The sequence below is a fragment of the Chlamydotis macqueenii genome, chromosome 8 (assembly GCF_036417535.1).
Source record: "Chlamydotis macqueenii isolate bChlMac1 chromosome 8, bChlMac1.mat, whole genome shotgun sequence".
Lineage (NCBI taxonomy): Eukaryota > Metazoa > Chordata > Aves > Otidiformes > Otididae > Chlamydotis > Chlamydotis macqueenii.
The window spans coordinates 31657912-31919682 of NC_141563.1; the positions used below are offsets into that span (position 1 = coordinate 31657912).

The 261771-nt window shown below is 39.6% G+C and overlaps 7 protein-coding genes across 12 annotated transcripts; 4 read left to right on the forward strand and 3 right to left on the reverse strand.

Moving 5' to 3' along the window:
- The first annotated feature begins 6272 nt into the window (after positions 1-6272).
- ZFYVE9 (zinc finger FYVE-type containing 9) lies at positions 6273-64561 on the forward strand. 3 transcript variants are annotated; one of them, XM_086753844.1, is made up of 20 exons: positions 6273-6437; positions 22569-22673; positions 27076-27128; positions 28620-28724; positions 29506-31586; positions 36619-36718; positions 39947-40123; positions 40401-40570; positions 41338-41461; positions 43214-43336; positions 44588-44743; positions 52512-52736; positions 55158-55240; positions 55985-56089; positions 58199-58349; positions 59772-59852; positions 60601-60763; positions 61910-62015; positions 62999-63175; positions 64008-64561. In XM_086753844.1, exons 4-20 carry the CDS (start codon positions 28655-28657, stop codon positions 64167-64169), a joined length of 4254 nt encoding a protein of 1417 aa, XP_086609970.1. In that variant the 5' UTR covers positions 6273-6437; positions 22569-22673; positions 27076-27128; positions 28620-28654; the 3' UTR covers positions 64170-64561. The 3 variants fall into 3 exon arrangements, with proteins under 3 accessions (XP_086609970.1, XP_086609969.1, XP_086609971.1); XM_086753843.1 differs by lacking the exon at positions 27076-27128; XM_086753845.1 differs by lacking the exons at positions 22569-22673; positions 27076-27128.
- Positions 64562-65665: 1104 nt separating this feature from the next.
- On the reverse strand, positions 65666-100731 carry CC2D1B (coiled-coil and C2 domain containing 1B). Its single transcript, XM_010124991.2, has 24 exons — positions 100627-100731; positions 97536-97677; positions 93427-93542; positions 92471-92587; positions 91231-91368; positions 88947-89217; positions 88343-88467; positions 88128-88203; positions 86886-86996; positions 86418-86548; positions 86059-86131; positions 83650-83762; positions 82636-82828; positions 80182-80354; positions 79396-79521; positions 78805-78863; positions 78424-78540; positions 77860-77933; positions 77188-77246; positions 75302-75353; positions 73790-73889; positions 69930-70020; positions 69057-69187; positions 65666-67704 (listed from the first exon to the last, which is right to left on the reverse strand). Exons 1-23 carry the CDS (start codon positions 100690-100692, stop codon positions 69068-69070), a joined length of 2643 nt encoding a protein of 880 aa, XP_010123293.2. The 5' UTR covers positions 100693-100731; the 3' UTR covers positions 65666-67704; positions 69057-69067.
- Positions 100732-102710: 1979 nt separating this feature from the next.
- Positions 102711-118933, reverse strand: ORC1 (origin recognition complex subunit 1). 2 transcript variants are annotated; one of them, XM_086753846.1, is made up of 17 exons: positions 118737-118933; positions 117851-117955; positions 117358-117485; positions 115834-116003; positions 115036-115411; positions 114087-114384; positions 113387-113491; positions 112840-113041; positions 111660-111766; positions 110728-110829; positions 110059-110230; positions 108805-108912; positions 107906-108055; positions 106555-106674; positions 104960-105126; positions 103973-104060; positions 102711-102905 (listed from the first exon to the last, which is right to left on the reverse strand). In XM_086753846.1, exons 2-17 carry the CDS (start codon positions 117937-117939, stop codon positions 102711-102713), a joined length of 2577 nt encoding a protein of 858 aa, XP_086609972.1. In that variant the 5' UTR covers positions 117940-117955; positions 118737-118933. The 2 variants fall into 2 exon arrangements, with proteins under 2 accessions (XP_086609972.1, XP_086609973.1); XM_086753847.1 differs by lacking the exons at positions 102711-102905; positions 103973-104060 and adding an exon at positions 104397-104593.
- Positions 118934-119070: 137 nt separating this feature from the next.
- Positions 119071-123432, forward strand: PRPF38A (pre-mRNA processing factor 38A). The gene is made up of 10 exons (XM_086754090.1): positions 119071-119235; positions 119313-119472; positions 120007-120128; positions 120646-120731; positions 120903-121013; positions 121583-121695; positions 122238-122264; positions 122345-122442; positions 122787-122835; positions 123089-123432. Exons 1-10 carry the CDS (start codon positions 119106-119108, stop codon positions 123129-123131), a joined length of 939 nt encoding a protein of 312 aa, XP_086610216.1. The 5' UTR covers positions 119071-119105; the 3' UTR covers positions 123132-123432.
- Positions 123433-124174: 742 nt separating this feature from the next.
- TUT4 (terminal uridylyl transferase 4) lies at positions 124175-173171 on the reverse strand. 3 transcript variants are annotated; one of them, XM_086754087.1, is made up of 30 exons: positions 173074-173171; positions 163811-164486; positions 161930-162093; positions 158372-158488; positions 156027-156204; positions 152790-152878; positions 151474-151525; positions 150601-150670; positions 149457-149583; positions 148367-148486; positions 147868-148089; positions 147544-147718; positions 144816-145558; positions 144241-144391; positions 143566-143652; positions 142057-142160; positions 141849-141906; positions 141651-141754; positions 140902-140991; positions 138947-139060; positions 137757-137834; positions 137190-137367; positions 136779-136826; positions 136601-136683; positions 134462-134577; positions 132613-132773; positions 131541-131638; positions 128465-128990; positions 125759-125932; positions 124175-124721 (listed from the first exon to the last, which is right to left on the reverse strand). In XM_086754087.1, the coding sequence occupies exons 2-30, from the start codon at positions 164370-164372 to the stop codon at positions 124630-124632; spliced, it is 4881 nt and encodes a 1626-aa protein (XP_086610213.1). In that variant the 5' UTR covers positions 164373-164486; positions 173074-173171; the 3' UTR covers positions 124175-124629. The 3 variants fall into 3 exon arrangements, with proteins under 3 accessions (XP_086610213.1, XP_086610214.1, XP_086610215.1); XM_086754088.1 differs by having other exon boundaries at positions 163811-164483; positions 173074-173156; XM_086754089.1 differs by lacking the exon at positions 125759-125932.
- A 3461-nt stretch (positions 173172-176632) lies between these two features.
- On the forward strand, positions 176633-186362 carry GPX7 (glutathione peroxidase 7). Its single transcript, XM_010125607.2, has 3 exons — positions 176633-176839; positions 184003-184264; positions 185786-186362. Exons 1-3 carry the CDS (start codon positions 176633-176635, stop codon positions 185947-185949), a joined length of 633 nt encoding a protein of 210 aa, XP_010123909.2. The 3' UTR covers positions 185950-186362.
- Positions 186363-203911: 17549 nt separating this feature from the next.
- Positions 203912-224977, forward strand: SHISAL2A (shisa like 2A). The gene is made up of 4 exons (XM_086754010.1): positions 203912-204358; positions 211433-211572; positions 219489-219565; positions 224472-224977. The coding sequence occupies exons 1-3, from the start codon at positions 204177-204179 to the stop codon at positions 219518-219520; spliced, it is 354 nt and encodes a 117-aa protein (XP_086610136.1). The 5' UTR covers positions 203912-204176; the 3' UTR covers positions 219521-219565; positions 224472-224977.
- Positions 224978-261771: the final 36794 nt, after the last annotated feature.

The following is a 261771-nucleotide window of genomic DNA, read 5'->3' on the forward strand; positions in this document are numbered from 1 at the left end:
CCTGAGCAGCTGGAGCACGCACTGATTAACAAACTGGCTGCTGCCACCCGAAAGATGTACCAGCTGAGCTGGACTTGCTTTGGCTCACCCTCTCTGTGTCTGGCCATGGATTGCCACAAAACTTGTAAGAATTTAATTTCCTTTGAGACTTACCACTTTTTCGGCTGTGGCAGAAATTGGCCAAGAGATCCTAAAGATATGGGAAGGAGGGAGGGGAAGAGAAAGGCAAATGATTTAATTGAGTAAGTGTTGTTTCCTTGTAGGAAAGGCTGGGGCTAATAAGCTAAAATGGGTGCCAAAGGGAGAAAAAGAAAAAAAATCTAGCTGTAATTAAAGTCCAAAGCCCTTGCTCACAAGCTTATACTGAAGTTTAACACAGATACAGACATAGATCTTTTAGAGCCTCTGGGCCAGCGTCTGGAATATGGAGAGAAAAGTGATAGATGTTTCAAGTTATAGCCAGCATAGACAGTAAAAAATTATGTCCCCTTTTAAATGCATAACCTATGTGAGTTTACTGTTAGAAAGGATTAAAATGCCATCTATTTTTTTACTTCTGAGAAAACTTAAACTGGACAAAATAATAATAGGTATTCAGCATAGAATTACTCTAAACTGACCCCTGTAAGGAGATGGTGACCTAGCAGGTCTTTTTCTTTTCTAGAGATTAAGTCATATCTGGTGGAAAATGCATCATAGATTAATTAAGTGCTCATGTATTAGTGGCTTTATTGTATGACGCACTAATACTGAGTTAACCTTAATATAGGATTCTGAAGATGTTGAGCCAAGCATTTTTATTGATTCAGATTGTTCTGGTGCAGGTAGTACTTGAGTATAATGGATGAAGCCTGCACAACATTTAGGAAAATCAAAGATTCAAGGCTGATGAGATAATCAAGATGTATTAAGGCAGAGGCTACAGGAGCTGCAGTAGTCACTCTGCCACTAGAGGGCAAAATCATGACACTGTCACATTCTGCAGGTCTAGGTGTCTTTCCAAGGGTGCGATCAGCCAGTTGGGTGTTTTTTACAACAGCAACTGGTTAAATGATCACAAAGCACTCTACTAGCAGGGGTAGTAGTAATGAAGGTTTAAAGTATTGTTCTGTGACAGCGTGATACGCGAGTAGGTTACTAGCTACTGTATGGAAAAAAGGCAACATTTTATTCCGTGGAACTATGAATAAAAGCTTCAGTCACCCATGAGGTCTGGATGCTTAGATCTTGCATATCAATAGAAAAGTGGGTATTTGTACCGGAAAGTACAGTGGGAGAGTAATGAACATTTTTCTGTTAGGTTTCCTAATTGTTTGATCAGACCAAGAGACTCCTGAATGTTTCGATCAGTGACAGATTCTGGAGACGTCCAGAGCCTTGGGTACAATCCCCTACCCAAGTCACTCTTTGACCTTCTAACATTAAGTGTTCCTGTTCTTCTCTCCCCTGGTTCCTGCCCTCTCCTGCGCCTATGCCTATTTATCATCGAGCGCCTATTCTCCGCTCCCACTAAAACTTGCACTCCACTGTTTGGAGATCAGACCTATGGACCTGACAGACTGCTTGGCATGGGAAAGATCAGTATCCTGCCTGTGACAGTGGCCAGAAGCAGAATCAAAGGAAGAATTTAGTAGTAGGATAATCATATAGTCACACTTGTCAGGAGTAACCTCCCAGCTTCCAGCAACGTATGTCTCAGACTTCTTGAGTGAGAAAAGTTATCTTTATATGCAATATGCTTCAAAGGATTTGCCTTCTGTGAACAAGTCCACCCATACCTTCAACCAATGTAAATATTACCATTCCCACGGCTGCTCCCATCATGTGCTCAAGAACACATGATCTGTGTCAGATGATGCTGAAAGGGATGACAGGTTGTTACTTCTTAGCGCCCAAGGAAATCGACTTCTGCATAGACTAGTAACCAGAATCCACAGCTACGGTCACGTAGTTACATCTCATGGGTAACAGACTTACAGGACTGAACTCCTGCTTGTGTTAAAATATAGTTTTTAAAAGCACCTGATTTTGATTTTGATATTCTAGCGCTGGGAAATCTAACTTGCTCCTCCCTGAAGTGCCTCAGTGATTAATTACCTTCACTGGTAGTAGACCTGACCAGGAAGCTGAATACATCTGCCTTTAGCACACAGTCATGGAATTTTGGAAGGACTTAAAACGTGTGACTGAGTCACTCCTTCACCTTCTTTTTTGACACTGAAATAGATTGAACATTTTCACTTTCAGTCTAAATTATTCTTACTGTTTTTCTCTGAACCATCTCTGAACCATTTCAGTTTCTATTAAGGAATTAAGGAATCTGGATATCAGACTTCAGGAGCAGTTGGACTAGTACCAGAAATATAAATAGACATTTTTCTATTATAAAACCAAGGATTGCATTAGCCGGTTGGCCACAGCACCACATCACCTGCTCATTTTCTTCTGATTATATGTGATGACTTTCGAGGTATTTGAGTATTAACTTGTTCAAGCACAAATTCTCTCATCCTATAATCACTGGCACGTTCTTACATTTGGCTGTACAAAAATGCATATCACTTGTTATCAAGCTGTCTCAGATACTTTGCATCGTGACTTGTTATATGACTCTCCATTGCTTACATCACTTGCAAACTTTGTGATGATCTTATGCTTTCCTTAGAGCCATTAATATCAATACAGTTTAGTGTAGAATGAATTGCTATATGACCCAGAAACACATTCTTTGATGTTGACTTCTTATTTCCCCACTTTGTAACTGTCAGTTAGCTAGAGTTTGAACAGTTTAATGTGTGCTGTGATGCGTCTGTTTTATTCTGGCTTCTTAATTACAATGCTGCAAGTTACCAAAACCAGTATTTTGGAAACCCACTTACCTTGATCAACCAAACTTGCCATTAAAAAATCAAATTATTTTGGCAAGATTTGTTTTCCATATTAACTTGCATTTATTGTGTTTCCATCCTTTAATTATTTTTTAATCAAGTAGTGTAGATAGTGTCCCATTATATTACCCAGAATTCTTGTCAAGCCGGCAGGTCGTAATTACCTTGGTCACCTTGTTTACCCTTTTAAAATATTGGTACGATATTTCATCCAATCTCTGGAACCTCAACAGTGTTCCAAGATTTATTGAAAATCAACATTAATGGTCTAAAGATACTCTGTGCCAGTGCTTTTAAAACTTTTGGATGCAAGTTACCTAGAGCTGCTGATGCCCAGCTTTATTAGCTTCTCTTTAACATCCTCCTCAGTGTCTATTGTAATGGAATGTATTTCATCATCATCATACGATATTCATATATCATCTGGCTCTTCCCCAAATACAGACCAGAAATAGTTATTCAGTTCTTCTGCCTTTCCTACATTATTGTTAACTGTTCTATTTCCATCTAGTAACAGACTGAAGCCATTACTAAGCTTCCCTTTTCCCCAAGTTTCTGCAACTTTCACCAAGTAGTTAAAATATTCTATTATTTGTCTATAACTCTGTTGTTCATGTATATAATATTAATATAATATTATTAATATATGCATATATTCTTGCATCATTTTGAATCCTGGCAGGCACACATCTTCGTATTGACCCTGTAACTCTCTGCTGCCCTCTTCAATGAGGGCATCTCATAGCTTCCCCTCACCTTTCTAATGTGGTCTTCTCACCTACTTTCCAGTTCCTTGCCTTTTGCAAATTGGAGTCTCCTCTTCTATATGCTCTCCTTCATGCCGCTTCCTTGGTAGCTTCTCCTAAAGAGTTGTGCAAAGATGGTAAAAGACTTGAGAAAAGAGGTGGCAAACTCAATACCAAATGTCCATGCTATCATGTGAGCCTCTACAGACATAAGGCTGATGCCCACAGAAGAGCTAAAGATACTTTCAGAGAATTTGTAACTCTGGCACTTGCACTGAACGTGCCAAGTAGAAGGTCACAGTCCATGGCTTGTAGCCTGGCTGGAGCTTGGGATCAAAATTATTGATTTGGTTTGTGTATAATGTACGCAAATGTTTCCTGTTTGGACACTAGCAGAGGGAGCAGATTGAGATCACTGGACGAGCAATCTCCCTGCTTTAAGCTCAGGTGTCTGGCACCACACCTGCCCGGAGCAGCAACCTGAGTTTTGTTGAGTTGCTCCTCTAGATACATCTTAATTGGGAACAAGTCATGTGGCTTCTGAGATACATATAGGTAACAGGAAGGGACGGGGCATGAGACCGTGTTGCACCACCTTAAATCATAGAGGTGTTTGCCATTGCTCCTAAATCCTGTTTTGCATGCTTTCATGAGATGGTCTTCTTGCAAAACAGCCAATTATTATATCCTTCAGGTAAAACCTCTCTGCGCTTGGTGCGAAAACATTCCAATGAATGGCTGTATGCAGAGGGATTAAAGTAGAACAAAGTTACGCTAGTGATATGCCTCTGTGAGACATCTGTAGATGGCAAACCTATGTGCTTGCATGCATTTGGCCAGAGGGTACGAAGTGTTTCGTTGCGCACCCTTTAATTTATTTCCTTTTTGTTTGTCAGGCATATTGTGTGTTTAGCAGTCTGAGGTGTTTAATGAGAATTGTTTTGAGGACAGTAATTGTGTATGGGACTGATGTGAACTCCTCATCTGTGCTTTGCAAGCATGACACCGCTGCTAAAGAGACAGCAAGTTGGGGTTAACTGGGAACACTTCACGGGAGAAAATAACTTCCATCTCCAGTAGTGTGCTACTACCAGCAATGATTGATTAGCATTTTTTATCTCCTCAGCTCTTTGCCCGTGGATTGATGATTCAGTTGATTGGGAGTATCTTGTATTTTCTGCTTGAAAAGCACATACTTCTACCAGAATCAATGAATAAACATTAAGTGTTACTCTTTCATTTCAAGTGGGATGGGCTGACGCTCTTGGAGGGAGAAGGCCTAGATTTTATCACCGGGGCTCATTACACCGTATTCACTGCTGTATGCAGGAAGCTAATGGAGAAGCCTAACCTGCTGGAAAGTGATAGCCTGCAAGTGCGAAGGCCTGAGAAGCGGGAATGGCGGTGCAACTGCCATTAGCAGCCACCACACTCGCCTTTCCCTCCCTCCTCGGGGTGACATGGCGCCCTGCTGCGTCTGGGAGGAGGGCAGAGCGCTGACCGAAGGTGAGAGGACGGCGGCTCTTCGGGTTCCTGAGGGGGAGCTGAGGCGGGAGTCGGGGGGGGGTCCCTGAGGCGCGAGGATCCTGAGGCGGGAAGGCTGAGGCGGTGCGCGTTCGCGCGGGAGGGCTGAAGCGTTGGCGAGGGGCGCTGCCCTCCGCCCGGCAGGGGGCGGCTGTGCGCGCTGTAGCCGTTACGGCGGCGCGGGGCCCGCCGCCCCCTGCCCGGCCCTCGGCCCGTGTCGGAGCAGGGACCCCGCCGCAAGTCGCACGCGGGAAAGTGACATTTTCTCGAGTCCCCGCAGCCAGGCGGGGAAAGGCATGGGCGCCGCCGTGGCCGCCTCCTCTTAGAATGGGTGAGACTCCGGGCGCATAGTTATGGCTTGGCACAACCTGTCAATTTGCCATCGCACTTCTGAGGCTGTTCCTGTGAGGAACGAGCGTGGTTTGGTGGCTTTTTTTTTTTTTTTCCTGAAATCCTGCTTTTATGAAGAGTTAACGTGTCTTTGAGCGGGTGGCTCCGTGTCTGCGCACCCACGCACCCCTCAGGGTGGCCGCGGGTGTCCTACAGGATGGGGTGCCCTTCTCCGATTGTGAAGGTACCCGAGGTGAAATGGCGAAAGGCAATACGAATGGCTCCCGGCCGCGAATCCTTCTGCCCGCAGTGTGTAGGTGCGGTTGCAGCCGGCCGCGGGGTACGGAGCGGCGCCCGGGCAGCGCTGGGTGCCTCCGCGCAGCGGCACGGCCGCGCCTCACGCAGCCCCGCTGCCGGCGGTTGGTGCGCGGCGCCCTCCCGCTGCCGCCCTCCGCCTCTCTGTGTGTGTGGGCGGGAGGCCCTGGCCGCGGGGCCGCGCGGGTTTAGCGGGACCCCGCGGCGGGGAGGTGGCGGGGCGGAGAGCGGGCAGCCTTCTTGCCGCGGCGCGTCCCCCTGCGCCGGGTGACTCCTCCCGCTTCTCCGGTCGTGACGCGAGGCGGCAGGCGGCCGGGCCGGAGGTGGTGGCGGCGCGGCCTGCCCGGCCCCCCACGCCGCGGGGCGGGGGTGCGGCAGGCTCCGCACTGCCTCCCCGGCGGTGCCGCAGTGCCGTGCGCTGCCTCTGGGGCCGGCCAGGGGGCGCTGGCTGCCGGTAGCTGCGGCGGCCTTGGCCGCGGAGCCAGCGAGCGAGCCCGGCTGGCAGGCGGTGAGGGCGGGCGCCGGCCTCTCCAGCCCTCGCGGGGTCTGCGGGGCCCGCCCGGGGAGCGAGCAGCGGCGGCCCCGGGGGATCCCCCTCGCCATGCAGACCCGGCGGCGCCTGCTGCCTCCCGAGGTGAGTGAACGGCGCCCAGCCCTCCGCCCCCCAGGCCCGGGAGGCCAGGGTATCCCGCTCCCCAGGCCCCTGCCGCCTGGAGCGAGGCCCCGCGGGCGGGCAGAGAGGGCTCCGACCCCTTAGCAGAGCCGCTGTATCGCCGACACCCGCCCTGGCCCAGGGCCTGGGGGCCACGGGTGCCCCCTCTCCCCCGCACGACACCACGGGGAGAGGCGCCTCGCCGCCCAGGGGGGAAGGCAGCGATCGCCCCTCAGCCCTCACCGGCGGCGACGCTGGTCCTCCGAGCCCCCTCCCCGCCATTTCCCCCCCACCCCGTCCCCGGGTGCCTGGACTGGGTGACCCCCTCGCCGGCGATCCCAGAGAAGGGGAAAGAGCTCTTGCCGTCTTTTGTGGGGCTCCCACCCCCCCACGGGATCCCCCGTGTTCGGGGCAAGGCGAGGCGGTTCCCCGGGCCGTGCTACACGGGAGCCAGCGGGCAGCCTCGGCTGCCGGCCCGGAGAGGGGAGGATCCATCCCTGTTTGCATCTCGTGCCCTTTTTATGGCCTGATCTCCGCTCTCTCCCCGGGCGAGGGAATGTTAACTTGCTCAACGCGATGTGTAACAAGTCACTCCTGCAATGGTGGTAGTGGTGGAGGGGGATGGGGCGAGCGGGATGCGTTTTGTAACATCTCTAATTACGTGAAACTGTGGTCATGTCTCACTCTAAGAATAACTGGCACTCTTGGCATGTCAGACTTTTTGCAGAGGTGGTTTAGCTACTTGCTCATAAATGTTATGGTTGCATAGGTGCATATGATGAAGGGTGGCTGAAGAACTGTTTTTATCTTGTTAACCAGACTAAGAAACAAGTAGCAGATGGGAATTGATAGACTTTTTGTTTTCATGTTAATTATCTTGTTTATTTATAGGCAAGATATTCCTGATTGTTTTGTGACAGAGATTTTAATTTTTACACATATTTTCATTCAGTTCAGATATTAGAAGTTGACTGAGTGCAGAATCTCAGATTCCAACAATCTTTTAAAGTATGGTTGTATTAGATTAGAATTTCTGAATAACGCTACCCTCAATATTTCGGTCAGGGCTGAATCCAGAACTGGAAGGGACCCTCTATAAACAAGTAAAATAATGATAATAGTAAAGATGCTCTACTTGAATAAAAGCTTTTCTTTAGGCAGCTTTTTACTGACTAGGCAGTGTTTTAAAACATTGTAATTAACTTTTATTAGCAAATAATTTTTGATTGCATGGAATGAATCCAGATTTTAGATACACCTTCAGTGACTGAAACAACATCAAAATCCTTTGTTACTGCCTGAACCCAGCAGTGCGCTTCTTTTTATAAAGTTTGGCATGTGATACAAAATGAGAGGGACAGTCTCCTTGACCCAAGAGAGATAAAATTTAAAATATCTTCAGACGTTTGGGGAATCTGAAATGGAAGCTGAATAAGGGCCTAAAATCTCAAACAAGCCTCCCTCTAATTCAAGCCCTGATCTGCGCCTACCAAGTTACCCTGTTCTGACACATTGTGATTGATTCTCTCATTGTCCATTGCTTTATGGTGCCTTCTTTAGTGTGTGAAAAAGGAAGAAAAACACCCCATAACTGCAGTGCTCAGTCCTGATACTGGGTGTTATTTTTGTGTGTTAGCTTTGAGTCAGTTATTAGGCTGGGGATTAAATACTTTCAAACACACATTTCAGGATCATGAGGCCTGGGGCTAAGACTGAGATGAAATACAGTTTTTTTTTTTAGTTTGGCATAAAGTCTGACTGTGATTCTCTCAGGCAAGAAAGGTAGAGACAGAACAAAGGTGCAGTATTAAAACTTGTGGCCAAAGAATGATAAGCTTTTAATGTCTGTTGTTGCCTGTCTACTAGCTGTGCAAACTTTACCAGAAAATAACTTGCTAGTTTTCTCATTTAGAGCCTGTTAAAAAAAAAACTGTTAAAAAATACCAAAATAATTATTTTGTTAAAGGATTAGAGTGAAGTTTTGTTTTTGAATAAACATTCGCCAAAAAGAAATAGATTTTGGGAAGCAGTTGTGTATTCATGTTTTGTTGATCAGAAAAATCTTTTTGATGCACTATGCTGAGAATCTTCCAAATAAGAATGAGTTTCTTGGTGGAAAATCAGATGAGGAATAATAGTTTCAGTGCACAGTTAGTGTGTATGCTGATGAATCAGCGATCTTTTCCCATAATGTTGTTGGAAGACACCAGTATATTCATGGACTCCTTTGAAAGTTTTATATAAAGGCTACTGTTTATATTTTTTTTTATGTGATTGAGATTAAAATCTCTAAAGAAATTGAAAGGTGGCCTGTTTAGAGCTCTATTTTTGATTCTTTATGAGACTTGAACTTTGAAATGAACAGAAATGTGAACTGACATGCTCAGTTTTCCCTCCTGTTGTTTTTGTGAAGCATTGAGAAATAAGTCCGTACAATGGTACTAAAAGTTTATAAAGCTTTTTGCATTGGTAAGAAATATATAGTCAAGAGTAAATGGCTGAAAGTAAGTTAAAGTATTGAGTTTTAGGTGATAGAAACAGCTTTTACTTCTGTGTTGGCTACATCTTGCAACACTGGGAAAATTACATCTATTAATGTGAATGGCTGGGAAGTTGTAAAAGATACATCAAGGGTCCCTCATTGACATGCTAGTTTCTACTTAAATTAGAATTCAGGATACATATTGATAAAAATTTATTTGGCTAATGACTAGAGCAAAACACGCTATATAGTTATCAAAAGAACAGCACACTTTGAAAAATCATTAAGTGCGATAAAAGTAAATGACTGTTATCATAACACATTAAAATGTATTTTATGTATAAATAATAATAATTTTCTAGATAGGAATTATTCTATTTTTACAGACAGATAAAGTACTTTCCTACTTATTGTTTGGGTTGGCTGGGTTTCACTTACTTGAAACTAAAGCATAACACAGTTTCTTTTTATTTGGCTGTTGAGATTCTTTTTAGACTTTAATATTTGTAGATTTTAAGGTGCTCTGTTAAATCTTAGTGAGTGTAATTCTCAGCTAGTGTTTATGGGAAGGAATGAGTGTAAGTGTCATACCTAGAGTATTAAACTATGTCATTCCTTTAAATGTTAGTTTCTAGAGAGAGTCACAAGACATTACAGATCCCAGGACTTTTTCATTGGGATTAATGGAATGCTGCGCTCAGTGCTTTTGTTTTTGACAGGTATTTGTTTCCTGAATGTGCTTTACGATATGTTCTTCCTTCTGCATCGTACACGTGGAGTTTGGGATATTTGGGAATGCTACTATTCAGACTGCCATAGCAGACAGGTGTAATAGGAAAAATACTTTTAAGGCGAGTTTATATGTATTCTTTTGCTGAATCTTTCCAGTATTGTTTATTGCTAGAATATTACAACAGTAATAATATTACTGTTGTATTGCTAGAAAAGATAAGCAGAAATGTGTAATATTGATACTTATTTTTCAGAAATAACACCCCTCCAACTAGTACATCAGCATCAAATAGGATGAAGGTGAATGGTAAAGGAAATCCATAAAGGGTCACTTAAACTATTTTAAAGGTTGTTACTAGAGATATCTAATTAATTAAAAAACATAGGTTAAAGACAAACAGTGCATGGCCGGGAACTTACGGGAGATGACACTGGGTAGATTGTTCCTTCTGTATTCTTTCATTCAGACCTGTTCAAATGGTAGTTGGCTTAAGGAAGCAAGTCCAGTCAGTTGAATTTTACACAGGCATAGTTCTGTAAGAGTAAAAAAAAAAAAAAAAAAAAAAAAAAGAAAAGGAAAAAAAAAGAGGAAAACTGATAAACTATGTGAAAAAAAAAGATGTGGAGTCACAATCTGTAGATTTTCAATGTTTTAGAAAGTGTGGAGCTAGAGTGCTCTCTGAATAGTTTGCATATCTTCAGTCTAAGTATAAACTAAGGCAATAGTTGTCTTAGTTACGAAGGCCAGTGAGGAGAGAGCTTAAAGAAACTTGAACGTTGTTTTGCTTCCATGTAAAATTTGATAATTTGGAAATGTCAACGTCTCGCAATACAAGTGTATCCATGTATTAAACTTCTGACATATTCTGTCCCCAGTGTCCACTGTATGTTAGGCAAATGAAAACATGGACTTCAGCATTGCATTTCCCCTTGCATTAGTTTTTCGTTTGTCTCTATGTTCTTGCGTAGCAATTACTAACCTTCATATTGAATTACTTGCAGATAATGCTAATGGCTGTACTCTCTCTATTCTGTCTCTATGTTGCACACAGAATATATAAATATCTTTGTCTTGTTTGCTGTATGTATTAATATTACTTATAGCTCTGATATTTTGATGGCAACTGAAGCTCCAGATCTGCCTTATGAGTCAGTGGGGTCACCGTAGTATCAGTTTTTTTTAAGGCAATATCCTGAAGGCCCAGAAGCATTCTGGTATGCTCTGCTAGGATTGTCTAGGTTTTTCTATCAAGAATTGTATTGCATGCTGCTAGTATATGTTTTGCTTCCGTTTTCTATACTTTCCCCCTCTACTTTTAATATCAACAGGAAGCTTGATTAATTTTTTTTAAGAGACTGATTGCGTAATTAAGTTGAGTAGGAGTCTCCAATTGGAAAAGGTGTTCCCAGTTAATGATTTTTCTTAACACTGTTTTGCTGGATTTCTGTTACCGGTTTGGTTGCAACGTAGTAAGAAAGGTGGAAAGCTTTCTAGTGGAGGCTTGAGGCATCAACTGATACTTTAAATAGTGATACTGAACCGTGGTTTGGGGTATGGCTTTGTGTGTAAAATAATGCAGCTAGTGTCTTCGTATTTTTTGGCCTGGCTTGAGCTGAACTGATGTTCACAGTAGTTAGAAAAAAGCACTAAAGCCTAACATAGACAAAGCTGTAAATGTTTTTTTTTTTTTTTTTTTCTGCTTTTATCTCTATATGAAAATAATTAATTGTTGTAGATTTCAGTTTGGTGACTATTTTATGACTGTTCCCCAGCTATTCTTCATTAGTGACAGAGGAATTAGGCATGATCAGAGATGCTAGAAGTGTTTTGAACCTTTGCTTATGTTGATAAAGTCCCTTATCTTGTTAAGTGTTAGAAAAAAACATATTATCTACCAAATTATGACTATACTTACTGGTAATGTTTCATTGTGGATCTTGCTTATTGACTTCTTGTACTTTAGTTTTGCCAAAGAGCAGTTGTGGGCCTGCATAAAAAGGCAAAATGTTTAGTGTATGTCTTAGGTGTGGTGCCTGTTTTTTTGTTAGTGAAGTGGTAGCTGGGAGGAACCTATCCTTCCCTCTCAGCATACAAAGGATCCAGAGGTCATTTCCTATCAGGTGATAATTGGAAATTAGGCCATACTTAGGGCAGAGATTCATGTGTGCTCTGTCAATTACAGAAGTGCCATAGCTGCCCTAGTAATGCTTATCAGCCTTACTTCTGGATTCTTGCAGTTTTTAAAACTGCTGTAGTATGAAAGTTTTTGTTTACTTCTATCATATACAGAGGCCTTTTTTTAATAAATAATAGAACTTGCTCTTTATACACATGCTCCGAGTACAACATTTATATTTCACTTGAAGTTTAAAATTTTATTTGAGGAAGTAATATAGGTGAAATACATTAGAAGATTCATAGAAGATTATCAGTGGTGCATTTTTCTAAAAAGCAGTATGATGAACTTAAAAGGAGTTGGTAATGTTCAGTGTAAGAAGCAGATCAAAGAGCTTTCTAAATCACATAATAGCTTCTTTATCTGGGAATGACACTGACTATTAGAGGAGCTTTTCTGTTTCCAGATTCAGTTTTGTTGTGTCAAAACTCTGCTTTGAACTCAGCGTACATGTTGACTTACCTGTTTGCACTCCCAAGTGTGATCTAGATGATTGATTTAGGATCAGTAAAATAAAGGCCAAGCCATTTGAAACTGTGAATTTATATTGTATGTATGTTATAAATTCAAGAAGAATTGGCAAATCGTGTGAATATGCATAAAATTTATTGCTTGATCAGTTGACCAGCCAGATTATTGGAAGTTTGGGAGATACTACAGGACAAAAATTGTAGATAGCTTCAGATTTGTGAGGTTTTTGTTTCTTAGTTATTACTTACTGTAGTTTTCTTACATTTATTTTGACCTGGACAATGAAACTGTTCTATCATCTGTTTCTTTTTCTTCTTCAACAGTTATGATTTTTTTTTTTTTGTTTCTAATTTTTTTGAATTGTTGGATTTTAAGAGGAAAGTTTAATAATGGTGGAATTAGCAGTAAATTATGGGGCCCGGTTTCTGGCCATCTAGATTCCTCTGGTTTGTGTTGTGCTCAGACCTCATTCTGATCTTGGGTGTGCCACACATCCGGTATCTCTGAGGTAGGCTTTAGTGATCTGTGTGGGGGTGACCTAGGTAATCCCTGCCCCAGTCATCTGCTGAAGATGCTGGGCAGAATTAAATTTGTATTCCCTCTCCGAGTTCTGTGGCTTATCAATTTAACCAAAATTAAATTAATTTTATTTCTAAGCCAGATTGGGAAGTGCAGTGACTGAAGAGGTAGCGCATTTGCTTTTTCTGCAGGTGTTGTAAAGAAGGAAAGGCAAGTGGGCCTCAGTAATCTATCGCAGACGAGGGATGGGTATCTAGTGGTGGTGATTTCTTAAATAAGCAGGATATGAAAGAGAAGAACATATATCTTGGATCTCTATGTGTGTCACTTTCAGTAACTATTGAATTGGGATAATACTCACCTGTCTTTTTAGAACATCACAGATCCAAGGAGCCTGTTGGCCTGATGTCATGCACGACTGAGGACTGAGAGCTGGGCTTGATTAAGCTGGTGCTCAAAAGAGCTTAGTGGGTCTCGGACTGAGTCAGTGCGGTGTGCTGGTCCGGTAGATGAAGGAGCTCTCATCACTCTAGCTGAAACAGTGAGAACCTGAATTCAGATTTGTTTCTGATGGCTAGGACTTCTTTTCTACCCATAATTCTTTAGAGTTTGTGAAAGATTTTTTTAAGTTGCAGGGGAGTTTTTATGAGATCTGGAGATGGAGAGAACTATGTTTTGTTTTGAATTAGAAGATGTGCTGAATGAGTTTTATAGTGTAAACTGAATCGGATGTTAGACGTACCCAAGTCCTTTGAGGTACTTTATTTGTAAGCATATTGTTCTACCATCAGTGGAATGAAAGAAGCTTGTTTCTCCGTAGATTTAAATCCTTTTTGCCCCTTAGTATCTCTTCCCTTCCCCTCCCCATGCAATAACCCCAGCTTTCTCACATAACACCTTAATTTTATTTTTTCCAGAGCTGTGTGGGTATTGATTGCCCAGCAGATTGCTGCCAAAAATACATATAGCAGCTTGCTTTTCCCTCAGAGGACAGTCATTTGGATTTGTTTTTACTGTGCCGATACTAATTTTCATGAACATATATATTTTTTTTTAAAAAGATGAGCATAAAAATGTGAACAATATGATCCCATAATATTCATTTCTGTAGGAGAGGAGATTAAAGATACAATACTTGAAAAGTGATAGTAACAGAACTCTTACCAGTACCTAAGTCCTCTTGTTTGTCTTATTGAGGGTGGAGGGGAGACACAACAGTTAGATGGTTAAAATATACCCAGCAAACCAATCATGTCGGTGTATTTTTTTTATTCACTATCTGCACTGTAATGCAGATAAGCGAACATTTAATATGAACTGAGATCACGTAAGAGGAAAGTTCCCTCTTTGCCTATTCATTAAAAAAAAAATGGCAGTCTTTTTGAAATTGCCTGTTCTTCTGCAATACTGTAGCAATACATACTGTAGCTTGCTTCTGAGATGTGTTTTGTAGACAAAGGCACAGCTACCTGATCTAAACCCTTTTTGGGGTTTATACTTCAGTATATAGCTACCGTGTCTGCTGGCTGGTTTGACAGTTTAGCAGAGCATATTGGTTGTCATCAAGTCACAAAGTTACATTGTGAGCGCTGTATTGGTTCATTCAAAATGGGTGTTTTAATGATCTCTTATTTGGTGAACTTGAAAGTATGTGGAAAGCCCACTTCTTAGGTTATATTATTAACAGGTTGCTTTAAATAGTATATATATTGAAACAGCCTCTTAACTGAAATATGAAATTGCATTGATTGTCGGAATTTCATGCTGTGTTTTTGTATAAGTGATGAAGGCTGAATAAAACGCCAGTATACTTCATGTATTTTACAGTTCTTTCTCGATTTTTTAATAAATGTAACTTTAAAAGGTCATTACTTAACTTTAAGCATCAGTCTACCTGTGTGCTTTTGTACTTTCAAGTAATTATATTAGTGTACTGGCATAATAGCCTCTATACTGTATTTACCTTAGTTTTAGTTAACAAGTCACCTGTTAAATGCATTTTAACCTATCACTGGAATTTGCACTTAAAAAAAAAAAAGAGACTCCTGTAGAATGAACAAGGGGTTTTTTTTTGTGATGATAATTAGAAATTGTTTCTTGAGACTTATGGACAATAGGTATGTGTATATGTAGTGATTTTGTTCCCTCGTTCTTTTCCTGTAATACCGTTAATACCCTTTGTGGTTATATTTTCTCTTTTTCTTTTTCCCTTTTTTTTTTTTTTTTCCCATTAGGCTTAATTTCTGTACAGATGGCTTGTAGATGCAGTTGTACGTTCTTCTGCTTTCAGAAATGTATAAATAGTGGCTCCGATGTAGTTAATAAAACTTGTCCTAACTGGAGGTTTCAAATACATAGATGCTTGAGGCATGCAGGTGTCATGAGGGTGGTCATGGATGTTGAATACTCACTGTGTGTATCTGTCAAAAATTGTGGGTTTAAATGAGTTAATGAAGGAGCCATGACTACAGGAAATAAGGATGAGGATAGGAAGAAGGCAGGTTAACAGTTACAATGATGTCTTAGTTTTGAGTGTTATTTTGGCCATGTGTTTTTTTTTCTTTTTAGATAGCTGTTTTTCAGACTTTCATTTCTGTTTGCAAAGTGGGCGCATCACCATTGCTATTGGGTTTGTTCCCACCATTCCTGGAAGTGAGGAATAATATTGTGTGGTTAATAAGATAATTTACAACCTATTTATACCAGTGGATCTGAACAGTGATGTTGAAACATATGGGGCTTCTCTCTCTTTTTTTTTTTTTTTTTTTTTTTTTTTTGGTCAGAGAAGGAGGGAAACATGGGTAGGGAGAAAGAAAACGGACACAGGAAGAAGTGAATGAGGAAGGTATGTGTCTGAGAGGGAAAATAAAACTGAAAGACGAAGAGAACACAAGAGTGTACTACAGTCTAGGAAGGAGAGGTAAAGAAAAGAGGTAGGGAATCATGGCTGAGCAGAATCAACCACTGTATCAGCATACAAAATAAGTGGCTGAGGTTTCTCAACTTTGGACTGGCTGAGAAATGTTGCATCTGAGTTTAGGAGGACTTAGTGTTCCTAGAGTTCCATAAGATTTCTGAAAATTATATTTTGACTCATTAATACTTTCAACATTTTTTGTTTTTATCTGTTAGGCCTTTATTTCCTCGGACTGCCAACAATGATACAGAATTATGGGCAATTAGTTTTCTATCTAAAACTTTTCTGAGTTTTACATAAATTTTAAGTAAATGTCCTCATTGGTATATTGCACTGCTGGGGCAATGAAAAAAAAACTTTACAGTGAATCTGAATGCAAGTTGCTCGTCATTTGTGTTGGTTAGCCCTTAGTCCCTTCAGCACTGTTAAAAGTGTGTTAATGGGCATCGGCATAAAGGAGAATCATGCTCAGAAATAGCAGTTTCAGTACACACTTTTGCCATGGATGTATTGGTGAGTTGAGTGAGTTACTAGTATTGAGTGAGTTACTAGTTACAGGTGACTTGAGACATAATGCACCGCAAACATCAGCAATGTAGTTAGATCATGATCACAAACGCGGGAGTGAACTTTGCTACATTTGGTAAGACAACAATATTCTATAGTGTGCTAGTATCGTGTGTGTGTATACATTTAATCTTGGTGTGATGTGAATAGAAAGGTCAACACAACAGGAGAAATAAAATTGCTAATGAGAACTAGAAGTTACTTCCTCTGAGATAATTTCAGGTTTAAGGGAGTATGAGATAAAAATTGATAGATCTCTGAATTTATTTTCAGGGATGCTCGGTAATCCAGCTCTACATAACATAGGATTTGAGGAATAGTAACTGTTTACTGTCTATAACTATGATATTTCTTACTAAAAGTGTATGTTGGAAGATTTTATAACACGGTTATGTTACATAGCTATGAAATGAGTAAAAATGACCACAGCAGTGTTGGAAAGAGGATGTATTGAAGTGTGTTGATAAAGGTAGTTTTAGTAGCTGATTGATTGCTCTTCAGTAGAAAGTGACTGTAGACTTTCAGACTTTTTTTCTTTACAGATTGTCCTTTCTCTAAAGAGCGGCTGAGTGCATAAATTGTGTCGCTTCTAGCAGCTTCTCTCCCCAGTGGGTACAACTCAGAATTGATGGGCTAGTAAATGCTAGCAAAGTGGTTTCCCTTTTTGCCCGTTGTCCTTTTCATCTGTCCCATTCCGGTTGCGTGGCAATTCTGGCTTTTATTATCAGAAACGGATTTTGCTCACGGCACCTGCAAGTATAGGCCCCTCGTGGGTTTTATAAAAAGGAGAGTTCCTTGGCAGTTGTAGGCATTTAATTAGTGATTCTAGGGGACCTTAGTCAGTTTCTCCCATATTGCCTAAATCTAGGAAACATCTGAAATAATGATCAGTATATTTGGGATTCATTTTTGTTTCTGCCCTACATTAGAAAGAAGAAAAATTTAAAAAGTATTAGAATACAGGATTGATCCACTCTGAGATACATAGTATGTGACTTTAAATAATTTTATTCTTCAAATCTATTAAACATTAACTTCTATTAGTCAAACCCTGGTTTTTCTAATACACAAACATAAAAATAATCTCATAAACTTATGAATTCTGTATTATTTACTTTAGTTAGAATTTGAATAAAGTTAAAAAACAACTTCAGTAAGTTGAATGTATTGATTTTTTTTTTAAAAAGCACATTGTTACATTGATGACATTACATGGAATCCATGCACAAATTAAGAAACATTATTTCTTATTAAATTCATATTTAATACACTGCATTATTTTTTTTTGTGGTTTACAGTATTTTAAACTTGGGAGTTGTCTGAAAAAAAAGTGTTATAAAACATTAGATTTATAAAAGACTAAATTTTGCAGTGAGCTCTATGAGCATATGAGTCAGCTCAGGAAAGGATTTTTCTCTTTTTTTCCAACTGTATTCCTCTGGAAAAACTTGCATTGAAGGCAGCACTGCGGTGTAAACCTATCTATTTATTCTTCTGAAGAGCTGGGGACAGATACTTTTCACGGCAGTCAAAAGTAGTTATATAAGAAGGACGCGTGGTTCCTGTCTCCAGGTGCTGAGGGCCCTGCCTCTGCAGTGTGCTGAGGAAGTGTGGGGTTTTTGGCAAGGCTGTTCTCTGTGTCAAGCAAATAATTAAATATTTTTTTTTTCTCCCTGAAATAGTAAAAAGGGTAGGAAATTGAATTTATTTTCTACTATAAACTGTTATAAAGCAGATGTCCTTTTCAGTTGGGCTGCGTTCTCTTATTTACTGGAGGACAAAGGTTGATAACACTGCTATAATTTTTCTTTTCTCCCTCTTACTTTTGACTGTCATACTTTCTATAACGCTTCTTTGAAGTTGCTGCTCTTTTGACTGCCTTACTGCTGCTCTGGCATGCGTGAATGTCTCCTTATGGAAACTTGGCTGGAGACAAAAGTGAAAATAATAGCTTTAAAATGGCATGGGGGAAAGTCAAGGGAAAAGATGCAAATAGTAGTGAAATAATTAGAGAGACTGTATTCTGCTGTAGGCATTGTCCATCTCTATTTGTGCAGTTGATTGGAAAAAAAAGACAAGCCAATGCAACATTGAAATAGTTTATCTTTTGTCAGCGTTCATGGGTAGTGAGCTGGTGCAAAGTGTTGTATTACACAGAAATAGCCTGCCATGCCCCAGTGTACTCTTTGGTTGATTTACATTGAGTACTAGGAACATCAGCAAATTATGGGAAATAAAACCAAAAGATACTTGGTCATCCTGAGCTTTTGGTGCAGGAAGAGAATTTGCAGTGACTGTATCATGTTTATATTTGTTACATTTAATCTCTTGCTGCTGTTTTTAGTATTTCTTATTAAGTGGATTTTTAGCGAGTTTCAATGGGATTTTCTAATCCTGAGCTGTTTCTTAGATAAGGTATTTTTGAAAAATTCTGTTTTTATTTGCTCTGTAACTTTTAATAAATTAGTATTTTTAAAACAATTCTTTTCTTTTTTTTTTTCTGATTGCATTGGATGGTTGCTACTTTAATTTATTAATAGAATGATTCATGTTGAAATGTTTAATTTAGACCCTAGTCTGAACTCTTTGCCATTGCAGGCATTTTCATGTGTGTGACACAGATATTGCTCCTGCTGTGTCATAAACATTTTTTAACGTCCACCTGTCCTTTTATTGGGTGTACACCAGGTAGAAAGAGCCCTGTACTTTGTACAGAATGCATAGCTGTTGGAGAGCCAGTGTAGTGTTCAGGAAAGGTAAGAGCAATGGAGAATGAAGCTTGCTTTCTTTCATTTAGTAGGGACGTACGCTGTCTGTATAGATTGCAGGTGCTGTTGTGACAGTGTACCCTGAGACACGTCTGGAGGACTGCCTTTGTGGGAGGAGCGTTCCTGCGTAGTATTTAGTCTTCCTACTCACATTAATTCTTTAAAAATAATACAAATGAGAAACTTGACTGGAAGTTGCTGGTTCATTTGAGAGAGGCCAAGAAGGAATCATTATGAAGTGACAAAATTGTTTGGCACATGGTAAATAACCATTACTCCAAGCATTTCATCTCTTGAGTGAAGAAACCCTACCTTTTCCACTTGTGAAGATTTACCTTCCAGATTAATTGATCAGATAAAGTAATTCATATTGTATAACTCATGTGCGTCCTGAAACTTTATACCTGTTTCCCCTCTTGCTTAAATACACTGCTTTCCTAGTAATGTAACAACCTGCTGTAGTATGTCTTCTTGTAGTTTTTATTCTTGCAAAGTTGGGACCTGGCTAAATCCCCTGTCTGTAGTCTCTCTGAGTCTCCCATCTAATAGTTCCGGAGTGTAGACAAGCTAGGAAGTTAAGATACCAGCATTGAAATCTGGGTTTGCATTTAAGATAATGCCTAGTTCATTGAATCTAGCGCTAATAATAAAGTGCCTTAAAATGGCTGCAGATATATTCCTGCCTACTCAAAGACAACTCCTCTCTGGTAGCACATTATAGAGGTTCTGTGGTGTAGTTAAGAGTTGAATCCTTGCCAGTAGATGGAAGCATTTTTTAGCATCTCTTCATACTTTGAGCTTTTTCCGCATTTTTTTAACATAGTATCAAAATTGCATCTTTTTCAGTCTTTTTCCATTTATTATAAGCTATTCCAATTTGTGCTAGTTCAGATTACTTCCGTTTGATGCTGTAAACATTTTTTACATTCTTTTTTGTGGAAGATATTTCTAATTTTATGTTTTTAGAGTTCTTTTATTCTGTTCTTCATCCTCTCTTTATTCTGGGCACGTCTCTGCTTGTCAAATTTCTCTTCAATTTCTGTTTTGCTTTTGCAGTAATTGGCAGTCGCTCTTTTGGAGCTCCTGAGGGAAATCATACATGTAGGGTATAACCAAAGCGGCACCTGAGTGATACCACTGCAGGGCAGGAGACAGAAGAGTTCAGCCAGCCATCAGCAGAAGAGATAAGAAACTATGAAATGCTGGCAATACGCAAACTGGAACAGCAGAGATGCTGGGCCTCCTTCATTTGAATGATCTTAGTTCTCAGTAGGTGCATAATTTTTAGGTGGAAATGTATGTATTTTTTTCAAGTGCGACAGAACCCTTTTTTAGCATTGTGTATGATTTGTGAAAATCCTAATAATCGCTAGGTTGTACACTGTTGTGAATATTCTTGACTCTCCTTTGTAGTTATCCCTTTTGTCCTTGATTTTTATTTTTGTATAGTTCTCTTACATTACCTTATTATTGGAAAAAGAATTTGGCTCTGTGAACTTGTTCATTTTTTCAGGAAATCCGAACCTTGTAATTTACTTTTTTTTTTAAACTGCTTTTTGTTTAAATATATTACGTTCATATCTGTAAGAATGCTTTGATTTTTGCATTGCTCTTTGTAAAGGGAAATGGCTGCCGAGAGTAAATGTTGAATTGTAAACAAAAAGCTCTAGGACCTCCAGGTAATATCTCTTCAAAGCTTTCTGTGGAGACTGGTAGCAATTGATTGCATCTGTGTTCTTCTGCGTTGAATGGTTACGGACAAAAAAGTTATTACCTGGGAAGAATGGAACAAGGAAGGTGGATCAGAATAACAACAAAGAATAATAAAGCTGTACTGTTGTCCTGAATGTCGGTTGCTTATAAGGCTTGTTGGCTTAGAGCTCTGCTAAGAGCACAGCACATTTCAGCTGTAGGTTGCTAGGTCTGATCCATTTCTGATTGGTAAAGAATGAAATTTGTGGTTAATATGTGACCGACTGGTTCATGTGAAATGAGTTTGATGTTCATGATGCAGTTGACAGGCCTTGTCATAAATCACAAGCAGAATTGTCATTAATTGATCCATCTTTTCAAAGGGGTCATGAAAACTGAATCATTTTCTTCCACCAACAGGCCAGGAGGGGACATGGTGATGGTACAGATAACCTTGCCAAGTTCCCTAGGTGCTTCACGTCCCTTTGAAAACGCTTATAATTCTGGAGCCTTTCAGTGCAATTAAATTTTCACTCACCTCCAGTTTTGCATGCATATGAAGCCTATCTGAAGAACTTTGTAATCCAGTAATTTCGGCTATTTCCTAAATATCTCAAATTCATCTTAGTTTAGAGAGATGGAAATAAACATGAGATCAGAAATTTTACTTGCATACAGAAACGATTCCGTTGGCATACAAAGCTGTGGGATTTTATTCTGAGTTTGGAAACAGTACTACTAAGAGTGCTACTGTTCAGTTCATTAGTTTCCTGGAATTATTTTTGTAGCTTATTTCTCAAAAGAATAATAAACAACCCTGGGAAAATTGTAGAATAACACTGAATATCACTTTCATGCATGGAGAACTGACTTTTTTTTTTTAATAGCTCTGTTGTTTTTCTTGAGTTTTAAGATTTTTGTCTAACATATGTTGCTGTTTCATCAGAGCACTAGTAAATATTTCAACTCCCTAACAGATCAAATACCAGCACCAGCAGACCTTAAAACATTAGTTTAACTTATCTCACTCCTTGTTGCACTGTTTGTTATAAGCTAGTCTCTTTGCTCATGGCTCTGTTGGATTTTTGAGCGATGTTGACTGTTAGGATGCAGCCTGTGAAAATGCGTACCTGACTTAGAGAAATGCTGTGCTTAGGGGAACAAGACAGTTTCTTCTGAAGGCTTTTTTTTGCTTCGATCCTCCCTGCTATTGAAGGTTGATGCCATTGTGGTTACTGAGAGAAGAAGCCTTTAGGAAATGAAGGGAACCTAAGACTGTAGAGGAAATAATTTGGAGACAAAACCAGTTGTTTAGCTGTAACAAAATCAGTGGGAAGCTGATGAATACAGTTTACAGAATTCAGAGGGCCGTGAATTTTTGTTGAGTATCAAAGCTACTAGCTCTTTATTTTTGGAAGATCTGTTATAGTGCATTGTAATTAACTTCAGAGGCTAGTTTTATAAATTAAGTGTTCCAGTCAAGGTCATCAGGAATACAAAGACAGCTGGAGTTGCTGCCTCACTCTGTGAGTTCACAGTTAAATGAAGAATAATAGTAGGTAGGTAGCAATGTGTTTTTTATTAGCAGCTTTTTTCACCAGAACATTGAAGTGCAATAGTGGCATAGTGCATAGATTCTTAATGTAAAGCTGACAATATAGTCCAAATCATTTGAAGGCTTGCAGCATTTGCCAAATGTGCTTGTGCTAGCTGCAGTCATGCGCTGAAAAAACATGGTTTGTGGCAGATTTACCAATCATAAAATACATGTTTATATTTTCTTTCTAGGATCAAGTAGAGCACACTGATTCAGCAGAACTGGCTGGTTGTGCTGCAGTCATCATGAGTAGGCACAGGGTCATTCGTTTCTTAACATATGTATGAGAGAAAAAGGTAAGAGGCAAGTTCTGCTTTAGAATATCATGATTCAGGGATATGTACTTGAAATGCATGTATTTTTACGTGAGCGTATGGATATATATTTTTATATGTACACCTCTATATGTGGATATATATCATATATAGAAGATGATGGAGTGTTTTTAGCATTTTGTTGTTTTGTTTTTTATTGAAAGTAATTGCCTTGTTTTAGAGCAAAGATGTGTCTTATTTTGTTTGGAGGAGGGGGGAAGTGGGCAAAGTCTTTCTTCCTCAGTCTGTGCTGTAGGCAGATCTCATAAGTTAAAAATACAGCTGTTGCTGGACTCTCTGAACAAGCTGTTCATTACAGCAAAAGTGTTTGACTTCTTCCTCCCGGGGCAAGTAATACAAAGGTCACTAAAGGGAGCTGGAACATATGTGGACTTGACCATTGTTTCTTGGGATTGAAGGAAGTCCTCAGGAGCACTAGATGTAATAAATCAATTTGTCCAGTTGATATGTAATTCCATCTTGTCATGCTATGGGAAGATGACATTTTCTGGACATCTGATTTTTATCAGGACGAATGAACAATATTTGGTTTCAGTTTCATCATGCCCCTTGTGACTTCCCTCTTAGGAGATTTTTCATACATATTTTTCGTGAGGACTGTCATAAACTACTTGAGCATTTTGTTTCGTAACAGTTTACTGAAATATGTATGTTCACAATTTCATATTGAAAGAGTAGTCTACACAGAACAGTGTGATAGAAAGTCCTGAGTTCTTATTCTGGTTCTTTACATACTCTTTGATTTTTAGGCCTTTGCTGAGGCTAATATTTGTATGTTGGTCTTATTTCCTTTTGGTGCATTTTTTATTATAGAGCTTTAATGTGACTGTGAGCTGGTCATCCATTGTTAGAGTCAAGAAAATAGGAAAGACTTAAGGCTATTAGTTCCAGCCATGACAAAAATCTTGAGGGTAATTTCGGATGTGCAGTGTAGAAGATGATATATAATTCCTTATCGTGGAGACCAAACCAAATACAAGTCCTGCCACTTTGCAGGTGTAACACAAGGTCTGTCTCCTTGTACAGATTATTTCCCAGGAAGATGCTGATATGTGGGATATCTGAGCTGTCTTGAGAGGCAATATCCAAGGTTAAGTCTGTTCAGAATATAATCTAATTTTAAGGACGTTTTTTCTGTTCTTCTGTTTCTTTCCCTCCCCACTAATCAATTAAAGTTTGTTTTATGTCTGAATGCTATGGTGGCTAGGAGAGTAATTCTGGACACGTATCTGACACAGACATTCTGGTACTTGCACCTTTATATTTAGCCATTAGGGGAGAGTAGCGCGTGTAAGCTTAATAAAACATAAGTTCTTAAGTTTTAGAGATGAAGATGATGGTAAGTCTGTGCTGTTGTATGAAGAAAATAAGTAAAACACAAAGTTTCTGAATTATGCATGATCTGTGATCCAACAGGAGCTTGAAAATAATCTAATTGAGAGGCTGCATGTTTTCATTAGCTTTTTGCCATGAAAGACAGGAGATGACTCTGCAATGGGTAACAAGTGGTCTTGGGTTCTGGACTTGCTGTACCAGTGAATGGTAGCCATTGTATTTTTTTTTTTTTTAATACAGAATTGAAAAAAAAAATCATGTTGTTGTTTAATATGTTGTTTTGCCTATAATTAGTGTTTCATGCCAAATGCATGGAGGACTGTATTTTTTTAAAAACCATCTTATGCTTTTCCCTGGATTGGTGATTTATATTTCCTTTTCCTTACACTGGCACAATATCCTTTTCTTCATATTGTTCATCCCAATATGCAGTAATTTAGGAAGTATCTCCTTTTGGCAGCATACAGCTAAAATTGCCATTGGAGTCTCTTCCTGATTTGCCCATGTTTTTATTCTCCCTTTTCCAGAGTTTGAGTTGTGTGTTTGCTTGTCAGCTTATCTCCATGCCTTGACTTGGAATGGTCAAGCAATACTAAAGAGTTTCACAACTAGCAAGGATCCTTTAAAAATGCCATTTCAACCTTTACATTAGGAGGAAGCTTGGGACTAGAATAATTCTAAAAGCGTTCCAAACTTTTATAGTAGTACCTGTGAGTTACAAAGAATTGTAAAGGAATATGTTTTTTTTTAATTTATATTGTTATTTATGTTCTAAACCACAGGTTTAATGAACAGCTACCTGATTATTATAGCATGCTGTGTTAGAGCATTTTGTGTTTTCTGTGTTGATCTTGAGTTGCTGTCTGTGCAGAGTTGAAGTATTAGATCTTAAACTGGCAAAATACCAGTTGCTGACAATGTGTTGGTCAAGAAGCATTGCAGGTATATGGTAGGAACATGAGTACTCATCCTCCTTTTCTGTCAGGAAGAGGACACTAAGGACTTTTGTGGGCTTGGCAGTGTGTTTTGCCCTTGGACGGAAACTTCTGGAAAAGCTTGTGAGGATTCTTGTGTTCTTTTTTATAATAATAATAATAATTTTAGATACTAGACCTGAAGATTTGCAGCTAACCTTTTCTGAGAAATACCTACTCGGATGGACAATGAGATCTCACTTACTAGTGGCTGTCAGCTTAGTGACTGTGAGTTTAAAAATAAAAGATTCTCCATACATCCTGGTACATCAATAAATTAAATAACAATCTTGATATAAAAGGTCTTTTCTCGCTTCAGTTTGGACTGTGAGCATCCATCACTGTGGATTTTGTTTCATTGCATGTTTGTGCACTAGTATTTGAGCTTCAGAATTTATATGGTTACTAATATTTCTTTACACATAGTTCTCTCTACTTAGAATTTTTAAAAATACAGAAAAAAAATCCCTCTGTCATACTAGACCAGATTTAAACTCAGAAATATTAGATATTTAATGTTAGATAAATACAGATGCTAATAACTTCATAGCATTTCTGTGAAATTATTAAGTTATTAACCACACTGGGATTGTAAGGGAGTGGGAACAAAATTCTAAGTCTTCTTTATATGCCCTTGTTGTTGTTAAACATGTAATCTCCTAAGTCTGAATATTTGTATTTTTCTAATGTTACAAAATCACACTTAATATAAAATTTAAAAGCCAAAACATGACTAAAATAAATTAAAAATATTATATTAATTTTGAATTTCTAACACTGCCTTCTTTGGTTAGGCATATCTTTATTCCTGATTTGTCTGACAATTGAAAAAAAGCTAATATAGGACTAAATTTAGGAAATGTTAGGGGCAAATGTGGTTTATATTCTGCTTACTCTAATGTGCATAAATTTGAGTGAGTTCTGAAGTAATTTTATCTGGTTTTCAGTTGGGTTTTGAAGTTGTATGAATGGCCAGATCTGAATTTTTCTACACATTTGAAAGTTACACAGAATCAAAATCCAATTGTCCAAAGAGTTACTTAAAAACATATTTTCAGCAACTGTATAATCAGCATAGCATTCCTTCCCAATCGACTTGCTTGTCAGTAGTCATTATCTTCTCTAAAATAAGCAAAACAAAAAAAAAAAAATCAATGCTTGTAGCCTGTTTCTTTGGGTCCACCCATATTGCAATGTCTGTGTTTATATCCCAGCAAATGCCTCGACTGGATGCTTTTCTTCACTGTGAAAGTGCATGGAAATCTGAGTGCAGTGGCATCAGACAGCATCAGAGTTTAACTCTTGAACACAAAAAATTTTGTATGACACTTTTTAGTCTTGCAGTGCTTCACTGACAAATACTCTTTGCATCATTGACCTTCGTAGTAGGACTTTGCCTAGGAATAATTATTCACGTTGTGCTAGACTAGAATGTTATCATTATAATGGAAATGAAATACATTATAAATGGATGTGAAAATATATGATATTTTGTACAAATCAATCTTACGATAGTTAATTTTGGTTGATGTTTAGAACTCTGAATGGAAAGAAAATCAAGTGCAATATTTGTTGAAGTAGGTTCTAATTAACTTTTCAATATTTGATGTTTACTGAGCTGGTAAAGATGTTTCCTATTAAGGAGTTGAAGTGAGCTGGAGAGCAAGGTGCAAGAGAACCTCCAAACTCTTGTGGTTTGGATGTAGTTTGAATGAATTTAGTATTTCTGTGTCTAAGGAGAAGCATCTGCTTAAAAAAAATTATTTTGCTTTAATTGAAATGCACATAGTAAATATAATTGTTTCAGTTAAAATGATATGAAAGATTTTTAATACAATGACTTGATGGGCAGATTGGATAATTCAGGAAGACCTTACAGTAGGTATCTAAGGGACCAAAGGGACTCTGTCACCCTTAGAGGTCAGAATCTGGCTCTTGGTAGAGAATGTAAAGTGTTGAGCTTTTTTAGACTTCTGAAATGCCAGCTTTTCCATTGCTTATGTTATAATCTATGTACAGTAAATGATATGGCCAGTAATCTGTTTTTCTTGCAGAAGGAGTTAAATCTAAAATCCCAGAACAAAGGACAAATCTGGGAGTTTGAAAGGTGACAAGTCTAGTTTATCTCAGAATTTCTTTGCAAAATGCTCTTTTTTTTGGGTGATGCTTATTGCAATTTTTAAGTTGTCATTATACTATTTTTCTTTAAAATTGGCTTTTGTATATATCTTTAAAACTTGATTTTATCTGATTATATTAAATAGCAATGTTTTTATGTTGTAACTTGATCATCTTTCAAAAACACCACATGTCAAACTTGAGGTCAACCTTAAAAACTGGAACTCTGCATTTTGTAATATTTTAATGGATGATCTTTTTGTACCAATAACCTAATGGTAGCTGTTAGCCACAATAAATACAAAACTATATTTAGTGTTGTAGTAATTTAAATAAAAATCTTTGATGTTTTCCTCAAATCCAGATACTAGAGGGGTAATGTTAAAATAAAGTATAGTTTTAAATTGGAAATTTCTTCTGACCTGTTTCTTGTGTCTGTTGTATCCCTAGTGTGAAAGAGCGGGTTTTTAACGGAGCTGGAGTCTAGCTGTCAGGTCTAACACTGTTTCTTACTGCAAAACAAGGTTCTTGCCCTCTCCTTCGTTTCCTTATTTCATAACATTGAAAGCCAATTCTGAAGAGAATAAGGCTGTTTTGGATGATATTTAGAGAACAGATCAAATCAAGGTCTCTCTTTATGGTATGTAGGTTATGGCACACATTTCTGAGTGAAAATGTCTTCTCTGGTAGTGAATGTTTTCAAAAAATGAATCAGTGTCTTGTTGCTACAAGGCTTTGGTAGCAAGAAGCCTATATTCCTGCTGTTACGGCAAAAATGTTATTATGTGAAGCTGTAGAAAGTTATTTAATGACTTAGGGTTGGGGTTTTTATAATTTCTCCCTTGTCATCTTCTAGCCTGAGAGTATTATCTTTTGATGAGACTATTTACTTCTGTGTATTTTGCTAGATTTCCAGTGCCTACCTTTCAAGAAAACAAGGATTATTAAAGCAGACATTTTAAGAGCTAGCACAATTCTAGTAACACCCATTTAATCCTTTAAGAACTTTTACAAGTATGAATCTTGGAAGCATCTCTGGGAAATGAGGAGCGACACAGAATACTGCTAGCCTAGTATGCATTATAAAGTCAGAAGCACAGAGAGTTTAAACTCCTTGTTCAAAGCCACATGAGCTAATTGGTGGTTAGTTGGTGTTCTTGTTCTCTAGACAGTTATTTTCTGACTGGTGTTGGAGCAGTTTTGCTCTTACCGTTATGGTGATCCTGATGGTTAGACACATCATTGTGGGAGACTGGAGGTAATAAAATCTCAGCCAGTTTCGGGAGGTTGTTAATCAGAATTAAGCAAGTTTAAACGCACAAAATATTTTTATTCCTGGAAAATACTTTTGATTTATATATGTAATGTATATAAAATTTGATTTACAAAGGATTTTTTTTCCCCTTTAAATCAGGGCAATATGTAGTAGAATACTGCTGACTGAAGGTTAAATATCTGATTGTAATTTGTTCTTTGGCAGGTTCAGACAAGAATCTGGTGGTCTTTCCCTGACAAATGGAGAACTATTTCCAAGCAGAGGCGTATAACCTCGATAAGGTTTTAGATGAATTTGAGCAAAACGAAGGTAATTTTGAACAAGATCATAGATGCACATTAGATGGATTCTACAGAGAATACCAGTGAAGTGGGAGAGATCTGTAATACTCTTTTTGGTTTTGAGTTGCAAATTAATATCAGAACTTGCGAAAAACAACTGTTAATTTTGCATGGTGTGTCTTTAGTATTGGTTAGTAGCATTCTTTTCTGTTTCCATTCATCTTGTTTACTTTTTAAAAATTTCTCACTGTTTTAATAGAAAATCTTCTGTACACTTCTTAAAGGTTTTGTGAAGCTTAATCTCAGTAGCAAAATTTTAATCATTTCTTTTAAACAAATTAGGCAAAACTTATTTTAAGCCTCTTTTGCAGCTTTTAGAGACTCAAGCATAGAAATGTTTTATTAGGTCACATAAATCATATAATGAAAGTTACCATATTTGAAGTATTATATTTTTTGCTTAGTCTAATTGCTACTTCTGTCAAGGAAGTTGAACATTTTATGGGAGTGGGAATCTTTCCAGGCATTTCTAGCTGTCTAAAGTATATTAATCAATAGTTTAAAGTTGATTGTGCGAATTCAACCTGATACTAATTGTTGTAGCTCTAGACTTCTTGAGTTCCAGAAGCATTATGCAACTATGCTACTAATGGTTGATCGAGGATGTTAGTTATGGCAGATGTTCTTTACTGTTGTGCCCATATATGAACATCTCTGCATTTATATTTGGGGCATTCAAATGCAACAGAGTTAATAGAACCTGTAGTGTTAACAGGACAGTAAGTTCTCTTATTTAAACACTTTTTCAGATGCCGCTGTTTCACCTACACTATTGGGTGCAAAGTGGAATCAGATTCTAGATCCGCCTTCTCGTCGTCTGTCGTTTAACCCGACCGCGGCCAATGTGAATGAAGCTACAACTCCTAATGAATGTCAACAGAGATTAAAGTCTTTCTCCTTGTCTCATTCAGTGACTACATCAACAGGAGGAGAGGATCACTGTGCTAATGGAAAGGATTTTAGCATAAGCCCAGAGACCTCAGTCATGTGGATTGATGACCAGGCAGCAGCAGATGATCAGTTGATTAGAAGAAATAGTAATCGAGATGATCAGTGTAACACTGTGGAAATAGGAGAAAAGAAATGTGGAAATACAGCTTGCTTGCCAGAGGAGAAAAATGTACTAGTAGTGGCAGTTATGCATAACTGTGACAGAAGAACACTACAAAGTGGTGATTTGCTGGATTGTAAAAATTACAACAGTCAGTCCCTAATGGACACTATTAGCTTTACACTGGATAATGAAAACCAACAGAGTGATCAGTTTAGTGTTACTGTAAATGGATCCATGGAAAAAGATACAGATACAGAAAAGCAAGTGAATAGGCTGTGCACTGAAGATGACTCTATAAGTCATTTGATTAATGCTTCATCTGAAAGCCTGACTGTTGCATGCCCCTCCTCTCGGTTAAAGGATGATTTTAATATGAGTAAAGATTCGCTGTTTTCAGAAGCTACAACTGCAGGGATTAATGCAGTGACTCTCTTACAGAGACCAGTTGATGGTACCGTTAAAATGCAAGAAAATTGTGTATCAGTTGAAAACTTTACTAGTAAAGCCATGCCTCAGAAAATGGATCTAGAAGCTAAAAACTCTTCTTCTGGTTCAAGTAGTGGAAGCTTAATCGTAGAACAGGAAACAACCCAACAGTTACAGTCTAGGCTATCTGCACTCACCGAAACTTGTCAACCTAATGTGGCTGGAAGTGGCAATTACAAGGAACGTGTTGCGGAACATTTTGCCCCTGAGGATGTTAGTGCCACTGAAAGCGAAGTCATTGAATGTGATAAAAATCTTGGCACAACAGAATTGCTCAGCATGGCAGAGTGTTATCCTGAATCTCAGGAGATGACTAATTGGGAACTGACAAAGTTGAATGAGATGAATAACAAACAAACTCTGGGAGAGAATGAAAGACTTTTGCAGACGAAACAGCCTGATGAGGCATGTAGTAGTAGTAAAGAAGGCAGAGATGGGATGATGGAGGCAGGTATAGACTTAAAAGGGACTGATATAGATGAGCTTGAAGGGTCCAGTCTCTCTGATGTGATGGCTACATCAGCAGCAAACTCTCTGTCTAATGGTTGTGATTCCTATGGAATGCAGAACCCAGTTGTTGCTCATGTTCCAAAGACTTTACCCTCCAAGGAAGACTCGGTAACAGAGGAAAAGGAGATAGAGGAGAGCAAGTCAGAATGTTATGCTAATGTTTATGAACAGAGAGGAAATGAGATCACAGATGGGAGTGGTCTTATTTTAAACAGCACTGGTGACCACATAAAGAAAAACTATTTACATAATCTTTGTAGTCAGGTTTCATCCATGCAAGGGCAAACTTCACCAAAACCGCTGACTAATTTGCAATCTATCAGTGTTCCCTTTGGTGGTGCAAGACCTAAACAACCTACAAATCTTAAACTGCAGATTCCGAAGCCATTATCAGACCACTTACAAAATGATCTCGTTCCCCCAAATTGCGGAGGTAATAGTAAAAACAAGAATGTCTTTGGTAAGACACAGTTAGGGAATACAGCAGACGTGTTTCCTGGTGAAACATCTTCTAATGCCTCTGTTACTAATACTAACGGGGAACATTTGGAAGAGTATGAATCTGGAGTCTCTAGTAGTCCGTGCCTTGCAGTAGCCCCAGATAGTCCAGATAATGATCTCAGAGCTGGTCAGTTTGGAGCTCCAGCCAGAAAGCCTTTTACGACTTTGGGTGAGGTGGCTCCAGTTTGGGTTCCAGATTCTCAAGCACCAAACTGTATGAAATGTGAAGCCAGATTTACATTCACCAAGAGAAGGCATCATTGCAGAGCTTGTGGGAAGGTAAGTTCGTATTTTGTAAGTAAGCTCAAAGCACCCTTTTTTTTTTTTCTGACACTGCATAAAAACAAATCAGAGGACTTCCTAAGCCACTGGCTGTAGTTACCTGTATAATACTTCTTCCTAAAAAGCTGTGTTTGATTTGTGAAGGGAAAAAAGGAGTTTATAAGCTTTAATCTATTTAGGGTTCTAATAGAGAATACCTAATTGTTATTTATAACTGAAAGAATTTTTAGCCTGTACAAGCAGTGTATTTGTTTGATTTGCAACAATCAACATCACTGGATTCATGTCGAGCTGCTATAAAATGGCTAAGTGCAGGAAACTAGTTTGCAGAAATTGCTGCATCAATAATCCCATTAAAGAGGCTGAAACATAGTGATGTGAATTGGAAGTGTGCTGTTGAATTGCTGATGTTCTTGCTGGTTTAGATGACTGATCAACTCAGTTCTTTTAACTGTTCTTTACTAACTTCTCTCATATTCCTTACATTATTTTAAAAACACACATTTGCTCCTGAAAAGAAAAAAAGTAAATTATCTGCAGCCTGATGTATGTACACATGGTGAGAAATTTTGTAATAAAGACAACTAAAACATAATTTCTGTATCATTTTGTGTCATGTAAGAGATATTTTATTGTTGATTTTTGGAGTTTTACATATGTGCCATCTAGATCAACACAAATTCTTACATGGCAAGTTTATGGTAAATGATTAGCTTGTAAAGCATTTCCAAATATCTTGTTACTGAAATACAAGTTAGTGGCACATGGGAAGTAGGAACTTAGGAAAAAATATAATGATTCCAAAGCGGTAAACTAACACTCTTGTCAAGTAGATATTAATGAATATTTTTAAGATTAAAAGAAATACCAAAACCTACTAAAAACTAGAGTAAAAGTCACTTTGGTTCATTTAGGTCCTGTCCAAAGCTTTGTGAAGTTGATTGAAAGACTTCCTGACTGCTATGGTCTGCTATCTTTTGCTACCAGAAGAATGCAGGGAAGCAGAATGACCTGAACAAAGGACCTAAAAGAAGCAAATATATGTGGAATGCTGAAACCCTTATGCCACCTCTTTCTGGAAGCAGCCTAGCAGAAAACCCAGGCTTGCTCCTCTGTAATGGACTACGTATGTGTCCCATTTGTCCCTTTAGTAACCAAAATGCATTGCACTCAAATTTCTTCACCGCAACACCAGATAAGTAGATTTTATTAAAATTTGATTTTGAGACATGCTGAAAAATCTTCCTCAGGATACTTTTAAAAGCTAAGCAGACGTTCATTATGCAGCGGTCCGGGACTTCCAGTTGCTTGTTCTGCCGATCCTCTTGCAGGTTGGTTGCAGTGGAAGTCCTGATGTGGAGTTAGTAACTACAGGTGATAAATAAGCATCACAGGAGGTACACGCCTACCTTTTGTGTACCTTTCGGTTAATATCAAAGGGCTCAGTTTTTTTCTCATTTCAGTTAAGAAGAATCTTTGAGGCATATAAGTTAAAGGAATGTCCGTTGTTTTAGCTTTGCTCTGTTAACATATACTGTCAGTTATTTAGGTCATTCTTTTGTTTTTTATGAATTTAACAAATATGACTGCAATTTTCATTTACAGTAATGTTTTCTACTTATTTTTGTGTTTTAAACAAGTTCATTGCTTGGATCTAATTACTTCCCTGTAATGAGTGAAGCCTTGAATTACACAAATGAGAAACAGAAAATGAAAATATCTGTAAACAAAATGGATAAAACATACACAGACAGAGCAAGGCGAAAAAATTTAGTGTGTTTTTTTTTCTTTTCCTTTTTAATTTTTTTAAACTGCTGAAGACAAGCCTTGAGAAGAAGAGCCAGCATTTAGATTATATGTGGAGAATGGTCCCTCTGCTCTGTAGATAAACTTGTTTCCCAGATGTGAAAAATACATCATATATTAGTGTTTAATATTCTCAGAGTATTAGAATAATCCTCAGAATGCCTCGTTCTAGAAGTTTTTGTTAGTTAATGTTGTCTGGGCCAAATTTGCACACGCTCAGTCAAAAGATGTGACAGAAAATTCTGGTATTTTGTGCCTTCGTATGTTATTTTCTCCTAAAAAAAGCACTCATTAATAAATGCTAAGAATCAGTATAGGTCAAATAATACTTAGCACTTACTGCAAATTGCTTTACAACACTTAATTCCTGTAACGATTCTGGGAGGAAAGAGACCAAACGCTTTGACAGGCAAGCTCTGATGAATCTAGCTGTGATGGCTTGAGACAGCTGTTCTCAGCTGTCTGCTCTTCTTTCCTGGTTAAGATAACCGTCCTCAAAGCAAGTCATGTTGTGCGTGTACCTGTGCTGTAGGTAACTACACAACCACAGTGACGCTTCTAATGTCTGTATGAAATCTATGAATCTTAAAGAACTGGGGAGACTGATAGTGTCTTCAGCTCTTGCAATTTTTTTTCTAGGGAAAGTAATGGGACTAAGTATTTTGGAACAGAAGCTTTAGCACAACAGGGATTTTTTTAAGCTCTATTAGCATAATGGCAAATTATTGTAGTAGGGGTGAATGTATCTGTTTCGTTTGGGAATGAAAATTACATTTAAAAATAGTTGAGTGGCACCTGGGAAGCCTGCCTCTGTTTTTCATTTAAGGATAATAATTGCAAAATTAATGGAAGATATGAACCCCAGGGGACTGGTAGAAAGTAATACACTTACAGTAAATTTTGAATTAAAATTAAGAACCTGAATAATGTGTGTGAACACATTCATAAATTTTACCATATGTCTTTATGTATTTTCTGTTGTTAGATGAAAAAGTCATCCTTGATAGGAAAATCAGAAAATTTGTATGTCATCTTTTTACTGACAACCAAAACTATATTTTTCCACTGAAATATATAAAAAAAAAAAATCATCAAGCCCCCTAGCAACTAATGCTTTAACAACTCCCAGTTAACCTGAAAACCCTCGTAGCATAAAAACTTGCTTCAACACTGCTATGTTGGTTTTTTATAGCATGATATACTGAGATAATGACTTGATGATTGTTTATAACAAGACTGAATTGTCAGTTGTGCTGGATTGTGTTCTTCCTCTGCATTACTACTGTTACAAGACTGATACAGCCTAAGAGAGGAGGTGCAGATGTTCTGTCATCGCTTCTATTTTCTATTTTAATATTTAGATTATTGCACTTGGGAGCTTTGCTGAATGCACGATGTGTTGTTTGATAAAAGGTCCTAAATTAGATATTAATTTATGTTGGTCCTTCGTTTATGGTTGTAGACATTGATTTTTCCATGTTCAATACTGAACTTTTGACTGGAAGCTTTTCCCAAAGAACTGAAATGGTGTCAAATGTCTCTAAAATATGCTGTGATCTTGTTATTAATATTCCCTAGAATGCTTGCAAATTGAGTTAAGGTGTAAATGCAGAAATCAGATTTTTAAAGTACATTTATTTTTTGTTTTGTTTTGATTTTTTAACATATTTTCATATATGCAGAAGAGGTTTTTTTATTTTTGAGTTAAAATGCCAGTGTATACACACTTCTATTGTGTTTCTGAAATATTTAAGTTAACATCGTTAGGAAACATTAAAATTAGTTCAAATGAGAGACTGTGAGCTCTTCTTTCCTCACATTTCAGCTCTCATAGTGAACTCAGAGATTATTTTTTGTGTGCTTATTTTAAACACTTGCCACTAAAAGACTACAAAGGTAACAGGCTGCAAAGTGATCGTAATTTGAAGTCATGATGGAATAATTTTTTTTTTATTAAGAAAACATTCCAGATCATAATAATGCATAGTGAATTGTAGATGTAATATCCACCTATAATTAAAATGTAAAATTCTCTCTTGATATCTGAACTTACCTGTTAGGTAGCTGCTGCTGTTGCTAGATTTCCTGGGTGTGAAATTATCTTTCTGCATGAAGTGGGTATTCATCAGTATCTTCACATGTCACCTGAATAATAACCCTGAGGAAATACTGTTGGTTTTTTTTTTTTAATAAAGAAATTATTATTATTTAAAACAAATAAGAAATCATTAGGGCACCCTGATTTGTCTGTTCTGCATGATTTTGTGATTGCAGTTGCTATTGTAGGATCATATCTGCATGCAAGTGTTTGTTTTGGTGCACAAGCCATGCTCGTGTTTTATGGTTTTCTTGTCTGGAGGAAGCCTCAACACTGGTTCCTGCCCAGGACTGGGGGATTGTTAGAGCTGGTTCAGGTGAGAAGTGCTGGCAATGCAACTGCATCTCTGCAGCAGATTGTCCGCCGGGGATTTTGCACTGGGTCCCCACTTAGCAGCCAGTCTGTGTTAAATGCAGTTCCTGATTTCTCTCCAGTGTTGTAATGCTGTGGTGTTTTTCATCATGTATATACGAGCTTTTTGAAAATACATATAAATGGAGCAAGATTTTCTTGCAGTACCAATGTCACTCAGCTTTTTAAAATGTCTTGTTTTATATGTTGAACCCTTAAAAACATTTTGATACATCACTGTTCATTTAAGTCTCAACTGAGGAATAGCTTGTCATATATGAAGAGATTAAATAGCTAGAATTACTAATATAGATTAATTACCCCACTGCAAATAAAAGTGGCTTGTTTGAATTAATCTGTGCCACAGCAATCTCTTACATAGAGAAAACTTGTGCATGTGGACATAGTTGATTCTAGAAAGTGCTCATGCTTTTTCTAAGACTGAAATTAATTGTAAGCTGTTAATTCTGTGAGGGATTGTAAAGTGGTAGGAATTTATTAACCCATTGTCATTTATGCTAAATATATTTTAAGAACCCCACTGTGCGGTATCAGGACAAGATGATTTTGTGTTCCACATAATACTGCTTCATCGAGATTAGTAGGAAAGGCACCCCCGGCAGGTATTAGTCACTGTGGCTTTAATGGGAAAATACTGATTATTTACCTCCATATTTTGCATGTCTAGACCTTTACAGATACTCTTTTGTCTGAATTAATAAATTCCTCACATATTTTTGAACAACATTTAAGTTTTTTCCCCTTTGGTTCCAGGTTTTTTGTGCGGCATGCTGTAGCCTGAAGTGCAAGTTGCTGTACATGGATCGAAAAGAGGCTAGAGTGTGTGTCATCTGCCATTCAGTACTAATGAACGGTAAGTGGAAGGAGGATCTGGGATGCAGCGCTTCACTGGCTTTGTGTTGAGCTGCAGTGATGCTATTAAAAATAAAAATCAAAATACTTTATGTATATGGGTAAGTATTCTAAAACAACAAAGGCCCTTGAGAGATCAGTGTGGAATCTCTGCGGAGAGCAGGCATTCCTAAACTAAATACCATTAACAAAAGGCAAAACAAGGTAAGGCTGCAATGAGTTTGTAAGCTTTCATTTGGGAGTGCTATAACAGTGTAAGGAAAGATTGTGTTTGCTTTTGATGAAAGGTCCGTGGAATCAATTTTCTATTTTGTCCTTTATAGTATTAACACTTTAGATATATGGTATAAATACGGGCAAACACGAACACTTCTCACTGTATCTCGAGGCTTCTGAAAAATTCAGGAACTTCCTGAGCTGGCAGTTACCTTTGAGTGATTATACTGTCCAGTTGACTTATTTCCATGACACTGAGACAGCTGTTGCTGAAAGACTCAATAGTCAGTTTTTATGTCTTGAATTGAGAGGGTAGAAAAATTGGTTTAGATCGCGAGAGGATCCATGTGAGTGCTTAAATCATGAGACAACCTGTCTCATCAAGAGAAATTACAGGCGCTCCGTCTTTGGTTTATTAATGGAAAGGTGAATAGGTGACTTCAGGTGTAAATATATATCTGGATAACTGAAACTTGATAACAGAAGTTACTTCAATTGTAGAGGAAGGTCTGACAGGCGCACTCTAACATGTAGTAGGTAGAATGAGAAGTTGGGCAAATTCAAGTTCTAAATGCAAACGTTAGGATAAGTAACTATCCTGATAATAATTGAACAAGTATCATGGAATCTCCATTGCTGCAGATATTTAGTTAAATTTTGGAGACTTTGATAAAAGATTGCTGCTGTAGTTTTAACCAAGAATTAGGGAAATTCTGTTTTATGTCACATTCGGACAAGGTAATTTTAATGGTATCTTTACATGTTACTGCATGGGAGGTTATTTTGGCTGCTGTTGTCAGAAAGAGCTGTTAATTTGTTTAGCATCTAACTAAACTTAGAAGCTCGTAGCTTTATTTTTTCTCCAAAGAAGTTCAGTATTCAGTATTATGCAAGTTTGTTTGAAAGAAACTGAGTGCTTAGTCTTGAGATGAGCATGCAGAATTAGTAGACGGTTTCTGTTATTGAACAGGAATAATTTTTTTTTCTGTTTCAAAAAGATTAATCAGTGTGCAGGAGTAAGTTTTAATTATTAATAATTTTTTACAGTAGGCTAAATGTGTAAGGTGACAGGAAATCATAGGTTGTAATATCTAGAAATTAAACCTGAGTCCTGATGATGATGGTGCTAAAATGTTAAATTTTGAGATGGCAAAATTAGCACATTTGAAGGTGTACAAGGACAAGGAGTTAACACATACACCTGGCAAAAGACAGCTAGCTCCTGTTGGTGGTGAGTAGGATTTGTTTTTATTTGGGGGAAGGGAAGAATTTGAAATATATAAACCAGAAGTGTTCTTGTAAAAAGACATAATAAAATTGATCATATTGTAATGATTTCCTTTTAAAAGCCTTTCTGTCCTGTTGCCAGGACGGATACACATTAATGGCAGCAAACAGTGACACCACTGCTTGGTTTATTACAGGGAGAGTTCTGCCTGCATACTGAGATGTACTTGCCCCGGGCTACATCTCTGTTTCTATCTCTGCTGCAGTGCTTTGTGATGATGCTTACTGGTTAGTTAACCTGTAGCTTGACTGTATCTGATCCCTCCTGATCCTTGCAGTTTCTTTGTTGGTGTTTTTTTTTCCCACTCAGTGCAGCAGGTTAAGCATTAATCTTTGCACAGTCTGTAACCAGGGATAGGAATCACACTTTAAAAGTAGTTATTTCATTTGGTTGCTCGGTATCTGGTTTGTGTTTCACTGAGGTGTGGGGGAGGGGTTGTGTGTTTTCTGGCATTTTTCCATGGCCAGGCTATGTGTTTAATAAATTTCCAATTTTTGCTGTATTTTCAATTGGTAGATGTGCTGAGTTGGCACTTTGCTTGATTTAGAGAAGGCTTTAAAAATGTTCTTTTACCATGCTGTGACTTTACTAATAAAGGGATCCTAGAGATGTAACTTTGTGCATTTTTAACGCTTCCTTCTTTCAGGACCTATACTCTAAATGACTACAGAATTGCTGTTTAAAAATATTTTCATTTCATTAGTCTTTTCAAATGGAAATGTTAATACCTTTTCCACTGGCAGGCATTTCACTCTATTGGTTTTGCAGGTTGATGGGAGAAAGCAGGAGGGGTTTATGTTCTGTTGTGTTCTGTTTGGGGTTTTTTGGTCTTGTTATTTTCACCTTGGGTTTCTAACAATTCATAGCCAAAGGAAGCCAAAGATGTACGTGATTTATTCAAGCTTTTTTGCCGCTCTGAGAGCTTACGTGGCATGATATTTATGCCTGACTAGAGGAATGCATTTATTTGTAATGTACTAAAGTGGTTCAAGGTGCAAGCACACATAGGAATTTTCTGGTACCTCTCATAGCTACAAGCCTTCCTTACAGATGAAAAAGTAGTAGTATTGTGGAGATACAGTCTGTTTCAGTAATTAGAGGAGAGATTTCCCTGTGATGGATGTTGTTGACAAAGAAGTTTTATGTATTATTGTTTGGACAATTGAATTAAGGCTCAAGTTCAAAATTAATAGCATAAGTTTTTTTTCTATAGTTAAGAATGTAAGTTGTTGATCTGTACTGATCTGCCCTGGATATAAAGAAATGCAAGGTGCTTTTTCTCATATACAAAAGGTAAATCTGCTCAAGTGTCCAGTAGGTTATAAAACATTTGTAATAGGAACGTCCAGCTGTCCATGCAGTGTGATAAATACACATTTATATGTAAGAATTGAGTGTTTTCAGTTAAATCTTTAAAGAGGAAAAAAAAATTATGCATGAGGAACTAAGCATCATTCAGGTCAAAGTGTGTTGTTACAATTTTCAGAAAGTATTTCTATATGAACTGATATTTTTATTGCAGAGGACCACTGCTGTTTTGCTGTTTCTCCCTCCTGCTATGGATTTTCTTGCTTACAGTCTCCTGGGCTTTTAAATAAAGGAAGAGACATGGTCTTTGGAAGGTGGCAGGGTCCATGCCTCCTGCAGCTGAGAACTTAACATGGTGTTTTGGACTGTTAGATACCTTCCTCTGTGTTCATGTTTCTTGTTCTTTGTTTGCTTTAGCTCAAGCCTGGGAGAACATGATGAGTGCCTCAAGCCAGAGTCCTAACCCTAACAATCCCGCTGAATACTGTTCTACTATCCCTCCTTTGCAGCAGGCTCAGGCCTCGGGCGCCCTGAGCTCTCCGCCTCCCACTGTCATGGTACCTGTGGGAGTTTTAAAGCATCCTGGAGCAGAAGGTATTTTTCTTTCGATTTATCTGTGGTAAGAATTTGCAAAGAATATCTGCACTTCATCCATTCCAGATACTCTAGCTAATGCCCATTCTGGTACTCCTGACCTCAGTAGAGACATCAGGTTTTTAAGGACAAGTAAATGGTTTTCAACAGATGTGTTTACACGTGATGCTGCCATGTCTCTTCCAGTCCACATTTCTCTGTTTTGCTCTTCTGTACTCAAATTTCCCAGTCAATTGCTGTGAGATCTTAACTCCTACTTTTTTGTTGTTCTCTATAGTGGCTCAACCTAGAGAACAAAGGCGCGTTTGGTTTGCTGATGGGATATTACCCAATGGAGAAGTTGCTGATGCAGCAAAACTGACAGTGGCTGGGACAACTTCCACAGGAACCTTAGCAGTGTCGCATGATCCATCAAAGCCCGTGACCAACAACACTTTATCAGCAGAAGTAAGGAAGCATTACACTACCCACCACTCAAAATACTATGCTTGCTTTGGGCCTGAATAGTATATTAGCTTCTGTGGTGATTTCAGTAAGACTGATCTAGGAAACCTGTTGAGGCTTGTCTTAGTATGTTGTATAGCCAGTGTCCTCACTTCTTCTAATGTTTGCAGAGTCCTGAAACAACCATATGCTTTGAACTGAAATGAACTATTATGAGGCAGAGCACTAAGCAATGTTTGAAGTCTGTGTGCTGGGTGGCTTCTGAGTGGCTGTACAGCCTGCGTATGAAGGATATTTGTGCAATGCATGCTTTAAAAAAGCTGAGTCATGGTCAGTAAGGAGTTTGAAACAATAAGATTGTCATAGCACAAAGCAGAAGAATACTTTGTCTGACACTTGTCTTAAAATGATATATGCAGGGGAGTGCAGATATAATCTAATGAGGTTAAATCCACCATTCCCATGTGATTGGAATTGAGAATTTGCAAAAAATTCAGGTGGGCATGGGTACATTTAGATTTTGTAAATAAATGGGTGTGTGTGGTTCTAGAGAAAGGAGGTGCAGTCTCTGTGTAAGCAGACTTTGTGGTAATAGTTCACATACAAGAGTCATCACATGATCGTCTATTGTTAAAGAGCCAAATTACTTCTGGTTCTCTAGAAGACACAGACTCCTTCGTGTACATCTAGTAATCTAGTCAGCCAGCTCTTAAATTTTTGTCATTACTACTTTTGTAATATTCTCCTTTCTTATTGTTTGATTCTTGTAGACTGATAATGCTTCTGTATTCTCGGGAAATATAACTCAGGTTGGCAGTCCTGTTGGCAGTGCAATGAATCTAATTCCTGAAGATGGTCTTCCTCCAATTCTCATCTCCACTGGAGTGAAAGGAGGTGAGGGTACAATTTGGCAGCTAGCTTTTGTGCTTACCGGTTGCAATTAACCTAATAGTTACTGTGTTTATTTTAAAAATAAGATGCTGGCAGTATGCTGAGTATTTGAAGAAATTCCCAGTACGTACTCGTGGCGAGATGTTGTGACACTCATTTGCACCATTGATCCTTATTAGCATCCAGGAAGAACCCCATCTTGCAATGAAATTACTGTAAGAAGTAAAACACAAAGCAAAAAGAAAATTAACTTCAGTCCAGAAATATGTGCTAATTTCTTCACTAATCGGACTGTGGGGAATGTTTCACACAGAGATACATTTTAATTAGCCTTATGAATATTCATGCTTCCCTTCTCTGAAATTCTCTTGGAACATCCGCTCTGGATGAGGCATCCCCAAGCACTGCTTTCAACAGCACTATTGCGTATTTTGGCCTACAGTGAAGCTTTTAGTAGTTGTGATGTCCCCTCCCAGAGTATCCAAATGGAGGAGGATTCAGAAAAATAAAAACTAATTTTTAGAAGGTTAAGAAAAAATGTATGTATTTGTTTATCTGATGATTGCTTTCTACAGTCTGATTCATCACATCCTTTAATACATTCCTGGGATTAGCTTATCTTTTCGTCTTTCATTTTTTTTTTGTTCCTATTAAATATTTTGCTGATACAGTGCATTTCTCATGTTAAGCTGGAAGTAACCTTTTATTGCAGGATAGTGTCAAAACCAAATTGTGAGCAGCATTTAATTTCAAAACAAATCTGTTCCATCCTGTGTTAGCTCTTCATGTGGGTGCCTCATTATTCAGTCTCCACAAAAAAAGGAGTGAAACTACAGTATACTTTTCAGCTTTTATATAGATAACCTCACATAAATCGTATTTTGTGTGCTAAGTTGATTTTGTTTCATATGCTGTCACATACTGGATTTTCTGTGCAGCATTTTACTTCTGATATTCTAATTCTATTTAAAAAGCTTCCAAAAATATTTTTCACATTAGAAAGCAAAATTACCTTTCTTTCTAGATAATTTTAGCTGGAAAGATAATACATTTCTTTCAAAATCTGTTTTTGTCAGTTTAACTACTTTTTGTTAAAGCTTAAATGCAGAATAGATTATAATCACATGGATGAAAAATTTTAATTTGCTAGTCATCTGTATCTAGTCAAAGATATCACAGATATCTTTGAAGTTTTGTGTTGGGATCCATTTTAAACTGGATTTAGACCTTCTATGATTTATCAAAAATCTTGGTTTATATAGTGTTCCCCTCTTTTTTTATCTCTCTAGTAGCTAATCCAGAGAAAGTGTAAGTTACGTGACATAGGGATAGACCATGTGTTGGTGTTCGTAGTCCAGGATTGATACTCTTGTGCTTTACTGTGCTAGAAATAACAATTGTTAACTTCTTTGTCATTTGGGATTTCAGTTGACGCCATGACACGTTTCTCAATTTGATTTCTATTTTCTCCTTGAGTTGATACAAAAAAAAAATTGAATTATGAAACAAGCTGCACTTTTCTAAAGGATGTACAGGGGTTATGCACCTAAATGCTATTGAAGTTTGAAAATACTAACCTAGGAAACAATCAAACCAGTAATAATTATTTAAGTTGTTTTTTTTTTTTTTTTTTTAAAAGAAAAAAAAAGGTCAGAAAAGCAAAAAGCATCAGAATCAAGGTTAGCTAATTATAATGTAGAATACTGTACCAGTAAGTTAGGGACTTCACTGTGCGTTTGCTTGTTTCTTTCCTAGACTATGCTGTAGAAGAGAGACCTTCTCAGATCTCTGTCATGCAGCAGCTGGAGGATGGTGGTCCGGACCCTCTTGTATTTGTTTTAAATGCTAATTTGCTGTCCATGGTAAAAATAGTAAATTGTAAGTTTTTATTATTAAATAGGACTTGGGCTATAAGAGGGGAAATGTTATATATATTATTAGCAAGAACAGCGGCTTCTTTCTTTGGTAGGATAGTCTCTGAAAATGTACATGGATTGAAAACTTTGCACTTAGCTATATTAAGTTAAATTACAAAATACTCTTTTTTTAGTGCTTTAGACATCAATACAGGTAATTTTGTGTAGAAAATATAAACTAGACTGGTAGAGCCTCCAGTCTCAGATTTGGAGATCAGTATCTCCTGTCGAACTTGGTAGGGCAAGGTATTTTATCACTCGTTCTTCCCTTGGTTGTTTAACTTGTTTCCTTGTCATCCCATTCTGGAAAAAGAAGATGGGATCCTATAGTAATATGCAGGTTCCATTCCACTGTGCACCTCTTCTGTCCTTTTCTGTACTGTGCATGCGTGCATGTGTGTGTGTACATGTGCTGAGGGAGGAATGAATGTGGAGGCATACAGATGGCTGCTTATGTTAGTACCTCCGTTGATCTCTGCTGGATAAGACAACGTTATTTGAGAAACTGAGAAGGAGAGTTTTGCAGTAAAATGTTCTGTTTCTGTGGAAAGTTCATACAGTAAATCAAGATGGTTTTTATATCAGCATCCGGTTAGACAGCAGTACAATTTTTTACATATATGTAAAAATGTCATTTGTGTGCATATATATGCATATTAGACAAAAGATTTTATGTCAGTAACCGTATTCACCGCAAATGACTTGTGAAGCTTAGAGCGTGTGTCATCTCTGACATTCATGTGAAACAGAACAACACAGTGACGTCTCATGAAAACCCCTGACATCCAGCTATCCATCTTGAGAGAGAGAGAGCACTGTCTGCAACTGGTTTAGCTGTCAGGATCATGACACGCACAGCCAACAGTCTGGCCTTTTCCCAGGTTACTTCATTCCCATTTAAATCCTGTCCTTTAATTTGGATACAGAAACTGCTAAAAGTCTGCTCTGTAGTGTTAATCCCAAGATCTAACTGGGAGCCGAAATGCTCTGGCTTTTCCTTAGCTGAAAACTGGGAATTACTGAGCTGCTTTTGTTTTGGATGCGTTTGCTTGCAAGGTCACAGGTTTAGAACCTAATTTGTCTGTGTGTCAGGTGCCACAAGTAAGCATGCTGTAAAGCTGATTCTTGAAAGAGCTATCTTTCTGTAGTGAAATTTAGGCAGATTTTATGAAATTCTGATTTTGTGTTCTGATACATGTTTTCCTCTCTGCAGATGTGAACAGGAAGTGCTGGTGTTTCACTACAAAAGGCATGCATGCAGTGGGGCAATCAGAGATAGTCATTCTCCTGCAGTGTTTGCCTGATGAGAAATGTTTGCCTAAGGATATCTTTAACCATTTTGTGCAACTTTACCGGGATGCCTTAGCAGGTAGGAATGCTATCTTTTAAAAATGGTTTGGATAGATGATTGTACTGGATCAGACTCACATTTTGTCATGTAGCAAATGTCTAATTTAGTATAAAAGAATGCAATAAGAGAATAAGGATCAAAGTTGACAGGGGGCTGTGTTGTTATTGGTTATTAGTATCCAGTGTTATATTCATCTTGCCAAATGAAAGTATTAATGAGGCGTTGGTAACCTCTCTAACTCCAGAGATCTTCCAGGCTTCCTCTGGAAGCCAAGACAACAAAGAAATTGAGGCTATAAAGGCCATGTTACAGCAGTGGAGAAGGAGGACTCTGCCTGTGACAACTCTGTGTTCAGCAGCCATTGCTGAACGTCTGCTCTGGCTGCTTCTGCTAGGTGTTGTGGGGTAAGAATTTGAATATGGCTAACATATCTGAAATTAGGACTGTACTTCATTTAGCAGTAAGTGTAGCAGGATACTTCGCAGGGCTCATGGGTACACTAATGACATTGCTTCTAATATTTTTTTTTTTCTAGCTTGAAGTCAGGGTAGCTCTTTTAAAGACAGAGAGAGAAAATTTTGAGAATCCTTGTGGATAGTGTGTTAGATATCCCTAGACTAAGTAATTCAGGAATTTGATTTATGATACTGTTTATATTATAAAGTAGTAGAAATATATATGTGCCTGGAATGAATTGTAGGGCATTGCAGAAATTATCCCTGAATGTTGAATTTTAGTATCTCAATTCCAAGATTTTATTGTGTAAATCTTTACACAATTTACATTTGTTGAGTAAACGGGCTTCCACTTTTAGCTATTGTTGGACCTTAGAATTAAAAAATTATTGCTTAAGGAAAAATGCAATTATTTGGTTCCACTGATTAGAAAATAAAGCTAGTTTTCCAGAGGTGAAATTGAATCGCATTAAGTTTATGTACTGAAAATACTTTTATGAAGGGTTCTGCATATAATTTGCGATGCCTTTGTGGTGACTGAATCCAACACTTTCATAAAATAATGAAAAATATCTTTGTTTCCTAAAATGTCTTGATACAACAAAGGCCAGCTTGTCCAGAGAGGTTGCCAGGTTCAGAATTTACTATTATCACATGTCATAATGGATCTGGTGTACACTGGAAGCAAATACCTTTCCAAACCTCACTTACTTTGCAATGCTTTATCTTCTAATTATGATGTTATTCAGGGGGAGATAGATATGCAAAAGTGTATGTGTGTTTGTATATTGCAGATATAAATCAAGCTTGGTGTGTATATTGCAATGAAGTTCTGTATAATTACGCTACAGAAATACATAATTTATAACTCCTACATAATGTATTTTAAATTATTTTTTTTTTAGTACTCTAGTGGTAGTAATTTGATATCCTACAATTGTGCTGGTGCAAAGAGCTGCTTACTATTGCACAATTCTTAATCAGGAACCAAATTTCACTGTTTAAGAATTCCACTCTGTAATGTTCTTTTGGTAGGATTTGCTCAGTGTTGTATTTCAGACATGTTGCAGAAGTAGCTAATAGACACCTTGAGATGCTATATAATACCAAACCACACTGAAGTTTTTGTGGAACATAGCACCTTGATAAATTCCCATAGCATTTTGTAATGTACTCTCAATATCCATCCTTTTTTATCTTTCCAAGTCATGTAGTATGTTTTAGCATATTTGCAGCTCTGGCTGTTTTAAACATTATTCAGAGAGACGGGATGTGATGCTGTAGGGGTTTCAGTTTGGTGGTTGTAATCCCTTGGAACTGGTTAGCAGTTTGCATGCTGTTGTAGATGGAGCCGTGCTTCCGAAGTTGTTCGTTTCAGAGGTACTGTACCTCTCCTGGCAATTGGACGACAGACATTTAGAGTAAACAAGAATTCCCATTAGAAGTTAGAGACTATTTAAAAGCGTACCTTACAGTTTCATTTTTTGTTACATAATATATTGACTTAAATTTATTTTGCCATCAGGAAACTGAAATGAAATCTGTGGATTTTTTTTTTTAATTTATCCCTGTAGTAAATGTTTTCTTAAAAACAGTCATAAAATCCTTTTGTTTATTTAATTAAAGCCCATATCTATAGCAATGTTTTTTTTTTCATGAGTCACATTTATTTTCAAGCTCTTCTTACTCAAGTGTGAATTCTGTGTTTAAGCCTAGAAGCGCAAATTGAATATACTTGTGCGTCTTTCCAGATGTTTCTGCTTTCCTCAGAAGATAACTTGTTTCTTGAGGTGAAGTCCTGTGCTAGATATTGCTCTCAGCCGTTTCCAGAGTATGGTTCTAGTGTGTGCAGGTAGCGGCAGCAGAGCCCTGTCAGACCTGCAGACTGGAGCATTTAGTCTGTACACTCAGTGCTCTGCAGTTTGTCCTTCAGATTCATCTCCTGTTTCAGCATGGATGGGATGTCAGTCTGGTGCAGTGCTGCCCTGAACCTTCATTGGTTTTCTTAGGGGAAGTCCTAACCTCAAGCTATGGTCTGGTGTTAGGACTTTGCAATTGTAAAACAACAGAGAGATTTTGATGGAAAAATGGCATTTTTCACTATAGGTTAAATGCATGTGAGTTGTAATAAATTGTAAAGTTGTTAATTAAGGCAAGTATTAACTGCTGTTCCGTTTCAATCACTTTATTTTTCCTCTGGCCCCTCTGTCATCAAGCTCCCTGCTGTGTTGCTTTTCTTGTTTTGAAATTGAAAGCTAATGATTTCTGTTGTGGTTGTAGTAGTTGTACTGTTGTAGTAGTAATCCCATGATTATCCTTGTCTGTTGGCTGTAAGCCTGGCAGGAGGCCTAGTGAATGGAAAAATGAGAACTTCTGTCCATCTGAATGGGTACTTTGAAGCAGTTGGATATGTTAATACAGAGCTGCCAGACATGCCCTAGTGCATCAACTCATTGGTGGAATACAATAAATGCTACTGTTACTTTTGTAGTGAAAATGCAAATCTGGCAACTGCTTGAAATGGCTTTGTGATCGCCCCAGTTTTGGGGATATTCCAGGTGAGGGTAGATCTATCTCAGTCACATTTTTGTGTATTTTTTACCCAACCTGGTTTCAATTAAATAAGGTGGTAGCTTATACAGGGTAGATCTGTCAAGAAGCCCATGTAGATCTTCTGAACAAAGAACAGGTTAACTGAGTGAATAATACACCGCTGCACGTGTAATGTGGAAAGATGGGTACAAAATCAAACATTGTGTAAGATGGGAAAGTGATTGTTTGGAAGACTGCCACAGACTACTCTGACAATGTTTTGGATGCTGGTAACTGTTACTCAATAGTTGATAGTAGGTGAAACATTATGTCCCTTGCCAATGTGAGTAAGTTCTTTCCAAATTACTTGTTGATGTGTTTCAAGATGCTAAATGTCATCAGAACTTTTAATGTTGAGTTTCATGTTATATCTCAGTGTTGACATCTGCTACAGATGTGTTGTGCCATCAAGTTATAGTCACAGTCTTCTCTCTTCTGTGTCTCTTTGTGGCTCTTGGTGTGGTAGTGACTGGGTTTGTATTGCTTTTCCAAAGAGTATGTGCTCATTTGCTGCTGAAGAAAATCCATCTGGCAAGATTGTTCCCAGGTGAATATTGCTTTGCATTTCTTCCTACAGAACTGGAATGCTTGGGTTTTCAGGATGCTGGCATGGTGTTTGGTACTTGGCATTTCTCTGTTGTTACTGGTGACAGTGAAATGGAGCTGGACAGAGGCAGCTAGGTTCCCCAAGCCACACATGTGTGCCTTCCCTGAGAATGGATGCTAATACCAGCTTTTTAACCTGGAATTAACCAAAAGATACGAAGCATACGTTCGGAGTTTAACCTCACTGTTTTGGTAAAACCACCTAAGTGGCTTCACCACAGATTGAGGGCAATAAACAAATACAGGAATCTTTCTTTTCTTTCCCTTTCCTGTTATAAACTGTTTTATCTAAGTCCAGAATGGATTACCAAACTGATATGCAAAGTATATTGTTCATAAGAGTAATACCTAAGTGAAGAATTCAAACCAGCATGGGTCATCCGCAGATAAAAGCATAGTTTTTTTTTGTAAAGGACTTTATGAAGCTGCTTAGGATTTAAAGTCAAGGATAGCCAGCATAATTGAGAAGAGAATAAGTACTGACCTCCTGCAGAGCTGTTTTAGATGCACCATGCACTCTTGAGGCAGTTTGTAAGTACTATCAATTATCTGATGTCAGGTGCTGGAACTATTGAGGAAAGCACCTTTCTGTTCATTCTGAGATTACCTAGTTAGAAATGAAGTTGTGATATTTTGTAAATTAACTTATATGCTTTTGAGAAGTATAGCTTTTTTTGAAGGTTTTTCTGACAAGCTACAGTTCTTCTACAAGCCTCTGAAACACAGTTCTATGCTTAAAATGTGTAACAGTGCAGTGGGTTGGGTTTGACCGTGCCAAGTTGGTAATAGCAACTTAGTGGGACCTTGGCTTGGAACTGCCTTCAGAGATGTGGCAGGAAGGGCTGACAACCCCTGGTCAGTGCAGAAATGTTTGTGGGTCAAGCCCAAAGCCCAAAGAGGATTTTTGACTTGGGTTTGCTGGTTGAAAAGAGCACTAGAGAAGTGTATAGGAAAGAACTTGCTTGATATTTCCCGTGCTCTCCACATAGCAGGCTCTTGCATGCTCTTATAAGTAATGAATTGCAGCACAACTACCTAATCCCAATCGTTTGTCCTCTTAATAATAGGTGGTAACCTATTTGTGCACTGTGTGAGCTGCTTGTGTCAAAAGGAGTGATGTATAACACTGTGGCTTCTGGCACCAAAATGCTGGAAGTCGAGTTGCAGATTTCACTCTGAGGTTTTTTTCATATTTCTGTTGGCTTAAAAAATTCTTGTTAAGGCATCCCAAGCGTGTGAGCCTTGAAGCTCCATCTCCTGAAACGGAAAAAATAAGTAGTTGTCCCCTTCTGCTGCAGCGCTTGGCATCAGTCACAAGTGGAAATGTCTGCTTGCTTTGTCATCCCAGTGAGCAGTACTGCATGTCTCAGAACTCTACGGTGGTGTACAGCTTCACTTTGCCTAGCCTCTTTGACACAGAAAATGCTTCAGAAAAGGGTGCAGAATTCAGTTAAGTTTAGTAGTTCATACACTTCATACATTTTAAGGGTAGAAAGAATTATTATGGTCATGTTGTTGGAACCAAGAAGCTCACTAAGTAATTTTACTATCAGGCCTGTGGCTTCTATTTGAGTAGGAACAGATGGGAAGGGGAAAAGGAAGTACAAATTAAGAAGAGGAGATTAGTGAGGGTAGGTGGGAACTGCAAAAGCAAATGAGTGGAGTTGAGATAGAAAGGTGCCAGCAGCTATTTTAGAGAAGAGAAAATCTTTTACATGAAGACCGATTGATAACATCGGTTTGCACTCAGTAGCAAGATGCCTGAGCTGGTGCATTAGCAGTGTATTCACTGAGCAGGCAATAGTGTCACAGCACAGGCTGACAGAGAAATGCATTTGCACATGGGCAGGATCAATGATTTTCAGCAGCTGCCAACATCTGATGTGGCTCTATTAATCATGTTAGTCCTTCAGTTTGACTAGTAGCTACTTTTCATCAAGTATGCTCAGCTGAGCGTTACAGAAACCGTAGCCACTATAGGAGTTCGAGAATTTTATCTGGGTTAGTGGTGTCAGCTCTGGCTTGTGTGTATCTGTAAAATTACAAATCAGCTTCCCAAATCAGCTTCAAGAAGCTACGAACAAGCTGCACCCTGCCATGGAGTGCCTCGGCTGCCGAAGCCTGTTGCCTTTTAACACACAACTTGAGAGTTTAGTTTGTGCAACGCCTTGTGGGTACAGCAGAAAAAAAAAAATCCACCGAGGTGCCCGCCAATTTGAATAGCAAACTTAATTGTTTGTCGGTATATAAATGGAGCTACAGACCTACCAGTAGCTATATTTAAAGCTGGAGGTCCTAACCTAAGGTCATGTGAAGGACACAATACTTGGTAGTGTTTGTGCCACAGTGGTCTGGAGGGATGCAAAGTAGCATGGCCACATCTCCAGAGTGAAGGCAGGAATAGCTGTCAGTGCTGGCTTCATGGAGAGTTGCTGTGACTTGAAACTTCCAAAGGGGTTCAGTGTAAAGGACAGACTTGACAGGTCTCGTTGGTTAACCTTCCCTTTGCTGGCCCATACTGTACCTGCTGTATTTATTTTTCTTGCATTTGTAAGTGCTTGTATGTGATTTTTAGGCTGTTTTGCAGTATAAAAATAGAGGAGGCTTAACTTGAAGGTCATATTTGTATTACTGAGGATGTCAGTAATTGCAGTCAGAAGTTGCACTTCTGTGACTGTTTATGCTTACGTGAAACCTAGTGTATGTGTGTCTGTGTGTGTCTCCTGCATGTAATAGGGATAAATCCTCCAGTTGATGTTGGAGACATGCACATCACTGCCTTGAGTTCAAATACAAGCACTCCATTATGAGGTGGTGGAGGAAGAGCAGAAACTCCTACTTAGCAGTCTTTCTGTCTGCAGGTGGGAAAGCCTGGGATTACTGCGGAAGCCCAGGAGGCCTGCATGAGTGCCTCAAACGCACGCGCTTCCTCATGAGTGGTGTGATCAACCACACTCTGCTCTCTGAAATTACTTGGGTTTTTCTTTGAGAGCAAATCAGCGCCATTAATATTCACATCTTCCTATGGAGAATTGTGATCAACTGTTCTGTACGCTATTTGCATGCTGCTGTTGTCATTTGATAAAAGGAATCACACCAAGGTTCTTGGCATCAGTGTTAAATGCTGTGTTGGATGCTATAATAATCTAATCAACATTCACATTCATTCAGCCATTCCAGTGTAAACATTTTTTGAAATTAAGAGCATCAAAGAATAAAAATGTGAGTAAAAATTAGTGATGTTTCTCCCCTGTGTCTCTCTCAGTTGCGTTTTACATTAAGTATACTAATTAAATAAACACTCTTTTGTGTAATTCTTTAAAAGACTCAGATCTTCAATATGTGTCTGAGCAGGCACCCCAGTGGTTTGCCTAAGTGAAAGGACAACCAGTGGGCATTAATCGTTTGACCAGGTGCACATCTCTTTAATTGCAGCTGGGTCTAAAAGTTTAGTTCAGTCAACAGCAGCTTCTTGTAGTGGAAACCCCTTGAATATCTGGAAGATGCTGAAAATAGGCTCTCTTTGGGCGCTTTTGTAGTGCGAGGAGGAGGCTGCAGGTACCACTTCCTTAGCAGCAGTGCTGGCCTGAGCTATCCTTCCTCTTCCCTGGCTGTCCCTGGGGGACATCATCCCCTCCATTACACTGCCTCTACTGCTTGAAACAGGCAGATCACAAATAGTGACTGAGGCTGGTTTCCCTCCCAGCTCCCCCGGGTTGCACGTGGTTGGTCTGTGGTTGCACGTACTGTCCTGGTAACACTTGCAGGCTTGGCTCAGTCAGTCAGTTGCAGAAAGGAAGCTGTGTGTGTGTGTGTTCCTACAAAATTGATTTCCTACCCGTGATAGTCACTGAGTGCCTGTGTCACCGAAGGTGGATCAGCAGGAGGTACCATGGCTTTGGCGGCTCTGTGCTACACCAGTTATTCCGTAACAGATTATGCACTTCTGCACAGGGTAACCTGAGCCACCGTGTGCAGCAAATCATTGTTTCTTGTGTGATCAATAGACATTAGTGCTTCAGGAAGTGGAGTGAGTGTCAAACGGACTTTTTTTTTTTTTACCTTCTTAAAAACTCTTACAATTATTGATATAGCTCTCAATCTGGTGAAGTAATGAACATTTTTTTTCATAGGTAATGTTGTAGGCAACCTGGGACACTCCTTTTTCAGCCAGAGCTTCCTTGGAAGCAAAGAACATGGAGGGTTCTTGTACGTTGCAGCTACGTATCAGTCCCTGCAAGACCTGGTGCTCCCAACGCCACCGTATTTGTTTGGCATCCTCATTCAGAAATGGGAGACTCCCTGGGCTAAAGTATTCCCCATTCGCCTGATGTTGAGACTTGGAGCTGAATACAGACGTAAGTAACGTGCATTCTTTTAGCTTCAATTACTTCTACGGGAAAATATATTCCAGTTTCGATTATGCACACCCAGCCCTAAATTGTTACCCATGAAAGGCACACAAGCTTAAACAGACAAGTCAAAATTGTGTTTCACATCCCCATTGCATCCAACTAACAGCCCAGCAGTACTGAGGTTGTGATACGACAGCCTTTTTACAACTACTGGCTGATCAGGGAGATTTTTGTGGAGATAAATCTGGTGCTGAGCAGCTGTTTGTCTTTCACTTAGTGACCTGAAATAGAGTTATGTGCAGAACAAGTCTGATTTAACTGGTGTAGTTAGGACAAGGGAGAGCCTTTGAGATTTTAAGCTCTTTGCATGCTGAAATTAAAGAGCATTTGCTTTCAGGCTTTTAAAACCACACTCATTTTCCAGGGAATTACAATATGTGTGCAGGGGCAACTGATGTGGCAGTTTGTTGGAAAAATTCTGTTGCAATTAGTAATAAATAGGCTGGAGAGAGTGCTTCAGCTGAACAAAATCTTAGGAGTTAGCATTAAATTAGCATAAAGTTAGGATAAAATCTTTTGGAAAAGACATCTTGCCATCACTGGAGCAAAGAGATTGTTGGAAGCCTGTTCACTGTGATGGGCCGAAAATTTGCTGTCTTACTCATCTGTTCTTTTGATTGGCACATCTCGTAAATCTGAATTACTACGAAAATGGTTAATGAAAATTACAAATCTGTTGTTAATTTAAAAAAAAATTAACAAAATAAGTTTTAGAATATGCTTTATAGGGATATGTAAATTTAACTTGTGATGTTTAGGGAATTTTTCATAAAATACTTATGTTGTGGGAGAGGAAAAAGAAAGTCTTCAAAATTTGCTTTCTGAGGACTGCAGGTTAAACTTGTGCAAAGAAACATTACTGTTACAGGTGTGAAGTTTTTTATATGTATCCATGAGGTTTTTAAGTAGTGCATTTATTCCCATCAACATTTAGAAAAACAAAGGAAGATGCTCATAATTTGGATGTGACATCTGTTTTTGAGCACAGAAATGTTTTGATATTCGCAGACAGTAAGTGCTCTGAGTTTGTTGGGAAACTGGGGCTTGAATCACTTCCATAGCTGTGGTTTGGATTTAGGCAGATTCACTTGTGCTGTGACAGTTGTGACTGCAGACTACTTCCTCAATCCCCTGTCGGAAAGGGCTGCATTTGTGTCCTGGATTTCCTTGGATATATCCTCTTTTCTGGTGACATTGTCAGACTTCAGCTATTTGTCCAGTACTGCTGAATGTGCAGCACATCGGATGCTCCAGGTTGCTAGATGTCCAGAAAATGGCTGCTGAGCTTTTGCAGATCAACTGCAGAGCTCAAGCACAGACAATTTGGCGCATCTGGGATGTCGCTGAGCTGCTGTATGTACCCAGGGTGACAGACATGGCAAATTCAGCGCTTCTTGGTGCCTCAGCACACTGTGCGTGAGTTGGTCAGCTCTGTGGTGCATGCGTAGGAGCTGTGATGCTTTCCAGATCATCAGTGTGCAGAAGCTGGAGCTTATTTTTATCAGGAAATCCTGATGATGTTACTCAAACCTGCTAAGCGTTTTGCAGCCCCTTCTGACTACACTGGGAACTGTGAAGATGCGTGGCATTTTGGGAAATCAGGCTGAGTGTTTGCCTGAAGATAGTTTAGGAGCCTTCCTTCAAACATGTCTTTAGAAAACCTTGGCATTACTTATTTCTACATGAGTCATGTTTCAAGCACTGTTACGGCTTCTGCTGCAATATAATGTAATGTAGCCAGGTCCATACGCTGCACTTTGAATTGTGTCATAGATATTTTACAAGTATGCCTAAGTCAGCCATGGAATGCAGGAATTTAGCATTGCTGACATACCATAAATATCGTTGTAATTGTTTTTTACGTACTCCTGTAGAGAATTTGACATATTCTTACGAAATTATGAAAACAGAAAATGAAATAATCTCAGTATTGTCGCTCGAATGTCACACGTCAGCCATGGAATCTAAAGGCTTATGATGCTATAGTGGAGAGCAGCAAGATGGTCATTAAAAAGTGAGAAGCCAGCTCCTAGAAGTAGCCTGAGAAAAGCATTTAGAAAGGTCATCTTTGAGCAGTCACTGTCCAGATCGCTAGGTTCAGTCTTGCAGCGTGGCACTTGTAAGCGTTCCACATAATTATTATTGTTTCTAGTGTGGTGAGCAAGGAGCCATGACACGTGTAAGGTGCATTACAATGTTAAACCCTACTTCCCTTTTCCTTTTAAACTCAAGTCTTTTTTCCAATCTCTTCTTTTGCTGTTGCTTACCTTATTCAACTGAGGAGGAGATTGTATTTGAGTCTATTTTTGCAGAATCTCAGTATGTAAATTTCAATCTGACCTTCTGTGTTTTATTTTATCCTAGTTTATCCCTGCCCGCTTTTTAGTGTCAGATTTCGTAAGCCTTTGTTTGGAGAGACCGGACACACAATTATGAACCTTCTCGCAGTAAGTGCTGAGACTGAGTTTGCACGTTCCATCGGTGTGAATGGATCAATGCGGGAGAACTGAACTCTTGTTGCGCGTAGTAGCTGGCGTGCTTAGACGATGACAAGAGGAAATAGTGGGCATTTGGGTGAATTTACCTGGTGTTTCTGATGTTGGGTGTCTGCTTTCAACAACATAGAGAATTGTAAAAAGGTACCCAAATCAGCATCCAAAATCTGGCCACCTGAGAATGTTTGGATCTTGAAACAAGTGCATTAGTAGCTCAGATTCCTTCCTCAGAAGTGCTAGGTCATCACAATGTGCAGTCACAGCGCTCTGGCTATACATCGCTTCAACTGAAGCGAAGTTATTAGCTTTTCTGACTTTGCTAATATTTTAAATATAAAAAATTCTCTTTGTTGCATGACTTAATCTCAGTGCTAGAAAGACTAATAACTCTATCCAGCAATGTAACAGAACACAGAGAGTAAATTTCCTTACATACAGTGATGACATTGAAGGCTGCAGAATATTAATTTTGATGGAAGAAAATTAGTGAAATGGCTAACAGTCACTGTGATGTTTTCTCATTTGTGTACTTCGATTATGTAGGTTACAAGCTGTTATGTCTCCCTCCCTCCCAGCTTTGTGTCACTGATTATGATTATTTTAATGGGCTAACTAGTAGTCACTAGGATAGTTATGAAACCTACAGGGTTAATGATGATCATTGTGTCTAACTTTAAAATTTGTTTTAATTACCAGGACTTCAGAAATTACCAGTACACGCTGCCTGTGGTCCAAGGTTTAGTGGTTGATATGGAAGTCAGAAAAACCAGCATCAAAATTCCTAGCAACAGATACAATGAGGTAATGCTGTAAGAAATACATTTGTGTACAGTTGTTTTGTGGTTGGAGGACCTGGAATCTAAAGGAATTTAATTTTATTCACTACCACTAGGGAAAACTGCGTCAAAAGCAAATGATAAATGCGTGATGCGCACATGTTTTGAGAGTGAGTGACGGTGGCTCCACAGAAAGAATGCAATTCAATTTAATATTAATTAAACTCTTAAACTCGTTTTCTTCAGTTTTTTAACCGTTTACATATAAAGTGTAATTGTAAATAATATAAAATACTGGTTTGATTTGAACTAATAAGTTGACAAACTTTACACTTGAGGTAAACTTGGAGGAAAAGTGCATTAGCTTTTATCTTTTATATTGTGTGTGCATACTCAAAAGATTTTTTAGTATTTTCTGGATTGCTGTTTATTTTATGTGAAATTTCTCTCAATGTCGAAGTTTTATACTTGGTTTCTGATGTGAGAAAATCAGCCAGCCTCTTAAAATGGAAAAAGTGTTATTTATTTAACATTATTGCTTGCAATCCAGTTGAAAGATTGAATTACTAGAGATTTTTCATCTGAATATAGTTTGAATTAAAGTGAACTAAACTACAAGACCTTTACTTTTTTCTCATGTAAAGCAGTATTTAATTAAAAAAGAGCGTAACTCAAACTATCTAGAAAGTGAAAAACTTATTTTAAATCTCGTGTCTGGATTAAATGTGGAGAATTTAGACCATAATTCACAAACAAAATATTAATATAGATTGTTTTATTATTAAGTACATATTCTTAAACATTATTTTAATTTTCTACAATTTCTAGTGATGCTCAGTGCCTGTTCAGTCCATCAGCAAAGGTGACTGTCATTTTTTAATCAGAGGACTTGTTACAATGTACGGTTGCCATGTCCAGTTGTTTCTTGTTATGCTAACGGCAACTACTCGGCTCCATAAAGATGGGTGCTCTTGAGCTAAAATCTCATTTCTGGAGCATGACACGATAAACTAGATAATGAAATACACTGTTGTCTGATGCAAAAATCTTAATTAAGTTTCCTCCCCAAACATTACACCTATGCACATTTGTCAGTAGCGAGCATCAGCTAATGTTCCTGGCACTGTAATTAAGGTTTTACGTTAGACTGGAGAGACAAATGTGTTGTGTGTAGCGTGCACGCTGATCAGGCACAGGAAGCAAAGGATGGGAGTGAGTGCTGTTAAGAGATGTCAAATAACTCAGCATTTTCCTTCTGATCAGGGTTTTTTTTTTTTGGGCTGGGAGGGGTGGGGTGGTGTAATTTAATTTGCCTTTTTTTCTTTTAAGTAAACACATAATTTTTGGTTTTGAAACAAATTCCGGAGATAGATGACTCCCTCAGTTTTCTTTTTGGATCAAAAATCTGAGCATCCATGAAGAGGAAGACAGGAGAAAAGGAAAGAAGCTATATAATTTAAAATAATATTTTGTCAAAGCATGTTAGATGATAATTGGCAAAACTGAAGTGCAGATATATCACAAATGTTTTTGGATGCTTTTTGGAGCCCTCCTTTGCAGAGAATTAAAATTATTTCTGGATGTCTGTGACTCACATCTTTTTTAAAAAGACTTCAGAACGGGCACATTGATCCCAATTTCAGCAATTCATGCAATGGATGACACTAAAGCTTTGGTGTCTGGTCATGGCAGAACCAGGATTAAATGCCACAAGTGTGGGTGCCAGTCTAGAACTGAACTGTGGAGGCAGCATTTATGATTTATGTCATAAGTAACTGTAGCTGTGTAAACAAGCCAAATATTTTCTCCCATTGTTTTTCTAATGTTTTTTTTTTCCTGTGAATTTATTTTTTAAAACAGCTAGAGAAACTAGCTTTTGCAACCTGTATAGCTCAGCTATCTCTTATACCATTTATCTTAATTACATAAAGGGTGGCACTTTAAAGCATCTAGATGTTTTAAGACCTGAACCCTCTTTTCAAAAGCAGGTTATGGTTCTGGGTGCTAAAATCTGACATGAGAATCTGAGCACTGGTGAGAAAGTTGCTCTGTCCAACTAAACTCTTCCAACAATCACCTATTTATGGTAATGCTTGACCAACAGGGTAGAAATGGTAAACCTTTCTCTTTGCAGATGATGAAAGCCATGAACAAATCCAACGAGCACGTTCTAGCAGGGGGAGCGTGCTTCAACGAGAAAGCAGACTCGCATCTGGTGTGTGTTCAGAATGACGATGGGAATTACCAGACGCAGGCCATCAGCATCCATAATCAGCCGAGGAAGGGTGAGAACAGGGGTTCCCGAGGAGGCCGTTCTCTCCTGGTGCTCTGCATGACTTCTTTGCCATTTGTGTTACCGTTCCAGCACATGGCTTTGTGAATCAGTCAGAACTGGGTTTGTCTGCATTTTGCTGAGTTCCTGTTAAACACTTTGAGAAAATAATTGTGACTGCTGGTGTTACTGAATGGGCAGCTTTGTGACTTAGACACGCAACACGAGGGGTAGTAACGCATTGCTCAGTCTGCCCTTTACCCCCGTGGGGTTTTATTCCCCTTGCAGAATCCATGATCTCAGGTGTCAGGGGACACACTGTGTGGTTTGCATCCTCTGTACAGTCCACATCACGCTTCTGTAGGGCAATGGTGCTGTTCTGAATTTGTCTGAGGGGTGTTCTAGCAACTTCATAGATCAAGCAGACAAAATAAAGCACATAACAGCTTTTTCCCTTGTAAATACAGTAATACTGCTTGCACAATGCAGCTCAGGACTTGGGGAGATCACAGTGCTGTAACCGGCTTAGGCAACATCTCTACGTTAATGATGAGAGCTGTCTGGCGTTATTGGAGACTACAGGTGAGGCTGTGGTTGCCTGTGCCTGGCCTGTATTATGTGAAAGGAGGAAGATCGGTTTAGTATGAGAGAAAGGTAAATAGGATGAACCAAAACCAGCAGCATTTTTATAATGCATCTTCAAGAAACTCCTCGTGTTCACCTCAATTAGACTATCTAATTTCCAGGTTTTATTTTTGTTAGAGTAGGCTGAAAGCCTACTCAGAAGCAGTGTGCTGAGAATTAACATGTTGTGGTTTTGGTGAAAGTTTCTGGCAAAGACCTATATTACTATCTCCAAATGAGAACAAGCAAGACGGAGACCAACTCCTATGTTTTGCAAGTATCCCTAGTCACTCCAGTGAGTGTACTGGCATAGGTGTCACTCAGGACTGATGGTCTTACCTGACTTCTGTTCATTTTACATATGGGACAGAAGAGGATTTTACTTCAAATCAGGTGGCTTTGAGCTGTGGCCTTGCTAGTGGGTTGATATTACAGTGTGATCCATACACAGCTTCCTCACAAACTTTGCCAGCTGTGTGGGAACACGTAGAAGTTCAGGAGGTACTTGGTTACCCTAGAGTAGTAGTCCTGAAACTTAGAGGTGTGCATGGAAAGAGGGAGAGTCATGAAACATGAGCATTCATTAAGGTTGACAAAAACTGTTGTCCAGTTCAGAAAATAACTGAGTGATTTGCTCTTCCATATCCAAGCCTGTGATGTGCATTAAAGTCAGCATATTTCTAAGCAGGACTTGTCCTGATTTAGATTAGTTACCTCTCTGGATGATAGAGCTGTGATACCTGCTTTTTCTGTAAGGCATTCTTTTGATGAAAGCCTCGCTAAATCACTCCTGTTGTTGTTGTTGTTGCAGTGACTGGTGCCAGCTTCTTTGTGTTCAGCGGAGCTTTAAAATCCTCTTCAGGCTACCTTGCCAAATCCAGTATAGTAGAAGGTAAGAACTGAACTGCTTCCCTCTTAATACAGCTCAGCTCTGTAGTTCTCAGGGCTCTGCTGTTATGCCTTGGGCATTTGAATTAGGCTGCTGCTTCAGCTTTATCCTACTTTTTTAGCCACAAAACCCCTGTTTCCCTTAATGAGGAAGAACTTGTCCAGATGCTGTAGAACAGGGACACGAGAAAATGAGAGTACGATACAGAATACCTGGCTTGTGAGCCTGTAATCAGTTTAGTGGTTTGGGTTGAATGAGGAAATTGTCAGCCTAAGAAATATGGAATGTGTAATCCACCAGCCAGGAGAGGAAGCCCTGCTAAACTTACCCTGGTCCCAAATAGCTCTGCATTACGCAAGATTATGAACGTGCACTTTTTATATGTGGGCAGATGAGAACAGGACAAGTCAAGAATGTTGAGCTGGCACCTCACACCAGGTTTCTGAAGGGTGTTGAGAGCAGGTGACAAGTTTTGAGCCACTAATGTGGCCATTGCTATAGCAGACTTGATGTGGTAGATGGACTTCACATTATCCCTGTGTTTTCCCTAGGCAGTGCTCATCAGTGCTACATTTTAAGAATCTGAGAGTTCAGAAATGGTCTTGTGTAGTGGTGCTGCCTGTGACTCTTACACGAGATGTTTAACCTTGCTGTTGCAAAAAAAAGAGGAAGGATGTTTATTTCTTCTTTTTTGCATAGACTCTGTTCAGTGTGGCTTATCTTGGCTTACGAGGATTTCTTGGTTCCCTAGATGGAGTAATGGTCCAGATAACTGCTGAGAACATGGACTCTTTGAGGCAGGCCTTGAGGGAGATGAAAGACTTCACCATCACTTGTGGCAAAGTAGATGCTGAAGATCCTCAGGAACACGTTCACATTCAGTGGGTAGAAGATGATAAAAACTTTAGTAAGGGGTAAGTAGAAGAACAAGCGCTTGACATTGAATGGTGACTGTTCGTATTTGTTAAAAATTTTAATTGATCTTCTATGAGTGAGTCTTCAAATCAATAGGAATTACAAGTCTGTGCCTCTATTTTGAGTGATAAGATGCAATTAAATGTAATGAAAGTGGAATTGAGATACCAGAGCTTTGGGGCATCAATTTAGAAAGTTGCCAATGCTATGGATTTTTTTGCCATTGTCAATATCCAGTTATTGGAAACCACGAATCTGTTTCCAACACTCAGTGCTGAACCCTGCATATTGTGGTCACTTTTTGCTCTCTTGGTGCTTAGTTTGCATTAAGTTGTGCTGGAAAGAAAATTGCTGAATGTCAACAGTGTGCGTGAATTCTTGATAGTTAAGCCAAAGAAAGGTGTATAAGTATTCATGGCAGTGAAGTGCTGTTGTGATGAGTACAATGTTTAAGGAATCAGCATCTAGAAAGAAGGATATTTCTGTAGTTTCAGGCTCCCTGGGTCAGTCTTAGGTTCTGTAATTAAATTCTGGGCTGTGTAAGTAGTGCTTCAGGTATTGCTGGAAGGTTACAAATGAATAAAAAAAATGAATCTGTACAAAACGCCTCATTGCTGTGTTAGCATCTTATGAGGTCCCAGCTCTGGTGCAAAGCTTTGAAAGCGTTTGGGAAGGTCCTTGCTGCAGCTTGTCTGTGCACATGGACCAGGGCAGGTGGCGGGGTGGGAGCTGCAGGGGCAGCAGGGAGCACGCTGCTTCTGGGCTCTGCCCTCCTGCTCAGCACCGCAGGAGCCTGTTCTGGAAAGGCTGCTCGCTACGGAGCTCCAGGCCCAGCACCATCATCACAATTAGCAGTTGCATTCCAGATTTTGGCTTTGGCAGCCTGAGAGAAGCCTTAGGGTTCCCTCCTGAAGCTGATTTTTGGTCTGTGCCCCATTAAGCTGATGTGGTAAGTTGCTGTGCAGTAGCAGTTCCAATTGCAGAGCCCTCAGTTTCAGAAAACCCTGCAGTGAGGCAGCTGGAGGATTCAGGTGTAAGAGAGGAGCTGCTCTTTGACCCCAGTGGAGTTTCTCTTTTGCAATGGTCTCTGTCCAGCTCACGCCTTCCGCTAAGGCGGAACTTACCCTTGTCCCTCCCTTTTGCAGTGTTGTAAGCCCTATTGATGGCAAATCAATGGAGTCCATAACAAGTGTGAAGATATTTCACGGCTCAGAGTACAAGGCAAACGGAAAGGTCATTCGGTGGACAGAGGTAAGTCAGTCAAATGGCGCTGCGTGCAAACCAACACTTGGCATTTTGGGGTTGTAACTGCAGCCTAGGCTTCTTTTGAAATGCTGGCCCTCCTCACCAAAATTAAAGTGGCAAATTCTTCAGAACAAACCTGTATCGCCTTTCCTGCCTGCAAGGAACGATTCATTACAGCATCGTGCAGAATAAAACATCCTCGCACTTACAGGAGCTCAGGCTGCTGCAACAGCCAGCCTCTGCAGTCCACTCTGCACTGGCCACCGCTTCTCACATGTGGTTATTGAACAGGGGGGAGCCACAAAAATACTTGCGGTGTTACCCACCGTTACAGCTGGTTTTAAATGGAGACAAATCTTAATAATTATTTTTTTTAAATGTTATTTTGAGCCACCTTCTCTAAAATCTTGTGAGTTAAAATAAAGGTGCTGTGGCATAAATCACTTGCAGAAACTGCTTGCATAGCTGATGTTACCCAGGACTCTGCCAGTGCAAAACTGCTAATGGGAAAAGATTTCTTCAGGTGTTCTACTTTACTTAACCTGCCCAGGAACCAAGTTACCCACTCTGCAGCTTGCCACCTTAGTCGTCTTTTTTTTTTTTCCACAGGTCAGTTGGGCTCAACAGAGACATGTTCACTGACACTAGTACAAATCGTCAGGCTGGAATGGCTTCTATTAAAACAAAAAGTGCATTTTCTGAAATTAACATCTGTTTAAAAGCAGGTTTTTATTAAAAACTATGTGCAATACATAGTGAGGCTTTTGACCAGAACTGAAAGGTTTCTGAGAACATGACCATTTAAATCTTTCTTTTGAAGTTTCCCCCTAAGGTGGCTTGTCTTCAGGGTCCTTTGTGAGTCTTCCTTGAGCAGCGCTTTTTTTTTTTTTTTTTTTTTTAAGTCTTCATTTGTAAAAAGTTTAAGTCGCAGCTCAGTAACCTTATTTTCTAGAAAAGCTGTGTGTTACATCTGAACTCTTTTTCTTCAGGTGTTTTTCCTGGAAAATGATGAGCAACATAATGGGCTGAGTGACCCAGCTGATCACAGCAGATTGACTGAAAATGTGGCAAAGGCTTTCTGTTTAGCTCTCTGTCCTCACCTTAAATTGTTGAAAGAAGATGGAATGACTAAGCTAGGTCTGCGTGTTACACTTGACTCGGATCAAGTAAGTCTCAAATAGTTTTGGTTTAATTGGGGGCAGAGGGGTTGTGCCCTTGTTTGTTCCCCAAAAAGGGAATACAACACTCCAGTCATTCCCTCGGTTAAAGAAGTACCAATAGCAGCTGCTACTCTAGGGGTGCTGGCTGTTGTTTGGTGTTTTGGGCCATCTGTTAAAACTGGAAAGCTCGTGCCTAGCCTGAATTAACACCAGGCTTGATCCCCATATGCCACCAGCAGCACCCACACTGTAGTCAGAGACCTGTGAACAGCCCTGCCATGGGCTTGAAGGAGACACTAAATGGGCCTTTTCAGCAGAAGTGCACCAAACATAGTCTGGGGTGAGCATAAAACATTGTGCACGAATGTTGCTGTTCTTAAAAGATCACACTGCATAGGAGGCAGAGAAGCAGATGGAAGGTGCCCTCGAGAGTGCTCTGCAGCCAAGCTCCACGCAGAGAGAAGGGTCTCCCGGCAAGACAGCTGCCTCTGCCTTGCGGTGGATGTGTTCTTAGTATCAACCAGCTTTTAAATACTGCATGACTTAATCTGATAATGCAGGGTGCGGCTCCCGCTGATCTGAATGATCTGCTTTGACAAAGCAGCAAATAAAGAGGCTACTTTGTCTGGGCAGCCACTGGCACCACAGAGAAGAACAAAAACGAGTAGAGAAGCTGCTTTAGTGCCTGCTACATCCTCTTCCCTCCCCGGCTTCCCTGGCAGACGCCACGGCCCCTCAGACAGCTCATCCTCCCGCACAGCCCTTCCCTTACTGCCCGCTGAACCACAGCCTGGTGTCCTACTCTCTGTAAAACCCACTCTCACTTTGTATTTTCTAGGTTGGTTATCAAGCTGGGAGTAACGGACAGCCACTGCCCGCTCAGTACATGAATGACCTGGACAGTGCCTTAGTTCCAGTGATTCATGGAGGGGCGTGTCAGTTGAGTGAGGGGCCAGTCATAATGGAGCTCATCTTTTATATTCTGGAAAACATCTCATAAGAGGACTTCATGTTCTGTTCAGACCTGTTCCAGCAGCAGTTGTATCTGAATCATTTGCACTTTAAAACTGGAAAATTAAGCTTTTGTTAACACTATTGGGGAGGGGGGGGGAGGAGGGAGGGACAGTTGTTCCATAATTCTAAATCTTCTATGCATTGTCAACAACCAGAGGATCAGGGCAGCTTCTCTACAACATGGCTATGCTATCCTTGCAGCTAATACACTTCTGTTACTGTTTAGAAAAATGCTTCTGTTTAAAGACTCAGTCGTGTACTCTAAATGCTCAAACGGGTGCAAAGATCACTGGGGCGTAAATAAAAACTGAAACTCCAATCTTGTACTGTTTGTAGATGGACACGTAAGAAACAATCAAGACCTCCATTCTGACCTCATCATAATGCTGTTTGTGGTTATTCTGTAGACATTAAAAAGTTAACGTTTACATTATTTTGACCAGATTATTGGTTGAAATACGTTTGGAGTAGCCCTTGAGAGATACAGCAAGACTTCCTAGCCATAACTACATGTGTATATGCGTCCAAAGGAGAAGGGCAGGCATCTCTCTGAAAGCGGCATTACGTAAACTGCAGTTGTGTGTGTGTAATAGGCTAGTTTCCTTTTTTTCCCCTCTATTTACTATAAAAACCTGTCACGGTGGCAGATTTCAATAATCTCCTAGAACACCTCTGCTATTCTGTACTTTGTTTACAAATCTCTATGAGGCAGAGGAAGTATTAGCCCTAAAGTGCAGTTATCTCTCATTCCTCTTCCCCAGTAGGTCCTGCTTTTTAAAAAAAGTTACACCCAGGGCAGCTTTAAGTCTCCTCCTTGCTGTATGCTGTAGTGTAACGCTAGTGTCACATACTACAAGACAGCTTGCACTTCACGTTAGCAGCACCATGTAAAAGCTTACCTGTGATAAAAGTCTAGAGTGGCTGTTTTTGCATGTTCTGCTGAAAAAAAAGGCTTTCTGGTCAGCTCTGAACACTTGCACTTGGCCCAGTGCTCTTGGTCTCACCCGAGAGGGCTTTAGTAAGGAAGCAGCTGCTCACCTCTGCCAGGACATTGGGAAGCTGGAACTGAGAACCAGGCAGAGGAAATGTGGTTCCACATTCTTATTGTCTCCACGGAAAGCTGCTAGCCAGTGGAAAGAGCTGAAAGCAGGAGAAGGGGTTGGGTTTGTTGAGCCACAGCCATGCAAAGCAGCTGTTTGAGTCCCTCCTCCTGTGAGGAGGTGAAAATTTCTCCTCCTGTCTATACAGACAATTAATTTGGGAAGAGAGGGGCTAGTTTATGGTGAACACTGTCTCAGGCTTTGCATCGTCCTAACTCACAGTCAGTTCTGGTGGATGCAGCGGGGAGTATTTTGGTTTTGCTCCATGTGAGTAACACACGTGTCCTCTCAACTATAAAGGGAAGCGCAAGGCCACTGTGAGACTGATGCTATTTTTAAAAACAAATATGCAGCATTAGCCGGGCAAAGGAAAAGGTAACTGTACAGGTAGCAATGTATTTTATGTAAAGACAGCACAGTATACGTACAGAGTTCATTTGTGAATAAATGGCTATGGCTTTTTAAAGAAAAGCAAAGTCGGACAAAGCCAATATTGCAAATTACAGCTGTCACCACCCAACACTTGGAGAAGGCAGGCCAGAGAACTGGGGCCCAACTCCAGAAATAAAAGCTGGCCAGCAAGAGGTAGCCCACCCCTGCACTTAGAAGCGTGAGTGTTACATCAAAGCATAAGTACCTCTGGCTTTTGGGAAAAGGTGGCTGGCTTCATGCGGCTTACTTACTGCTTCACGATGGACAAACCTTAAGCTGTTCCGCAGTCACTACCCTCCCTCGGTATCTGTGCAGCAGAGCAGGACAAGGTTACTTTCAGCCTCCCCTCTGCACGCTGTTTTTGCACACTTTGGGACACAGTGCAGCACTACATGGTGTAGGCAAGATTCAGTGTCTGGGAGAGCATTCCACAAACTAAGTGAAAAAAATCTTCCTCTTAGAGCCTGCACTCAAGCTTTGCCACAGCAGCGGCTTTCCAATTACCTTACTTGCATTGTTATGCTTAATAATGCAGTAAAAGAGGTGAAAAAAAATCTTTATCTTCTCTTCCTTCGCCCCCGAAGTCTTTTAGGTTTGGATTACGTTTGTGCAAAACACTATCAACTGGTGACTGACATGTTTGCTTCAACCATAGCCTTTTAAATGACCTTAATTACCGTATTGTTAAGAAATGAGTACTTGTTTTAGACAAAAAATTGTACTTTAAAAATTCAGTTAGTTAACACTGCAAAAAACTGCATATTATATTTTTATTTTCAACATGTAGTTTTGTATATTAAATTTATTGAAATTAAAAACTAAATACTGTTTTGTCTTCATCTGCTCAGGAAGACAGAGGCAGCACTGCCTTACTCGCCTCGACTCTTTTCTGTCCACAGACTTGCCCTGCCTGCACAGCTGGGGCGGGAGCACTCCGACGGCCCCATGCAGGCACAAGCCTCTCCTTTGAGATCAGTCATTTCTGTTAGCTCACAGAGATTTGAAAACACAAACAGATTTGGTACCATTTCTTGTATGCTGCTGATCAAAAGCATTCCTCAAAATAGCCATCATCCAGTTTTCTACATGACAAAGAGTGGCTGTTTTCCCCATCACCTGGAAGAACTGTAAAAGCCTATTTCTGTAAAAATACAAGGAGCATTTGGGAAGCAGCAGGGTCTAGCATACTTCTTTCCCTGTCCTTTTTTAAATTAAAAGAAAAAAAAAAAAACAACAGAGAAAGGATGAAGGCACAGTAAGCGGGCTGCACTGAACAAGCAGTGTAGCAAGCGTGGCAGACAATTGGTAGCCAGAACAAAAATGTCGATCTGTAAACACCTGCTGCTAAGAAGTCTGGCATTCTTTTCTTCGGAAAGGCAACGTCCCATTGAACTGCACGTTGCAATGGCATGCACAGAGGAGGGACACACCGCTGCTAGATTGCTGCCCGAGTGCTCCCTCCTCTATTTTAGGGAACAAAAAAAAAAAAAAAAAAAAAAAACCCAACCAAAAACAACAACAGAAAAAAAAACAACTGACGCCAAACAGGACTTGCTAAGAGAGAACAGAAAAAGCAGCAGCAGACTGTTCACTGTACCACGCTGGCTGCTCGTACACTTGAAAAAATGAATTCTCATAAAGGTCTTACCTGTGACTTGACTGAAAAGTTTTTGCACTGCCTCAGGGAATTTGTAAGCGGCTAAACTTTTCACACACCACTATGCATAGTTAATGGCACATTCATCCCGGTGCTACGTTAGTAGTCCCACGTTAAGGCAATTCTGTCTATTTTGTGTAACCAGGAACAACCCCCTGCAGCAGCAGATTTCCAGAGCCTTACGTTTGCCTTGAAGTTATTAATTAGCACTATGGCTGTTATCAAAATAGACATTAGGTTCAGTAGTGCATTCATTTAACATCTTTGGTGCTTGCAGCTAGCAGCATCTTTCTACGTATGTTCATCCCACGTGTTTTGACATTCCAATGGATCTGGGGGGAAAAAAAAAACCAAAACAAAAACCAACCAAGTTACTTGATGCAGTACTTAACAGATGTTCACAATTCAAGGTCACATTATATGTAAAATGCTGACATGAGTTTTCTGGATGGTCAACTAGAAAAATCAATGGAGCCAAAATATTAAGCTCTAGTGATTGAAAATGCTTCGGTGTCCGGTCACAGCACAAGGCCAAGTTGCTACTGCGCAGATGGCCATCAAACGTGTCCCTCAGCCTGCCCGAAGCTCACGGGCAGCTCCCTCACCTCCTTGGCTGCGAGGAAGAAATCACTGGACAAGCGGTTCCTTTGGTGCTACACGTTCAGATGGGACGGCAGAAAATATGCACGCGCACCGGAGGGAGAACTGACTGTCCCTGGCGAGTCAGAGCCCTCTCCCCGGTGTTAGGAACGTAAGCTGTAGGAGAAGCGAGGACCTGAGTTTCAGTGATTGTGTCAGTGATTGTGTCCAACTAATCCGAATTTCTTTGGAACATCAGACACATACATACATAAAAGTGGGCTGAATTAGAGATTCCACAGGCAGATGGACTTCTGGTGCTTATCCTTCAGTAACTTTATGTAGAAAATAACTTTTTAAAAAAAGGCACCAGAATTTTTTGTATTTATTTGCTTTTGGTTTTTTTTAAGAAGGGAGAATTTGTGATACCTGAAAAGCAGAGTATGAGAAAGGAAGACAAGCTCCAAACCCAAGAGGTTTCCGTAGAGGCTGGCAAGAGGAGGACTTATTTTCATCCTTCTAACACACAGCCACTTCGGCAGCACGCTGCTCCTCTTCTGTACTCAATACGAGCACAGTGGGCACCAGGCACAGTTCTTCAAGCAGAGAACTGTTTAGCTGTACGGATTCTCCCTGCCCAGAACTCTCAAGTACCCAGAAGAAAGCCCATCTCCAATCGCTTCCCTTTCAGATGAAGTCAAGACTTTGATGGGACAAGTGAATGCCCTTCTCTGGTAGGGGAGGAAGGGTTCTTGCTAACTCTGAAAGGTTTTGGCTAACAGTAAAAATGGACATAAAGCACCCTCTCTCCTAGAAAGGACTCATCAATCTTTCTAAATATTATTCGAAATAAAGGTGATGCTAGAAGGTCTCCCTGTATTTCAAGTGACTGTGAGATAGCAGCTTTGATACACAAGCCAATCAGAGATTCCGTAACCTCATTTCTGAAATTATGTCAACTCACCACTACAAATATAAAGACGAATGGTACCAAAGCCAGAGCTTTGTAATTAGGTCAATGTCAACCAAAGACAGTATTCAAGCAGAGTTTATCTGTAGCCCTCTCAAGTTCCGGCCAGACCATCTTTAGATGCAGCATTCGTACCTCAGACAGAATTAATGCTCGAGGACCAGCCAATTTTCTGTAACTGTTTGAAGATCTTGACCACTGAGAGGCTCCCTGAGTCTCACTTTTACTTCCAGTTTCCCTCCAGTGGGCTTTCTGCCATCAAAAATCTGAAAGAACCACAAAAAAAAAAAAAAAAAAAAGAGAGCAGTTAGTGCACAGACTTTGATAATGTGAAACTACAGGGCCTCAGGCGACCACTGACTTGATTTCCCCATGACTAAAAGATGACAGGTCACCTGCAGGTGACTGCAATGATGGGAGGCGTCACAGCCACCTGCTTCCCTGGATTCAGCAGAGCAGCTTCCCCGCAGAAGCCACGCCAGGCGGCTGTACCAACAGCTGCACTGCCTCTGCCTGCCGCACACCAAGCCCCTCGAGTCGAAAGGGGCTCCACCAGCAGCTCAGAGGACAACACTGAGGGCAGTGGTGTCCTGTGTGTGTCCGTGATGCAGCTCAGGGGATTTTTTTTTTAAGGTTCCACGTAGTGATTGCCTACTGGATTTTATGGCAGCTCTCTATCCTCAGTCAGTCTTCACTCCACCCTTTGATCTGTTAGCTACCAACACAAACATTTTGGGGAATCACCTGAATTTCTGCTCCTGACAAAAAAAAACCAAAAACAAAACCAAAAAACTATCTTAATACAGAAAATTTGCAGAAGAGAGTCTCCAAGAAGTTTCCAGTACCAGAATGGTCACAGCTAAGACAAGATTCAAGAGACGATAAAACACAAGAACGGCCCAAAACTGTCACGTGTATACGGACACATTTCTGCAACGTGGATATTCATTTTCCCTTTGTGTCCAAATTCTACATACTAGGAGAACACACCTCACCCAGAAAACGTACCTCGATAATCTCTCTAACTTCACATTCCGATTCCAGCTTTTCCAGTTTCAAGTGTGCTGTCCCCACGTGCTTGTCACTTCTGAAAAACGACCTGTTTCAAAGAAATCTTCCTCAATTGAGTGGGTACGGTTTTCCAGAACATTAAAGAGAAAGTAGCTAAGAGGTCATCACTGCTTCCAGGAGGGCCAGTCAAGCCATGCTACTGGAACCCTACAAACCAGGGTGCAAGGGGCAAACCCTTAGTCAACTAGATAACAAGGACAAGACACAGAAGTACTCATTTTTTAATTATTCTCTTGCAACCAAATTAAAGATGAGGACAGTAGTGAAGAAAAAGTCAACTAAACTAGCACTTGGAACGGCAGCAGCTTTTGTCCCTGCAGAGGGCAACAGGACAGAGCAATCTTCTGCGACAGGCTGTTTAACAGAACAGGCTGAACAACTTCCCAAGGAAGTTGCATCTCTCATCCAAACAAACATTCCACAGGCACACGCTGGCTTTGGCAAATTACTTATTAGGAAAAAGTCACATGAATCACTGTGTTTCATTTTGATAAATCAAAACACTCAGTTTCAACAGGAACAGTTCATTTCGGCTATTGTTTTGATTCACCTTCATCCCGGCAGCGTTAACAGCCAAGAACTATCATTTCAGAATTTCTAGTCTGCTGAAATTAAACACAGAGCACTTTTATCCTGCAAGGAAAACAATCATCTCTGCTGCAGTCACTTCTCTTCAACAGTTTTATCAGCAAGAGATCCATCTCTACCGTAACACAGACAGGAGGTGCGATCCTTATCCAGACCAACTCCTCCAAAAAGCAACAGCTAGGACTAGAACGCACCAATTCCACAGAAGCGTTCAACTCAAAGCACTGGATTTCTTTGCCTGCCTCCAAGCATTCCCCTGAGTCAGTCTCCAAAAGGTCTGATAAACAACTAAAATCTACAGATTCTGGAGGCAGGGAAGCCAACCAGCCATGCCTGTCATGTTTTAGACAGGAAATCTGCCAAGAATTCAGAAGCTTCCTTTTTTATGCTATTATTTATTTACTTATTCCTATTTATGCTATTTTATTCATTTAGGAAAAAAATGAGCAAACAAACCAACCAATAAACAAACAAAAAACCCAACTGCAAAACATCCACCCTTCTTCCTGTTACTGTTAAAGAGATATTAAAATACCATCAGGCAAGACTTGACACACACAATGAAAACTCTGAAGATTATTGTATTGATTCCTCATCCGTCACCTGTGGCGAGAGCAACCCGTACGTTAATGCACAGACCTGATGCTGCCGTCAGTGCCTACATTTCCAGGTGAACAGCTGTGAACCTGGTTGTGTAAAATCTCTTGACTGGAGAAGGAGTAAGGCTGTTTCCTCACATCCATCACCTCAATGAGTGCTTCATTCGTGTATTCTCCAAATAGCTCACAACAACCACAGTATGAAAATCCTGTCATCCAGACTTTAACCTCACTTTCTGGCCTGTGTGTTCAGAAATAGCGCCAGGTGGCTCGTACAGTGCCCAAGTCTCTACAGACTGGGAGAAGAATGGTCTGGTACCATGAGCCCAGGCTGCAGCAAGCTCACAGCAGGGAGCTCAGACACTTCCAGATGGGATACACAGTGCAGGGCCACCACTCTGAACACACTGGAACGCGCAGCAAGTCACTGTTAGGAAGTACGTCTCTTCCAAAAGCCTGTTGCTGAAGGACTTGAAAGACTCCAGCTCCGTTGTTCAGACTGCCTCTTATTTGTCAGTTTGTCCACCTCAACACAAATTGCTGTAGTAAAGACAAACAACGTTCCGAGTACCCAAGGGCTGACAGCGCTGCCTCCAAATACAACGCCTGTGAACTCTGTTGACAGAAAGCCCTCCAGAGATGAGATTGTATTCTCCATCCATGAGCCTACAGTAGACTCACAAAAATCACTCGGAGAAGTTCAGAATTTATTAGCCTGCATGCTAGAATGCTTTCTTTACTTCACAAGCACCTTAAAATGAGGAAGAATTACATAATTGTACTGCAGTATTTTGGATACTTTGTTCACAAACTTAAAAAGAGAATCAGCAATTCTTCTAGCTGGATTTTTAAAAGCATTTTCCCAAAAAACAATAAAGACTGGTTCATCCCTGATCAGTTCTAGGGTGTTTGCAATGAAGAATGTGAACTTGCTCTGGGCCATGGCTTCAGAAACAGCTCTGGGGAAATCTCCTTTTATCTTCAGAAGCTTTTAGGAGAGGTTTAAGGAGAGACTTTTCCTTTGGAAAAATACATCGCTGGGTTTTTACTCGAAAGTGTTTTTTTAAACTGAAGTTTAATATCTATGACCTGAAACAAGTCTCCTTTGCTCACTGAGAGAAAATAATTCTTGGGAGATGGTCAAAGAGCTATCAGAGACCCCCAAACTACATAATCTACAAGCATTTCGGAAAGTATTATTCATTTATAGTCTTGAAGAAAGACCAGGAGCAGACAGTCTTTAGAAATGTGCCTGGGTCACTTAATCCTCTCCTTTCTCCTGAGAAGATGGCTGTGGGAAGGTGATCAGTGGGCGTTTCTTCTTTTTCTCCTTCCCTGTTGCTATTTGTCCAGGGGAACTGCCACCCCTCCACCCCAATCCAGAAACAAGCATATATTTAACTTGTTAGATTCCTGTTCTAAGAGCAAAAAAATAATCTCAGAAGAGAGACAACTCGCACAGATTTTTTTTTGCTAATCTTGAAAAAGACTTTGAAGGACAATCTGGAGCTGGCATACAACTCATGAATCACTGGAGAGTGTTTCCCAATGGGTGAACTTAAGCTTGAGCTCAGACCTTAAAAACAAGCACAGTTCCAGCTGGTAAGAGAACAGGATATGCCCCATATGCGCAATGGTATGCAGAATATATAGGGAAAAACATTTTAAACAATATAAACACTTAACAGTTCCATGCAAGAGAGGCAGGATCTCTAATGATGAAATCTTGAACAGAGCAGTGAGCAGTCAAGATTGACAGAGAAAGAGTAGAAAATCAGTTTTTGATAAATGGGATGCAAATAGAAGATCTGGAGTAAAAACAATGGGACTTTGGCTTGCAAATTAACACATCAACTTGAAAACCAACTTGCAGAACCTATGGATCATTTCTGCATGTCCCAGTAATGGAAACAAACAACTGCACAAAGAGCCACCGAGACAAAACCAGGTTATCTAACATCCCATCCAAGTCACGGATCACAACCAGCTCAGGGAGTGGGAATACAGGCCACTCTGCATTGAATAAATCAGTAATGAGCCCAGATGTAGGACGATTTCCCTGAACGTTACCCATTGTTAACATCCAGCTCATCATCCTCATCTCTGAGACGAGAGGAGCCTGTCAAGGTCGTCTAACAGTTTACCAGCAGCGTTCAGTAAATCTGTAAGCTCGGCAGAATGAAGAGCAGTATAAAAACATAACAGTGCTGCTGCCATCACCTGTCATCTGCTTCATGTTTTGCTGCCACTTGTACTTCATTATTCTACAAAGTTACCCCATGTAACATTTACATCTTCTAGTCCTGATGAGTACAACCAAATCAAAACAGTTTGGAGCTGAATCATTACCTTCTCAGTCTCATCGATTCCTCTTCGTGCACTAACCCTCAGCGGATCTGCCAGTTACAAATAACCTCACTGAACTCTGCCTTTCTGTCACCCCCGCAGGGGAAGATACAGAGCTCAGGCACAGTCTGAAAGGAATTCTCAGACATGAGAACTAGAAGACTCTTTATTGAGAGCTTAAAGATTGTGCTTCATAAATTTCAGCTACAACACTCTTCAACTCTTACCAGAAAAGCAATGAGGGGGGGCAAACAGGGGACTTACCCTTTATGAAATACTTCAAATTTAATTCCTTTGGACCGAATTGCTCGCCGGAAACCTCTGTGATTTCGGTTGATGTTCAACTTAAACAACTGGTTATATTCTACAATTAAGAGACAGAAAAAAGAAAGCTGTTAAAGTCAAACTATGTGCCGTGCTCCATTACACGCACATACTCAGACCTCTGTTTATCTCAGTTTGGCCCATTTGTGAAAGAGCCTTCACATCCACATGAACCTCCTTCTCGGGAGGTTACTTCAGTCATTAACAAGCTTGCGTCCCTGTGCAACAGTTCCTCTGTCATCCTCGCTTTACAGGGACAGAAACCAAACCGCAGAAAAAAACAAATCATGAGGAGGTGACAAAGGTTACTGGAGACAAAACTGGAGAATCTAGGTCTTTCAGCAATTAAACAGAGTATCTGTGGCTAAGAAAAAGGTACAACATAATAAGGAAAAAACATCGGAAGGCTGGGATGACTGGAAAGGGGTGTTTTGATAATGCAGTTAATACTGTTTTAACAGCAGCTTCATTAATGAGCCTGACGAGAACTATGCCACAGGACACCTTTTTATCAGACAGTCTCACAACATTGTTCAAAGACTCATCTGCTGTGCTACCCAGGAACACTCATCTCTGCTTGTCAGCCTGAGAACCCAAAACATTACAGCTAAGTGACCGCGCAGCAAGCGCAGATCAAGATGTTGGAAGACTTGGAACACAGCTCTCAGTATCTGAGCTTCACGACTTCTACTCTTAACAGAAAATACATATAAACTCAAAAGAGATAGATATATAAATGTATCTCTTTTGAGATAAATTCACAACTAGAATTGGGATACTGAATTCTAAGTTGGTTTGATACTAGATGGCTGCTTACTGTAAGAACTGAAAAAAAAAAAAAGGTAGCAATAAACCAAACTCAGTGCAGCAAGATGATTAATTCTAAAATGAAGGAGTCTAATACCAGCATTCAATGGCTAAGTAAAAAGGGGTATTTTTCAAAAGGTAAGAAGAAAGTATTTTACTTGGTTTTCAGATACACTGTCTTAAATATATATATATATATATTTCTGCAATGATGCTTTGTCAGGTTTAGAAATGTTAGCTGATTAGCAAAAATCATGACAGAACTGGCAATCTCACAGGACACAAAATCTGACTGAAAGATCTGATCCATGGAGATACTAAAATTAATAATTTAACTTATTTAATAAAGATAATGTATTTATCTGGCCCATCTCCCAGCAGGGTTGACAGCAACAGCTGGAGCATGACTGGTAACTCGATGATTTCACTAATTCATAACACAATAACCACCACCAATGTTGGGATGAGGGTGAAGAAATTGCCAACACAGCTGGGCTTCACCTTCCACAAGCCCTTTCAAAAGAAAGTAGGAAAAAAAAAAGGTGGTGGGAAGCCCTGTGGCCTGATTCACAGTACGAGTCTCTACTTTCCAGTGATCCCTAAGGTGCCATGTTTTTTCCCCTATGTCCCAGAAAAAGTACTAACCTGGAGAATTGTTATTGTTAATTACAGGTGTTTTACTCTTTTGAGGTTGCTCCTATTAAGAGAGACACATGTTACACAAAACCATCAGATACTGTTTCAAAATACAGAGTAGTAACCATTTTTATTACCAGCTCTTTTTTATATCTATACGAGAAACACGAGGTTTAGGGGGTTATCTGAAAGATAAGAGTCACGGTACGTTCCAGACTAAAATATTTGGATTTCATTACAGTAACAAGTATAATACTATATAAAGAATAAGCCAAAACATTACATTAACTGTAAGAGCCACAGATAAGCTACATGGTCACACTCAATTCAATCCAATCATCGTAAAGTTACTGACTGCAGCTGTCAAACTACAGGACAAACTGCGCACGTTCCATGACACATTAATTCTGTTCCTTCTGCATTAGCTGGAATAATAAGCTACACAAGGAATTCATCACAAATCATTCAGGGAATTGCCCTACTATTATTTTGCCTGACAATCAATCTGCCACCAAAATGAATTAACTTTTAACCTAAAGCAGAGTACAAACTAAATCTCCCGGGACTGAACAAGGACAACGTGACCCAATTACTGCAGCTACTTTGCAAAACTCATTTCAGCTCTGGAGGAGAAAGGTGGTGTATTTGATTCTTGGCTAAGCAGCAGAGGTATGGCTTTATTTAAAAGCAAAGAAAAATAGATTAAAAACAACTATGCTGATTTTTACTTATTTCCCAGAAAACTACTCATACAGACCAAGTCTGTTTTCAGCCACCCCAGTGGGAGGGACTCCTCCCTCAGGACCTCATGTAACTCCAATCTGAACACAAACCTGATCTGACTATCACCAATTTCCCACATGTAAATGAATTTATTTTAGTGGAATTGCTGCAAAACTTACTAGGAGGTAAAAACCTAGGCTCTGCACTCTCACAGCTCTAAGTATTAGTCCTGTAAGTGCAAATATTGTTTTTGCCCTACAGAGAAAGCAGCAGAAGCCCCAGCATTTCTACTGACAGTAAGACTACGCAGCCTCCTCAGAAGCCCTCCTAGCTCAATGGTTGCAGTATTTCTCAGAGCAGAAGCTGCTTTTAAAGGTGAGGGGAACAGAATGACACTGGGGAGTTTCAAGGAAAGAAGCAATATATATGTATACGTATTTTTTATATACATACACATATATGTGCACATATATACATGCACATACACATCAGTATTAACTAGTAAGGTCAAGAAACGTGTGTGGCTTAAGTCCTTCTCCAGATATGCACAAATATATTTGCTAATTAAATCACCAGGAGTCGTGTGCATTCATTTGACGACAAAGACATCAAACCTTTTCAATCCATTTCTATAATTATAAGAGATGTCCAAAAGCAACACCTTTAAAAGCTCATTTTCTTAAAGGAATGGGACTTAGAGGGAGATCACATCTAAGGTGGCCCCTCTCCCATTGTGTTTGGTTGGTGTTACCAGTGCGTTTGCACCCCTGAAATAAACAAACTTCTACAAGTTTTGCAAGCACTGGCAACACCCTAATGAGTGTCTTCAGGGTGAAAAGGTGGGCACGGTTTAGCACTGTGAATGCTGTGTAGCAGTGAGCTGGTGCTCAGGCAGTCAGAGAACATGCAAGCCTGAAGCGAACACCACACCGCTAAGTGTAAGGTGTGGAGAACATCATGAGAAAGGTGCAGCAAAGCTCACCTGCAGGCAACAGATTCAGTAGTTCTGTTTCTCAGAAAAAGTTTCTGATTTAAAAAGAAATTCAGGCAGTATGCCTAGGAGTGTTTTCTCTTTCTAGAAAAAAACCTACACTTCCTCCTTGAAGCCCTCACAAGCTAATACAGTGGCAAGGGTCACAGAATGCAGAACAGAAAAGCCAGGACACACTCACCGCGCTCGGGTACTGAAATTCAAACTTCACAAACGCATCCAAATCATTTGGTGATACACCTGAATGAGACAACAAACAGCTAGTATCGATATTTTCATTGCACCTGTAACATTGAGCCGGATTTTCAAGAGCACCTAACTGATTTGCAGTAGGACTCATGACCTGTCTCTTGACAACTGAAACACCCATCCATCAAACCAAAACCCTTAGAAAGCTGGCATCCAATGGAAAAAAATCTACTTTTCTTAATGCTGCTGCTAGTCCTGAGACAGTCCTAACACTGGCAGGAGTAACTCCTGTCTGCTGAAGGGGCAATACACATTAAGGTGGTGCAGAGTTAAACCAGGCACTCATAACAAAATCGGAGATAAACGTGAAACAAACTACAACCCAGTTATGAGTAAACCCAGGACAATTCAAAGTTCTTCCCTCTGTCCAGATGGAACACAGATTTTCTTTATTCTTCTGGAGGGTTTGTTTGTTTGTTTTAAATACTGTTTAAAGGCTTTTTTTTGAGGGCTTGAGCCTGAAACATGGTTATTTTGTTTTAATGAGTGCTAGCTACAAAAGTCTTGACTCCTGAAGTGATGTCCAAGGTAGAAAAATCTGATTCCCCACTACTGTCCTTACCTACTCAGAAGAAAAAGCCCACATGCCCTTTCGAGTACGTACCTGGTGGAGCTGGTAGGTTTATCCCCCTGACAATAAAAAGGTGCATTTCTGTGCTGTTGAGCTCGGAAAATATCCTGTGAAAAAACAGAGACAAAAAAAGCATATTCATCCCAGTAGGCCACCATCACCTGATCCACTGTCAGACCAAGATGCCACTGGTATTTGTCAGACATTTTCCAGTAGTGCACTCCTACATAAATCATCTCAATGAATTACAAAAGAGTGAGGAAAGAGTGCAAAGAGAGATAAAAACATCTCTGAGGTATAGTGAAAATGCCATGAACAAAGCCCAAAGGTAACAGGATTGAGGGAGAAATACAGAGGAAGGAAGAGTGGCTGAAGTAGCAGAATATAAAAGACAAAGCTGGAAATATTTTGAAAAGGAAAGAACCCAGAAGAGAACAACTTCTTTGGACTTAAGGTGTTGAGTGTCCTTTCAGGAATGCTGAGCCTAACCCTAGGTGCCACCAGAGTTTGCTGAAGCCCATAATTCCCCAAACAAGAGCTAGAAACAAAAACCCCCTAATTCCAGCCTGCCTGAGAAATCCCTTTGTTTTTCCACACCTTATCATTTTAAAGGTTCTTTCCTCAAAGTGATGGCTTGGCGGATCCATTCCCTGTGCTCGCGCAAGCTGTAGGATGTCCATGTCCTTTTTACAACCTTGTGCCAGTTTCTCAAACCTATAGAAATTGCAAACAAACAACAGAAAAGCTACACACACACTAGAACATCAACCAGAGGATTCTGTCAGATACAAGCCACAGAGCAAGGCTCAGAGCAGAGGTCTGAGAGCATCTCAGAGATGCAAGCCCCACAACTACTGATCTTTTTACATAATGAGAAGTTTACCAACCTGAACCCCCATCATCTTTAGGGGGGTCAGACAGACTCAAGCCTGAAATGACCACACTGTGGGATGCTTAACAGTGGGCAGCGAGTCTTACCGAGTCGTTTCTGCTACATTTCCCAGATGCATGAATTGCTTGGAATACTGCAAACACCTCTGTCAACAGAAACAAAAGCAAACAAATACAGATGCACTCAGTGGTCCCTACACACAGATTCATGACTGGTAGAGAGTTTTGAGGTTGACGACAACCTAATTCAGAAAAGCCAAGAGTTTTCCCAAGTCACCCCAAAACACCCACCCTCCCAGTCCTTTAAGACCAAAGCTGAGCACAGGATTTGTTTGCGCTATTCTGCCCTGTTACTTTTTAATCACTTAATTTCTAGATACCAGGTTCACCCCAGGGCTAGTCTTAAATCACTTGAGTACTATTTTAAAACTTGAGTGCTCATACTTAATAGTGGTAATTTGATAGTTCCAAACCTCCAAGAACACCCTCTGACTTCAACTAATAGAGAATCCAACTCTGAAAATTTTCCACTTCAGGACACAAACAATCAAAAGTACTTCAAAAGAAAAACAACAGACTCCACAGAAACAATGATGGGATTATAATATTAATAAAACCCAGATAAATGTAAAAAAAAAACAACCTGCGAAACATTTCTAAAAAAGATAAAACAGTCACCTCATGTTGGTCCTTCAGCAATTTTATGAGTTGTGCATATACTTCATCTGCTTTCTGAGACAGTCTGACATCTTCATGGTGTATGAAGATAAAATCACCCTCATCATCGGTAGGAGGTGATGGCAGCTGCAACACAAGAACACATTTCAGAGCCCTTACAGGAAAAAAATGAAGTAGACAAAAAGCATTCAGAATATATGGGAAGGTCAGTGAAGGGTGAGGAGTTGTTTTTTTTTTTTCTCAAGGTAACTTCAACCCAACCACTACTTACAACACTGCCTGACGACTGCTTAAGTCATAAAACCCCGCAAAATGTCTCACAGGCCTAGTTCTCTGATTTTTTCAGGTCAGGAGAGCTATTACACTGCCAATTGGTTTCCCCATCTACCCAAATACCAAGAGAAACCAGGGCACCACTGCATCACGTGCACCTGATCCTGATCGCAAAATGGAGTTAGGACACAGCTAAGATGTTCTCACACCCTAACCCCACAGAACACTTCCAAGCTGTGTGGTTTAGGTGTGCCATTGCATATCAGGGAGCAAATGGTTCATGGAAACTGAATTTTCTCAAAATCTGGCATATTTGAGGAGAGCAGAAGAAATAAAACGAAACAAAACCAAAAATATAGGGGAATTTCAGGGCTCAGTATCCACATTTGCCACTTCAGCAAACTAAGTTAAAATTTGTGTCAAGAAATAGTTATTAAATCATTGACTGTTTGAAATAAGCACTTAAATGTCCAAGAATACAAAATAAAGCAGAACAGTAACAGTCCTACTAACCTTGGAAATATCAACAGGTTTGCCACATTTTGCTTGCTCGATCTTTAGGTCAAAGCCCTTAGCTGTTCTGAGATACATCTTAGCCTGTTCAAGGTTATTTTCCTTCTTTGCTTTGACGGCTGCCTTCATGTATTGCTTCTTTCTGTTCTCCAGAAATTCCAGCTGTTCCCTGGCTGAAAAACAGTTGTGTAAAAACCCTCCCTCATCTGACATTGCCATGCCCCTGAAACAGAGGCATCGTGTCCAGTTTATAGCCAGAAAAAAAAAAGGTCAGTAAAAGTACAGATATCAAATAAGGTCATTTCCTTACTGCACTTAATTGTTTCTTGGCTGGTTTCAATTTCAAGTATCAGAAGAAGAAACAAACTTCCTTCTATCGTGACATCCTTCATCAAAAACCCTCACAGGAGGTCACAAGTGTCACAGTAGTAATTATAGCCCCTTACTTGCAGGCAGCAAACACGATTCCAGTAGAGCTGATCAGTTCAAAGCAGAAGCTGAATTCAAAACATTCAGCTTGACATACTAACTTCTAAAAGACAGCTAATATTATGAGCATCTCCAGTACTTATTTCTTTCCTCTCCCCTGATCTGTCAGGAAAAAAAACCAGATGACCCAATGTGTGCAGGCACACTGAGATATATCCATCTCTGCTTATCTGTAATTCCTTGCCATTTAGTTTCTTATTAATTCTTGGGTCTCCTCTTTCCTTCCGAAAACAGTAAGGACAACCACACAAATCATAAAAGATTGCTTTACGTTGTAACAGGTCAGTGCATCTTGTCCCTTCTTATACCTCATTTACAAAATGGTACCATGTGAGCTGACGACAGCCGTTTCCAAAGATACTCATACTGTATTCACCACAGCACTCTACTCCTGATTACACAAGCTAAACAGCACTTGCAAGAGCTGCCTCTCTCAGCAAATAAATATACCAATGACTCTCATACCACGTCCACTGCTGTCAGATGACGATCAACTTATTCCCATTGTTGCAAAAGAGCCTGCTGTCCTGCTGCTGTAAGCAATTTGCCCAATCAGCCAAAACCAAACTAATTAGACAAGGTAGCTAGCCCAGATTCCACCGAGACAAAACCCACAACGTGCTCTGTGAGGCTGAGGTACAGAACACAGGTATTTTCTAAGAAAATCTGTGGAGAATGGACTGAGCAAAGCCATTAATCCAACTGACTGTGGCTCCTTGACCTTCCTTGCCTTAAGTGCAACTGCTCCACTCCAGTCCCACACCTCCCTAAGCCCTGTGCACTCCAACAAGAAAAAAAAAAGACAGTTTTATACAGATTATTTATCAGCTATGGGCAGCTGTAAGCTGCACTTCGTAACTCTGGGGGGATGAAGGTTGCATTTGGATCACAGAATGTTCTTTGGCTAGTGAAATACAGCTTTACAATAGTGAAGTACTGACATTTTGTTGTGAAAAATCAAGAAGCTACCCAGGTTCTTGTTGCACCTATTGGTCTTATTTTAAAAAACTCAAAATAGCCAGAAGAGATTACTGTAACATCAGAGACCAGGTATTACTAGTTCCTTCCCATTACAACTCTAGGGCAATTCACTTAAGAGATTATATATCAGCTAAAATTTTTTTTAAAAAAACAAACAATTTCCTGAGGATCCATAGATTTTTCAAAGCCAAAATGGACAAGTACTATGTTTTAGTGGTCTTTATAAAACAAGTAATGGAATTTTCTAGAGAGAAGAGTTGTGAGCTAACCGCAGTGGCACTGTGAAATGCCTTTGCACTCTGCAAAAGAACTCACATCAGCCAACCATGCTTTGTCCCGAGGGAACCACCCAGGGCAGAGCGGAAGGAGGAGGGTGGGATTACAGTCAAGGCATGACAACAGAATCAGTGCGAGCCTGAACACTGCTGGTGTCTGCCCAAATCATACTGTGAGATGGTGGCTGCCCCTTGCTATCTGTCCAGTTAATCTTGTCCAGACAACTGTTTAGTGGCCTTAGCAACAGGAGGACTAGGGATTGATGAACTGCTGCCTATATGTCAGTTTGAGATCCTGGCCCTGGGATGAAGCACTGGGCAGAAACCACTGTTTGATGTAGGAAGTTGCATTATATCAACAAATAATTCACACTGGCAAGCCATCCACTTTAACGGGAGTATATGTAGAGTTCAGCTGCAAGCAGAGTTAAACATTATGAATCGATACACTCGTTACACCAAAATTAATTAAAAACCCAATCGCCCTTATAATTACACGTGCTGCCTCTGTGAAATAAAGTTGCACGGCTGGTCTGGGTCTGTCCACCAGTAGACACATATATTGAGACTCCTGTCAGAGGAAATCTGCGCCACACATTCACAGGCTCGTATCGAAAATCTAATGAAAAGACTTTACCAAGGTATTAAACAAAACTAGTGCAAATGACTAGCACACAGATCTCTGGGAATTATGATCCCTTCACCTTACCAGCTGGAGGAAGATGATCCATTGACTCTGCCTTGTCCAGAGCGGAGGGCGATGCAGCCCGTTTCCCATGCTCGGGAGAGCTCTCCTCCCCAGCCACAGCAGACGGCACTGTAATTGGCTTAACAACTTGAGTCGGCTTTCCAGGCAGCTGAGCAGGCTTCTTGGCTACTGGAGCCAGTGTCAGAGGTTCACTCTAGTATAACAAAAAGAATTTCATATTAAATGCATAAAATCTATTCCAGATGCTGAGGGCAGTATCTCAAGCATCAAGAACCATGATTATCACTATATCAGCCTTCTGGTATCGCTTTTGAGGGGAGCATAACATTCCAGACAACAAATCTTAACTTCTGGGGGTTTACAAGTTACGCCACGCCAGTAGGTAGTTGACCTATGCAAGCATCAAACCTCCGCTACAGAAGGGACAAAAGGAATGTTCAGCAAGGCAGTAATTAAAAAAAAAAAAAAAAAAAAAAAAAAAAAAAGAAAGCAGACGAATGCAGAAAAACCATGATCCAGGAACTCCTTCCATTAAAAGCTACCGCAGTTGAAAGCGCAATCAGCAACCAAATCCAGAGAGATAAAGAAATCAAACCAAAGTCTAAAGGCTGGTGTTGCATGACAAAAAGCAGCAACTGTTGAAGGTCCTGGGAAAACACAAAACATAGGCACTGCTGAGATGCAAGATGAATGTACAGGTTTACGTACTTTAGAACAATGTAAAGAGGTGGCCAGGATCTGAAGTATTTGCTTTGAAAATAAAATTCACATACAAGACAACTACGAGACTCAGACTCTGTAGGTACGGACTGTAATAACATCTCACCTCTGTCTGTCTCTCTCCTACACTGCAATGCAAACTGAAATTACTACTGAGATCCTTTACTCTTCAAACTTCTGGAAAACGTGTTTCATCTCAGCACCCTTGCTTGACTGGAAATTCAATGCCCTCATTTCTCCACACCACAAGAGACAACATTTTAACTTTTACACATCTTACTAGGAAATACTAACCTCCTCCTCTTCATCATTCTCCTCCATGTTTGCCAGCTTGCTGGCACTTTCCAGAACAGCAGCTATCGTGCTGTCACCATCTGTTGCTGCAACACCAGGAAGAGGAGGAAATCCTGAGGAGGAAAGGAATACAAAAGTAAAGAGCTGCATGTTCTGTCTTCCATATTTCTTCTTTTCTATAAAGCTACTGATATACCCGCACCTACTATCCAATATATTTCAGAATTCAGTGTAACTAGACTGGGGCCAAGGCCACAACACCTTGCTAGATAAAGTCTGAGTGATGGGCTTAAGATCAGATCTCTCACAGATATCCAGGCTTAAAGGGATGATGCTAAAACGATGCAATAACAGAGCAGTTTTCTAAGTTGAGCAGCCAGCCACAACCTCAAGACTTTGGTAACAGAGATGGCCTCAGAACCAGAAAAAAAATTAGTCTCTCTCCTTTGCATAACAGGACAGCGGATTGTACAAAAAGTTGCTGGCTCTTTTTTTCACCTCTTACTGCTGCCTCACCTTAGTTGGTTCAGAGTCCAACACAAAATCAGTGCTACCCAGGGAATAATGAACAGTACATCACTGGCATCTGGGTAACACACTGAGCCTCTGCTGAAAATCCACTGCAATGCAGAGGTTGCAAAGTAAGGCAGAATCACAGTAGTTAAATGTGAAGTATATGAAGAACAACACTTTTCATTATTTTATTATCCTTTTAAGAATGAGGGGAAGGCTTGATGATGGAATAGAAACTCTCACTTTCCCACTATCAGTCCAGTATCAGCATCAAACAACAGAGACCCAGACCCACTGTTATAAAATGTCTGTTAATAAGATTTATCTCACTAGTAAGTAGCAGGTATTTTTGCTGCCAATCTCATTAGAAGCACCAAGAAATGACGACTAAACTGCTTCTAAACCTAGAGATGGCTGTTACAGGGACAGAACAAGTTCGAGGCACACAGGCAGGCAGAACATAGAATCCTATGCTGCTGCCCGCATGTGACGTTTGATCCATTACGCAGCAGCATTTCTGTCTCCAAGGACGTCAAGGCTGGTACTTATCATCATCCAGGTGCAATGAAATGCACTGCCAATCCATTTTAATGTCATTGCTAGTTTCAGTGACTGCCTGATGGTTGTCTTCAATGCAAATCATATGGCCTCTAAATGAAGGCTGAAAAACATGCAGCTAACGTGAGAGGATAACTGACGAGTTACCCATATTTTGAGAGATGCAAATACGGAGTACACCACTCTTACAGAAACTGATATTTACCAAGAAATTGATCACGTTCTAGAACAAGGGATGCTAAACGGCTTTTCAGGGACAGCTTCAAAGCAAGGAACCTTCAAAGCAAATCAAAAGTACATGACCTGACAGAGCTAGCACTGCCTACTTTACTACTAATACAGTGCTTGCCATTGCCACATTTGATAGTGACAAAAAAGCCACAAGGTCCCCGCCCCTTTTCTAACTTAAAAAAATCTAGGCACCACTTTGCAGTGCTAATTGTATATTTTCAAAAGAACATATCAGGCACAAGATAAAAGGAACGATGCTTCCTAGGGTAGAAAAAGTATAATGAAAACCAGAGGTGGAGCATTCATAGATTACTTTGCCCAAACTTTTTCAGCCACTATACTATACGTTCTGAAGCAGATAAAAAGGACACAGAGTGTCTCAAGAAGCAGGTTCAGTTTCTGCCTCTGTCACTGTCTTAGTGTGACCATGGACATGATTCACTTTGTCTCTGTAGACTACTTTTACTAGCCATGAGAGCAGAGCTGCAATACTGATCTGACTTGTCAGGTGTTGCAAGAAGATGTTTAATTAAATACAGAGTTCTGAGGCTCCTGCTGGGAATAAACAGAATGGGAAACTTTGTAAATGTTTTCAGTTTCAAAATCTCCTTCCAGTAAACTAAGAAGCCAACATGTCCCAAGTTTACTCTTTCCTCTATGAGGGATGGCACAGAGCACGCACCAGTAACATTTCCAGCACCTGCCCATGGTTAAGTTGTTTATCCAAACAGGATCAGTTTCAAGTTCTGATAATAGAGTAATAATAGAATAACAGAATGGTTTGGGTTGGAAGGAACCTTTAAGGGTCATCTACTCCAACCTCCCTACAAGGAACAGGGACATCTCCAACAAGATCAGGTTGCTCAGAGCCCCATCCAACCGATGTCATCAAACAGGCAGTCAGTAGTCAGGAGTATTCACCAGTGGGAAAATTTAGGAGCATATTAATAAGCAGTTTCACAATACCATCAAACAGCAAGGCCAGCCTACTCACTAAGAAAAAAGAGGAGCTGTTCCACAAGATGAGGAGGCAATACCCGGACACCTCCTTCAGAGCCCAGTAAATATACAAAAGTTGGTATTAGGACATTTTATATTCACACTTACCAGGAGGAACAGGTAGCTCAGAAAAATTCACTTTTCTTCCTGCTTTATGGGCTCTTATGGCATCTTGGTATTGCTGTAATCAAAGGCACTCAGTAAGACATAAAACGGAGTTGACTACAAATTAGCAATCATCTGTATTTAGCCAGCATAAATACTGCAGAATACACAGTGTTTTGCAATAATATGTGCATTGTCTCTATTTCTTCCTTCCTCCAAATGCTTTACAGCTTCCCTACTGGAGCTCTTTTCAAACACAAGGACAACACACAAATTATTTCAGCCTTGCAAAAGTCTTCAGCAAGAGAACTAATTCAAATGGCTTTGCTGGATGCAAGTAGCTTACTACACTTTCGTTTTACCTTGGCTATCCTCTCGTGCATTCTGCCTTTCCGATCATCCCCACTTGCTTTAGCCTGCGCTGCTGCCGACTTGTACTTCTCCAGCCTTTGCTGCAGCGCTTCCAGCACTGTTTTTGGCTGCTGCAGGGAAGCTTGAAAGACGACAGACAATGAAACGCCATATGATTCAGATTTCAAAACATACGAGCTACTTTTTTCCTCCCCTTCCTTACCTTCTGCAGAGACAAAAACATAATTGACATCATTGTAAGTCTTATTATGAATACAATTATTCTAAAGAAAGTTTATTAACTTCTACATCCATTACTGATCCAGAACAAAAGTACAGATGGGATCAGCAGCAAACAATATTCAGGAACATTAGGTAGGTTTACTCAGTCCTGCTGCAGTTCAGTGGGACGGGGCAGACCTTAGCGCCTTCCAGCTGTGCTCTTCTTATGGCTTGCTAGAGAAATCCAGAAGTCCTACCTGAAGCTTCTTGGGAGTGAGGTTCAGTTGTTGCGTGATCCTGGGAACTTCCCACTGGAGCGGGTACCTTTTGCTTGGATGCATCTTGTATGTTTGCCAGGCTTTCAAGATCTGCAAAGTAAGGAAGTTTCACAGTGTGTTCCAGAGATAGCAAGTCAACCCTTGTTACTCAGAAAACCATTAATTTGATCACATCATCTGCCTGAAAGCTTTTTGACTTCAGAACAGTATCTGTGTGGCTAGCTAAGTCTAAGGTCCCCATTATTGAGAGAAAATACTTTATAATAGAAAATCTCAACTGGTGATTTAATTTAGGTTAGTGCTGCTTGAAGGGAAAAAAAAAAAAAAGTAAAACCAGTTCAAGTATTCTAAGAATTCTCTCCCCAAAATATAACTTGGTATCTCAGCAGATGGAAAGAGTGAACAAGATTGCTAATTGACTAAAATATCCTAGTAACACAGGATGTGTTGAAAACCGGAAATAAATAATACTATCTATTCAGACACCCAAGTTTACGGCATTGTGTAACACTGGTTATTTCAGGAAACTACAAAAATATCTGTTGCAAAAATCTTGCACTTTTAAAAGCAAGATTATACCATGGGTGAAGTTTCTCTCTAATGCCATTTGGTGATCAGCTTATAACTTAAAGACTCATAAAACTAATGATTTATTGAAATGAAATAATCTGTCATTTAGTTTCTTAGAATAAAAAAAAACCTACTAAAGTTGTTTAAAAATACTAACCAAATATTAATTGTTGATGATGATACTAGATTTATTTTCAAAAACCCCTCTCTTACAAGGATCAAAGTATCCTTAAAACAGGGAATTTGCTTTAAGATTTAGACTTTACAGCACTGCAATCTGTTTGTTAATCTCTTAATATGAACATTATGAACTTCAGTTGAGACACAGAACATCATCAAATGTTACAGTAAACTTTAAGAATGTGCCATTATCCTTCTTTTCCTTCCACTTCACATACTGGCTGCTATTATCTGAAGTTACAAAACCAGGAATATTAGACATCACTACCAACTTGAACTTGTAATTCACAGTGAGTAACTTCAATATAAATAACGACACCTTTTCTTTTCTGGTCTTGATTAGAATTTGAATATGCAGTAAGTCTCAGACCTAAGCGATCTTCAATTCTTACAGCTTTGCAACGAAATTCAGAATCATTCTGCTACAGCATAGAGAGACTTTTAAAAGAGCTTTTGTAACATGAGCCTTACCCTGAGGAGATGGAGGCATATTCTGGAGGTCTATCGGCTGCCCACTATCCAAAGCTTCCAAGACCACATTAAATTTCTAGTCCATAAAAAACAAAACAGAAGATTTATTCTATTATGTCCAAGACTTGCTAGGTGCCACAATGACTATTTGACACTCAGTGCATGTGGGTACAGCACAGGGTATGTTTAGCATTCAGGATTTCTTGTGTGCATACCTTGCCTGCCTTCATGTATTCCTTTGCTTTCTCCAGGTCCCCTTGCTGCTTGGCTTTTAGAGCTGCTAATTTATACTCCTTCTGCCTCATAAGTAGTATTGCTCGTGTGCTGTTGTTCTGGAGATCTGTGAGAATGAAACAATGCTGAGACGTACACAGAGCGTGCAAGACATATATCCTATGTCCATCTATTCAAACCTGCATTAGTCCTCTCCTGCTTTGAATCACACAGCCATCTTATGAAAGTCCATTTTCCTCCTACCAGACATAACAATCCCACTTTTCCCAAATTAGAGAAGAAAGAAAAAAAAAAAAAAAAAAAATTAAACTCTTCAAAGCTTGGAATTCCACGTCACAATACTGAAGGAGAAACTGAGGCACAGGAAAAGTTCAGTGAAAGACACTGATACAGTGCATGTAAGAGCTCTAGAACAATAACTGATTTCACTGCCAGAAATTCAGCATCCCACTTACGACTCTATCTGAAACATTCAGCAGGGAAGTTGAATAGGCATAGGCAGTGCTTTGCTACATAATACAAATATCAAGAAAGAGGCAGCATTAAAACAGTGCTGCAAGTGCCTGTCCTCTCAGATCATGGTACCTGTTCCCATGGTAGGACCAGAAGCAGCATGACCCTGTAGAGACTCTGATTCCAGATGCTGCACTGGCTCATGAGAGGTCTTCTGCTCATCATCTGCAGCAGACTCAGCTTTATTCTCTGGCAGGACACTGACCAAATCTCCCGAATTCTCTAGCTCCACTCCTGTGGCCTGAGGTAAGTGAGAACTCTTTCCTGTTGCAACAGGAGGTGGCACTTCTTCCTCATTGATTTTTTTGCCTTTCTTCACTGCAGCCAGCATTGTTTCCAGTGTCTGGCAGAGATGGAACAGCAAAGTCAATAAGCATTTTCATCAAACATATTACTAGCATAAAATCATTAAACCACAAATTCATTCCCTTATTTGTGATGGGATCTATTACGCACACCACTACAGATTGCTGCACTTTAGCTCCCTGTTTTTCCGCAAGGTCAACTTCAGCGCTAGCAAAAGGTGTCCAATTATCAGAGCAACACAATGCAAAGGACTTGTTACCCAAACTGTGTAACTGCAAGTACCCCAACACCTAGAATTATTGGATAGCTGCCGTGGTCCACTCTGCTTTGTCACAGAAAGTCACCAAGGAAGTAACTTATACCAACTGTAGACACATTTCATGTCTTTAAAACAAAATAAAATGCACTACTCTGAAATGTTATTGCCTGTGTGGATTCAGGGAAGGAAGGAGTCTGCAAGGAAGGAGTCTATTTAATGCAATGAGAAAAGCCATTAAATACTAACAAAGGAAATGGAGCTTCAGCTGGTGACCTATGGCAAGAAGCTCTCACCATCTCTAACATGGGTTAACTGCTGCTCTTTTTTTTTTTTTTTTAAATCCTTCCTCCACCACAAATATTATCTTCCTCAGTATTTTTTTCTCTAATTTAAGGTTCAGACAAAAGACCACCATACACTTTAAGCCAAAACAAAAATGAACTTCTTTCATCTCCCACAGAAACTCAAATGAAAACACAGAAAGACAACAGCAACAACAACAAAATCTCATCAGTGCCAGAATCATGCTATTTTTGGTCAGCCACGACATTGTTTGACCCATTAAGCAACAGCGGTACAGATACTTTGGTCTGACTGCATGTGAGATTGGGGTTCAGACCAGTACAGCAACCCACACACAGCTTGCTCTTCTCCACGTGTGGCATGACAGATTGGCTGGAAATGGAATTAAACGCCAAGATTAAAGTTCACAGTTCCAAGAACTACGCACAAGAGAACTCTATACCATTTGCTGGCATGTCATTTTGCTAATTAAGGAACTGTGAGCTGTGAAGTGAGATCTAATCTATTATCCTCAGCTACACTGCTTAGGCATGAGGAAACTCTCTACCTTGAAAAATAAAGGAAGTGTCAAACAGCACATTAAGCTTCGTTATTGGATGAAATCAGCTGGTTCGCCTCTCTTGCTCTCTGAAAGGTCAACTGGTTTCATGTACATTCCTTTCAGAGCTAGCAGGCAGTGGACACATACAGACCTCTCCTTTCTTGTGTATTTCCTCCCCTGGGTTTGGCCTCAGTTGTTCCCTTTGTACCCTAAGACACCTGGTAGCTAGTGAGACATTACACTCTTCACTCAGTGGACAGCGCTGAGCTATAAAGCTTTGCTCGACAAGACAGAGCTGGCTGCTGTCTGAGGTGATGCAGGAGACCAGATGAAAGCACGCAGGGACATAAAGGCACCCTGCACAGCAGGAACCACCGAGCACTACCAACTAACTGCAAGCACGCCACCTGGCTGAAAAGATGCAAAGCTGAAGAAACTGCTCAGTGCCGCAATATTTAATTGCTTTAATGAAAAAATCCAGTTCTATTCATTTTCAAGCACAGCCAACGCACTCAGGGAAATGTATCACCTTCCTTAGTTTCACAGACTGAGTGGAAGGTTAGTATCTGAAGAAAGGCAGGTATACGTGCCAGGAAAGCTCCTAAGATTTGCTTTCAGGTAACACTGAACAAGTAATCACAGGTCAAATTCAGATCTAGACGAGTGGGTTTAACACCAGCATTTACCAGAAACCCTGCCTCCAGCTACCACTAGCAACAGCCAACAGAAACAAAGCCGGTGCACAAAAGGCATTTGAAGTTACACTTTATCTGTGTATTTGCCACATCAGATTGTAACAATAAATGTTTTTAAAGTAAATCAAGGCAGCATATTAGAATTTATCCCTCCTTTCAACAAACTCACACATCTGGAAAGACTCTGAATTACACTTTAGAGAATGGACTTTGCCTCCCCCCTCATCCACATACCTGATGAACATAACTTACCTTAAGGCCTCTTTCGTATCGGCGTATTTTGGCACTCTCACCTGACTCCTTTGCGTTAGAAATTGCTGTCCTATAGTTAGCAATTCTCTTCTCTATTGTCTGTTGCAGCTCACTGGTAACAGCAGGAAGTGAGGTGGTCTCAGAAAAAACAATAAAACAAACAAAGAAAATTTATTCCATCCAACTATAGGAGTTTTCCCACAGCACTGAAAAACAAATACTCCTCTTCTACATACACTCCCGTTAATCAACAGCGCAAGGACCAAACAGTCTCTAAAACAGAGGAGCACTTGTACTACGCTAACGGTCCCTGGATCCACCTCTGGGCTTTCTCTCAAAGGCGTCATAGAGAAGAATGGGTGGAGACATTTAGAAAACTCCCAGTCACAGGGTAATTGGAGCCATGTGGTCAGGGAGTAGGTGAAGAGAACAGTGAAGTCTCTCAAACACTGAACAACAGAGGGTGTGAAGGGGTATTTTGGCACAAATCTTGACTTTTTCTTAATTTTAAAACATGCTAGTTTACTCCCTTCTGTGGTTCTTCAGCCTGGTTTTATTATAACAACTTTTTCCTCCTCCTACAGCATAGAATTAGCTCAGTGACAAAAGCAGCCTAAGGAAAGTTATGAGTAGCTACTTATAAACACTCCAGAGCTACAGAGAGCTTTCCGATGGCTACTGATGTAATTATTGCCATTATCTCTATAGAAACGCTCTCAGACCCATTTATTAACGGGCCCAGTGCACAACGGCACTGGAATCTGTAGCACACAACAGAAATATAGCAGTAACTGAATAAAGGACTTGACTGCATGAGGGCTGACAGATTAAGCCAAGAAAGCTGATGGTAGTGAAAAAAATTCCACCAAGATGTCAAAGATGCTGAGTTACAACAAGTCTCACCATTGTGGCACACTGCGCAATACTCTGAGAGGGAAGATACAAACTCTGGAAGTCTGAACTGCAGTCTGCATGCTCACACATATAATGAGAGACAAGACATGCTTGATTCCAACTGTTTAACTCCTCAATTCTATGTTAACATTAAAAATAATCCTCTGAACAAAGAAAAAAAATTCACTTATGTCAATACAGCATTGGTTTTCACACAGAAGACAGCAATAGTGTAGTTTTTCCTTCCTTAGAGGACAAGACCACCCCTCTAGATCCTTGTTTGTGACCCTCCTGCATAACAATGGTGATTCAGCAAAACTGTCGGGAACACGAAGCTCTTTCCTACCTGTGGTTGCAGTTCCGGTTGCTCATTTTCTGGTTCAGCTGAGGACGGCTCCATTGCTATTTCATCCTCACAGCTTCCTGTCTCACCTTCCACCCCCAGAACTTCGTGCAATTCTGCCTAAAGTAAAAGCCAAAAAAAAAAAAAAAAAAAGGCTTTTCCTCAAAATTGTCTATTTCCTAGAAAGACAAAATAAAATCCAGTCTCAAGCTCCAAAACCTTTGCAGGGACCTTGAACCCAAACAGAGAATCTAAACATCTTATATTCTGGTCATTTTTTTTTAATTATATTTTTTTTTATTTTTAAATGAACTAGTTCCACTTGTGTCCAGAATAGGAAGCCAGATACCACTCAAAAGCCACACTATAGCTCCAGGATCACCACACAAGTTTGTGGTTAGAGACCTGAAGCTGGAAAAGTTCAAAGTACTTTTACAAAGATCATTCAAACCCAGATCAGAAATTTCCAAAAAGCATATCTTAACAATGGCAGTCAAATTCTGCTTAACACTCCTTCCCTAAACTCTGCTAACTAGATCACTCACTGAAATGACAAATAATTTATTGGGAAATATTCTCTCACACCAAGCACTACTCAAAGCAGTAGCAAAATGGTGACAGAGATCACTTTAAGGAGAATGCCCCTGGCTGTATTTCACCAGCTGACAAGGAATGGGATTCCCACTGTTCCCCCACTTCTCTAAGACTCTCACACACGTGAATGTTAGCTAGGAAACTCCCTGACTCTGGTGTGCAGTGGTTGGATCCTGCAAAGCCTTATATCTAATGGAACGCTTTTGCAATATTTTAGCTTCTCACCACAAAGTTAACAGGCACTTTTGCTAGATGCAATTCTGTATGCAGGGCTGGGGGGGGGGGGGAGGCGGGGGGGAACAAAAAAAGCCCCAAACCAAAAAACTAAGGCATACTAAAACTTTTTGCTAACAAGTTATCCATACCAACAAGTCTGTATCTTTCTCCAAGTCTTCATCATCTGCTTCTTCCTCCTCATCTTCATTCAGGTCCTTCATACACTCTGCAGCCATCTTTTCAATATGATCCATGGGCAGAGGAGCTGTAAAAAGAAATCACAAGGAGCTATAAACCCTAAGTTACAGTTACGCAGTCACTGGATATAAATCCTAAAGGAGTTGCTACCAGATGAAAGAGAGCAGCAACTTCTCCTCCTGCTTCCCCTTTATCAAATAGTGTAAAATAGGTAAATGAGAGTGTATTCATGGATAAAGGGCAAAAACTAGGGAAGTGAACATCTGAGAAAAAAACAATACTAGCCTTTGAGACTGACAGTGAAGGCAGGCAATAAGAGAAGGAAAATGACTGCATCCAGTAACCTAGCTCAGAAATTAGATCTCAGGGAGAAATAGTGACTGTTTACTAATACAAGGAGCCTGAATGACAAAACCATAATCACTGCAATAGACTAGCAGGTATGGTGCAACACAACAGTGCTCAGAAAGCATGGCCACAAAAGAGAAAGATACTGTGATAGGTTTGCACGGTCACGACATTAAGACTTGTGTAAGAAAGACAAGTAGCACTGGATGAAACAACTGCTTCAGGGAAAAATTCATAAAAGTCACCTCAAGCTCCTAGGCTGATTTAAGATACAGATAAGAACTTCTATACTATAGACAAAAATAACTAGTAACAGAAACTGTCATTATGGAAGACTTCAATTTTTCAAGGAAAAATTGGAGAATACAACTATTCTAGGATGTTACATCAAAACTGTATTCCTCAGTTAAGATAAAAATCAATGCTGGCACATGAGAAAATGAATATAAACTGTTGATGAACGAATCTGATTAGAACTTTCTATCCCCTCTGTCCTCAGTAGAAATAAACATCTGAACTAGTTATAAGCTGATGCTAGATATTTATGAAAGGTATTTATGACACGATTGTCCATATTAACACGGCCTGGACTCAGCATCCTTGTCAGGTCTTTCTGTTTGGTGTCCTTTGTCTCATATTAGTTTACCCTAACAAAATGTAATTCACTCCTAATGTAGCCCCAACTGACAGAATAAATTCTGACTCCATATGGAACAGAAGTGGTCCACATCCATCCATCCCTCCTAAGTGCCAACAAACGTAAAGTTCAAGGCATTTACCACAAACAGCACTGAGCTCAGAGTTCCCAATCAAACTACAACTAAATTAATCACTGGAGTTTTTAATAGGGTCTACATTTCACTTGACACTCCAACAGTTGATCCATTTTCCCAGTCTACAGTCTTAAGCACAATAATGTCTATGTCCATCTCATGTTAAACTAGGTACATGCTTATCCTTCGAATCTGACAATGCACATTAATATAAATTGTAGAGACATACTGAACAACACAAGCCTTAAACCACTGGCTGTTAACAAGCAAGGAGGAACAGCAGACTACCTATATGTTTGAAGACAGCAAGAAAGGAAGATAAGAAAGTCTTTCTACCTTGAGAAACTACTTGTTTTATACATCAAACTACTTGTTTTATACATCAACCACTGCGAAGTCACACCTGGGATATGAAAACAGAATGCTCCAAATCAAGACATCATACTTGTCCTGAGCCCAAAAGCAGCAGCAGATCACTGGCACAGAGAACTGCTAAGCAAATCAGAAAAAGTGCTTTCTTCTGCCTCACTAACTACACTTCCGCATTTTCTGCATTGCTGTCTCAGGCCCATGAGATTTTTCCCTGTTCAAAATGTTCCTTGGCTACTTTGTCTTGTAATTTCTCTTCAAGCTTCTGCTCTTCCCCCCAGTAACTCTACTTAATTCTTCCTTGGTGAGTTCTCATCTCCACCTCATGCAGCACTAACCACATCTTCCTTAACTATCAACTTCCTCCACACACTCTCAAAGGTGAAGATACATGCACACAAATCCCAGCTGCCCACGTAAATGTCTGATACTTCCCTATGCAAACATATGACTGTGACTCACCAGTGTCAGTAAATGTTGCATCGAATATAGATCTTCAGGACAGAGTTTTACAGCCAATTTAAATGGACCTAGAACAGATCCCGTCTGTCCCCTGCATTTGCTGAATCAGTTGAAAACTAACCCAGGTACAAAGCTGTTTCTGTTCAAATAAAATAATTTACCATATGAGTGCTTCAGTACCTATATCAAACACGTTGCTCATACGTCTTACCCTTAGCAAAACTCTGCAACTACGACAGCAGGCCATATCTGAAGGCAACTGGCTGTACTTCAGGGGTCAAAGAGTTCCTCAGATGAAGCTCTACTGGAGGCAAAAAAAAGCCAACTGAGCCTCCTTGGACGGTGGTTCAGCTCTAATCCAGTATGGCAAGTTGAGGCTACGATTTCAAACCTCCAAGTGGCTGACCAACTGGCATTTATCAGTCACAGACAGCAGACATCTCTGTACCTAAGATGCCGCAAAAGTAAAGTTTTTGCTGCCTGCATCTTCAAGCTAGAGGGAGAGATCACTCCCCTCCCATACCATCAGAGCTCTAGAATGTAAATTAAGGACTGAATTATTGCACCTTGTGCTCAGCCAAGAACTGAGCACTAGTACATATTGTACTGGGTCCCGTTTTTCTACCTTCTCCAGACAAGATCTGTTTCTCCCCGTCCTCCATTCCAGGTACCGGCCTGCATCCTGCCCCCACCACACACCATGTCCCCGTCACTACACTGCACCAAGTCTCATGACCTCCCAGTGCCAGCTGTCCAGCTGTTCATCTTCCACGAGCTTCTAATCTATATACTCCCAATTCTATCAGGAAAATAGAATAGCTGTAAATGATTTTGGAAAAGTTTTATGAGTCGTAACACATACCTTTAGAAGGCATAGTAAATATTAATTTTGCACTGTCTGAAGTTTCATTGCACTCTGATGAATAAAGAGACTGAAATAAAACATTAAGTGACATGATCACAGCCAGAAGGAAGTCAGCACTTGAAAAGCTGATAACAATTCAAGAGCTCCGGAGACCCAGATTCACCCCCAAAACACTGTAACATGCATTATAACCACGAGTAACCTATGTCCAACGGCAGTTCTGCTATTGTGCTTATTAGCACAATTATGCTTATTAGCTTTAAGAGTTTACTACAATCTTGAATTCTGGAGAGTGGAAATTATTTAGAATTTAGTCTTAGATATAAACACCTCCTCTGTCTCTCATCAATTACAGTGTTTAGACAGTCACTTTTTCTAAATATTTAAAAATTCTTCATTTCCTTGCTGTTCCATGTGAAGTCCCTTCAAATACTACAGGCCAATTACTGCAGAGCTGCAAATAAAGCTGCAGTTGCACTAACTCTTCTTTCCAGTACCCGCTCACACACCCATAAGCAAGGGTAGGTCCCATTCTCCTTCTCCCATCTCAACCACTTGCTGCCACCCCTCCCTTGCAGCCACAGCAGCATTCAAATAGGTAGGCAGCAAACCAGACCAAGGAACTGATTCAGCTGAAAACCTAGCATAACAGCATAAGTTTATTTTTATAGATCAGTTTCCTGAAACAGCTCACTCTGCAGTTCCATAAATATACACACCAGCTTAGAGGTGGAGCGTGCTCGCTAGGGACTGCCTCTCTCAGCAGCAGCCTTTGCTTATAGTAGATTACAGTAATTCTGTAAAATACAGAATTGGTTACAGACTCCAAGTAACTAAAATTGTAATGCTCGTTCAGTAAATTCAGTCTTTAAACAAAACCAAAAGAACACCAAAACAACAACCAACCAACTCTCCACAAGAAACACAATTTCCATTTTGAATTAATCTAGCACCTGCTACACCTTTTAATGACTTCATACGCTAAACAAGGATGTCATAACTTAGTCCTTAAATTGGCTAGCCATCATATATCTTTTTCCTATGTCTACAAGATCATAGACAAAAAAAAAACTCTTATCCTTTTTGTGGAGTAACAACTGAAACTTTTCAAAGTAAAGGAAAGAGTAGTTGCAATTTCACCTTCTATCAGTGATTTAAAAACATTTTAGATACATCAGTAAACAGGTATCTTTAATAAATTATTCAGGTTGTCAACAAATAAAATCCAGATACTTCAACTTACTTTTCCCTTTTGGTTTTGGTTTCCCTTCTCTCACTTTAGCTCCTGTGATAGCAGCAAGCTCTGCTTCTAGGTCCCCATCATCCCCACCTTCCTCTGCACCCAGCAGCATCTCTTCAGGGTTGAAATCTACAAACAGCCCCAGCTGGAGCCAAGGGAAAATGAAAAATAATTTTAAAATATTACAGTTAGAACAGACATGATACTCAAAACCATCACACCACAAGGATTATTTAAACATTTCCATGCATTCTGCATTTTTTTAAGCCCACTATTATACCACTTCCATTACCAAAACAATGTATAGCAGGCACTCATAACTGACATAAGACACACAAATCTTAATATGCCACAAATACGCCCCTAAAAGTTTACACAATCAGTGACTTCTTAACATCAAATCTGACATAACATTAAAACAAAATTATGTATGTTATACCCTGCCTCATGAAGCAGATACGATCAGGGAAGTCCAAGGCAGTTCCTGCAACAGCTAAGCTAAAAAATATTTAATCATTCCTCATACAACACAGGTCTGACATGTGTACACTGCAAAGATTTCACCCTGATCTCTTGAAAGAAGTTACATTTACATCTACAGAACTGTTCTGTACTTCTCATTACCTCAGTTTGTAAATTACAAACACATGGAAAATGCATGCACACACACAAACGTGCCATGTCTACACTACACTGGAGAACACAAACAACTATCTGGAACAGATCATCAGCTAAGTGATAGTATCTCAGGGCATATTATTAATAACAATAACCAGAATTTGACCAAGTACTGGGAATTATCACTCAATTGTTGTAAAACATGCCAAAAGACAGAGAAACCTCTGAGGTCTTAGTCTAAAAGGTATTCTTCTAAGATGTCATTTTATCATGATTTTTATATTGCTGGTTAAGATACTAACTGCCCAGAAATAACATTTTTTATTCAAAGCATTCTAAGCTTTTTTATCTAATTCAGTTAATTCATGTTTATTAATCCTGTGAGGTAGGTAGCTTTCCTCAAACTTTTTCGAAGCACAAGCCCCTCTTGGCTCATCGGCCTTGACATGGCCAAGTAGGCAGCAGTTCAGCTTCTCTGAAGCAAAGGAATAAAAATCAGTTTTCATCATTTCAAGGGTTAACAATCTCCTCTTGCCTTGGAGGATCTGAAGTGCTGCCAGAAGCTGAAGCTGCCTGTCAGTTTATCAACCTAGTGTGAATCAGTAATAACACCTTTTTTTTTTAACCCTGTAGGAACTGAGGTGCTGGTGGCTACTGCCTTGAAATATTTTGTGGCCCTCTTTGAATCCTTTTATAATTCCAAAGGAGAATGTGAAATACAGCTGAGAAATACTGATTCCAAGGACCAAGTGCAGTATTCAAAACCTGCAGCTATTTGTTTACTAGCCCTGATCCTGCCCTTGACATTCTGTAAGGCATTGGGCAGAGCAGTCAGCTACCCTCTGCCTTATGCATCTCCCTTCTGTAAAACAAAACTAACACATTTGCAGACTTGGACAGAATAGAAAGAAGGTCAGGACAAGATGTAATTAGGAAATATTTATAATGGTGATCTAAACATTCAAGTTCTATGGAACATACACAAAACTTTTCTCGATGCGCCAACTGGATGAGGAGCACATGGGATCCACCCATTGCTACACTGCAAGGGTAGAAAGTAAAGCAGGTGTGGCAATGAAGTCAAGAATGGAATCCTTCAATTCTAGCTCTAAGTCTCTTAATCTGTTCAGTAAGGCACATTTCCAATGAAACTAACAGTATTAAACAAATGTTTAATAAAACAGAGAAATGAGGTTATAAAAATCTTGCAGTTGATACATTACATAGCACAAGTACAGTTTAAATTGAGTTAATTTGCAAGTGAACAAGCCATTAGTGTATTTGTTTCAAGAAACAATCCTCCACACTGTAAGACAGGCTGAATAACTAACTGTTTTGAATTACAAATTAGTAAAATACATTAATCAGATCCTTTATCTTTTTAGAGTTTAGTTTCTTTTTTTGGAGGGGAGAGGGAAAGATATTTTCACCTTTTATCTTCTCCCTTGTTCAAATGAACTAAATTACATCCTACCTGAGAAATGTAAACTTTCATATTAGAGCAACAGCAACATTACGGATCTTTAAACAAACCATTCTGTCCCCAGTATGAGAATACTGGTTCCCAAGAAATCAGCAAAAGAGACCATCTTAGCTACTTCATCTATTCTAATCTCTTTTTATATTTCTCTATATTTTCATCAGTTACTCCTCCTCTGTATGTTACTTGCTCTATTTACCTTCAAAGGTTTCTAAAGTTCCATTCTGGTTCTAACATACTCTTTACCTCTAACTGTACTCTGGTTTTCTTCCACTATTCTAACCAGAATTTTGCTTTGGCTGTATTTCTAGTTTTGACACTGTCGCCTGACTTCTTACACCTGCCAACCACGCCAATCATGTTTCTCTCCTCAAGCCTTCTGAAACTACATCCAAAAGGTAAAGAGTATGAAAAAAAAAACCCCAACACACGGACACATCTAAGCTCACTTTTAGCTACAGGAGAGGTACACAGATTGATAAGCCTATCTGTTGTAAGAAAAAAAAAAAAAAAACAACAAAAAAACCCTGTCTCCAGTATAGCACCTTAATGGTCTCTCATGTGTGCCTCTGAATTTGTTATTTGATATTCTGCTCTTCTTGTTTCTGTCTTCTTAGAGGTGCAAGAAAAAGCTCCATATAGTTATTTAAGTTATTATTAAATCTCGACATAACTGGGGTAGAAAACTACTATAAGCATGAGTCATGAGGTCTCATGCAAAGATTACAGCATTACAACATTGTGGCTTCCCTGCAAGACCTCCACGGTTGCATATCAGATATTTACTTTAAGAAGAATGTGCTAAAGGAGACAGCAGGAAAACAGGCACCACGCAATTTAAATTTTTTTCATGGTCCTGCAATAGCCTATTAACGCATGAGAGACTCTAGCAGGGAAACAGCAGCAAGAGGTCTGAACGAGAGTACCCCGAAAAGGAGTAGGACGTTTCCCTACCTGCTTTGCAACCACATCTCCCTGGCCCTTTGCTTTCCTTACCTGCTTTGCAACTGCAGCTCCCTGGCCCTTTGCCTGAGGGCTTTTTTTAGGTCTCCTGCCAAGCATGCTGGTTCACGAATTTCAGAGGATTATGTCTCTAAGGGACTGAGAACACATGAAACCGAATGTCAGTATCTTCGTCTGTTTCAACACATCGCAGACTGGATGAAGGCAGGCAGCACAGACCTGCAGCTTTTACCGGTACCCCCAAACACCAGGCCACGAGGGAAGAGGGGGCACACACCCCACACCCCGCTCCCCAGGGCCCAGGCCCATCAGGGCCGCCTTCCCCACCGCCTCCCTCCGGGGATCCCGGCCCGGCCGCACCCCTCCCTCCGCCTGAGGTGACTCACACCCAGCGCTCCCCGGCCTCCCCAGGCGGACGCGCACGGGCCGGTCGGCGGGACTCTCCCCTCCCCGCCCCGCCGGACCCAGCGCCCCGTGAGGGCGGGGCAGGCCCGGCCCGGCCCGCCCCGTACCCCCTGCGGAACCCTCCCCGCCCCAGCGCAGGGAGGAGCCGGCGGAGGCGATAGGCTGAGCGCCGTGTAAATAACCGCCGCCTCCCGCCGAGGGACGGCGACCGGCACCGCCACCGGCCGGCCCGCGGCGGGTAGAGTCCCGGCTCACCTCGGCCTCCCGCCCAAAGGCGCCCGGTGAAGCAGTGCCCGCCCGCAAAGGGGACGCCTCGGCCGCGGCTCCACGGCAGCAGCGCGCCTGCGCGGAGGGGCGCTGGGGGCGGGGCTAGGGAGGGGGCGGGGCCGACGGGGCCCGAGGGGGAAGGAGGCGGGGCGCTGGGCATAGGCCCGGGGCCGCCGGGCAAGCGTCTGCAGGTCGTACGCGTTACAGCTTACACCCCCACGTCGAAAAGGCTCTCCCAAAAACCCCACAGCTGCACCGCTGGCAACAGCTGGACAACGGTGATGGCGGCTCTTGCACAAGCCGGTGATGGTAATGAAGCACTGACAGTGCCACTCAAACCCCCGACGCTGCCCCGCAGGTGACAGTTTTTCACCCCTCCGACCCCTCACTTATGCATTCTGATGCTAAAAGGCTGAAATTCCAACTTACCAGGTTTACTGGTCTGCATTAATAAAGGCCTGTAGCATTTAGGAAATATATTACAATAAAGAATCCTACTGACATTTTTTTTTTTAACTAACAAGTCTACTTAACATCCATTTGTACAGTTTTCTGGAGCTTCTACAAAGTTTTTAGTCTGCTATACAAACTTCAGCCATGTTACAGAGATCACATTCAGTTTGCCAGGGTATCTGAAGAGACATCTACAAATTCGTTCTCTAGTCTTAAAAACGTGCAAAGTCACTTTTCTAGCACCTGCAGCTTAGGCCACTTCCATTTTTTAACTTAACAAGAAAAATTTTTTTAGTCTGTTCGGCAGCAACACAATTTTTAAAAGTGTTTTCAAACTGTCATCTCCAAAAGACTAACATATTTGGGTTAATAGTTGGATTACAAAAGCAGATTTCAACAGATCTACAGTACCTGAGGCCGTTTCTTTGAAGTAATCCTCGATTATCAAGCAATAAAAAAGTCGGTTACTTGAATGACAAATTCCTTCAGGTATTTTTACCTTCCTGGCAGCAAACAGTCCCCTCAACTCAAATATTCAGCATTGATTGCAAACTGAAAGTTCATTGTCATTATATCAGTAATGCAAGTTTAAGCATATTCTAACGATGTCTTTTATAATCAACAAAAGTCAATGAAGGAAAGCCACAAACTGCAATGCCACAGAGACACTGCTAGTCTTAACAAAAAAAAACCCAAACCATCCTTAGCAGTGATGCAAGTAGTCAATTTCAAGTTTATACACCTCAGCTGCAAGGGGAGCAGTTACCAGCATATGAAAATATTTTTAAAACAAATAGTTTGATTTCAAATATTTAAAACACTTTGAAGCAAAGTCTTTATTATACAAAAGGTGCTTTAATACAAGCATTTAAGCAAGCTATTTAGAAAAAAATACATTTCACTATTTCCATTTTATCAACAATTTTAAAAAAAATAAAATAGACAATATTTAAAATACTTACACATATTAAAAAAATAAAATCTCTATTGCCTTATTCATCCTTGAGCGCATACATGACATCGTCCTGGCTGATGTTTAGTCGCACCCGCATGTGAAGATACTTATCACTGGACTCCACCAGCAGGAGCCTGCAGGCGCCGAGCCTTGAACAAATGGCCATGATTTCCGATATTGTAGGACTCTGCATGCCTTCAATTCTACACAGTGCTACGTGTTGATGATAGACCTATTAAAAAAGAAAAAGGGCATCGCTCATTTTTACCTCCTGCTGCAATCTAGTAGGCCAAGGTTAAAGAGAGAAGCTTCCTTCCCTCCACATTTATGGGAGGGGAAGCAAAACCTCTTCTCCCCTGGACTAAAGCTTATCCAGTAGATTAAGAGCCAGCACACAACTAATTACGTATCAATCCACTCGGAAGTGATATTCAGGCCCAGTAACAAGTAATCATCGTCACAGTGACTAGAAACATGAACGATCACAGCGCAGAAAAGGCATGATACACCTTTAAGCACAGGAGAATGCACTTGTCACAAATCATGAGGACTAGTACATCTGTAACAACAATCACTTGGGGTCTTCTGCTTTTCTATTTAGAAAAAGCAGAAGAAAACCCTTTTCAAGTTAGAGCAAAACTAAGGGAAAAGTGTAATAATTCAGTCAAAATATTCTTTTAAGTTAAAGAACTGATCGCCCGGTGCATCTATGCAATCAACTGATGCAGATGTTCAGGAGCCAGTAATGGAAAATGCAGTTAAACTGCTTGCTTACAAACCTGTAGAATGAGATAAAGCTAGCAGGCTACATTATATATAAATATATAGTTACAAACATTTAGTAAGTGTCAACATTCACAGCTCTGCTGGTGCCAGGTATTTTATGGGTGTACTAAAAACTTGAAGCTACTACAGATATATTTGCCTCTAATGAGAAAGACAGTGATACAGAAGTTTGACTTAACTTTCAGTTTTCCTCCTTGAACTACACTGCCTGATATTTTCAGGTTCTCTTTTCTTTTTCCTGTTATAAAGCATGTTAGGCATAGGCAAAGTATTCAGTCCCACTGAAAAACAGGTGGTAGCATTCAAATAGGCTTTACACCTGGCCTGGACAGCCATTTCCCAATTTACCTTGCCAACAAAACCCCATCATATTGTCTTCAATCAAATTTTAAGACTAAAAACTTCAAATATTTAAACATTCACACTTTTGCCTGAAAATTTTGACAGTGCTCATCTCTTTTTTAAGAGGGAGAGGGAGGAGGGGAAAAAGAGTATTCTGAAACACAAACATACCTGTTGAACTGTTGCTTCCTCAACTCCTGCCCTGCGAAACTCTGCTAAAATTGCTTTCAAAAAGATCTGTTCATGCCATGAGGCATTCCTGAATATCAAAACAAAACAGACAAAAAGCAATCTGTGAAGTTTAGAACTTATGAAACATCAGGAAGAGGTCTGGAAGGGAAATTGCTTAGTAACCACATATTAAAAAGCAGAGTATTTTTTTTTTAACCCGAGAGGGGCAGTTTATGTCAACTAGCCATTACAGCCTGCAACTATGGCACCACAGTACACTGCATTTCACTTCACCTCACCTCTCTTTAGAATTTCTCACATGTATTCCCTCAGGAAACATTTTGGAGGTCCTAACAGAATCTGCTTATAACCAGTTCAAATGGTAAGGTCTTGCATTCTGCGCAGACGTCTGTGGCTGTATGTAAGTGAGCAAAGACAGTGGCCTAATACATGGGGATGTGTCCAGGGGAACAGTTGACTCTTGAGGACCTGATGCCTACACTATGTCCATCTGAGTGATTTTTCCTTCAGTCTAGCACAAAGTCTGGTCCAGTACGCTGAATGACCAGTAGCGTTTGCAGCTGTGAGCTCCTGAGTGTAATCTCTCAGATTTAGTTCCAACTAGAAGGAATTAAAATGCATGTACTTGGAAACTGCTGTTCAGAGAAATCAATGTACAGTAAAAGCAGTGACAATCAGGAAATTTCAAAAGCCCCCTCCTGATCTGAGCTAACACATTAGCATGGAAAGATCCTGTAAGAATCTGTACCAGTGATTTCTATGCCTTTGTGTCCCCTGCCTTTAATTCCTGTTTTGTACCTGTCTCTCCTAGCTGGGCTGCAAGTTTTGTTTTGTATCATACTAAACAAAGCATGATGCTTGCATATGCTCCCAAAGGGTGGTAAGGACAGATGGAATGTTTTTGAAGAAAAAGCCCAGTGAAAAAGACAAAAAAAAGCAAATAATTCCTCTGAGAAGTATTTTTACCTGATTGCATTTACATACGCTGATGAAAACATTTCATCTATGGCTTCCATTACATGGGCCATCCTGACTATTTCAGAGGTTCTCTTTTGGCTAGCAAACTCACAGATCTCAGTGGCCCTTCTGCAGATATCAAGGCAGCGCCTTGCATCACCAGACAGTGCCGCGACCTAAAAGTAAAAGTAAACGTGACAGGTTTGTACCAATATTTCCTACAAGCTGAGAAAAAGAGTTTAGCAAGAATCAACAGATAAAAAGACCTAAACAAACCTGACCACAAAACAGGAGAACAATGCTACTATGAAGTGTCACTAGAATCCTAGATTTTAAATAACAGCCTTATTGACCAAAGCCAACAGAAGCAACCCTCCCACACCCTCACCCCAACCTGGTCATGGCAAATTCAAGGCTGAACTTCTTCCTATAACCACAGAAGTCACAGGTTTTAAAAAAAAAAAAAAACAAAAAACAAAAAAAAAACAAAAAAACAAAGAAAAACCAAACCCACAAAAAAAAACCACCAAAAAAAACACCACCCAGAACCCCAGGAAATTCAGAGTAAGCAGTTCAGTTTTCAGAAATGTTATCAATAAAGACCCATGTTTATGCAAAAAAAAAAAAAAAAAAAAGGAGGGGGAAGGGTAGAGCAAAAAACTCCTCAGTTTTTCCATACTCAATAGAATATTGATTTTAAAGAGTACACTAAAATTATTTAGCAGGTGTGAAAGAAACATCTAGGATAGTGAATTTACATTTACAAGTGTCTGAAAATTTGTAGGTGTCTGAAATTTCTAAAATGAAATACTTCTTAAAACCCCACTTGTGGTTTACAATTATAATGATATGAACATTCACCAGATATAGTACTGGCCTAGTTTTCCCAGCAGATGCTAATAACATATGAAAGCTCTAGAACCCAGCTGGAGCCAAGAATGAGAAACCCTGTAAGAAAAAAGTCTCATTGCGAGTGATTTTTGTAGATTTTTCTGAAGAAAAAAATCATACTAGGAAAACACTGCAGATTATTCAGTTTGCAAAATCATCACTATTATTCTTACAGAAAGGTGGATCCCTCATAACAAAACAAATGCTTATATTTACTTCTGACATACGAGGGTTTTTTTTGTACAATTGAGTACTAAGATTGGCAACAGAAGAGGTAGTATGTATTATGCCAAGGCTTTAAACATCTTGAGAAAGAAAATGAAATATGGATATTTCCACTGTCGCTGGCATACTAGTTTTTTTTCAAGATCATCCAATGACTCACATTATGCCAAACACCACAGAGAGCTGACATCTTATCATTCTGCATCGCCACAACTCTTGTCATGCCTCCAGTTCTTGGAATATACTGCTGCCTTCTCAAAGTAGGTGGAAAAAGCAAGGACATTGCTTTAGCAATATCTCCTGTGAAAATATCCTGTATACCTTACAGAGAGCATCATGTTTGATCTGCTGCTTGCGCCCCACTTTGTCTCCAATACAGAACACACAACCACAAAACCACGTCTGACCACAGTTACAAAATTCTCCCCAGCTGCCCTCCGCACTCTTTACCTAGCGCAAGACAAGGGACATATCTGTGCTGTGCTTACCTTTCTGGAAACCAGCTGAATTGCATCCTCTTCAAATGCCTTAATGCTGTTCAGTCTGGAGGAAATAATTTGCTGTAACTGTTTGTAGGTGTAGGGCTGAAAGGACATTCTGGTGAGGCCCTGCAGTAAATAATACAATACAGGGAGAAGCATTTGTAGTGCTTGAAAACTCTCAACGGCTCAAGCATAGCTGTATAGTTAGTTTCATGTTCTCTGGTAGGAGCAATCTCTCTTTCACATGTTCCCCTCCGCCAAGTGGTATGTTTCAATCAATTCTTCCACTTCGTATTTGTGAAATAAACGTGCAAATCCACTAAACTGTAACTAAGTGAGGAACACTGGCTGGACCTCCCTACTGAAAGGCCTGAGGAGCAAACACTGCTGCTATTAAACTCAAATTTCTCTTACATAACTTGTAAACAAATCAGAGCCACCTAATACAAAAATCTTTTGATTACAACTGTTTACACCTTATTTTTAATACAGGAACAGCAGAAGCTATGAAAAGAGATTCATCTCTCCTTTAGCAAATCTGTATACATGTATACATTCATACTATTGATGTCACATTAGCAATCAGCCAAGAATTAAAAATCCTCTTCTGGATCAAGCTAATAAACATTGCTTTCAGATGAGAAGGACAATCCAAGTTATAGATGGCATGCTGCCTTTCATATTCTACAGGAGGCTCGAGTTTTGCATTTCTTATGCAAAATTCTTCTCCCTTGTGACTATATGGACTCAGCTGATCTGCAGATTTAGTGGGTGGGGGAAAGCAATTCACATCCTGTGGAGCTATTTTTGAGACAGAGAGCACTGTTTTTGCAAATCACTTTTCAGAGCAGTGATGAAGAAATAACATAAGAAAATGTATTCAGCACAGGTGTAGATGTGTCCAGTGCATCCAACTTCCTGTCCAACCGTATCCCGCAAAGAAAATCTACCAGCTGAAGATACCAAACAGAGAAGTAACTAGGTGCCTGGAATGAAAGGGGAAAGAGGAAGGAAAACCAGAACTCTTCTGAACTCTAGAGTAAGAAGCTTAAGCATGAAGCACAGCATTCGATTATTCAGATCTTAATATGTTTAAAAAGATATCTGCATTCTTAATTAATTCTAACAAGAACATAGCATACTTACATGGCATAACATCTGATTAGCAAGCTGGCTCCTAAACTTACTTTGCTAAGATTTATGTGTTCATTATCAGCCCTCTGGAGAGGGAATCATAAAAGCATTGTTTAACCTCTGACGTAACCAGTCCTACCTTTCTCCTGGATTGCTTTTGATTGCATATAGTATTTAATCTGTTCTCATTTTATAGCATAGCAACAAAACTGCTAGGACATACCAGCCTGCTAGCTACTCTGTTGATCATTATTCTCTCTGGCAAGTCCATGGTGTTAGCAATGGCCAAGATGATTAACTTGGAGTGCTTTTGAGTTGGCCAGTCAAATAAATTGTACATCACATTCTGTTTCCGGGTCCACAGAAGATCAAGCTGCAGAGATAGAAAGAGAACAATCAGACTGAAAAAGAATGGCCTTGTATTTACAGTATCTGATTGGGGTTTGAGAAACCTAGCTCTGCCACACAAGACACGTTACGTGATTCTGAACAAGCTGTCTCTGTTGTGTTTATCCATCTACTAAGACGACTGCATTTTCTGAATTAGGGCTCTAATCTCTTTTGGAAAAGCACAGTCCTACTAAGTGCTTGAACAGTATTCATCATAATAGAGTGACTAAACAGCTGGAATTTTTTTTAACACTACTGTGCTATTAATACTACATCTAACACAGTTAAAAGACTCTCCATGTGAGAACCTGAATTAGCTTAACAGCTAACAGCATTTAAACAGCATTTGTTTATTACTGAACATAGCACATTCAAGGAGTTTCAAAACTGAATACGACTTATTTCACTGTGTGTTTTCTCACTGGAAAAGCAGCAGCTTCCAGACAAAATGTTTAGGACTTGACAGAACAACTTATTCCATCACTTGGACCAAAACAAAAAACATAAAAACAATGTGAAATCCAAGGCAGAAAATAATATGGCAACAGGATATTTGCCCACTTAAATTCAGTTTCCTAATAAGGCTAAGAGGAACTACTTACGCGTCTTCTCTCCTAAGTCTATTCCTTTTAGATGACATATGATATACTCTAAGCATGTATTTTTTCATCCTCCAAAAACTCATTTCTTATGATACCTCAAGGAAAGAGAATGAAGGATTCTTTGTCTCACCTCATCCACTATCAGCACTGTGGTCTTCCTCTTTGGTCCAGGTGTACTGAACAGTTTTGCCAACAGTGTTGCAGCATGGGTTGCTGTCACCTTCTGACCTGTCAGTAACTGGACAAGGATTAAACAATATTGCAGGTTAATCACCCCAAAACCCTGGAAATACGAAGTTTAAGTCCTATCTGGTTTTAACTTTTTCCTAATAATCAAAACCAAGTACCTGGATTTTTTTTTTCCTGGGGAGCAGAGGCAATTAAAAAAAAAAAAGAAAAGAAAAAAAAGTAGCTCATAAGACACTCAGGTCTACCAGAAACTGTCTATAAAGGAGAACAGAAACAAAAGAACACATAGCTAAAAAGAAAGGCCACTAAAATTTCCTGCAATTTGTCTTAAATACAGATTCATTAAAAAATCCTGAACCCAGTCTCAGGAGGACTCTAAACCTAGCATACCTCAAGGGTGTGTCTGAACACAAAACACCTACTGAAAACGCAAGTCAGTTGACAAGAATAGCCTGACTTCAGTAATCTTGGACTCACGTTAAAATATTAATGAATCATCAGTAGGATCCAGAACTAAATTTATTCGACTCTAAGCTAAAAAAATACCTTCAAAAAGAACTGTTTCTGCAATAATCTAGGTGGCAGATGAGCTGACTGTACATTACCTCTTCCCTTGCAGGTCCAAAGATACACAGAAATTAAAGCATGCCATTTCAAAATTACATTGTATATGCTGAATCAATTGTTCAACACAGCTCAGAGACAAGCCGTGAAGTAAAATGGAGACTGCATTTGAAAACTGTATTTGTACTCCAGAATTCCTTATAAGCTGACCTGAGATTTCATAATTATTAAACAAGCCAGAGCATGACAATAATGTATAATCTATACTTGTTTCATGTTTCCAATTCAGTCAGGACAGTTTGAATCAGTCACACAAAGCAGTTGGATCCCAGAGAATCCTGATTCTGCAGCTCTGGGACCGGGCATCCAATATACCACAGAGTTCAGTGTGTTGTGGTGGAATTGGCTCACTTACTGTACCCAGGTATTTAACTTCATATTTGCCCAGCCCTTCCTGTCCCTGTTCCCTTCTTTATAAACTTCCCTATGACAATGAGGTAACTGCAAATGTGAACACTCCAGAATTCGCTTCAGTCATGCAAAGAGATATCAGCAAACTGGAGCTTGAGATTGATCCACAGCAATCTCTTCTTCTTCCAAGCCAGAGCACCCTTGAAGAGGCTTTACTTACCTCTAGAATCTGCACGTAAGCTTGGTGAGGGTCAGTCAGCTTCATGCCATTGATCTCTACAAACTGGAATGATGGTAGTTCATCATTTTCTGCAGCTTGCTTAAGACAGCGAATTACTTCATGAACAGTTGCAGTTTTACCTGTTCCAGGCACTCCAGAAATGTACATGCACCTACAAAAGGAGAACACCTTTTCAGCAGCCTAAGCAAAATAACACTTAGGATTAATGAGCTGGGATTCCTGGGCTCTGAGACCAGCCAGAATACTACTCCTCTGTCACTTCAGGCAATTCCCCATATTTCAGTTACTTTATTTGCAAACTGGGACACGCAACACATTGGAGGATCATGAGGATTTTTATTTATTCTTACTGAAGCAATTAACCTGAAACTTTATAAATGTAACTTATCTCTTTTTTAAAAAAGCTTTCCCAGACATCTAAAATTGACTAGTTATATTTTGGTCTTTAGTTTGAATCTGTAGAATAAAGAAGTCCACATTTTTTCTATGCACAACCCTTCTTAAGGAAGAAAAATACCAGGAAAATTCAACTAGGAACTGTAATTCAGCCAAATGGTGATAACTTTTAAAATAAAAGTAGAGTTGATTATCTGACCGCTGTTATGCCATAGATAGATGTGATCTCAGTTACCGTCGCAACAAACTCACCCTCCTGTACCATCAAGAAGTTTGCTTTCCACAAAGTTATAGATGTCCTGGAATTCTTCCTCGCGACAAGGCAGAGATTCTGGGACAGCAGAAACATGCAGCCTTTTGATTAAAAAGAAAATAAAAAGAACATTAAAATAGTAGGTCCACGGTTCACATTTTCACAGTTCTACCTGAAGGGTCTACTGAGGAAAACAAATAACCATTCACTCCACCTTTCACAGTTGTGTGTGGTTTTCAAATCTCTTACATGCTTGAAGTCTGAACACCAGTGTCAAGTATCCCAAAAGAAACAGCCCCGTCTCTCTGTATGTGCTTTTAAGAGGGCTGAACAGCCATCTTCGTAAACAGCATGAATACGCAGCAATAAAGATCTAGCTGTTCTAATTCACAAAAAATTTGTAAGTCAGTGTAGAAGTAGGATAAAACGGGGGACATCACTTATAGGAAACAGAACAAACTAAAACTCAGTTTAAAAGATACAGTCAGTCCCGAACACGTGGCTTTTTTCCACTGTGAAGAGCTATAATACCTGTAAAACTTTTTCACACACCAAGAGGCGGCAGATATCATACCTTTACAATCTAAAGCTAGTAAGAGAGGATCTTTGTTTTTCTAATGTCACACAGAATAAAGTCAGACACCTAATTCTGAAGAACTTAGCACAGACTAGTTATAACAACTTAAAATTGTAGAAGTAGTATTGTAAATACTACTAGTACTTGTAAGTCTAGTATTGCAGTGTCAATTCATAAATGCTTTTCTGGTATCAAAACACCATGCATTTTTACCAAGTTTATTCATTATGGTAAAGATGACATTTCCCTATTTCAGCATAGCCTACTGCTATGCATACCTGGTGAAAAAAAAAAAAAAAAGAAAAAAAAAAAAAGAAAGAAAAAAGGATATTTCCTCCCCTGAGCACAGCTTACCTTAATCTGGCTTCTTCTAGTATACTGGCTGGTTTCCGTGCAGCATGGTTGCGCCGGGGAATTTCAGGAGTTGCATTCCGGGGTGTCTTGGGTGTTCCTGGTAAAGGCTGCAAAGAAAAGTTACAACCTCAAACAGATTTTCTACACACAGCAATTTCCATTGGAGACTGATCAATTGTACAAGTTTCCTAAACATTACTTATGGACACAGACCAGCTGGGGATGCCAGAGTACAAAATGAAAAAAGAAAGTCTTTACAAAAGGGAGTTACGAAACAAGCCTCATAGTCTTTTCTTCCTAAGGGAAAAAAAACAAACAAACAACTTGAAGGGAGGTGGTAACAAAAACAACTAAATCTTTTAACTGTCTGAAGAATTTTTAAGTTGTTTATGCCTTTCTGAAGTGCTGTTACAAAGTGATCCAGTTCTTAAGAAACAGCAAGCAACTAGAAATTTATCTGAATTTCACTGTCCAAACAAAAAAGCCATACAATATCTTAATTACTCTTCTTTGTTGTGCTTACAAGTTCTAGTTAAGCTAGGTTAGATGTTTTATAAACACAGAGCAAAAATTAGCCATTGACAGTATGTACCTGGCTATTGTGCTGAAAACAGTCTTAATGAGTCAGGCTTAAGACTCGTGTAGCCTGGTATCCCATCTCCATCAGCAGCCAGGACGCTAGGAGAAACTGCTGGCCACACTCTCTTTCACGCAGCCATGAACGCTGCAGCGCATCCCTTTTGTGTTGGAAAGCATTCGCACATTAGTAAGCCTTCAAGAATCAGGATAGCTCTACTGCCAAGCACAAAGTTGGCCTTACGGCTTTCTGCTACATATACAGACTGCACTCAATACAGACTGTACAAAAATAGAACAAAAAATGTCTCAGTATGCAGCTTACAATAAAAGTAAAAATGATGGCCATAAATGGATTCATCAGTTTGTTCAGCTCCAGCCCAATCTAACATTTTCCCTCTTTAGGCTAGAGTTTTCTGATAAACACTGTCACAACGTTCACAATACACAAGGGTTGTATACATTTGTATAACCTGCTTATACCAAAGATCACATGAATCAAGATAACGTTTCATTAAATGCTAAGAGGTTCAGACACAGCCATCAAGCAATCAAATAATTGGCTTAGAAATAATAAAACCAGCTCTTTTAAATGGAACCTTACAGTTTTCTTCAGGGTCTTAGCAGGAGTGTGAACCGAAGACTTCCTTGAAGATTTTGGGGTGCTGGATGTTCTCCTTGATCTAGTTTTCTTTTCTGGTGTACAGAGCACATCACTCTCCTCTTCCTCACTACTTGAAAAGTAAGAGCTGTCTGAACTAGACAGAAAATCCTCTTCCTGGTTCAATTCCAGTGTATTTAATATGCTATGAGAAACAGAAATTAAATGAGTTTTTTTAAAAAATACATACAACTCTACACACTACAGAGTATGAGTTGATAAATTTCCATCTTTTTCTGCAGCCACCATAATCAGAAAGCCAACATATTTTCCACTTGAGCTGCTAATTTTACATGGCTATTTAACAGACCAGTTTCAAGGAAGTCAGTTTTCCGATGAACACCATTTCTGAACTTAAGACAGCTTTCACTCACACTGCAATTAAGCTGTACCTCTAGAACTATTTGCATTTTAATATAAAACTAAAACTATCAAGGTTTCAACCTATCGATAGTAATCTGAAGAAGATATCGGGAAAACAAAAATTTACCTGATTTGCTCTGCAATGCGAGCTTTTGTTTTCTCTGCACATCTTCTGCGAGAATGAGGGGTTAATACAGGGCTCTGACTATCCACGTCCTGATGTCCAATTAAACTGTAAAGAAAGAACACAAAGCTATTTGTATTTCCTCTTTGCACCACACTTGTAAAGATGGAGAGAAGGCCTTTCAAACTTCAGGTTCAATTGTAATAGCTGTCAATCCAGCGTGAATGCCTGTTTACACTTATTTACAGATTACCTATGGCACGGATACTGGCAGCAATTTCTCCTTTCTTGGTCTCTCTCTTCAGTACATCTTTGCCAAGAAAAACAACTTGCACAAAATATTTACTATAGTTCACTCATGGTCTTGTACTATAAAGATTTCAACTTCCTTTGGGCATCTCTTTGGTCTCCCCTTTGGAGTAGATTTTTCTACTTGTGTTTTGAAATTCCTTGGTTATCTTCTTGGGCACTTCTTCATCCCTACCACTGAAACACTTTACTGTTAATACAACTTTCCTGTTAGTTCAAAGGACACAATGAGATTAATAACTTTAATTATTTGTGGATAGTTCTCAGATTTTTTTTTTAATCTCTAAATATCACTGAAATGCTATTATCTTATTATGTCTTTCATAAATGTGCTTTAAGAGAACTACATACAAATAGAAATCCTATACAAAATAATTAAAAGGCTATCACTTACAATATAGTGTCGTCTTTTGTATTAAGGTTTTTGCCTTTCTCACTGGAGTCTTTAACCTTTCTATAGGGAGTTAATAGTATTGTATCACTAAACCTCTGACAGTGCTCTGCAGTATCAAACGTTGACTTTGACCTATCACTGGCATGAGGTATTTTTGGTGGTGAGCCTAAAATGCCAGTGAATTTCACTTTTCTTTTCATAGCTGATGATTCTAACGGTGCTACAGCATCACAGTCATCATCCAAAAGTTCCAAAACTTCACATCCCAGGAGCCTGCCTTTAGGAGATCTTGTAGGACCTAGGAATCAAGAGCAAAATTAAGCAGCCATTAATATGGCTGGTTTGGTTAAGTTTCAGAAGACACAGTATGACTGGCTCGGTGGCTGTCATTTAAATGAAAGAAGATGGCATTGCACTCCAGAAACAGGGAACTGAATCACTAGAAGCCATACACTTCCTCTGAAAAGATGACTAAATAGAATACAAACTGATTTTTTTTTCAGTTTTCTAACCCATCTCTGTCACTTACAACTTCACTCAGGCTCCAGTTTGAAAATACAGCATGTTACATAGGATTAATGTGCTTATTCAGTCAGCCCACTGTACACATTCTAGCACACCATTAGTCAGAAAATTGAAGGGAGATGTTTTGAGGTCAAGTTAGGTTGACTGGTGGCATTTCAGTCCAAAAGCACTTTTAGACTCACCAGTTACAAATAAAGTATTTGCAACAGTAATAGGGTATAAGCAGTACAGTTGCTTGAAATCACAGGCATAAGACTAACAATCAATGCACCCAAAAGGCTTGGGCTAAGCCAAAAGCCTGAATAAGGTAGCTAACAATACTGATGTTGATTTATTACTATTGTTTGAACTACCCAAAATGAAGAGGCACAAAACACATTACATTCAAAACTACCGAATGGAGAGAATATTGCCGTATACATACTGTTTAACTGTAACTTCTTCCTTGCTGTTGGAGTTTTGATGCCATTAGCCATTCTTTGCAAATGTCTTTCCTTAGCGAGAGATGACTTGGAAGAAGAATGTTTTGATTCTATTTCCAATTCAACATTTTTTGGTTTTGTGGCACTCCCAACAAGACTCTCCGTCTCTTTTTTAAGGGGGGAAACGATGTCCGAGGGAATAAATGAGTTTGAAGAGTTTGGGATGCCACCTCCTTTCTTGTTAGCTTCTTTCAGCCTAGAGAATGTGTCAGGGGACAAAGCCTTAAAGGTTTTCCCATCCCAAGAGTGTTTTACATAGAAAGTTTCTTCCTTATTTAATGTGATAGGTAGTTCCTCCCCTAGATGTAGTGGTATTACCTGTAAAAACAGAAAACACCAAAATACAGATACCTTAACATTTACTGTTAATTTAGCACTATTTTCTTAGCATTCAACTATTTTCTGTTCACAGATCTTATTACTGGAACTCATGCAATCCTTCATTATAAAGGGCAACGCCTTCAACCTACATTTATGTTAGCACAGGACTCCCATTCACATTACTTCTTTCCACACAAACCTCTAAATGAGCTGGCTACCAGCAACCAAAGTAATTTTGGGACAATGGAAATACAGAATACCAACAGTTTTCAACTATGCTATCCTACGTTAACTGCATTAACAAATACACATCACACATTTGGTTTGGGAGGGAACAAAGTAGCTGCACTATTCTATTATGCTATTCAAATTGTTTGTTTCTTTCTTCTCTCTACTTGTACAGGTGTTGCAGTACATACCATGGTACTTTTAATAATGGTCTCCACATCTATTTCAGTGTCATAGCCAGCAACTTGATCAAAAAACACCTCTTGGGGAGAAACCTCTCTTTTAAGCAGTTTCCGTTTATTTGGAGGTATCTCCGTAATACGAGAGAACCACTGCACAACTGCATGTTTCTGCTGAGCACCTGCAACAATGAAAGAGTCAGTGGACATTAAGAATTTTATTGTATTCCAAATAGTTATTACCAGACCTCAATTACTTTAGCTGAAATCTCATCAAGGATACAAATCCTCCCTGGACCTGGGTGAGAAAGCATCTGATAAGAGATTACAATTTCCATTTCCTAAGCTAAATTAAAATGTGCGAGTTGAGACTTAAGGACTAAGACAACACCTACATAGCGACTCAAGTTGATCGACCAGTTCACTATCACAAATGAAGAGGTTCCTTATTTGCATAAATGTGATCTAATGGGACCCCACTGACTGAAAAGCAGTGACATAAAAGGGGAAGTGAGAAAGTTCAGAACAGTACTTGTAACTTCAATGTTATTTTAGAGGTAAACCAGAAACATATTTATGAACTGCCAAACAAATTTGAGAACTCTGCTGTTGAAATGTATAGAAGGTTGAATACACACTACGAACAGATTCAGTGTGGAGAGTTAAAATAAACATTTGAAACATATTACAAATGAATATTAAGTTCCCCTCCACATTCTAAGTTGTTTATCTTTGAATGAAAAACAAAGCTACGTATCTTTAACAAATTTGCCAAATATATATCACAAAAGGAAAATTTATTTTTAAGGAAGTTTCAGAGGTTTCATTCCAGCATGAAAAGAATATTCAGTTTTGTTACAACAAATGTGCATTAGTAAATATATAAGGCGGAGTTGTATGCGTTTATGTTTACAAAAAGTAAAGGATTAAAAAAACCTCTCAAAACATTATTATGATGTCCAAAACAAACAGAAGCTGTTCAAAGAAGTCAGACATAATGAGCAGTTTCTAACTCAGACTCAGCCATAGTCATGGTATCACTCTCCTTCCACGTTTTATCTTTTCATATTATCCCTATCTTATAAACAAGTATTTCTACAAGGGACAGAAGTAATAAGCCCCATTTATTCAGCCATGTACCTTATTACTAAATTACTCAATGTCTAATAAGATGCAAGTTCCAAGGCTGCAGCGCTCTTGCTCTATTTGGATGCTCCAGTCTCTAAATAAAGCATGAGCTCACACTGTCTTCCTCAAGGACCATTTCTTTTAAATCAGACAACTAAACAAAAAGGTTGTAAGAATTTAATGCTTTTGAGCTCACAGTTTATCTATCAAATTTAGTTGAAATTAGACATCAGTCCCCAAATATTTGGGGAGCATGTGAATATTGATGCGGTGATTACAAAAGCCTAATTTCCTTAATAAACTAGGCCACTGATATTAGGTTATGGGCTAAATATATCCCCATGAAATAAGTATCTTTAAAACATTTTAAAATTTCTCAGACAGGAGGTAAATTTTCATTTCTCTTACCATCTTCATATAAATCCAGGAGTTGTGCCACAAAAGGTTGATCTGCATTCTCCCCTTCTACTAAAATAAACTCGCCAAGCTGTATACAGGTTTCTGTTCTGCTTCTTTCTGACTGAATAACGATTCCCCTAGAAAGTGATGCACACATGCAGATTAGCAGGATTTCATGTTCTTTATAATTCACATATCATTAAAGCTGATGGCTCGTCAATCTTACAGCTCTTGCACAGCCTACAATTGAGTTTCCTGATTAAAAGCTTTCATATATATTTCAAATAAACAGCTAACAGTTATTCACAGATCTAATTAAATGTTTTTATATACTTTATATAATCTAAGAGCTTCGTGACATTTTAGTTATACACATACAGTGTCATGACACAACGCTCAAAATCATACTCATATTCTCACTGACTGCCATTAAATGACATCAGAAAAGTAAAGAAATCTTCATTAAGTTTCCCTGAGCAAGCCAGAAATAAATGTTATTTACTTGTACTGGAAAGTCCTCAGTTTTCTGTCTGAGCTCATGGGTTTTCCATACCAGGAGTAGATAACTTTGCTTTGCTGTCGGGTGTTCATAATTCCCAAGGAAAAGCTAAAACAAATAAATTTTTAAATTATTATTTTAAAATAAAACCAGGGAAATGCTCAAGATGGTCAGATGCATAGAAACGCCATCAGTTATTTCAGTGTGTGCGAAAAATGTGGCATGATCGCTGGGTTCAGAGAAGCCTGCCACCCCCAAAGCCCCCAGACGCCTCTCGTCTGAGGGAGGAGGAAAAAGGGAAGGCGTTCAGTACTGGATTGTTCTTCAGTTCCCTTTTTTACACGTCCAGCTTGACTAACGCACCTGACAAACAGGCGATTCCCTTGTTAGTGGCCACTTTGCTTACCCACAGAGCAAGTTACCGGGACAGACGGCTTCTGCCTTTTGTTTATACCGAGATCTCTCTGCCCCTGGGGTCGCGGCCTGCCCACCGCGATGGCCGGCACACCCTGCTGGTTTTCGCCCAGACCTCGCAGCGACCAGGCGGAGGAGACCCTCACGAACGTTTCACTTACGCTCGATTTTTTTTATTTATTTATTTTTTTTCTCTTAAATAAGAGTTTTCCCTCTGGAAACAGTGCTGTTCCCCCCTCGCTAGGCCCAGCCCGTCGGTTTAGAGGAGGCAGCGGAGAGCGCTCTGCCCCAGGGAGCTCGCTCCTCGCCCCGGGCTGCTGCCCGCTTCCCGAGCGGCCTGCGGGGCCCCGACATTAGAAGGGGCCGTAAGGGCCGCCGGCTGGGACCCGCAGAGAGACACCGAGGGGCTCCATAACCCTGCCAGAGCCCCTAACCCGCCCTGCCCGCCCCATTCACAGGGCGCAGACCCACTCACCGCGGCGCCTCAGCGAACCCCGTGCGTAGCGGCAGCAGCAGCAGCGGCGGTGGCGGCAGCCGCGCGAGCTCCGCCCAGCACTAGGGTAGAATTTCGCGCCAAAGCCCACCTGGAGCCCCGCCCCTTCAGCCGCGCGCGCACGCACAGGGCGGAGGTGGGCGGGAAGAGGCAGCGCGGGAAGCGCCGCCATATTTGCGCCTGGCTCCTCGAAGCCGCGGCCGGAAGGGATGTTGTGCCCGAAGATAAGATGGCTGCCAGCGGCGGCGACCCGGAAGCGGAAGTGGTAGTTGTTCCTCACGGAAGGGGAGGGGAGCGGCCCGGCCCGTCGCGGAGGGGAGGGGAGTTGTAGGGGGCTGCGTAGCGGCGGGCATGGCGAACCGAACGGTGAAGGATGCGCACAGCATCCACGGCACCAACCCGCAGTACCTGGTGGAGAAGATCATCCGCACCCGCATCTACGAGTCCAAGTACTGGAAGGAGGAGTGCTTCGGCCTGACGGGTATGGCGGGGGGGGGGGGGCCGGGGCGGGAGGGGGCCCGGCGGGGAGCCCGCGCTGACGGCCCGTCCCTCTCCTAGCCGAGCTGGTGGTGGACAAGGCCATGGAGCTGAAGTACGTGGGGGGCGTCTATGGCGGGAACATAAAGCCTACGCCCTTCTTGTGCTTGACGCTGAAGATGCTGCAGATCCAGCCCGAAAAGGACATCATCGTGGAGTTCATAAAAAACGAGGACTTCAAGTAAGTTGGTAGTGTATTTGCTTGGGTCTTCTTTCTCTTTTGGTTGTTGTACTGAGTGAAACTTTCATGTCCAAAACAGCCAGGGAAGCCTCCGTGCAAGGTTTAGTTTTTAGTGCCCCCTGATAGACTTTTCTAGCTAGAAAGCAGGGCCTTTCTCCTGCTTTCAGAAGTCTGCTCCCCTTGTCACTGGGGCTGTTGGAACGGCTGGCCTTTGTGGGCTGCGCTCTCGGTGATCATACACCTCTGCCTGAGGTATTTAGAACGAGGTGCCCTCAGGGAGCCATAGTAATATGTCTCTGTGAGTGATAATGCAGTTTCTGCACGCATGAAGAACCTGTGCAGAGATTATCTATGTATACTTGAGTATATATCTGTACTTGAAGGGGAAGGTCTAAATGGTTGGTCATTCTGTTTACTTTGGTGTACTGATTTTCCTCAGAAACGTCAGGGAAAAAACTTTTTTTTTTTTTTTTTTTTTTCCTAAACTGCTAGCTATGGAAAAAGCTCAGACACGTGAAACGGTTTACTTTTCAGGTACGTCCGAATGCTTGGTGCATTGTACATGAGACTGACAGGCACTGCCATTGACTGCTACAAGTATCTTGAACCACTGTACAATGACTATCGTAAAATAAAAAGTCAGAACAGAAACGGGGGTAAGTATTCCTACTTAGTTGTGGTTTCTTAGTACCTCACAAATGGCCTTTTATTAAAAAAAATCATGCTAGATAAAAGAAAATGTTTTATTTAGTAATATAAAAATGTAGCATAACAATTTTTTTGAAATCTTACTTTTACTTATTAATTCTTTGAATAGACTGTTGCTGGTCTTGCTGACTTATACAAATGAGAACTGCCTTGCTTATTTTGCCTTCCCTGAGCGCTTGTGTTTTTTCTTGGGCACTGAAACGCAGTTCCACAAATACCAAAGAAACACTTAAGTGCTGGGTTAAGCACTGTGACTCTGCCGATCCTAGCTCTGCAGTAATTTCCTTCTTGCAAGATAGGCCTAATGATTTTCCTCATCTTTGAGAATGATTTTAGAACTGTTGGTTATCCGGCCCACTTGACATGAATTGTCTGAAGTGTTTCATCTTTACTGTAGCCACTAGTGTTAATCTTCTTTGTCTTTCAAATGCTGTGGTTTTTTGTTTTGGTTTTTTTTCCCCCCAGAATTTGAACTGATGCATGTGGATGAATTTATTGATGAACTACTCCACCAGGAACGTGTGTGCGATATCATTCTGCCTCGATTACAGGTTTGAAAAAGCAGATGGTTATGGAATTCTTAACTGCATCAGATTCAGTAGTTGTATTGGCTACTGGTTTGTTGCATGGAGCTATGATGCAGGCCCTTCTGGCACACGAGATGCTTCCTTAGGTGTTTGTTCTTATTGGGTTATGTAAGACAAAGTTGTAATTTCTCCTAGAAACGATATGTTCTGGAAGAAGCTGAGCAACTCGAGCCTCGTGTTAGTGCTTTGGAAGAAGACATGGATGATGTAGAATCTAGTGAGGAGGAGGAAGAGGAAGATGAAAAGGTCAGTGAACTGTATCGCAAAGGGATAGTTAAAGCTGGTGCTGAACCACTGCAGAACGCTTTATCACCTGCGAGCAATATTTGCGGGAAGGCACCAGCAAGTTGCTTGCAACTCTTATCCCCTCCCTTTAACATATTTTCATAGAAGCTGCTTGCAAGAACTTGTTAGGCCCTGAAGCAGCTCTCAAGTCCTCTGTGTACGTTGAGCTTTTCTGTCTCCCACAATTCATGAATCTGGATCTGTTCCGAGTTAAACATATTTCAGATAAATTGTTTTACATACATATGCAATGGAGAGACCTAAAGGTGATGATGAAGGTTATGATGACCGTCATAGTCAATTCTGCTGTACTTCTTAAGAATCAACAGTAAGAGAGGAGGCAGTTTTCATTTCCAGTTGCCAAACTTAGGCAGTACCACTTACTTCTGAATATGAAATACTTGAGGATGAGGAAGCTTGACTGCAGGACTTTTGTCATTGATATTGTTCAGAAATCCTTACTGGTAGAGAAAAGCCTTTATGAAACAAGACTTAACAGAACCTTCCCCCTGCTCTGCCATTTTTTCCAGCTGGAGCGAGTACCCTCTCCTGACCACCGCAGAAGAGGCTACAGAGACCTTGATAAACCTCGCAGATCTCCAGCTGTGCGGTACAGGCGGAGCCGAAGCAGGTCTCCAAGAAGGTGACGTGGCTCTTCCTGAGCAGTATTTTTACCTGTTTTACTGCAGGTGGCTGGAGCAAAGCATAGAAGTGAAGATGACAATTCAGCCAGAATCTCTTACACCTCCCAATTCCTTTAGCTGTCTTCTAAAGTGAGGAGTTGCAGTGCACAGCTACAGTCAACTCATTTGCCTGGTTTTCTCTAGTCCTTCAGTAATTCTTGAACTTCCTGGCCAACTTTAGCTGAATTTGATGATATAATGAAGAAATTAAGGACAACCAAGTGCTTTGTTTTCATTTAAGCCGGAGGCTGCAGAGAAATCCTGTTAATTGTTCTTACTGATAATAAGCCAGGAAAACCTCATCAGTATCCTCATTTGCTCACTGTATGGGCCAGTCCAGAAGCATGGACTGTCTCTTGTGTAGAAAGCCAAACACACACTAACTGGGGGCACAGGGGAGTCCAAGGCAAGCCCTGATGCTGTTGCAGGAGAACATAGGAAATGAAACAGCTGGTTCTGCTAACGATTTTTAACAACTTCTTCTTTTCTCCCCCAATTACAGGCGAAGCCGCTCTCCAAAGAGAAGAAGGTAGTCTTTTATTCTATAGCTTAATCTTTAGAATGTGTGCATTTTTAGTATGGCTATCTTAAAAGCTTCCTTTCTCTCAGTCCATCACCACGACGGGAGAGGCATCGCAGCAAAAGCCCAAGACGACACCGGAGCAGATCCAGGGAGAGACGCCACAGATCAAGATCTAAATCTCCAGGTATTTTTGTCATTTACAGATTAACTCTGGCAAATCTTTATCAGCAGAACACCCACTACCAAAAATCTGTGTCACAGTATCAAGAAGGTAGCATATGTGCTTAATCTGGCTCATAAAACTGCTAGTTACATGAAAGAACAGCCGGAGAACTCCTTTACTACAGGCAAAATTGCCTTGAGTACATTTGTCGAATATTTGGCAGGAGGTTAATTTGAGTGCCTAATTAAGGCTAGGGTTATTCTGGCATTATCTAGGACACTTGGTCACTAGAAGCAGATTGCATCAGCAAAACAAGAAAGACTTCCAGGGTCTATAGAAGTAACCGTTACCTTCTTATTTCATAGGGCATCATCGTAGTCACAGACACAGAAGTCATTCCAAATCACCTGAAAGGTAAAGGCTGGGCCTATTTCTTAAGGGTATCTGTACTGCTGTAGGAGCTCTTACTTGTCATTTCATCTTGGGGACCAAAGGTCTTCTTACAATGTTGGAGATCAAATATTTAATACGGTACCTCCCTCCATGTTGCAGTCAAGTCACACTATCCATATTTGACACCACTTACTGCTATGAATCATCGTGGTCTTTTAAAACAATTACTAGTACTGTGTTATATGTTTTTTTTTTTTTCTTCTTTCTGTTTCAGATCTAAGAAAAGTCACAAGAAGAGTCGGAGAGGGAATGAATAACAAACTAAATCCAGCACACAGTTTAAGGACCTTGAACTGTAGCCTAAAACTGTCCTACTTGCTTTATGGGACAGCTGGATATGTACTGGCTGCTTTAGCAGTCCATTTCTTTAATTCTTTTCCTGTTGTACAAGTCTTGTCTGTTTGGGTTTTTTTTTTAATTAAAAGAAAGCTAAGGAAACTTTTTATGTAGTTAGTTACTCATCCTTGTGACAGAATTTGAGGATTGTTTTTAAATTGTTTTTCTCAAGGCCTGTAAACACTCGTGAAAAGCAATTAAAAGAAAGGAAAGAGGGTTGTCTTTAAAGGCTGCTTGCTGTTTCTTTCACAATACTTTGTTTAGACTTCTAGTTGAAGCTGGCCTTATTCTGAAATCAGGGCGTTGTTTTGACAAACACTCACTGCCTCGTTTGGTTGCCAAAGTGAGAATACATTCACGTTATAAAGACTGAAGAGAGCTATGAGGCTAAAAACTATCTCAAACCTTCTGTACAGGAAAGGAACTTAGACTGTCATAATCCAGGCTGTTTACTAAAAGCAAGCGCTCACTCAGAACCAGTTATTACTGGTTCCTCTGTAAGAATCATCCTTAAGTCTTGTGATACGCTGCTTCTGATGGTACATCAGTTTAGAAGCTTGAAGTAGTGCATTTGTGGCGTAAGTATTTTCACATTGCCCAATGTGTGCTGACAAAACAAAAAGTAGTAAGCCAAGTGAATTTATGGAAGGTCCTCTTTAAAATTACCTCATAGTACAGCTTATTTTTTCTATTTTCATATTATTTTGCAAAGCTTATGAACAGAAAAACAGGTGTACACTTCCCTGAAGTTATTTTACAAGAAAGACACATTGGCTGTGAACAGTACCTGCAATGATATCAGCATAGGGAAAAACAGGTATACTGACTGTATACCTCGTTAAAGCTGCTCATCTTTCATCTCTTCTTCAAGATACCTAAATTAAAGCTGGTTTGTTTTTTTTTTTCACTCTGGTTTCCTAACTAAACAGAAGCATGCATACAAATAGGGAAGAGGAAAAAGTCTTGTCCTTTTTTTCAGTTTTATTTTTCTTTTAAAAAGTTTTTTTGGCACTACATAGTTCTGCAAAGAATAAAAGTGACAAATTTTTAAACACATGAAATCCCCTTCTAATTTTATTTTTTTAGAACAATATATATAAAGTCTGAAGCAACCAAAGTATGAATACAGCTAATAGAAAATAAAGAACTTAATTTTAAAAATTCTCTCTCTTTACAGTTTATCAAGATAAACCAAAACACAATTCCCCTTAAAAATAGGGTAATAAAATAGATGAAATTTGTATCACTCAGTTTTGTGATACTAGTAAAAACTATAGTTCATATCTATGTACAAATGATACAGTTTAAAAACAGTCTTAAATAATCTTGTATCTAAACATGTTGCATTACGATTTTAAATCAGAACCTGAATTTTTTTCCTCCCCTCCTCCCCCCACCCACCCACAATCCCATTAAATTTCACTTTTTCTGTTGAATGTAATTCAGATTCAAGTGTGGGTGTCCTTGAGACAGAAGCGAGAACCGCTGGTTACTCTGCATCAGTGGACCAGCTAAAAGAAAATGGATTACAATTACTTCAGCAAATTAAATATATTTAACAGTGCTTGGCTATATTCAATGTATTAATCTTACTTAGAAATAAAGCCATTTATTAGAGCGACACAAACTATCTGTACGACTAAACCATTTAATGGGATAACGCAGTATTACTTTAATCCTATCTCCAAAATTCCCTCAGAATCATCAGTACATCATTTTGTTGCGTTACTGTAGTTATTTAACAAAATTAAATTCAGGATTTTTAATTATGGGTCTCACTTGGAAACCTTGCTACAGCCAATGGATTATATTGTGAAAAAAGGATTTGGTGCGAGTATCTCATGTTTTACTAGGTGACCCAGCAACCTGGTAATTGCAAAGCCTCCAAGCAAAATTTGGCCATAATTTCTCTCTTGGTGGAGCCAAAGGTGTTTTTCCTACAGCCTTTCCCAATCCTGCCAGATGCTGAACGCCTTTACCATTCACTAGCATCAGAAAGAGCTGAGAAAGTCAGTCCTTCAAAGTACCCTGAATAACTGAACCCTATCCAGCTTTGAAGTTAGCGCTCCTTTGACTGCAGCCGGGCTGGACTAGATAACCTCCAGAGGCCCCTTCCAACCTGAATTATTCTATGGTCTTGCAAGTTTTTCTGTATGTCAAGTCATTCCACAAGGCAAGGTACAAAAGCCAAATAAAATTAATTAGGAAAAAATGTCTTCAAATTCTTAACACGGTCATGGGCAAATCATCGTAACCTCTATTGAAGCAGAGGTGGCTCTACAGTTAGACAGCAGCAGTGAAGGAGAAAGAGGCTAGAAGTACAATAGACTGCAAATGGGCTCAGATTTCAGAATGTGATGTAACCCCTTCCCTCCCACAAAGATTTTCATCCTTCCATAGAGGAAGTATAAGCGTTGATTTGATTCTTGGATTCATTATGGTTCCAGGGAGCCTAGCAAGTGAAACATGATTCCTTGGCTTTTAAAGCCTTTGAGACAGTAAAGAGACATGTTGCATGAGCTGTTGATTCACATACTAGTTCTAGTACCTTGAGGGTAGAAAGGTTTGTTCGGTGGATAGCTGGCATTTCCCTGCTGCATGTAGTTCTGAGGCATATTGTAAGGCCACGCTCCTCGGAGGAGAGGAAAATGGGTAGGGGTCCCATGGTCCCAAGGGACAGAAGGAGGGTTCATTTTACCAAACTGTCCTTGGAAACCCTGATCTATTTTTCAATTGAAAGGGAAAAGCACATTGCAAGTTGAAATAATTAAACAGTCAGTCACAAATACAATTTACATCTTAAATAACAGTTTGCAGGGGACTTAATGCGATTAGTCTGATGTGCTACTCTTTTTTTTTTTAATATACATCAATAAAAATTACCACCTAAATTACTTCATTATTCACTATAATATAATTTATTGGGGGAAGACAGAAGATGAGTCAGTATTAAAATCAAGACCTACAATTTCACTATTCCTATATCATTGTCATGATGAAAAATACAAGGTCTGAACAATGTCACTAATATCTGATCCCACACAGATATTCACTATCACTGACACAGCTGTGACATGAAAGCTTTTATCCTACTGCAAGAAATAATTCTCAGAATATGTACACTGTAATTCCACTAATACCTGTATGCTTAAGAAACGTGATATATAGATCATCAAACCAACTTAAAATTGATTTTTTGAGAGAAAATAAAAGGTTTTGAAATAAGTACACAAATTGTAAGCTATTCCATTTACAACTCCAGTATTACGGCAGCATTAAGGATGAGAAATCAAGCATCCAAGGAGGCAGGACACACAACAGTTGATGGAAAATGCTGTATTACTAATTCTGCTCTTTTTCTTCATAGCTCTCATTTTTATAAGACACAGAAATGCTTGCTAATTTAAAACCTTGACCAATGTACATTTAAAAATAAATAAATAAATTTAAGTAACTATCCTTCTCAGTATATCAGTTCCCCTTTAGGCTCATCATAAAAAAAAAATAACTTGCAGACAGACCTTCATTAAATAAAAGTAAGCTACACATTTAAAAAGAACAGTAACTTTTATACAACAAAACACGAAGCATGGCTCTGCAGTAAGCGCAAAAAAAAATTGTCTGCCTGATACTTCCAACGATCCTACTTCTGATCAGTTGTCTACTGAAAAGAAAGTCATTCCTTCCAACTCAAGGTTATGTGAGCTTTGTAAACTTTGTACACAAGTTTTCCACAAACTTATTGTTCCCAAATTGTTCCAAGTAAGAAAGCAGGCTTCAAACAGAGAGCAGACAGCTTGTCTCTACTGTGTGCCTACCCAGTGACTCCTCCTTAATGGCATCCAAGCCGAAAAGGAAACAAAACTGATTAAAATACAAAGAGGAAAAATACCAGAACTGGGAATTAGAAAAGGGAGTGTGATGACATTGGAAATACATGGAAGTTCAGGGAAGGGAAAAAAATACTGTGACTGACAGCACAAGAAAAATGGGAAACCTTCTTGTGCAGGCACAATTAGAGTGGAAGCAAACTGAGACAGAGCAAAAGGAAAAAGAGTGAAGACAGGGACTGACTGACTACATGATGAGAAACAGGACTTGTTGAGGGAGAATGGAGCAGAAATTAGGATTTGGGGAGCTTGTCTGAAAGAAGGCAGCTACCTGGGTAAGAAGAATTGGATTGGAAGAAGCTGTTTGAGAAACAGTGAGAGCTGGGGTGGACACACAGAACACTGAAGGTACAGAAAGAACACTGGCAGTAGTTTCTATATCCTCACAAAGCTCTGAATAGAAAAACATGCAACTCCATCATCTCAACAAATATCTGAAACTCACTGGTGAATCACACCTCATTCCAGCACGGCTGGCTCAGCTGAAAATACTGTTGCTCTCTGCACCTTATACTGTTCTCTGCACCTTACCAGTGCAGAGAAAGGCTGTGCAGGAGATTCAAAATTTCCATCTCCTGATGAACAACTGCATCGGTATACAGTATGATGGATACTTCTTTTTTTAAATAGGAGGAGTTACACATTCAGAATAAATCAAAAGACCATTGTTATGATTTAAAAGATCACAGTTAACATTTATGGACTGTCATATTTTATACTGCATGGAAAACTGTATGGGCTTTAATTATTATGTACTGCTTTTCTCAGCCTCAAACATACAAATGTACTTGGCTTTGGTATGAGGCAAAAGGCTGTTGCCCACTTGTTGCAGGAAAAATCTGTAGGGAGTATTTTCAGGAAATGACGTTGAGATTAAGGAAATTAAATGTAGCAGGATAAACTACAGGAAAAAAGAATGCGTAAGATCATGTTACATTGCACCAAATGGAAGGAGGCAATATTCAACTTGCAAAACCATAATTCTGCCAGTCTCTAAATTCATAGTTGGAGCCTCAGCATTCACCTAATCAACTACATAACATAAATGGAAACTGTATTTGTAAGCACATTCACAGAAGTGTGCTTTAGACTCAAACATTTATTAGAACATGTCTCAGTGGAATGCATGATTTCTCATTTGTTGCACAGCCGTTAATGGCAGATAGGCTCAATGCCTAAAAGTTACAATGATGCAACTTGTCTAACTTTTTTTCCTACAAAAAATGTTTATAGTGAAAGTAATGACTTAGTTTCTTAAGCATTGTATTTTTAATATAAAACAAGTTGAAAGAGTTAGCTGTTTCTGTAACACTTAACATTTGTACACAAAGTGCGAGAGGTTTGATACAACAGAGAAGAGTTACCTGAATTCCCCACAGTGCCATTGTTCACCAGTGAGTTTGGAGTCACAGGATTGTGCCAGTGTCCCTCATGAGAAGTGCTGGGGATTCCCATGGGCCTGGCAGCAGGCTGTGCAAAGATGATACTGGGATCATTCAAGCTTACACTGCTCTGGTTATTTGTGGTGCTGCTGCTGCCAGATCTCACAGAAAACGGAACATTTGTAGAATGAGGAGGGTTACCCGGTGCAGAGTGAATAACAGGCCCATGAATAGGCCAAGAAGTGTTGGGAAGCTGAATTTGGTGGTGATGGTGCATCTGAAGTAGTCCCAGGTTATGCAAGGTGGAATACTGACCTGGGGGAGATTGGGGAAAGTTAAACAAAGGCAGCTGGACCTGATGGGGTGGCTGTGCACCCTGCTGCGGTTGCGGAACGTGCTTAGACTGGGATATTGGTTGTGGCTGAGTCTGGTTAATGGAGGCTGGCTGAGAGGAATTCTGTGTAAATTGTTGAGGTTGTGGAGAGTAAGATGACTGATGCGAATCAGACTGGAGGGGAAAAAAAACAAGTATGTATTTCTGATTAGTTCACTAGCTATTTAATGGTGTTTTTCTTTAATAAGCACCCACTGTATTAGATTATTCATCAAAAACGCAAAGCACTCTCCAGCAACACCCCAAATACTGTACCCAAGTTCCTGTTGGTTTAAACCAGTGCAAACTGATTTTCACCATCAGATAATTTGGCACATCCCACCAGAAACATCACTCTGAGAAAACATTAGCCCCAAGCTCTTCATTAGACTCCTCACACATTTGTTTCTGATTTTTAATGAGTCTTCACCACCCTACTTATTTACAGCCCAGAATCTCATTAACTAATTACCTTACTTCTAAATAGAGTGGTTCTTGTTAATACAGATACTTTTAAAAGTGATTCCAAAGTAAGCTCTCAATATTTCTTTAATTTTTATTTATTCTCTTAAATAAAAAATTGAAGCTCCAAAAATCCAGTTTCAATCTCCATATCAAGGCACAGAAAGAGCAATTATTGCAACCCTTGCAAAGCTCTTACAAAGCTTTCCCTTTCACCAGCAACAGAAACAGGCATGAATTTATTTAATCTGTTTGGTATTACAACTATTCCAACTAAGCAGAGAAGCACTTCAAGAACTGAGGCAGCTGGGAAAAAGAGTTCCCTAGTATATCTGCCAAAATTTATTGCCAATGTCTGGATTAAATTAATCTGGTTTTAAGTAGTCAGATAAGATGGTGATGGCATAAGATAGGTGCCTCCAAAGAGAGATTCAAATGACAGACAGCTACCTAAACCAGAGATGATTACTTGAATCTCTGATCTCAGCCTCTCCCTGGAGTTGCTAGACTACAGCTAAACTCCAAGTAACACAGCTGCTGTCAAACATCAGATCTTAAAGGTCTCTGCAGCTTGTCACTATCCATGACTGCTTGCCTGTTTGTTTAAATTGGCAGTCACTTTTCTTCAATAACTAGAGGTCTGCAGGACTTCCCCACGCCAGCCTTTCAGAGCATTTCTTATAGCAGCCTGCTGTGTGCCTTTGCCTGGGCAAAAGCTGAAGCCCAGAAGCTGGAATTGCTCCCTGCTGCTATTCCAACTGTTCCTGTATGAGTGCCACCTATGCCTTTCTATCAAACCAGGAAGAGAAGGTAAAATCTGGAATTTGAAAGACAATAACTAGTTTAACAGTTTAAATGTTATAAAAATAGAGCACATACACTGACAACAGCCTTCCTGAAAACATTAAACCACAAGAAGCATGCACTGGACATGTTAGCAGCAGGAAAGGAGAAATATTAAGCTCCAGCCTCCTGGTCTGCTTCCCGTTTTATCTTCCTCTTGCTTCACTATCACTCCACCTTCCCATTCCCCTCAAACAATCCCTGGACAGCACCAAAAAATCCTGGCCAAAAGACAACCATACAACACCCACACAGAGTCCATGACATCCAGATGACACAAGACTGTGCATGTGCAGCAGGTCCAGTGTGCATGATGTGCACAACTGCGTGTGCACCCACATGTGCAGCTTCAATTTCCCAAGCAGAAATACAAGGCTCCTAAAAAGATACTCCTGTGTCATCAGCATGCCACCACAAGCATGGTGGCAGTTCAGCCCTTCACTTAGATCACGGCTGTATCAGTCCCTCATTAACAGCATATTATTACAGTAAAAATTATGTCATGAAGTCTGTCTTACTGCAGCAAACATTCCAATAAATATTGCTGACCAGTTAGGAAATACTCCAAATGAAAAGTAGCGAACTGAACAAAGAGCATTAGTGATCAGCAGCCCTGATGACTATGTTTGCTTACTTGCCAGCTTCATTAGCAGGCACATATTTCTCAGACTAATAGCTTAAAATTAATTGATTTCTCCAGTATTCTGCACTCCAAAAACATAAAATGCCAACAGCTATATTTGCTCAAATACCGTCTGATATGCATCTCCACTTTGAAGCAGGTTAAACATATTTTATCTAGTTCTATAAAGACAAATTCTAAGAGAAAACTACCAAAAAGTTCCCCATTATTATGTTTGTGCTTCTAGTGTGCTCTGGTAGACTTTTTTTCCCTGTGCATCATATCTGAATTGAAGAATTATTCATCTGTGTCCCTGCCTGTTCATGACAGTCCCTTGAGACAGTTCTCTTAAACCACAGAGAATCATGACAGTCACAAACTTAAGCCTCCAGCATGTTACCAAAGACCTATGCTTTACTTCCCCTAGTAGCTCCAGAACATTGCCAGAATAACTAAGCACAAGCCTTCAAAAGGCATTCTAGATTAAACCTCAAATATAGCGAAGCTGGCTTTTCAGAATTGCAAGCTATCTCATATAAAGTTTGATTATGTAGCTTCCATATTTAAAGACCATAAATGCTCTCCAAGAGACACTACATTATAAATCAAAGTTTCATTAACTGGCAGAGTGCATTGTTGTCATCCTGAAGCCCAGAATCTGTTGCGAAAAAAATGTGCGAACCTGTTCCCAGCATGGCACAGGATCACTGACTTGCTACAGCTTACTTACTTCAAGACTATAGCTAATTGGAACTTACACATTCTGATGACTGTCTAGTGCGCAAAGGTCGTTCCACTTGCTGCTGACTCACAGCCACGAGCTGTGAATTTACCATGCTTCGGACCAACTGGGTGCCTAATCAAGGAACAAAGATGTTAATAAAACTACAAGTTCATAGATGACAGAATAACGAATATGGAGTCAGCAATACCTTAACTCTCATGCGACACAGAGTAGGTAAATCACTTTAACCTCTTCCCTCCTTTAACTGGAAAGCTTTCCCTCTACCGGGAACAGGTGACATTAATAGTTATAGCAGCTAAACCCAAAATCTAATTCAGAGTAATACAGATTCCAACATGAACAAAGCTCACTATGCTAACAGGCAGGAGCACTACTTTATACAGGTCTCGCGCTACTGCTGTAAGCAGTGAGATTTTAAATAGCAGTAGCAACAGCAGAAACTTTTGAGCAAAGAAAGAAAAGAAAGAAAAAAAAAAAAAAGGAGAGAGAGTAAGGGATATCAGAATACAGAAAAGCAGCAAGGTTCTCTCTAATGTTCATTTATGATTGCTTTCCCTACTTTTTCAAGTACTGTTGGCACCTACGGGCCTAATTTGAATGGGTTTGCAATTAGACTTGTCTCTACTAGCAGTAATTTGAAAGCTGGATCTAGCTTCCTAATGTATCTGTATGCTTTTGGAAGTGTTACTTTAGACCACAGGTTTTTGGTGAAAACACATTTACTTACCTTTCACAGATGATGGAGGGTTAGCTAACATTTGAGAAACACTTGGAAGAGGAAATGCATTCAATTATTACTATTATTATTACTACTCCTAAATGCACCCACTGTGAGTGAAAGACAAATAATGCAATACCCTGAAGTACACTATACTTATTGCTCAGTACAGTTTTACTACCCATGCAAAGACTGTACTTCAGGAGACATTACTCCCCTTGAAGAAAAGCAACACTTAGTTGTATTTGCAATGACTGAAATAACTAGTTGCAGAAATTTTTTAAAGATAATTAACAGGTCTGTACAGAAACCTACAGAGAAGAGATCTTAGAACTTTCAAATTATATGAACACATAAACTAACTTACCTGGCACGCTATTATTTCTCTGTCGAGTTTGTTTGAATTCAGGACAATCTCTTCTAACATGACCCACATCCCCACAGATGAAACACCTTTTCTCTCTTGTTTCTCTCTCATCTTCTTTCACTTCTTTTTCATCATCTTTCTCATTCTCCTTTTTCTTCAACCTGAATAATGATTTTTATTAGCAGTATCACAAAACCACAGGCACACAGAAAAATATCTCTGTAGAGTTGTTATACTGGTATGTTCAAACGAAGTGGTTACATAACCAACAGCTGTACTAGAATACAAATATCTTAGGAATCCCAGAAAAACACTTTCAGAATCTGGGCTGGTTAACAACCTGTTTGTATAAACCTAGCAAACATAAAAGCTCCCCAGAATTGTCCACAAGCTATCTGACTATTAGCATAGAACTCTACCTGCCATTAAGCAGGCTTACCCTGCCAGTTAGTTTGGGAGTAGTTCTATGTAACAATCCCACCAAGTCGGAATATACACAAAACTTGATATCTGTATCTTGTAAATATAACCTGCCCCTGACTGGAGATGGCATATTTCTCTATAAGAGTATATTAGCAGCCTGAGCCTAGACGGGATGTGAAAGAAAGCACTGAGGCTTTCACTCAGTACTTAATACAGCAAACAGCAGAAGAACTAGCCATCATGAATCAAGACAAGAAATAAAGGTCTTTTTCCACATGATATCTGTAGAATAGTTAAACATTAACACTATTTTGTGAGCTGTATATACAATTTCAGAGAGATTCTGTGTGGTTGTGCTGTAAGAGCAGTTTGTGAGAAAAGCAGATCACTACATCTTTTCCTGAGGCAGATGTAGGGAAAGAAGTGATACAATTAAATGTGCTAGTGCTTGTCAGGAGTATGTTAAGGATGCGAGTGAAAAAAACAGTGAACCTGTGACCTTAGAGTCCCAGTTCAGTTTCATCTATGTTGAACTCGCTGACTGAACAAAAGGCTGCAAATACGAACTTCGTAGCAGGAAGAGATAAAGAATCTTTTGAAGAACTATGGAGCACACAACTGAACATAAGGAGTAAATGAAAAAGCCCAGACTTTAACCTGCACTCGAGTGTTTCAACAGGTTTTAGGAGTCAGACGACTTACACTGAATGGGTTATTAAAAATACAAAGACGTAAAAATGCGAGGAATGCACATTATCTGTCAATTCCTGCTAAATTCTCTTTGGAGACATCGACTTGCATGTACTAGGGACTCCTTTTGCAGGAGTACTGGGTCCAAAACTTGTAAGTGCAATTAATGTGCAAATGCAAGATCACTGAGTGACTGCATTAGTATGGTGTTACAGAAATACACCTTAACTATGTACATTTTAACTATGCCTAGATTTTAATAAATGAACTTTTACCTGCCTTGCAGAGGTACGTTATCAGATCTATAGAACAACTCAAATTCAACACTGTCTTCCAAACACGATCACTACAGGAAATCCATTTTTATACATTACAAATTGTGCAGTCAGGTAATATGGTCTCCATCTGAATGTTTACACTATAAAAAGATAATTTAGTGATCTAAACTTTAAGTTAAGCTGTAACTGAAGACAGATCATGAAGCAAAACTGTTAACATATTATAGACTGTTGATTTTACTCTGTGTGCTCACAAAAACACTCTATGATTTAAAGTGCTTCTTAGACCAGAAATAGTCTAAGAAAAGCAAAAACAGGATGGGAAGTTGAGGATCAAATGCAAAGCTTTGATGTTCTCTACAATTCAGCATACTCTTCATTTCCATTAAGACTTCAAACATCCAGATCTCTCCTGATTTAACCTCATAGATTTTACATTAGTTTTGTATATTCCTTACCTTCTCCTCTTTGGACAGTCTTTCATGTAGTGACCAATTTTTCCACAGACACGACAACATCTGTCATTGGGCGCCAATTCCCCATCTGTCAGCACTTTTGAGTCAAAGAAGTATTCCTATCAAAACACATATACACAGATACAATATATAAACTATTCACTTACAAGACCGAGAAATGGAAGCAAAATGCACAGCTTTCATCTCCTATTACTCCCTAAATTTTACCACTTCTTAGATTATACCTAGTTCTTTTCTTCCCCTGGATAATGGCAGCTTTTTCAGAGATGTGGAGCAGTTTTGGCTAAAAGGGGTATTTAATCATAGCGCCAGAGGCTGAATTGGCAAAACAGCTTATCCAGGCTCCAGCCTGCTGCCTACCTTCCACTTCCCCAAAGGCTCTTCAGTGGACAATTTTCTGCGTATGATCTATTTTAGTATCTGAGTCACTGCTTGTATGCTTTCCGAAGCAGCTTATGTCCCTTCCCAAATGACGTGATTATATCCCTCTAGACAGAAAAAAGCTCAGGTGGGAAACAGATGGAGCATCTGCACACTGACCTGTATCACTCCTCTCCCCTAGAATTTGCTAAGGACAGCCGCAGTTCTGATTTGTGTCACTGCAAAGGCCACAGTTTACAGCCTCTGAGCAACATGAACATGGTGAAAGTACTTATCTTGCCTGAAAGACCGAAATAGAGGTACAAATGAAAACATCTTAACCTCACCTCAGAAACAAAGTCCTACTGTAGACTTAGGTAATTTACTGAACCTTTTTGCTACAGTTTCCTGTCTCTACCGCTAAGCTGCAATACAGGGCATTGGCTTAGGAAGGAGATCGAGAACTCCTCCTTTACTGGGCACTTTGGAGAAATAAAATGCTATGTAATACTACTGGCATTATTTCCTTCACATAAGAGTCAGCTCACTTGCATGCTAAGGCTGCTTTCTGTCCTGTCTTTTATACTTATGTAAAATGTACAGTGAAAATCTGAGATGAGGCAGAAAACAAATGAACACACATAAAACCCACAGTAAATGCTTTCCAGAATCACTATAGCGTTGTGTTGAACATGTATGTAAACAATTAAAAAAACCCAAACTAATTAGTCATAATATTAATTACATACATTCAAATATTTGCCAGTTATAGATAACTACATCCACACTTTAATTCAATATTATTTGTATTACAGCAGTATGCAAAAGCCACAATAAAAACAGGTCCTATTTTATTACGCACAGCATAAAACAGAACACATAAAGCAGTCACTGCATCAAAGAACACTTGATACAAACTCAGAAAAAACACAGATAAAGTAAGCAAATGGAAAAGAGAAGACAGGGAAAGATGAGGGGACATAACAGTTTTCAAAAGGTTTTCAAATTCCCCAGAAACACAAACCCAGTTCAAAGCCATTGGGAGAACAGTTCTCTAAAATGTCTTAGAAAACACCTTTCTAAGTACATGTTAAAAATATTAATTCCAGCTGATTTATTTGCTCATACAAAAAAAAAATAAAAATAGTTCTCTATGACACATTGATGACTGGACCCTGTAGCACAGAGGATTACTTTCTCTAATACGATGTTACATCAACGCACTCCTGACCCTGACTCACTAGGCAAATTTTGAAGGTCAAATGATTTAAAAAAAAAAGGAAAAAAAAAAAAAAAAAAAAAGCTGGTAACTGTCCTTTTCCTTCCTTAAGCAGCAATTCTTAACTTTCCCCACCCACTGTAAAGATAAGTAGAGAGTAACAGAGTGTAACACATCATCAGTCTGTTTTCTTTAGCTACGTGAATAGCTAAGAAAACTTCCTAAAGTTGTTTCTGGGTTTCATAGCTGATTTTGCAGTTTTCGACAATACTTAATGTCACACAATGAAAAGTTTTACAAAAAAACAAAAGCAAAGCCCAAAAAAAGCTTACTTTCCCCAAAACTGCTAAAAATCACCATCACCAATCCAACTACTCCTGTGAATTTTATATCGCAGGGGCCCAATAGTAAGCTGTACATTTTAGGGAAATTATGTACAATTACATATATTGCGATAAATACATACAAGAGATTTGCTCTGAATGCATCGATTCAGTGGACGAAGAAAAGTAAGAAACATACTAAAAATTATGAAAACTTACAGCTTCTCTTCCAACAGCTGGGTAGAACGGGGTACCAAATAATTTTCTCCCATTGATAAATGCCTTCATTATGAAATTGGTCACTGTTGAAGAAAGACAAAGTTATTGGAAAACAACAGAAAAGGCATAACACTAGAAATTAGTGAACATTAATCATTAGTAGACATTAATAGCTTACTTTTCCTAGAGACTCCAGCACCGAGATTATGATTCAAGTCAAAAGGATCTGTGTAAACAAGGGAGAAAAACAAATCAGAGTTAGAAAAAATATGCTGCAACAAAAATTTTTATTTTAACACAGAGAATTCAATTTTAAATGCACTCACGGAGTAGATGATAGCAAAGCAATGCTGAGTGTTGTAAAAACATGTGATTAACCACAATAAAGTTAAGAACAATTTACTGACGTACACTAAAAATTAGGAGTCCAATCTCATTTTGTAAGTTGTAGGACATGCAAACAACGCTTTTTTTAAACACTGATGGTAGTTTCCTCACATAAAGATCCTTGCAACAAGGAGAACAGATCCTCAAGCAAGAGCATTCATCACTCCCTCATTAATGGAACAAAAATTCAGCAGATATGCACCTTCGATGGCAATACATTTGGATGTCCACTGTTTCTCAAATGTAGTTAACAGCTTCTTCTGCCGGATGCTGATCACATATTCCTTGAAGTCAAACTCTTCAGTGTAGAATCGCAACAACCCTAGCCAGAGTTCTCCAAGTGATTCGGTGTTCTTTCCAAGAGAAGGCAGACGCTTCTTCTGCATGCAATTGAAGACTCAATTTATACAGGTACAATTACTGAAGTACTTCTCCTCCTCCTCCTGAACTACCTCTCCAATAATGAATTAGTCTACCATGAACAGTTTCACTTGGTTAAATTAAGGTTAAAACACTAGTTAACACTACCTCAATCCTGGACTGTTTATTAACAATAAAAAGTATTTTTCCTGACTTATGCTACTTAAAAATGATTTAAAATAAACCAAGGAAAAGCAGACACTTGTTTCAGCAAAACGAGACTCATTTAGGAAGTTATAATAATACAGATGTGGAAGTTCAGCTACCCTTTTATATATGACACTGTTTATTGCTTCCCCATAAAAACAAGCTTTAAGTCTTAGTGACTCTTCTGGAATCAGAATATTACCAATTCTTCCATGTCATCAAAAAAAAAGGCATTCCATCCATCCACCATTCTTTGCGGAATCTGTTTTCCATCAAATATCTGCCAAAATAGAGAGGGACACAGTTACCACTCTAATTCAAAGTCACCATAAAAGACTTGCAGTTTTGCTGATAAGAAATAGCACAAAAACATAAATCTTTTCATTTTAACAACTACTTCTTATACAGGCAGAATTCCCCACTGGTAAAAAGTTCACGAGTCTTTTTGTATTATTGCTATGCCTCTCTGAAATTACTTGTATATTTTATTTTTACTTGTTCTTTGCAACTAAGAAAACATGACTGAATTACCTCATCAAGATTCCGACATCCCTCCTGCCCACAAAATCTCTAAGGAGACTTTATATGACTCTTATTACATTTTGACTTTAGCAAAGCCAAGGGGAAATTCCACTGTCATTTAAATGCACCCTCAGGGTAGCAATAAAACAACCACCCCCAACCACGACTAAAGTATCAGCATGAGTCTCAACTGCAGTGCTTAAGCCAACTTTCATCTTGCACGCAGACAACAAAAAAGTCAAAAAGGGATAATTTTCAGAAGTGCTGGGGAGTTCCAAAGCATACCCAGGAAGATGTAGACAGCTGATTAATTATATTCTCCCCACCCATGCAATGGAGGTATAGAACGTAATTTTCTTAATAAAGTTTCCTGGCACATGTAAAATAGTACCTTTAAAGTTGTACCAAAGCATTAGTTATCTTCTTTTTTTTCCCCTCATCAAGTCACAAAACAACCTTTTTCTCTTACAGATAAGGTATTGCGCAATAAATAATGCTTCTGACAATAACTGATGGAAGAGTTGGACTCGCATCTCAAGAGCATCTGGCGCAGTCTCGTAATTACAATTCCCTTCTCTCCATACCACCTGCCAATTTTTTTTTCTATACTATTCAGCATATAAATATCACTGTAAGACCAAAATCCCAAAGCAAATGTAACAGCAGAATTTAGGTCCAATAGATCGATGATTTTGTTGTAGTTTCCTTGGTACCTTTTACCCACTAAAACCAAGCAGGAGTTAGGAACCTGCTAATACAGAAGGTCCCCATATTTCATTCGCGCCCCTAATCCTAAAAGCCTAGACTTCTCATATTTGGCTTGAAGAAACAGTGCATCTATTTTCATAGCCTCTTTTTATGAAAACCTACCTCCTGAAGAACTGGAATAACTGGTGGATTTCTCTGTTGCAGAAAGTACAAGACCATAAGAATATAGGCATATGAAGACAGACTACCACGGGATGCATCACCAATGTCGCAGCGCTAAAAAAAATACATTTTAAACAAAATACTGAATTTATGTTTTATTACTCAAGACAAACAACTATGTGAGAGAGCAAACAGAAACCCCACCAGTAATAGAAAACACATTAATCTCATAACTAAAAATTGTTTTATGAAGCCTGAAAAATAAATGCCCTTAGAGTGCAGTGCCATCTGGCAAACTCACAACATAATTTGACTAACATAAAGGCAGAAAAGCTTTGCATAGCCAAAATAATTTTTCGTTTGTGTGCCAAATTGAAAAAAAAACAAACAAAAAACCTCAAAACAGGAATCCAAACAAATCTCCACATCTCATGTCCAGGTTTCAGTACTGCGCATTTTAATTTTCCTAAACTCATGTTACTAGAGCTGTTTCTATGATTCTTTATTGTTTTGGTTTCCCTTTTTTAAAAAAATTAAATACTTAATTAACAGGCAAGAATCTCCACGTCTTACTGGCAACTCAGGCGATATGTGGCATTTTGCTAGCATACCCACACATACCTAATTAACCCTTGGTCCAGCCTACGCAACACAGCGTAAAACAAACATAAGTGAATTACCTTACGATGCCTGAAAATCTTATTACAGTATAACCTTTCTATGGCATCTGCTTCTAAGCTACCCTTTGCTTCACGCATGTGTCATAAAAACCACATTTTTAAGCTCCTAGATCTGGAAATCAGAACAGGGATTCACAAATTACTTCCCCACTAGCAGTGGCAGTGACAGCTGTTCCTGGTTTTTCTGCCAATGCAATCAGAGGAGGAAGCATTTTGCTTAAACAGAGGATCTGCATAGCTACGTCACCTCCATACATACACATTCAAGAGTGTACGTCCCACAATTTGTAAACTTGGTTGTTACAGTAAGATTTTTAGAATGTATACAACAGCATGTAATACTACCAAAAAATCTAAGATTCATTATTATCAACACAAGGCATTTTTTATCTGGACACAGAAAAGACATGGCAATATTCTGCACTACTGTGATCACGGGGGCTGGGGGGCGGGGTTAATCATTACTAGTCTTGGTGCCAGTATAACAAACACATTCGTTCCATTCTGGAACAAAGCTTTTTCGTTCATCTTGATGGATTTCATTACATTAGCAACTGGTACCACAGTACACTCTCTATAACCTGTTTTTTATTTGCCTCTGTTTCACTAAGCTTTCTTTGCATGTGTTTAGGAACTGTATTTAATAGTGGAGCTTACATAAAGAGATATACCATGTTTCAATTACCAAAGGATGTATAGCATAACACTTTGTTAGAATATCAGAAGAAAAAAGATGCAGGAGATTTGATATTTGGTATTTCCAAACTCCTAAAGTCAAGCGTACGTCCTAGGCACACCAAGTAGAGACTTGGTCATTCATTCATCAACCCAATCCTACTCCTGACTTTCACAGGAGGTAAAACAAAACAGGTGGGCCAGAAGAAAGCTGCAGCAATCTCTGGGCTGGTCCTAGATAAGGAAACTTGAGAAGCCCATGCACAGCCACATGCCCCTGTATTTTACAGTTACTGTTTTTTCCAGTTTTGTTTGTTTGGGGTTGGTTTTTTTTTTGCATTGTAGCTGGTTTGAAATTGGAAATTTTCCTTTCGTCAGCTTCCTCTTAGACACTGATCTTTCAACAGACATCAGAAGATACCAGGACTAAAGAACTTTATTCTGACACATGCAATCAGATGCAGCATAGCTAGCTTAAGGAAGTGCACTTCATATTAATAGCATTCTACTGTGTTCTTTCCAGTTGGTATTAGCAAAAGGTAAACTCATGACTATATCAGAAAAGACTATTATACAAATAAGTACCTCTTTTTATATTACCTTTGCAAAAACTTTCATTGTGTAGCCCAGGTATTGCACTCTAGGATCAATAGCTGCATATGTGGCCAGCATTCTTGTGTTATGCTGTGCCTGGGGGAGAGGAGGAGAGATAAAACAGGTGTTTCAATGTAATTTATGGTTATTTATAGTGTAGACTGCAGTTAAAGAACAAGTGATGCATAAGACAACTGGAGGGCAAAAAACCCACAACGACATCCAATAAAATTCATGCAACATTTCCCGCACAAACATAACTCAAAGCTGTACGCAGGACAGTATCAATGTAGTAACAACAAGAACTTCGGAAAACATCAGCAAAGAAGTAAGTCCATAAGATGACTCATAGCAGAAAAAATTCCACAAATTGCAACTTCTTCAGAGGTGAATGTAAGTCCATTACATAAGAAACTGTGCAATTTCATTGTGCTAGATGTAAGCTGGGATGAGATGTACTATTCATGATGGCAGAAAGGCCATGGTGAATGTGGCACTAATAGCTTTTCAGGAGCATTCACAAAAATGCTTTGCGTGCCATGAAGCTGCTGTGCCATCAGGTTATACCACTACTTTGGTTGGGCTGAGGGTGTGGGCCACCAAATTTAAATAACGTAGAAAAAAAAAAATCACAAACACACAAAAGCATTTTAATGCTGATTTCAAAACTATTCCCTCAAATTACTATTTGAGTGACCTACAATGAATTAAAAAGCTTTATTTGAACAGAAAACGAAACACAAACAGATGCTTACCAGCGTGTTGTATAAACTGATATCTCCTTCTAAGCCACTTCGTCTGTGTTCAAATTTGACTATAGGCACTTTGGCTGTTGTTATAGGCAAGATGTTTCTCAAACCTGGGGAAGCAACACTTTAGTACATAAAACACTTCCATTAACTACACATACAGTAAATGTAAATACAAAACAAGTAATACTTTAAAACACCTACCTGGATGCTTCTTCAGAACTTTTGCCAAACCTTCTATTATTTCTTTACAGTTTAATTTCTAGGAAAAATAAATACCACAGTTTCAGACATTAAAATATGGATTCTATCCCAACAAGCACATTTAGTAACAAATATTTATTTCATAGAGAAAAAGTCTGCATACAAAAAGAAGTAAAACAGTAAATTTTATCAATTTCAAAAGTCTTACCTCTGCATTTTCATGGCCTTCCAATGTCATGCAGATATCTAGATCACTGTCCCGAAATCCAAACCCATTCTTTGAAGAGCCAAACAAGCAAAGTCTGGCTTTGTCTGATGAAAAGAGTAGACCAAAAAAAGAAGAAATCTTTTACAGCTGAATGGTAAGTGCTTACTATGGAATATTACTTAATTGAGACGTGCAGATGCCTGTAAAAAATGAACTTTAATAAAGAGCTTACAATGTCACTTCTAAGACTCCACTTTTGATAAAGGAGGCAGCACAATACTTTAAAAGTAAGGCAGGATAAAGATAATGTAATTTTTATGAGTGAAGAGTTACTATAACCATTAAATGTCTTCTCCAAATGTAGTGCAATGTTCTGTGGCATGTGACTGCACTGTTCTGTTTTAAATAAATCAAAATCATGTACAAATCCAGTCTCCAGCTTTACCTCATAGATAAGAGAGCGCTACTCTTAATGCAGTCCAAGCAATATTTCTGGTTCCACTCATACTTTATCTAGGTTGCATAGTTTTCCTGTGACTAGGTAAATTTGGTCAATCAGTAAGTTTCTGTAACCATAACACACTATTCAAGAAGACACAAGCAATAAGATTAATATGTTTTATGAAACATTCTCTCTCAATTGTTTTGTTTACATTTTTGTTCGAAACACAATATTATAATGCATTTTCATTCTTGTAAAGGAAAGTGAAATTATATAACTCAGAGAAAGCAATTTCTTCCTAATTGAAAAAAAATACATTATCTGTTCAACAGAAATTAATGCTAGGAAAATATATTATAACACCTATTGACAGCTTCTTCCTAACCTTTAATAGAATTGGAAATCTTAAGTCTTTCAAGGTTCTGTAACAGGTCTCAATCCTCAGCTGCTGCCAGCAAGCAGAAAGCACAGCCAGTGGATGGAAGTGCAATCCACAGCTCCTTGATCACAGGCCAGCCACAGCAGAACGGATGGCCTTCTGTGTAAAGCAACGGACTGGAATTCAGGAGACCTGGGTTTGGAACCTGGCTCTTGCACTGTTTTACACCACCTCCAAAAAAAAAAAACTTTGCATTGCTGTGCCTCAACCACCATCACTGTAGTAAGCTACTTTTGCCTATTTTGTAGAAGTGATGTGCAGATAACAAACCCATTAAGATTTCCAAGATACTTAAACACTAGTGACTAGGCAACAAAAGCACTTGGCCAATAACCCAGATAAACTAGACCCAACTGGCCAGGGCCCATTCAAACTGTCCTGGCTGCAACAGTCCTGGATCTGCATTATTACTCTTGCAGCTCTTCCTCCACTCTAGGGACATTTCCACAGAATAGCACTGAGGGGTATTCAGTTTATAAGTGTGCAAGATACCTTTACACACAGAGGGAAATGCTGCCACTGCTTTAAGCAAGGAAAATGAGCAATAATGAGACAGATTACATCTTCATGCTCTGGACAAGGTGAATGAAGAAAGCATCACCAAGAATCACTACCTACTGTTACATACCATTATACTCTTTTCGAATAAATCTTTCCAAACTTGCCAGAATTTGTTCTCTGTTTTGTTGCTCAGATAAAGGAGGAGATAATTCATCTAAATAAAAACAAGTTAAAACACAGTCAGATGTGATATTCAGCTACCTCAAAAATCTTTTTCAGCTAAGTGAAAGTACTGGATACCTTTTTTGTTGTTGTTGTTACATTTACTTTCCTTGAATACGTGGGGAGTTTTTTAATGATATCATTAGAGTTGTTAGGATTTTATTTCAGATGTCTGATTATTCTGCAATTATTCAAACACAGAGCAGCTTAGTGGGCGCCTGACATCCAGCCGATGTCAACCCACCACAACACCCAAAAGCGGTTTTTTCCAAAAGCCACAGAATTTGACAACCACAAAAACTAGTTTTGCCTGCAGCCTGATTTCTGGAACACTAGTAACTTCTTACAAACCCAGTGAAAAATACTGTATAGTATTATTTCCTCAAATCTGTTGTAAGAATTTGGTATCACAACCATGGATTATAGGAAAATAAAAATATTAAGCAATCAGTAGCCTAGGGTACCTGGAAGATGTTCCTCCCACTAACTTTACTGGAATAAGTAATTTAACTGTACCATTGTTATTTTTTTCACATCACCAATCATAGTTTATAGTGGAGTACAAACTTTTCCAACTTACCAAAGCATCTTTTACAGACTATATCAAGTATTTCCCGAAATCGGTCTGTCATTGGTGGTAGTGGTTTTAGATCAATTTTCTTGAAATCCTCTGGGCAGTCATTTTTGGAATGTCCATCCCGTTTGCAGATGCTGCATACTATAGTTGGCGGCTTTTGGGGAGGAGGAGGAAGCGCACAAACATAATTTTACTTTTAAGATCGTTCAGACCTAACATGTCCATGTAAGTGATGCAACCAAGAACACTGAACATCTGAACAGGAACAGTCTCTACAAATAGGAGAACATCACCTCTCAACAGGCTGTAGGAGAAAACCCAGGAAATTTGGGTTTTTGTGTGTATGGAAATCAGAAAACTTTGCATAAGATGAGGGCAAGAGACCACGTAGTCCAAATGGCATACACCTTCGGTGCTTTCCAGTCCTGAATAACAGGTACTCTAAAAAGGCTAGAGCTACCACTCATAACAGAGACTGAAACAATCACTGGGAGAATCCTGTCATCCATCCACCCTTAGTTTTAGGGATTTACAAGCAATAGCCCACGGACACACGACTGCTTAAATACAGAACTTACCTTTCCTGAAGTCAGAATAAACTTATCAAACACATAATGCATTTCTTCTGTAGAGAGTCTGCCTTCATCTTTGAGATCATGAGCTTCCACCACTGCTTTGCAGTTGGGCGAGGTAGCTGGTGTGCCAGTGCACTTATTCTTCTCAGAAGACTCTGTTACCAAACTGTGTCTACTTTCAGCATCAGAAAATTCATTACTAGAATTTGTGTCATAGGGCTGATGTTCACTGCAGTTACAATGGTGGCTTAGCTCACCTTCAGTTATACAAACTGAAATTTCTAAATCACCCCTCTCTTTAAGTGATTTTTGCTTTAATTCACAGCATTCATTAGAAATAAGGGATAAAGCTTCTTCTTTGTCTTCATCATAACTAGAGTCCAATGTTGAAAGTAGCATAGAGTCTATGTTCTTGGAAGTACAACTTTTGGCTGCAGCTTCTACCACTTCAGTACATTCAAGTTCATTCTCTGGTATGTTACATCCACTTCCTATATTTTGTTTATCTACAACTTTTTCCCCTTGTGGAAGGCAACAGTTGGCTACGGGCTCTTCAGATCTTGTAGATTTCTTATTACTCATTTTCCCTTTTTCTTTTTTCTTGGTATCTGGCTTGGATTTAATCCCATCTTTACTTTGTGGACATGCAAAATATTTATATGCTGTCCTAAATCGCTCCAGGATGTACTCAAATACCATCTGGCTATTTAGACTTCGTGCAACATTCCTCTTTAGTGCAAAAGGATCTAGGAAAAAAAAACCAAACAAATTCAACAGTAGTCTTTAACTTCTACATTTCACTAAAGGAGTTGAAATACCTAAGTTATGATATGGCAATTAAAAAGATATTCTTATAATATAATCCAGAATTGTGTCTGGACATATCTAGAGAACATAGGGCCCACAAGGTTTTTTTTACTTTTTCCATATAAAACACAACATACCTGTGGTCATGAATGGCTGGCTACCACAAACCATTCTAAATAGTGTTATTTAGAAAGAAAACCACAGGTATATTGTACCATTATATTATGGTCAATTTCTAAACTAAAATGAAAATAAACATACAAAGGCAAAATAAATGTAGGCTTGCCTGAACTTTTTTCCTTCACTGAAGAATGACTTGCATTTCCCTTAAGAAATTAATTTTTCTAAGAGTAACATTGAGGTTATAAGGATTACACGAACCAATCTCACCACATTTCATTCTTAGTCCTCCCTAATGATTTCTAAATCAAACACGTTTTCCAAGTAAAAAGCACCTGCATAGTTAGTTTAAGTTTGTCTGGGAAGATAGTATCAAACTGAGATTCTCTTACTTCATATTTTCAGTTACAAACATTAAAAACAAACAAAAACAAAAATGAGAGACAAAAAGGCATAAAACAAACAAACAAAACCAACACAAAAATACCAACAATAGCAGGCATCAGAACCAGAATATAATCTATTTCTTGAAATTATTTTGTGCTTCTTCCTCACTAATTTGCCCTTTAAACTTACAGGTTTTAGTTTACCTCATGCTGAATAAACAGTACTGCAGTTTTAAAACTCCGGCTAAAAGTGATTGAAGAAAAGAAGTAGGAGAGGAAATTAAAGCCACAGGAGTGGTCTCAAGACCCACAACTCAACATGTGCCTCAGCAAATCATTGCTTAATTTTTCTCCTTTTTACTTTTCCTTCTTGCACCTTACTGACAAGTTCTTCAATAGACCTTTAGTAACTCATTCTCTGTCTTTATGATTCTCTGTAATCTATTTCTCCTTGTCCTCTCCGTCACCCCATGTGTGTTACAGAAAGGCTACTTCATCAACTCCTCTAGAAGTGTCCAAAATTCATTATTTATGCTTTTATAAAAATACCACCTTAAATGGTTTCTTAATCTTCCTCAAATATCCAATTTCTCTATTCCTAAGGCCAATTCAGAATGTCATGCATTGCTCTGTGACTTTCCTTGGTAAGTATTGTTTATATAATTTTCTGAGTCGAAGAACAGAAATAAAGATATCTTCCAGTTATAAAGAAGTAATAGACAAAATAATTTTCTTTCCTTCTCTCCCCAACACATATAACTTAGTGTATCTATTACCATCAAATTCATATGGTCTCACTCCCCTTAAAAAACCATTTCCCTTAGCAGGATACTCAGGCCCTGAAGCGTAGCCTATGACATGACGTTCAGTTTCACAGTATGGAAATATTACCAAGAGGAAAAGCGACAGTGGAAGGTGGTCTGTGCGTGTGTGTGTGTGCGCGCGCATGTGTGTGTGTGTATAACTTAGATGGGTTGCTGCAGTTCACTCTGATCAGAGCTAACCTCTCTGCTCAGTCTGCATTAGAATCAGAGGAAACAAACTGACAGCTGGTAATACTCAAAATGCATTGTGGTTTTTGGACATGCAGCTAGAGATACTGAAAATTCATAACATTAGAATTATTAAAAAGAAATAAATAATGGCTTATAGAAAGAATGAAACAGAGATAAGAACAGAATGGTAAGAAACAGTGAAACAAATTTACACTTTCTACTTAAAGGACAAAAAGTGGTACTAAACAGAAAATTTGTCTTTCAACGGACTAAGAAGAATTTTTTGGTATATTTTGTCAGCTTTCTCGTCCAACTTTTGATTTAATTTAGTGTCCAGACTTCTTGTGACAGATACGTAAGTATTAGGTAAATAAAGATAACAATGCAGGACAACTACAGAACTAGAAAAGGGTATTATCCTACCTTCAATGGCTATTCGCCTTTTAGGCCAGTTTTTATTCTCTCTGGTTAAGAGTTCTTGTACCCGTATGCTGATGACGTATTCCTCCAAAGCAAATTCCAGTGTGTAAAACTTCAACAGTTCTAACCACAGTTGCCCCAGTGAAACTTCATGAGGGGTTTTGAATGCTAAGGGGGACTGAAATACATGAACAAGAACGTTCAACTGCAATAAGAAATGAAAATTCCCATTTTTTCCCTGGTTCCATCAAATATTCATGTTTAAAGAGACGAAAATAGGGACAAGAGGTAGAATATCGTTTTCCGCGAAACAAAGCCATGACTTACATTGCCATGTTTCTCCTTTGCATTACTTTGGTTGTCCACTTCTGAGCTTGTTACCTTCTTGCCACCACCTTTTTGTTGTTCAACTTTAGTTTTACTTTCTGCTCCAACTGAATTTTTTGCTGCACCATTTGTTGGTGGTTTGTACTCCCACCGTACAAACTCCTCTTCTTCTATACCTTTCAGCTGATGGTCATCTGGCCTCTTTGAATCAAAGCCTTCAATCTAACAACAATTAAAGTAGCTCTGAAACAAGACTGTATATAATACATACAACCAAAATTTTTCACCCAAAATACAGCGTAACACAATTGCACAGGCTATAGCTGCCCTTTTATAAAAGTCATCAGAATGGTCAGGTATCAACTGTGTGAGGATTAAGTACCAATGGGTTTTATTTACAAATTTCTTAGCAATCAAATTCTGCACATTTTACGACCTTGCAGACAGAAATAATGTCAACAATTTAACCATAAGGTTACTGCACTACCAAGTCACTTACCCAATTGCCCAAATAGGATGGTAAAATACGTGGTTTTCTTTGTTGAAGAAAAAATATCACCATTAAGGCAAAAGAATATGAGGGAATCCCACCTTCAGCCTGACAGTCAATGTGACAGAGCTATAAGAGAATAAATCATTACTTTTATGATGTAACATCAGCATTTTAATGTAAAACCCAATGTAACAGAAAATCCTGTATCTCAGAAACTGCAGTCATCATGCTATGTCACATACAGACAAATTGCAAATTATAGTAATTCGTACAGTGTCTTACGTTATACTATTTTATGTTATTCTCTTCAGCTTCACCACATTTTGTGATTGTGGGACACATTAATGTTCCTATCTAGAATTTAGGTCAACTATCAGGTTTTTGTTACTGTGCAATCTTTCATGTATGGAGATGGGGATTCTATGCATCTGGTTGTATTCTGATACTCATCTCCTCTATGGGCACTCAAGAGAGATATAATAAACGTATTAGACTTTGAACAGTTCTTCGCAGTTTCTGCTGCTGCTACTTACATGTTGTAAAATTGGAACTCTGGTAAAAACACCTTGCTAAATCAAACAACAATAACAATACCATGCAATTGATTTTTTAGTAAAGTCAAGGCATTATAAGTCAAGTATGGCCTGGCAGCAATTTCAGTACTGAACCACCAGACAGCTAAACGCTGGCTGTGAGCATTATAACTTGGTTCCTGTGATCACCGTTGATGTTTGTAAGTACAGCAGAGTACGATGACACACTCTTTTTTTGAGTAAGGTAACTTTTTTCAATGTGATCTCAGTAACAGAAAATTTACAAGACCTGATTGCTTTGTTGAGTTGGTTTTCAAGGATCAATTAACTAGTTTCAAGGAACCAGCAGAACAGCTTGCTAACAGAATAGTGGAAGCTTCATATATATTTACAGTTTCACACCAAAATCTTCAGCCTCACTCCGGCCTGTTAAGGCAAGAGGTGAACAGTGGCATGAAGTTCTTTTCTACAAACATATTCATGGTATGCTATACATTACATTGTATGCAGTACTTAAAAGAGGACATAAACTATTTAATTATCCTCAATATTTATGAACTTACTCTAGCCCAGTAGCGGAAAGCCAAAACCAAGGGAATAAGGACAGGCTCCAGTTTACCCAGTGCAGCCAGCAGGTCAGTTGTAAGGCAAGCCACATCATTTCTAGCACTTACTTTACATGTCAAACCACTGTAATTACAAATGTAGAACAGATAAAAAGAGTTACTGTCTTGCATATATATATGCATATGCATATATACATACATCTATATATAGGTGCTTGGGGCAGGAGGGAGGTGAGGCATCATATCCACCAGAATAAGAACATGCACCAGTGTCTCCCTATGTAAGAACCTGAAGTTTTTAAACAAAAGCTACAGAATATAATCACATTTTCTTTACTATTAACTCACCAGTTGGATCTAGAACTTATACAAGTTCATTATGGCTAAAAATATATATAAAACAGCATTAAGAATTTGCACTAAGTTCTGTCATTACTTAACTGTGCAAACTTACACAACTCAAACTCCATGTATATCTTCCACACTCCAAATAAATGCATAAATAAAACAACCCCCCCCACCAGTTGCATATTAAGAGTCAGCAAGTCCACAAAACAACTTCTCTAAAAACTTATGGTTTGCTTCTCAGAATAATTATTTCTATTCTCTTAGTACTTACAAGACGTGCATAATCTACAAACACAAGAAAATATACGTCCACCTTTGTCACACTTACTTCCTCAGAGTTTTAATCACACACCTCTAGCCAGTCAAAGCAATATGGGCATCATACAGCAACCACACTTCATTTTGGAAGTTGTTGCTTCTTAGGAATTCACTGAAACTGTCAGATGATGTGTCCTTACTGGTAATGCATATCTTATAAAGTATTTTAAAAGCCTTGGATTAAACTACTCGCAGAAATTTTAATTATCAACTTAAAACTATTCCACTTTTCCCCTATTTATTAAAAGTAGAACTGGTATTTTCAGACTCCTAGAAGTAATGAGCTATATGAGGCACAGAAACAAAGCTAAGCTTTCTTTCTAGATTGTATTTTTGTGTATGAGCAATTCCGCTTTAACACGAACGTTAGCTAAATGCTACAGTAATACTTCTTGTCAGAAGTGCAGGCAAGCAGCTATGAACAAGTATAGTAGAAACTGGCATCTCATTAAAAACCCTTTTCAATGACATATACCTTTTAATATCTTTGCAAAAGACAACAGGAACTTTGGCATGGAAATCTGACTCCACGTCTGAGTAGAGAGCTAAGCAAGAAGAAAAAAAAATGTATTAAAGTATTTTACAGTTTTCCCAGTTGTGTCTTTAAAACTATTACATTTATATCATGCTTTTACAGAACAACTCAAATTAAGTGCTCTGTAGCTAACCAGTAAGGAATTATTTTCTGGTTACTTTTAACGGTCACCACTCAGTAGGAATGTATGATGTATGAAACCCAGTCCTTGTCAGGAAACTGGCCTGGTATCTCTTCTAGAACCAAATGTCTTCAGAACATTTGAAAGACACAAGGCTGAATCTCTGACAAATCATCAGGATAGTTTGAGAACCACTTATGGGGCTGACCTATCAGAATTTCCTGAAGGATCAAAAACGCAATGCTACTTGTGTCAGTTGGTTTAAGATGTGCAGATTACAGGGTTGGATGACTTCCTGACAGAACAAGGAGGCTACAAGTTTCAGAAGTCTTGCAATAGCTCTCACTGATGTTCATATGCGAGTGGAAAGTGGCTTTTAAGTTTACTGCTTAGAATTTCTCCTACAAAGTTAAACACTTTTTGACCTGGCACCCAACACAGCATTCATGGCAATTCATAAATCCTGGCAATCTGAACTGGACTACATGAGCCGCTATTCTTCTGCTGCAGGCTCTCATCTCTCACTTACACAAGCACTGGTATTCATAAAAATCACATTCATAAAAACAGTTTAGATACTTTGGTTGAAAAGTAATCCATTTTTGTATGTTTATAGAAAAATTAAGCAGAAATCCAACTGAACAGGAGCGGGAATGTTAATTAAATAGAAATGAGATGCAACTAAAACTCACCACTGTTCTTCAAGATTTCAAGTACCTGTATCAGAACATCTGGTTGACTCATCTAAAGTGACAAAAGTAGAGCAGGTTACATTATTCAGAATAACCTATTTTATTTTATACTTTGTTTAAAACTCCTCAGTTACACAAATAGCAACACTATGTTCTTTCACAAAAGTGAAATCATGTGTCAGTATAAATGAAAAAGTTAACTGTATGTCTCCCCATGAAAATAGGTACCAGTAAACATGTGAGCCAGCTTTCTTTTAGCCTACAGCTGTTAGTTAATACTTCTGTTCTAGTTCCATATTAACAGACTCCATAAAGTTAAAACAAAATACTTGCCATATATTCAACAATTTCAATGTCAACATACACCACTAGAAATGCACAACAGTAAAGAATTTAATGGCAATACTTTCCCAAGGGTTTCTAAAGGTGGTAAATCTTAAATATGTTTTCCTTTCTCCCCAGAAATCAACTTAAGCGATGTTTCAAAGATAAGCTGCAAATAGTTCAAAGAAAATTAGCACTACCTTTGAGTCTTTGGGAAAAAGTGACATGGTACACTCCATATACAATTGTTACAAAAAGGGCTCCATTTTGCTTCCTAACTGCAGTATCATTTCAAAATGCTACGTGTAAGTATGTAACCAAAACAGGTATCTTTAATTCCACTGTAACACATACAGTAAAAAAATAGCAAGTTTAGGAGTTATGCCTTTAACAAGAACTGCTGCTAATATCACATCCTAAATAAGAACCAACAACTTCAGTGTTTAAAGGCAAGTTCTACTGCTCTGAAGGAATTTTGCACCACAGTAAACCGTAAACTGGGATGGACATCTACTTACAAGTGACTAAAACAGAAAAGTAAAATTGTCACTTTTAGCCCCAACTATAAAAAGCAGGGACAGTGGGGGCAGGGAATGAAGACCTACAAGTTTTTACTGTCTGAACCACAAGCACATGAAAGCACACTTATCTAGGGCCAACTATTTTCATATTGCTTCAATGCTTACTAAAAAAAAACCAACCAACCAACCAAACAAACAAACAAAAAAAAACCAACAAAAAAAAACAACAAAAAAACCCCCCACTAGCATAAGATTGTCCAAAAACCCATAGATTTAAAGTTATCTAATAAGCAAGGAAAACTTTATCCAATTTATTCATAGCACACCTGACAGAAAATAGAATATTATATGCTTTGTGCTATTTTAACACCATATGCTCCAATACAAGATAAAGGCAATGGAGTAAAAATAATTGTTGATGGCCTTGATTTCAAAACCAGTCTTAGTTAATACAAGATAATGTCTACACACCTTAGGGGGGAATTTGATATCAATGTTAACATCACTGGTCTTAAAAGCAAACCTAGTTAAACAGGAGCCATACATCCTCAGTGAACAGTCTGGAAGAGAGAGAAATATAATAATTTAACAGCTAGTAAACAAATTATTCTTTAATGGATGATGTATACCTTGCTTTAGACACTGTATCTCCCAAGTGGTATTCCCAGATTAAAGAATATTGAACCACTGTCTCACTCCTGTGGAGGCTAATCATTTCCACAACACAGCATCACAGGAAAACAGGTAATTCAAATAGTGTAACTGCCAAATGCCCAAAATTTGTCAAGCTATTTTAAAGAATTTTTGCAATGTAGCTTTAGTTTTGTTTGTTCTTAACATAAAATTAAATATACTATCATAGTAATTGTCACTATCTCTGTGCAGGATTTTATTTAACAGCTTTCGTTAACTACAGCTTGATTGCACTGCAGCAGTCAGCCAATTATAAAATTCTTTGTTGCCTCATACACTTTTGTCATTTTTTTTAATACGTGCTACAATCTGTTTATTTCATTAGCAAGTTCCTACGCACAATTCATTATGAAACATGCATATAAAACGTAACTTAAATACAATCCAAGACACAAAACACAGTATTCATTTAGTGTTTCTACAGTTAATGTAGTTCCTTGTCTGCAAAGATCAGATCTAAACAAATTAGAAAGTAACTACTCAGTAATAATATAATGAGAAATGTCATTCCACTCCATAAACAGTAAGTTATTCCATTTCATGATATAATTTTCGCAGATGAAAACTTTTCTGTAATACGTATTAGGGCTCTGACATATTTATGTCAGCTGAAAATTGAGACTATTCTCAATCCCTTCCAAATCCAATTCCCCGCTCAAGCAGGGTCACCTAGAGCGGGCTGCCCAGAACCGTGTCCCGTTGGATTTTGAAAATCTCCAAGGATGGAGAGTCCACAACCTCTCCAGGCAACCTATGCCAATGTTCAGCCAGCCTCACAGTGAAGAGGGTTTTTCTTGTATTTTTTCCTAGAACCTTTATTTGCGTTCTAACCAAACTCTCTCAAACAGAACCACAATAAAATAATTCTTAACAAACAAAATAAATCTTACACATACACAGCTTCAAACAAACCTTTCTCTATTTTTCACTACTTAGAAACTAGCCTTCTCAAAATGAATTTCTGGATGGTTAATAATAAAAACAAATTGAAATAATTTCCTATAGCTTTTAATAGTAGTTAGAATTTTTGCATAGTTCTAACACAAGCTCTAGAGAAAATCATACCAGAACACCCCATGTTTTCTACAGTGTGCATGAATTCATTTCTTCCTATTTTACAGCATAGGAAAACACATTCACTGAAACACAGCAGGCTTTGAAAAGGAGAATAACAAGTTGTCATTTAATACCACAGACTCCTCCTCCATTACTACTACACCTCCACATCAGCCCATCAGTCCAAAAGAGTCAGACAGCTAAGCACCATTAACATTGTTAATGAGTATTTATGTAAAAATTTCCTTTGCTTTGTCTTATGCTAATATACTATGAGTGGAAGACTCAACAATGTGTCAGAATAGAAGTTTGCACAAGGAGCCACATATGGCAATATTATAGAGCAAACAGATTAGCAAACCTCCGCACTACAAGCCCCTGTTCTATTCAGCACGTTATGTTTAAGCATATGTTTAATAGAGCTCCTAAAACTAAAGCTGATCATCCTGCAGCAAACAAACAAAATCTTCATTACTGTATTTTTATAGAGCAAAGGGAAAAAAATAAGTTATTTCTAAAATAAAATGACAGTAGAGAATATCAATCAAGTTTCAAGGCAGCTTAAATTAAAAGTTAAAAAATTTATTTTTTGTCAATGGGATGAATACTTTATTCCGTTCAGATTCACTGAAAAGCAAACCATTGTTAACACAATGTCGACATTACTCTAGCTCCAAAAATCAGCTCTCAAACTCCCAGTGTATTAACTATAGGAGATTATGGGAAATCAACGCAAAGAAGCAAATATCAAAGATTATTTCATTGATATATTATTCATACTTTTTTATTTTCCATCAGTTGTATAAATTGGATTTGAATGTTTTGAATGTTACAGTACATACTGTACTTCTGAAGAGGGGGAGGAGACAGACTACCATTCAACTTATCAAGACAACTTTTAGGAACTTTATTAACGCACGGAACTTTCTTGACCCACTGAAGCAAAAAAAAAATGGGACTAAGCATTTAACCTACTCAGACTTTTTTTTTTTCCTAAACTATTCTCATTGTAATCAACATAAAGCACTCAATCAAGTAAAAGGCAGATGAGGTATGATATTTATATGTGGCTAACTAAATGTAATATTTTGACCTACTTAAGACAATTCCAGAGACTGTAGGAAGCTATAATTGACCTCAAAGCACACCTTTCCTCATTTTAGGACCCATTAACCATAAGTATACATGAGAAGAAATACCTGTTAAACAAAAACCCTTGTTGATTTTAATGACTTATTTTAATGAACAGTTACGGATTAGCACCTGCAGATATTTCAGAATTAAGTACTGAAAATGTCTCATATGCTTACCAAAATCACTCACAGCTGATGCCCGATTTATTTTTTTTTATAAAACTGCTTTTAAAAAAATTGCCTCATGCAACTTTTATCTGCCTTGAAAGATGTTATAAACAACTGAAGGACCAGCAGGAAATAAATACATTTCAACTCGCTCTCATTATCCCCTCCTGCTACATTAAGTGCACTTGAAAGAAAAAAAAAAAATAAAAAAAAAAAAATCTCTACTGTAACATCTACAGATACTCAGTAATGGTAGGTAAGGTATAGGTGGAAATATTTGTAGGACTAGAGCTTGAGGGAGAGCCACAGTGGCTGAGGCTTTGAACATGACCAGGAAGGAAATATTTTGTGCCCTGGAAACTTCCAGTCTTCATCAGAAATCATCACTTTAAAGAGGACTAATAACTTCAATAAATATACACCAGAAAGAAGCAAAAATAAGTACAATTGTGTTTTTCCCTTTTTGTATGTTTGTTAGCTCCTTCTAAATCAACTGCCAATATGTATTAAAATGTCTGTACATATTAATATTGTATAATACTAATATATTTTAACCTCAAATGCATTAATTCACCACTAATGAAGGTATTAAGATCTGCATAAATGTAAAGAAAAAGAAAGATTTTCACCTAAAGAAAATAGAGAATACTATGAATACCTGGCAAGGGCTGTTGAATTATTTTCTCCATCTCATTTACAATTTCTTGACGAATTCTGAAGTCATCATCTGATATGCCTTGTTCATTTGCTGCCTCGATGAGTGTAAAACTCAAAGAAGCCAACTGTGCTGAAGAGGGGGGTGGGAGGGCACGCAGCTCATTTTCTTCTTGTTTTTCCTGAATAATTATTGGATGATAAAAGTCAAAACTGATGTTTTAAGAGAAAAAGGTTATCTCATACTATTGCATTATATCAGAACGTACGGTTTGTCATTTGCGTACTTCTATTTTACATGGTGTCCTGACCAAACACTTTCAAAGGCAGAAACTCTGTCCGGCCTAACTGGCAAAGGTACTAGTGTGGCTCACAAAAATGACAGTAGATGCTCAGCGTTTAAAAGAGAACACGTTGTTTCACAGCTGGCAACTGGGGAGGAAATCTTCTGTGTTACATTCCTGAACCACATTTTCTGACAAGGATTCATCCAAGGAAATGAAAAGCTGTAATTGTTCCTATATAATAAAAGTAACTGAGCTGAGAAAGTTTTTCTAGAGTCACACAGATTTTTTTCAGAGTGGACTGTACTTGCCGGAAAGATACCAGAGGCAGAAAAAGTATTCCTAGCTCCAACAAATTTTGGTAAATTGAGCCTCATTGCTGCCTAAACAGCTGGTGCCAGAAAGTGCTACTTTTAATGCATCAAATTATAATCAATTTAATCCAACAGCAAGAAATATGTCAGATGCATCAAGTCATTTGGGAGTAAGTACAACAATTACTTGTTTCACAAATTCATCAACTAAATGAAATCTGTGACTGATAACAGAAATAAATATTAACCAGGAAATATGCACAAAGAAAACACAGTCCAGTATGAAAATGCTTGGTTAGTTCTAGGCTGCATCTCTCAACTCTTCTGTTTTTATTTGAACAAATTTAGCACAAGAAAGAATATGTGCATTTTTAAAGGGCTGTGGTTTTTTTTTTAATATCACTGCCTTAGGGTTCTTCTTGAGTGGGGAAGCCACGGCTGCTGCTAAGCTTCTTTGATAGACATGTATCTCATAGTTAGAGCTGTAAATAAGTGTATTTTATGAAGTAACATTTAGATAGTTACATACCTCTCATCACTGTATTCTGGCACATAACATAAAGCTGACAAGAAGACAAGCGTTAAAAACTGAAACCGCTCCCTGTCCTCTAGCAATTCCATTCAGTGGTGAAGAAACCTCATGCCTCAATTCTTATCTCCATGCCCAGATGAAAAGCATGGTACGAAAGTGTTTCCATATTAAACATGGGACTGGTTTGTTGCTATTTTATTAATTCTTTTCTTCATTATGCAACTTAGCAGACAGCAAGAGAATCAGAATCCTTTACAAATAACTGAACATAACACAAAAACTTTACTTTCTCAGATATAATGGATTTATGGTAGAATTTTCCAGTGATGACTTGCAAATATAATAGAATTAGAGCATTAATGACAAACAGAAATATCATAAGAAATACATGGAAACAGGAGCAAATAATTGACTGAATTTTGGGGAACAGTTGTAGGAAGAGTAATTTTAACCATGTGAATCACAAAACTCTACGTACTTGGGAATTTGCAGCTCTTCATCAGCATTTACAAAAATCGGTTGGCAAGAACATCTGTGGGCCATTTACTGGATTTCATGCATGTAATAGTTATTTAAAGCAAAGCAAGTAGTAACACCATGGTATCTGATAAGGAAACTGTTTTTTCCTTTGAAAAATCTTAGAACTGTTTCTCATATTAAACACAATCATAAATCCAGGGAGATGATGAGTGATCCCTCTCTACTTTAACTATCTTTTTTTCAGTCTAGACACACTATCCCTTCCACATAGCCATCACAGAAAGGATGTAGATAAAAATCTCACAAGTTAGATAAAGAGAAAACACAGAAAAAAGTAACATCTCCAACCCCACCTCCAGTCCCTGGAGGTCTTGCTACCAATAATATTATTTTCGGAAGAAACAGAAAAACTAAATATGTTTCTCACCTAAGTTACCTTGCCTTCTGTTTGTTACTAAAAGTATGATGAACCGCCCACTACTCAGAGATACTAATTCAGAAGCAATGACCAAAAATGTTCCTTCCTCTCTGCCTGGACAGACCATCAAGCCCTTCCTCTCAAATAGAAAACGAACAATAGAAATTTGTGGATCTCTGCTCAGCATACAAATTTTCACCTAAATGAAGATGACCAAAGGAAACATATGACATAACAAAAAAATCTTTAAGAAAAAAAGACGGGAAAAAAAAAAAGGAAAAAAAAAAAAAAAATCAGTCAAATTTTTTTTTTTTAACTTACCATTATATTTTTCTTATGACGTTTTTCTTTAATATGCTTGTGAGCTCCCTGGATATTTTCAATGTGAACTAAGCAGAGCTTGCATAGATACTGACAGTTGGTGTATTCTGGGGAGCGCTGAGGAAAAATGGCCATAGATTAAAATAAAATGTTTCTGCCAATAGTGTCTGAAAAACTCAATTCTTTCAATAACAAATTGTATTTAACAATTATCCAACACTTGTAATGTCAAGGTGCTTTGCAAACATTAAGTAATCTTCAAAGAACACACTGGAAATGGATTTTTACTCATATGACAATTGGGGAAAACAAGGAAAGGAAGTGAAATTACTTGAATATTACACTTCTTAGTAAACTTCAGTGAGGCAAGGTTAAGACTGAAGAGTTTATGCCTCTTAAGGCTGACCTAAAGGCCAGTAAGCCATTCACTTCTCAGCTCAAGCTTTTAATAACTATGGATTTATTAAGTCTCAGCATCTATCCTCCTTTCTCTGATGAGAAAACGGGAAGCATTCATCGTATTATCTACTACACATATTACGACAGATGGTGTTGTTGTTTGGCTAGCGTATTCACAGCGTACTGTGCAAGTACTGCATTTTTTGTTCTATTAAAAGGGTGCGGCCGGCCAACAAGGAGGAAGACAGCCTGTTTCTGACTTGCTAATGATGATACTCTGCATAAGGTGGGGTCCTTTGACAAGAGGTAAGACTATTCCATTTTGATGAATAATTTGGGATGCTCAGAATTGGAAAAACAGGCAGAACAAGCATCTTTTTGTACAGATAGGCTGTGAGAGATGCAGTACACAAACAGAGAGCTGCCACCTGAGAGACTTCTGAGAGTCTGCAAGAAGCAGCCAAGCCTCAAGAGATGATGGGGGACAGCGGGAAATCACCATTTTACTAGGGACCAAGAGGGGATACTGTGAAGTTTATTCAATCAGAAAGCCATCAAGAACTACTGGACTAAAACGCAGAAAAGGACCACCTCTGCAAAGATGAGTTGTTTGCAAATACTCCACTTTAATCTGTCTCATCCTGCAATTGTATTTTCTTGCTCTAATAAAACACAGCTATAGAGATTGGAAATTTTCTGATATGCTCACTGCAAAGATAAAAGGGCCCCATCAAAAAGCCTCCATTTTCCTCCACACTTGTTACCATTTTTCCAATAACTGCTACCACTGCTAACTGTGAGAGAAAAAACCCTACTTAACATTTTCACCCTAATTCTAATACATCTATATTTACTAAACCGGAAAAGTATACTGAAAACACCAGATGTTTAAACAGTGACATAACAATGAATGAAGAGAACACACCATTTTAAGACACTAAGGTGGACTATAGACCAGTTAAACAAATTTGACTTACTGTACAAAAACCTAAACCACTGCTAAATTTGGGCAAGTTTTTCCACTCACTGAGTTTGATCTTTTGCTTTTGGAGGTCTGATACTCTCCAACTGCAGACTAAATATCAATTTAAAACAACATGGTCATTATGATTTCATTACTAATTCCCTTCATCCTTCTTCTCTACGAGACAGATACCTAGTAAGATGAAATTAAACATCCACTTTGGAAAACAACTTATAAACAGTTACACTTGGCTAGCTCAGAAGATTCAAGTATTCGACACCTGATGACTGAAATAGATTTAAAATATTTTACTACTCTTCTGAACAGAATGAATATCAGCAATAATCATATTTTTAAATGGGTATTTCTTATCAATACTGATCTCCAGTATTATGTCAACAGATGTTGACAGAAAGCCTGAACTGTAAACCTTTTTTAATCATGTAGCTATGCTCAACACCAATGACAGGGGCAAGAACTTAAAATAGCAAGATAAAAAAAAAAGCTACAGACTGCTACTTCAGTAAGACAGAAGCATCCAAACAAGCTTGGCCTCATGAAATTTGTGCCTGGATATTCAAGGAGCTAACCCATCTCAGAGCCAGTTATATTTTAAAGAACTCATAGAGAATGGAAAGGTTCCAGACCAGTAGGAAAGAGAAACTTAAGAATATATTTAAAAGGCTAAAGAGGATAAGCCAAGGAGTTAGAGACCTGTCAGAATTAGCATCCAGGAAAATATTGTAATAAATTATTAATAAGCACATAGGAAAAAAAACAGGTGATAGGTGACAAACTGAACTGCTATAAACAAATTGCACTAAACCAATTTTAGGGTTGCTTTTTTAAAGATAGGGCTTGAAGAAGCAGCAGCAGATGTTGTACCCTGAATTTTACAAAGCTTTTGTCACTTGTCATAGTATCAGTCTCAAAAGCAGACTATAAATACTATATAAAGAACAGTAAGGTGTGAACAAAAACTGCTCATAAAACTGTCGTCAGAGCACACATACCTAGACTGATTCACCACCAGTCTAAAAGCACATGACAAGTATTTTTCAAAAGGGGTCCTTCTGGGGTCAGAAACATTCATATTTTTGTTGAAGACTTAGGAAATGCAGTAGAGAGTGTGCTGACTACAAATGCAAAAAAATACCAAGTTGGAAGAGGTTATAGGAGACATAAGATGACAAAAATTCAATAATCACAACAAATTAGAGAAATCGAATGCATAACCTACAATTAAATAATATCAAAGCAAAGTATCATTCCTCCATAGGTATTATCAACTGCAAAAAACACAGTTGGGAAACACCTGATGGGGCATTTCTTAAGAAAAGGATATGGGGATCATTGCTGGTTAAACTGCAAGCCAACATCCTATTGCTGCTAAAAAAAAGGTAGGTATCCTAAACACAAATGCTATACTTCAGACAGATGAATTCAGCTCTCCTCTTTATATGTAGGACCTCAGCAGAAATTGCACGCACAATTTTGGATACCAGTTACATGGTGGATGCCTACAGAAAAGCAACAAGAATGAACCAATAACCAAAAAACCCTAAGAATAAGGAGTGAGTCTAAAGAAGATAAGACGGCAGGAATGGCAATGATCTTCAAATGTGTAGAAAGTTGCTGAAAAAAGTAATAAAACGTATGTTTATTAAAATGTTGCAAGAGACACTTACACTAGACATTAAGAAAAGCTTCTGAGTTACCTATACTGACTTTGAATTTGTTTCACTGAAGATAATATTAAGGACAGTTTAGAAGAACATTTTTAAGCAGTGATCTTCAATACAGGTGGCTCAGGCTGGTGGAAGGCTAATATACTGAAGACAAGGTTCTTTTCAATCCTGTATTCTGAGCTTCCAAGTAAGCAGGCTCTCTAGAAAATCTTACGTAAGTAATGGAACTGTAAACCTGTAGGTCTGTAGAATTAAAAAAAATACCATTCTAGAAAGGCCACATGTGCCACAAAAGGAATACTAAGTTTTCAATCCACATCATCTGTCACAATGAATGACTACTCAACTACTAGGGATAATATCGTAGATCGCTAAGTGATTCACTATAAAGAAGAAAGAAACAGAGGCAACAGGCTCTAGCAGATATACCACCCAACCAGAAATATGGTGATAATAATGAAAGAAGACACTCATTTTCTTTTTTATCAGATAAATAGCTCAACTTACTTTTTCAAGTCGGGAAATATAATCTCTCTCCAGACGTTCCTCAGCTTGTTTCAATCCTAATTGCTGCTCAGCTGTCAGATTAGATTCATCAATAACAGCGGTGTTTTCTAAATAATCAGCTTCTGAAGTATGTTCTTTAGTTGATTCAGAATTCTTTATTTTACCTAGAGAAAGAAAAGTTATTTTCTTCAGAGCAACTCAAGGAGAGGAAAAGTCAAAGTACAGAGCAGTCAAGAGCATCTCACTAAGGAGCCAGACACAAATTAGAGCTACAATCCAGTTTTTTGTCCAAAGGCTGGCCAAAATCACTGTACACATTAGAATCTTTCCAGTATGTTAACCAGTATTTTGGAGAGCCTTCAGACACTAGTCTGCTACTAAGAGTGCTATCAAAAAGAGAAAAAAAATGGTAGATTTATTTTGTGTTTCAGTCATAACTTCACAGCCTCTATTAAGTTCTTCAAGGCAAGAAAGGGGGTTTTGTTGCTATGCAAAACAAAGTACGCGAGATCGTGATGCTCTATTATAACAGAAATATTAGGCTTAAAAATTTTTATACAATACATTTTATTAAGAAGACAGGCATAGAATTGCCTTAGAGACATTCACCCAAACAATCTTACAGAGCCAGTCATCAAGCACTTCAAGCCCTTGATTTAGAAGGCTGCTGGTGTTGCATCTGAACACACCATGACACCTTGCTGCCCACAGCTAGCAACCACGGAGCTCTGGAACGCTGCTACTCACACGTAGGTCAATTCTGCAAGGCCAGTTCCTCCAGATGCCTATGAATTGTTCATAGTCCACTAATATGTACAAACATCTACATCTTAAATTACGCCAGTAGTTTTTACATCAGCAAAAGTGAGGGTTAATTTGTGTTTTGTATTTTTTCTTTTCTTCTTTCCATTTAAATAAGATCTGTGTCCCCAGATTAAAAATCTAGATCAAAACTGAGCAAGTTTTCAAGTCCTGGTTTCTCAGTGACAGATGGTCCCTACAGTACATGATGGTGGTCTACAAAGAGCTGACTGATCACAGGATGCTGCCATTTCAACTTGGTTTTCCTGTTAAATTCTATTAAGATAGCTAAAAATATGAATATGCACTTTAATGTTTTCCTAGTATTTCCACACAAGCAACTGCTGTAACTGTTGCTATAGTGGGAAATACTTCAAATAGAAGGTCTGCACTGGCACACCATCCTAAAACAACATTTTTATTAGAAAAAAAATGCATTCTGAAAAAGCGTGACAAATCCTGAACTAAGGAGCTAACCTGAAGTGAGATAAAGCATGAGCTGTGTACTTCATTCTGAAATTGAAAAATATGGATAAGACTTGAACACTTATAAAGGTAACCACTGATGCATGGTATGTATTCCAGAGCTCCCTAAACTGAAAAGCCATCTGCCAAAACATATTTTAAATGTTTTCAGTTACAAATAGAGCACAACAATCAGGAAAAAAAAAAAGTAATTTTTTCCCCCTCCCTATCAAACCCAAACTTTTCTTGAGATTTTTCCCCTGATCTTTCTGAAAAGCAGTAATAGTTGGCATTTCCATATGTGGAAATAATATTATGAAGGGTTCCCCCCTCCCAAGACACTATAGTCACAAAATTGCCTGAAACCCACACATACTAAGTATCTTGCAAAGATGTTTATGTCTTAGGCACGAGAGAAAAAAAGGACAGCTATTATCATAACATCTTACACTCCAAGTAATATGCTTGTATGAATAGTATGTTCTCTCTAAATGCAATCAGCAACTTACTATGTGTGAAAAACCATGCAAATAGAAACTTTTCAAAGCCCATTTCAGACTGTTAACAATTTTACCAGAAAAAAAAATGAATAAAGCAGTGTTGAACAATACTCACTGAAGTCATCAGGCTTATGTTCCGTTTTCCTTTGATCTGAAACAGTCTTACCAGCATCACCAGTCTGATCAACACTAGTCTTCAAAGTAGGAACTCCCAGTGGATTTTCCAATGCCAGTTTCCCTTTCTGTGTAGCTGTTAAGCTTTCCGTACCGACTCCATTCCCTGAAACACGGGAGCCTGGAAAGTTTTCTCCCACTGATTGAACTTTTGGCTGTTTCAGGTTTTCCACTGCTGATGATAAATTAGAAAATTTTTTTGCTTTTCCATGACTTCGATCCTGAATGTTTGACCCCATATCTTTAGTTCCAGGAATACAACTATTTACTTTGCATGATTTATTTTCTCCTTGTTTTTCAGAAGAAACATCATTTTGTTTGCTTTTTTTGCTGCTATTCCCACCTGGAGAACTTCTCCCAACATCCTTCATAGATTTGTCATTTCTATTATGTTTATAGTTTTGATTATTTGTAACTTTGACTGCTTTGCCTTCCTCACAGACAAGACGGACAGACTTCCTTGGGTCATGATTTCCATTCTTTGAGCTCTTGGCCTCTTCCATTATAGTGAAGACCTGCTTCTCCTGTCTCTTGAGATCACTTGAAGTGCAATTCTTCAGCAATTTGCAGTTGATTTTAAATCCACCGTGCAGGCAAGGATCGTAGCTGATTGTCTACTGAAGAAATAATGATACACATTTTTAAACTGAAGGAAAAATATAAAAGTTCTACATAGATAATGCATAAAAAAAAACCTCTCTAAAGAAAAGCTAACTACAAATTATTATAGGAAAGATGTTCCCCGCACAGGCATAAGTGAATTTTCATAATACATTCCATACTAAAGTAAAACTCATGAAAATTTTGATCATTTTTACTTCTACTTAAAAGAGGAGGGGATATGAAGAGACAAAAAATGTCAGAACATGGTAAAAAACATTCAGTGATAAACCTGCCAACAGCTTGTTTTTTTCTTTCCTTCCTATTTTTAGCTTACTGAAAAAACCAAGAACCAAGATGTCTGCAACTACACTGGGGGAAAAAAAAAAAAGAAAAAATTTAACACATCTAAAAAATATCACTCAATAAGCATAACGCTCAAATTAGCCACTAGAGAAAACTAATTCAGTTTTCAGCAAGCAAGCTTCATTTTATTAACTGATTTTTAAAAAAATATTTAGAGATATAGTTCAAAGTATTAATAATAAACCTGAGCTATCACCTGTATCCGTAGATACTTAAGCATACTTCTGACATACAATTCTCATATAAGTTAAGTGCCATCAATTAAATATGATTTTGCTTGGCCAAAAAACACCACAAATAGTAAATATTTTGCTTAGCTACAGATTAACTTCACTTATCTAAACCTCAGTCCTTTAGGTGGTATATCATCTGAGCTTTGTGTCAAAGACAACCCAAAGACTGTTTTTCCAATAAAGCTAAGCATGTGTAAGTGGGTCTGTTTGTAAGGAATTACTCTTACTAAGATAGAAAATAAAGGGGCAATCTGTAACAAGAACTCATATTTACTTTTTTTAAAAATAACGTTGAGATAGCAATAAAAATTATGAGAATGAAGTATTACACATAGAAGAAAATACATTTTAAAAAACTATATATAAAACTATAAACTCCATATAGATATGGAGTTTGGGAATATAGAGTTTCTCTCTTTCCTGTCCACCTACGTATTTGGTAGGTAAAAGTATGATCCATGGCAATTTGTGGGTTTTATGGAATCCATCAAAGTAAGTAGCTTATCATTTAGCAAAGAAAAGGAATAATATAAAAGTCAATGAATTACAACGGTAAGAAGTATCACAATGTACTTTTTTGTACTTAAATAATAAGAACCAGAAGGAAGGGTCAGATTAAAATGTCTGGGTAAAAAAAAATTTAAAAATTAAAAATCAAACCAAACTTCATTAATATTATCAGTATAAAGGCCAGTAACTCTTTTTTTTCAGGCTATACGACGTAGTTACCATCTCTCTCTCACTTTAAAGAGACACAAACCAGAAAATACTCCAGGACACAAAGCACATACTAAAAATAGTTATCTTAAGCCTGTAGTGACATAATTGAAAATGCGTATTATCTTTCAAAAATGAAAAACAAACAAACAAAACCCACAAGAATTTTCATGAAGTTAGTGTCAGCATCACAGCCCTCAGAAAAAGATCAAAGAAAAAAAAATCTGTATTGCTAAATTCATTCCAACTGCTAAGTATTTCATCTCAAATGCATTTAGTTAATATTACAACTGTTTTCTAATAAACACTGATTATACCTGGCTCTCACTTCCAGACTGAAACTCAAAAACCAGAAATAAAAAAAAAATTAAATAATATTTGCCTTTGGATTGCAGATACTCTTTCCCACAGCAATTCTTACTAGCTCGGCCACAGGAACTACTGCCCACCTGTACCAGCACTGCTCAAGCCTCAGTGTGCTAAGAACAGCCCAGGGTCCCCAGAGGCTGGTGGGACTGTGAGATGGTACAGGATGTCACAGAGTAGGTGTACTCTACTGTGAAGTTTCTTTTATGTAACCAAGAGAGTAGGATTTTTCAAATTCTAAACTATTCCTTATGTTTTATTTGCTCAACCTGAAGAGAGGAGGGGAAAAAAACCAAAACAGCAGCCTCCCCCCGCCGCCCCCATCAGCTCCACTTTCATTTCTGGTTCGTTTCTGACATCGTGCCACCCTTCAACTCTGGACTGGAGCACACTGCAGCCACACTTCCACGTTCAATGAAAAGCAGCGCAAGTCAGCATCAACTCCAACAGAAGCAACAACACCCTTTCTCCAACCCTGGCTACTTACTCCCACTCCTCGGGCTGCTCCCTCCCTTGTGCAGTTCTGCAGTGAACAAAACCGGAAAACAATCCAGCTTAACATAAAGCTGGCACAAGGGAGGAGGAGGAGCAGGAGCAGGAGCTGGTCATAACAAACAACTCGTAGGGTGGGGACAACTTCTCTTGGCACCACGTCCAGCCTAAAGCTACCATGAAACTCCAGCATTGCTCTGCTTTTTTTAAGTGTCAAGTGGTTAGATTCATATTTTGCAAGAAGGTTTAAAAATAAAATTCCACAAAAATTCTACTGTAGGCTCAAACGATTTGACATAATCCATTCATTAAATTACATAGTTATATATTCAAGGAGAATATATAAGTTTTAACCAAATGTACAAATGCGATAGGAAAAACAACTAAAGAAACTGCTAATAAAAATTATCTTTATAACCCGACTAATAAATTGACTACTGCAATAACATTACATATTAAGAGAACGAGTGCAATCAAATGCAAGTAGTTAAAGTTTAAAACTCAGATATAGCCTTTATTCCTGCAAAATATGAACAGGTCATGAAATTTGCTAAGACAAGAATATTTTATACAAAAAAAAAAAGTTAGGAATTCCATAATGAAATTCAGAATCTGAAATGCAAATGCAGTAATAATGTTGCTGTATTTTGGGATTATATTTTTTTGCTTTTTTTTGTCTTTAATAATGAAATTATTTAGCAAACCAAAAACCAATCTAAGCCACTGCAACACACTCAATAGTAACCACATTACCATCTTACAAAGAACTGCAAAGTAAACCAACTAATGAAACTTAAAAAAAAAAAAAAGAGACTACTACTAAACCCAAAACAGTCTCAAAAAGATCCTCCTCTGTCAGATATTTGCCATTGAGAGAAAGGAGAGAGGGAAATGTGAGGAGGGAAAGGAGCGCCTCTGAAAAGCATAACATGGTTGGAAACAAAACACTGGAGTGGAGTGAATCAGTGCTGAGGTGGCATCTTTCTAGAAACCTGGATGGCACGTCTTATTCACAAGCTCAGGCTTATACCAAATTGCCAGATCTAGAATCAAAGAAGAATTTTCTTCCAGGCAGGATGGCAACAAAACTAGAGCTTTTCACCTGCGTCTGCAAACTGGGGTATGATTGACCTGTTTAAAGCATTTCAGCATACTTAATTTATTCAACATCCTAGTGCACAGGAGATTTGGTTTCCCCTGTTTTTTGAATGTACGGTGCCAGTTACTCCTCTGAAATCTAGCTCAACTCCTAGGATTGCACAAAATAATCTGAATGCAAAATAAGCTGAAATGCAACAGCTTGAGGTCAGACAAGATACCATCTGACCTCAAACTCTATACAATTATTAAGCCTATACATACCTATAACAATCAAATGAAAAACATTTAAAATCAGCTTCAATTTCACTGCTTTATAATTCATTTTAGGGTCACGAAACGAAGAAATGAGATTGTTTCACTTTCACTTCTACCAGTTTCTTTTGTTTCCTCCTCTCAGACTAGCACTAGAAAATTCTGCATTTGAATTGCAAAAACACAGGGTAACACTTACTTCCAAATAGGAAAAAAAAAAAAACATTTTCAGTAAGATACTTCTACCCATTTGCCCTTCCACTCCTTCCTCTCAAGTTGTTCAACTGTACGTAACTCCTTCGAAAGCACACGCTTTGGGTCAGACTTTGCCATAACAGGGCCTTTTCAAAGATAAAGGCCAAGTTAAACTGTGAGCTCTTGCATTCTTAGTTGCTCTTTTGCAAAGTATTTCTTTTTAAATAATTTCATTAGCAGGAGAACTTAATATACCTGGTTTCTTATACATTCATTTTGTGCTCCTCTGTCACTGTCTCAATCACAGCCCATTGGGCAAGCGGAGGAGAGGTGCGATAGCCGAAGGAACACACATGCTGACTGGTTCTCAGCTGCTCCCTAAGAGGAAATGTAACTTCCTCCTGCTTTTCCCTCAGCAGAGACTCCTCCTCAACTGAGGCACGATTTTTCCAGAAAACATACAGAAACTCAACAATCTATTGACATTACTTTAAATATCTTCTACAATTTGGTCCCAACTGGCTAAAATGTCTGAAAGTAACAGAAAGAATGAAGAAGAGCAACTAAAGCGAAAGAGAACAGTCTTGTAAGTTTTGTTTCCCTGCGAGTACCAGATTAAATACAAACAACGAGAAGTACCACAAACATAATTGTTATCACCCTGTTTCTATGAAACACTCCCTCCTTTGAGATAGAGAGACTTGTATTTTATCTGAGACCTGCTTTTATCTGTCCCATTATGATTGTCCCTTAAGCTCAAATCTCCCTGGCCAACCTTCCAACAGTAAGTGGGGTGATTAACCTCACTTGTCCCCCAGCTGATCTTCCTCAACAAAAATAAGAGGAAATTCAGCAAACAAAGGTTACAGCCAGAGACACGAACAAAAGGAAAGATTGTCTTCTGCACTCCGCTCAGACTGCAGCACAGGTAATGTTTACAGACAGCCCTAATGTGCCGGGGAAAGTCTCTCTTTTCTGGACTGTTTACAGCCTTAGGCCTATTTTTTGTCTGAGAACTACAAACCATCCAAGCTTCTCCTGTGTTCTACGCCAGTAGTTTAAAGAAAGTTATTACACGTGTATGTTTGTTTTATGATGAATGAGACATAACTTAGTACAAGCTATTATCAATCCCTGATGTTCTTCCAAACTACTTAAAAGTAAAACTATCAGAGATTACTGGCCACTAAAGCTCCTCAGGCTCCACCAGCAGTAAACCCATCCGTATTCTTAGTAACACACGTAAGTGCTATACAGTGTTTCAGATCTTCCTGTTTCTACAGGCTATAGAATTTAGGCTAGCAAGTATAATACTACCAAAATCTATTTAGACGGAAGCTAATGCAGTGCACACAAAATTTAACACACAAAATAAGCATGAAACAAAAGTAGCACTCTGAGCTTAGTAAAGATACGTAACTCAGTAGGACCCTCTGATGTTGTATTTACAATGTGGAGGATTGAAAACTTCTAAAGAGTGATCATTGGATAAACAAGTGCGTATATCTATAATGTATAGCTGTAACAGAATTATGTCTGAATTACAGAAGTACTGCTGAGTAACTGAAGTAACAGGAAAGGCTTTGCTTGACACAAAACTTAGTAACATATCTAGGTGCAAGTATCTTACAATTAAATTATGAAATGAGTAGAATATGCTGGATAGGAGACATGTACAAGATGTGGTCGTTACAGATTTTTCTCTCTTTGCATTGACACTGTCTTTTCCATAACATGGTATGACTCACTGAGAAGGTAAGAAAGAGGCACTTCACCTAACACCAAGAACTACCACTTTCTGAACCTACAACTGCTGATGACTCCCATTCCAAACTCTGGAAAGCCACCCTCTCTCAGTCACACCAGCTGTGCAACTATGTTACAGTGGCTTTCCTTAGCTCTGTATTTCATACGAAAATTCCTAATACTTTAGTACATTTTCGTTCTGATCCTAGGTTTTGCTGTAATAGTCCTTTAAACATTTCACAATCAACTTAAGCAAGCACTGAAGCCAGAAGAGGGGTACCACCTGCCTCAAATGTCGCTGTATGCAGTAAGATGCATGCTGTAACCAGATCAGGAAACTGATCCAAGGTAGTTCTAACTTTAAAAACAAACACACACAACATTTGTAGCAATACAGGTGAGGAGGCTGGAAAAACACAGTACAGCACTGCATAGGTTTAAAGCCTTTCAGAGGCTAAACTAACTTCCAGAGGCGTGAACTGATCACGAAACTGGCTTAAATGGCAGCTATGCATTTAAACTCAATTTACCCATCTTATTCTTAAACCTCCATTTATACTTGGAACTTACGCTAAATGAAAGTACTGCATTACATATTTGGGGCATAGAAGTTTATCTGGATGTTGTATTTAAGCAATAGTCATCCCTTCACCCAAACTAAAAGACAGGCTTTGAACTTCACACCAGTCACAAACTAGTCCACAAACTACAGCTAAAGCAAATGGATCTTCTACCAGTATCCTTACGTCTGCTTTACCAGAACTTTCACTTCTGAAATAAATATGCTGAAAACCACTACTTTAAAAAAGCTGTCAAGAATACATCCGTATAGTTGGTACAGAGACTGAGTCACAACAGTTTGTAACACAAAACTGATTTCAGGCTCCCAAGTCAAGCTTTGCTGACACCAAAAACTAAAATCTGAAAGTGACTTCTTCCCAGAAGTATTGTTTCCTACATTAACAGAAATAAAAAATAAAATCTAAGAACATCTGATAAATTGGGGGTTTTTTTCCAAAGATTTGCTAAAACATTAGAATTCATAATTTTATGAACCAAGGATACAGTATGAATACGTACACATGTATGCATGCATCTCTGGTAAAAAAAAAAAAAGTAAACCTGCGATTCATATGCACTGCTACTAAATTCAGGTAGTAAGTTTTCAGTATTTCTACATTAAAAGAGTCACTAATCTATCATTTAGGTGCAATTAAACAATTTATCAAACAATATACAATATAGTCTCAATGTGCCAAAGGCATCAGAAATGTTGACTTCCCCTGGATTGCTCCCATTCTGCAAATTAATCCACTAAGGAAATTATAGAATCCCTCTTTCTCTGCGTTCTCAGTACAAGTCAACACCAGCATTATGTTATTTCATTAACCCAGGGACAAAAATAAAGTTAATTTAGTAGAAACAATTTATAAAATTTTGAAAGCAAGCATTGTGACTAGAAAATAGGATATACTCTCAGCTGGGCAAAATTTTGAACTGCCTTAGAGTATCAATACGAACACACAATCCAAAAGCATTACTCTGACAAGCAGACCCACAAGACATTTAAGAGGAGCTCCCCAGGGATATCTCACTTTCAAGCAGGACACGGGGAAATCCTGCTCCTCTTTCTCCCTGCAGCAGCAATTCTCTTCAGAGGAAGAACCAGGCAAATGCCCTGCATTGTGCAGGTGTCCCGTAGCATCCGGTAGTTTCTTTACCTCTGCTAGTTGAGGTATGAGAGAAAAGTCCCAGCTGTCTTCTGTGCAAGAAGGGAACACAGAAGGACCCTTCTGATCCCTCCGTACATATCTTCTGGAAACATATCCCAATACATATGTTCTGGGAAACGGTAATTTCACCCCAAAATTAATTTTATGAAGGTATTTTCACTAAACTTAAATAGAAAAATTATTTTAAAAGCTCACTGCAAAACTCACGTTTGTAAAGGAGACCTCGCACTCCTAATATAGCATCTTCTACCAGATACTGTAATCAAGTCATACTTCCACGGTTGGTTTACTTTTCTTGTCACGGAAATAATTACGTCATAACTATCTGAGGTCAGACTATCCAAAAAGCACCTACTGAAACTGGGAGCACAAGTCAAACAAAAACAGAAACAATGCGTATCCTCTGTTTTCAAGCAAATGCAATGACCCTCGGAATCCAGAACACAGTGCTCAGAAAGACAAGTGATGGGGAGGTGGCATAAATAAAAAAAAAAAATTATTCAAGCCATACTTAGATACAACTATCTTTTTAATGTACTAATCTCTACCTCAGACTAAACCTGATTATACTGTTTCTCTGCATGTTACCAGCTCGTCTTCCTTTGATATACCCAGAAATCAACCTTAAAAGCAAGAAGGCCTCAGGTAATATGCCACATCCAGCCAACTGGCAAATTGCAACATATTGCAAAAGCAGAAGAGTCGTTCAGCTGTATTTGTGTACAAGATAAACCAACAAAAGAGCACAAACACAGAGGCGAAGGGATGCCCCGGTGTCATTTCAGGCACACCACGACCCACAGAAAGAACACCCTCTCGCTTTGGCAAGAAACGGCGGAGGGGGACACAGCTGTCGAGGGCGGCCCGGGGCAGAGGGGCATTTCCCCGGGCGGCCTCACCGCTTGCGATGGTCTCTCCCCCCCCCAGTATTTAATACCACAGGGCGTGAGAACAACAACCTGCCTGCACCCAGCTTCAGCCCGGCAGACCCCCGGCGGGCGCGCAGCCGGGCACTGCCCTCGGGACGGCCGCCCGCCTGGATGCGGCCGTGGGGCTGGCCCCGGTTCCCCGCTGACCTTGGGGCCGCCTCCCCCCGCCACCCCCCCCCGGGCCATGACCGGCGCCCCCCGGCCGGGCGTGCGGGGCAGCCCCGGCGCCGCCACCCTGCCCGGGCGTGGGGTCGGGAGGCCGCGATGGGCTGTCGAGGCGAGGAGGGCCGGGGCAGGGCGGAGCTGGGGCGCCGCGGGCTGAGGCGGGGGGCGAGGGCGCGGACAGGCCCCCCCGCCTCGCGAGCCCGCCTCCCCCCGCCCCGCTCAGGGGGACAGAGCAGAGCGCGCCCAGCCACCCCCACCCCTCTAGGGGAGGCCCACGAAGCTGGGCGGGGCCCCCCTGGAGCCCGATACCTGGCTGCGGCGCTAAGGGTGCCGGGGCTGCGCCCCCGCCATGCCCGGCTCCAGCTGCTGGAGGCCCCGACGCCACCGGCTCAGTCCGGCCCGGCCGCCATGTCAGCCGCGCCGCGCGATGCATTGTGGGGCGAGGGCGGGAGGGAGAGCCGCGAGGGCGGGCGGCGCTGCCGGGCGGCTCTGCTCGGGCCGGGCCGGGCCGGGCCGGGCCGCCTGGGGAGGCCCCCTCAGCGGTGTCAGGGGACACCCCTCTTCCCTGGCGTTCAGGGCCTCCCTTCCCCAGTACCACGGCAGGAAACAGGGATGTGGGAATAAGCAGCTCCGTTTTTTCCTTAATCCCCCTCCACAGTCACTCCAGGTTTTTTTTTTTTTTTTCCCCTCATTTTTCATCGTAGGTCTCTCCCCACACGTGCAGGGCCCCAGGCCCTGTGGGACCTGCCTGGAGGCTCTGCCTCACGCCGTGGCCTGGGCCTTGTTCAGGGCTTCCCCGCACACCTTCCAAGGCTGCGGCTTGGTGAAGGGCGGGTGTGCTCCACACAAAGCAGCCTGCGGTAAACAGGGAGGCTGGGGGGGGGAAATCGTTCCTGGCTCCCTGACCTTGGCTACGAAGCGGGCCCCGGCTGCAGCCAGCGACAGCTTCTTGGCCAGTGTGTCTGCTGGCGGTTTCGCAGGTCTCCGGGGAGAAGAGCCGGCCCGCCTGGCTCTTGGCAGTGCTGGAGGGTGACCTAAAGCAATTGGCAAGTGCTTGTGTAAGGCAAATCAATCTGTGATCCAGTACAGCACTGCCCCTTCTTGGCAGTGAAATGTCATGTTGTTGGCACTTCCCAGCCCAGGCTAAGGAGGCCTTTACAGAAAAGGCGCATAAAAGATTAATGTTGAACTACTAAAGGGGTTCAAAGGAAAGTATTAAAAATAATGTGAATAGTAGTGCTGGAAACACTACCTCAGAGTCTCTGTAGGTTAACAGAAGTTGCAAAATCTGTAATACTGGATTCTCTAATGGTCGCTTCTATAAATACTGGCAAGATGTACTTCTGAATGTGCTGTGAAGTCAGTGCAATCCTCAGAGCTAATCTGCTTTTTTTTGTGGTTCACCTGAAGTTTGCATTTTATGAAATGAGGATTGGGTTGCTCAGGGTATTCCTAATAGGATGCAGTGCAGAACTTTCACCTTTAGGAGGGTGGACCAATCCAGTCCAGGTCAGCAGTGCAAGAAATCGCAGTGTTGCAATGCTCTCTGGGGACAGCTGAGGTTAGCTGCGTGGTGGTTTCAGTCCAGTCCTATTTGACAAAGATTTTTATTAGGTTTAGTAGGCCAAAGAGTAAATTGCAGAAGTAACTGAATTATACTTGCTACTGGTTACAGTCCTAGATCAACATTTAGACATGCTAGCGAGCAAACACACACCAGTTTGCAAATCTGACTGGTATTTTTCCTGCAAGCTGAAATTTATTAGAATATATCAGATTTAGTTCAAATAAACTTTAATATGAAATGTTAGTGCAGGTTGGCTCTGAAAACCTGAATCATTATGAAGCCAACAGTGTCTGACATAGTCTCTCCCTGTGTGTATTCAGGAACAATTGCTCCTTCATCGCTGATGTTAAAGAATGTTTTATTGCAGGGAGCAATATAGAAACATGGCAGTAAAACAGGAAGGTGAATTCTACTGCCAGCTGGCCATTATTTGAAGAATTTCCAATTCAGTGTCAGTGATAAAAAACTTTCAGATTCTGGGCTCAGTTTGTAGGATAAAAGCCACTACATTTTATCTAGAAATCAGAGACAATAATCATAAAGCTGTAGGAAGCAGATTTTATAAAGTCCCTTTCCAGAGCAAAAACTTGCTTGCCTCATGTTGCAGCATGATGCCTCATTTTTAGTCCCTTACCCAAACTACCGTAACATTATGCCTCAAAAAATGTAAACGTGTATTGTAGGTTTATCTTTCATTTTCTGGCCAAAAAAAAATGCTTATACTGAATTATTCTCATCATTTAAATTATTTTTTTTAATTATTTTTAGGGTTTACAAGGTTTTAAAAATTTATTTAAATGTCCATACTATATTAAAACCCTATTCTCTGTCGCCAGCTGTGTCTGAGGAAAATATAAAGCTTCTTAGATAATTTATTTATAAAATGAGGAAATCATACTTGACTGTCATCTAAATGAAAGATTCTTGGTCAATACTACAGTCCGGAAAGTATGCAGAAAGATAGCACTTATCTGTGAAGACGAGAACTTCCGATTCTTAGCAGTGTATCTTCCCTAGATACAGTATGGTAGAAGGTTTTCCATCTACATATTTTTGTAGCATGTTGCATTATTTCTTGATAATGGATGTTTACTTGAGCTGAAATACATAAAAATATGAAAAATCTGAAATGTTTAAAAACTATAATTAAATTTTTCAACTAGTTCTACATGGCTTCTTCACTTACAGTAATGCCACTTATGCTTGAATTACCTAACCAAATTTAATCAAGATGTCAAAGATCTACCAAAACTCAGTTAAAAAAAACCAAAAAACAAAGTGAGATTACAAAATGTAATTGGCTCTTCAAAGCATAGATTTCCAATATGCCTTGGATGTGCTACTTAATTGTTTTCTGTAAATCACTACATTTTGCTTTTCTTTGCCAAGAATTATCAGAATCATAGGCATGGAGGACCAATTTCTCGGTCCAAGAAGAAATCAATGACCATCAAATGCTTTCTATTGTTGTTACTTTATATATACAAATCTTTTTATTCCAGCAGGCGTAGTAGCAAATTGTACAAATGGCTATTTTTTTCTTGCAGACAACCCAAGAATGGCATCAGTGCACTGAAGCAGTGGTTTAGCTTTGTATATCTGAAAGCTTTCATACTAAATTCATTTCTTGATGCTTAATGCCTCTTTCTTGATTAAAAACCCTTTGGTGATGCAGATTCCCCTGGATGATACTATGAAGACCAGTGGTCTGGCCACTCACTTCTCACCAGCCAGGTGCATGCAGAGACAGATTTCCTGAAGGCCTGGTTAGTGGTGCTCCATTTCACATGATGCCGTGCACGGCATGTTTGTAATTCAGGTTTTGCTGACTGTATGCTGTGAATCCTGTTCAGAGCGCTTGCATCAGTAACCACTAGCAACCAAACCGCTGCTATCCTTTGACATTACACCTAGTTACTCGATGCTATAGTTAGTACACGAAAAAAAGGCACTTGCAAATCCATCAAAAACCACAATAACAATAATTTTGCTAGTACATAGTTGAAGCAGATCTCTAAATTTGACTAGTATTCCACAGATACATATGGTATTACTGTTCTGGAGCCAACTAGCACGTTCATTCATCTCGTACCCATAAATGGCCTTACTTAATACACCACTACCGCCATGAGATGCTCTACTCTGAATCCTCCACGAAGACATCCTCCTGAGCTCTGGTATGGCCACAGCTTCCCACCCTGTGCAGAACCCAGACTGTTGCAAAAGCTCCGTTTGCAGCAGTCCTTTCTTTGCGGCAGGGCTTTCCCATCGTGGCAAGTGTCTGCAGCACGGCCGCGCAGCATGTTAGATCCTGAGGGCAGTGTGGAGCACCAGCCTTCCTCTTCCTTCCCCAAAGTTCTCCTCGTCCCTCTAGCCATGCTCCTCGCAATTGCAGCGCTCCTGCTCTTAGCCCTTTCCGCTACGCAGCAGAAAGAGCCTGATTTTTACACTTTCAAAGTGGTAAACATCAGGGGCAAGCTAGTCTCCCTGGAGAAGTACAGGGGCTCGGTAAGTCCGCACGGGGACGGGCAGCTGGTCCTGCCTCACTAACCCGCCGGCCCTCGCGTGTCTGCAAAACCCGAGTCGGGGTGGAGAGAGATTGTACATTAACCCGCTGCACGCATGCAGATGGATTCGGGTTGGCGACTCCCTCTTCTAACTGATCTGGAGCCCTGCCTGCATGCTTCCTTTCCTACCGCTCCGTAGGTCTTTGCGCTCTGGAAATAAAAGGTTTGCAGTGCAGCCTCGGGCTGGGTGCGTGTGTGTGTCCGCCTCTCTTCGGCTCAGGCTGCTGCCTGTAGACGTGGCAGCAGGGGATGCCTGCCCGCCTGCCTTTCCTTCAAAGTTTGGATAACTTTTGGAGCTTATTTCTGCCTTCTAACTGCATGACTTTGAGTAAATTATTTTTGCCTAAATACCATTCCATTTTAATGTTCTGCATTAAAAAAAAAAAGGTATTTAATCAGTGGCTAATGGATTAAACAAATTTCACCATAATTAGTAAAAAAGCAAGAGACATGATAAAATAATTGTTTCAATATCAGTGTATAGTGAAATTGTAGCAACATCATCCTCCTCCCCTTAGTAACTTCTGAGTGTGACAGAGCAATATGAAGAAGGGCTTGTAGACACACATACACTTTTACATGTCTTTTATATTATATTAAGGAGCTCTAGGCAGAAGTTTCCTTCCCATTTTAAGAACAATTTCCTTGTTTGTTTTTTTGTTGTTGTTGTTTGTCTGTTTGTTTTTGTTTTGTTTTGTTTTGTGGTTTTTTGTGGTTTGACCGTCTAGGAAAGATGGTCAGTACCTGTGGAAGAGTGAAAAGGGAAGATAGCACACAGGGTGCATCCTACAAGATAAAATCAACGTAAAGCCCACAGCTGCCCCCCTTAGCACCCAAGTGACACATCTTCTGTGATACAGCCAACATAGCTGCTGCCCAAAAAGGCACGCACCACTTCTCACTTTCACCCTTACTCTTCAGCTTTGTGTGAGCTCACTGGTCCACAGCAGCAAGTCACTAAAACATTGGCAGGAAGGCAGAGAAGGCCCACAGGAGATGTACATTTTCCTGAGCTCAATAGAAAGGGATACTGGTAGACTGGGACCAAATGAGAGGTCTGAATCTTATCTGGTCAAAGTCCTCCTCCTCCTCCCCCATTCACAATTCAGATAGAATAGAACTGGTCCAATGCACACTCAAATATCTATGTTGGAAAAACCATGGAACCTATTTAATATTATGCAATATTTACTTTTTTTTTTAGGAGTTCTTTCCAAAGGCTCTGTCAATAAATCCTGTTACTGGGGCATATTTTGTCAGCAGGTCATCTGCAGATCTGTCTGAATAAGCAAATACCGCTTATAGCTCCTCTAACTCAGGGCCAGAATCCACGTGGAAAGGAGTAAAGGGAGAACTCGGTGGAATGGCTTACAGCTACCCTGCAGAGAGTTATGGGTGTACATCCTCCCTGGAACAAGCTGCAGAGCCTGCCCTGGTATCTCATGAACACACCAGGGTAGGGGGGTGTGTCTGTGTCTCCAGTGGGGCTCTGATAGCAGGCCTGACTGGTTTCATAAGGGAGAGCTCTAGAGCCGTACCTTGGAAAAGGTAACACCGTCGGTGAATGGTACTCCTTGATCCCTGCTAGGCCATATGGAGTAGTTTATTCCAAAAAAGTGATGACCAGCTTCTGTATGGAACAAAAAGATTTGCATTCAGAGAGTCTATTAATTTTCAGGCTAGCTGCTGTTTGATAATGCATATGCACAATTTTAAATAAAATCATAGCAATAAAACACATCCCTTTCTGTCATTATGCCATCAGAACTCAGCATCAAGGTAGACAAAGGTTAATTAAAACTCCCATTTTTTCCTTAAAATAAACCTGCTTAAATCTGCAGTTAGGTAAGTCATGTTAAGATGTACATTTATCATAAAATGTTAAAGCTATTAAAATAAAGCAAATAATATATAAGTACTACGTATGTACTGCTGGTGTTTTTCAAAGAGAGTGAGTCACTAGTTAGCCCCTGGAACAATAGTCTGCTAATTGCTAAACCCGTTCTTAACAGCCTTAAGCTTTCTGGCAGATGTAGAGAAAACATTTTCTTCAGTTCAGACACTCGACTAATTTAGTTAAATAACTACATAATTTGTAGTGAAGAAACTAACTCGGAATTGAAAAGATCCAAAAGCTTCCAGAGTGTATTATAAAAGAAAAATCTGCTCATTCTAAAAACACAAGAGCCATGCTAAGTAGAAACAATCAGTGCAATTCATAACTTGCAGAATCTTTCTTCAATAACTCCTTATTAATACAAATTATTGTGTGTTCAGATCATTGAGATAATTTTCTTAGTAAAGAAAAAAGTAAGACTGATTGATATTATTTCATTTTCTGTTCAAGTGCATCTTGATATAAATCACAAGGACCCTCCCTTATATAAGAAATGTACTAACAATTCTGAAATAACAAAAATGAAAAAAATTAAGCAACATAATTTTTTTTGTGTGTGAAATAAATGTGCACAGACATAACCTATCCTCCACCTTACTAAAAATATCAAAAATATGTGAGGGAGTACTCCCTTTTTATGAGGGCATAAGAAATTATATTGCTGGAATGCTAAAAATCTGGCATACATGCTACAAAATCAGGTGTAATATTACATCTTCCTGAAAGCAGAGAAAGGGAGGACTATTATGACTGAAAAAAAAAAAAAAGAGTAGCACAAGTTAAATAGATCAAAAAGCTGTCTTTTACTGTGTTGCGCAAGAAGGCCATCCTCCTATGCTTTTTCCAGGCTACCATACTGATGCTGATCTATCTGCATTAAAAGTGAAGAGCAGTGACGTGTGGTTGGAAAACAATCAGCAGGATTCAAATAAGATTAGTTTTCTACCTAATCTATCTGCTTGTCTAATTCAATAAAGCTTATATTTTACTTTATGAACTCTATCAGATATGCTGTAAGAGGCCCTATTCTTACCAAAAATAGTATCTATTTGGGATTCAGAACTCCCAAGCATCAACTGTTCCCTGCCGTGTTTATACCTGTCTAGATACAACAGTACCTACCTGCCTGCCTGCCTGCCTACCTACCACACAGCGAAGTACAGTGTGCTGAGGTGTAATTAAGCACCGTTAGTGCAGCACTTTGGAAATCTTGAACCAAAGGTGCTATGATAATAACATGATAATAGATAATAGCATGATATAGAGCATTAGGCTCTATAACAATGTGAAGTATTATTTTACTATTGAAAGTAATGCTAGGCACTTTGCATCACAGCTCTCTGCAATCTGAGAATGTAGTATTACTGCACGTGTATAAATACAGGGTATAGCTAGTTAATTACCGTACAAAGTATTGCTGTTTTTTTCCATGAAGATAACAGCTCTGTGAGTTGCTGTGATCTGACACTTGTGGCCGGTTCTTCCATCAGTAAGGCTGAGCCAGTTAAGAAACTCCAGGTCTAAAAACCCAAGTATCTACTGTCTGCGCTAAAAGATCCCCAAAGGGTTACTTGAGGCTGACAGCAGGTTCATCAGTCTCTTCAGGGATGTATATGGTCTATGGTATAAACATGAGGTAAACCAAGAACTATTTTTGCAATGTTAAATAAGTGAGGTCACTACTAGAATGCATGGGCTTTCTAAGCAAAGGCAAGGAAAGGATAGTATTAAGACATCAGACTGGCTAATACAGAATTCAGCTTAAATTAAATAATTTTTGTAAGGTCCAGGATGAATTGTTTGTGCTGCACACTAGGTGGTGTACTTGACTTGCACTCTGAAAGCCTAAAGTCAGTCTAGCGGCATACCGGCCTTAATTTAAATCATTAATAGTTGTAAGAAGTCCAAGTACAGCCTCTTAATGAGAACAAAAGATGACTGTTATTTATTATAAATTAAACACAGACCCTCCCAAAAATCACCACATTTAATCGTTTGTTGTACCAGACACTTGAAAGACAACTTGGGAAAGATTTTTAAACAACCATTTTAAACATCCCTTATGAAATATTAATAAATTCTGAAAGTTTTTTGTTATATGTGTTAGTAATACTTTTAGGGGGGTTGCAGTATTAAATTGGGGAGTTCAGTAAGAGAATGCATTTTTCCGAGGAAAAAAGAGAAGCGTAATGTGTCTGCCATTCTAAGAAATGCTGCGTTGTTGTTTCCTTCTATTTTGTGGGAGAATGTTTGTGAGTTTGCTGCATTTGCAGTGTGAGCTCTCATGCCTTCTACCACCATGCCAAGTAATCACTGGTTTTAAACAGCTGTAAATTAAAATTGATGTTTCTTTTTGAGTGAATTCTTTCAAGCCCTCCTAGCTTTGAAATCAAGTAAAAAATTATACCTACAAAACCTTATTTCCTCCAACCTCCAAGGTAAATTCTTATGTTACCATTATATTGGGGATAAAGTACCAATAGATGTGAACAAGGTAAGGTATATGAATACTTCTGTATCACGAGAACGCTGAGTCTTAAACTATACTTTAAAAAGCCTCTAGAATTTCATATGAAAGACCTACATGTGACTTCAACTCTTAGTGATGCAATTTATCTTTACTCCAGTCATACTAAACTACAGTTATCACTATGCTTGGTAAATACAGATTATTTGAAAAGAACAGAACTGCCAATAGCTATTTTTTATGTCCAATATATAAGTTCCTTTTGAAGTGCTGACAGCCTGCAACAGGAATGCATCATAAAAATATTACCTCTTCTCTGAAAAAAAAAAATCTAATTATACGCCATATCTTTGGATGTTCTAGGAGACTGAATTTAAAATTTCAGGTAGAGCTTGTAAATGTTGTCTGAATGAATGTGATGCCTGGAAATGAGCTATGTGACTCCAGATCATATTTCATATGCAAATGTACAGGGATTGCTTAGATTGTATTCTGTTGAGACACTACTCAATTTGTGCTTTATAAGATTATGTGTCTTCCAGGGAAAACAGTGCCGCTCTGAAACCAGTTTAAATATAGCCATATTTACAAAATATGTACAAAATACACAAAGTAAGTGTTAATGTTTAATGTAAGAAATTATAAACTCCAACAGCCCCTTAGCTTTTTATTTACTCATTCCTACCCCTTCTAGGGATTTCATCTTATGATCCTGTACCTTACCCAGGCTGTGGGCTTTTACATGCCATTTTGTTTTCTGGTTTTAAAAACACTGTACACATGTAGTCATTTGTTTTTTATATATTATAATGTTGATGCACTCTATTCCTATTTCCTATATACTTTTATATTTTGTATAAAAGCATGTCTGTAGAAACCCACCAGATTCAGTGTAAACCAGGTAGAATTTTGGTTCCCAAATCCCAGTGCTTTTTCTGCACTATGCCTGATTTTAATCTAGGTAGGGAGAATTTTTAGTATTACAATATTTACATTGCCTTATGACTCTTATAAATTGGTCTGAAAAAAGGAATAGAATGTAATTATATGTAAAAGAAACATCACTATGAAGTGCATAATGCTATTTTTATTAATAAAATTATATTGTATCTAAAAGATCTATGACATTCAGCTTTAATCCTCTCTCAAGAAAATATTAGAATGGACTCAATTTATGTAGAACAAGTGGCAACTCACAAAATTTGTAAGAATAATAAAAACTCTAAGTCTAAATTATAGAGGTTATTTATCTTCCCCTCTACTCTGCTCTTCTGAGACCCCACCTGGAGTACTGTGTCCAGCTCTGGAGCCCCCAACATCAGAAGGACATGGACCAGTTGGAGCAAGTCCAGAGGAGGCCACGAAGATTATCAGAGGGCTGGAGCACCTCTCCTATGAGGACAGGCTGAGAGAGTTGGGGCTGTTCAGCCTGGAGAAGAGGAGGCTCCGGGGAGACCCTATAGCGGTCTTCCAGTACCTAAAGGGAGCCTACAGGGAGAAACTCTTCAGTAGGGCCTGTTGTGACAGGACAAGGGGTAATGGTTTTAAAATAGAGGGAAGTAGATTCAGACTGGAGATAAAGAAAAAAATTTTACACTGAGGGTGGTGGAACATTGGCCCAGGTTGCCCAGAGAGGTGGTGGATGCCCCATCCCTGGAAACATTCAAGGCCAGGTTGGACGGGGCTCTGAGCAACCTGATCTGGTTGGAGATGTCCCTGCTCCTGGCAGGGGGGTTGGACTAGATGACCTTTGCATGTCTCTTCCAACCCTAACTATTCTATGATTCTATGATTTAAGGATAAAATACCTCAAAAACCAGTGGAAAGCTCTTCAAAGCCTTGAGAAACTGTGTAACTGTGTAACCCTAACTGCTCAAGTCACGTAAATTCTCCAATAAATTCTTGGCAGAATCTGTTTCACCAAGTATTCTCCTTAGACATGCCTCTATTCTCCTGTTGTGCTCATCTGTATTTGATATCTTCCTCTCTGCTGGATCTGTGCAGGCAGATACATGCCTGGTGGTGATGTCTGAATGACACAATGCACACAACGTCAAAAATGATCAGCTACAGGAAAAACTTTAAAGAACAGTGGGCACAATCTTCCCTTCTTGGAATCTCTAATTGAGGCAGTAAACCTTTATGTAAAAACTATTGTCATTTTGTCACAACTGAGTAGATGTACTTTAGAAATGGTGGAATATTTTACAGTCCATACTGCGTAGACCAACCCCAAATCCTGTAATTGCTTCTATTAACTTCCAGGTCAAGACATCTACACTAGCAATGATAAATGGATCATCCAGTTCTGTATGAGTACTAAATTCTATACAAGGAAAGATGCTGCAGAACAGATGCTTCACAACAGATAAATAAACTACCAAAAATACATTAATTTGCAAGTTGATTTCATGCAACTTGGTATATCTTAGCTGGATGGTAATTTCTTAAATATGCTTAGAAACTATCCAAGAGGCAGAATGGAGAAACATAGATTCTCTGTAAACTGAGAATTAAGATTGCTTAGCAGTTTATCGATTATCTTCATGGTTGCCAAATGAGAATATGTAAAATAAATATTAAATCTTCCTATTGTGAATTGAATTTGATGTAGTTTCAAACATAAGTGTTCAGTCACAGCTCTCTAGGCATTCTTATTTTTTGAAAATAATCTGCATCCCAGCCTTCTGTTGGAAAACTGACATGTGCAGCACATTTTTTCATCTCTCTTGTTCTTCAGGTGTCGCTAGTTGTCAACGTTGCAAGTGAGTGTGGGTATACAGATAGCCACTACAAGGCCTTACAGCAGTTACAGAGAGACCTCGGCCCGTATCATTTCAATGTGCTGGCATTCCCATGCAATCAGTTTGGCCAGCAAGAACCAGATACTAACAAAGAAATCGAGAGTTTTGCGCGAAAGACTTACGGTGCCTCCTTTCCTATGTTCAGCAAAATTGCAGTCAGCGGAGCCGGTGCAATTCCTGCCTTCAAGTACTTAATTGGTGAGTAATCTCGAACACTGGAGGGTTTTTTCCCCAGTGTAGAATTCCTCTGACACAAAATACCATCTAACAGAAAAAAATACATTTATGACAAATATTTATTCACAGAATCATAGTGCAGAATTGTCAAAGAGGTCAGAAGTCAGGTAGTCCATCCTCCTGCACAAGGCAGGATTTCTCTCTGTGTCACTCCTGACAGCTTTGTCTAACCTGCTAAAAAGATCTCCAGGGGTGAAGACACTACAACAACAGACGCCTGTAAAAACTAGTCTAGTAAACCTCTACGTGGAATACAGGTTTTGAAATATTCCCCTGTATGCATACAGCACCTGATCTTCCTTTTTCCACTTTGCAGTCTTGTAAGTGCTTCTCCCATGACACGACTGCTGCAGGTTGGATTTATAAGATTCATCTCAAGAGCTGTAGGATAAGTAGAAGCAAAGCACCTACATAATTTACTTCAACAATCAAAAAATGAAAACAGGCACTAAGAGATGTCCTTGAATACCCCATTCCTCATTCCTTGCCAAGCACTGGAACAGCCATATTGTACAGTTCCTCCAGTTCAATTCTGCTTTATAACTAGCACTGAGACCTGAAGAGGTTTTGCTCGTTCTTAGCACACAGCTGACAAAATACACTATAAAGCAGGATATTCTCTATCAAAGCACTACTTTCTTTATCAAGGCACTACTTTTCATGCACTGAACAAATGCTCAAATCCAATTTAAATGCCGAAATAAAATATCAGTCTTTATCCAATGTGAAGGAAATGTCTCCCAGCAATGATATATAATAAAGCCCAGTATGACATGGTATCACCTGAGCTGCATTCGCAAGGACTATATCGCTGCTTCTCTCCAGCATCACAGTGTTCTCCCATGTACCACTGAATTTAAAGGAGTGTTGGTAGTATTTTTTACTACCTCAAGAACACCTCCTTCCTGGTATCTGTAATGGATCTTTCTTCTAGACAAACTTCCCTTTAATCCTCTTCACATCCTTCCAGCCAATTTTGCCCAGCGGGGTTGTTACTGCAGATATGTCACGTGAAACTTGAAAAACTTTGGTTTCCCTGTTGGTCCACATGCTAAGGCAGGCTGCTGGAGACAGTCTATTTATGCAGCATAATGACAAGATAGTCAACAGTGTAGGTCTGTCTGTGTCTTGATGATACTTTGAAATATCTTATGATTCCTCATGAGATTTTGCTCACCGTATAATCAATGGAAAAAGGTGCTAATTAGTAGCATCTGTACTTGTGCAATTAGTGGGATGAGGCTCCTGGTCTGATTGAAAATTCTTAAAATTTTGTTAATCCAGGGGACTACTGTCTAGTTAAAGCTCCCTGTCTGTCAGAAAAATAATCTTATTATTCAGTCTAAACTTCCTCTTAATTTTACATTCCTTCTTCCTTTGAGAGGGTAATCATCAAATTGATGTGAACACATATCAGGAATTGCCTAACGTGGTTTTCTTTTCTAAGTTTCCACTTAAAAAAAAATTTTTTTTTGACTGTAGATTCTACAGGAGAAGAACCAACCTGGAACTTCTGGAAATACCTGGTGGACCCCAATGGGAAAGTCGTAAAGGCCTGGGACTCTACTGTCTCTGTTGAAGAAATAAGACCTTATGTTACAGAACTTGTAAGGAAAATCATCCTGAAGAAGAAAGATGAACTATGACTTTCAAAAATCCCAGCATGCCGATTACATCTTTATTGAGAATTAGAGCTGAAGTTTGTCTTTTCACATTCCAAAAAAGAATACATGAGGAAGAGAAATCATGAGCAGTGGTATCTATATTAATCATCCTAAGATTGTAGAAAACAGCAAATTATCATAGTCAAAGTAATTTAATTTTTTCCTCCAACAGAATTAAATTTGACCTTTCTGAGAAAGAAGAACTCATCAGCAATTGCTTCTTTCCCAATTAAAATTATTAACATTTGGTGACGCTACAGGAAGTCATTTCATGGAATGAAATGTAAGAGGGCTCAGAATATCGAGAATTTCCCAATTGGGATCTCACTGACATGTACAATTCTGTTGTCATATTTTGACTGCAAACGGAATGAAAAAATAAAGAGTAAAAAGTGTGTGATTGAATTAACGCATGTGCTAGGAAGAGGGCCAAACCAGATACCTTCAAACTAGGCAGACATACATAGATATATGTCTTTCTCATTACCAAGGCCAAATATATTTATTTTCATCTACCTAGAAAGTCAGTTAAGAAGGGCATGGGGAAAAGACATCTATAAAACCTGAATGAAAGAAATGTGAACACAAAGTGTCTGTAAAAATTCTCCAAAAGCTATGAGAAGAATTTCTGCATTTTTTTCACCTAGTAAAGATTATCAAATGATATTTAAATAGCCTTTTAAACATCTGTAGGACCACAGCCTATACAAAATGGCTACTTATTTATTCGGTTAGTATTTTGCCTTAGAAGAATTATTCTTGCCTCACACAACTGATGTTGGATGCCGCATCCCTGGAAACATTCAAGGCCAGGTTGGATGAGGCTCTGAGCAACCTGATCTGCTTGGAGATGTCCCTGCTCACTGCAGGGGGGTTGGACTAGATGACCTTTGAAGGTCCCTTCCAACCCAAACCATTCCATGATTCTATGATAAATTTATTTTTCAGTTTATAACACCATTTGATTTTGCTGCATCCAAACATTAGAGAATCAATACTTTTCCATGGAAATAATTTTTCAAATGTTTCATTGTTGCATAATGTTACATTGTTTAATACCACATTAATGTTACAAATGTTTAATGGCACCTTTTTCAAATGTAGCACTCAAGCATCTGCTCAGATTTCAGACTGCAGAACTTCCTAGCTCATACTAAAATAATAACACGAACAATTACAGGCTCATTGTCCTTTGACAGAAACCCTTTGAAAATCTTGTCAGCAAGAACTCTTTTTATCTCAACAAAAACACAAAGTACAGGTCCCCTGCTCTTAACCCCAAGAGTCTTGTCTGATTGCAGTGTTATTGATGACTGAAAGCTCTTTTTCGTTGCTTTGTAATGCTTTTTAAAGTAGTACAAACAATATTTGTCCATATAGTTGTCAGCACCCAACTGTACAAATAAGCTTTAATTGACCTGACTATAGTTAAGAACTTTTTCCAACTCATCACTGCCATTAGAGCTCTTCAGCATTCAAACAGGCTCTAGTTGAAATCAAAGGCAAGTATTACACCATGCACTGGCTTGCAGAACAAGAGGGGAAACAAAAGTACTGAAGAACTATTGAAGAAATAGAAGGGCTGATCCTAGAGTACATTATAGCTCCCATGCTTGAACAGCTGCTGTCTCCTGAAGCCTTGGAATCATTCTATGGAGTGGTCTAAGGAAGTAAGAGCTAGAGGTACTTCAGGATTTGCAGAAAGACCCTGAAGAGCAGAGACTGTACTGCACAAAAACTCAGTTTGCCTGAAAGAAGCTGAGAGCAAGGTTTTTCATTTTTAGTAAAAAAAAAAGGGGGAGGGAGGGCTGGAAGAGAGAATAAAAGGAAGAAGTAACAGAAGTACGAGAGCAAAAAGAGAGATCAAGTAAGAAAGAAGAAATGAGAAGGAAATGAAAAGACAGTTTGCAGCCAAAGAATTTTTGGGACAAGTGGGGCATGGAAATGTTCAGGTCATATGTATGTTCCGAGCTATATCAGCTACTGCTCACTTGGAGTGTAACTTAAGGGTGCAGGAAATTGGTGCTTGTGGCAGTGCAAATGTCTGTATTTTCCTCCTCTGATGGTGAGAAAAGCGAACTCTACAGTCCATTCAGTCATTTGGTCTATTCTTACACGAATGACTCTAAGACAATGGTTACTAAGGATATCACAAAGAAAGGAAAATCAGGCCCAGCTGCCACTGTGCTGGGACAGAGAATCCAACTACAATAAAAGGTCTTTTATTACTCTGCAGACTGTTTATCTTCTCTCTGTCCATTGATACCAATGCAATGTCCTAACATGCTATTAGCAAGTGCTGCGGGGCTTAAAATTTTCTGTATGTTTATATTTTATAACTGAAATGATATATATTATAATTGAATAATATAAGTATGTTTGTATTTTATAACTGAAGCCTGGATGAGCCCAGATAATGCTTTGAAAGACATATTAAGCCCTCTCTATTTCAATTTTGGGTGTCCAACTTCAAACAGAACTCTGGATTTACATAGATATGATCTTGTATTATCTATCAGACAAATTCTAGAAGGCTAAAGAGATGTAATGGCAATGATCAGTTGCAAAGGGTTCATACTGTATGGACAAATATTGTTTGTGCTGCTTTTAAAGGCATTACAAAGCACAAAAAAAAGCTTTCACTCATCAATAATACTGCAATTGGACAGGACTAGATTCTTCTTAAAGCATCCCCGGGTTAAGAGCAGGGGACCTGTACTTTGTGTTTTCGTTAAGATAAAAAGAGTTCTTGCTGATAAGATTTTCAAAGGGTTTCTGTCAAAGAACAATGAGGCTGTAATTGTTCATGTTATTATTTTAGTATGAGCTAGGAAATTCTGCAGTCTGAAGTTTGAGCAGAGGCCTGAGTGCTATGAATATCTTAATACTGATGACTGTTAGAGTTGGTGTTCTTACCACTTTTGCAATTTAAAGGAAACTAAGGTATTACATATGCAAGCTTTGAAACAACAAATTTGAATAGGCACATGATTTTAAGCACCTAACTACTCTCTCTGAGGTTAACAGAAGCATTTTCATGATGAAATTAAACGTGGCGTATATTTCATCCTTTGTTGCATTGGAATCAGTTTGTAGAAAAAATGCTTTGGTCTTTTAATCAAAGTTACAAAGTAAAAGTAAATACTCTTGGTTGTACATTGATTCATATCTAGTCATACTATAAGTACTTCATGACTTCCTGCTCAGAAAAATTGCAAAGCAAATTGCACTGGGTTGAGTTTGTCTGTTGAGACTATATAGAGGCTGTGCAGAGATCAGAAATTACTTTTTTGGCTCATGAGTTCCAACACTGTTTTACTCTGACAGAGATCTGCATAGCAGAAACATGCACCTACCTAGCCAGCTCACAAACATAGTGATGCCCACAATATAGGATACGAAACAATCTTTTACGCCAACTCTGCAGCAGCTAGGCATAGGCAACGGTGGGGGCCTGTCTGGTGATAATGGCCGACCTTTTCCAGCTGTCTCTACACAGGAGCTGAAGTCAGGCCCCAGTAACTTTCCATTCTTAGCCTAGAAAACCTGATCCAAGCTGTCAATCTACAGGCCTAAGAGATAAGGCATGCTGTTTTATCTCAAAGCATTGCAAGATACCTGCTCAACAAGAAGATCTTCTAAACTAATTCCAGAAAATGAGAACAGTTGAAGGATCATTGCATTTTAAGTTAGCAGACTTGTATTCTGGAAGGGAGGCACAGACATGAAAGTTTTTGAGGTGATTCCGCTGATGTCGATTCTTTTCCTCCACTCAAACAGAAATAATAGCATCCGCAGAGACAGGGAGAGATTCTTTCCTAAGCACTATTTGATGGAACAACCACAGTGACAGGAAACAATAGAATTCTAGAACAATAGAAAAGACTGAAGTACAATTTCTTGAAGAATAAACTTCTGTAACACCTGATTTACAAATGCAGTTCTGTGTAATTTCTTCCTCATAAGACAGAAATTACAGAAATCCTAGCTTCAGGGAGCTCTACTTCAGTTTCCCTAAGTGAAAGATGCGGTAAGAAAGCTATTATTATATTATACAAAATAGTCCTTTGTCTTTTTGTACCTCTTTCCCTAAAGACACTGCTGTTTCACCATAATTAGTGCTTTCATCTGAATTATATGATAAACCATTATATTTTTATTTAGCAAGCAAGTACATCTGACAATGATAAATAAAGAACAGCTGCCTAGGAAATTGTCCATAACCCACAGATTGTTCATCCATCCTTTAAAAAAGGGCACAATAGTCTAACTGTTTTTGTAATCAAAGACTTTGCTGATTTCCCAGTTTAAATTATAAATCAGCTTCTCTAACCCTTAATTAGAGTCACACCACTCATTCTCATTTGTCATTACTTCTATATTCAAAATACTAGTTATTTCATTACTCGTACTTTACTGTCCTCTGGAGAGACCACTAGCCACTAAAAACATGTAGGGAAATTATTTCCTGTCATATAAACATTTTACATTTGAAGTATCCTCTTCCAAATCCAGACAGAGTGTAAATATTTTAAGTTTTCAAGCAAAAGTAACCCCCAAACTGTCAGTTCAGTTAAACAGAAACATTTTGTTTGGATACAGTTGATAAGAAATGTTTCAAAGTTAGTATTCATATTCTCAAAGTTTAAAACTACAAATAAAATATTAAAAGTGAAAATAACTTCAAACTAAGAATTTAAATGCCAATATAGAAAGCTTTGAGGATTTTAAAACTTAAAAATTGATACAGTGAATTTTGTCAAAATAGATATTTTTCCACAAGTTTCGGCTTAGGAAACAGTTTGGTTAAAAAATTCACAATTCCTAATAACAAAAGGTTCTTCTGAAAAAGTCCTATGATCTTCAGAGGCTGCCAATCTATTTTGCACATAGCTATACTGAAGTCAACAGGAATAAATCATTGAGCAAAACTGCAAGATCAAGCCTCTGAATTATATGAATAATTTAGGCTTATTGAATACTGGGAATTGCAGGATACCATTTCTAGTTGTTCACTGCATGCACACTAAATGTGTTTGTCAAGCCCAAGATTAAGAAACTGGGAACAATCCATGCAATAAACATGGAATCAATAATGGAATAATAATTTTAATAAATAGAAAAAAAAAGATTGTAATACAATTTTTTAAAAAAGATTTAAGAAGTTAAGAGAACACTAACAGCCAGCTGATTAGGGATAAAAACCTTCCAAAGTTTCAGGTGTGAAGCTGTATGCAACGAAAAGGTATCAGGGTAAATTATTTCAATGCCAGAGGAAGATTACAGAGCAGAGGCATTATTTTGTTATCAATCGCTAATAAAAAGCTGTATTACTGCAAGTATGGCAAGTTGTCCTGATACATTTGTCATGTATCAGGAAATTTCTCTGCCCTCTGTCTACTTAATCTGGTCTGATTCAGTTCTCTGTCAATTTTAAAGGCTGATTGCTTTTCTAGCCTTTCACCTCTGACCATTTCTTTTGATTCTTTTCCTGATGTCTCTTTCTGACGTAACTTAAGTTGAAAGACTCATTCCACAAGATATCACCATACTTAGTAAAACGTATCCTTAAAACATCTATTAGTAGATCAAAACACTATAGATGAAAGGAGGAAAAGGGGTCCAATGCAAGTGGTAATAATTTGAAGCCATTTCTATTTTCTCTTTCTTCCAGTTTAGTTCATAATCAGAGTTTATTTTCTCCCTTTCTCTATTAACAGCAGGACAACAGAGGATAAAAGAGATATTTAAGATGCTTCTATTGGCAATGTTTTGAAGGAGGAATCCTATCTTTATACAGGATGGAAGAGGATCTTTCTAGTTTGGTTCCAGGGATACCGGTAATTAGATTTTAGCACAATGGACTACTTTTACCTGGTGGAATCATTCTGACTTGGCTCTCAAAGAATGCTCTGGCCATGCTTGTGTGCCATAAAACTCAGGAGATGAGCCTTACCCTCCTCCTCTGCTTTTGCTAAAAATACATTCCACTGATGTAGCTGAAATTCAGTTGGCCAAGATCAAGGTAAAAAAAAAAATTCACATGAGTCTGTGCTAAGGCAAAAAAAACCAGGAGGCCTGAATGGATGAACAAGGAGCTCCTGGACAAACTCAGGCACAAAAAGGAAGCCTACAGAGAGTGGAAGCAAGGACAGGTAGCCTGGGAGGAATACAGAGATGGCTTTAAATGGGCAGAGGGTAGATTTAGATTAGATATAGGGAAAAAATTATTTACTGTGAGGATGATGAGGCACTGGAACAGGTTGCCCAGAGAAGCTGTGGATGCCCCATCCCTGGAAGTGTTCAGGGCCAGGTTGGATGGGGCTTTGAGCGACCTGGTCTAGAGGAAGTTGTCCCTATCCAGGGCAGGGGGGTTGGAACCAGATGATCTTTAAGGTGCCTTCCAACCCAAACCATTCTATGACCTAAGTTTACTGTGCATCCCAATCTTACAGCGAATGCTTGTCTCTGTTTATTTCATATCCATCAAAATATCATTTCTAAGCACTTTAATTTTTGTTGAACATCCCCCTGAAGAACCCTTGTTTAAAATAACATCTACAAGGCTGAAATGCACCTAGTCCTTCCAAATAAGCTATATTCTGAACTCCTTGTTGGAGACTCAATGCTTTGTCAGAGACACACATAATTTTCTTCTTCCTTCCAAAAACATTATGTATGCACCATGGCACTGCATGTATGTGAAAAAGCTGCTGCTGATTTCTGCCTCAGGTGATGTCCAGACCAAGTACTATGAGTGCTGGACTTTGCTTCTGGCATTGTACAAGTCTCCTTTCTGATACTAAGCACATGAATTAATCAGTATATAATCTTATTTTAATCTCATTTAATACAGTTGATAATACTATGCAAAATGTTTGTGAGTTAATTAATGAGTGCATTAAATAACATCCTACACGGAGGCTGGTGCTCAAAAATTACAGTAAAATATTAAGAGAAAACCAAGAAACAAAGAAAGCTCTATACTAGCAATAGATGTTGGAAGGGCCAAGTGCCTAGCATCTATAAAGATTTGGCCTTTTTTTGTCTATTACATCACTAATATCCAGTTATAAACTCACTTTCTTGCAGGTCTCTATCAGCTTGAATGGCAGAAATGCAGGAAATCAGCTGTTCTCAGGAACAAAAATAATCTTGAGCCACAGCAACTGGGGAATAATGAAGTATAAAACATTTTAAAAGAACAGGCAATTTTGCTTCTAGCACCTCACTATCAATATAGTTTGGTTAGCAATCTTAGTTCGTATACTTTAGTAGCTTCCAAAATAAGTTCAAAACCCCTCAATATATACACAAACTCTTATAATTAGTATTCCACTTATTTATCCCCTTTCCTGTTTGCATTAATTTCCTGGTGTGAATGGTAGGATGACGTCTCTGGGACTGGATTGTGATTCATCAAAAAGTGACTTCATGGTGGGGGACTGGCTTTGTTACCACTATTCTAAATAATTCTCAGCTCTTGATTTATAAGCTGAATGGTTTACTTTCTAAAAAGAACAGACTGGCAGCAGTAAAACATCCATTATGTCCAGAAAAGTAATGAATGCTCAGCACTCTCCTGTCAGGCCAGGTTTGCTTTTGGCATAGGCTTGCAGCAGTGAACCAGTACACTTGTTATTTCTCTTCCTTTTACATTCTCATGTGGAAGATGACTACTTTTAAAGTTATTACAATGTTGGCACAAGACTTACAAAGAAGCAATGAAATGATACTGCATTATTTTGAAAGAAAGCCCACAAAGTTGTTTAACGCTTAAAGGCAACTATTTCCATACTGCTGATACGATCTCATTCACATTCTGCCCCAAAACCTGGAGAATTTCCAGAGATAACGCCTACTTTTGTAGTGCAGTTAGGCTTTCAAAATTTCTGCACCCAAGAGATAATGTGGAAAGCTTTAAAGGTTAGGAGGATTATTATTTATGTTTGGCCTGATATAGGATTCTGGCTGTAATTGTTTATACAACCACAATTCTTGCATGTGTCTTTTTTTTCTAAACAAGATCTCAGACCTTCTGAGAACAAATCATAGTAATATGAAAAAGTACATATTCCCTATGGGCATTATTCTGAAGCAGAAAAGATATTAGAATTTAGAGTGGGAGCTTCTGATGTAAAAATGTCTAGTGTGGTAAGAATTCTGAATTATAGACCTATAATGAGATAAAAATTCAAATTTCCTGTTGCATAGGGAGATCAGTGCTTGTGTCTCAGGCTGAACATTTTGAATATGAAATTTAAAAATGCAATTGAATTATAGAATAGCAATCAGTGAAGCAAATAAAAATAAAATTGAAATTCCGTCCTCTTATTATTTTTATTTACTTTGGTACAAATGCTGATTTAAAAAGTCAATAGTAAAAAGAAGCATGCAGAATCACTCAAACTGCATGATTTCATCATCTTTATGTATGTGCACTCACAGCTAACAGAGTTACTGCACTGGCTCTGAAGCAAAGGGGCTTCGTGTTGTATTTATGTTTACAAAGCTGTATATATGCACTGGCTCTGAAGCAAAGGGGCTTCGTGTTGTATTTATGTTTACAAAGCTGTATATATGCACGATGGAAGCATTTCCTAATAACTAAACCAACTGATTTGTAAAAATATCTATGTGCTGCTTTACAGAACTTGTTAATATGAAGTAAATCAACATGGACTACTAGCAAACATCTATCATCAGAAGTGATATGGTGACATCTGTCTTTTTGTAGCCTTTTTCCATTGACTATATGACTTAACTAGCTATACACAGCTCTCTTCAAAGGAAGAGAGGAATCAATCCAGAATTCACAGCTCAAGACATGTCTTGCAGTCCTATCCTCAGCTGAGGATCCCTTGTTCTTTACGATTCAGATTATGTAATTATTGTTTAACACCAACCAGGCTTTGGCTCCCTTGTCTTCATAAATTTACACTATTTGAACAGTTACTCTGTGAACAATTAGGAGTTGACTCTTAGTCCAGTAGGATAGATTCTTACTTGTGCCAACAGAAAAGCAATTTCTCAGCAGATCTTTTTGCTAACCTTCAAATCCATCCATAGTTACGGCAAACAAACCCCTCTAAAACCCAACCCAAACAGCTGTCCTTTTTTAAATTTTAGAACACAGTTTTTTTCAATTTTTTTTGAGAAATGGTATGTGCCTTATTCTAAATTTATTCCATACTGAATGTAATGAGGTTCAACGCATTAATATTTTTAAGGAGACAAAAAACCAAGAAGAATGTTTGTTACTGATGGAGGAACTATAATAATAATAAGGACTAGTAAGGCAGGACATTTTTAGTCAAGGATAATAATAACTTATTCTGTTACTGAGTCTCATAGAAACCTCATAGCATCATGAAAAAGGGCTTGATATTGATCTTATAGATGAAGCAACTAAGCATGTGGGTGATAGCATTTTCCCAAAAGCATGTAAAAAGTGAATGAAAAGCAAAGAACAGAACTTAATCTTCTGCTTCCAAGTTTGTACAGATATATCTATCACCTTTAGTTAATCAAACAAGAGAAAGCAAGTTATGTCATGTAAAAGCTGATAGATTTGGCAGCAGTTAAAGTGACAAATAGATAGCAATAGACAAATAAAGTAATTACATTCCCTTCCATAAGACAAACAGCAATGCTACTGTAAATTAAGATAATTTAGCTTGATTCTGCTTTGACTACTTCTGTTGAGATGTTCATCATGTCTGTGACAGTGAGCTGCACTGATACATTCCACTTCAGTAGCAATACAGAAACAATTCCTGTCAAAATCCCTGGTGCAAATTCCAGGTATGGCATAACAATGAACGTCATAGACTTCTTTAGAGGTGTATTGGCTTAGTCTTGGCTGGAAGAAAAACTACATCTGATATCATATTAGTGAACACACTATACCGTACCTTAGTTATCTTATACTTGCTAATGGACAACACATCTATTTGATGACTGACTCCAATGAAAGATTTATAAAGATATGTCCTACATTCCTTTTCAGGCTTTAGACCTTCGAGTATGACACTTACACAAAGTATTCACCTTCTCATTCCTCTCAAATAAAAGTGTTTAAGTGTCTTTTTTCCTCAAGTCAGAAACACTTCCTGTGAAAACACTGGCAGTATGTATTGCTATTCTTTTTTAATTCCAGAAAGGCAAACAAGACATCATGTGGAAGATCCTTATCCTTTTGATATCTCAGGCTGGCCAGGAAAGAATATGGGCAACTAAAGGCAGAGGTGGCCTTTTCTACTTTGTGTCTATTATTCTCCACTTCTTGTGGAGAAACAAGATCTCCAATATCTTCCTTCACAGAGTCCTTCTATTTTGTATCTTGTGCTCCTCTATTTCATTCCTGGTTGTCTACTTCATATATCTCAACCATGGCAGATGTGTGGCTCAAGAAGAGACAAGAAATTGTCTTTTCAACAGAACACAACAGAAGAGATCACCTATCTGTTTGGCATCCATTTTGGTCAATGCCTGGAAGAAGCTGATGAGCAAGTGCCAACCTAAAAGCCTTGAAAACTCAAGTTTGTTCCTTCTAACGATCCTACCAACAGACCTCAGCCAAGATTTGGAGAAAATGAACTAAGGTAAGTTAAAGCTTTTGGCATGTGACATTTTTTATCTTTACATACAAACACTCCCAAGAGAACCAAAATGGGAAGTGGTTCCCAGAAAACTACGGAGACACTAAAATAAATTCATTTTGGAAGCATCTGGTGTGACTGAATACATCATCGATGAAGCTCTAATATTTATTTACTGCTCATTCTGTGTTGCCAATTTGTTTCTTTAGTGATTTAGTACGGTCAGGCAGCAAATATGAATCAAATTTCAACAGCTTAAGAAGTTGTTACAGCTTATTTCTTTTCTTCCCCAGATAAAAGCACTCCATATGAAGGCACGTGAGCATTCCTCATCCAAACCAACACAAAGCCACATGACATTTTAAAAAGCCTTCTTCAGCTATTTGAATTAAGAAGGCAAGCTGCCTACTGAGACAGTGCTGAAGCATACTCAGGCTGTTCTGTCAACTATTTTAAGTGCACAGTAATATCCAGAAGATGGTTAAGATGAACAGATATAACACATCGCATCATCCAATTTCTAAGAGAACATCTAACTACTGACTAACACAGATCAAATTAATAATTCATCTGAGATGTAACTGGTTACATCTGGTGTAACTGGTGACTGGTGTAACTAGGATGGATGAGGTGGAGACCTGACCAATAGCTCACCTGGCCCAGCTTCAAAAGGCCTAGTCTATCACTAAGAGTAAGTCTGTCCATTACAGACTGTGTCATAGTCAGGTGCTCTGATAATAAGAGACACATAAGATTAAGCAAGAACAATCACACATCTCAGTTGCATTTTAGTAACTCAGTTGCAAATGTAATTGAGTTGAAAGTCGTGTAGTGTCTTGAAGACATACAATACCATTTAAGCACTAGTAATAATTAGTAGCCTACATTTGTTTAAGTTATGAACCATCTTATGAAATCATAGGCTATGTGAGGTGTTCATACTAAGAATATACTTTTTATCTTTCCTTTGGATTATCAGCTTCTGTTGAACAACTGCGCCTTGTCTCCAGTGAAAAGGGATTTGAAACTGAATAAGGCTTTCTAACTTCAGCCAAAGGGAGAAAGGCTATGGAAACTGATTCTCTTTACAGCATTCCCAAATCAAGTAGTGTTCCAAAGACAGAAAACAAACTCACCTTCAGCACCAGCAAAGAGGAATTTTCTGACAGGAAGGGAAGGGGGACAAGCCGGAAACTTCATTTCTACTCCAAGCTTCATAGGTAAATGACCTCTAGTGAGTACAGACTTCTTCCTGTTACCCCAAAGTGTAGTCCTTTCAATTTGCCTCTGGTTGCTCTTTCCTATTCTCATCTCTTCATCCTAGCCCTGTTCTCTAACTGCCAAATCCCAGCCCCTGATCCTTACATTTCTCATGACAGTTCCAGTTTCCTACCCCAAACTGGGTCAGAGCCCAACCCTTTGGACTTAACATCTTCTTTCACTCAATTCCTGTCATATCGGGTAAGTTGTTACTCCTCCACTTCAGCCTTTAGGCCTCCCTTCCGTTTCTTTGTTTTCAACTTCCTTTCACCAGCCCTTCCACTCATGTCTCTGTTTCTCTTTTTGGACTCCTCATTCAGTCTCAGTCTCCCTTCTGTGACTTCTAGCCTCACAACATACTCCTGAATGAAACTGAAAAAAAAACCCAGTTAGGGAGAGATAGAAACACAGAATAGAAAACTTCAGTCCCAAAAATAAACTTCAGTAAGATAAGAAGTGATTGTAAATAGGCTCCGCTAAAAACTGTCTCTGTTGCTGCAGAACTTTAACAGTAGATGATGTTTCCCCCTACACTCAAAATACAAAGACAGTTCTGTGAGAGAGTTAAAGAGGGAAGAGTTATTGCTCCTATTAATATCTGAATCTCTTTGAATTATAAAATAGAACGAAAGTTCTCTATGATGGCCAAGTGAGAGAAAGGACTTTGAGACAAGGTGCACAAAGACATGTAAAAAATATTGGTATAATTGTGTAAAAAATCAGCATTTGATTTTTAAAAAGTACTCTTAATAGGACTAAATCTAAATTATTGGCCTAAGAGGTTGAACCAAATGAAGAAAATTAATAAGCTTCAGTTCCAGTTTCCAGTGAAAATGGTGAGAAGATGTTTTATTGTATTAATTGTTCACTGATAACTAGAAGTCAGTGCTTCATACTGGTTTTCTTAAGGTCTTTTTCTTTAATCTTCAGTTTCAGACAGAGTAAATTCAAACTGTGATAGAAAGTGACAATTCATTATGAGCCTATGAACCTATAATTTTCTATTTTGTGTATCAATGTAGAATCAATGCTGAAAAGACCAAATAACTTACATATTTTATAAGTAATATCTCTGATGAATATCTTGCTTAAATGGTCTGAAATAATAGGGCCATCATTTCTAACCTGCTTGCAGTTGAGTAACTCAGTTTCAGAATTATCCTTGTAATCATCCCCTCCACACAGAAACTTCATACTTACTAGAATCCTTTAAAATTTGTATCCTCATATTCAAGTAGGAATTGCATTACAACATATAATTGCATCTCTAAAATTACAAATAATTATGTTTTACAAGCAGGGTAAATAAAAGCAAAGCTAAATGATTAAGCCAGTGTTACATAGCAAATTTTTGGTAAGTAAGGAGCATGTCATTTCTGTGCCTAAAGCATAGCTAAGTAAAAAGAATTTTCCCCTCTGAAAAGGAAAAAGAAATAAAAAACACTCCACAAAGACAAACTGCAGTCAAGATTATTTGGTTAGGCTCATTGTTGGAAACAACATTATTCTTATTATTATTCTATTTCTAGATAGATGAGTAAGTGTACAAGGGTAAAATTTGCTTAAGTGAGCCATTATTCTGAAATATTTACCAATAACAGCATATAAAAAATTGTAGGTACTGAGGCCATTACACATACAAACACAAACTACTTATCAGAGCTCCATCCTCACCTCAAAATTACCACTGTCAACACTTAAAATAAGTCTTCCTACTTCACTCTGTTTCACTGATTCTCCGTCTTCCTTTACATTTTGACTGAAACCTCTTCTAACTTCCTGGTGCTCAAAATTACTTTCTCCTTCTTCATTATTTAGCTCTGTAAAGCAAAGATGAGATGGTATAAAGGCAAAATCTATACTATATATTGACTGGGGAATTAAATTAAAGAATAATGTGTATGAAAGACAGTTAAAATGACTAGAAAAATTGGTAGGCTCTAGAGTGATGAAAAAATCACAGTACTTTATACATGTGTTCTCTTCCACAGAGAGGATCACGAAACACACTTTTGCAAACAAGTGTCAGATAACTCCGTCATTATCACAAATTTACAGAGAGTTAAACTGAAGCACACACTGGGAAAGCAATTTTCTTACAGCTGTACATCAGCTGAACTGAGAGCAGAACCCAAGATGTATCATATGCTCTTGACAGATTTCAGTTGTTCAGTAATGCACAAGAGTCAAGTAACACAGTGCCAAAACAGATACTTCTCTTTATAATGCTCCTAGCATCAGCCTTTCTTTTTTAGTCCTCTGAATGACAGCATCTCACTGTACTGCAAGTATGCACCCCTTAAACTTCTGTTCCCCTTTCAGTTTCGAACCTTAGCCTGTCATCTGCCTTCCTGAAGCGCCTATTACTCGTGTATGATAAAATGTGTTGTCTATACTAACCCTGATGTCAGTTTGAGCTGTTACTCCTCATCAGGGCTAGTTACACTATCTTGGCATGACAATTCTGTTTAATTGAATAATTTGCCTCCAGATTACTTTTGAAGGTAATTTATGCAGCTGTTCGCCTATTAATAATTAGATTATGCTCTTAGGAAAAACATTCTATGTAGGTCTGAGGATTGATGCTGATCCAGACAAGTCTAATGGTAGTTCATAATTAATTTTCTGTTTCTTAGAAGCTTGGCTGGTACAAATGTGTTCCACAACTGTTAATAGGAACGTTTATTCTCAGCTCTTAAATAATCACTACAGAGGTACAATTCACTTTGAGTTGCCTCCAAACCAAATGGCTGAATCAGAACGTTTAGCTTCTTCCTCAAGTCTCCTTTGCTCTAAGCTGCTTTCAGTCAGAGGAACTCTTTTAATTTGCCGGAAAATTAAACTAGCCCAGTTCTGCTGCCCAGTATATTGTGGAGTCAGGATAATTAAATAAGAGGCTGTATGCTTTACACATTAATTGTAGTTTAGATGAAGACTACAATTATTTTTAATGACTGCAAGAATTGCTGCTGTTCTAATTATTGCATAGAATGGCATACATATATTTATGTTCATGACTTCACTGGGAAGGATTTAAAACAGTTACAAGAAATAGAAAACCTAAGGCGCAGTTCCATGGCACAAAGTATTTTGAAAAGGGGCTTTAAGTACAGCCAAAACAATCTCTTGGAAGTCAATATGAATACCAGCAAGTCAGTTATAGATTCACAGAAGACTCTGGGTTGCAGGCACTTGGGGAAGTTGGCAGGTTTTACCAGACTTAGAGCTAGACCTTCACTGTAGAAGAGACTCATATTCACGAGGATGATAGTTAAGCACTCAGACAACAGAAGTATCCTGTTTTGGGTACAGTTCTGAAAGCTGCTCCTGAATTACATAAATAATTTGTCTGGTACTTACATGCATCCTGCAAAAGTCTCTGATCTGTATTCATTTCTCTGAAAGCTGAATGACCCCATTGTTAGGTTGAAACACACACTCCTCATTCAGTGGAGAGAACTGTTGCAGGCACCTGTGTAGTAACTTAAATTGATATTGGCTATAGTTGAGAGATAGAGAGGCCAACGTATTTTATGAGGTCCAAACCACTAGCTCTTGCTGTAAGAAGAGGTCTGTGTTTTGTAATTAGAATGGGAAAACAAGTTGATGCGGTTTTCTTCTGACATAAAAGACTATGCACATGATCCACTGTCTGTGAGGAGCCTCGCACTCCCACTTCAAGTCCTGTTCCTCAATGTCTGATCAAAAAAAAAAGGTTTTTTTTTTATTTCACGCCTCCAGTAATTACAAAGTTAATTCAGTCACTCAGGTAGATAACTCAAAGTTCATTTCTAATGTTTCATACAAATCATTCCAAATAATTGGAACAACACAGCATGCTAATTATTATCACCCAAGAATCATGGCAAGTACAAATTAATTGCACGATATAAATGAGTTTACTGATTGATAAAAAAATATATTTTACCACTTCATAACATTTCAGCCTTCTTCAAAGGCAAACTTCATTAGCTTTGGTGAAAGAATGTGTTCTCACTCCAACTCCAATTCTGATCTGCCCTGTACTCAGTAAGTATGAGTAGAAGATTGTGTAAGACTGTGCATAAAACCGTAATAAGTAATTTTATTTGTTCCAAATCACTGTAGTAATAATTCTGAGTAGAAAATTGTTTTCTTAGTTCTGAATAATAATAGAAAAATCTCCAAAGCTAAAATAACAACATGAAATAAAAAAAATAACTGATATTGTCCTATATTCCTAAACATCTCTTGAACACTTTATTTGGGAATACTCAGTTCAAAAGGTGAACTGAACCACTCCTGGATTCAATTCTCTGATAAATCTCTTTTTGCCATGGTTGTTGAATTCTGGTATGAACAGAATCTCAGTGGCAACAGACAGTTGGATAAGATGGGTAAAAAAGCCCCAGAGGGATAAAGAGAGTCAGAAAGAAAAATGAGGATGGGAATTCAGGTTTTGGAAGAAAATAGGTATTAGAAACTGAACAAGGTGAATAAAGACATTTCAAAAGACAAAAACCTATTAGACTAGAATTAAATGTTCCTCCATCCTAGGAAGATGTAGGACTTACAGGACGTCTCCCTTCTGAACTCAGTACTGACAATCTCACAAAATCTTGAATCAGTCTTCAAAACCGTAACATGTACCACTGTATTTAGTTTGGTGGTCATGTTTTGTTTTTTTTTCCTTGCACGTCTTCTGCTAGAAGGTCTATACAGCTGTGCTGTCTGTGGGTCTGCCAATCCTTCAGTAATAAATTCTGAATACGCTGCTCGGTTTCAACCATGTCACAGGTTGATTAGCTGATTGATGTATACAAAAATATCTGGCCAACCAATTGATGGCTTTTGAGCTCAGATTCACCCATCTTCTCCTCATTAGAGACTCGTTCTTCAATCACAGATACACAGTCCCCATGTCTTTGAAAGACTAAGCCACTGTATTAAAATGAAACTCGTTCGGAATCAAATGACCAGGAGATTGGTCTCTAAAAAAGACCTCAAGTATCACAAGAGTCATGATCAAATCCTAGCACATAGGAACTCTATTGACATAACTGAGGTAAAAAGGATGCCCATTTAAGCTCATGCCAGGGCAACATGGCCTTTCCTAAACTATGCCAGAGGTATGCCTGGGCTTGGTTCTGTCTCCTGCTGGTCTGGATTGCTTGCTGGTCCTCCTAGATGACCTTTATGCTTATGCTGTAGGTAACTTGCCTCCTGTCCTGTCTCCTGGATGGACCCTGGACTTGACTAAGTCTGGGACTGCTAATGGCGCCTGGCCCTGTTCAGATCCTGCAGGACTATGCCCTTGTCGGTGAGGATGCTGCCATCACTCCTGTCTCATGCTGCTGCCTTACAGTTAGAAGACATTAAACTCCCACTTGTCTGGAGTTCATCTCAAGGCAAGTCCTGAAATTAAAATGTAAAGCGTTAGTTCAATTAATGTGGTCTTATTAATTCAAGTCAAGCTCTATTGATATCGTACAACTTCCTTTCTCTCTAAAATGTCAACTTTTTCTTGATAATGTCACTTTTGTGGCAAAGCACTTGGTCCAGGCTCTCCTGTAATCTAGAGATGACTGACTGAGGACCAGGTCCTTGGAGTAGCCAGTGTCTCCCCACTGCTCTCCCTGAGGCTTTCTGTTATCCTTCTTTCCATGACCCAAATCACATGCTGAGGTGCATGCAACATGAACACGTGCTATCTTGAGCTGAGATCTACCCACGGCTCCTTCAGGAGAGGCTCTCTCAGGTAACAATCTCTCACAGGTAACAGAATGACTGGCTGGGGCCCACTTAAAAAAAAAAAAAGTGGTCTGAAACACTAAAAGGAAATGTCCTCTGAAAAGAGTAGGAGACTAGTCTCTCAGGAATGTTAAATGTTATGTGGTTTTACCCTTCATAATTGGGCACAGAGCCCAACTGAGGTGTGATCCCTCTGTTACCTCCTTGCTTTGGCTGTCCTGAGACCCCACCGAGGCTCATGGGTGACGGCAGGCCCCCCGAAGTCTCTCCTTGATGTGAGACCAAGTGCTGAGGGAAAAAACAAGCCCCAGCGAGAGACGCTGGGGTGCTGCCTTCCAGGTGAGCAACCCCGGGGGTGTCAACCCCACACGGCCCCCTCCCGCCATTCCCGAAGGGCGGGAGAGGCCCCGCTCGCACACTCACCTCAGGGCGCGGGCGCTTCCCGCCGGTCCCCGCCTTGGGGCGACCCCGGGGCGGGGAGAGGGAGCCGCGGCGGCTCCCGCCCGCCGCCACTGCAGACCCCTGCCCGCCCGAGCTCCGCCCGCTCGCTGCCCCACCTCCCGCCCGGGTGCCGCCGGAGCCGAGGCGACGGTCAGCCCGGCGGGCGGCCGCCGCACCATGAGCGCGGAGTGTAGCAGCTACCTCAGCGCCGACAAGGTGCTGGTGAGCGGGTTCAGCTGCCCGCGGACGGGCGGCGACGCCCGCGCCGTGTACTGCTGCGGCTTCCAGGACATCAAGTACTGCTGCGATGACCCCCACAGCTTCTTCCCCTACGAGCACAGCTACATGTGGTGGCTCAGGTAAGGGAGCGGCGGTACCCGCCCTGCCCCGGGCACGGCGGTGGCGCCCGGGCCCGCTCCCGCATGGCGGGCGGCGGGGAGGCTCCGGGCGGGCGAGGCGGGGGGGCAAGTTTGTATGTCTGGGGTACTTGCAGTTGGGCTCTTTCAGGCTGCCTTTGTCCCGCTGAGAGTAGCGGTAGAGCTGCTGCGCAGAGAGACTTCTGCTTGTGCCGGGGTGGTTTCTGAAAGAAATCACTCGTGGGAAGCGCTCGGTGCCCCCCGAGCTTCTTCCCCGTCCCATCGGTGCGAGGGGAACGGCCATCTCGGGGCCTGAGCGTGGAAACTGCCCCGTGTGTAAAGTTCCCGGTGACTTTAGCTACTTTTCTGTGTGTGTGGTAACATCATGGACGACGTTATCTTCCAAGTGGAAAGTCCTCAGACTCGTGCTCTCCTGGATCGGTGTGGGGATCCGTCTGAGCCTCCGGCAGCAGCAGCGAGAGGTGTTCACAGCCAGCCTGGCTGCTTCCCGATTTCCCTCAGGCTCTTCAGCATCCGTGCTGGCTGTGTCAGGGTGTTAGTACACCTCTGCATGGTGCTTTCACGATCTTTTTATGGACTTGTTGTCCCTGATTTTGTCTAGTCCCTTTCTGGACTTGCTTTTACTGTCTGTGTCTGCAGCTCTGGTGGCAGCAGTCAAACCTGCTGTTTGAAGATAGATCCTTTTATCTGTTTTAAACTGTTTCCTAGTAGTTTTCTGAAGTGCCCTCTAGTATTAATATTGTGAGATTTGGTGAATGACAGTTGCATGTTCAATTTATGTACAGTGTTCAAAATTTTGTTTGGTGGATCAGTTCTCAGCTGTCACCTCTCCAAACTGAACAGTCTTGGTCCTTTTGGATTATCTTTGAGGCAGATGCTTTGACCCACTGGTTGTCTTAGTTGCCTCTCGTGCATACTGTTTTTCACTCCACAGCACTGTTCTTGGAGGTGCACAGTCTTGAGGTACATACCCACAATGTGGCTATGTCAAGGTTTTATGCAGTGGCAAAATGCTGCCTTCAGTCTTCCTCTTGAAATCCTACCTGGTGATGGCCAGTGTTTTTTTGATGTCCTTGGCTGCCAGTGCACATTGACTCTGCAGTTTTGGTGAGCTGTCACTGGTGACTCTAAAACTTTTTTTGAGTTCAGAACTGCCAGTTCTGAGTTCATTGTCATGTAGGCTTGGTTTTCTTTCATATATTACATTATGTACACTGAAACTCATCTGCACCCCTTTCACCTGCTCACTCAGTTTTCCTCAAGTCATCTAGCATTCCTTGCCCTCCTATCATTTGATCCCTTGTAGGGACTTAGGATCATCAGAAACTCAGATTTCATTCTTCTCGAGGTCATAGATGAAGACACTGAATAAAATCAGTCTCAGCACTGATGTCTGTGACCTTTCTTTATATTGAAAAGGAACCACTTAGCCCTGTGCTTTGCTCCTTATTCTTTTAAGCAGCCTTGAATCTATAACAGAACCTTCTCCCTAATCCTGCGTCAGCTTGGTCTTTTTAATCCCACCTTCAGTGCAGGGCTTTGTCAAAGGCTTTTTGAAAAATCTAACTCTGTCTGCTGGGTTCCTTTATCCATTGCTTATTGACATCTCAGACTCCAGCAGGTTAACAAGGCAGTATTTACCCCTCATAGTAATGTGGATGCTAGTGAAATATTTTATATCAGGAAGCAGCAAGAGGCACCAGCTTCCTGAGGGCAGAGTGTGGTAATGAGGTGGATGGGGGTAATGGCTTCACCATTAAAAGACCTGTCCCTCATATCCAGGTAAGGAGAGTGGGGCAGGCCTGGGTATGGTGGCTTGGGGATAGTAGCCAGGGTCAGATGCGACTCTGTGCAACCCAGATGCACTCAGCAAACCCCCAAGTGTCCTTTTTTAGACTTTTCTCAGCAAATACCCATACTGTTTTAATGTTATATGATTTTTATTGCATAGTCTTTGACTGTTTTAGTCACAGGAAGCCTTCTCAAGATGGCAGAACTATTGAAAGATTAACATAAAAAAGTTTTGCTCTTGCATCTGGATAAGATGCTGTAGTGAAGACTGCAAAATCTTGATCTTTTCAGAAAATACCTTAAAGAACTGGATTCCATGAGAGGCTTTAATAAAGCATCTCTCTGAAGGATCTTCCCTTACAAAGATTTTCTAGGGTCTGAGAAGTGTGACTGGTCAGAAATTTTGGCCAAAACTGTGAGACTTCAGCATTTGTTCTTTGTTTTTTCCTAAGAAGAGAAAGGCCCTAAGCTGCTGAAAAGATCCGAGGAAATTGAGTTTTGGTTATGCTTAACTTCTGCCATAACTATGTACATCCATCGTAGAGAAGAAGTGAATAAATACAATTTACTTTTCTAAGCAAAGAAAGTTACTGAATGGTTAGAACTGAAATTTCTGTTTTCAGAGTGTTTTCCAGTAACAAATCAAGTCACAATTTTTAGTTACTAACACACTGGAAACCCTATGGTATGACAGCACTTTGAAAACTGTATACATTTGTATGTGATAGTTCCATTAGGAGTTTAAGGAAAACATAAAAATAACATTTTTCTGGTGTCTCAGAATGTTTTGGTGATCACAGCCGTCTTTGTCTTTATCTTAGACTGTTAGTTGTATCAGTATGTAACAACCATTTGTTGTCCTTCAAATGGATTTTGAGGACACACTTTTAAGATTTGAAGTCCCTAAGACTCAAAACTATTCAAGAGTTAGCCAAACCAGCCCAGGTAAGTCTGGAGATTGAACGTACTCATGAAGGGAAAGAAGTTGGAAGCTCTGATAAAGGGAATCGTTGGAAGTTTTGCTTTAGTCCAGAGCTTCAGGTTTCTCATCCTAAATCTTCATTTGCCTGACTCCCCCCATTAATTTGAAAGCAGTGACTGAATGCACCACCAAGGGGCTGGTGGTGTCTCAGGAATTACTTCTGTTTGGTGACACACCAAGTGGAATTTCAGGAAGTTATTGCATATTTCTCTTGTGTTTTTCCTGCTGTAGTAGACATGTTGCCAAACCACTTGGCAGCCAGCTCTGACAGAAGGAGTTCCTGGAGAAACCAGCAGCCTAGGGAACCTGAAGCAAGAGTCGCTTGCAGGCCTGTGCTGTTCTTCTGTTCCCAACTCACTACTGCCTGTACTATGTTTAGAGCTATGTACTGCACTATCCCTTAGCAGAATGGAATTGTCTTTACAGTCACTGTTCAATTAAGTTTTACTTTGCAAATTAATGTCTTTTTTTCAATATAAAATAGAATTGTGATATCCATTCCAAATCCATACCTTTTATAAGTTTCATGTAATATTACATATCTGATTGAAACTCTGGCAGGCCAAGTACAGATTTTATTCAAAATGTTTTATTAATTAATACCCATAGAACCATGGTGACCTAATGCTGTAGCCAAGCTTTGTTGAGCTGTAGAGATCTACAGGAATCTGTTTTGGCTTTCCAAAATAGCAAATCTTTTATTCCTGCATCCCCATTCTTCCAGTCTCCTGGGAATATTTATCTGTTTGCTTTGCAAGTACTACGTACAACACATCACCGCAGCAATGGCATTAGGAACATTTGATTCACTTGGATACAGATGACTCATGAGTTTCCTTTTAATCTGCCAGTGGACATACTGCATCTGCCTAGCCAATATTTAGATTTTTCCTAGCTATTGTTGATGTGAATGGAGTTGTTTTATGGACTAAAAATAACGTAGGTGTGCCATGCTGAGCATCCACTGACAGAAATGTCAGTGACCCACCTAGCAGCTCTCTGGACAGCAGCTTGGGGAGCCCTGGGGAATCTGCTGATGGAGTGGAGCCTCTCTGCTCAGTAAAGCCTTTGGCTGTGCGGAGATGTGTGGCTGTGCTGCAAATGTGTACGTGGCACTCGGTGTAACTGCAATGGGAGCATTAGTGAATGTGTGGTATGGCTGTATCTTTATTGTGTGGAGAATGTAACTTGGGAGAGTTTTGCTTGGTCTGTGGATCTTCTACCAAACTTAGCATTGCTTGTGTTTGAGGAACTGTGAATGCTGCCAGGGTTACCTCTAGGTCTTCATTTCCATTTTTATGCTAGATCATTGTTTTGGGGGTGGGTAGATTGTTAATGCAGAGGTGTTTGCTTGCTAATGAGGCCGCAGCTGTAGGGAAGAGTGTCTTTTTAGTTTGCATGTTTAATGTCTCTCCTATCAGAAGAATGATCTTGTAGACTCTTATGTAGACTGCTGGGTGGACTTTAAATACCTAGAGCTTAAGGTAAAGATGGGAAGATGACAAAATGTTTTAGCAAGGGCTTTTTTCGATGGACATGCAGCACCACAGTAATTGCTGTAGAATCTAGGGGACCTGCTGAAGGGCTGTCTTTATTTTCAGAGGACGGTGATCACCGAAATGGTAAATGATCATAGTTATTTTGGTATTTTGTTTCTTATAACAGTTTTAACTGTTAAAAAAGAAAGAAAAGATAGTGTTCTGGTTAAGAAACTTCAGTGTTCAGAACTGTTGAAGGCATGCTAAATTCTTCTGAATTAAATAAATTAAGAAACAACCCCCCACCCCTGAACTTTAATCCAAAATTAACCTTAAAGAAATTAATCATACATTCTAAGAGAGTTGATGGCTTCACCATGTTGAGAACAATCTGGTATTGAAACAATATGTTTAAAAAGAGCGAGTGCAAACAGAATCTTCATTTCTGATTGATTTACAAAATGGAATCCAGGGTATCTGTTTGGTTTTGTGATGCCGATCTCCATGTTTTGGGTGAGATTTTTTCACATTGCTGCTGGAATGTGAAAACTTTTAGTGGCATACAACATATGATAAGTCTTTGATCTGTAGTGGGAAATACTGCAGAGTTCCCCAGGAACTGCTTTCCTTACCTTTGCTATTTGTAACTCACAAAGCATCTTACTCAAGTTATGCAGTGATACTGAAGATGCATTGTACCGTACAATACACAACTGTATTGTTAATGTCATCTTCCACAACTGCATGGAGGAGAACTGCAACTGAGAAGTAATAGATTCCTGAATAGAAAAATAATATAATCATTAACATGTACTTGATCTAGTCAGCTTTAGGACAACTAACTCTGCTTAATGTTTGGATAATGGTGAGCAACCCGTCTTGTCTTGTACTATAGACTGTTATTTAAAAGGAATCTTAGAATAGGACTAATATTGACATGACAAAAAGCCACAAATACCTGTTTCTGAGGAGCTGTTGGGTTTGCATTACTTTCTCAGAATCATCTGTGGAGATCATTGTTCATTTGATGGCTGCTCACCTCAGCCTCCTGTAGTGTAGTGTGTTTCTTCAGTTTTGTCTGTTTGGGTCAAGGTGTTCCAAGTGAAAATGCAAGAATGAGGCAGAGCCCAGGTGAGATCTCTGTAAGGAGATACTCAGAATCTGTATTAAGCATATTGCTTACCTATAAGTTTTGTTTGAGCCAAGAAACAATGGGGAAAAATTTGCTTAATACATTCATATATACACAAACATATATACACTCTAGTTCATGCAGATGAAAAATCTTCATGAGGGTAAAGCTGTTCTTTCCAGAACGAGTCATTTTTCTGATAACAAATTCTTAGTTGTGTGTGGAGCTAAACGTTGCACAAATGTCATTAATTGATCTGACTGATAACTGAGAACTGCATCTGAACGTTATACCAGTATCTGCTGTTCTCATTGTGCTGATCTGGAGAGTTTACCCTATGGATGTTTCTGTCTACTGGTGTTACGTGAGCTTATAGAGAAGCGTTGCTGTAGCTTGAATGTAAAATTCATAAAAACATCCTGAGGCACAGTTCTTCTCATCTCCCTGCAAGGCCACAGTAGAAGTGAATTCTCACTGACAGCGGTAATATATAAAAGCATTTTTATCACTAGAGGATGGAGTTCATAGAATTTAAGACATTCATCTCTTTTCTGTCCTTTTTACATGTGTCAAAATTGTAAATATACCACAGTAGTAGTACAAGGATTCTTGATCCTCAGACTCTTCATCTGTGACCGAAAGGCCACTGTTTAATTTCGCCAGAAGTCAGTGCCTTTGGCTGGGGCTGTAGAAGAGAGAGAGGACAGGAACACTGAAGGCCTCAAATGGCCTGGGAGGGGACAGCAAATGAGAGTCTGTATAGCAATCAGTCCTTTATTTCATTATGAGAATTTTATATGAGGAAAATAATTTAAAAGAAGAGTGGAAGTAAAGAAACTACTAAAGAGGTTTCTGTGTATACATGTACTGTCTCACCAAATGTCTATGGAAGCAGTATAAAGTAGCTTCTCTCCTGGAGAGGTAGTATCTTGATAAAATCTGCATATACTACTGTATGTTCAGCCTTCTGAATATTCAGTTCCTGCTCCTTTGGCCTTAATATTGTGTAAATTAATTTTTAGTTTTCGTTTTACCCTGACAAAGATCATGGAAGAACTTCTCCAATCTTGACTGCAGATTTATTATGTTAACACAAAGGCACAGCAGTGATCACAGTACTCCACCCTGCTCTGCAGAACTGCTAACAGAATTGAATAATGTGGCTTGCATGTGTTTACCCCATCTTTTGAGGGCATATCATCCTTGGTGAGAAGTCTGTGACAAACAGGAGTTTGCATGGGCTGCCTGGAGCTCTGGAATTGCTCTTTGTGTATGCATCTGATACGTGGTATTATGCCTGTTTCGGAATATGCACTGCATTGGAAAAGTTTTTTATCTCACTGGTACCAGTTACTGCATGAAGTTATTTCTGATTTTCATAAATACAGTTTAAATCAGGCTCAGGAGTAGTGTGCATAAGTAACATGAAATGTCAGCAAGGGCCAGATATTAAACTGCTGTGTAATGACACTGGCCCTTCTAAGGGCAATGAAATAATTCCAGATTATGCATTAATTATTAATTATTGAGCTCTAAACTTTTGTTTACAGTAAAATACACAGTCACTCCCCTGCCTGAGTATCAGTAGCCTCCAGATATCATCCTGACCATTGTTTTAATGGGTACCCCAGGCTGTTTGTACACTGAATTTCTTTCTTTTTCTCTCTTCTTAGTGTTGGAGCACTCGTGGGCCTGTCAATAGCAGCAGTGGTCCTCTTTGCTTTTATCATCACTGTATGTGTTCTCTGTTATTTGTTTATCAGCACGAAGCCACGCAGCAAACTGGATAATGGTTTAAGCTTACAGATGGCAGGTAAGACCAGTTATTGACATACATTATCTCCTGCAGAGGAAAAGCCTTATTCTTTCTTTAAATAGATGTGGAGGAATCCAACAGCGTTTGTTTTCTTTCTGATGGGGACCTCAAGGTGTAGTCAAGCTATCCTGCTGTTTTACCTTCTGAATGAAATCTGTACTGAACTCAAATGAAAAAAAAAAATAACAGAAGCTCGGTATATTTATTTAGTAGTAGGAAGAGTGTAAAACTTGGAAATACTGAGTAAGGGTGCAACAAATAAGTCCCTTTATCAGGAAGAGGCTTAATGAGTTATTGCTCTGGATTTCCTGTCAAGAGTACATAAACATATAGTAGTGATTTCATTCTAGGAATAAGAAACTACAAAGAGATTCTAAGTGTATTTTCTTGTGACAGGGAGAGAGAATTCTTTTTTTTTTTTCTTGCTGACATAGGATCCAGTCTTTGAAATCTAAGACTCTGTTTCAGTCGCAGTAGTCCATACCTTTGTGCCCAAACTGCATCGGCAGATGCCTGCAGGAACAGTGCACATAACCAGCACTAGCGCACTGGAATGGGAAAATCCGTGGCTGCTGCTACATTTCTGAAATCTGACTGCAGATTTTGATGGGAGGATGGGGTGTAATAAGTTTCACCCTTTGTCTTGAACTTCCTAAGTGCTTAAATGTGGCTTCAGTAGTTCAACCAGTAAAGTTGTAGGAAGTAAAGGCAACGTTGCACTTATGTAGGCCTTGCAAGTTGAACAAGTTGAAAAAGGGAAACAGTTCTTGGAAAAAATTCCCCTCACCTCAAATTCTTTTTTTTTCCTAGTTTTTAAAATGCTTTCATACCTGCATGGCAACAAATGACCAATGAGTTACAGTAATTATAGCCTATAATTACAGCAGTAAGCCCCCTCCCGGGTGTCTAGTTAACACAGTTCACTTCATACCGGACTTCTCTGGAGAACAGGACATAGAATTCTGGCTTTGATCTAAAGGTGGTTTATAAGGCCATCAGAAAATGCAAAGCCTCTCTTTGGAGCTACGTAAGCTGAGCAAGCTGCCAAAGTGAAAGTCACACATTCAGCAAACTGCTACTAATCTGCAAATTGAGAACTTCGCACCTGTCCTGGAGAGAGAGTGGAAACAAGACCTGCTACCTAGAATGGCCTGCATAAACTCTTGAGTGGGATGAACAAAAAGCCTAGTGATCTTTTACAAGATGGTTGTGTTCTAATTATAAACTGGCATTACACTTCTGAATGTGTTGCTGTTCTACTTCTTTCCTCAGATTTTCCTGCTGTCGTAGTTTAGCCCTGCTCAGGACCAAGCTACGCAGTCTCTCTCACTCCCCCCACCCTCCAAGGGAATAGGGGAAGAGATGATATAACTAGAAGGCTGGAGGTTTGTGATAAGGACAAAGGTCCTTGGAGTTACCATTGCAGGCAAAACAGACTTGACTTGTGGAAAACTTTATTATTAATAAAACCAAAGCAGGATAATGAGAAAGATAACAAAATAACTTTCCCCCACCCTCCCTCTTCCTGGGCTTAACTTCAATTATCTCTACCACCTTCCCCCCCGAGCGGCACGGGGGGGAAGAGGGAATGGGGGTTATGGTCAGTTCACATATTGCTTTATGCCGCTCCTTCCTCCTTGGGCGAAGAACTCCTCACATTTCTCCCCTGCGCCATTGTGGGATCCCTCCCACGGGCTACAGTCCTTCATTAACTGCTCTGGTGCAGGTGGTTTTTCCATGGGGTGCAGTCCCTCAGGAACTAGCTGCCACAGCCTCCTTCAGGCATCCACCTGCCCTGATGTGGGGTCCTCCATGGGCTGCAGGGGGACAACCTGCTTCACCATGGTCTTCACCACAGGCTGCAGGGGAATCTCAGCCAGGAGCAGCATTACTCCTCCCCCTCCTTCTTCACTGACCTCGGCGTCTGCAGCCATTCCTCTTACAAGAAATTCTTCACAATCAGCTCAGGCAGATGCCTCTCAGGTTCTGTCCACTTCTTGTGGCTGGGCTGGGCTGAGTTGGGCCCAGATGGCCACCCGGCAGGAGGCCAGAGGGTGAGTGCCGCAAGGCCCAGAGGGCTCACACCTTCCCCTCTCTGCCCCCCTACCCTCTGCTTCTTCACTGCTTCCTTTTTTTTTTCTTTTATTTTTCCCCTTTTTAAATATGGTGTCATGGAGGCATTATTGCTGAACATTCTATCACCAGCTGGCTTGGCCACGGCCAGTGGTGGGTCTGCCCTAGACCTGGCTGAGTCCACTGGACAAAGGGGAAACTTCTAGCAGCTTCTTGCAGAAGCTGCCATTGTAGCACCCCAACTACTAAACAAAACCAACACACCTGCTGTGGCATCAGTTCTTAATCCATTGCCAGGACATCAGTACTATTTTTCTCATGCTTTGTATTTTTGTGCTAGACATGTTTGGTGTATGAGGAGTTGGGAACGAGGCAGGTGCTATTGTGCTGCTGCTGCAAAATGATTCCATCTTTCTCTGCAGACTCGAACACTGCTGCAAAACCACGTCCTGCTATGGCATTAAAGATTGTTCCTCTCTTCCTATCATGAGGTGAAAAGAATCCCAAGATCCCACACGGATGACGCAGTAGTCGCATAGGCATCGTGTCTCTCGTGATTCCAGGTGTTACGACTCCAGGAAGCCGAGAGCTTTGCTTTTTCCTAACCATCTCCTGTGTTGTTTTTAGCTTTACTCAGACTGCATTGCTTTGTATTTAAACACTAGTTTTACTTCACTATCATCGTGTTTTTCGCTTTTATTATTCTTCTTTGGCTGCTCTGAATGACAATTATTTCGCATCTAAATTCTGTGGATGAGATGGGCTGCCTGAAATTGAAAGCCGGTTGCTTTGCCAAGGCTGACAAACCTTTGAAAATGTTGAAGGATTTCATTGACAAGCCTGAGTGCTTATCTTCATCATACTTGGATTTCTTTTGCACGAAAGTTGTACAAGGTCTGAGTATCTTACGAGATAACTGGTTAGCTGCTTTCAGGCCTGGGGAACAAGAAAAGCAGCATCTCTCCTCTTTCAGTACTTCTGAGATTTAAGCATAATTGTATACAGGCAATAGAAATTAATTTTTTAAATTACAAGTTTTTAGATGCTTCAGAAAATTTTGGGCCTGAGGACCATGAGTTTTAACTGTTGAACTCAATTCAGCCCTGCTTTTTCTGAACTAGCGTAATCTTGTCTCTGGATGAAGGCTGTCACACATCAGGTGTTGTGCAATATCTGCACCCCTGGAGCATTCAGAGAGCACTTGTTTATGAAAGCAATACTTTTCATTATATTAAACTTCACCCATAATATTATCAGCTCAGTTGGAGTTTTGTATTTCATTAAACATACAATTGATTATTGTGTGCCTTTCCTTCCTCATGTCATAGTCAGTTGGTCATTGTGTGGGCTCATCCAAGATCTCATAAATACAGATGTGGAATTGTTGAATTTTTACAGAAATAATTTCAAGATTGATCATAAATCTAACAATAAACCAGTTCTGTGGCCTTTGTTAAAGTTTGATTCTGCAAAAGGCAGATCAGCTGGAACTTGCCTCTATTTAGTCTTGAACAAATGGTCTTCAATAGCATCAATACAGATATTACGTATGGGGTTCCTGAGTTAGCTAAGCATGTTATTAGCCCTAGCAAAAATCAGCATTTTAATCTGAGAACTCATTTTCTGGAAAAATTAGGCCAGTCACTGGTGCAGACCAGGAGTAACTACTTAAATGTTAATGGAGTTACACTGGTGTAAACTGTTGTTACTAATTTCTATTTGTAGTATCATAGTGTAGAGTGCAGAGTAGATCACTTATATGCAAGACAGTGTGTACACGCAAACAAGAAGATCCCATGTCTCAAGGAGTTTACAGTCTAATTTCTATCGGATTTAGTATTTCCAGTAAAAAGCAGTGCACCATACTTTACCTCTTTCAATGAAATCTTCTCGTTTTGCTGTCCAAATCTTAGCTTTTTATACATTGCTTTCTTATTGTTGCACTGCCTCAGAACGCGAGGTTCACCAAGGATTTGGCTTGTGGGTTAATGGTCTGCCTTACTGAAGTTTTCTTTCACAGTTTTTCTTCTGTTTATCCTTACAGCTACCTTTCTGAAGTAGGGAGGTGCTATTAGCCCCATCTCACAAGAAGACAGAACTGCAGGGATGTGTTGTATTTTTAATGCTTTGTGTCAGTCTAGACATTAATGTCCAGTGGAATTTTGAAAGGACATCATTAACCAGAAGATCTTTGTCCTTTTGCTTAGAATCTCTCTAAAAATATGATTTTAAGACTAGCTTGACGCAGGAATTCTGTGGCACAGAGAATTGAGCCATGCATTTTGAGACAGAGGTGAGTATTCAGATCATTGGAGCGTACTTTTTCTTGGCATAGTGAACTTGCTTTTTGATCATGCAAGTTGCTCAGGCTCAGTAAGGTTTTTCTGAGAGAAAGGATTTTTCATTGAACTCATTGTAGGTGTTTTGATTTCTCCTATTGGAATATTGGAGAACTGTAAAAGTCTGTCTTGGTAAGCAAGGCCTCAAAGGAATCCAGGCCCTGAGAATGCAGATGTTAAGGATTTTCCCAAGATGAAAGGGAATTTGGTCATATACTTTATTCTCCTTCTAGCCATAAAACTTTGGGCAAAAAGTTTATCCCCTTCAAAATGTAGGGAACTAAGGAGTTGCAAGATTGCAAGTGTTTTGTTAAGGCTGAGTGAACAATGCTGGAGCTTCTAGGGAGGATGAGGAGAACCCAGTAGAGATTGCATAGTTGTCAGGAGAGGAGTGATAAATGGGCAGAAAAGGAGGAATCTAGAAGCATATCTGCTGCTCAGCTCTGGGAGGAGGTGCATATACACTTCCCTTGAACAGGCAGCTGATGGGAGAGGAGTGGCCATCCGTCCTGGCCCCTTAAAATGGATTTTGCCATCAGAGGTAAAAAGGGAGATAGAGACTCTCCACCTTTGTGACCCAAATGGTTTATAAACACATTTTCTGAGTTGCCACTGCATTTCCAGCATTAGTCTGGGAAGACCTCTGGGGCAAGGTATCCTATACTACTGCAAAGGAAGAATAGCAAATTACATTTTACAATGGTAACTAACATTTTCCTTTAAAACTTAATATAGGAAGACCTCTAATGCATTCAGAGTCAAACAGCAGGGATCTTTGGGTAAGGGTGTGAAGAGAACTGTGGCCTTATAAATTACTCATAAGTGCTGGGGAAAATGTGCTTTAATAGAAGAGATTAATTCCTTGTTCTTACAAAGCGGTAATGTAATGTGCAAAAGTTCACGGTTTCATTTCATAATAAGGAAAAACTCAGCTTGAAAAATAGCCAAATGACCTTCCTGTCCCTATTTCTTTCCTTAGTTAAAGATTCCTCAAGAGGCACTATTTAAATATACAAAACATTCAGATATTTTGATGAAAAAGTGCCAAACTCTCACACTTTCTCCTGCTTAGCTCAGTAGAATTATCTGACTCTATTGGATCTGATAGCTGCTGTCTGAATTCAGAGGCACTGTGCTTGATTTCTGGAGTGTGCGTTGATAGCTTTGCTTCCTGGGTTTATCAGTAATTTCCAGTATATGCTCTTTCTGCAACTGGCCTTTATTTTTTCCCCCAGTTAGGCTTTTTTCTTTGCCAGCCATCTAGCTCAGATATTTGTCTGTGGGAAAAATAATCCAAATGGGCTCAGCTATTCTTTTTCCCACAGATTTTTCTTTAGGAAATTAAGAAATTTCCTATTTTGGAGCTGTGAATTCAAATTCAGTGCAAGGGTAACTTTAGCTCAAAGTTACATTACTAGGAAAGATTACATTTGTAAAAGTTTAGATTGGACTCCTTAGCTTTCCCAAACTTTCTTGTAATGGTGAGATTTTTTTTTTTGGTAGCTTATTAAGAGTCAAGGTTTTTACTGCAAAGATACCTGCAGATACTGTAAGCTGGTTTAGAGATGAAATCTAGACAGGCTTCAAAAACAGGGTGGCTTTTTCTCTAACTGATAAGGATTTTTTTTTTTTTACCTTTTTGAGTTTGTTTTTGTATCACAGCTGAAATAACTCACTGGAAAGACTTGATTTCAACTAAGATCTTGACTTAAATATTATAGTACAATTTTTTTGACATGTCAAACTATCAATCCTGTTTTTATATTTTGAAACCAAACTGCAGGCTTTTTCCATTCAAGAAATAAAATCCAACTTGCAGAACACTTCAAAACCAAACAACTCCTTTTTCCAATTTGCTTGGTTTCTTTTTTTTAATGAAAATACTAGAATTCTCAACTCTTCATCCTTATTGGATATAGGGAAGCATTTTTTAATCCCTTCCCCACACACTTCCTTGGACAGAAGTACCCCGCTCAGTTATGCTTGTCTCTTCTTTTCTCTTCATTCTCTATGTTGCCCCAAGGAATGGGAAAGTGGAAGATGAGGTCAAAGACAGTGTAGGACTAGAGGCTAGTGGGAAATACAGGGAAATTTAGCCTAGGAGGAAGACTGATGAGCTCCATAGGGAGACTTGGATGAGAAGGTGGAGCAGGGAGATGTTCTGGAGCCAGTATATAAAGGAGAAACTGCAACTGAGCAAAGACCTGGTGTGCTGGGAGCATATGCAAGAGGGATACGGCTAATGAGGTTGAGAGCAGCAGAGCAGGGAGGCAATAAAGCCAGGGGGAATGAAGAAACTCTGGAGAGGGCCAGGGAATGGAGCAATGGCTGTGTGGGGGCTGGTGAGTAGAGGTGAGGTGCTTAAGGAGAGATCTGAAGAGGGAGCCTTGCAATGGGAAACATGCGTAGAGTTGGAACAAGTAGAGATTTAGGGCAGAGAAGAGAGATAGGAGGGACTCAGTGTGAACCGAGCTCATTTGTGGAAATGGGAACTATCATAGGAAGCATAGTAGCAGAAAATTAGGGCTGGAAACAGAGGAAAGCAGGAAAGAAATGAAAGAATATAAGGTATTAAAGAAATGAAGTTCAAAGTGTGGTCCGAAAAGTCTTTCCTTCTAGAGCTTTGTGTTCTCTGTTGTCAGCAGGTATTGGGGAAAACCGCTGGCAGAGTATAATATCTCTCTTCTCCCTTCCTGACAGTGACCCACTGCAGGCTGCTTTTGCTTTGCTTGTTTTGATCAGCGGGGCATATTAAAGTTGTCTGCACTGAATCTAAAGATTCCAGCTCTTCTGCCCCAAGCAAGTGTCTGTATCAGTTACCTGGTAGAATTTTAATAAACTATTGTTTATTTTAACCTGTGAAGTTATGCTCTGAAAAACAATATTTGGATACTACTAAGCTTCAAAACCAAGCACTCAAAGAATGAGAGATGCCAGAACTTAAGATTTTTCTGGGCAGCTGATGAAATGCCTAATTGAAAATTGCTTTATTTGTTCCTGTCATCTCTTCAATCTTTCTGAAAAACAAAGGTGACACTTCTTTCATGCAAAGAAGTATCGTGAGCCTCCCCTCATGCAGTGCTTTGGGATCACTGGATGGAACGTGCAGTGAAGGCAATAGTGACTGATCGTGTTTGGAGATGGGTGAAAGTTTGAGATTTCTGATCTGTTTTCTTTAATACAGGAAATTTTTCTGCCATTTCTTTTAGGAGATTCTCTGATTTCTTGCTATAAGTCCTACTTAGATCACAGTGCTGCTCCCTTATACTGCCCTTCATCTTGATATTTATTCCTTTATAGTGTAAGTTAGCAATTGCAGTTTCCCATAGGCTCAGGAATGGAAAGTGAAATGACTCTGGTCTATCCCATCCGCTAAAGATTGTAGAGGAAGATTCTGGGAACTGTTTTTTTCTAGTGCAATGGATGCATCTATGTATTAGCACTTGAAACTAAACGAAGAATAATGCTGCTGATTTTACTAAAAATGGTTTTGTTTTACAGACAGTGAGACTAGAGGGAGTTCAATATGCTAAAAAACAGGCACTGGATGGATTCTACCAATGCTGTAATGAAAATAGGTACAGTAAGAATGTTTATTTTCATCTTACTCTATTGTATTTGTATACCCTCTGCTCTCTTTTGTATGTGATGATACAGATATGATAAGAATTTTTCAAAATGCCATGATTCTTTATGTGGGTTTTTCGCTTGCTGAAAACCACTAGCAAACAATTTCTGATTTACTTATACACTGCCCCAATGCTGTCCTTGCACAGGGAGGTATCTGCAGAGGCTTGAGCAGAGTCCTTCCACAGAGAAATCTCTTCTTGATTTACTTGTACATGAATACTCCTTCATGGCTGTATGTCAGAGAAGATTACGTTCCACTTATGCTGTCTCTGTCCTTTTGCTGATGCTGCCCAGGATGCATCAGAGCTTACTAAGAAGGCAGCCATTGTAACTTATCATTCTCAATAAATTATTTAGCAATGAACTGGTAGAAAGGCTTCTGTGTGACAAAGGGTAAGAACAGTGAAGTATCTGGTGGGTAGTTGAGTCATATTCTGCTTCTTGGGCATGCTACCTACGAGTGCTGATTCAAGTCTGATAGCTGAAGAAGGTTACCTTGCAAAAAATGGAATTTCATATAGTGATTTGATTTTTATGCTGAACTCATATTTAAAGGTCAAACTGCCTATGGCACAGACCATGCAAAATACTATTTAAAATGTACACCACTACAGATGAATTGTACTTCAGACTTAAGAAGAATTTATGAATAATGCAAAAGACTTCAGATGGCATGAAACATGCATTTTACTTTCTGCAGGGGATAAAAGCTCATGGCTAAACAGCCAAAGAATGTGAGAATAGCTGTAGATCAGCAGTATCTCTCATAGGAAAAAAAAGAGCCTCTTGGCTCAGCAGTTGTTCTTAGGTAAGCAGGAAAGTAAGTGTCAGTACATGTGCTTCATGTATTTTCTCTTATACTCTTAAAACAAAGCCACTCTGTATCATAAGTGCATCTTTATTAGTATTTTTTTATCAGCCTAACAGGTTGGTTTGGGCTGCTTGTCATCATGAAAATACTGAAGTATAACAAGACTCATTTTGAAACTCCTAACCACCTCCGCACATTTTTTTTTTCTGCTGTTGCAAATGAAGTGGCTTGTGGGAGAAAAAAATGCCATGGGAAGACTAAAAAGAATCCTACAGTCAGAAAACCGTCTGTAGTGAGAAAATCCAAAAATACTTGCAGCAGGCGCTAAGTACTGAGATGAGACCTCAGTTCAGGTCTGTGAATGTGGCATTGCTTTCCAAAGGCTACGAGCCTCTCACTTTGTTGTGCTTCAGTTTGCCTGCCTTCCACCATGTTATAGATGCTAATGTTTATGGAATGCCCTGAAGGGCAGCCTGCTAACCGCTATTGCTTACAGGAAGAGAATTGAAAGGCCAGCAGGAAAGCACTTTTTTGTAGAGTTTGGATGCACAGATTATATAAAGACACCAAAATTTAGAAGCTTGTTTGGTGGTTGAATTATCCAATTCTTTTTTCTTGGCAAAATGAGGCTGACGTTATCATGAAGACTCAAAATACTTGAGACCTCTTTTGGAGGCTAAAACCAGCAAAGCTATGCCCTTAGCCTGTGAGCTTTTTTGCTTCTTGATCCAGAATGGAACAACTGGGAACTTTTTGTGAAAATGAACTTCTGAACTTCAACAGATAATCCAGTTAAATGTTGGTAGAAATTCCAGGTGTCATTGTTTTATCTGCTGCTTTTCATGTCTGCATGTTGCAGTTTTCAGACCCTCACCTGTTATGGGGAGCCACTTCACAGTGCAGTGATAAGCCAGAGTGTCTGTCAGTGGCTGCAAACCTTCCACTGCTGTGAGAAATCTACATGTGGCAATTAGATTTGATTTAGCATGCATACTTCCTCTGCCAAATTCACTGGGTTGTAATTAGGAACGGGACTCCCTACACCCTTGCAACTGAATGTAGTTCAGTGTACAATTCAGGCTTATTTGCATGCTCTTTTCCAGCAAAAGTACAAACACAGTCCTTAGCTTTGAAAAGGGAAGGGAGAGGAACTAGGCAGCTGGAGGCATTGCTTCTAACATGGATTGATAATATATCAAGCTATTAAACAATCGAGGTTACGCACAAGAAAAATCTGACACAGATTTTATGAAGGCAAATCATGACAAACTAGTCTAATTTCTGCCTTTGTCAAGGTAATTTTGTCTGTCAGATAAATGGGAACAAGTGGCTATGACTACAGGTTATTATGAAAATGCAGTCAAAGAAGTTTTCAGTGGCTCACTCTCAAGCTCATTTTTGGAGGGAAGGATGTCCAAGTACTCTATCCCAGTTGAGTAGTAAGAGCTTGACTGAAAGACTAAAGAGCATATGTATACAATTTATGGATGACACTACCCTGGGAATGGTTGCAAGACTCTGGGGGATAAAACTAGCTCTCAGAATTATCTCAGTGCCCTGGAGAAATGGTCTGAAATAAAAAAAAAGGTGGAATACAATAAAGATAAAAGCAAAGTACTGCACTTAAAAAGGAGAAATCAAATCCTCAACTATATGTAAGGGAAAAGAAGCAGTGGGGGGGGGGGGAACTATCTGGTGATCTACAGTATACTGTAAACAGAGTATTGATGTTCTGGGCTCTTTTCTAGTCTGAGAAACTAAAGGCTGGAACTATAAAAGAATGTAAGGTAACAATTTGCTCTGGTTACTTCTGGCAGTGCCTCTGTTATAGTAATGCTCTTACATGTTGATATACTGAAGAAGAGAAAACTGAGGAAATTATGAAGGTTTTGGAATGGCAGGATCAGCTTAAGCTGACTTAAATCTAGAAAAGATGAATGACAGTGTTCAGTTTTGTAAAATAGTGGGGAGTGATAATTTTCCATGTCTGTGGCAGGCAGGGTAAGTAATGTGCTGAGTTTCACATTGAAGTAGATCCAGATTTAGGAATAGAAAATCTTTCAAACGATAAGGGTAGAGGCAGTGCTGGACCAGCCAATGAGGCAACTTGTGGGACTTTCTTCCAAGTGCATCTTGAACAGGCTAGACTCACACTTGTCAAAAGCAAGATAGATGACTGATCTCTGCAGCCTTAGCTGTGTCTTAGCCCCAGGTGTCCCTTAGGCTGTACCAGCAGCCCCTGGCTTTTGCTAGGCTGTGTCCAGGTCTGGGAAGGAAATGTCTGTCAAGCTACTCAGAGTAGAGGCTGCCTTGGGGGCTATGTCAGGCTGTGTTGGGGTCTACTCCCTAGCCTGGAGGAAAAGTGATGGCCATAATAAGAACATCTGAGCTCGCTTCTGATCTGGTTTTTCATCAGAAGTGCTATATGTGCAGATTGAATAGAATTTCAGTTGGAAGGGACCTACAACTATCATCTAGTCCAATTGCCTGACCACTTCAGGGCTGGCCAAAAGGTAAAGCAAATTAAGGTCATTGTCCAAATGCCTCTTAAACACTGACAGGCATGGGGCATCAACCACCTCTCTAGGAAGCTTTTTCCAGTGTTTGACCACCCTTTTGGTAAAGAAATGCTTCCTGATGTCCAGTCTAAACCTCCCATGTCGCAGCTTTGAATCATTCCCATGTGTCCTATCACTGGATACCAGAGAGCAGAGCTCAGCACTTCCCTCTCCACTTCCCCTCCTCAGCAAGCTGTAGAGAGCCATGTGTTTGCTCCTCAGCCTTCTTTTCTCCAAACTAGACAAGCCCAAAGTCCTCAGCCACTCCTCACAGGACATTCCTTCCAGCTTTTTCACCAGCTTTGTTGCTCTCCTCTGGACACATTCCAGAACCTTCACATCCTTTTAAATTGCAGGGCCTAGAACTGCACAGTGTTCAAGGTGAGGCTGCACCAAGGCTGAATACAGTGGGATAGCCGCCTCTCTTGACTGGCTGATTATGTTGTGTTTGATGCACCCTGGGAAGCGATTTGCCCTCTTGGCTGCCAGGGCACACTGCTGCCTCATATTGAGCCTGCTGTCAACCAGATAGCAATACTGGGGTAGGGTACAAATCTAAGTTTATCTGCATGTCTCATATGTTTTATTGAAGTTGGTCAGGAGTGTATAACCATCCTCAGAACATTAAGTAGAGGAAAATGTAGAATCTACAAAAAGTATCACCGATAACTCAGATAAGCATCATTCCTCTCAATGAACCAGTATTGAAGTGATGTTCTTTGCTGGTTAGGATGCTCTTTGCTAGTTGCTGTCTGCCTTGAAATCCAAGATTTCACACTTCTGTCAGTAGCTGAATTAGCTGAGACTTTCTGGCCAGACTTTAGTGTGTGTCCATTGTTTTTTGCATATCCAGACAAACATCTGCTTCTAAACCCAGCTGTACCAACAGCTGTCATGCTTCACCTCAGAAGCAATCCTGTTTTAATGAGCAGTAGAGTAATTTGTATAGAAATTCTTCAAGTGTAGTTTGGAGTATATTTTGGTATCCTTCAGGATTAAAGGCACACATTTTGAGTCTGTCTATTATAAAAAAAAATGAAATGTGCAGTTTAATGTAGACATTAGTAGTGCATTTTCCAAGTGGCACTGCATAGAAATGCTAGATGAATGACTCTGTCTTTATCTGCTAAGCTTTTTTTTGTTTTGTTTTGGCACCATTGTGCCTTGAGCCTTTATCACATGCAAGGTGAAATCCTCAGTTGCACAGCAGAGGAGCAACAGCAGATCTACCCATCCGCATACATCCCGAGAGGAGACATTTAGTGCTTCATAGCTGTAGTGATGCCCTTCAGGGGTGTAATTCTTCACATGATAAAGGTTAGGAATATGATGGGATGCTTGGAAAGAAGTAATGCCAGTGAAATGAATTGACCTGTGTGGTTTGTTCTGGATTTGTTTGTAGGATCTCCTTGTCAACTCTACTGTGCAGCACAGAAAAATAATCTTCCCCAATTCAGTCTAATTCTTAACTGTGATATTTTGCAGATACAGAGCTGCATCCCTCATGAGGCCTCCGCTGAAACAAGCTGTTGACAATGGCAAGTGGCTTCAAGAGATTTCCTAAGCCACAAGGATGAGCTGTGACTGTGAGCCACAAGAACTTGACTGACTCTTCCAGAGGTGTTTCCTGGCTGTTAGAACCACCTTTGATAACCAGAGGCCGATCTGAAGCTGTGCCAGGATTATGTATTTGTGTGTTGTTACTGTACTGAGAAGTAGTGTATTTTGATTTGCACATACCAGCTACTGCTGCTAGTCATTTTCACGTAAATTGTTGTCTTTACCCTGTGCAATTCCACTGAGAACGCAGATGTCAGGCAGAGCAGAATCTGGCACACTGTGTTGACCAAGCTTTATTTTAAGCTTTCCTTGTGGGCCATCTTAATATGGTGTCTTCACATCATGAATATGGTTGCCTTTAGTCAAATGTGATTGTTCTGTGCACAAACATATGTGAATGCAGTACCTCAATAAAATCTGGCATTAATTGGTGTTGTATTTTTCTTAGTTTATTTTCCCCCACCTTTGTTTTCTCAGAATATTCTCACAAATCTTAAAATTTTGACGGGAGAATTTTCCAACAAAAAAGTGAAGCTATTAAAGTGTGAATTTTTGTAGGGAAGTTTTGATTTAGCTGTTTTGATAGGAAACAATAAACACTGAAATGAATTGAAATAAGCATCCACAAATGTTTTGCAGATTCTACATCTCAAAATATCTTGGAATACTTACTTTGAAGTAAAATTTAAAAATTTTCCAGTAATGTTCCAAGTGGAAGAATTCATTTGTGAAGTGTTGAACTTCCTTCAGGTATCAAAGAGCTCAAATCCCACATTTTATTTCCCCAGAAGTCTTAGGAACAACCAACATAGTCTTAACTGTCATATTTGAGCTTTCAAGTCTTCCAAGCTTTCAGGCCTCAAATTGTGAACATTAATGGTAATGATTTCTTTTTATCTTGTTGAGGGTTCTTTAAGATCAGTGATCAAAAGAATTGCTAAAATATTTAACCATGCTGTTAATGTGAAGGCAGTAAACAGATTATATCTTGCTTTTGCAGATGAGGCGTAAAATCATGTTCCATACACCACGTAGTCTAATACACAGGAGATGTAGATCAAAATGTTTATACAGCACCTTTATATCCCTGCCTTTAGGACTGCAAATACTTTACTGAAGTTTACATGAAAAAAGTTTGACTATGTCAGTTTCGTCTTTGGTTATACTTCAACTTTTTAAGACCAGATCCTTGTCTGCTGTTTGGGAGCGGCATCTTTGTGGGTAATAGTGCTTGAAATATAAGCTTATTTACAGCTATCCGGTATTATGCATCAAAAAAACCCCAAGTGTTTCCAGTCTAAGCTACTCTTCAGTCACATTACTTGTGTGAAATAATAAGCAGTGCCTCCAAAAGAAATAGAGAATGTGGTGTATGTTCTTTCTGTAACTGTTTGCATATACTATCTCACTAAATGCGCATTTGCTACTGTGGACTTGTAGAAAATTAAAACCACATTGGATTCATGAAGAAAATATTTTTATAACAATAGAACATAAACCCGATCTTCCAGCCTCATAACTTTATAGATTTGGACTGTCAAAGAGCAGAAGGGAAAAAATTTGCGATTTTTGCCATCTGATTTCCTTTGAGGATCTCTGCCCCGAGATACACATTCTGGAAGTGTATGCTTCATTTTAAACCACTGATAAAAAACTTACAGAACATGAAAAAAAAGAGACTTTAAGTTATTTTAACTTCATACAAATGTGCAACAGCACTTCCGTAATTTTTAAAGTAATAAAAGATATTCTATTCTATTTTGGATAGGTAAATATAAAATTTGCTGATAAAAAATATCTTTGATTTTTGTCTCTTGGGTAATTTCTAAATGTTTCATTCCTCAAGTGATAAGGTTATTTTTCACTCAGATACTCTTTTTGAGTATCTTAAGATACCAAAGTAACAGAGAAAAAGTAAAACTAGAATGCCAAAAAGTGTTTCCAGTTCTTTGCCTACATCTAGTGCCTGTTTATGTTTTCTGGTACTGCGTTAGGAAAATCCATTTATTTGCCCTTTTAGCTAGTTATTTTGTAATTGAGAGTTTCTAAATGTCACAAAAAAGTACCTCCCACGCTGGTTTGATTAGGGGGTTCAGTACACTGCCCATAACAGCTTTCAAACATAATGTGCAGTCACAACAAGGGTGGCTCCTTGTGCTTAATAGACATAATAAGGTTTAATGTACTTGTCAGGCATAACCCTAATTTTTGCCCTGGGAACATTTTAAGCTTAAATTGTTTAAGTGACTGTAGTAAAACAAACTCAGGGCCGTTCTGCTACCTTCAGCCATACAGAAGCGAATAAAACTCACAGGAGTTACTATGAGCATTTTTAACTGTTTTTCAAAGTTGAGGAATTTTTCTAATCATAAGGGCAAAATAAAAATGGGAGAAGGATTGTGTAATAGTATGCAATAGGCGTCACCGGCTGTGGGGTATAGAAAGTGTGCTTTGTCTCTGCACATTTATAGATTCCAGCAGAGCAGCACAAGCAGCAGCCCCTGATTGATTTCACTGGGACCAGGCTGGCCTGGGTCTTACTGGTAGTGCTGGGACTGGCTGCATCTTTCTTTGGAGTCACGCTGCCAGGTGTGGCAGCTCGCTCCAAAGTGATCTATCCTTCTCATCCCTATTGTTCTCTAGATATTTAAATAGTAATAACTGGCTATTCACCTGTGATCTTTAATCTGACTTTGAGTCTAAGTAGAAAATACCAAATCAGTGGTCCCACAATATCCATCAAGTACTTAATGACTTTCATAATCACCTTATTTAAGTGTAATTCCTGAAAGCTTTGGCCTTTACAATTTCTAAATTATGGAAGAAAGACTAAAGAGAAGTCACAATTTTACTGAATGAAAATAATGTCTGTTTTAATTGTTTTCCTAACATGACAAATGCTAGAGATCCTCAAGATTGTTCCATCCTTCAAGTTTTGGAAAACGTGAGGCAGGAAAAGGATAAAGAGTCAGCTACTTCCTAGGAATACAAATGAGAAGCTTTTAAGTTTTCATCTGTTACCGTGAAGATCACAGAAATTGTGTTTCTCTTAATTTGAGGTAAGAAATTTATAAATAGATTTAGAAGTCATTATAGCTATAAGGTCAGAGGAGTGGTCAATTAGTAGGTGTCTATGGAAGAGCTACCTGTTCTGTCCTTAGCCATTTGTTTAGAAAGTTAAGAAAAAAATATAAATAGTCTTCACATTTTAACAGATACTGAATAGTTGGATAAAGATCCATTTATACATTGCATTAAAAGCAGAGAACAAGAGAATTCTGCAATGGAGGAGTTTTTGGAAAGTCAGTTCCTAGCCATATGAAGCTATTTCTGGTTCAAAAAAAAAAGATCTACAGTGAGAAATTGAAAAGATTGAAAACCTACACTGAGAAATTGAAAAGATTGAAAACCTGATCTGAACAACCGCCAACACCAGGATCTGTCCAAGTTTCCAACCACATTTATTTCTGGAGTAGCCCTTTGGAAACAAGGTGCTGGTTTCTAGTGGTCAGCAGGACTGTTGCACTTAGCTTCCCTTTTCTCTCTTTCTGTTGTTCCTTAGTGACCATGAGAGTGTGGTCTACAGGCAGAGAGAATTGATTTGTACGTATATATGTCTGCCTGTATAGCACATATATAAAAATGCTTTTGTATGGGAAGAATCTATCCAAGTGTCTCTGAATCTATAAGTCTCTGACCAATATACTAAAATTTAGATTTTAGGGATGTTACAGACTTGCTACTTAAAAGCATCTTTTTAGTCTTCTCCATTATTCCTGTGTTTTTTCCAGTCTGCATCCTTTAGAAAAACTGTTGATGATCCTTTCTTTATATACAGAAGAGTACATTTTGATGGCAACAGCAAGACAAAGCATTAAAAAAAACGTTGAAGAGCCTGAAGAGCCTTTCTTTATATACGGAAGAGTACATTTTGATGGCAATAGCAACACAAAATGTTGAAACTGATTAGTGGAAACAGTGCAAGTGTAAAGAGCTGCATATAAGCACCTTTTTTGCAGGTGATATTTCAGGATGGTCTAGCTGAAGAATATCTTTTGAAATCACAGCTTCCCTTTTCCCCTTGTTAAAAAAAAAGGTGGTGGCAATAGGGTGTGTGTGTATTTTTAACATTAAGGACCATTATTTTTTTTCTCTGCTCCATCAGCTGTGCTGAGCATTACATCAGTTGGGCAAGTAGTGTTTCTGGAAAAAATTGGTTGTTCAGGTTTCTGTTGTCTGTGGATGAACTTCTGCACAGGGGCGTGATGGGACAGGGGATTGATGGGGCAGCGTCCTCAGCCTCCTGAGCCCTCACTCAGGCAAAATCTCTATCAATTCCAAAAGGGTGTGCAGAAGCAAGACCCAGGGTTTGCCCCAGAATTAGCAGCAGGGGAGAGCGAGCAGCTGGCTGATGAACATTATATGTTGCCAGCTCTCATGTTTACTACAATAATCTGGATTCCACAGATAACACTTTGCAATGACATGGTCTTTTGCCATTATCTCTGCCACTATGTTCTCGTTCTTTCACACAGTCTGTAGCAGATGGAAACCCTTCAGATGTTCATGTAGAGTGAAGAGAGTACTAAAATGGCTCTGCAGATGGCTTTCAAACTGCAATGGGACTGGACTCCCTCTGGGAAACCAGAAAAACCTTGTGGCCTCAGGCCAGAGCTGCCCCTGCCCAAAGTTGTGACTTATTCCAGGGAGAAGAGGTCCTCTTGTTCCTGGTGAATGACTGCTTGTTTCTGTAAACAAATGTAAGGTAAGTACTTTTCCCTTAATGAATGCACTGCAAAATGGAATCAGTATTTTTTCCTAAATGCATCAACCACAGAAATTCAGTAAATTGAGTCTGCTCTTTTTACAATGCTGAATCAAAATGTCAAAACAGCACAACTCAATTATAAGAGAGGAAATAAAGCAACATGCTGAATACCAGCAAGTTATTTATGAAGTGCTTCAAATTGCCAATGCTGTAACTACCTGCGGGAAATGAGAACAGACAAGAGCATAGATTCAGCTGTGGGAAAATTGACTCAGAGCAACTTGTTTGCAAAGTTTTAAAATTCAAATTTTCACCTTATCTGAGTTTTCTAGACTGATTGCACCCTTCAGTCTGCTGCTGATTTCGCTAAAGAGTTCTTTTAGGTGCAAAGAAGTGAGGGGAGGGAAAGAAAGAATCAGAATTAATGCATTTGGATTTTAAAAAAAGGTAAAAAGAAACTTGTTATTTTCTCAATGCAATATTGTTTTGCATTTTGCCGTTCCTAAAAAGATCAGTCAGCCCAAAATCCTTTCTACAGAGGAGACATTGTTGCTGAATATTTTTTCTTTGCATTTTTAAGCAGAGATAAGTACCTTATTCTGTATTTAAATGATGCTGAGAGATAATGTGCAGTGACTTTAATGTCAGAGGTTGTATCTGAGTGCTTCATATTGAATGAAAAGTCAGATACTTCCAGTGAAATAAATAGGCAACAAATTCAGAATCTCTCCACAATCAATGGGAGACATTATATAACTCCAAGAAATAAATTTTATATTCGTGCAATACATTGTTTTTTAAAAGTAATAGTAACAGCTTGAGCTACAGTTGGGAAATCACTGGCTAAAGTTACTGGCTGTAATGACTACATGTACAGATCACCTCTGAGTAGTATGATTCTTCTAAAGGGCAAGTTATTAGATCCTGTAATTTGTGAATATTTTTTATTTTCTCCATTGCCATGGGAAGGCAGGAGCTGGGAAAGCAAAGGTCATGAGATACGGTTACATCTTTTGAAGAGCCGAGTAAAGTAGTACACATGTCCTACAGATCCATACTGAATGTGCTGAGCCTGAGCACAAGCTGGTGGTAAAGCAGGTACAATACTGTGGTAGGATTGTGATTTTAAAAGTATTATATACTATCATGACATATCCATATCATGATACTAATCTCATGCTCCATTTGGGAATGTTTATGTGGTTTGCCTTGGTCTTTGTGTGCCTTGGTTTTCGTTCTTTCCTCTTCTCTCCCCAGGGCTGTACTGGTCCCCCATGTGGCACCTCCACTGCAGTGGGAGAAGGGCTGGAGGCAAACAGCGCTTTCCTTCTCTTCTCCATTGTACCACTCTCTCTTCCCAGCAAAGCAGCAGAGCAGAGGTGGCTGCCTCATCTGCAGTTGTTGGGTCCCAGGAGAGAAATGTGCTTGAAAAGGGACTCCTATATGCTAAAAAGCAACTCCGCAAGATGGTGAAGGTCCCAACAAGTGCAGCATCTCCCTGTGATAAGCTTTGGACTGCAGTCCTTGAGTGGGATTGGCTAGGAAGAAAGAAGCAAAGTAAGACAGAAACCTACAGTTCTCTGAGTTTCTACTGACCTCTTCTTCAAAAGCTGTAATAGCACTGCAGAATGTGGGAGCAATGTGACACCTGTTTGAGATCAGCAGCATGAAAAATTCAGCCCAGTCCAGCTCTCCACTGTTCTAAGTCTCAATCTGACGACCACACACCGTGGCCGTGTTGATGACAACAGTGTAAGTGAGTCTGTGGGGGGCACGGATGGAAGGGAAATGCCTGGTTTTGTGGTGGAACTGAGGGAAGAGATGTAACCGCTGCTGGGAGTACCCGGTTCTTACCCACAAGAGCCAGGCTGTGAACTCAGCCCCTGGCAGGATAAGACAGATCCAAACTCCTTTCTAGCAGCTCTTGAGTTTCAATCATGTCCTAGCAACATTTTCTCATTTTGGTTACACAGAGGAAAAATGCCGGTATTCACTCAGGGTGATTTTATAGCAGGCAGAGTTTGTAGGATATGGTCTCTAATGTGTTAAGTGATTTCACTTCTCATTGACTAGATGGAGACTTGAGAGCACTCAGCCCTTTCCAGGATGGACATCTAAAGAGCAGTCAGCTAGAAGAAGCCTGCTACCTCCTGCATAGCGTTGCCTGTACCTAAGCTGCGTTCATGCTGAGAAAATGTGGGGGTAAATGCACCTAAGCGAACGCATTGGGGATGTTCATTTTGTGTAAGAGACAAAAACAGTATGCACAAATTGCATTTGTCATTTCATTTCTTTCCAGGTAAGAAATCTGAGATTTCAGTCTGAGAATGTGAAAACTTCATTCCTGAAAATCCCCACTATATTCAATTGTCTAACATGAAATTTCCTTTATGTGAAGCAGAGTAATTGCTCATAGTGCAGACCAAAGCATATCTGTCCATTTCAATAGCTGCAAACCTGGGACTGGAAGAAATTCTTACTGTGAACCCAATCTTTTCTCAAAGCTTAACCTTCCACCTATGTGGAGTTAAACTACCACTTCACACACAGAAGCCTTTCCCTCTCAGATGTGAATATCAATCCCAAACTTGCAGCACAACCCCACCTCCAGTGTTAATACCGTAAGTAGAAAGGATGAAACTATGAGGAAAATAAGTAGCTATAAACCTTCAAGTGGCCAGGAGTCTGAGTGGTGTGACCTAGTGTTTGTCCAGCTTGGATACACACACTGCCTTGGCAGACCTCGTAGCTTGGAAGAAGGTATGCATCTAGCCAGGAAAGGCTTATAGAGAGGGAAAATGCAGGCACACTGTATGTGGCAGATGATCATGGACTATTTTCAGGTGTGTTAACTGCGGTTTCTGAAGATGGAGTGATCAGATCACTTGGGAGGGAGAGGGAGTCTAGGTCACTCATGGGAAAGCGGTGTGAAAGTTTGGGTTAATTACTGACAGCAATTTGGACAGAGGCAGGTGAAAGGAAGGTAGAAGAGGATGGCCTTGGCATTCTGGGACTACAGGGGAAATCTCTAATTCTTACGCCCTGTTCTCCTCTAACTCCACTTTTCATTAATGAGTGGTGAATCACCATTATCTGTTACTATTCTTTCTTCTGTGTAGGGATTTAAAGCACCCAGTCAGTGTGGAAAATACCTCTCATATGTATGTCGTCTGCTCTGTGAAGAAAAACAAAAAGATCATAAAGTTTAAGCAAATCTGTGCCAGCCTTACTGGTGAGTAACATGCAAGTGATTTCCTTCAAGTTTTGATGAGTTTTTGGGTTCTCAAACCCAGTTTTGGCTCTGGCTCTTCACTTTGCTGCTGATGAGCACGTTAATGGGTAGCAGTTGGAGTAAAGATCTCTCCAGTGCATCAGAACTGGAGAGCTTGTTCCACCTGAGGAAAATAATATTCCTTGCAGGTTATCAACAGGCAATGTTTCATATTTATCAGCTTGGCAACAGTATGAGGAGCTGAAAAATCCTCAGTGGTAGCAGTAACATTTCAATAAAGTAATTTTCTAACTTATTCAGAAGACCACAGGATCTTGAATAATAATAAAAAAAGAAGTGGTAAAGTGGTTGCACAGAGCAGTCACTCTAGTGTCAGACAGGGGATGGGGAATAATACTTCTACTCACCAGGTAACAGTTAATTAAGAGCCAGCCAAAAATAAAACCATCACAAAACATGAAGCTTTGTGCAGCTGCTTGCACGTCTTTTTGGAATAGTACGAGGAAGCATAAAATATCCCAGGACAGAGAATAGTGAAAGTGCAGAACTCTGTTTTGGTGATACAATGAGACTAAATTAAATCTGGAAGTTACACTTGGGGAATTCAGACATCCATAGAGGGAATTCACTGGCAGAACATTGAGTTGTATCTGAACGGTACTCAGCATCCATTGCTAATCCCACAGTGTAACATATAGGAAAAGGAAAAGGGAAATTGAGGAGCAGCAACCATGCATAGTAGGAAATGATGGAGATAGAAAGGACTCTTTCTACAGCATATGTCAGATAAGAAAAAGCTAGTGGAGGGTGTTTGTCTGGTCATTTACACCAGAGATAAAATCTGTAAAATTGTGTTGGTATTTCTCGTCAGGGACATTAGGCAATAGACAGGCAGATCCACCTTTATCTAATCTGAAAAAAATTCTGTGGCTCAGGCTCATTTGGGACAAAGTTGTGAGGCACAATGCCAGGGTACACCGTTTGTTTTCTTGTGCTATTTGAAAAGTGCATAAAGAAACAGGAAAAGAAGGACCAAGTGATACAAAAAGATTCTTCACCCAGACCTTATTGATCCAGAGGAGATGCAGATGTGCCGCTGTAGCGAAAGAATTCAGTGCAGGTTGCTTTCACGTTATCCTTCTGCAACTGCTATCGTAGTCAGCAATGCTTGCATTACAGTCACCCTTGTGACTTGTTTTTCATGGCAGATCACACGACAGCATGACACATTGTCAAGTGTTGACATCCAAGTGTTCACTTCTGTACTTTTTCTAGTGTCCAATGTGACAACAGAAAAGCGAGAGAAAGATTTTTGGGAAAGTTATTTTCAGCCTTACAGATTTCAAATTCTTCCTTATTTCTGCCTCAGGAGGGAACAATGTTTGTGCAGATTTAAAGTCTCACAGCATAAGATAATTCAGGAAAAAGTACTTGGAGTTTTGGCTTCTGGCTCGTACCTTCCCTAAAATTTACATTTTTCCAATTTGTTCTTCTCTTTCAGGAACACCATGTTCAGTTCAGTACCTAAAACTCTGGAGTTTGAGTGGAAAATGTTAGAATAGACCCTGGTAACTCTCAGAATCTAAGTTCTTCTGAGTTTTTTTAAAGTACATCCTGAAATTGATTTGTAATATGAATATTTTAACAAATGTTTGGGAAATACAATGTAATGACTAGGAAGAATATGATCCCACAGTATCAAAGACAAATAACAGCCTTTCATAGAACAAGTTTTTAGGAGGCAGGAATGCTGCATGTATGTAAGAAAGGAACTGGAAGGAAACACCTAGGAGCACACATTTCTCTGGCAGTTAAGGAGCAGACTTAACATATTGTTAAGGATAAATTGAGCCTGAGAATTAGATCAGTGCTTATCCATCATTTTATGCTAATGAGGAGCATAAGTTTTAAAAGAATAGTATCTTGTAATAAAGCAAAAGTATCATTACAATCATTGTATCTTATTTTAGCATAAGAAAATACAGTTGTTTCATGGCGCAATTACATTATTAAAAGCAATTTAAATGTCCTCTTGCTTCTCTCTAGAACATAATTAATACATGACTAATATACCAAGAATGTTGTTGGATCTATTACTAATTTCGCTTTCAAAACACAAGAACTTTAGACATAGAAACCTTGAAACCCTAAGTAGCCACTAGCTCTCAGTGATAGCAGTTTTACAGAATAATTCTTGTTCACATGGAAGTAGTAACTTCTCACCTCACTGTTGCTGCTGTGTCTGCAGTGCCCAGGAGCTCTGAACATCATATTTTAAAGCCTAAGAGTGCCATTAGACAGGACTGTAAGCATTTCTTAGACTTCTGTTGTCTACATTTATGCTGTGCCCTTTCCCGCACTTCAGAATCCTTTGCTCCATGAGGAGTCCCTGAGCTTCATGGCTAATGGAAGTGCACAGGCCTCTCAGCGTGGAGAAGGATCACCAGCAGCACAGGACAGCTTGGTACAATAGCCGTGGATGGGTACAAAAGAAGAAAAATACACACAAGACACACGTACCTGGTATGTAACCAGGAACTTGACTGGACAGAGCTAGAGATGATGCAATGAGGGATTCGAGTAAATACAGACTTTTGTGATACTGCTGTCACAATGAAAGGAATTTGTTTTTTTCCTGTGGATCACTTCTGCTTAGTGCTTTGAGCTGTTTTGAGGGGAGGCAATTGCTCTTCAGCTGCCAAGGGCCCGTAGCTACAGCTTCCACTTTGTATCTGTTGACTCCCTTTCTGCTGCATACCTGCATCCCTGGAAGATGGTGTTTGTAAAGCTGGACCTCTGGATAATGATCAATATGCAGGTCACTAGTGCCAGAGATGAGGCAAGGTGGCGTAGCAAAAGAGAGCTGCTCTTCCCCAGACAGCAGCAGCACGCTCCAGCCAGTCACAGCTTTGCTGCCTGGTGCGACAAGCAGATAATTAGACCCTCCCTGAATATATTTAGACATTTTTCTTTTCTGTGTACTGAGGCTGAACAAAATACTTAAGGACTACCAGGCAAGCATCGCATGCTCCAGCCAAATCAATTTCCTCCTTTTTCCATTGCATTTTTCAGCAGCAAAAAGTAATGAGAAATACTTGGCTACTGGTGTTTTCAGCTATATCTGTTCAGTCTTCCAGAACCAAACACTTTAGCTGGATACTAGAATATCAGAGCAAAAGCCTCCTCACACGTTAGTGCTCTGTGACCAGCTACACTGGGCTTCTGCTTCCATTGGGAGCTCCTGTAATATCTGTCACACATTTTTCAAGTCTGTGTTTAAACTCATAGGAAAATGCACACTTGACCCACTCTTGGGTGATGGTACGTGGCCCTGAGCCTGCTGCTCTGCATCTGTGATTCAAGAATGCTTTTGTCAGGTCACAGCTGAAGGCAGAAGGGGACTGATACACCTCATATGCATTGATGGAAGATGTCCTTGGTTCTTTCAGAGCCCTTGGTATGAATGGCTCTAAACAATATCAGAATTAAGCCTTGAGTCTTAACTAAGTATTGTGATCCTTCTAAATCACTTTTCTGTCTTCTATGCTTTGTTTTCTCAAATAACTCTTAGCACATATTTAATTATTTGCACTGCGGTTATGCTTCAAGGTCTGGACCAGGTTGTCCGCTCTGTTGTGCTTGGTGCTACTATTCCCTTTCCTCATATTCTTTTCCCCAGCCCTTCCAGCATATTACAAGAACAGACAGAGAAAGAAATATGGTGTTTTCCTAAATCCACTAAGTTAGGATTTTTGGGGGAAAGGGGAAAAGGAGTTACTTGAAGTACTTTTATACAAAGGAATAATATTTTTGTCACCAATGTTTGATATATCTACCACTTTTGAAGTACCAAAGCCCCACAATTTACAGGAAATGCAGAAGTACAGTAATAATCTTTTCATTCAGAGCTTCCTCTTCATCCAGGGGCATCCTAAGTACCTGCTTGAAACTCAAAAGCACCTGAGTCATACATGCGTACATACAGAAAGAGAGGCCCACTGGGACACCCGCGGTACGTAGGCATTTCACTGCAGTTGACTTTGGTGACATTAGCACCTCGATGCCTTGAGACGCCCTTAGGTGCTTACCTATTTCCTTCCTGTCTCAAACACTTCTTCAAAAACTTGTCTGTATGGTGGGAAATCAGGGGAAGATAAAGCTCCTCTAGCAGCTTGAAAAATGAGATGTGAACACTTTTAAAAGGTGTTTGATTGTTTTTCTGTGCCCCAGTCTCCCCATTTCTAAACAGGAGTGAGTGATCCTAGGTATGCTGTAGAGGTAGGGTTTAGTAGTTAAATACTGTCTGTTCCAAAGTGCTTTGCTCCTGAACCCAGTTACAGTTGCTAAGTGACAACAACCTAATTGTCCCTCCTACCTTTGACTGAGCCAGGCATTTAAAAGCAAGAAAGTGAAGTGCTGAGGATAATGCAGCTCTCCTGCTGTCCATATAAGAGAGCAGGTTTGGTACTAATCTGTTTCCTAGAGCAGACAAAGGTATTTGTTTGTCATTCTTCTCCAGTAACTTTGTAATTCCCAAGAGAATTATAGAGAATTACATTAATTGCTATGGTAATCGTAACAGGAAGCAATTACTTTCAGCAAATCATAATTACTTCACCTTCCAAAATTTGTTTGTGACCACACCTGGCCTTAATCCCAGATTTATAACAAACATTTTTCTGGAAACTAAGAAAGAACAGATATTGCTTGCTCTTTGGTGGGAAGGGCTTGCAAATCTGCATGCTAGGATTTTTTCCCCTGCCAGACTCCAAGGACATAAACAGTTACTTAAAAATCTCATGATTTTTGTAAATATTTCATTGTATTGTCAGGGGTGGCTTAGGACTGCTTTCTATTTGTGGTTGGTAGACTGGTGCAGAAAAAAAATGCAAAATACCAGGACCTGGGAAAAGGCTTGAAACCATATAAAAACTTGGTTTCACTTGAGATAATCCACTGTGTTGCTGCTACTTTCCTATTTAAAGAAAATACTTACCTGAATATTGATTTAGGAGAAAACCTTGGGAGAAAACATTTCAGGGCAAAACTTTTTGCTGTGTTAACATGTGATCGTTACTGCAGAAACTGATCAAATACTGTGGCATTAATGGTACTAAAATGTTACAGAATGCTTTACAATGACGTTAAATGATGTCTAAAGATCAAATTCTTTAAGTTAATACCACGTATAATAGCATTCCCCTGTGTTCCTTTTGTTTCTTAAGCAAGACTTGTATTTTACCCAGTACTGCTTGATAAACTGCTTTTTTTCCAATCCACTGTGCCTGACCTAGACTGAAAATTTTCATTGATAAACAACTCCAGCGGTGTTCGGCTGTTCACAGCAGTGTTCCTCAACATCCCTAATAGTCATTAAAGCTGGCAGAATGAGAAATCCCTGAACTACTAATTACCAAGGTGCTGTGCTGTTCACATAAGTAAACTGGAAAACATTTTGTCCTTGTTTTGTACTAGGAAAGATGGATGGCCTTTTCTTCTCTGTTTGTGCTCTCCGGTGCAAGGCCAGCACTGGAAAATTCCCAGGAGTACTGCTAGCAAGGGATGCTTTCATCTAGCCAGGATGAAGGTGTAGATGGAGAATCTATAAGAATCGATGCCCTCTTTCCCACCAAGCTTTCACATTCAGAAGTGTTCTTCAGGGACTCCAGAGAAGTACAATCCATAGCTGGAGGCTGGAGTCAGCACAGCAGGCTACGAAAACAACAGGGAGCTCCCACTAAGTTGGCTCGCTAAAATCTTCCATATGTGCTTGGCAGCCAAGGTTGTGTTTGCCATGACAGAAGTACATCCCAATTCCATAAGCTGTGTTTCATCCCTGTAGCAACGGTATTTTCTCTGGAGAAAGAGCCCTACAGTGTTAAATAATGTTGAAGTTTTTCACTGTACTTGTTTCCAGTAAAATGATTTATGATCCTGGGGCTGATAGCCAGAGTAGGTAGATTCCCCATGGGTTTGCTGGCTGAGAACATTTTCCAAGCCCTGAACAGCACAACACATAAACAGTGTTAAGGCTAGATTTGCTTTTAATCTCTGCTTTGCTCTACGTGCCAGCAATTTGGAGAAATAATTGACGTTACCTTGATATCTGACGGTCTGCCTCCACATTTTTATGAGCAGACATGATCTCACTCTGTGTTTGCTAGGAAAGTACCATCTCCAAACAGTGGGTTAGCACAGCCCTGGGTCTGTGCCGATATCTGCATTTTCTCAGCTTCAGGACTGTGCTATCGTCGTATGGCTCACAGCCAGCCCGAAACACAGGCTGGGAGAGCTGAGGAGAGAGCTGGAGGAGAGAAAAGAAAGATGGGCCAATCTTAAGGAAGCTGAAGTGAGGTTTATAAAACAGACTGTAGCCTGCTTCTCCACCAAACCATGTGAATTAAGCACTTTGCTGCATCTCCAGATATCTGAATGTAATTAAAAATCTTGCTTAATGTGAATTAATGTGGTTGGAGCCAGAATCCATCTTGCTAGGTGCTTTCTTTAAATGAAATGGAACCTAATTATCCATACCAATTATCAGAGAAACTGTATCATAATTCCCTCAGCACAGTTCCAGAATATGATCCTAATGGTTTGGTGTTTTGGATAGTACAATGCTGCAAGTTTGGGCACCATGTGATTTTTAAGTGATATACAAAAAGTATGTGAACTGCCATTGTACGCATGTTGTCTTGCAATACCCATTTTTCAAATAGCAGTTCAGTTTTTCAGTTTTGCTTATGTGGCTGAGAAGGGTAAAGAACTGAACTAAAACAGCTTTTCCACAAAGCCATGTAATTAAAACCTGACCCTCAGCCACTAAAGAATTCCCCAGTGGCCAAATGAGGAGTGTTGACATGCTAAGTCATATCTGGCTCCCAAATTCAAAACAATCAGAATTAGGTGAGAAAAAAAAAATTGCTTCATTCAAGTCAAATTTTAAAATATACTGAATTATTAGAGTGAGGTAAATTCACGGGGAATGGGAAGGACAGCTGGGAATGTGAATTAATTAGCGATATGGTTATGTAGATAATGAAGACCAGATTGTTCAACAAAATGGTAGCAATGTTGTCTTTTTTCCTCTTCCCAGACAATTAGCAAGTCAGATCATCTCTCCACTTTACCACTGGTGAAAAAGCTGAGAAAGTCCCATTCTGATGTGCTGAAGTATTGCAAGAGAAGGCGTCCAGTTGTAAAGCCTGGCTACTGCCATCGCCTCATGCACAGTTACCACTGACAACTGCTCTCCAATTACCCCCCTAAATACACCAAGCCACTGGCTCTTGGTACCTAAATTCTCTAGGTTTGCTGGGATTTCTGACCACCATTGTGGACTTGAGCACCAGAATGAAATCAAGAACTTGAAGCACAAATGATGGGTAAGATACTGTAGCTAGTATTATAGGGCTAGTCAGAGAGTAGGGTACTTTATTCCTGAATTTATAAAATTAGCTCTAATTAACAGGATTTTAGTGTGTCTGCCAGATTATGTAAAGGATCATGCACAGTCCTCGTATGGGACTGAAACAGCACCCTCTGAAGACTAAGGTCTTTAATGTTGGGCATAAAATTCTTACCCTCTAGGGGAAAGGCACAAGAAAGCTTGTAATACTGGATGACTAGTAAGTTACATCCACAGGAGCTAACATCTGACTATGATCCTTTCAGATTACCCAGAATCTTACTGGAAGGATAAGAGAGCGTATAATTTCAGTAGCCAAAGAGTATAAATAATAATGAAGTAAATTATCCTTTGAACAAGCTACTGATCCTTAATGTGTGTGTATGTACATTTTGGGAATATGGGAATTTTAAAAACACTTGCTAAGTGTATATCAAGACTTCACAGAAGTTATTTAATCTTTATTTTAAGCAATGCAAATGTAGTTCACTTTTGCTATTCATATTCCCTGTTCCAGTGAATAAAAAAGCATCTTAGACTTTTAAAAATGATAGTATTAGCATGAAGAACAATAGGCATCTTTCTTTTGGCACCATGGGAGAGCTGCAATAACCATTTATTTGAAGAAAAGACATAAATGCCATTAATCTAAATTACCAGGGAGCAGATGAGGAGGCTAGCTAACAAATCATTTATTGTTATAAAATAAAAGCATCCTTTTATGCATATGAGCATCAGTGAAACTGGGATAGTTAAGAACACATTAAGAAGCTGAAGAACCAAGTTACCTATTCCACTTTCTTTAGCATGACCTCAGTGACTTTTAATTATTTCATCATGTCTCATGTCCACATGGTAACTTCATTATACAATCCTGCTTCCAGTCTCTTCTAGGACCCCTCATTTTACCCCGTCCTTGCTTTTGACACCAGTCACAGTACGTAGGCAGTGTGTCCTCCCTCCCTTGCACCACAGCCCATTGGTTTCTAGCATTAAAACACATCTGACTGTTTTTCACGTTAGTAGCGAGGTTGGGTAAATTATTAGTAGATGCTTTGCCATGGTTTGTCTCCCAGGAGCTTGCACAGATCTGGGAAGAGACTTCTCTCCACAAGAACTACACTAACAGTCCTGCTCAGCCATCTTTGTCCACAGACTTGTTGATTCAGATTGCTGTAGCCATTTCCACAAGTTGCCCTAGTGGAACTGTCAGCCTCAGTGGTCTTTAAATTCCCTATAGTTCCTTTTGAAGTACTTTTAAAATCACACCGTTCACCGGGGAGCCAGTAAAACACTGGAGCAGTCTTGGCTGCCACTTCTCCCAGCAGAGAAGAGCCCTGGTGCGCACAGGTGCTGCCCCTCCCTGTGTGCTCCCCAGCTCCCTCCATCCGCCTTCGGCCAAAAAGAAGTAAATGTAAGTGAGAAAGTAAGATGGAATCATAACAATGTTCTAAGTTAAAAAAAATATTAACTAGGCTAATTTTAAGTTTACATTAGCAAAAACCCCCCATCCAAAGCATTGCCTCCAACCAAACCCTGCTGTACAAGCAAAACAATTAGAACGCAGCAAATACGTGTAAAAGACAATGTCTCCCCCAGCATCAGGGCTATAACATACGGCTTTCCATTAGGGGTTCCTCTGAGAGCCCTGCACATTAATTGCAGTTAACAACTACTGCTACAATTAGTCTCTTATTTTTAACAGAGTAGAGTTTTTCTCCTTCATTGCATGATTCATAGCAATGATGTTAATTGATAGGGCCCCCTTTCAGGCTGCAGTTCTAGTTAAGGATTGCTATGGATTGTCACGTAAATAGAGCACTAGGCAGGAGTAGGGGTTTGCATATATTTCTCTTGATAAGAGCAAAAGCCAATCAAGGGAAAAACCAGCCCAACACAAATTTTACACAGGCTCCCTGCGGGGTAGACTGGTGGAGCAGAAAGTGTTCTTACAAACAAGTAACTGAGGAAGGGCAAGGAATGGAGAAATGTAAACTTTTCAGTGGTGTGCCTGGGCACGATTCAGTATTCATTTCAAACACTGGAATTGCTGAATTCAGAACTGCTGAATTTCCATCTTGAATCCATGCGAAGGATCATTTCAATCCAGCATCTACCTCAGAGGGCCGGCTACCAGGTGCTTTGCAGGAAGGAGGTTAAAAAAATACCTTCTATGGTATCATCTTCTATGATGGCTAGGGAGGAATAACAACGTGACAGTGAGGGAAGGAAGAGTCTTTAATCTTCCTGGCTTTGTCCTGAAAGCAAGAATCTTGCTTATGTTTTGTAAAACCAAGCAGATCTTTTAAAAGCAAGGCAAAACAGATACAGCTGCAAAAGGTAGATTTGTCTCACCTCTTTTTAACTGTCTAAAAATTAGCTAGTTTCAGCTGTTTGTCCACGCTTCTCCTGTAGCCAATGGAAATAATAGACAGCAACCAGCGCTTGGTAATTAATCCTGACCCAGGAGAGATATCTCACCCTGTAGCAACATGTATTCCTGCCGTTTGCCATTGGAAGGCACTCAGGTGGCTGTCTTGGAGCAGAGGCCTGCCTTTCAGATATTTACAGGCAGGTGAGATGAATCCCAAATGGCAGGAGTGCGATGTTCTTACCATTAACAATAGGTAAACACTGAAAAGCAGAGATGCATAAAGATTTTGTCCATCTCTCACAGTTCCTGTAAATGTTTATGGAAGATTTCAAATGCAGATCAACTCGCACTTTGATAAATATACTGTATTGAGCCTACATCACGGAAATCAGCAGAAAAACAAACAAGGAAATATCCATTGGTACTGATATAGGTAAGCAAGGATCCAAAACTATCCACCATGAAAGCTGCTAGTAACTTTGCCTCGTGATACTCTCCTTGCTCCTACGGCTCTCCAGCAAAGCCCCCAAACATTTGCACAGTGCCAGGAGGGAGGTGGCTCTGGTACCTGGGTGCATCTGTAAGCAAGAGTAGCAGGGAGGAGGCATTTAACGTTTAAACCGCAAGCAGTGTGTGATGTCCTAGCAGAGCTGTGGGATGGCATCGCTGCATGTTAGAGTATAATGAAAATCTGTTGTATAAGGAGGTGCCTCAGGCTCAGAAAGGTTGAAACGTTCATACAAACTGTAGATGGCTGTTTTAGTGGAATATGATCCAGACATTGCATTGATTAAATGTTTTTTTCCTACTCTGAATGTAAGAAATGTGCTAAACCTTTTATTCATTACTGAAACACATAGTTAAAAAAAGAAAAAAGAAAACCAGTTCATTTGTTAGGAACATTAAAAGTCAAGACAAACTTACTTTTTAAGAATTGCTATTATCCTTTACCTGCAAAGTGTCTCTCTGCTTAACTGGAAATGTTTTTAATATCCCAGAAGTTTAGGCTGCTTTAAGGAGTGGTTCTGAAATGCAAAGAGCGTGTAAAAAGCAATCCAATGGTCTGCTCGAAGAAAGAACATTTTGTCTTCTGACAGTCCGATTCTGACCACATTGATCAGAGCAAAACCTTTGAGCAAAACTGGCCTGCTTCACTGGGTTATTTTTACTAGCTCTTGACCGTGGCAAAGGGACATTTTATTTTATAGATGCACATTATGCTTATTCTTACATGCCATCTGCAGTTCTCACTGGTGATTATTCCTCTTGAAAGGAAAAGATCAGGCAAATTAATGGACAGAATTTGCCATTAATCCTTTAGGACATTCCTGAACTGCAAATGATGAGAACAAGAAATGGTTCAGTACTCTTTATGACAGCTGTCCATGTCAGGGTTAATGAGACTTCATCAGGTAGCCAGCTATTCCTAGAGAGAAAATCATTATTTTATTATAAAAACATTATAAAAACATGTGGCTTGGATTTTGTAGCACAGTCTGGTAATATGACAGAATAAAAGACTGGTAGCTGATGTGGGCTTTCTTCCTGGCGAGATTTGACTCTTGCATTTAAAATGTGTTAAGTGAGTTTGTCTTTTCTGGAGGCTGAATTCTGACTTGAAGCACAACTTGTGGGGCAGATTCCCTTAGGTTGGAGACTGGATTTAAATGAGACAGGGGGATCTCAGCCACTGTATAAATACAGTTTATAGACCCTTCCTTAAACTATTAATTTGTCTTCAATAATTCAAAATTTGAAGCATGCAAATTATTTTCTAAAGCCTCAGATGAAAATGCATTATGGGTTTAACATAAAGCCTAATCTAAAATAGGTAGCACTTCATGAAGGAGGGCAATCGTGTTGCAATGAAATCTCAGCTCATGGAACAGGTTAGCGTTGTAAAACCTTGTTGCTCTGAAGGGCACGTCCGCTTCTGCTTTGCAGTCCAGCATCTCCTCCTCCGAGATGATGCAATTCCGTCATAATCCTAAATCCTGGCATTGTGTAACAGGACAATTGCATGCAGGAGGAAGCAGCAGGGGTGTCAATTGGAGGCAGAGAGCGGTTAATGCAGCACTGCCCAAGGGGCTCGAGCAAGAGCAGACCTGGGAAGGCACCTTGGCTGCTCTCAGCCCTTCTCAACCTTCTCTTCTCCACTGTGGGAGAGGAAGGTACATTTTCGATATAGGACAGGAGATAAAACAGAGATACAGAGACAGGAATCATGTAAGACATCTGTAGCAGATGTGGGAAAAAAAAAAAAAAAATTCCTGACTGTCAGCCTTCTGCAAACCTGAAAAGCCCGTATTTCCCTCGGTACACTTTAATACAATTTACACTCTGAAGGGTGTTTTTCTTCCTCCAGGATTCCAGTGACTTGCACCCTGCCTGTTAGGACTGCTTACCCGCCAGCGCTGGCATGGAGCAGGCAGGTTTTCAGCAGTTCAGCTGCTCACAGCTGCCATCTGGCAGCTCCACAGAGTGTTCTGAGGAGAGACAAAGCCAAACTTCTCCAAGCTTAATCTCTTTACAGAGATTTTCATAATTTTTACAGAAGTGCGGAATTGAATACAAAAGAATACTACACCATGGTGCTGTGGCAGAGAGCTTGCCACTACTTCTTCTCAGCAGGGACGCAGGAGTTGCTGTGCTCTCTGAGATCTGTACTTCACACACTCCAGAGGTCTGGCTCTGAAAGCAGGTGGGATTAGCTCCATCCAACAGGACTACCACAAAGTCCTGGGAGACTCAGAGGAAGTTACTACCTTTTGGGAACTGATTTATGCCAGGAAGCGCCGTCTTTTGCATCCCTTTCATGTTTCCCTAATAATATTATTTAAAGCCTTCCTGGAGAACCAGTGTATGCATGTACAGGCACATTGTGTTTCAAGCATTCTCTTACTGACACTTCCTTCCTTAGCATTGAGATGTCCCATCCTGGCACACCCAAAGGGCAGATGTTTTCTGCAGGATGAGCTCTGCGCTGAGTCTCTGCAGTACCCAGAACCACAGGTTCAAGGTGAGTGAGAAGGAGTCTTAGGCTTTACTACAGTAATAAGGAAATACTGTAACTTAGTAAAACAAGGCCTCAGTTTGGCCAACTGGAAGGCTAAATCCCTAAATTGCTGGTGCTGTGTGAGGTTTTTTTTGCTTCCATAATCTCTATTCCTTCCCTGGTTGCACCCTTTTAATCGGTTTGTTTGGGAGATGCTCCTTGATGAACAAAACACCGCAGAACTGTTACATCTTAACATCCTACAATGACAAGAGTTGCCATTTTGCAAGTCATCCACTGCAGATTCACCCTGGGAGGAAGCAGCTTTAGCTGGAGATTGGAAGAGCAGGACAGGAGGCTGTTGATGCAGGGAAGAGCTGCTTGTGTAGAGGGCACAGCCACTCCAGCCAGAAGTTATGGGGGGATTAGTCCCTTGAGTAAACCCACTCTTAAATGACTACAAGATTTCCATGGAAGGGTGCTTCAACTCCCCATCTGCATGAGCAAGAATAAAAAGTCACCTCCCCTCAACTGAAGGCCATGTCCGGCAGAACGCTAATATGAAGTTGTTATTTTTGGAAAATAAAATAAAATCGAGTTTCATAGCCTGATTTTAGTCCCATATGTATTTTTAATTTCCCAAACTTGGGATTTTGATTGCATGAACCTCTGCATGAAGTTCTCTTTTTCCTCTTGCCCCTTTGCAGACATACCTAGCTGGGTGCTGATGTGCAGTTGAGCAGACAACAGCTATAATTATGGCCCTGCAACATTTTGATAAGAGAAGTGTGGCAATTTTCTATGTCAGATTGTGATGTAGTATAAAAAGCCTATTTCTGTTAGACTATTTCAGCTGAAGTAGTTGTGCACTGTTCATGGCAGCCTCAGCTAGAAAATAACACTATACCGCATCAAGAAAAATTTCTGAGTGAAGGCAAGCTGTTCCAAAAGCAAAACCGAAGGTATTCTGGACGGATGTAAGCACACAACTGCCAGCTGTGCTTTGAGATGGACCAAATGAAAAGACTTTGAGATGGACAAATGTGAAGTTCCGATGACAGTGGGACTAACATAAATTCAAAACCGTGTGGAAGTGGGGATTAGCCACTATAGTAGTTGTGAAGATGGAGCCAGTTGCAATCCGCAGTGCTGTGCAGCACCTGCCACTGCTGCAACACGCTCCAGTTTGGCTCGAGCAGGGCGTGTGGCTCTCCCTCAGCTGTTGCAGGGAGCAGGGGCTTCTGCTTACAGATCAGGCTCAGAGTTTTGCGGCTCAGGACAAAACTCCTCCAAGACAGAGCACGTCTTTAAGCTGAGATACTTTGCACTGCGTCAGCTTTGTGTGCTCCAGCGTGAAACATTGCCAGCTGAGGTTGCTGCATCTTACAGCAGAGGTAAATGATCACATGGTGGGTAGAGCTTGGGGCAATAAAGGGTTGTTTTGTTGGTAATGAGCTATTAAAAAAGAGAGGAAGTCAGCATTTAAGTGAAGGTGGGATAGAGAATGTGCAGAGTGGCTTTCCCAGTGCAAGGGGCTCCAGGGCCTCCCCTTTCTGCTGGGAGCCGTGGGGCGAGGGGATCTGTGTATTGTGGGAGCTGCACACCTGGGTTCTGTGCTGGAGTGGGCCTGGGAGGTGAAGGGCTCCCGAACCAAACAGGGTGTGCTGCTGCTCGCCTCTGCTCTTCCATCCACAGCCACAATGCAATCTGCTGGGCTGCTTTTCTGGAATTAGTCTCTGTTCTGATGTTAATTTTTCTTTCTGTGTTTCCTCTTCCAGCACAGGGTGTTTCCCAGCACAGAGCTCTAGAGCCCAGCTGTCCCTGTGCTCCTCCATGGCTGTCCCCTCCCACAGCGGCTGCTTCCCAAACAGGAATCCAACTGAAGCAGCAAGTAGGTTTTGCATTCTGAAATCTGGAAACCTCCTCAGTGATTCTTTACAGATCTCATTTATTTCCTGTGTTTATTACTAGATGTGGGGTTTCCAAAGCACAACTCACATGGAAACACGCAGCGTATTTACTTTGGACATATTCTCGGAGCTTCTTTGCTGCAGACAGAACTTACTCAAATGAGTAAGGAAATATATTTAATTCTTTAAAACGTAGTGGCTTGTTTGGTTAGACACAGACATCACCCACAGCAAACATTTTAAATTAGTGGCTGTCTAGCAGTCATGTTACCTTTCTCGCTTGCTTTACATTGAGGACAGTTAATTTTTGTGTTTATCTGGTCTACTTGGGATGTACATGATGTGCTAATGAAAAGACAATAATGATGCTGAGCACTTATACGGCATTTATTCCATTTTGCTGCATAAATATTAACTGATGAATCTTCACAAGAGCTCCACAGACTAGATTAATACTATTATCTTTCTATTTAGGGAAATAGAAGCAGAGAGGGGAAAGACAATATGAAAAGGAAACAGAAGTGCACAAATGTACTTTTGTAAGCTTTTTTATAACATGTAAAAGACACCTGTAGATGTTGTTTATAATTCTGCTTACAGTTTACATTTAGGTGTCACAGGAATATTAAATCTTGCCTTCCTCTTGCTTTACTGGCAACTTGACAAATGAGGAGCAGAAACATCCCTAGAATTTGACCAAAAGGTGAGAAGTTAAACCATCAGGGAGGATTTTTCTACCAAATGTTTTTATTTCAACAGGCATTAAAGATAGTAAAGACTTGGAAACAGAATGAATAAAAATCACTTATCTTAGTCAGGCACTGCTTCCTTGCCATTCTGCTTTCTTCAGAAGCAATCATCCTGCTCCTCCATGCACAACCCTGCTTCCATACCAGGCTGCTTTTGTGTCAGGTGCAGGTCCCCACACCACAGTCCTTGGACCTGTGTTTTAAACCTCAACTGAGCAAGAAAAAAAGAGACCTGTTTTTGAACAGCTGATAAACACTGGCTGTTCTATCACCCAGCCTTTGAAAAACTCTCCAGTACTTCTTTAGTGACATTGAATATATTCAATTCCAAAGAGCAGAAATTAATCCCTGCAACAATTAAGAGACCTCATTCTCTGATAGCATTACTATCCGTGAAGAAACACAATACATAAATGAATTTTATAGCTCTTATTCCTTGAAAGATGCATTTGTCCTTTCAAAACAGAGACATAATGTTCTTAAAATCCATTTTTAGCTGAAAAGCCTCCCACTGCCTACATACAGGTGTGGGTGTTTTCTGATTACTGCTAATCAGACTTCAGGGTTGGTGAGTTTTCCATTCGAGGGAGAGCAGGATAAACTCATATTAATGAATGAGAGGAAGCAACATTAGTCTCAGGGGTCAAAACAGGTGGTGTTATCTTGACTTCCACTGAGTTTGCAGAGAGGGAGTAAAAATTGATTTTAGACAGAGCACGTTCTATTAGATGCAATGTTTTTATATATAGAGTATATAATGAAAAATGTGTTTATACACTTAGTGGTGTCTACTCTGCAAGTTGAGATATGAGAGTAACCATGTCAGTTTGCCTCCTCTCTGTGTGCAGAGGGGTGCTGTAGCATCTTTTGGTTTAGCTTGTGTATAGCACAGCTGCACGTGGGGCCAAACACACAGCAAAGATGTCACCACAGCTGATTTGCCAAGACAGTGTTTACTAGTGGGTAAAAGAGAGACCCTGATAAGAGTTTTGAGGCAGTAATCCTAAAATGGAAAGCGCTTCAGCAGGGCAATGGAAGTAAGTAAGTTCTTAGAAGTACAAGTCCTCCCTCCTGCTTTCCATGACTGTCCCCGTACTGACACCACGCATGGTCCTGGTGTGCTTTCAACAGGCATCCTGGGTAGCCTGTGGCTTTGCCCGGCATGTACCGAGCAGGAGAAGATTCACGAGTCCTTGCACAACAAGCCAGTGCACACCTCACGGTTCTCCAGCTGCTTTGTCAGCACACCAGTGTAAGGGTGAGTCTGGTGTGTCTTGTCAAAGTACGGGGTTAAAAATTTAACTGGCATATAGCAACCAAAGCTAAAGACTGATTAAAGAAAACAAAGCACATAATCTGTATTTGTTGCCTCTGCTTTTAACAAGTTTTTTAGGATTTTCTTCCAAAGTACCACAAGCTATATGGTCATCTGGAGTTGAGGGCAGATTCTGGCAACCATTTCCAAAGCTGAAAGTGGTGCTGAGAACCCTGCTCTCTGCTGTGATCATCAGTCCATGTTTGTACTCCAGGTTCATTCGGGTGGCTACTGGAATACAGATTTTCCTCCCGGAAGTCTTTTCTCTGATGTATTAGCAAATCTGTGAATATTACTTCGACATCATAGGTAGACCTGCCTGCTTCAAGTCTTCTCGTAATGTGCACCTTGTATACCTTAGTTAACATGTTGCTACTTCTTGTATTATCAGGGCTGCCACGATGCTTTTCAGATCCTGCACCCTGAGAAACAGCAGTTATGCTTACACCTTTGTAGAGTGGTGGCTTCCAGCTCATTGTGAACTTGGCAGTGAGTCTCTGCTGCTGGTTTTGCTGCCTGTATTAGGTAAGTGCTTTTTCTCAGTTAATGTTCCTCTCTCCACCGCACTTACTATCTAGTCCTGTAGTCCTGCGACCGCAGCCATTTAAGGTGCAAAATGCAAAGTATGCCTGGAGCCACTTTGAAAGTTCCTTGTTTTCTATAAGAAAATGTCCCATTTTCTCGTGTAGCTGTTGCAGCAGATGTTGCAGTTCACTTCTGGTAGTGGGTTTTGCCATGGAAAAATCTGTATCATGAGCAGCAGATTGAGGGGTACTGCAACCATGCAAGTCTGCACTCAGTGGCCTTCTAGAGCCAGGGTAGCGTGTGCCACTTCTGGACTCCTGTGATTTCTGCTGCCTTCTTTGATGGAGTTCTTGCTCACACCAGTTTAGTGCTTTGTACTTTTTGGTTCCAGAAGGAAAACAGTGAAACTACTTGCAGTAATATTTTGTTTCAGTGAAATAAACCACAAGCAATCACAATTGTTAATGACACACACTGTTACTTTTGATTATTTTTTTTTTCTTAACAAGGACACCTGCACAAAGTGCTGCACTTAAAATTGTTCATTTGCTCTGAATAGGCCCCATTCAATCTCCTGGCAATCAGAGGAACCACAAACCTCATCAGTGTAATTTTATTTTCTTAAGGGAGCAAATGCAAGCATGTACTGTGTCAGTATGGTCAAATTGAACCTCACTGCATCTTCAGAGACAAAAATTTCTGAAGATGCCCCATTTGGCCCCATTCAGAGACAAAAATCCTCTAAATCTTTCTCTTTCTTGCAGCTCCCCCAGGTACTTTTGGGGAAGGTGCCTCCCCAGCAAGGTCTGGTAATTGCCAGTGGTTTTCCAGGGGTCAGTAAGGGCGGGTGGATGAGGCCGATCTCTTTGAGATCTTTGGGAGAGAGACTTAAGGCAGAGACTACAGCACATTAAAAGCCATGGGATCCTAGCAGTTATGAAGAACATAGTTGTCTCATGCCTCTGCTTTTTAGTGGAGATTGCTCCCTCTAATATATACAAACATATTGATTTCCCTTTTGAGTCAATGATAAAATGGGTCTCTGCAGCTTTTCTTTTTGTTAGGCTGCATTCATTACTTGCGTCAATAAATCATGATGTTGAGCTAAATGGAAACTATGGTCTGTTACCTCTGGCGCTCTGACCGAGGCCATCAGTCTGTTACATCCAAGGGCAGCAGCCCGCAGTCGGAGATGCTCCCTAGGAGCATGGCTGTGCCTAGGTGGCCCAAAGCAACGGGGTCAGGAGCTACAGAGATTCTGGCAATCCTTACTAGTGTTTGCTGGAGCTACCAAGCTAGCACTTGGGGTTATAAATGGTGAACTCTGGGACATGAGGGATGAGGTGAATATTAGGTCAGTTATATATATGACTGCATCCCTTCTGAGAAGGGTGATAAGGCAGCAAGCTGACAAGGGCAGCTCAGAGTTTTAATGCAGACAGAAAGTGGCAGGATGTGCGAGTGGGATCTGGTGTGTTATCCCTTGGAAATCTAAGAGAATTGTGTCAGTGAGAGGGGTTTGAGGCATTCTGCTAAATGAGGTGCTTGAAGGGAAATGTGCTGAGTCTTCTGGTTGCACCAAGAGCCTTTTTACTGAGCTGAGCAGGTGGGTGAGTTCTGTTTTCACATAGTCCTCACTGGGCTTCCTTTGGTTTCCTTTGTCTGAAATTCGAGTTTTTGGCTGGAGAAATTATACATTAAGCCATCTTTGCCAAGGACAATGTATTCTTCTCTATTCCATCTCATCAAACAAACATTTAGAGGCACGTTTACCAGATTAGAACTGGAAAACCATGTCAGGCCACTTTGTCAGATCAACAGCTTTGGCCTCTCGGCTGTGCTTCCCGGGGAGGTGAGAGAGCGGGGCTGTCTGTGCCAGCAATGGCTCAGCCACAGGCCCTCTTTTCTGGGCAGCTGGACCACAGCCATTGGAGATCTCAGTTTTCAAATAAAAATATTTAAAAGTAAATCAGGATGTCTTTATAGCACATCTCCTAGGACACAAACTGGGAGCAGCAAGTTTCCACTATTTACCTTTCCTCTAATTCCAGATATTAGTCAGCTGGCTGGGATTTCTGATGCAATCTTTGTACTGGCATGAAAATAGCAGTATATTACATGTCAGGTAAATCTCTTTTCTTACCAGTAAATAAATAAAGCAGTTAATTTCTAGCATGTTATTGCAATGATAACATTAACAATAAAAATGAAGAGCAGTTACACTTTGACACAGTTGAAAAATAAACCTGGGTCAATCCCTATCACTAGCATAAGAGGCTGTTCTCATTTATTCTGCCTCTCTCTTTCCTTGCAATGAACTGCATTTTTACATTGACCCTTTGCTAGTTATCTTTTCTGATGCTGAGGAATCATATCTTGTCTGCACTTCTCAGCATGCTGAAAGGACTATCCTTCTTCACCTTGTTGTAGACAATACCTTACTGTAGTCAACTTGAACTAAATAAACACTTGAACCAAGTAGGGCTCTCCTTAGACTTCCAGGACTACTGCATCTGTGCTGCTGGATTGTTCTTGCTTGCCTGCACATTGTCCTTTTACTCCATTCATTCATTGTATTTGTGGTAGTTGAGGAAATTGTGAGCTTTCGGCTGGAAAGATCAGTAAACACAGGAAAAAAAATGCCTGCAGCAATTGTGAAGCCTCCAGTAGAGCCTAGACAGGGCAGATAGCTGTCAGATAAGATAAATACAGATAATTCTGGCTTAGGACAGTGAAATAGACTGCATAACCACAAGGTCCCTTCTATCTCAATTTGCCCAGGTTTCTGTATAACACATACGTTATTAATATACACGAGTGTCCCAGTGTGGTGCGTTTTAATATCACTCATACTGCAATAAAATTTGATTTCCTCAGGAGAACATTCATAGAAAATTACCTTGTGCCATCTGCAAGAAGGAAGAGAGTATTACTTTTGCATCTAAATACAATAATGTCTTCATGACAGAAAACTGGTGAGCAGTGGCTGGTGTGCTGGAGAGCAGTGCCTGGTGTGAGTGCGCATTGCCATGCCCTGAACAAGGCTGGGGCATGCTTGAAAGTGGTGCCTCTTGAACAAACCAGGAAAAGCTTGCCATGTTCCTCCTCCTCCAGCTGCCTTCTCTGTCCTCTGAGCCTTTCTGGCAGGCAAAGCCAGCAGCCCTGCTTACAAAGATGGGATTGATCAGCATGTGCACCAGGCATGTCCCTGAGTTATCAGATTTGCTCATATTTTCATCTGGTATAGCCACAACAGAAAACAGGGAGGGAAAAATATAAAAGCACTGTAGCCTTTCTGTATTGGTGACTTTTCCTCTTTTTCTCCCACTACAGATTATTAGTGTCAGTATTTGCTTTTGCTGTGCCACAGGATTTGGTGATGACAAATCAACACAAGTCCTTACCAGGTTCCCAGCTATCTAACGTATAACTCTTCGTCCACTCACCACGTTTATTGCCTCATTTTCTCAACTTTTGTCTGAGATCCAGTGGTTTCTGTTCTTCTGATGGACCTGTATTCTTGCTTCCTCAGTTGCCCTGTCATTAGACTGGTCTCCAGTTTCCATAGAGACAGCAAGCCTCACCTTGCCCTCTGATTCAGGGTCCCTTTGTTGTGTTTCATGACTGCAGAAGGTCATTAGTTTGCTCCAAGCACTTAAATAGAGAAAAAGATGTATTTGATTCTCTCAGCATAACTGTAATTTAAATGAGAGCAGCCTCAGACTATGGAGGGACTATAGAGAGCAGGTTATTGTGCAAAGGTCACTGCGCAGAGGCTTTCATGAAACAGAGTTTCATGGAGCACTTGATGGCAAATGAAGGCAGGACCTTGAAGTCTCAAGAGGAGACAGGACTGTTCTCAGTCCTCTAATGCAAGAGCAACACTGTCCTTAATACAGAAAGCCAGAAAGATTGCGAGACACTGATTATAGCTGCCAGGCATTAGCTGTGTCTGCTGTGACCTGCCCCTCCTGTTAGCACAAGGCTGGCTGTGCACGTTACGCCTCAGGATGTGCTGCTGTGGCTGATGCATGCCGCTAAAAGGAAATAAACCTGGCTGGAGCAGCTGAAGGTAGTGTGTGCTGTCTCCTGTACAGGAGGGCAGAGAAATAAGCCCCAAATGTCACCTCCCGTTAGCACTTCTCTGACACGGCAGCGTCCAGCAGAGATCTACCGGAGCAGCTCCTGGAAGGGAAGAGTGCAGCAGGGCAAAATCGCAGAACTCGATGCAGTGGTATCACCTGGAGCTGTTGCCTACCAGAAACTTTTCCAGCTGTGTTCCCTGTGCTCCTGCAGGAATAAAAGAAAAACAGAGCAATGTTTCCATCCTGTTAGCTCTGAGTGCCCAAATGCCAGCTATTAGAGGCCAGCACTGCTAGCCCAGGGAACAGTCCTCCCACAAGAAAATAAGGAAAACACAGGTGAACAGCATGTAGAGGACAGCACACAAAAGGCTTGCCAGATCTTGAGAACATTTGGGTTTTGTTGTGGGGTTAGGGTTGTTGTTTTTTTTTTTTTTTTAATATAGATGGCTAGCTCTAATCTTTTACCCATTCTGAGCGCTCAGACCGCCTGCAATCTAAAGTGCTGGGGCACTCATCAGCCTTTAATGGGTTCTGGGAATGCTTCAAACAGCTATTGCAGTCCCATCAAATAAATGCACAGCTGGGTCTGAACTAAAAGACTTGCTCAATTTCCAAAAATCAGACCTCGCTGTGTGTCTGTGCACCTACCCACTGGTTCAGCCCTGGCTACAGATAGAAAATGAAGAGGCCCATGATGAAAGACAATGTTTATGTCCCAGCCTTCACCTCCTCTGCCCTACAGGGGCTTAAACTCTGCGCAGGCTGTTATTTAATAAGTGCACATTAGCAGCTGTGTGTTGGTGCCGTAGGGGTGTATTCCTGCTGGGAGCTTCACTCCATATGGATTGTAGAGGAATTAACAGAGGAAGTCTTGAACTTGTGAATGATTTCTGTTTGATTGTCCAGACACTTTGCAGGTAGCTGAGAGCTAATTAAATCTGATTTGGGATTATATTCCAGGAGAGACCTGATCTGAATATGCCATGATCTGGATCTGGATCTGGGTCCTTCATTAAATTAGCAGAACAGGCTTTGGATTGTTATTATTTCCCTTAGGAACACACATACCTGGGACCAAGTCACCATCCGTTTAACTCCAGAGCTAAACAAGGTAGTCCAGCATCTGTAAGGAGTCCCAGCAAGCTTTCTGTTGCACAAAGTGGTACTGTAGCTCTTGCTGCGCCCTGGAAACATCAGGGAAGAACGCAGTCTGATATGATGCTTTCCTGGGATCAGGAGATGCTTCAGGGGCCAAATTGAATTACTTGTCTTTTTCTTTTAGCGACTGAGCAATGAGAAAAAAATATAATTCACTTTGAATTAATTAATCAGTTGATCTCATTTTGTATAAGGACGGGAAAGTTCTAGCTAGCAATAATTCCTCAGCTATGCTATTTATTTTGGCTTATCTTTGCTGTGACCCCCCCCTTCTTTTCAGACTGTCTAGTATTTTGATCTTGGTTTTCTTCAACAGCTCTGCTATGAAATATCTTCTTGGAGTGTTTGGGCCAAGATAAGTTACAGTCCAGCAATTCCTTTAGAACAACCACACGGGTCCCAGGTGAGGGAAGCTGAGGCTTGATGTGTGGCAGAAAGTGTGCGGAGTCCCTTTGGTTTTAACCGTATTCATAGGCTGAGCAGTATTGCACACAGCAATTTCTCACAAGAAACAGCATTTGTGTTTTCACTTACTAGTTCGAGCCTCCCCAAGCACAGAGAGTACTCAATCAATTCCTCTCCACACATTCATCTGATCAATTTGCAGTGTCATGACAAAAGCGGAGAAGAAATATCCCATATCCCAGATGGCACAAGGACCTTTCTGGAGGAAAAATTTCCGGTATTAAGGTTCAATGCAATTAGTTTTCAAGGTTATATCTGTTTCCAGTCTCACAATATCTCTGATTCAGCCTACTGAACAGGAACTGAATAAAAAAGCTTTGTTCTTTCATACTTAAACATCAAAAGATGTTACTAACTTTCTTTCTGTCACCTTATGTATGTCCCCAGGCAACATTAATGCCTTTCAAGAGCACTAAGGGAAGCTGAAACTTGCTGCTCTTTTGCTGCTGTTAGCAGCAGGCTGCTGAGCACCAGGTGTCTTCGCTTGCCTCTCTGTGCCATTTGCCCAGGTTGTGTGTCTGATGCCAGCAACGTCACCTTTGGCTCTCCCGAGGGCAACGTTTTAACTGGTGTTTCTGAGATATAAAACTTTTCCACAATTTGTCTCAAAGTTCTCATAGTTGTTGAAATGTCTCTGCTTGTGGGATGACAGCAAGTATTCTGGCTCAGTACTTGAAAATGCTGAGGGAAAATATTCATTGAAATCAAGCGGAGGTTATTTATTTATTCAAATCATAGATCAAAAACCCTTTCTTGAAATTGTTCCCCAAAGATTATAATGGGAAAAATAGTATATAGAAAATGTTTTCAGGGCTCTGCTATGGTGTAAATATAGCCTTAGGTTGTAGCTTGTTAATTGCATAACGTCTAAGGCAAAATTATCCTGCATTCAAAAGGACTGAATGCTTTACATTCTTACCTAAAGATCACTGGGGACACAAACAGGTCCTGCATAAGAACATACATTCTGACCATAGGTCAACACACACATTAGGATGGCATTCGATTAGGAAAGTTCATAGAGAATCAAAATTGATCACTGTAGGGATCACCTATCTCCTGTAATTTATGGAACTATACTAATTAGCTTTTAATTTGTGTTGCAGTTTAAACCATCAAAGATCAGCATTGTCACTACGGTGTGATAGCGTGATCTGGAAATCTCCATAATCTGTTGTGGGAGCAATAAACCAAACAGTCAGCAAACATCACACTTAGGTGTTTCATGCTGTAATACACAGAAAACAGAAATTACAAAGCCGAGACAGAGGCATTTTGGTGACACTGCAGAGACACGCTGGAGCTGTTAAATGGCGTGGGAAGTTTTTACTGTTCGCTGTAACAGAACCTTTGTGCTGCTCCTCTAGAAACCATCTTTTGTATTGAATTTGTTCACACATTCTGCGGCTTTTGTAACTATGCCAGTCCCTAGCATCCTCTGGTATCAGCCCCTGGGTTCTGAGGAACATGTAAAACTTACAAAACCCAGCAGAAAAAAACAACAACATAGCATAAGCTCAGAGTTTCAAAAATATCTCCATTTTTAACCTCAAATTATATATAATCTCTCTGAGGGACAGTGTTTGTTCATCATAAATGCCATGGTGTGTGAGTTTGGGTCCCTGTGACAGCTAACGTCACTATCTCAGCCTACCTGTAAGTAAGATACTACATATTTCCTTTGTACCAACTGCAGAGCAAATAAGCAAAACAATGCTGTAGAGAAAAGGTTCCACTTAAGAAGGCAGGCACACAAAATAACTTCCCTGAAGATAACACAGCCAAAAAAGACTGCTTGCAGTGTTGACAGTGTCATGGCTGCTTATTTTCTCTTCAGCAGTTATTAATAACACTTGTGCTGAGGTGGCTATTGCATCTCTCCAGAATAATACGCCACAAATATCATCAGAATAACATTCAAAGGCCAATTTCCCATCTTAGTGTTTCTTGGCTTGTAAAGATGAGTCCTTGCCATGCTAAATATTGTTTGGAGAATAATCAGTTTGGGCCCCTACCGACATCGCATGACCTGAAATAAGTGAATAGCTGTTTGGTGCCTTGTCCTCCTTTCCTGTACTATAGAGCTAATACAGGAGTTTGTAAAAAACGGTTGTTGTAAAGCAATGAGATTTTCCTGGGTAGGAAGCTGTATAGGAACATGGTGTGCTTCCAGTTGCAGGAGAGCTGGAAGGAAGCCAGCTCGTTCTTTTCAGTGGTTATTGTGAGACAGATGCTCAGACCAGGCCATCAGGTGTCAAACGAGGACTGTCAGAATAAGGAACTTCTAACACAAATTCAGGTTAGCCTCGTCTTCCAGTTATGAAACTGCACATGGCCAAACAATTAACACTTTTCTTCGATGGCTTTCTTACCCCAACTCCACAGGTTATGGCTCTGTGAGCTGAAAAGCAGCGCTGGTTTTGTGGTGCACTGGGTAAAGCGCACTAGAATGCTGCGGGTGACAACTGCTGTATAAATATGCAGGGTTTATCTCCTTTCTTTCTTCTCTTTTACCAGAAACCTCCCGGTTGCTAAGAAAAACTCTCCAGGGTATGTTTAAAGCACCATATTTCAGTTTTGCACAGGTAGAATGAGATCTTACAGGGAATTCCCACCATACTCATGAGTTAGAGCGTATGTGTGCATTACGATTGTGTTGTTCACAAATCCCCATCTGAAATCACCACTCCAAAGCAGCCTTAATTTTATAATTCCATATCACACAAATTTCTTACTAGTCGATCTAGGGGAAAAAAAGGATTACAAATAAGACTGTATTACAAAACCATATTACAAACAAGATTGTAAAACAAAGTGTGTATGTAAGAAGTGCAAAACATCATATTTGGAAAGAATATACCATTGGTAATTGTAAGTGGTGTGAGAGTAGAAGGCAATAACAACAAATTAGAAATATATGATATAATCTGAAATTAGTGTAATTAGTGGTTATTGTGTTTGCTTCAAGTGTGGATACTGAAAAATGAAAAGCACTGGGAGGCTACAGATATGGCATATGAAATGAGACATTGAAAATTTGGCACAGCGTTGATCATTAAAGTCTTAAAGTCTTGGAGAAATCTGTTTTGTTTGGATTCTAGGCCACATTGTTGGTACAGTGTCTGGAAAATAAGAGCAAGATACTAGTGTTTGACACTGAAATACGTACTAGAGACTTTGTACCATCCTGAATCTTAGACTGGGGGTCTCTGGATCGCGGGTGTCATTACGGGTGCACACAAATTGCCTAATACCAGGACCTGAACTGAATCCCTGGGTGTTACCCCAGAACAAATTATTGCAATAATACAACTGGATATATTGCTTATTTTCTAATCTGTTTCTTCCTGTGCAACAGCTATTTTCCTCCCTCTGCCTTCTTGTTTCACCACTGAAAAAAGCCCAACCCTGAGCGGAACTGTCTCAGTCAGAGGTCTGGTGGATGAGATGCTGGGAAGTGCAAGGGAAGGAGGAATTCTTCCTTCTCCATCTACCAAAGGAGAAGAGCTACCTGGGAGAGTTCCTCTCTCTCACATGATGAAGTGAAAAATTGCAAATAGAGTGAATGTCTTTCTGCACTGAACAAAAAGTTTGTAACAAGGAACACTATTATTTTGCTTTCTTGGTGTGGCAGTTACCAAGTGTCCCAGACCATCCCCCTGGGTGTACAGCTACAAGAACTACCTTCACACATACACTGCTGAGAGGAGTTGTTACTAGCAGCTGAATAAAAGGTAAGCAAACTGCAAAACTGCTTTTATTACAATATAACACAGAAATAGAACCAGAACAAGCCTGTTTTTCTGTTTCTACGATGTCATGCAACTTCTTTACTGGATAGCATCTTTTGTCCAGAATTAATCTAAATGACACTTAACGACGCAACATGATGTGGCACGAGTGGTTTTTACCTCAGTACAAAACCAGCACTCCACTGGCGATCTTTTCACAGCTGCAGGAAGCATCCTGCAGTGAATGCTTTCATCATTTAAAGCCATATATTTGTAAGTAAGTCTATTTATTTAATTAATTAGAGTTGGCCACCATTCCTTCTGAAGTATATTGCTGCTTTCTTAAAGGAGGTTGGCTGGGTGCTTAGATCAATGCAAACAAATGAAAGAGAAAGCAGTGGTTTAGGAGCTGTGAAGCTGCGATAAACTCCATTATTACTTAGACAGTCCACTGATCCTGAAGAGATAACAGGTCTTTTGTATTTCCAAGTACCCTATTATGCTCACATATCTATCACTCTTTCTTTATGATCTCAGAGGCTTAGACTCATGGAATGGTTTGGGTTGGAAGGGACCTTTAAAGCCCATCCAGTCCAATACCCCTGCAAGGAGCAGGGACATCTCCAACCAGATCAGGTTGCTCAGAGCCCCATCCAACCTAGCTTTGGAGGAACAATTTTCTTCCCAAGAAGACATAAAATTTAGCCTTTGTAACATCGGGTAAAAAGAAAGAGCAGGAAGATACTGGCCTTTTGGTAATACCTTCATAATACCAGAGCAAGGTGGTTATAAGCCAAGATTTGCAGTACAATTTTCACCTCTTAACAGATTTTGATTACATCTCCTGAACACAGCCTCTAGGTTGAGAATAGACTGCTATTAATAGAATCTATGGTCTCTGCTATAGACTGCATTAACCACGTATAATTTACAACACGCTGAAATAAGACTGGCTGATTTTTTTTTTTTTGATGCTTTGTCACTTTGGAGGGAAAATAGTCAAATAGGAGAGGGCCTTGCCCAGTTAATGTGTCTGTTACTGCATCATTGATATCTGTGTAAAACAGATACAGGTCCGAACAGGCAGCAAACTGTTCAGAGATGGCCTGAAAACACTTTAAACTGCTTTTGATGGTGTTTTAGTGTAACAAAAGTGTCTTCCTTTATTTGAGTTTGCTTTCTCAACTGGTATTACAAAATTGGATGGTATTTCATAAACTCACCTGTACTAACACACTTGACAGCTTTTATGAAAATAGTTCATTTTATAATATTTAAACTCTGCAAGTCTCTGAGTTCTCAAGTGCTATGAAAAAAAGTCCTCAAAACATGCCCTTTTTATGTGGCTTTAATTATCTGCAATGTGTGTCACTTTTATTGAGGATGCTCCCAGGTGCCTGTTTGCTGTGTTGACTGGAAGTTTCCCAGGGGGGTCACTGACCATTGTTAGTGCTGGTGGAAGAAAGCCTGCTCTAGTGCAGCAGGTTGGTTTGGACTGAGCATCTGAACAAGCCACTCAGAGGCAGTCAGCATTATAAGCTCAAAAAAATATCAGGGCTTAAAACGTCTTCCAATGTCTTCAGCCACCTGTAATTGCCTCCTTCTGAACACACGGCTTCCAAACTGTTTTGTTACTAGACTGTTACACTCTGCAGAGGTAGCAGTTACTCACCTTTCCCAAGTGAAACAAATGCCCAGAACAGCACCTAGCAAAGAATCAGGCAAGTGTTTTCCTCCAAAAGAGCTTTACCTTCTTGAGCTGCCATAAAATATTAACTGTGTTAACAGAAAAATTATTCTTGCTTTTGTCATCACTGGTTTTTTTTTTTTTGCGGGCTTCTGAAAACAAGAGCCATAGGCCTTACACCCACGGTATGCCAAAATGTTTTTCATACACTGCCATCTGTCGTTACAGTGCGCTCATGTCATCACTACACTGTGCCTCGGGTTTTTATTCCAGCAGTAAGCATATCCCTTCCAAGAAGTCTGTCAAAAGCGCAGTTAAGTTGGAAGAACTGCTTTAATTCATACATGCTCTGTCTGAGACTGCATACAATGAGATTCTAACAATTCTGTTTTCAATTGTGGCAGTAGACAAATTAGTGGTTTTTTTCTCACACTTAATTTACTTCAATAGTAAGTTTGATTCTTTATTCTGACCATAGCCAGAGCATTCATGTTCTAAATCACTAGTAAATTTACAGCAAAACATACACACATATCACAAACTCTGCATGTATTTTGTGTGATTGCAGGAATACATTTATATATATACTGTCCTACTTACTTAGACTGCTGTTTCAGAACGTGTATGTTTGGTTAGTTTGCATATATATAAGTTATGGATTTGAGTCCAAAATCTGGTCAGTTAGCACCTTGTTTCCTAAACCTGTATTATAAAAAATAAAACATAATGTTTCAGAAGCTGTCAGGAAAGTAAAACAATTTGTGTGTAATCAAACAAGGGGTGATCACCGTGCGCTGGAGAGCAATCCTAAAGCAGTCAGGCA

What these genes read in the sequence shown, in the direction of transcription:
- PRPF38A (XM_086754090.1), top strand. Translation starts at nt 119,106, where the DNA reads ATGGCGAACCGAACGGTGAAGGATGCGCACAGCATCCACGGCACCAAC. An exon ending in TCATTCTGCCTCGATTACAG is followed by an intron (nt 120,732 to 120,902) that starts GTTTGAAAAAGC and finishes AATTTCTCCTAG; the next exon opens with AAACGATATGTTCTGGAAGA. An exon ending in AGGAAGAGGAAGATGAAAAG is followed by an intron (nt 121,014 to 121,582) that starts GTCAGTGAACTG and finishes CATTTTTTCCAG; the next exon opens with CTGGAGCGAGTACCCTCTCC.
- SHISAL2A (XM_086754010.1), top strand. Translation starts at nt 204,177, where the DNA reads ATGAGCGCGGAGTGTAGCAGCTACCTCAGCGCCGACAAGGTGCTGGTG. An exon ending in AGCTACATGTGGTGGCTCAG is followed by an intron (nt 204,359 to 211,432) that starts GTAAGGGAGCGG and finishes CTCTCTTCTTAG; the next exon opens with TGTTGGAGCACTCGTGGGCC. An exon ending in TTTAAGCTTACAGATGGCAG is followed by an intron (nt 211,573 to 219,488) that starts GTAAGACCAGTT and finishes TTTGTTTTACAG; the next exon opens with ACAGTGAGACTAGAGGGAGT.
- TUT4 (XM_086754087.1), bottom strand. Translation starts at nt 164,372, where the DNA reads ATGGAAGAGGCCAAGAGCTCAAAGAATGGAAATCATGACCCAAGGAAG. An exon ending in TCAGTTTATACAACACGCTG is followed by an intron (nt 140,992 to 141,650) that starts GTAAGCATCTGT and finishes CCTCTCCCCCAG; the next exon opens with GCACAGCATAACACAAGAAT. An exon ending in CAAATGTATTGCCATCGAAG is followed by an intron (nt 136,827 to 137,189) that starts GTGCATATCTGC and finishes TTGTTTACACAG; the next exon opens with ATCCTTTTGACTTGAATCAT.
- ZFYVE9 (XM_086753844.1), top strand. Translation starts at nt 28,655, where the DNA reads ATGGAGAACTATTTCCAAGCAGAGGCGTATAACCTCGATAAGGTTTTA. An exon ending in CATGGTAAAAATAGTAAATT is followed by an intron (nt 43,337 to 44,587) that starts GTAAGTTTTTAT and finishes TCCTCTCTGCAG; the next exon opens with ATGTGAACAGGAAGTGCTGG. An exon ending in GATAAAAACTTTAGTAAGGG is followed by an intron (nt 60,764 to 61,909) that starts GTAAGTAGAAGA and finishes TCCCTTTTGCAG; the next exon opens with TGTTGTAAGCCCTATTGATG.
- GPX7 (XM_010125607.2), top strand. Translation starts at nt 176,633, where the DNA reads ATGTTAGATCCTGAGGGCAGTGTGGAGCACCAGCCTTCCTCTTCCTTC. An exon ending in TGGAGAAGTACAGGGGCTCG is followed by an intron (nt 176,840 to 184,002) that starts GTAAGTCCGCAC and finishes CTTGTTCTTCAG; the next exon opens with GTGTCGCTAGTTGTCAACGT. An exon ending in TGCCTTCAAGTACTTAATTG is followed by an intron (nt 184,265 to 185,785) that starts GTGAGTAATCTC and finishes TTTTGACTGTAG; the next exon opens with ATTCTACAGGAGAAGAACCA.
- CC2D1B (XM_010124991.2), bottom strand. Translation starts at nt 100,692, where the DNA reads ATGCTTGGCAGGAGACCTAAAAAAAGCCCTCAGGCAAAGGGCCAGGGA. An exon ending in TGGTCCTACCATGGGAACAG is followed by an intron (nt 88,468 to 88,946) that starts GTACCATGATCT and finishes TCATTCTCACAG; the next exon opens with ATCTCCAGAACAACAGCACA. An exon ending in TGCACGAGAGGATAGCCAAG is followed by an intron (nt 86,132 to 86,417) that starts GTAAAACGAAAG and finishes CTTTGATTACAG; the next exon opens with CAATACCAAGATGCCATAAG.
- ORC1 (XM_086753846.1), bottom strand. Translation starts at nt 117,939, where the DNA reads ATGAACACCCGACAGCAAAGCAAAGTTATCTACTCCTGGTATGGAAAA. An exon ending in CTGAGGACTTTCCAGTACAA is followed by an intron (nt 117,486 to 117,850) that starts GTAAATAACATT and finishes ATCACTTTCTAG; the next exon opens with GGGAATCGTTATTCAGTCAG. An exon ending in CTAAGACCCTGAAGAAAACT is followed by an intron (nt 111,767 to 112,839) that starts GTAAGGTTCCAT and finishes TTTTCTTTGCAG; the next exon opens with CCTTTACCAGGAACACCCAA.